This window comes from Balaenoptera musculus, chromosome 2 (genome assembly GCF_009873245.2).
Source record: "Balaenoptera musculus isolate JJ_BM4_2016_0621 chromosome 2, mBalMus1.pri.v3, whole genome shotgun sequence".
Classification (NCBI taxonomy): domain Eukaryota; kingdom Metazoa; phylum Chordata; class Mammalia; order Artiodactyla; family Balaenopteridae; genus Balaenoptera; species Balaenoptera musculus.
In genome coordinates, this window is record NC_045786.1 from 157,144,326 (window position 1) to 157,432,683 (window position 288,358).

Sequence of the window (288,358 nt, forward strand, 5' to 3'; positions counted from 1 at the left end):
CCAGCCTTTACAGAACTTTTGGCTACTTCAAGGGAAAAGCAAATATAGTAACACAATGAAGGATATTGCGTTACGCATTTCAGTCTATTGTTCTAGATTTTGTTGGCTCACTCCTTGCCAAGATCAACATAAAGGAACTTTAAGTCGCCAGTGAAGTGCTGACAGAGAACAAATTGCCATCCTTAGTACCAACATGTATCCGTGTTTATTCACATAAAAGCGAGCGTCTCTTCTGTCTTTTTCATGACGGTTTTAAACCTAAGGCTGAATATAGGCCTATAGCACTGGAAAGCGTGCAAAGTCTATACTTATATCTCCAAAACTGTGGCAGGCACAGAGCAAGTGTCCTACAAATGCATAAAAAATTCTGATGATATACCATTGATATGTCCTCTTATATGATATTCATCATACATATATTACACCACTAATTATTCACAATGCACAGAAACAGTTCTTTGTTCTCAGGCCACATCTCTCCTTCCCTAGCATTGCCTCACTCTTCAAAATTTGCCATTTGATCTACTGACCTACTTTTCTGTTGCCGTGTATGAAACATGCCTCTCCTTGGCTCTTCAGGAAGTATTTGGCTTTGCTTAAAACCAGCTCTGAGAGAACTGTCACTGTGATCTCTTGGGTAAGATTAATTCTAGAGCCTGCTGGCCTCTTGGCCAAGTTTATTACTACTAATAAATCACAGTTGGGCCACCCACCCCTTCTGTCTCCTCTCTTTGTCAATAGTCTCCAGAAATCTTCTTTAGCCCTCACTGTCATGGTGCTCAAGATTTACAAGGTCTTGCTCCTGCCTGATCCACTTTGAGAACTCCCATTAATTTCAGCGTACAGGTTCACGCATATATAGAATTAGTCAAAAGATTCTGAAGTGTTAGCTCAAGCTGTCAAATTAATGGAATTTAAGCAGACTTTACATGCCGGGAATTTAACAATACAGAAATTAAGAAAAAAAAGTATTTATTCCCTGGGGATATCTTCTTCACATATATGTAAATATTAAAGCAGGAGATCATTTTGAAGCTATTCTTTCATTAAAATTTCTAGTTTATACGATGTTGGCAGGCAGGGCATCCTATATTACCTGAGGGTGTTTTTGCTTTGTTTGTTTGTTTTAAGCACTGATACGTCTACAAACTTTAGACTGTGAAGCAGATGTCTGATCACTTTAGAGTTGCCGAGGAGTAGAAATGTTAGTAACATATACAACTCTGACTTGTCCCCTTTTCTGTTCAGCAGGTTGCTAAGCCGTGTCTCCTTCCTAGCTCCTGACATATTCTTAGGAAAGGAAGTTTTGTCAACCTAGAATTACAAATGTAAAGATAGTATCAGATACAAAAATCAATCGTATAGCTCAAAGAAAGCCTTTATTTTTTAAAATCTGGTGTTTTGGGTTACCAATTCACTTTTCCCTTATTTTACAAAGATCAATTGAAATCCAAATACTTTGGTTTGGAATTTATTAATCCAAACTCTTGCTTGCCTATCCAAAAGCAATTCTGCCCATCTTTTATAAGAGCAATCTGATATTAAGTTAAACTAGCAGTATACTCAAGGAAGATATCTACTCACCTCACCTTTTCTCCCCTTCCCCAACTTTAGAAGATCCACCTTGATGAATCTGGCATCCAATTCTCCATTTCCAGGGATTGTGAGTCCATGACCTCTGACCCACTGGTGCAGATGAAACTGGGGATAGGCTGCTGAAGGTAGTTGGGAAGATTTCCTTCTTTTATAAGGAAAAGGAGGGAGGACAGAGAGAGAGGGAGAGCACGTGCAGTGTGAGAAGAAGCAAACATCTCCACTTTCTTCTTCTTTGCCTTCTCTCTCTTGCATCTTCCTTCCTCGGTTATTGTGCTGGAAGCTTCTGAGCTCCTGCAGCCGTCTTCCAGCCATGAATGGAAGTGCCGTAAATGGGGGAAAGCGGGCCTTGACATCATCTCCCTGGTGACTTGGCCAATCCAAGGAGGCTCCTACTCTTGCAGGTTTTGTTATGTAGTTTGTTTGTTTGTGTTGTTTTTACTGAAACCAAAAATGTCATTGTTGATACAAGGACATAATCTTGACAGATCTATCAAAAGTTGAGCTATTCAATGTCTGCATAGAAAAGCCCGCCATGGGAAACTTTTAAATGTCTATGAAGCATAATATAGGAGAAGCCGAGTGCTGAGAAGTTAACTTGTCTCACAACATGTGGAGGCTGTTCTTCCAGAAATCTACGATACAGGAGAACTCTTCAGGCTACAGTGGTCTAACATATAGAATCACTCACCTTCCTCCTGTGTGATGCATCAGCATTTGACTCATGCCTTGATTGTAAAATTCCTCATGTAGTTTTGTAAAGAACAACATCTATTTGTCTTCCTTGCTTGTCCATAAATCAACTGATATTTTTATATCAGAAATAGATTTCTTTTGGTATATAATCAGATAATGTGGAATGAAGCTGAAAAGATACATATATATACACACACATATAAATATATATATTTGAAAAGATTTTAAATGTATATCTCTCTATATATCTTTTTTCTCTATATATCTTTGAAAAAATATTATATTTATATATCTATGTCTATATATGTATGAATATACACACATATCTATCTAGCTGTCTAGCTGCCTACCTATTTATAAACTTCTTATAGGTTTTTTCTCTCCTCAGTTTTAATTATTCATAAGGGAGGTAGAAGATAATGCCTAGAATTAAGTAGACATGGATATAACATATATATTATGTATATAATATATACATTTCAGTGTTGGTGCCGAAGACCTACTCTATCTTTTCTCCGGATTTAGTGAAAAAGGTTGGATATCTGCATTACTTTAATAACCATCACAGGTATTTCTGTTGACCAGTCAGTTCTGAGAACTGCTTGCCTTGACAATAGGCAACAGAGAAGCAATGACAAATTGCATCCAGAAACTGTAGAGTACAACCACTAATATATCAATTGAAAAATAAAAGAGTGCCCAATAATAAATGCCATTCTTTCTAGTGTATCAGATGAATTCTAACACAAACAACAACAAATTCAGCAGCTTCAAATGGAATTCAAACCAGCCTCAGGATCCTTCTTATTTTCTTTATTATCTTGTTAGTTCCATATCATTTTCACTCCGCCTGCACTTACCTGTCTCAGTTTAATGGATTTCTAATTGGGAAAGTACAATATTCAGAGCTATCAAAAGCAGGTCGTTTCAGGGGTATGGCTGTTGGAAGGTTTCACTTATATTCCTCTAACCACTGAAACACCAATGAGAGTGACTTCAAGCCCAAGTGATACTAATACTTTGTCACTCTCTAAGACTGTGTCTATTCAGGGCAAAGTGAACTGAAACTCCATCAGAAAAGAAAATAAGGGCCATTCTCAGCCAGAGAGCTCATTATCATGATATTTGTCTCTGATGCTTCTAAACTGTCTTTGTGGATGGACCTGAATTCATAAGTCATTTATACAGCTCTAGTTCACTTTAGTTGTTTAAGATCACTTCTAGAATAGGGTTTCAGTGAAGGCCTTTGAGAAATATTCAAATAAATGGAAAGTTTTGTTTAAAATATTTTATGCAAATACAGTAGTCCCCTTTCATCTGCAGGGGATACTTTCCAAGACCCCCAGTGAATGCCTGAATTCATAGCACCAAACCGGGTGTATACTGTTTTTTCCTATACACACGCACCTATGATAAAGTTTAATTTATAAATTAGGCACAGTAAACAATTAACAATAATAATAAAACAGAACAATCATAACACCATATTGTAATAGAAGTTATGTGAGTGTGCTCTCTTTCTCAAAATATCCTACTGTATAAATATAATGCCTTCACTAAGCAGCATGGCCATAACTTTTTCAGTTTGAGGTGTGGCAGTGAAACTAGCATGAATTTCTTTTTCTTTCTTCACAATTTCATAGCTGGAAGATTAGTTCTTACCATAGATCTTAGAAACCTCAGGATACAATAGTTTTTCCTTAGGTGGAGAACTTCCATCTTTTCACTTAAAGGAAGTACTTTACAGCTTCTCTTTGGCATATCTGAATCGCCAGCAACAGTACTCTAGCGATTTGGGGTCATTATTAAATAAAATAAAGATTACTTGAACACAAGCACTGAGGTACCACAAGAGTCAATCTGAAAATCAAGACAGCTACCCAGTGGCTGAGGGGTGGGACACTTGGAGCAAGGGATGATCCATGTCCTGGTTGGAACAGAGCAGGTCAGTGTGAGATTTCATCAAGCTACTCAGAACAGTGTACAACTTAAAACTTACAAATTATTTATTTCTGAAATTTTCCATTTAATATTTTCAGACTGCAGTTGACTGGTGCATAACTGAAACCAGGGAAAGGGAAACCTTAGATAAGTGGGCACTACTATAAGGGGGAACTGCTAAGCAACTTAAATGCAGGTAAACCAAGGAAGGCAGACTCGTATGTGGAAAAATGTGTGGTCTTTGGAATTCGGCTCCTGCAAAGTACTTGGCTCTGCAAAGTAAGTTATTTAGATTTTTCTGAGCTTCCATTTTCTAATCTAAAAAACAGGGGAAATGATATTTATCTTAGATGATCATTTTAATGACCAAAAGAAAATAGCTACAAAAAAGTTCTTTGTATGTGGTAAGGAAGCACACTGTAAAGGTCAGCTAACATCACTGTAATTATTAAAATGATTTAGTGGGAGTTCCCCTTGGAAATATGACTATAGTATTGTACGTTATCACTAAATAAATGTAGAATCCTAAATCTAAAGAGATAAAAATAATTAGCATAAGATGGAAATAACAAAAGAATAACATATGAGCTAGGTAATTTTATCTGTTCTTAAAGAGTTCATCAAAAGTTCAACCATTATTCAGTAACTCTATGCATGATTTGAATTCTCTGATAATCATTTTTGGGGGTAAAAGTACTTAATTAATTTATTCTTCTATTTTTCTTAAAATTGTGAATACACTTAGCAAATGTATTAGTTTTTGAACTGTGGGGCATAGAAATATATGAAGATAGAATTCCTAACCACACAGTTTATAAACTAATTTTAAAAACCCTAAATAATAGTTTTATACAAACAGTAAGATAAATAAACAACGAATAGGTGAAGTAAAAGTTAGACACACATGTGAAAGAAGACTTAGTGGGATTTCTCCCATAATTAAGGGAACCACAAAACAAAAAGCAAATGTTAGTGATGAATTAATTATGAATTGGATTCTTAGTAAGAGATATCACGTAAGGGATACTGTTGAGGATCTTGAAAGAAGAGTAGAATTTATGCAGCCATATTTGAGGTATCATTACATGTTAGGCAGAAAGATAATTGTGAGGATAAATAAATTCTGGAGTCACAAAATCCCTTACCATGTCCACTGAAACCAGATTCAATGGACAAGAATGAGACTCGCAAACTTGACTGAGGCTGGATCGTAGGAACCCATTAAGGGTTAAGAGAAATTTATAAAGGGTGGTTTAAAGTACACTTTGACACAAAATAATGACACTAAGTTTACACGCTGATGTACGTGTAAAAGGAGAGATACACAGATTGAAGTGTGTGTAAACTAAACTATATAAAAAATTTGAAAACTAAAATGCAAGTTAGAAGATTGTTCTTATTTTTATTTATTTATTTATTTTAATTTTCATTTTTTGACTGCTCCATGTGGCTTGTGGGATCTTAGTTCCCCGAGACCAGGGACTGAACCCAGGCCCACGGCAGTGAAAGCGTGGAGTCCTAACCACTGGACCACCAGGGAATTCCTGGCAAGTTAGAAATTTGAAAAAATGTTTTAACATATGCAGTAGACACATTTCAGAATAAACAGCTTTTAGAAATCAATAAGAACAATAAAAATTTTAAAAAGTACTCTGAAAGACAAATGACCAAAGTTTATCAATGAAAAATTCATCAAATAAGCCATAAAAAATACAAATAACCACATGAAAAAAGTCAAACTACAGAACAAACAAATAATGTAAATTGAAACAGTGTAAAGGTGTAACATACCTTTCAAGTTGATAAAAATTTATTTTAATGACAATATAATATATCCATCAAGGTTCAAAGAAAAGCGCATATCACATACATTTGTTAGGTAAGATGAATTTGTCCTTTATGAAAAAAAAATTTTGATATATAACAAATGGCTCAATATTTTCTTCCTAGTCCGAGTAACACTAAATATAGGAATTCATTCTAAGCAAATTATTTTGATTGTGTCCAAGGACCTTATCCTTAAAGATGTTCATTATATTGTTATTTAATATATAAACCTGGAATTGTTTACAATGGATTTGAGGCAGGGCCAGCAAGTACAGCCTCACAGAATGCAGCAATTCATATAAACTATGATTCAAATAGATAGTCCTAGAATCTTGCAAAGTTCTGATTTGAGATATTATTTACATAAATTATTGAAATATATATAAAATACAAAGATGGAATTACATTTATAATCTAAAATTGATGTTAATGAAAATGTTAATATAAAAATATATTAATGATATATTAAATGAAAAAAGCAGTTTATAAGATGATATATATGTAAAATTCAAAAATAAAATAAAGAAAATACTATAAATAAAGCACACGCACACTACCAGAACAAAAGTCTAAAAACAGACACAAATAACTATTTTTAAAACATATGGGTGGTAGATTTGTTTTCATTTTATGTTTTTCTGCTTTTGCAAAATGAATATTTTATTCATATGACTACTTAAATTATGAAAACTAAAAATGGATAAGCACAGGGAAAACATAAAACAATAAAAATATTTAATTTTTTTTAATGTACATTAGGGATAATGTATATGGAATTAGGACAAAGTCAGTTGGAATGGAAATAAGGATGTGGAGAACTTATTATAAGATGTTCTCTGGTGAACTTACAGGAGTATTCAGATTTGGAAATCTGCAGATATCTAATTTCTTGTAACAGAAGGTTGTGAGGTTTTCTGTAAAACATTCAGGAAGTTCATTGGAATCCAAAGGCTATAAGAAGACATCAATCTATAAAGGTTTTTTAAAAATTCTGTATACTGACATGTTGTCAGGTTAGGTTGGGTGAATACATTAAGTCTATTTATATTTTTAGAAGAAACGGAAGTAGAATTTTACATTCTTGTGGCACCTGAAAGGTTAATACTCCGAGTTCACCACCTCAGCGTACAGACAACAGAGGTTCCTGTTCAATCCAATCAGAGTGCAAATTCTAATACCTTTGATGTAGTGGTGTCACTGATGTGGAGACACTCACTGAATAAAATTCCCCAAGGGGATTCAATTAGTCTTCTCACAAAGCCCAAATAAAAGTCAAAAAAGAATTCTCTAATAGTAAATTTAAATCCTACTGACAGGCCCCTCAAATATGAGAGGTCTTGTTTCTTCGGGTTTTAAGATCATCACAATCTCGCTCAGTCTTCAAGTTCCCATCTCAAAACGTTCAATTGTCTCTTGGAGTTAGTTTTATTTGAATGGACATTTTTATAAGGTGATTACCTAAGGATCTTACTTCTCTCCAGGCCTCACTCTCAGAAACACACACACACAGTACAGATCCCAGACAGCTTGATTTTTCTTAATTCTAACAACTATATTTCAATGGAAAAAAATCTGGCAGAGCGAACTCCACTTTCAAGTGTGAAGAAATACTGCAGTGAAGCCTTATCTTTGATCTTTCTCTCTACAAGTGCTTTTTCTTTTCTTTTTTTTTTTTTTAATGATGATAGTGAAGCCTGAGTAGGAGCACAGATTAATTTTACCATGGAGGAAATTACCTTGATCCAAGGGTAGTGTCCACTATACTATCAGGCCAGTGATCCTAGAAATAAGAAGCCTTCAACAGACTGAATTAAAATGCTTGCTTTGGATGGTTTATTAAATCCAATGCTGTGAGAATCTCAAGAAGATGGATGGGGTAAGCTAGCACACATAAAATACTGTGCAAACAGAGAAGCAGGATCATACGAATCCTGGGATACACACTGTTCAGACATCCTTTATCTCTCAGAGTGAGTGTGGAGGATGCTTGGGGCCATTGACATACAGGAGTTCTGTCTGAGGGTTTCAAGCCCCAGTTGGCCTGGTCACAGCTGTAGCTCACCAATTAGCTGTCTGAGCAGCTCTGGATTTTATGTGCTTCTTGGGGAGAGGACACTTGGCACCAGAAGGGGTGTCACCAATGGAAAGCTTAATTAAGACTTCCTGATTATGGTGTGTCACCTGTGCCTCATGTATACTTAGTGTATCAAAAACATTCAATACCTTAGACATCTCATGTATATTTAATGCCTGGTGAACATTTAGTGTCCCTTACATTTAGGGCCTCATGTATATTAAGAGTCTTTAGTATTCCATGCATATTAGGTGTCATTTTGTCCTTTCATCCCTTTCTATGTTCACACATATGCACTACTCAACAATGCTTTATCTGTTCTAACTCATCTTATGAGTTTCATCAGCCCCATCTGTTTCTTGTCCTCAACAGCAAGCTTGAATGTTCTCAAGCAATACAACATATGCACATGATAGATTAAAAATAATATTTATATTTCTTTTTTTTTTTTTTTTTTTATTTCTAAATGCCAAAATATAAGACAAGGCATCTTCTTTTTCTTAAAAGTACCCTTAAAGTATAAGGGAACCATCTTATACTATAGTCTTATAGCACAGTTCTTTCTTAATTGCTTTCTGTTAGACAACAAAGTATCATTTGGAGAAAAAACATTGCCAGAAGTATACAAATTATCATTAGTTTGATAAGTTATGTGATTCATCTGAACAATTCCTACATTTATATTATATATACATGCATACAAATATAAATAGGGAGGTGGATGATTCAGAGCTGCTTTCATATTTAGTAACAATTCTCATGGGAGTGACTTCCATATGAGATGTCAATTTAATCATGCCTTTTTTACAGGCTTTACAAAGTAGTATAATAGAGTTTACATTGTGCAGATCAAAAGTGTACCACCACAGGGTGAATGGGGGAAAAGTCAGAATACACTGAAAATGAGAATTTGTATACAAACATTCTCATAGCAACACCATACACAGTTTTAGAAGTGGTGTATTTCAAAAATAGAATAAAATGAAAGAGTGTGTGCTTGGACCTACAGTGATGATGAAGTCAGAAAGTGGTTCTAGTTTGATGAAGACACCAAGGTCCAGGATTCACATTAAGAAGTTGCAAAAAGTTTTCCATGATCTGAAACAATAGAAAAAATTCTAATTATATAATATGTGGTTTTTTTATATGTTACTGAAGAATAGAGTTAATATAAGTGCACATGTAACTATTTCATCTTCATTCTTGAATATGAAGATGAACATAATCAAGTTGACCAAAAATTCTTCTCTTTTGTACTTCAATAATGAAAATGAGGGATTACTTTGTATTCGAAATCACCTTAAAATCTAATATCAAAGCTATTATAAGTGTAATATGTGATCATTATAGAACTTGAGACTAATACAAAAAAACATGAAAAACTTTTCAAAAAGTGTCCCCACCCATTAGTAATTGTCACTATTTTGTGGTATTTCCCAGAAATTTTTCTGAACATATTTACATTTATATAATTAGTATCAAATGTGTGTATACATATATATATGTGTGTGTGTGTGTATTCATTTATTTATGTAGTCACTTTTCAGTATGTAAAACAAATAGTAATTGAGTTCATTTTATGAAAAGACAAGACCTGTATGTCACTACAAAACAGAAACAGGAAAAAAGGTTTAATTTGTACTTCAATAGTGTAAAAAATATTGCAAAACTCCATTTAATAATTTAATATTTTCTGAAATGTTTTCTCATGAGTTGGTGTTGAATTTTGTCAAAGTCCTATTTAATGTCTATGAAGATAATTATATTTTTTCTCTGCACATCAATTGATGTTAATTATATTATAAATTTACTAATACTGAAATATTTTTGAATTGATACCGAAGAAAACCAACTTTGCCATTATACATTATTTTATTGTACTATTAGATTCAGATTCTACAAATTACTTATTATGTTGCATTGATATTCATAAGTAAGTCTGGTCTTTAGTTTTCTTTTTAATGTGTTATTTTGATCAGGCTTTGGTTTCAAAGCTATCCTTACTTTATTTTAAAAATTGGGAATTTTTTTTTCCTTCCTTATGACTCTGGAGCTACCTTAAATTATCTAGTTGTTGAAAGTTTGGTAAAATCCCTCTGTGAACCCACCTATACTCATCGTATTTTTATGGCTGTACAGTTCTGTGATAACTTTATCCATTTCTTCCATAGATATTTTTCCTAGAATATTATCCATTTCATGTAGGCTTATATATATATTTATATACAATTTTATTTTATCTGAAATCTCTCATATACAGAATCTCATATACCCATATCAATTATAAAAGTGAGGATGGGCTGTTTTTCATATTTATATATTAGGAATTTAAATTTTTAGAGAAATTAACATTTTATGTATATATATATATATATAGACCTAAATAACCTTATATAGGTCCATTCAATAACTACCAAATATCTTATTGGGTTGAAAGAAGAAAACTATAGATCTGTATATTTACTCAGGGATCCTGACATTACCCAGAGGAATACAGAAGAGTTTTAACATTGAAAGTACAACTGCCTTCCCCTAAAACTGTGTTAGAGATGAAAAACAGAATGACAGATACCTTCCATGCCTAGGAAACACTTGTAACTTACATTCGGGTCAGACACCTGAGTCTGTCAGGGAGGCGATGTGACATACATAGGAACATTTTCAGAGTAACCAGCATTGCTATTGCAAAAGTATATCTAGATATAGACAGAAAAGGACAATATATCTAAAGATCAACTTTAAGTAAAGAGGCTTAAATTCAAGGCTGTTATCATAGTTGGCAAATTCAACTAAATGAAGTCATGTGTTGCCTTTCGTAAAATCTGGAGAAATATTTAAGTTACCTGATTCAAATAAAGCACAGAGAAAGCCAGAGGGAGTTAGAAGGATAGGAGTGAGGGAGGGAGAAACAATGAAGAGAAAAATTCATGAGAATCGCGTAGTTGCTTTCTGGTTTCTCTGGCTGCCTTTGCAAATTCTCCCAACAGAAAGGCAGACTGTTAATCAACATACATAGGGCCACCTTGTGCATGTCCCACAGAGGAGGAATGAGGGGGTCCTCCCTTTATGGCCAGTCGGATGCTGTGGGCTCTGTATGTCCCCCTTTGCCCCTTTATTTACATGGCACAGTCTCTAAATCTAATAGGATGGTTAGAGAGCCGCAAATAAAAGTTGGTTTAAGGAGACAACCTTATTTACTGCATGTTGGTTGCACTCTTGCTGGTAATCAAAAGCAGCAATGCCCTGCAAAAGCTCAAGGGACAAAGTCTACAGAAACATCGAGCTCCTAATACCTCTGAAAGGACATGCTCCAGTTAGGATGCATTCCCAGGAAAGCAGCTAACATTTGTGATTCTCACTCTTAGCTATATTTACTTCTTTAAACGTATTGAGTTTTTCATGGAGAACTGAAAAAAACTTCACATGAGAGGAAGAAAGTTACTTCATTACAGCAGTTTTTCGGGCCTGACCAAAAGCTACTTGCTAAGTCACTTGCTCAGACAGCTTTGCTATAAGATACAAAGCTGAGCCCCAAATGAAAAGGTGGTGCCCTCCTGAGATGCAACCCAAGCAAACAGTAAAAAAAGTCATCTTCACTCAGACCTGGACAGTCTCTCCCTCATCTTGCCTCCTTTTCACATGGAAAAAATATGTTGATGATTGCTCCTGGCTGTATTCTTCAAAAAAGGGGGAAAAGTTAAAACCTTATCCTTCAACGCTTCCTTCACCCCAAAGGCATTCATTTATCTTTTCTTTCCCCTTGAACTCTTTTCCTTTGGCATTCTGTTTGGGTCACTCTTTAACCTTTTCCTTGCCATCCATCTGATTTAAACAGTGTTCTAGCATCCCCTACAATCCTTATTTAAGTATGTAAGTGTTTTGTTACATTGATTTTTAGCTTTTTTTAATGGTTTATATTTCACAAGGCATCATTAATACATTATTTGTGGGTATAAAACAACATGGAAAACCTCTGCATCTATTCCTCCCTATACCTTGTGCCAAAGCTAAGAGCCAACAATTGATGGTAATCTGCTATTCACTCAACAAACATTACAACTAAAGACAAAACAATCTTATGAAGGCTGAGTGAGGTTTTTCATGCAAAAATGTAAACCATTATGCTTGCCCTCTAACATAGAGGTCTTGCGAGGAGGATACTTCCAAAACTGTAATATAAGACAGGCTATGGTAAACGTATTTTGAGTCTAATTGGATATAAGTGTATAGGTATTTATAAAAAAGAAATATTAATTTGCTTGGGTAATCAGAGAAAACACGCTTAAGAAGTTGGTACAGGCATACCTCGGAGATATTGCTGTTCGGTTTCAGGCAAAGGCCATAAAACGAATGTAGCAATAAAGTCAGTTACACAAAGTTTTTGTTTTCTCAGGGCATATAAAATTTACGTTTACACTATACTGTAGTCTATTAAGTTTGCAATAGCATTATGTCTTAAAAAATACATACCTTAATTAAAAAATGCTTCATTGCTAAAAAAGTTAACTATCATCTGAGCCTTCAGCGAATCGTGGTAATAACATCCAAGATCACCAATCACAGCTCTCCATAACAAATATAACAATGATGAAAAAGTTTGAAATAGTGCAAGAATTACCAAAATGTGACACAGAGACATGAAGTGAGCAAATGCTGATGTTTTGGTGCTGATCAACATGCTTGATTTGGGGTTGCCGCAAACCTTCAATTTGTAAAAAATGCAGCATCTGTGAAGGTAATAAGGCAAAGAGAAATCAAATGCAGTATGCCTATATATTCAGACAGATTCTATAAATCAAGACTGAAAAGAGATTTTCTATATTTTTGAACTGTAAGCTGTCTAAATGGAACAAATATTGATTGAACCAGGCACTATGCTAGGCACACGATACACGTTTTGGTTAAATGTCATTATCAACCCTGTGAAGTAGCAAAACTGATTTTATGTTAGATGAAGACGAAGCAAAGGGGATACGTGACATATAAAGTGTCAATTCCTAATAACCAATGGAATTGTTATTTGAAGATAGGTCAGTATTATTCACTATCTTTTTATTAAATGACATCATGATATTTGGTTTTCCTCATCAAGGCCTTCGGAACTGAAGTCACATGTATGCTTAGGAAAAGGACCTGATGGGCAAAATAAAATCCATGAAGGGCAGTAGGCTAATGGATTATATTTTGAAAAAATAATATAGCTATTTTTCACATTTTAGTCTGATATTAAGCGACTTTATCAAGCAGGACTGCTATCACCCTCTGAATTAGGAACACATCACTCGATTTTCGAGGGCAAGCTGCACAGTTGCTCCGGGAGAGTAAGGATTCTGACAGTGATTCTTTTAGCCTTGTCTGTCTTTTTCTGAAGTGTGCATTTCCTGTTTTCACAGAAAAAGAGGCTATTTCCTCTTTTTATCCATTTATTTGTCATCAGTTCTATTTAAGGTTAATTTACCTTAAGAGCCAAGGAATCTTATATTCTGTAAGAAAGAGAGCTAATCTACAATAATAGAAAAGGATTCCACATAGTTTTGCTATTTTCAAAAAGAAACCAGCAAAAGCAAAGCTTTCCCCACATCAGTTTCACGAAGAAAAAAACTAGAAAAATAGAAGCTATTATATAAAATGTTCAAGGGAATGTTCACAACTTGTTGTTTGTGCTATTGTTGTATCGATGATTAAGGATGTCAAATGTAAACTAATGAAGTCCAATTTTTCATATCTATTTTTGAATTATTTGTAGAGTATGGGTAAAAGAGCATTTTTTTCTTTTCTTTTTGCTAGCAATGTATCGGCCCCAGAATGAATGGATTTCTGCCCAGACACAAGTGGGTCATTCAGCTGGTCAACAAGGATGTTTCTTGTGAGAGCAGATTTTTTATGGGGACAGCTGTCTAGCAGGAAGTATATTGCCATGTGTTCTTTTTGAATTTAGCAAAAGGCTGTCAAATATTCCTGGTAATGACCCACTTAATTTTATAGTCAGTACTTTTACATAAAAGAGTATTAATAATAATAAATCTGGATCTGGAATCAAGGTTACTATAAGTTGGTTGCAGACAAGACCAAAGGATAAATATATACTATGTAATAAATGACAGCATTTATGTATTCAAGTGACCTGACTTCTATTCACTTCAAAGAAACAAGTAACATTGAATGTAACCTCATTTCCTAGATTCTCAGAATCCCGACCTGAAAAATGTACACTTTACAACCATCCCATGGAAGAAATGTTTTCTGCTGTTAAAAGGCAGATGGAGTAATAGAGTAATTTTTATTGAGCTTGGCTGTGGAACCTTACAAGAGTCAGCTTTTCCTAAGCTACTATGGGAATATTTTACTCTATTTCCACTTTCTTTGGGGTGTAAGCATTGACCTTGAAAAACATATGAAGCACTTTACTGTGGTCACTCCAATGAGCAATGGCCATTTGGGGGAATGGACCCATCTGTTGTTTACGGGGGTGTCTAGTTCTTTGGAGAATCTAAGGTTATGACTTTCATAATATGGGTACTAGTCTTCATATTATCCTAACATAACTGATATGAACAGCAAACACTAGCATATCATTGATTTGGATTTATTGGACTTCATAAAGTGAAGTAACAGTATCATCTACCTTGAAGGAGAAACCAGATTCTTAATTTGCCATTTATTGTCATTCAAGAGTTTATGCAGCTACTCATTTGAGAAACAGTGCCTGGGCATGCTCCTATCCCAGTGGGGTCACAGAACCACGCTTATACCATGCAACACATCAGCTCATTGTCCTGACTTTGATTCAAGTCTTGATCCTTGGACACTTAAAATTCTGTTAATCATGAAGATGAGATTTAACAATGTTAGAGGCTTGTGATAATATGGGCTCTGATTCTTATATCTTGTGGTCAGTTCTCACGTTCTAAAAGATTATCCCAGGGAGCAGCAGTAGTGAAAAAGTACATCAGTTGATGTTGCTTATTAGCCAAACATTGACCACATACATCACCATCTTTCTGCTATTCCTACTTCTACCCGATCAAGTCCATGAGTCCTTTATTTCCTGGCTAATTCCATACAGTGATAGAACTTAATGCCTGAACAATGCTGATACAATTGGAAGGGAATTGTAGCTTTTTGCTACAGAGGGATCCATGCTTTAGGCCAAGGACCCATGATAAGGACAGATACCATGAGTGCTTTGATGAGACACAGGTCTGGTGGACCGACTTGAGCATACTCTTCATAGGGGACCATCCATCCCAATTTGCCTGGCATTTTCTGTTTTAGCACTGGAAACACACTCATAGTCCCAGGCAAACAAAGATGGTTGGTTCACTCTAGTTCTGAATCTGGTCTATTCAATTTCAAAGACATTTCATTTCGCTTCTAAAATGTACAAGATAGAAAGCCATCAGATTCTACTAGGATTGCTGGGTCTATGAAATATTGTCCCTTGGTTTCAGTGAAAGCCCTTTCCAGTTGAAATGCGTCTGGCTTATGTCTTCCAGAACAAGACTAAATGGATAAGATGTTTTGCTAACAGAGTTTCCTACTAATGCGTGAGATAAATAGAGATATAGCTATTCAATAAGTTAAACAATAGAATGTTTGCTGTGGAGTAAAATCATGCAAATATAATGATGACAAATAATGCTAGTCTCAAGAAGACTTCTTAGTAACTAGCGATTTTATCAGGGAACAGTATTATATTGACATATGACCGATTAGATACTAATTCAAATTGCATGATTGGATGGTTGTGATTGGCTGGTTTGATGATAGCCATGATCCTTGCATGACTCAAATTTTTTTGATCTCATGACATATCTTCTATCAATCAGCTAAAAATGGTTTCATCTGTTTAATTTTGACCATCTCTTTTTAAGGCTTTGAATAAATCATGAAATGTAAGATACTTTCACTGATTTTCTACTCACTCATCATAGCCCGGAGAACTCTCCTGGTCTCCACCAGATTTATTTACTATGTAATTTACTCTGGTCCTAAGAGGGTCTTCTTATTTTTTATTTTCTTGTTTGCTTGCTTATTTTTAATCTCAGGCAGATACATTATCTTGACTTTTTAGAGTAAAAAAGCATCTGATTTTTCTTAATGTTTTTACAGTTTTGAACTTTTTTGTTAAACCATTGTATTTTCTGTTCTAACTTCCCTTTATACCCATATACAGAATTATAACTTCAAAATGAAATGTGCTCAAGAAAGGCTTACAGATGAGTTCATCATTACTTTGCTGAATCCATATAAATTATTAAACATATCTTGGTGATATAAAATAAGAGATTAAAGATGATTTTGGTCTTTTTGAGAGGTAGCAAAATGTAATGCAATGAAAGGTAGGAAATATGTTTTCTTCTTCCAGAGTATATTATTACAAGGTATAGTACTTTACTATTTCTCATCTGTTGAGAATTCTCTACTTCTCTTTTTCATCTAAATAATAAAATAAAACAAATAGTATTTTAATATTAAATTCATGAACATTGAGGATTTGATGGAAGCAAGGATTACTGTTTTTAGAGAAGCTACATGTCATAACATAATAGTTAGAAACACACATTCTGATGTCGGATTGTCTGGGTTTAAAACAGTAATTCTGCTACTTACCAGCTCTATGGACTTTGGCAAAATGTTCAACCTCATTGTGCCTTAATTTCTAATCTCACAAATTAGTGTACTAAGAGTACTTACCTCATAGGGTTGTTATGAGAATTTAGCAAGTTAATATATGTAAAATACTTAGCATAGCACAAGCAGAAGAAGAACTATATGTGTCAGTTACTGTATCTGTCATTTTGACTTATACCTCCCTTTCTACAGCTGTGTGCTGATAGGTAACAGGGAATATGTATGCCAGGAGTACATTCATCTCCCTACCTTTCTACATCCTTCACTATAGTTTAAGGAAATGTAGTAAACAAAGCTGCTTATAAAAAACCTTTAAAAGATAAAAGTGAACATCTTACTATTTAATTATTTAGGAGCTGTTTTTCAGTTACAGATATTAAAGTAATTAGTTTGTTTTATTCCCTAGGACCCAAACATGGTCTTTAATATAATAAGAAAGGGAGAATTATATCCAGTTGCTATCTGTTGGTCAACAATTTGGTAAGCAGTGACTCAAGGAACAGACTGATTCTAAAGTAAAAGGAATTTGTCAACAGATGTGTGTATGTGTGTGTGTGCATTTAACATTCTCCTATTCTCAAGACTGAAGAACATGCATGCCCTGTATGCCATTTGATTGGTTTTTTGCTTGCTGGTCGTCATGTCTAAGTATACAAATAAATTCTTAACAGCTTTCATTTAATTTTTACTAATGCCAGTTTTTTTTTTTTTCATCTGTAAAACTGAGATAATGCCTATTTCATAAAACTAATGAAAGAGTTGAAAGGGATAATAAATATGAAGCAACTTGGACAGAGACTGGCCTAAGAATGTTTGATACTGACTTTCCTCACCTACCTCCCAGTACAAGTTCAGTGCCTTTGGTTTACTGACTTGGGAACTGACTAGAGTATTTTAGAGTCCACTGTGATCTCCAGGACCTTATAAACTTTCCCTATTTTCTTCGCACAAACATGGGAGTTTGGTTTTAGACCACACTCAACTTTGAATTCTCCCCAGGGTTACCTTGAAAAAGACTTCACCCTGAACTTGCCTCAAAATTTACTTCCATTTTCTGTTTGTACCACTCCCTACTTTCCATTTTCCTTCTTTTCTAAAATACTTGTAATAAGGATGGTTCTTACTGTTTGAACCAAAATTCTTAGATTTTCTGAAAAGTCACACCTGGGTAAATCCACATATGAGGAACTGGAATCCAGACATAAGAACTGGACAAAAGGAGATCCAGCATTTGTAGAAGGATTAATCTATTACAAATCCCAGTAGGACATAGATACGGGAGCCTTTAATTTCAGATCAATTAAATGCACACACACATCCACACTTTCTATTAATGTTATCTATGCCATAAAATTAATATAAAATGAAGCTTTCATTCGTGCAATGTTCAATTTTCTGTTCATGCATGAATTTGTAGAAGGAAAATCATATAAAAAAAACTAATAGCCATCTAGAATTCATCTTACAGAAAATCTAATCACAAAGTAAGATATTTGTGTATCTTTGGTAGATATATCAGAAGCAAAGAATCTTTTTGTAAAAGAAACATACTAAATCCCTGCTGCTCCTGAGAGACCATCTCTTCTGCTAGCCATTTCTATCCACTAAGAGAATTTTTGTGAACTTAAAGTGTTTTAAGAGTAAAAAATAGCCTTTTACAGACACTCACACTTCAAGTTAACGGAAATATTATGTCATCTAGAAAACAAACTCTGAATGGGGACACTTGGACTTTGTTGAAAGTTCATGTTTTGATTGCTTGAACATTTCCAAGCAGTTGAGTCAATGTTCCACAGCAGCATTTCTTCTGGACACCCTGGTTTCCTTCAAGTCCAACTCAAAAGATACACCCTACTTACATTTAAATCTTAAGCTAAAAGATACATATACCCTGCTTAATGTTGTTTGCATAAACAACATTCCAAATCTACTTTGTTCTGATGATGGTTTGGTATGTGCTAAGAACATGGCTGAAAGTTAATTCAACAATGCAGTGGTGAGCTGGACTCGACTTCACTATAGAGACAGGGTGAAACGTGGTCTCTTTCCACTTGCCAATAGTCACATTCAATCAGAGTTTCATTGTCACTGCTTCACCCCAGGAACAAAAAGTAAACCAAAAAAACATAGAGGGGGAGAAGGAGGAGAAAAAAGCAGGGGTGGGGGATTGGCTGTGGGGGAAGAGAAGGAGAAGGGCAAAATGAAACACAAGCCAAAAAAACTCCTTTTCTGGTGTAGTAGTTGACAATCTAAAAGTTATGTGTGTGACATTTTTAAATTAAACAGAAACTGTGCTTCTCCCCTTTTTTTGCTTGCCCTACTCATGTTTCCTTTGAAAAAGATTTCAGGCATTGTAACACCATGAAACCATTTCTTGAGGGTCAGTTGAGAGTCTCAGTTCACTAATTGAAAGTGTACATACTCTTCCACATATTGAGAAGGTTCATTTTCCATTTTCTTCTTTATGCATTATTTAAGATCTGTGAAAAGGGATGAAGGGATAAAAACCCTTTAGTTTTCTGTCCAAAAGATCCCAATATTATCTTCTCTATAAGCTTCACGGGAAAAGGAAAAAAAATCGGTGGAAGTTGCAGTCATTTTTTTGCATCAAAGAATTCCTTGCTCTGCCTTGAGTCTCAGAAATGACTTTAGAAATTCTTAAAATCAGTAGATTTGAATGATCTCATTCCCTACCAAAGACAATGAACAAACAAGAGAAGACATAAGAATTGAACTAAGCTAAATTAAGACCATGAACAAGGCCACATACACATTAATTTCATTTCTAATTAGCTCACCCTCTCTGAGTTGAAACTTAAACTATTTGTTCTGCTTATTTAGTTTCAAAGACGGGATTTCAGTTGTTTTGATATTCATAAAATAAAGTATAAGCTATGGAGTTTTTAGCATGGCTTTGTTTTGGGCCTAGCACAGTAAAAAACAAATCTATTACCTGATTATATTCTCAGTAATCTATACCTATAATCTATTTGGAAAAATAAGATTAACAAACACAGGACAAGTAGAGAAAAATGAGCATCTGCTAAGTAATGTTGGTCAAAAGGATGTTATGAGTTTACTGATGGGAGAGATCAATGTGTTTTAATATAGTGGAAAAAAAAAAGAAAAGGAGAAATGTCCTTGAAATGAACTAGATTATGAGCAGAGCCTGACATAAAACACAAGGTCAGATGTTGATCTGATTGAGTAGAAAAGGAAGCATGCTGGGGAAAGATCATGATTATTTAGATAGAGCAGGCTCCAATTATAGGAAACTTTCCCTTTAATGGCACCCCAAAAGTTAGAGGGTATATTTGTGGAGAAAAATAAACTACTTTTCCTTTTGGGTTACATAAGCAGACATGGGCTGGATTTTTCCAAACAGAACCTAAATAACAGAAAATTTTAGTGGAGAAAATAAACCTGCTCGGCACTTGTGAAATAAGATATACTGAATCTTCTGCAGTAGAAAGATAGACAGATGATAATCATATGTGCATGATCCCAGTATCCAAGACAAAATTCACTCTTTCCAAATTCTCAAAAGAAAGCAAATGAGAAAATGAATTAGCATGACATCATTGTATAGTCAATATCCTAAACTAGAATCCACTGTAACAGATTTAAAAATCAACTGTTTGCAAAGTTTGCTGTCTTTTACTACTATTACTAACAAATTAATCAGAGCACACCTCGCATCTCTCTTTGGCATGTAGTGTGCACAACACTGCAGCTGAGAACCACATTCTTTGTGCTAATGCCATGTGTCACCTTTTTGTGCAGCTGTAAAGGTCATGAGGTGGTTAGAATGAGAAGAATTTCATCACTGTGATGTTCCTTTGCCAGTCAGAGGCAGACTGCACTCTACACACAACTACACACACAAAATCCCTTTCAGTCCCAAGTAACTAAGAGAAGATGTGGGAGAACATCTTCATGGGAAAAAGAAAAAATAAAACAAAAAACTGTGTAGAAGTTGCAGTCATATTTAAAAATTTTGAATCTTAAAATAAGATAAAATTATTTTATCAAAGGGCAGAGCCTTCCTAGGAATACATTTTGAAAGTAGCTATTTCTTCCCACCAATTAAGAAAAAAAATGGTGGGAATGGGTAGTATAAACAAATACCCCCAACACAGTGTATTAAGATTAAAAACTTTGTGCTTCACTGGTAAATCAAAGGGACTGAGACAAGAGAATTCAGTAACTTGGATTGACACGGACCAGCAAAGTAGGCTTTGTTGGCTATCCCCACAGAAAATGGATAGATTGTGAGATTTTTTTTAATCTGAAGAAAGACAGCTAAATTGTAGAGAAGGTCTTTAGAACCTTGCTACTCAAAGTGGAGCCCACGGACAAGCAGTAACAGCATTAGCTGGGAGCTTGTTAGAAAGTCAGGCTGCCAGGCGTCTCTCTAGAGCTTCTGAATTTGAATCTGCATCTTTAAAAGATTCCTCAGGTCAGTTATAAAGTTTAAGTATCACTATTTTAGAAGACTGGGAGAGCTGAGAAGTGTGACTATGGGACAGATGGTTAATGAGAACAGAAATCCTTCACAGTGAAAGAAGAGTTCTGAAAATTAAGTGGAATCTTCAGGACTGTCCATGGGAACATGCCAGAACCCTCCCAGGAGGCTCCCAGAAGCTATTGTTAGAGTCAGTGAGAAGGAAAGGTAGGCAAGCTTCAAAGATCACTGGGAAACCAAGCAAAGCACAGACTAATTCAACCTACCACCAATCAGATGTCCAGAAGAGGTACTGATAGTATCAATGCTGGCAGTTCCAGAGAATTTCTTGTGGTAAAAACTTAAGCAGACATGAAGAGTTTTAGACAAAATTTCGGAGACCCTGTAACCATGTTACTCAACAAATTGCTTTTAAGTCCATACTGTGTGTTGGGCATTATGGTAGTTGTACTTGTTAAGCAAGACCAAATCTCCACCCTCGGGGCATTTAAAAGGCATTTGGTTTTAGGTCAGGGAAGTAATCAAAATCACAACATGGAATAGTCACAGCATGGAACAGAAATCCTATACAGACTTCTAGGCACATGGCAAAGAGGGTTTGCAAATCCCTTAGGGACAGACATTTTTGAAAGAACAAGGCCACACCTGTGCTATATAAATTGTAATTGTGCCTGTGTGTGGGCATGTGTATACTTGTATTCAGTTTGCCCAAATTGATTTTAGTCTTATCATCATTATTTTTAGTTGTCTCCAAATCCTTAGGTCAGAAATAAAACCCAACCCCTAAACTTTGGGAACTGCCAAGAGTGGCCCCAGCAGCCATAGTTCTAATCGACTCTTCCTACACATTTGACTGGACCAAAAGTAAAATCTTTACTCAAACTGGTCCTATAGGATTCTCTCTCCCAGAGATTTGACCTTGGGAAAAAGAGGCAGCTGCAAGAGTAGCCAGACCTTGGAGACATTGTAAACTTGAAGACCATTGGGTGGCATCTTCCACCATATGTTTGGAGGAGAAGAGACTGGACTGCAGAAAGAGAAAAGTAAAGCAGAGAGCAGAAAGGAGCAGACATTAGAAATCATGTGGCCTTTCCAATCCTGCTTCAATTCTTTCTTCAAGTTTGGCTTTACTTCATGCTTCTGGATTCCAAAAGAGAAACTTGTCTTATGATGAATTTCCTCACTTAAACTGTTTAAATTAATTCCTTAAATTAGTATTCATTAGCTTTGATTTTACTTGCAACAAAAGACACCTTAACAAAGATACCCACTGACTATGCTGGTATGATGTAGACATCAGGAGGCTGGACCACTTGCTAGAAAACCAGTACCGACACCTGGTTATATTCAAGCAGCCTTCCTCTTTAAAGGTGTATCTGTTATTAACTTTGAATATATCAGGTTGTAAAATTTTACAACCAGTGATCATACTTGGCGGTGCCTTTATGGCTACATCTCAACTCATTTGCAATTGGTCAGAACAATGAAACCAAGTTCCTTTAATGTTGTTCGTGCATGATACAGGTGCAGGGTTTCACAAATGTCACTTCGCACAACAACTTTAGGGGTTCTGTAAGAAGTCCAGAATCTCAAGCCTCATTCCAGTTATATTGAATCACTATTTGGAAATGCATATTTTTAACATGTCCCTCAGATGATTCTGTCTCAGATAATCCAGAGAACTTACTTCTAGAAACATATTTTAGACTGTGGTTCTTAATTCAGAATTGCTCACAACAATATTTTGAAAAGCTTTTTCAAAATATACATGCTGAGTACCACCTCATACCTGCTGAATCAGAAATTTGGCCAACATGTATTTGCACAAGATCCCCAGGTGATATCAAAGCCCACTTCTGGTTAAGAATGAAAGATTTGAGGAACTCGACAGTGATTGATTCAGCTCTACCTTGAACGTGGCCTCCTTCCATTGAGATCTACTCTGCGACACCAACAATATTTTCTTTCAGGGGCCACTTTCAATGTTTAAATTTGTTCAAATCCAAACTAGTCAGACTATAGCTATGTTGACCTAATTTAAAATCAACATTTAAAACACTGTCCTTCCTTTATCCTCTGATCAGAGGTGCATTTTTTCTAATTTGGAAGCTTTCCTACCACTGTAATTTAAATGGTAAATAACTGGAGATGGAATTGACTTTAAATACACTATTCATTTATTTGCTTTGCAGTGTCTCAAAGTTCTAAGGCCAAAACTCCAGACTTCTCCAAACTAAAAGAAAATTCCTTCTGTCCTATTCCCTGCCACTTGTATTTTAGACCTTACATATCTCAAAAGATAAACAAGTCTTCTTTATATCAGATACCAAGATCAGAGCAAAAAATCAAAATCCGCAAAGTTTTCTTTGCATAATTTAGCCTTTTCAAAGTTTTCCTGAGGAACACCAGCAATGGATTTCAGTGAATATACAAAATGCCCAAATTTCTGCAAATTTGTAAAGTCCATTGTTTTTGTATGCAGAAGTTGATATACCCTCTGTGACTTTCTATTACCACCTCAACTCATTGGCTTTTGGATAATGTGAGTTCCAGTCATTTATTTAGAATTGACCTTTGAGGGAATTCCTGCTACAGATCTATAAGCAATGAGCACAAGGACATATACAGTTAAGCTTTGAACAACATGGATTGAACTGCATGGGTCCACTTATATGCAAATTTTTTTGAATAGTAAATACTACAGTACTGCACAGTTGAATCTGTGGATGCAGAACTTGGGATATGGAGAAATCATGGGGCCAACTATAAGTTACATGATGATTTTCAACTGCACGGAGGGTCAGCTCCCCTAAACTTGACATTGTTCAAGGGCCAACTGTATATAGTTTCCTGTATGTAAGCATGAGTGTTATATGTACTTGTGGATGTGGGGTTTTTTTCCAGCATTTTTTATTACGATCAAAACCAAACAAATAAATGAAGAAATGAAGTAGAAATAATTGGACTGCCAGTGAAGAGGGATATGAGTTGAACATTTTAGTATATTCACTTCATGAAATAATACACAGCTATTAAAATGAAAGAAAGGGGTAAAGGGGGTATAAATTTATTTTATAAAAAGATGACCCAGGTAAACTTCACCTTCATAGTGTCCCAGAATCAAATAATATTCCTCAATTAATTAAGAAGCAGGGGCAAAATTTAAATAAGTATCAAAAGGAGGGGTTCATATTCAAATTGCCTGGTTGGAATAAGTGTCAGATTCTATTTTTAGACAAATAACTGAGCTGTCCACATAATGTCCATCCCATTTGCAATATTATGTTGGAGAGAAGGACAACCACCCAAAATTACCTAAAGAGGCTAGAGCAGAAAATGTTGGTCAGTGTCTAACTAATAAAAATTGATGGAAAATAAGGAATATCTCAGTTTCTAAGAAAACCTAATTTTCTCTCTGTGCAGAATTAATGCTGTGTTGCTGTCATGCTTTATAGGTCAAAAGAGGGCTGCAGTGGATTTCTGAAACCAGAGTGTAGCCATGAGGTGAAGGGTAAGAGGCATATGAGGTGATGGTCCAGAAGCTCAGAATTCTTGGAAAGGAAGTCACATTGATGTTGATAGAAACCCAAGCTTCTGCCATGGTCCTCTTCTTGTGGTCCACCCCCCTGAGAGATTGGAGATGTACTCTCCCTTCAGAACAGTAGAGAGTGTTCCTGTTTGCCACCTTGGTGAACCTGTCTTTTCCTGACAGGCCCCTGGGCCATTATCCTCCGCAGCTTTTGCTCAGGAAAGTAGTTGGCAGAATCTTGCCTGGGCTGCCTCCACATTCTGCCACTCTGGTATCCTGAGAGGTCTACCTTCCTCCCTCTATGCGTATATGCCATGAAAAAGGCCATGTCAAGAAGGAAAATGACTTTGAAATTACTCTTTACCAAATGTTTCCACAAAATTCCCTTCTTTGAGGTGTTCCTGAACTGCATTTTTGGGTTTCTGTGTTACATCTTTTTCATGTGTGTGCATGGCATCTTGAATTACAGTTCCATTTATTTATAAAAAAGGAAAGGAAAGGAAAGGAAAGGAAGAAAGAAGAGAGAAAGAAAGGAAGGAAGGAAGGAAGGAAGGAAGGAAGGAAGGAAGGAAGGAAGGGAGGGAGAGATGAGGGAAGGAAGGAAGGGAGGAGGAAAGAAAAAGGAAAACAGAGAGGAAGGGAAGGAGGGAGGGAGGAAAGTAGATGCAGAGTAACTGACCTAGAAGAAGGTTCTATCTAAAATATTAAGTGTGAAAAGTCAGCTACAGAGTAATATACGTAGTCAAATCAATAATCAAAATAACAACAAAATGTAGACCTGTTCATATACCTGTATATGTTGATGTGAGCATAGGAGATGTGAGCAAGAGTACAAACATTCAAATGTTACTTCAAGGAGTGGGATTGGAGGGGAGTAGTATTGTCTTTATGCATTTCTATAGGGTTTGATTGTTGCATGAGCATGTTTTATTTTGTACTTTCACAAAATGTGATACAGAGAAAAAAGGTAGATCAAGAGAGAAAAATGGGAAAAGAAGATGAATAAACATAAAAATAAACAAAAATGGCTAACAAGAATAAAAGATTCTGCCATACTAATAATTAAAAATGCAAATACAAGTAAAGAAATTCTATTTTCCCCTCTTAAACTGGAACACATTAAAGAAAAAATAATTCTCAGTGCTGATTAAGGCACTCTGAGAACAGCACTTTCACACACTGCTGGTGTGTAATTTGGAAAAATCTTTCTGGAAATCAGCTTGAAAAAAATATCACGCACATAAGGATGTTCACATCTTTGATTCAGTGGATCCCTGTTTAGGGACTTATATTAAGTAAACAAGCAGAAATGACAGCAAGCATGTGTGTAAAATGGTCTTTACTATAGTTTCCTTAAGAAGTAGCACAAATGATCCCACCATCCTTGCCATGAAAAAAGAAAAAGAAATCCATAAATGCTTTCTTATATTTCTCTCTTTCTCCTCATCTCCCTTACACCCAGCACATCTAAAATGCCTTCCCTTCACTTATCCACACAACCCCTCGAGAGCCCTGATGACCCTGTTTACGCCATCCTTTCACAGGGAAAGTGACTGAAATGCTCCTAGCACAAAGTCCCCAGCACAGCGGGGCTTTTCTTGTCTGACCACTTTTCTGCAGCAAATCAACCCCAGCAGGATAATTCAGCTGAATAAAACAAGTAGCCCTACACCAAAAAATATAATAATCCAAGATATAAACTTGTAAAGAGTGGTTTTTAACTTTTCTTTCTAAATTTCTATATTTAACAATTTTCTATTATGGACATGAGTTGACTTTATAATCTAAATAAAACACCTGGTTTAATTGTTAAATATTTGCAATCCTCTTAAAAGGTCTGTTGCTTCCTATAACTTGTGAAGAGTGCTTATTCTAGTATTAATTATTTGTAATTTGTAAAAACAAACAACTTAATTATTTCAGATAGACAGATATTTGGAGTGAATATTCAGAAAGACGTCATAAAATAAAAATGTTATGATTCAAAAATATGCACAGGTGGTTCTCCAAACTGCTCAAAAATCATGGCTATATATATATATATATTGGATCAAGTGTCTCTTGGAGAATCTAATGGTATTACCTTCTCTCATGAAAAATAAATATCTGCCCACTCTATTAGTTTCTTAGGGCTGCTATAACAAAATATCAGAAACTAGGTGACTTAAAACAGAAGATATATATTGTCTCACAGTTCTGACAGCTATAAGTCCAAAATTAAGGTGTCACTTGAGTCATGCTTCCTCTGAAACCTATAGGAGAATCCTTCCTTGCCTCTTCCTAGCTTCTGGTGGTTTGCTGGCCATCTTTGGCATTCTTAGTCTTGTAGATGCATCACTCCAATCCTCCATCTCCACATGGAACACTCCTCATGTCTTCACATGGTCTAACCTTTGTGTGTGTCTGACTCTGTGTCTAGATTTTCCCGTTTTATAAGGACACCAGTCATATTGGATTGGAACCTCTTTAAAGAAACTATTTCCAAACAAGCTTATAGTCTGAGGTACTAAGTGGTAGAACTTCAACACGTCTTTTTTTTTTTAATTTTATTTAAGTATAGTTGATTTACAATGTTGTGTTAACTTCTTCTGCACAGCAAAGTGATTCGGTTATACATACACATGCATACATAATATATTCTTTTTCATATTCTTTTCTATTATGGTTTGTCACAGGATATTGAATACAGTTCCCTGTGCTATACAGTAGGACCTTGTTGTTTATCCATCCTATATGTACCTATATAAACTAATTTGCATCTGCTAATCCCAGTCTCCTAATTCTTCCCTTCCCCACCCTTCCCCCCTTGGCAACCACAAGTCTGTTTTCTATGTCTGTGAGTCTTTTTCTGTTTTGTAGATATGTTCGTTTGTGTCATATTTTAGATTCCACATATAAGTGATATCATATGGTATTTTTATCTTTCTCTTTCTGACTCACTTCGCTTACTATGATAATCTCTAGATACATCCATGTTGCTGCAAATGGCATTATTTCTTTCTTTTTTGTAATATTCAACATGTCTTTTTTGAGGAGACACAAACACAATTCAACCTGTAACAGTCACCCAACACATTTCATCAACCAATCCCAGGTCAGAGACACGCTAGTATTTTGTCTCTGGACCCCAACTTGAGGACCTCATTCTGAAGATTGCTGGAAACCTACTATCCCTGAGCAGTCATTCTCACAAAGTTAGGTAATGACATTTCCAAACACAAATCAAATCAACCCCAAAGGCAGAAAAACCTTTCCACTAAGAACGTTAAGAAGTTGTAGGAAAAATGTATTCTGAACAATTTGCCTTCACCTCAATGTCAGAAGTCTAACAATCGAGACATTTGGAAGACTTTGCTGATAGTTATTGGCTTCTTTTCTAATATAAACCTAGCTCACAATGTATCTCAACAAAGATTATGAATGGGCACAATACTGATGTCCTGATGGAATGCAAATGCTTCTGAAGTTTACCTGTCAAGAGCAATAAAGCCTAGCTGAAAACTCTTAGTAATAGAAATAATTTTATTTGTATTTTTATGCTACTATCAGAATTGAATTTTATATATTATAATGTTACTAGCACTGAACCTAATATATTTTTACATAATATCATAAAAAAGTTGCTGTACTTTACTCAGATTCTGAATTTTTAATTTTGCAAAAAGTAATCTGTTTCAATAGTTAATAGGAAATCTGAAATCAGAGAGGCATTGGTTTTCTAGTTACTGATTATGGGCATATTACTTATCTCTCTTCATCTTAACTTTCTGCTTTGTAAAATGGGGAAAATAATAACTACCTCACAGGATTAATAAATATGGAGTAAGAATGACTTTTCCAAACCTATCTCCAAAGCTTATTAGCATATTCCCCAAATATTCAGCCAATATGTGCCTCAGTTTACCCATCTACAGAAATTAAAATATAAAAAACAAGCATGACAATGGTATTTATTGTACATGTTTGTTATACAAATTAAACAAAGTAGACCACATAGAAGAGAATCTATATGTAATGTATGTATAGTGTTGGTCGGGATTCATCAGAGACACAGATCTAATAGGATGTGAACATGTATAAAAGGATATTTATTATAAGAAATTGGCTCAAGCGATATGGAGGCTGGTAAGTGCAAATTTGCTGCCCTTTGGGAACAGGCCTGATAAGCAGGCTCCAGCCACACTTGTAGGGCAGATCCTAGGAAGCTGTTCCTTTTGGCTGACTCCTTCCTGGTGCCTTGCCTTGTACCCAGTGGCATCTTCCCACAGCCTTTGACTTCCCTCCTAGCCTCAGGGTCACATCACTCCTTTACTCAATCTCTTAAGAGTTCTCAGAGCAATAAAGGGTGTCCTATGTCTTCAGGCTCCTCCCAGGCCCGGACTGTCCGGGGTTTGGATTCTGCTGTGGGGCAGCCAATGTCAGTGAGGTTGGAGCTGATGTTGGCTTTGCGAGGTCAGCTCAAGGTGGCTCAGGGAGTTGTCAGCCATACCAGAAGCGCACGGCAGGTGCAGGAACCAGCGACACCTCCCTCTTCTGCTGGGCAGCGGCCTGGTAGCCCATGTGCAGCCCACCTGTGACCCTGTTGCACTGTGGCCGACTGGAGAGCCCAGAGAACCAGTACTGCAGAGAAAGTCACAAGGCAGTCTGCTGGAGAATCTCCGCTCACTTGGGAAGGCCTATCTTTTTGTTCTATTCAGACCTTCAACTGATTAGGTGAGACCCACCCACATTACAGAGGGCAATCCGTTTACTCAGAGTTCACTGATTTAAATGATAATCTCATGCAAAAATACCTTCCAAGTTGACATATAACATTCACCATCACTCGTGCTAAATAAATATTGGATATTCTTTCACGTCACTGTTCTCTAGGTAGGCTAACACCCTGGCCACGAGGCAGAGGGTGTTAGAAGGCTAACAGAATTTTCTTTTAAAAATCAGGAGGAAAACAAAGACTGAGCTTACAGAAAAAAAGATACAGGGTGGGACTCCAAGATTGGAATTAAAAAAAAAAAAAAAAAAACTAGAAAAGATTTGAAAATCTAGAAATTTAGATTTGAGATTTTAGAATAAAAATAGAAGCAACTGAGTGGGAAGCTTTCTTACTAGGAGGAATCTAGTAAACACATTTACTGAAACTTGAGAAGGCAGCAATTACACTGTAACAAGAGATTGCCACTGAGGCTAAGCTATTTGCTATTCTCTGTTTCAGCCCTCCTTGGATCCCTTATGTGATAAGATTTCTGGTTAAGGCCAATATAGATCTTTTAAGATTAGGATAACATGAGCAATTTCACAGAATTGGAGAAGAAAAGAAGTCCTTAAGTTAACGTAGCAATTTCTGCACCATATTCTGTCTTCACTAATCAACTGTAAATAACCAGTTCATACAGTTCTGAAAATCAATCTCATATGTTCATCCTACCATTTGGACTGAATTTAACACAGTGTTATGTAATTAGCAGACACTGTTTACTGTGGATTGAACATGTAATTGATGATTTGATATTGCAAATGACGGTTCTGGGCAGGAAATTTTTTTCCAATAAATTTAGTAGCACAGACCCATTGCCTGCATTTTTCTCAGTTCTGCACTTTGCATGAAGTAGGCACCATGATAGCCAATCAGAAAATCTGTTGGATTCCTGAGGTAAAACTGCCACAGTCTTTTAATTAGTATCTCTTTGCACAGCCCATTCTGTGAACATATTTTAAAACTTTCCCCCTTATCACATATGTGTTGCAAATTAATAGTTAGCAACTTTCCTCATGCCTGGAATTAAAATATATATCAAAGAGACTCAGTATTGGAATAGCTAGAACTTCCAGCCAATTGCCCTGCCAACATTATGAAATATTATCTCTGGGAGTATTTTCAGGCTGTGAAGACTTCTTATGGGTGGAGCAACAAAAAATAATAGCCCTACTCAAAGTTAGGATAAAGACTATTATTTGGAGATTGGTTCTAGATAAGAACTCTTCTTTGGGAAGTTATACGAATGCTTGAGAGAGTGTGTGTGAACATGTGTTGTGCACAAATTAATGTTGACTGTTCGGAAAATATTATATTTATAATAACTAATTATTGAGTGTAACGTGTGATATACTTACATTTCATGAAACAATGTGTGTAAACCAAACCAAACAGCAAGGTGCTTTTAAAATGTGTGTTCTCTTGAAATTTAATCCTCAGTGGAAATCCATGAGTTGCCATTTTTTTCCTAGCTCTGAATGAGGAAACTGAGTCTCAAAAGAGTTAGTGACTTTTTCAGGATGCCCCGGGTCTATCCATTTCCAAGACCCATGTTCATTCTACTAGACATGGGGTCAGAAAAATTCAGGCCAAATTTGGCTTGCTGTGTGTTTTTGTAAATACTGCTTATTCATTTATGCGTGGCCTATGGCTGCTTTCACACTACAAGGGCAGAGTCCCCTAGCTGCAACACAAATCCACATATATCCTCAGATATCTACTGCCTTGCCCTGCACAGGAAAGCTGGCTGACTCTTGCACTAGACTGTGCCTTCAGCTTTGTGTGAAGAAGGATACCACTAGACTTTTCCTTTGAGACCATCAGTAAAGACAAAGAAATAAGATACAAGCTTTTGTTCTGGTTATAACTGCTCAAATGCCTGATGAATAAGGTTGACCCATTTCTACTTCTTTGGATTCTTTGTTGTAAACAAAAGAAAGCAGCTTTGATGGACTTAAGTTAAAAGGAGTTTTTGGATACGTTAATAGCTCCAGAATCAAAACAAAAACTACAGAAAAAAGCTTTGGAGGGTCCAAAGACGGTGAACTATGTCAAAGTCCTGGTCTCGGGAATCCTCTGTTTGGCATTGCTTTGTGTGCTGTCATCCTGGAGGAGTTCAGGGCAGCATCGAGGTATGAGCATCGCTGCTCCTCTCCATGACATGCAGCAGGAGAACAATTCTCCAACCAAGTCTCAAGATTCGAGGCTCAGGCAAAGCATCTGAATACTTGTATTTGGACAACATGACTCTTTAGTCACCAGGAGTGCACAGAAAGAATAAGTATGTCCATCACCACCATTTCCATCAGTGTCTATAGGATGGTTCGCCAAATCAGAAGGATATTCCAATGCTGAGCTGGAAATTCAGGAAATGCGCATTATACCATTCTCTTGACTCCCCATCTGCATCTTTCTAGACATCTACTAACTAAAAGACAAATTCCCCTGTTATTTACTTTCCAGATTATGGGTATAATTAATGAAATATTAATATTATGCCCAACTTTTGACAGTTGCGAAGGTAGAACCTCAGTTCCGCATGCACACTCACATACACACACACACACATACTTTCAGATTCCTTCCCTTTTGTAGGAAGTGGAGATGCTCCCAGGGGTATCAGAGCATATTCACCAACAAGCATATTACCTTCTCTTGCAAGTGGTTACCAAATTACCTTAGCCCCCTTCTAGGCTGATGTTTCATAATCTCTTAGCGTCACCATTTTTGACATTAGGTTGCTCCAGGGCATGCTCCCTTCACTTTGTTCCTTTTGCCAGAACTGCCTTTAAAGCATTACCCCATACTGTACTCACTTGGCCACCTTCCTCGCGGCTGCCACTAGTCACCTCGGGGCCATTCTGCAACAGTTCCACTCAAGCTGCCACCTGCATTGCTAGACTCCCAGCTTTGTAGCCTCCACTTACAGCTCCCTCTGGCTGCTTCCATGGGATAGTTTTCTCCTAGCTGATCCCTTTCTGCTCCATTTAATGGATGGATGGCCCATTGGTGGCTGCTGCCCACCCTCACTCTCCCAACCCCCTTTAAATAAGTAGGGGAACAATTCTCCTTATATAAAGCTTTTAAATAGCAAGTAGCTACATATTGAGGTTTAAAACTCGTAGCTTGCATATGCAACTTATTTTTTCTCCCTACATTGTGCGCACTATTTTCAGTAGCTAGATTAAGTTTGGTTCTAATAACAATGAGCACACAACACTCAGAGCCATTATTCTACTCTGATCCTCAAGCTCTGTGTTTGATTCCAACTTGTATTGGCTTCTTTTCACAAAACAAGAATTCTTTTCAGAGGGTCCTATAATCCCCTCCTGAAATTCCCCCCTTATCAATTAAGCTTCAAGTCACAGGAAGTGTCTGAGTACTAATAAAACCCAACCATTTGCACTCTTCACATTCTTTTACTGGGAGCCTCCTTTGTCTCTATATAAATTAGTTAATTCTAATATGCACCAGATCACTATTCCCTGTTCCCTCAGTCAGGAAATTCTTTATAAAATCTCAAATTTATGTTTCCCTTCATTAAAGCCTGAATTCTTTCTATTCAGACTTTTTCAACATAAACAGAGGATTTGTAATCTTTTCCATCTTTTATCTCTTTCTTTCACTTACTCAGAAATGAAGATTAAGAATTAAAATATAGCTAATTCTTAGAGAGTTTATGGTATGCCAGGAGTTATTTTACACTCCATGTAAATGACCATTTGAACCCTCACTACATCACCATAAGCTTATGAATTAGGTCCCATTATCACCATCCTTGTTTTACAGATGGAAAAGTTAAAGCACATAGAGTGTATGTGTGACATAATAAGAAATATATATTTGGTCTTGGCCCTGGTTCTTGATAATATTTAGGCTCTGTCCTCATTTCCTGGCACACAGCTCCTAAAACCATTGGTTTCTCTGAAGCACTGTGTCTTTTTGTATGCTAATGAGATGACTGGTGGCTGTGGACTCCTGGATAGCTTCAGGACCTGGGCTGGCCGCCAGGGGAACTAACCAGTGATTACAGGGTTGGAACTTGAAGCGCCCGCCGCTCCAACCTCCAGGAGAAGAGATGACTTGGACTTTGAATTAATCACCAATGGCCAATGGTTTAGTCAGCCATACCTAAAAATTAAGCCACCATAAAAATCCTAAATGACAGCTACTAAATTTATCAAAACGCTTCTAGGTTGGTGAACATGTGGAGGTGCTGGGAGGGTGGCCTGTCTGGAGGGGACATGGAAGTGCTGTGCCCCTTCCCCCATATCTTGCCTTACCCATTTCTTCCATCTGGCATTTCCTGAGCTGTATGATTTTTTTCCTCCTCAACATACTTATTTTTCAAACTTTTTTTGGATTTTTTTTTTTTCACTGAAGTATAGTTGATGTGCAATATTATATAAGTTACAGGTGTACAACATAGTAATCACAATTTTTAAAGGTTATATTCTACTTACAGTTATTATAAAAATATTAGCTATATTCCCTGTTGCACAATATATCCTTCGATCTTATTTATTTTATACATAATAGTTTGTACATCTTAATCTTCTACACCTACCTCGCCTCTTCCCTTCCCTCTTCCCACTGGTAACCACTCGTTTGTTTTCTGTATCTGTGAGCCTGTTTATTTTTTGTTATATTCACTAGTTTGCTGTATTTTTTAGATTCCACATATAAGTGATATCATGCAGTACTTGTCTTTCTCTGCCTGACTCATTTAATTTAGCATAATACCCTCCAAGTCCATTCATGTAGTTTCAAATGGCAAATTTTCATTCTTTTCTTTTTTTTTTTTGTGCCTGAGTAGTATTCCACTGTATATTTATACCACATCTTTATCCATTCGTCTGTTGATGGACAGTTAGGTTGCTTCCATATCTTGGCAATTGTAAATAATGCTGCTATGAACATTGGGATGTGTGTATCTTTTTTAATTTCCTTTTTTTTAGATATAAACCCAGAAGTAGAACTGCTGGGTCATATGGTAGTTCTATTTTTTAGTTTTCTGAGAAACCTCCATACTGTTTTCCACAGTGGCTGCACCAGTTTACATTCTCACCAACAGTGAACGAGGGTTCCCTTTTCTCCACATCCTCACCAACATTTGTTACTTTTGTTCTTTTTGATGACAGACATTGTGACGCATGTAAGGTGATATCTCACTGTGGTTTTAATTTGTGTTTCTCTGATGATTAGCAGTGTTGCACATCTTTTCATGTGCCTGTTGGCTATCTGTATGTCCTCTTTGAAAAAAATGTCTATTCAGGTCTTCTGCCCACCACCCCCCCCACTTTTTTTTTAATTGGATTGCTTGGGGTTTTTTTTTTTATTTGATATTGAGTTGTATAAGTTGTTTATATATTTTGGATATTAACTCATCAGTCATATCATTTGAAAATATTTTCTCCCATTCAGTAGGTTGTCTTTTTATTTTATCAATGATTTCCTTCACTGTGCAAAAGCTTTTATGTTTAATTAGGCCCCATTTGATTGTTTTTGCTTTTATTTCCCCTGCTTTAGGAGACAGATCCAAAAAAAAAACATTGCCACAATTTATGTCAAAGACGTAAGTTGTATCTTTTTATAATAAAAAGGTGATTAAAATAATTAAACTATTTTCCTGAGTTTGGCGAGCCATCCTGAGTTCTGTGAGTCATTCTAGCAAATTATAGAGCCTGATAAGAGGATTGTGGGAACCTCCAATTTGTATCCAAGTCAGAGAGAAGCTGTGGGTGACCAAAGGACCTACTACTTGTGATTGGTATCTGCGGCTGGGGTGGAAGCATGGATGTCTTGTGGGACTGAGCCCTTAACCTGTGGAATCTCCAGCTAGGTAGTGTCAGAATTAAGTCGAATTGTGGGACACTTAGTTGTCATACACAGAGACTTAGAGAATTGCTTGTCATGGGAAAACCCCTACCTAGTTGGTGGCCAGAAGTATTAAGAGTATGGACAAGGTGTAGAGAGAAAAATAATGTGAGTGTTTTTCTTTCAGCATGGCACCATTTAAAGTCACTCCGTTAGTACGTGGCAGAGTTAGAAATTGGACCCATACGGTCTGACTCTAGAGTCCATACTTCCAAACACTATGTTTACTGTCTTTAACAGTAGGTGATTCTCAGTGGTATGTAAAGTTTATTCTTTTTTAAAAATAATTAATTAATTTCTGGCTGCATTGGATCTTCGTTGCTGTGTGCAGGCTTTCTCTAGTTGCGGTGACTGGGGGCTACTCTTCATTGCAGTGGCTGCTCTTGTTGTGGAGCATGGGCTCTAGGTGCATGGGCTCAGTAGTTGTGGCTCACGGGCTCTAGAGCGCAGGCTCAGTAGTTGTGGCGCATGGGCTTAGTTGCTCTGAGGCATGTGGGATCTTCCCGGACCAGGGTTTGAACCTGTGTCCCCTGCATTGGCAGGTGGATTCTTAACCACTGCACCACCAGGGAAGTTCCGTAAAGTTTATTCTTCAATTACTTGCTTAGGTCACTATTACTCCTTTTTTAAAATATCAGTGATAAGGATGTAATTCTTTTAATATAATTATTTTTATTTTTTTCAGTAATCAGTACAGGATATTTCATAGTTATTTGATAAGTACTCTGATTTATATTATTATTACTTATATTTTCACATGTTGTTTTTCTTTATGTATAGATATATTCTAAAATATAGTTCATTTCAACCAAATCTCATTGTTCACATTGCTAACTATTGAATTCTCAATGAATCCTCTAGAACATTTTTTTATTTTGCTCAATAAATATTTGTTGAATATACATTAATCAATTAGTACCAATCACTGTACTATATGCTAAGGTTAAAAAGATAAAATGAGATGTGGTTCTTGACCTTATGACACAGACATATAAAAAGATAATAGTACAATATCAAAATGCTAAGATGGGTAAATTCAGAATACTAGAGAACGTGGAAAACTGATGCATATTTGTGCTTCAATGGCATTTAAAGAAGCAGAAATTTTGAAAGCTGAATCATAGAGCTTTAGTTTCTATATGTGCACATACATATTCCTTTTTTTTCTTTCTTGTCCCAAGATGATCCTGCTAACGGTACCTATAATGACTGAGAATAACTAAAGAGAGATAGATTTGTTCTGATATGCTCTACAAGTTGAAACATAAGTGGTCAGTGTGTTGTCTGTTTAGTATCTATAGCCACAGTCTTGAGTTCCTTTGATTTTTGTAGCAAAGACTAATTATCCTTTAATAGCCAGAGAAAAGCTCTATTCTAAAGGGAATGTTCTACATCTATTTCAGCTTGGTTCACACTTAAGCTTTGTTATCTCTCTCTGCCATCAACACTTGGCTGCCTGACTTAATGTTGGGTATTTTCTCCAGCCCACACTGGCTTCAGTTAAAGGTTTATCCTCCCTCCTGTCTTGGCCAAGATACATTCTGATACACTGCATTCTGTTACTGTATCTTGTTGTCCAATAAACAGTCTATTAATCCATTTCCAATGGAGAGAATTCTGTTGAGTAACTACTGTGTGCTGTAGTAAATAAAGAAGAAAAAAATTCTGGTCTCTGTCCTCAAATATTTGAAATATGACTAAAAAGACAAAATTTCTGTTCAGGAAACAACTGCAGAAAGATGCAAGACAGTAAGTAATCAAGTGGTAAAGTGTGTGTAACGGTTAATAAGTGTTATAAGGAAAACTTCTCGTCACATCATAATCGAACCACTGGAAACTAAAGACAAAGGAAAGAACCTTGAGAACAACCAGAAAAAAAGGCACTATCTATAGGGGAAAAATGATGTGAATTTCAATGGATTTCTCATAGAAAACCATGAGTCAGAAGGAAATGGCATGACATGTATAAAGTGCTAAAGTGAAATCAAAGAACAATCAACCTAGAATTCAATATTCTGCAAAAATATTCTTCAGAAATGAAGGTGAAATAAAGGAAATAAGAGAATTCATGGCCACAAGACCTGCTCTAAAAGAACTGATAAAGGAAGTTCTTCAATCAGTAGGGTAGTGATTCTAGAATGAAACCTGAAACCTCAGAAAAGATGGAAGAGCAGCAGAAGTGGTAAATATCTGGGTAAATCTAATAGACTATTCTTCTCTTGAGTTCCTTAAGATGTAATTGACAGTTGCAAGCAAAAGTTAAAATATTTACTCATGGAATTTATAAAGTACATACATATAATATATAAGACCACTGTAAAATAAAGGGGAGAAGGTAATAAAAAAAGACAATATAAGATTTTTACATTCCACTTAAAATGGTTAAACAGTGATTCTAAGTAGAATGTGAAAAGTATGATTTTTTTATATTATAATCTCTACAGTAACCACAAAAGTAAAACTATTCAAAGAGATGCAGTAAAAAAAAGTACTAAAAGTTAAAACAAAATACAAAAAATGTTTAACCCCCTAAAAGGCATGAGAATGAAAACACAGAGTACAAACAGAAAACAAATAATAGAATGGCAGCCTTCAATCCAAACATATCAAAAATTACACATTAAATGTAAATGATCTAAACAAACCAATTAAAAGGCAGAGGGTGACAGAAAGGATTAAAATGGCTCCATTATATTTTGTATACAAGAAACTCACTTCTGATATAATTATATTGAATATAATAGAATAAAAAATAAGAGGATAGAAAAGAAATACCATGCAGATCCTGATGAAAATCTTCAGTGTCTACATTAATGTTAAACAAATTAGACTTCAGAACAAGGGCTATTACTAGTAACAGAGAGGGATTATTGCATCATTATAAAGGAGTCAGTTCATTAAAAGACACAATAATCATAAACAATAAATGTGTATGCACCTCACAGCAGAACTTCTAAATATATAAAGCAAATCTGACAAAATCACTGCACAAAAGACTTTGACAGTTTCTATAAGGTTAAACACCTCATGACCCAACAATTCCACCCTCAAGTATTTATCCTAGAGGAATGAAAATTTATGTTCACATGAAAACCTGTACAAGAGTGTTTATATCAGCTCTATTCATAATCCCCCCAAATTGGAAACAATCCAATTATTCTTCAACAAGTGAATGGATGAACAAACTGTGTATATTCATAAGGTGAAATATCAGTCAGCTATAAAAAAGAATGAACTGCTGATACACACAATAGCTTGGATGAACCTCAGATGCATTATGCTCAAATGTTACATACTGCATTATTCCTCTTCTATGTCATTCTTGAAAAGATCAAGGTATAAGTAACGAGGAGCTCATCATTGGTTCATAGGGTTTGGAGGTAGGGAGAAGATCTGATTATAAAGTGATAGCACAAAGAAAGTTTGGGGAGGTGATGAAACTATTCTGGATCCTAATTTTGATGATGATTATATGAATCTACACATGTATTAAAATTCATAGAACCATACCCAAAAAATAAGTCAATTTCACTGTATGATAAATTGAAAATAATAAATAAAATAATAAAATGCTAAGCACTGCTTTCAGACTTTTCCCAAACTTCTCAAGTCCATAGATTATTCCACCCATACATATACATTATGTACCCATTATTCCAAATATGTATCTTCATTTTTATCTCCTGATATTGGAATAAGGCATTTTCTCTGCCTATATTCTTTTACTCTTTACCTGACAATTGTTGAAGTAAGAATAGGGGTTATCTTTTGGGGGAAAGGGAAAGTTTTGGAAGAGAATTCTTAAGAATCATGGGGTGGTGGTAATGTTTAATATTCTGATCATGATTGTATTTACATGGGTGGGTACATTTTCTCTAAATTCATCAAGTAGCCTGTGCTCTTTCCTATATGCATAAAAAAGGTTTGAAGTGAAAATTTTAAAACAGAACCCAAAAATCTCTTATCCAGCATTTAAAACCTATTCAAAATATTAATTCCCCTGAAGTCTTCCCCAATCTCCTGGAGAGCAGTTAGACCATACCTATGCCTCAATTGTAAAACTTGTCATATTTTATGATAATCTTTCATGCTGTGTGTGTGTGCATGTGTGTGTATGTATATACTCACACATATGTATGTGTGTGTCTCCTGCACTGTCCTGACTGGAAATAGAACATTAAATCTTTCAATTCTTGGCACTCTGCAAGCACATGGCTGGCACCAACAAGCATGTATTCAATGAACATTGAAAAAAAAGTATGTAGAATTACTGTGTCTAGGAATGGTCCAATAGGCCCTGGTTTCTTTCTCCTGGCATCTCACTAGTGGCCATTCTTTTCCTAGCTTGAGCATATCAGATGCTGCATTATGTAAACAGCTCCTTTTTTCCCTTTGATTCTTTGCTTGACTACCAATAACACTTTGATCCATTTATTAATGCAGTGGAACCTATCCCCGTCACATGAGATGTGCAGAGATGTGTCCTAGCAGAGGTAATTCATAAGAGTCTTGAGATGAGAGTACTGGTAGAGAGAAACACAATGCTCCAGTATCACAACTTAATAGGCAGGGTCACAGGAATATCTTTAAGTTGTTTGATTTTGATTACTTTTTTGGAATGGACTTTCTTTTTGCGGGGGGGAAGAGTGAGATCTTGAACAAAATAATTTGTTGTATCTAATCATACCTGGAAGGTGACATCATTGTGAACTTAAAAAAGCCTAGCCTAGTTCTTTGGTGAGACTACTATAGTCCGTGCTACTGCATAATTCTATTGAAAATCCTGGTACGGATTTAACTTGCTAACCGCCCCCTGGCATTGACTCATGGCCATGATTAATCTCTATATTTACTGTACTCATTTGGTGATTTCAGGACCAATGATCATGTCAGCCATGTTAATTTCAGTTGCTATACACAGTTTCCATTTTTCTACTTGTCTGACCCCTGAAAATCACTATGTAGGGATGATCTCAGTTGAAAAGGTAAAAAGAAATGTGCTTGAAGAAAGCTGTGTGCTTTCTCCCTTGACCACAGGGAGGAAGAAAAGAGTTGATTTGTATCAACTCTACTTATTTCCATTGAATATAGTGTCCTTTGACCTTTGAGTTCTATGCATCTACAAATTAATCTATCATGGAATAAACTTTTTTTTGGGCTTTGTCTACATAGTCAAAAGAACAAAAAGATGAACTTTTTCAAATGAATATTGACTCCCATGTACCTGAACATTCAGGTTAAAAAGTATTAAACTTCCAAAGAATATAAGCTGAGATATTTCAACAAATTTGATGAGTCACAAACTGTAAATTTACAACAGAAGCTGGACTCATAATAGTTCTCAAGCCTTAATGTAATGCCTACAAATTATGTAAAATTCCAAGCAATTGAGAAATTCCATGTAGAGAGCAAGGACATGCTTTAAGACTGAATCACCTGCTTTTTTGTGTTAAAAAAAGAAGAAAATAAATGCTTGCTACTAAGCTGGTTAATATGTATAGTGGGTTTTTTTGGTAATGAATGCTTAAAAGGAATAATAATAATTAGAATAATAATACTAAGCTTTTAGAAAATGCTTTTTATCTTCAAAGCATTTCACAAAAGTGCATGTAGTTAATCTCTGAACCCTAAAACCAACTTGCCAAAATATTTTGTTTTACAACAGATGTATTTCAGAAGGGTTTCACTCATCTTTACATTTTCTTGGGCATAACTCCGTATGTTTAAAAAAAGTGGGCTGTAGAAAATAAAATCCATCAAAGCCTTGCTTTTTAATGCAAATAAGCTTCTTTCTAGAGGAAAGAAATTGTTCAGTTGAAACTGACTATAAGCCCAATTCTGTTGAATCTGTGTAATAAGGGTCATTTTGTGTAGGACTGAGGTTCAGCTCTTCTCTGTCTCCACTCAGATCCAAACAAACAGAAATAGGCTTAAATGGCAAAGGGCGAAGTAAATATATTTTTAAATATTTACTGCTGTACAAGAATTAAATTTACTTAAGATAAAAATCTTTACTAAAAGTAGTCATTTAGTGGAAACTGAGCTGGAACTTATTATTTCGATGGAGTGGGATCCTCCTTTCCAACTGCTTCTGGAAAAGCATTTTCGGATACAGCCAGAGCTGACCTTCCAGGAGAACACACAAGTGTTAAGTGGAAGAATCAGGGCAGGGACTGCCTGCAGCCAACTCTGGGGAAGCAGGTGAAGTGCCAGGCACCTCTGTCTCATTACCCTGTATTTAAATTAGCCTCAAAGTTAACGCCTTGCCTCCAAAACGTATTCAAGATGCCAGCCCAGCACTCCTTTTCTTTGGTTTCTTTCTCTCTTTTAATTTAAAAAAATGACATCAGCAATGCATGTTAATTGTTGAAAAACGAATTTAAGGAGATAAATAGAAAGGAAAGAAATGCAAAAATCTCCCTCATCCCTGTCAGAGATAACATTACTAAATTCTTCTGGACCTTTCCAATAAAATGATACCTTATTTAACAAAAACAGGTTCTCACTATACTTGTGTAATTTAACATTTTTAAAAACCTAGTATATATCCTTATAATTTTCATGAGAATATAAATATATACACCATTGTTCTAATTGCTATATGGCATTTTATTTCTTAATGTCATTTTACTAAATGTAATGATCCTCAAATTTACCATATCATAAAAATCACCTGGAGGACTGCTTAAAAATATACAGTGATAGCCCTACCCTAGACATACTGCATTAGAATCTCCAAGAAAAGAGTCTGGAGAATCTTTATTTTTAACCAAGCTATCCAGGTTATTTGAGAAACAATGATTTAAGTCATGTTTTGTATGTTTCATTTAATTCCCATTAAAAAAAAAAAACTTTCCAATATTATATCTCTTCATCATGTTCTATCCTGATAGTTTCCTTAGTTTAAATTCACAGAGGTGGAATTACTCGCTCACACTGTATGCACATTTTAAATCTTTCAGCATATATTGCCTAATTATTCTTAATTGGGCTATAATAATTTATATCTTTACAGCTTCACATGGTACCACACTGGTTGTCAGGATCAAGGTAATTAGATGCAAGATGTTTGTATGTGCTCCCCTTTGGTGGCACTGTGCTTCCAGAACAGGTGATGGGCAGGACCTTTTATCCTCAAAACAATTATAAGCTTTAACCTCTGTAACTAGCAGTAAAAATTTGAGGATGAATTCTAACCCAAAACCAATTCATTTTGTAGAAAGTATCAAATACGTAAGTTAAAAAAGAATTCCTTGTTTATACCCTCCTTTTTTCAAAATGTTAATACTTTGAATATTCACTATGGAATTTTGAAAGTAAAAATGTGACAAGTCTTCTGAATCCAGTGTTCCTTAAATTTGGTTATTGGTTAAACAATATGGAGTAATTATTTAAAAAACAGATTTCCAAACTTACCTAAATCAGGAAGGAATTTTCTGGAAATCTGCATTTTTCTAAACCTCCCTAGATATTTCCCATGTACAGTCAAGCGGGAAGACCTCTGCTGACCCCCACACCCAGTTTTGTAGATGGAAAAAGCAGACCAGGGTAATTCACTGTTTGGCCCTATGGCAGATGCAAGTGAGTGACAAAGCTGTGATTAGAAGCCATGCCTGTGTCAGTGGGTATAGTGTGCTTTCTGGTAGTTAACTGTATCTATGATTAGGTCTATGGATTTATCAAAAATAGGCATTTTTATTAAAATTCTACAAATAAAAGTTACTATTTTACAAATTCAATTATACTTAGACATATAAAATTTGATAAAGTAGCTAATACTGCTTTAATAACCAATAAAATAGCACTTAACTTAATGCTTTTAGGTTTTATAGTAAGTATACCTTCCCTATTAATGGAAAATAAAGGCAAATATTTCAGAACTTTATCCAAATATAAAAAGTGTTTTACGTAACTGCCCATTTTCTCTCCAAAGAGCCCCTGTTTAAACTTTGTCCTTTCAATTCTTCTGAATATCTCTGCGAGAAAGCCTCATTTTTGTGCTAATCGTCTTTAAAGATTTTCTTTCCTATTCAGTTCTTCCTCTAAACTGAGCATATGTACTGAGCCTGGAGGAACCAAGAACAGGCAGAAAGGAGGGAACAGGGGGCTTTTAAAGAGAATCAAATGCATGAAACTTCAATGACAAAGTCTAAAATCTTTAAGAGTTTCTCTATCCTTGATTACCAAATGAGTTTATTCCAAGTGCATGATCACTGTTTTTCTTATTCTTCCTTATCTTTTATATGTTAAAATGTATGTGATTCTAGACTGAGTTATATTGCCAAGTTAGGTAGGTTCCTAAATAAATATGTGTAATTTTTGCTCCAAGAAAAGCTCTAAAGTTACATTTAGTCTCCATGAGCAATTTGATCTGCTCACTTGGGATTACGCGGATGAAACCCTCTTTTCTATGATATATATCTCATTAATGTTACAGAATTTAGGGGCATTTCAATTTTGAGCCAATATTTCCATTACTTTTATCTTTCTCAAAAGATGACTATTCAGAATTGGAATTTTTCATGGTTGACATCATTCTGACAAACTACTGTGCTCTTTCTGAGTGATATGAATGGGAATAAATAGTATTTTTTTAAAATTTTTACCACTGCAAAATGCCTCCTCAATGTTTTATTGTGGAGAAACAAGTTTATTACATGAATTTTCCAAAATTTAACTTGTTGAGGATATTAAGAGTTTTAATTTATTCAAGTTTACAATTTGAAAAACATTACTTTTATCAAGATTGTGTGTGCTTGTGTGTGTATGTACACATAAACAGTATCAAGAAAAGAAACGACTTATTGAAGGAGCTGACCCTTTATAGATGTATGCTCAATAATCTCTCATTCTTATAATGTATATAGTATGTACCTCAGATAAATACATATGTGCACATGCATATGTGTAGAAACATAGACAGGTAGATTTTATTAACTTAGTTGTTGAAATTGAAATAAAATATTTTGAACACATAGTAGACACTGGTGTGTCCAGTTAGATGTTGCTCAAGCCTCTTAAATTCAGTAACTTAAAAACTGAATCTCCCCTATGCCCCCTGACATCCACATTTACTTCTTGTATTATCAGTTTCCATAAATGGCATCGCACTTGTTCACCAACTCTTCCCAACATGAAGAGTCATCGAGTCCCAAAGATTTTAATGTCCTAATATCCCTCATGGCTAGATTTTCACCTAGTTGTACTGCATTGAGTATAAGTCTTGTGGTATGTTAATAGGTGCTACTGCAAAAAAAGAGGAAGAAAAGGAGAAGGAAGAGGAGAAAAAGAAAACATTCTGGGGTTGCTACATATGGAGAACGCTACATCATGCAAATCAAGCATATTTTGTAATTTCAGGTTTTGAGGAAACCTTTAAAGAATTAAAATACAGAATAGTCACCATTTTTAAATTAGCTTCATCAAAGAACCATTTTACTGAAACATTTTGGGAAACCCTGTTTAGGCTATTCCCCTATTAACCGTTTCTCCACCGCCACTCAAATCTTTATCATCCTTTACTTGGTTTTTGCTGAGAGCTCGCAAATATTATCCTTGACTTTATCCATATAATGCTCCGCCTTAACATGAATAGCAAAGATATTCGTGGTTTCACATCTTTGTGTCTACTCTGGGTGCAGCCGCTCCAAACTTGGTGCCAGCCCTGTGCTCTTTCATTCCCCCACTTATTGCACACACTATCCCATGGTTTCTCCATCCTATCTATGCCTGACTAGCTGATGCTCAACCTTATGAACTGCCATGGGAGTTTTCTCAGGAATATCCTCTCCTCTCCAAATCACTCTCAGTCCTCCCAAGGTGAGGTGGGCGAGACTTCTCCATCTCACCATCACACCACACCCTGACTTAGCCTATAGCACTGAGCACTGAGTGAATTTTAACCATTGATTTACTCATTTTTTCCTCACCAAGGAGCTTGACGTTCATCTGTATGTCTGCAAAGTGGCTAGTATTTGTTCAAAACCATGATTAATTAGTAAACTAATTAATTTCTACCACATCTAACAATATCAGCATTAGCATCGGGGTGGGTTCTTCAGGATTCTAGTGTCAAGAAACACTGCAAGGGCAGGCAGGATAGTCTAGTGGTAGAAAGCCTGGGAGCCAAACTGTCATTTACTAAAGGTGTGACTTGGGCATGTCACCTGACTTCTTTGTACCTTATTTATTTTTATATTTAAAAATATGTAGCTTATGAATAATATTAATAAACACATTTTAGGGTGTATATGGGGATAAAATAAGCTATAAGAATAGTACCTAGGACATAGTGTTTATTAAATTTGTGGATCCTCTGTTTTGTTTTTGCTGCAGCATTGGAAGGCATGATATTGAATTCTCATTTGAACAGGCAACATATTAAATATACTATTAAAAATTAACTCTGCTCCACTTTCTGCAAGGTATTACTAGAGAAAGAATGGTATATATCATGCTGTTTTTCTAAGAACATACACACAAACACACATAAACATATACACATAAACATACATACACACATAAACACACACACAACACACAATGGTGTGCTTTAAGTAATTCCCCCAGAATTGCATCTTCATTTTTCTTGTATAAACTTCCCCCTAGATAGCTTTCAGGGAACCCATTTAATAATTTTTCCCATGGGTATTGGTTAAGGATGCTGATTTCAAATCCCTAGTGAGGAGGTAGGTAGAGGTCACAGGAATCTGTACTTTATATGACACCCCAGATAATTCTTGCTGAAGTAAAATTGGAGAATGGTTGTATAGCTTGAATCTGGTTGTATAACCATCTTCTCTATACTTAAATTTCATTAACTCTGTCTTCTTGATTTATTCTCTCTCCCACAACCCCACAGACCTACATGCTTCTATTCTAATCCCTCTAAGCATTAGTTCAGAGGCCAGCCAGATATTTCACCTTTAACCTCCCACCCAGCCCAGGCCAAAACCCTAGATCATTACTATAACCAAGGGCTTAGTTTTCCTGAAGCAGAGATAGAATAGAGCATCCCTGAATTTCTTTTAAGTTTTCCAAAATATTCTTGCTCCCCATCAAATCTCATAAAAATAGAATGACTAATCTCTTTCTCTTTTCCTTCAAATACACATACTTATTATGAAAACAAGAATTTAAAAATCCTCCCTCTGTCATACTTTTCCATTTACATAAAGAGATCCTAATGGAAACAAAAATTCAGTTTAATTAGAAGTAAGCCAGACCTGTGGTAGGACTCTGGTCAAGTTATGGGTTTGAGTTTTCTCTGTGTATTAAAGGCACAAATAACTTTGAAAATTTCTGCTCTTGAATATTTTCAATGGAATGGTTTAAGTGCTGCTTTCTCTAGACATAATTGTTTTTCCAGACCTTCCTTGCAGCTCACCAATTAACATGCCCAGTCACAGATTCCCTTCTGCATCCTGATCTGGACTTGGTCTGGTGCATTACATTCTGTCATGTGGTTTCTTCTTCCTCCAAGAACAACCCAGCTTCCAACATATAGCAAAATGGTTCACAAGGAGCCTACACAGCTCAGCGAGCTTCCCTATGAATTTCAAATATGTATTTAAGGGATTTTTCCAATTATATATTGGCTATTCAACCTGCCAGATGATCAGTGGCTGTAATCAAAGAGAGATCAAATTAAAGTAAGGATTACTTATTTTGGTAGAGATTATTGGTTGTTCTTCAATACCCATTCTTTCCTTCTACGTATTAATAGAATGTCTCATTTTTAGCTAAGTACAAAGCTTCTGAAATATTAGACCATTTCCTTGCTTCTTTTACAGCTGGATGGTGTCATCTGATTAAGTTCTTGCCAAAGGATATAAATGAAAGTGTCATGTGAGAACCTTTTTTATGACAAAAAAACAGATGAATACCCTTTGTCTCTGATTATTTATCCTATCATACTTCCTGCTGGATGGACATCAGATGAAACGGTTGGAGCATTGGCAGCCATCTTGGACTATGGGGGTGACCATGGGACTGGAAGCTACACATGACAAAGAAACAGGAAGGACAAAGAAACAGGAAGGAATAAGCCTGGGCCTCTGATTTCATTAGTACTGCAACAGTGTTGGATTTCATCAATAGAAAGAAAAGTAAACTTCTATTTTTGTTTAGGAAACATTCTTTGAAGATTTCTTATCATTTGCATTTAGACCTAATCTTAATACACATAACAATTCAGAAAATATTTTCAGAAAAAAATATTAAAGATGACATATGTGAACAGAACAAAACGGAGTCATGGAAGAAAGGGGAAACCTGTCATTCCTTATGCCTGATTATCACATTTTGATATGATCATTAACTTTAAGGTTCTATAATAGAGGAGGTAAAGAGAAAATTATTCTTTGATCATCCACTATGTGTTATGCCTGTGAACTATGCTTTATATTATTTCTCTTTGAGTAGCAAGTGCAAGTTCCATTCCCAAAATGCATAACAAGTTGTAATACTGAAATCAACCTGCCTTTTTCTGGTAATGTAATAAGTTTAACCAATCTCCTCTACTGTGTTTCATAGTTTTTCCCTGAATTTTTCTTATATTCTAGAATTATAAAATCTTCAAGGTGAAAAATCTTTAATTGTATGTAGAATTAAAAAAAATGGTTTAGGTGATCTCTAATTAATTAAGTAATAAACACTGGATAAAAATTCAGATCACTTGACTCCATTTTATTATTTCATTTCCTCTCATGATTGCATAAAATGTAGACTTGGAAGGAAATGTAGAAGTATCTAGGCAACTTGGAAATTACTTTTGTTACATGTATACAGTTTTAGTGATTTCTAGTTGACTTGTGTAGTCCGACTTATTTTCCTGGATGCTCACCTTCTTTTTTTTTTTTTTTTTTTAACATCTTTATTGGAGTATAACTGCTTTACAATGGTGTGTTAGTTTCTGCTGTATCACGAAGTGAATCAGCTATACGTATACATATATCCCATATCCCCTCCCTCTTGTGTCTCCCTCCCACCCTCCCTATCCCACCCCTATAGGTGGTCACAAAGCACCGACCTGATCTCTCTGTGCTATGTGGCTGTTTCCCACTAGCTATTTATTTTACATTTGGTAGTGTATATATGTCCATGCCACTCTCTCACTTCCTCCCAGCTTGGATGCCTAGTTTCTTAGGAGGTATTGGTTTCTCCATATCCATTGTGGCATGTATCCTAGGCTTCATAGATTTGATGTTAATAACAAACTGCAATTCACTTGAAAAGTCTATACTGCTAATATTTCTGAGTCCCAGGCATGTGCAAGTCTAAGAAAGCAAAACACTTAGATAAATACAGTTCTCCCTAATTAATCTGCTTGCTTCCTCACTTGACCCTGTAGTCTATACTCAACAGAGCAGCTGTAGTAAGCTGAAACCCATCATGCCATTTCCCTTCAAAAATTTTCAAATGGCTCCTAAATTCAAAATTAAACCTGAAGTCTGTCCTAGGCTTATAAGATTCTGTATGATCAATCCCCCTCCATAACCCTTCAGGCTTTATCTTCTACTGGTCCTCCCTCAGTCATGCAGCTCCAAGCTTACTGGTCTCCTCCCCATGCTCTGAACCAAGGAAATGGGGCCCCAGAGACTCTTTTATCAGTCTGGACAGCTCTCCCTCAGACGTCCAGGTGAAGCGCTCCTTCACTTCCTTCAAGTTCTTGCCCTAACACCAACTTCTCCGTGTTTAGAATATAATCCCTCATGTTCCTGATTTTCCATTACCCTCCACTCTTTTCCCCATAATATTTATAATCATAAAGTATACAAATTAATTCTTATTGTCCATCTCTGCTTACTAAAATGTAATCTCCATGAGAACACAAATTTATATTTATTTGGTTCACTGTGTGCCCATTCTTAGAATAGTAAGTGCTCACAATACACTTTTTGTTTATATAAATTCATCCCAAGTCTTAAGCGTCTGTGTAGAACTTGGTTCTAGTGAGGAAAGTGTAAGAAAAGAAGTCTGAACACATTTGTATCTAAGCTCCTAGAACAGAGCTTGTTAATTTTAGCAGACATCTCCTTGTGTTCTAAAGTATCTAAAAATTGAGAATAGGAGCATCCTGTAATTAAATGAGGAGAAATGTAGCAGAACTGGTTGACTTATTTCCATCGTTTCTCTCTCTTCTCTAAAAGTTGTATTTATTCTACATTCTAAACACCTCTTGAAATTACTTCTTCTCAGTTATTTCCTCTCAATTCTCAGGTCAGTACTCTTGGTCCAGCTATCCTTAGATTATGTTATATTGTGTCACCATATGTCCTCATAGTATCATTCTGTTCCTTGAGCCTTGACCATCCTATTTTACTAAGAACACTGATAGTCTCATGAAGCCTTCTGAGGGCCTACACTGGTTCTGTTCAGCTCAGTATGACATTTCTGTTGACAAGTACAGTTCTTCACACAGAATGGGTGACAAATAAACATTGGTTCAATGAATGAAACTCTTACCTGAACCTTTGTAATAGTCTTCCATCTGCTACCTTTGACTTCCATTTCTCCTGTTTCTTCCACCCAACATTCTGCAGAAGCAGAATTTTTCTAAAACGCAAAATGCGTTCAGTTCTCTTTCTTGCTTACCACCATTTATTACCTACAGGAAGAAACCAAATCCCTTAATTTTCTCCATAATATGATCCCAAACTCCCTTTATGGCTTTCTCTCTAGTGATTTCATTCTACATCCCATATATTTTGGTCCTCGATGAAACAACATTTCTTTGAAAATGTCTACTTCTTCATTCCAAAATACATTTACACTGTTGTCTCTTCCTGGAAGGTGGTCTAGTCATCTCCTAACCGCAGCCACCTTGGTTTTGCAGGATCTCTGGGGTCAACTGATATCATTAAGACAATAAAAAGCCCACCAAATTCCCTCCACCTCATCATGATCCCATCCTATGACATTTATTATGATATACATGGGAATTTTTGTTTTATAACTGGTGAAGGTGTGTTGAATGGGGCCCTACCAGGAAGGGAAGCTGCAGAATGGCAACCCATCACCCTCCTCCAGGCCCTAGTTCTGAACTTCTACAGTGAAGGGAGATTAGGATCATATTTGATTGAATTATTCCTGAGAAAACTTGTAAGGCACTTGGTATAAGCATAGCCTTGGATCCTCTGTGCCAGAAATAGGCAACTGGGGAGGACACCACCTAGGAAGTAAGCAGAGTTTGTTGTTACCATGGATGTCTCAGCATGGACACTACTGCCTTAAACTCCCTTTCTCTCAGAGACCTGTATCACTAGTTCTCTCACTTCCTTCCGGTATTTGTTTAAAAAGGACTTAAATAAGGCTTTGCCTAAACAGCTTGTCTAAAATTTCCATACTCCCAGTATACATATCTTCTTTCCACGTGCTTGTTTTTTTCCTCCTAGGACTAATTTTATATATATACACTTATCTTGATTGTTGTTTGTTTCACCCATTAGAATTCAATCAGAGAAGAGATTCCTCATATCCATCTTACCTCACTGTTGCATCTTCACTGGCTAAAACAGTGTCTGGCATATAACACATACTCTACAAATGTTCACCAAATGAAGGGGGTAATCTGTCTGTACACCTACTGCCTCAACTAAGCAAGGAGCTCCTTTTAGAGGGAAGTGGAGATATGATGGCTTATTTACTTCTCAAACCCTCCACCTAGCAAGTCATCACACATGGCACACAATGACTAATATTTGATACTTCTTTCATTACATCAACGAAATCCATATCAAAAACCCCTCCACCTTATTTGTTTTGTAGACTGTTTTTCCTTCATGACATTTTGTACATTTTTGTACAGCATCTTTTGTGATGCTTTATTGGATTTTCAAAGCACTAGGTGCGAGGGAGAAATTCTTATTCTCCTTTCACAGCCAGGGAGATTAAGACACATGAGAAATAAGACCCATATTTAAGTCAGTGACATGGTTACGATTAGAATTCAAAATGTACTCAGCCTGTGATCTCCTGAGTCATCCTCGTTTCAACGAATTACCCTTGGATAAATACATTAGAGGAGAAACAAATCTTTTTGTTTTCATCGGGGAATCTATTTGTTGACATCTGTCTTTTTCAGAGACAGAAGGAATATGTACTTTTTTTTTTTTTTCTTAAAGCAGAGGAAGAGGAAAAAAATTCTCACTAGAAATATTTGACAATTAAATTCATTTAAGAGGGCAGTCAACACCTGGATGTCATTTTCTCAATTCATATCACCATAAGTTTTATAAAAAGAAAATAAAAGTGCACTTGTGAATAGACTCAATTCAAATACTTGGGGGCGTATTTCAAAAGTTTCTTACTAAGGAGAAACATAGAAATAAGAAATGTATGTTTATGAAAAGGACCTAAAAACTTAGTACCCATTTCAGTACCTTTTTTTATGTGGGAGTCTGCTCAGAAGTCTTCTTTAAGTAAATATTTATGAATAAACTCTCAAATTTCTATACAAAAATAGCTTATTTATTTGTAAGGCAAGAATCTTTCTTTTATGCACATTGTTGCAGCATGGCAAGTGTAAGAAACGGGGAGAAATTTGAAGTCGGGGGGAGTAGTTAGATTATTGCAATGGTTTAGGTAAGTTTTAACTTCATTCAAGCAAAATTTATTCATCATCTATCTTGTCAATAGGGATACTATGATAAGCGAGAAAGACCCAGGATGGACCAGAAGAGGGCTTGGTGAAACTGACCAGTGATCCTAATAAGGTTTGATGGATACGGCTCAAGGGAGAGAAAGGCGCTATAGGATATATGGTGGCAGGACCTAACATAGTCTAATGTGCTTTGACAAAAGCAATGGCCTGAGAATCAAGAAGAAATAAATCTAAGAAATGTATAGAATGTAAAATCAATACAACTTCTAGAGAGGAACAAGGAGTCCAGTGTTTGTAGGAGTTGGAGAGCGGAATGTAGAGGGAGAATCACTACTCCTTAACATTGTGAAGAAGATTCTAGAAAAACTTACCATCCATCATCCCTCCCTCTCACTTATTTTTTGACATAGCATTCTAGGCTTCCGTGGAGCCCCACATGTAGGTGGCCTTGCTCATGTTCCTCTTCCCGGAACTGCATCCCTTACCTCTCCACCAGGCTACATCTTATCAATACTCTAAGATTCATCTCTGTTATGACCCCCTTGAGGAAACTGCTCTGACTCGGCATTCAGGTTCATCCAGTTCCCTGGTGCTCCCATAGCACTTTGTTTACACCTTCAGGTTCATCCAGTTCCCTGGTGCTCCCATAGCACTTTGTTTACACCTAGATGTTCATCCAGTTCCCTGGTGCTCCCATAGCACTTTGTTTACACCTAGATGATGACCCTTAGATTATAATTTAACAGTTTCCTATGGACCAGGGTAGGTGCTATTTGTGTTTGTAATGTTCACTGCTGAAGGTTGTTTTTTTTTTTCCTTCCCTTCTAGAGATTAGAGATAATATATTTCTCTAACATTGTTTGCTCTTTTTATCTCCTCTGTAGCTTCAACAAGCTGTTGAAGTGTTTCCCTGGTTGGTTGGTTGGTTGGTTGGTTTTTTTTGTCCTGTCTTTCTTCTCTTTTCTCTGACTTGCCTTTAAGATCTTATTGAGTGTCCTTGCTGCTTGAGCCCAGTGGTGAATAGGTGTGACTCCTCGTTAGCTGAATATTTATTCCACGAGAATCCAGTAGTTTTTGCTGCTGCTCTGTGAGTGTGTCATATCAGTGACTCACCTCTAGACCAAGTCACTGATTTTCACAGTTGAGACATCATATCCCTCCCTTTCTCCCTGGTGGGCAATTGAGCTGGACAGGGCTAGGGACAGAGATGCTGGCGTTGAAACAGGATGTTTTATAGCCTTACTTCCTTTCCTTGCACTTTTACAACTTTTCGTGGACCTTTCCTAGCCCTAATGCATCTGTATCTCCTGTGAAGCCACGAATATGAGAAGGTACTTCACAGCTGATCCAGAAAACCCATTCACATGTTCTTAGAGTTTCTATTATATGAAAATCCTTAAGCTCTGCCGTTACACAGATGCCTAAAATATGGTCGCTGATGTCAATTAGGAGCAACTGACACTAAGTTGGCATCTGTTAAATGTTTACTCCATCACTAAACATCAAGAACTTCTACTTGAGCAAAGAAGGTAAGAGTGAAGAGTTTGAAAGTAAAAAGTTAAATAATGTATAATTAGTAGTTCACTATGATAATTTATGCTCATATGATTTAAAACCAAACCCCAATGGATTAGTATGTTCTTTTCTAGACATATATTTCTTAACATATTTGAACTTTCTTTATTGAAATAAAATATTTAGGAGACCTTTTCTATTTTTTATACCTTTATCTGAAATGTAAATGGACACTTTAAAGTCACAAAACATTAAAATGGTCACTTAGACATACACACTCACACACATGCACATATACACGAAGAAAATAAAAACAAACCTCTTGTAACAGGTTACAAGTTCAGGTTACAGGTTCTTTATTCGGTACTTTTAATCCTGGCCCATTCAAGGTTTATATAGGCTATCAATATTTCCAAAGTTGGGGTTAAAGCCATGTATGGACTAATTAGCTTTCATGTAGGAAAAAAATAATTATGAAATGAAATGGGCAATAACAGGCCAATTGTATTTAAAAAGCATACTACTACTCATACAGTTTTGCTTCAAAATATTCTCATGTGAATTAGAAATAAACCAGCTAATGAAAGACACTTTTATATTCTGCTCATGTAGTTACTGTGATCATTTCTAATTGATTCACTATGGACAAGAAACATTGAACGGGTCAGTTTTGCTAGTGATTCTCCCTGATTATTTATTCTGCCCCACCAAAACCATATTATTTTAGCTTACACATAGTTATAAAATGTCTTTTATGTTTTTATTATAACCAATTTCCTCCCCCCCTTTCAGCAAAAGCTAAATGTGGATGAATGTTCTAAAACTTCTCACATTACACATAAAGGCCTTTTAAGAACAGTTTCCATTTATAAGAATCAAAAAAAAAAATTTCTTTGGAAGGGGGTAAGATTGCATACACAATAGTGCAGACATTCAGGGAAAAATAAAATAATTTAAATTTGACTTAGAGAAACACTTTTTAAAATTTTTTCATTCTTGAATTTTTTGCTTGTTAAACATTTTGGTGAAACTGATTTTCTGGAAAATTGGGATTAGATTTACGGCTCTCCCCTTGGGTATGTAGCAAAGTCCCTGCCTTTCACCCAGAACACTTAACCATCATCCCCTCCCCTGTCCCATGTCAGGTTAACTCTCACTTACCTTTCAAATGTCCTATGCTTTATTACTTTTTTTCATAAGGTCTTTGGCAATCTCCTTGTTGATAGATTTTTTCTGTATTTCCACTACTTACTTAGTTGAATGCCTGCACATAATAAGTGTTTAATAAATAGCTGGTGAAAAGTAAAGAAATAAATACCTGATGTTCATATAATTTGAAATGTTAACTACCTTTATTAATAGGTGCATTGGTTTTTCAAATGATTTTTAACAGTTACCTTTCATAAGAGTAGAGTCCTCTAGCTTCCCCCTCCTAAGTCTTAGATAGATTCACCCACAAGCAGAATGGAGAATCAAGCAGCATTTTTTATATACAGTATTATTCTTTCTTTATTTCAGTGTCACATTTTTTACTACTTCCCAGAACTACTGTGCCCTACTCCACTCTACCTCATTCCCATTCTTTTCTTTAATAAAACTGAGTCTTACAATTCTTGAATTTCTCAGGGTCTCAGTAGAACATTGATTATTTTATATAAGACCTGTTGAGTGGCTGCCAGGTTTTGAGAAAAGGACAAAGACTTTGAACAACAACTAAAAAGAAAAAATCAGATTTTAAATTACGGCTTCCCTATTTCCCAGTTCTGGGGCTTTGACATTTATTTAACCTCTATAAACTTTCTCTACATCTATAAAATAGGGATAATTACAGAAAACCTACAATATTGCTGTGAATATTAAAGGAGTAATGCATGTAAAGTACCTAGAACAGTTCATTCCTATAAAGTAGGTAACTGCTAAATAAAATTATTTTTTTCTTAGTATTAACACTATCATCACCTAGAAGAGAATATTAAACTGATATCACTCTGTAAATTTGTTTTAACAAAGTACTAAGATGTCTTTTTAAAATTACGTTACTGAATAGTTGACCAAGACAGCTATATTCATTCAAACTGGGCTTTTGTGATTCCTAATGAATCCATACATGTTAACATATACTCTCTTCCTGCTTTCCTTAATCATAATACATCCTTTAATTCCAATAGAACTCTTAAAATATTATATCCATTACTTAACTTCTACCTTCTGATTTATTTCTATTACCCCATGAGAGAGATAGCTGAAAGAGTATTTTTGCATCTCATTTGAAGTTAAACGGGTTGAAGAAGAAAATGATATTCTGCAGCACCAAGCCTGCTGGGAGCACAACACATCAAATGAGTTAAATAAGCAGGACCCAACAGCACATTTGAAGGAAGCAGCAAGATCAAACACACCATTCTTTACCACTCACCTTACATTCTTTACTTACTCACCTTATACATGAGTATGCTGATATCATTGGTACAGGTCCCCAGTTCTCCTATAGTCTTACCTAAGACATAGAATATGTCTACTCTTTAGAGGGAAATCATAAATAGAAAATTCATTTCAATCCTGTAAATATTTAGTAAATAAAAATCTCTGCCATATTACTCATTGCTCCCCAAATTACCAATAATACCTAAAGGGCACTTGAGATTTACACATTTTGAAAAGATTTTATGTTTTCAACTAATGAAGTTTTGAATAAGAAATACATAGAAATGGAATAATCATCAATCATAGACACATAAAATAAAACAAAGTTTGTTACCCTGGATTAAAAAAAAAAAGAAGAAAACAACAAAAAACCCAAAGCTAAACCATGCCATTTACTAACATATCCATAGTTTAAATATAATTATACAGAAATGTTGAAAGTAAAAGAACAAAAAATACCATATAGCTATACTAGTATCAGAAAAAATAGGCTTTAAAGCAATGTAATTGCCAAAGAAAAAGTGAGAAATTACATATTGATTAAAGGGTTAATTTACCTATATGCATGCACCTAATAACATAGTTTCAAAAACATATTGTATGAATTGACAAAGCTAAGCAAAAACAGTAAAAATAAAGAAGATATGAATAATCTGATTAATAAACTTTACCTAAGACTATTATACTCCAAATTGACAGATCATGCTTTCTTTCAAGTGTTTCTAGAGTATGCTAACATTGAACTTATGATGAACCATAAAACAATTCTTAAGAAATTTTTAAAATTTAAAAATAATTTAGAGTATCTTCTCTGACAAAGGAATTGAACTAGAATTCAATAAAACAAGATAAATTAAAAAGCCACATATTTTGAAATTATACAATATATGTCCACATAATCATTGAGGAAAAGGAAATTAGCAAATATTAAACCAAGGAACTATGAAAATGAAACATATCAACACTTGTGTTATACAACTACTGCAGTGTTTACCAAGAAATGTATAACTTAAAGCCATATTTAAAAAGAAAACCTATAAATCAATGATCTAACGATCCATCTCAAGAAGTGAGAAAGAGAGCAGCAAATTAAACCCAAAGAGAGTGGAAGGTGGATATATTCGTTTTCTAGGGCTACATAACAAATTACCACAAATTGGGTGACTTATAATAACAGAATTTATTCTCCCATTGTTCAGAAGGCCAGAAGTCTCAAATCAAAATATCGACAGGATTGGCTCCTTCTTGGGGGCTCAGAGGGAAAATCTGTTCCATACACCCCCCTATCGTCCAGCGGTTGCAAGCAACCCTTGGGATTCCTTGCCTTGGAGCTGCATAATTCCAATCTCTACCTCTGTTGTCACAACAGTGTCTTCCCTTGTGTCTGTTTCTGTGTCTCTTCTCGTCTTATAAGAACACTTGTCATATCAGGTTAAAGGACCAGCCTACTCCAGTATGGTGTCATCTTAACTTATATCTTAATTACATCTGCAAAGACCCTATATCTAAATCAAGCCACATTCACCGGTACCAAGGATTGGGACATGAACATATCATTAGGAGGGACACAATCCAACCCAAAACAGAAGAAAATTATAAAAAGCAGACCTTAAGGAATGTAAGAAAAAAAGCACAATAGAAAATTATTAAAGCCAAAAGTTGGTTTTTGAAAAGAATAATAACAGACTAATAAGGCTCATAGATACCCAAGAAGGTTGATAAGGAAGCACATATACATGCACACAAACACTTTAATTGAAGTAGGAAACACCTCTGTTTTCTTCCTAAGCAGATATTAAGCAAAAATGAAGAAGATGAAGAGTAAAAGTGAGATCACTGTGATGTAGTTGAAAGGATCCTGGTTTAGAAAGTACACGATACAGTAGTCATGTCTCAGATCTATGATTTATGAACTGTGTGAACATAGGGTAATCAATGAAATTCCAGGAATTTAGTTTTTCTCAGTTGTGAAATGTGAGGAGAGAGGCACAATCATCTCATGGTATTGGTTTAATAATAAATATAGATTAAAACATCTTATAAATTTGAATGGTAGCAAATAAAGTTTTAATGTGATTACAGAATATACACTACCAATTTATCAATTGTTTCCCTTCAATTATTTAGATATTGTCTAAATTACTATATATCATAATTCCAAATCTTCCTTCTTAGAAAACTATTAGCAGTAAAATCACTCCTTCATTTTTAATCTTGACTCCTAGAGTTCCTGTCAGAATTTGCATCATCACATTTTAATTTTGTTTTTAAGAATAATTATACTTCTATTTGCCTTTTATCTCCCTTCAGTTTAGTGTATAAAGCAATATAATATCAAAATAGCATTTTAGTGAAAATAGTCATTTCATGTAAAACATTCTTAAAGAGAGCAAAAAAATCTAATTGTGACAAAACACAGGGTGGAGTTTATGGTTGTTGGCACAAGATCTGAATCTGCTTCCCCAAATGACTAGTTTTATTTTCACAAAGTAAATATTTCAAGAACACATTTGGGAAAAGATGTGCTTTCCATTGAGATTTAGAAAAATAAACAAAAAAATAATTTTTTACCCTGATTGCCGTATATGGTTAAGAAAGTCCGCAACCAAGTATGTGAAATCATTGCTCTGAAGTGTAGCTGCAAATAAAATGGCAAGAGAAAAAGGCAGAGAAACCACAGCAGGAGGTGATTTATACTGTGCGAAACAAGTTCTGGCCCATCCTGTGCCATTGTTTGAGCACTTCGTGGCCATAAGTGAACCACGTTGTGCTTCCATTTTTGGTTCAGCATGAGTAGCAGTAAATTATGGACTACAGCGATGTGGTGGAACCCTCCCCCTGTGAGCCACTCATCCTCTACATCTTCTTTCTCAGCCTATATCACTAGTGCCTTGTGCTGCTTCTTACATAAGCCACATGTGCTTTCCCATGGCCTATGAGAAGACAGGGAGATACTTATGTTCAGTAAGTCAATCAGAAATCCTGGTGGCCTTTCTACTGCTAAGGATCTGCAGAGGATGCTTACCCAGGGAAAATCTTTGTCATGACTCCCAAAGGCCATCATCTGGTGCCATGATAGATGAGATCCGATGGACCATATAATTCTCTTTGTTTTCATAGATACTAATGTAATTATTGACTATAAAATTTGCCTGCCTTTTCAAATACATGCAGAGTATTTTACTGATGACCTCCTTCTTTAGGTTGAATAAAATGATATATTCCTTTTAGTTTTGAATATAAAAGAGTAAAAATTAGCTGAATGACATTTTTAAATTAATAAATATTGGTTAGCTTACATTATGTTACCATATTTTCAATTGTCACAGTTTTACCTCTCATAAAGCTTAGCTCTATTACATTAACCAGATTTTTGTACTCTAAAGCACGAAATGCCAGCTTTCATTTTTTTCCTACCTTTTATGTTTTGTTTTTTTTCTAAAGGATATCTCTCCCTTTGGCCATTTAAGGTCTGAAATCTTATTTTAGGATCAGTTTATTTCTGTCTTCAATAGCTCCTACTACGGTACCTACATAAAATTGACAAACCATGCATGAGAGCTATGTAAATAAATGAACCTTAGTATTTTTCATTTTTATTAAGGTCTAGTCTAGTAAAAAGTGAAATCAATTGGAAAATAATTTTTGCTGTAGATTCTCTAACATCACTATTAAACTTCTGTTTCTCGAACATTTCCATAGAGGTACACTTAACAGAGAAAGGATTTATATATATATACACATACACATACCCCATGGCTAGGAATATCTCTAAATTCTGCAGTGAGGGAACCATTTCTTTGAAATTTTATGACTTATTGTTCAACTGTACTCACAAATTGGTAAAAGTTCTTCAGCTAAAAGCATACCAGTAAATAAGCAAAGGCCTTGTAGAAAAATATTTTATTTTACGTACAAGTACGGTATTTGGCTAAAGATAAATAAAATAATTAGCTTAACACGAATGCAAGAAAATAAAAAAAAATAAGATATTTTAAATTGAGCATACATACTACTTACTAAGTGCCCGTTTCTGTTAGAAGTACAACATCTACAGCAGTCTTCTGAGGTAGGTGCTGTAATTATGTCCATTTCACAGACAAAAATTTGAGGCACATGGAGGTTAAGTAACCTGCTAAGATTACCTGGAGAGTTGTAAAGTGGCACTTTAAAGCTGGCTCTTTTCACAGTTCATGGGATTAATCGCTGTGCTTTACTTTCCAGTGATAAAAATAATGTCAGAAATCAAAGGAACCGATAAATGAAATTTATCGTGTTGCTACTATGAAATCCAAATGTGGCTGTAATTTGAATTTTATTAATTTTTAAAATTTGGTTTCTATTTAATTTGTACTTTTATAGTTTGGTAAAAATATAAGAAATTTTTATCTAGTTTTGTGTCTCTACATATTTAAATAATATAAAAAAAATATGAGCAAATATTATGCACCTGCATTTTTCTTTTAAATAAATCCATATATTTCTTGGTTTTGAAAAACAGCTTGCTATGTACAATTTTAACCAACTTTTTGTGTCATAAGAGTTACATACTTGTGTCTCCTATTATTATTTCTCTATATTTTTCATTTTATTTCATTTTTTTGCCTTAAAATTAAGTCATAGCCGATTGATGCTCTATTTAACTCATAAAGGCTTACAGATAGTTATATTTAACTGCAGATTATACCTTATAAGAGTAGAAAATAAGCTCTTTTTTTGTTTGTTTAGTGCTTTCTGCTTTGATTTCTACTTTGTGTGGAATTATGACTCTTAACACCCCTTTCCTTCCCCACCTTGTATGTTTTTGTCTAATATGACCTTTGACCATCCCTTTTATTTTCTGTGACATTTTGTTAGGTGTATTTTTTTGTTTGTTTTTGTAAGAAACATATAGTTGATTTTTGATTTTCCATCCAAACAGAGGTTGCATATTAATAGTGGATGCCAGCCCTTATTCATTTTGTCATAACAGATATGTTTGTTCATCCCTATATCACCTTGCTCTAAGTGTCATTTATATTTTCACTTTCTTTGTTTCTACACTCTGACCTATGTATTATGTTCTCTTTGAAGTTAAATTCTAAGTTGACTCAGAAAGAATCCAAGTTCAGTTTTATAAACAAGAATAGGAGCAGTAAAGGCTGAAAGCAAGTTTCTGACCTTCCTTTTTCCTCCCACCTCCCTGTGTAAATAACCCATCTGTCAAAATAAGTTTATAGGTGTGGACAGGGGCTGGGGCGGGGTGAGGGCGGGCAGTGATTCCGTGTGCTTTTGAGGCTTTGAAGTATCTGGAGAAACTGAGTCTTCATTATGTGTTGTTGTCAGGCTTTCCCCCTGGGCGGACTGGAGCAAATGTGACATTTATCTGAGAGTTCTTCTAGATAAATGCAGGATAGAAATCTTCCTGTCCATTTGCTAGCAGCATTGATGGGCAAACTGCTGTCAATGTATTTGGAAAGAGTGGGCATGTTCTCTTTTGTTTGCCTCAGGAAAGGACTGATGACAAAGGGAGGCAACCTCACACACGTCCTCCTCGGGGGGACTTCATCTCTCTAGCGTGTTTCCTGTTAGACTATTGGCATTAAAGTGCCATGACTTCATCTCAACCCATGACTCCATCACTGTTACAGAAATCCCAGCAACTTCATCTATAAGGTTTCTTAAAACAGTACCTTTGGAAAAATTACCATATCAAACAAAAACCCATCAGGAAAGAATCCTACAATCCATTTAAAGGGATTTAAGGGAATTAAACTAAGCTTAATAATGAGAACAAGAATGCCCTATTTAGGCAGAATTAATAAGAGAAACAAGAGGAAACATTACATCTATAAGAATTTGTTCAAGGTTTTGAGAAACATGCTTATAATATTTAGAATTGATATTGCTGCAACTGAAAGAAGTGCAAATCAAATTGGTGTTAAAAAGTCAGAATTTAAGGACTGGTATGGCTAATCCAGGTGCTCAAATTACATCACCAGGAGTCAGTGCCTTTTCATTGCTAACTTCAAATATTAACTTAATTTCCAGGTAGTATCACTACATGTTGATCTTACCAAATTCCAGACCTTTAACCTATCAGTTTCAAATCCAAGAGAAAAAGATCTGTTAACTAACAGACTAAGAAAACATAAAGATTAAGTATTGAGTTCCAGTGAATTAATCTGGCTTCTCTGTACTTTCAAGAGACAGAAGTTCTGGGAGAAGATGAATAGATAGATTTTGAGGGGGATAATCCCTCAGGAAACTAACTGTGCTCTCACCAGAAGAAGCAGTAAGCCAAAATCCCTTCTTATCATTATTATTAAAACTGATGGTGTAAGTCCTTGTATATTATTTTGTTAATTTTATTAATTGTGTAATAGGGAAGAACAAATCTGACTCCATATTGGATCTGTTTCTTTTACTTTAACCTTTGTATTCTATTGTTTTTGTTACAAGTTAATCACTAAAGGGATGTTGCCTATAAGCTTAGATTATACATAGTGGCCCAACTCTGGGAACCCTGCTTCCCACATTATGAGCGTTAAGCTAAAATACATTTGTTTAGCTCACAGGAAACGTCCTGACCAGGCCCACCAGTGAATGCTTCAGGAAAGAAGAAATTAACACATCCCCTCCGGAGTCTGACCAGAATCAGGACTTTATCCCCTCCCCTTTTAGTATAAAAGAAGTCTGGATTCTAATTTCGAGATGACGGTTCTTTGGGACACTAGTCCACCATCTTCTGGGTTTGCTGGCTTTCTGAATAAAGTCTCTATTCCTTGCCCCAACACCACATCTCTCGATTTATTGGCCTGTCCTGTGGTGAACAGTACAAGCTTGGGCTCAGTAAAAACTGTATTATATATCTTCTTTTAAAGAATTATCATTGGTATTTCCAATGTGATTGTTATTCCTATTTTTATTACTTATCTCAGTGCTTAACTGATTTAAATGCCCACCAATAGTCCTTTTATTTCACTTTTTTTTTTTTACCTCTTTTGTGTTATTATTTGTAGTTCTCACTTAGCAACCTAGAGTAGGGATTCAACATTTTAAAGGGATTTTTTTTTTAATTAATTAATTTATTTATTTATTTATGGCTGTGTTGGGTCTTTGTTTCTGTGCGAGGGCTTTCTCCAGTTGCGGCGAGCGGGGGCCACTCTTCATCGCGGTGCGCGGGCCTCTCACTATCGCGGCCTCTCGTTGTGGGGCACAGGCTCCAGACGCGCAGGCTCAGTAGTTGTGGCTCACGGGCCCAGTTGCTCCGCGGCATGTGGGATCTTCCCAGACCAGGGCTCGAACCCGTGTCTCCTGCATTGGCAGGCAGATTCTCAACCACTGCGCCACCAGGGAAGCCCTCAAGTTAATCAACATGATTAGGAATTAAAAGTGTGTAAACATGTTAAAGAGTATAAAGAAATATAAAACCTATGACGGGAAGAGATTCCACTAGCTCCATTAGAGAACTGAGGAGACAAAATCAAAGGAGAAAGAATATCACATAACAGAAAAGAAAATTACAACAAAGTGAACACTGGCATATATATATATTTGTATATATATATAATTTATATATTATATATACATATGTATATATATAATTTATTTGGAAAATTACTGTGCCTTTTTCCTTCTGAATAGTTAAAATTTATGTGTGGTCTATTGTACTTGGTGACTTTTTTCTTAAGTTTTCTAAGAGACCAATGTACCTTTTACAACAAATGCTATAAATAGAAGTGCGTACAATGATACAAATTCAAATTCTTACTCTTCCTTTGGAAATTGGATAACCTAGGAGAAATTCAGTATCTAACATTTAAAATAAAGATTCTTAGAGTTATTTCATAGTAAGACTTCTTTGAAATATTTCTTGTTAAGTACCTAACAATACACCTGGTAAATAAGAGGTAATCAATATTGTTTTTTTTTTCAAACAGAAACAGATATATACTCTCACCACCACCCTCTCCCCACACATACACACACCCTGAGTTCCCTTTTTTATTCTGAAAGCAGTTCCTTTCCTATCTGACTTTTAGTGCTATGTGAAACCACTGCCAAATGGAGAACTAACTCAGCTGGGAGAATTACAGTCTGATGCTTGCTCTTCTGCTTTAGGGCCTTATTAAAATTTTAATTTTACAAATAATATGCAAGGCATATATTCAAATGATGTGGAAGCTTTGAGGTAAAGATGGTTCTCTCAATGCAAACAAGATAATCAGATCTCATCAGGGAATCCTCTGAGTCTTGATTCAAAACAAAGCATTGTTTTCTCTGTATGTGTGGTGAAGATTTGAAGACATTCCCCTTCATGGTAGTTAGATGAAGTGGACCAATAGAGGCAAAGACAGTTAAGTAGATAGGTAGGTAGGTAGTTGGGTAGCTAGATGCTGAAATTAAATTTCTCATGAACACAATTCCAAATCCATATCTATGATTTTAAAGGACAGTATCAAAATACAACAATTAAACCAAGTAGTTCAGGGGTATGGTTTGAATATTCTGCAATAAAATATTGGGTAATACAGATGGACACAACTTAAGATGGTTTGACTTACAAGTTTTCAACTTTATGAGGGCGTGAAAGCCATACGCATTCAGTAGAAACCTTACTTCAAATCCTGAATTTTGATCTTCTGCTGCACTATCGATATGCAGTCCAATGATGCTGGGCAGTGGCACTGAGCTAGAGTTCCTGGTCAGCCATGTGATCGCAATGGTAAACGACTGACACATTTATAACCATTCTGTACCCACACAACCATTCTATTTTTCACTTTCAGTACAGTATTCAATAAATTAGATGAGATAGTCAACACTTTATTATAAAATAGGCTTTGTGTTAGATGATTTTGTCCAACTGTAAGCTAATGTGTAAGTGTTCTGAGAATGTTTAAGGTGGGCTAGGCTAAGCTATGATGTTTGGTAGGTTAGGTGTATTAAATGCACTTTCAAAACATATTTTCAACCTATGATGGGTTTGTTGGGATGTAACCCCAAAGTAAATGTAGAAAGATCTGTATACTGTATTGGGTAAGCAATATCTTCCTCAAATCTCTTTTTGTTTCACATTTTGTTGCGAAAAACTGTATATATGCAAATATCTATATATAGGCATATGCATGTATATACACATATTTCTGCCTTAATCCAACATTTTTTAAAAAACAAATTTAAAAAACTTGAGACTTCTATAAAGATAAAAATATCATCATTCTAAAAAACAGGTCTCATTTCCTTATACAGAAACTGACATATAAGTCTAGAAATTATAATTAATTATATGACAATTTCCTAAAATCCTATAATTCCCTCATGTTCCCACCAAAATTTGAAAAATGTGCTTGCTTTCTTGGAACATGAATCTTCCTCCAGAAAGTAAAAATTGTGACCAAATAAAATTCAGATAAGTAAGAATTCACTCTTTATGATTTTAAGATTACAATGATTAATACTTTGAATTAAGACAAGAGGGACATCTACCATTAGACACCATGGATTGCCAGACACAAAGCACCAAACCAAGGAGTGACATTCTAAGACAAGCGGGAGATTTTGTCAGTGAGTTGGTGCAAACACACTTTCTGATTTCTGGTGTTCATCAAATGCTCCTCTTTGTTTTCCCACAAGCTCACTGTCCTCATACCAACTGAGTCATCTGGTTCTATTCTATTCTATTCTAATTTATTCTATTCTATTCTAATTCTATTCTATTCCTAACTGATAAATAATAACCAATATGAGAACAATGGGTCATTAGGCTCCTTTGAGTGACACCAGGCATCCACAGCTTAAATATGTAAAGCTCCAGGCTGACAGATACAGGCCCGCCTCTGTATCAAAGCTGAGTCAAAAGCAGGACCCTAAGTGGGAGGGGAGGCCCTCTTGAAATTCTCACAGGAATATGTTTCTTTTCTCTGGCAGAGCTTTTAGCTCTTTACTGTGGTTTCTTCCTTGCACTGAACTCTTAAAATTCCCTTGATCTTTCTAAACCATTTAAAAACCATCATTTATTTAAATCTTCAAACTTGTCATGGCAGGAAGTATTGTAATGATATGTATGAAGGAAGTATGAAGAGAAGTGCAATGTGTGTGTATGTGTGTGTGTGTGTACTTGTGCAAGTCAGTGTGGCAAGTACAGAGAAGGATCATCTGGTAAATGAAAAGGATATTCCAATCAGAGTGAAAACGCCTGTCTTCTGTTTTTAGGTGGGAATGTTTTACCATTGATCAGCAATGTGCATCTTCTAGTCACAAGCCTTCCAACATTAACATGAAAGAATTGGAACAGAACAAATCTAATACGGATTTCAATTTTGAGATTCTAAGATCCAAACTCACAGATCTACAGTAAACACTATTTTAAACCATTTGACCAACTAAGATCTTCCAACAACTGATATCCTAGTATTTTCTGGTAAACAAATCAACAGATTAATAAATGTCTAATGTGAGCCATGTCATGGGACTTGGGCAACTGTGCTTGTTGGAAACACACTCCTTGTTGTACACTCTTCTATCTCTGTCCTTCCCTACAGCCATTTGTAAACAATACTGATGCATCATTTGGGCATCAAAAAAAATATAGACAATCATTTTTAATCTGAGTGCCCGTACAAGCCTCCTTCCCATCCCAGGATCTGCACTTAGCTGAGGAGGAATATCAAGACATGCCGTGATAAAATTCTATCAGCTGATAGAAACTGGAGCAGGAGAGTCAGAGTAGGAGGTTTGGAACCAGAGAGACCCTGGGTTGAATTTTGCTCTGCCACTGACTGGATGTGAATTTTGCTCAAGTTTGCTCATAAGGTTGCTATTAGGATTCTGTGAAATAATCTATGCATATTATTTCTTTACCTGCATGATCTGTGTAGATAGAAGGACAAGGCCAAAATGTATTGAACTAAATCAGGAAAAAAACCCAACAAACAAAAAAAAACAATCTTCTTTCCCCCTCTCCTTTCTCATATTTTCAGCAAAGTGCGAGTTCTATTGGACACATTGAAAAGGTGTGATGTCAAAGCAGAGCAATTGGAACTTCGGATGGAGAAGAGCTAGAGGAGGAAAAACAACTGCCAGGACCATTTCCATTCTAGATTCAGTCAATACGGGTGATTCAGTCTTCTTTATGGAAGAGAAAACAAAAAACAAAAAACTTAATACAAAGAATATATATCTGGTGAAAGCAAATATATGAGTCTTTTGCAAATTGATGGTCTCTGTGGAAGTTTTTACAAATGTTCTTCATTTTATCACTGTAGAAACCACAAGAAGAATTTTAAAGAAGGAAGCAAGGATTGGGTAGATATGCAGGCACTCTTAGATCTTGCAGTAATATACCAAGTGCTATTTTAATACATCAGAGCATTAGCCACGTGAGATTTTTGAATGCAAAACGGCCAACTGAAGTAGGAATAAATACAAGCTAACAGGACTTTAAAGGCAATATGGGATAAAATATCCTGTCCCGTTTATAGATTTTATACATGCATAGTGATTTTATTATTTTATTAAATTAAGTAAAAATTATAAAAGCTGAAATAAAAACTGCTTTCTTTTTCAGGGATCACCTCTCTTTCATTATCTGAAAGACGTACAAAATAATGCTTAACATCTCGGTTTCTCCCTTATTTAGACTGTCCATTGTAAAATCTGCTCTGCAGGGTATAGGGAAAGAGGAAAGCTCCCATAAGCATCCTTAAACACTAGGCTTGTGAGATCTCTTACCCACAGCAGTCTAGTTGAGCATTCCCTGATCTTATAGGAGGTATGCTCCAAATATTTGTGCATTAGGTTGATCATGGTGTAATGTAGGCATTATTTGGAGCCAGAAAGAGTTGGATTTGACCCTCAAAGCCTCCATAAACTGTTCTGTCAAGTCGGGCATCATCAGAGTGCATAAATTTCTTGCACTTCAAGTTGGAGATCATGCAACCCCTCTGGGAAGCTGTTGCAAGAAGTATATATAATGCATGTCAAACACATAATTGTGGTAGCATGGTAGTCACAGTATAATATATTTGTTTTAATATTTGAGGTATCATGCAAAAAGATAAGTGGAAAAAAACTCTAATTAGTGCCTGATCATTTGGTATACTTTGGCCTTATTTCAGAAAAGTATGTATAACAACAACAAACCATCTGTTAGCCATTCCCATTCTCCTAGGTAAGTGATTTTGGCTATCCATTGTAGTCTATCTGCTCAGGCTTGCAGACACTGTATTATTTTAAGTTGAAAAATATGTTGCATGCTATAGTAATTGTTCTGTTCATTGATGTTTCTCCCAGTACCCATAATAATGCTGAGAACACAATAGGCACTCAATAAATATTTAAAAATTCATAAATACCTAATTTTTATAATCTTTCTTAATGCAGACTCTAAAGCAAACCTAGTTAGGTTTAATTCCTAGGTCTGACATTACCTTGGGCAAGCTACGTAACTTCACTAAGATTCCATTTCCTTATCTATAAACAGTGATAATAAACCTCATCTCTTAGGACTTGTATATAAATAAGTTAAACGATATCAAACATTCCCATAGTACTTGAGAAAGAGTAAATCATCATTAAGTTAAATATTATTATTGTACCTTTTTAACATTGTGTCATGTATCAAATACACGTTATAGTGAATATCAGATACAGGTCAATATTTGTTTTTCTGGAAAGAAAATAGAAAAAAGAAAAAAAGGAAAAACTATCTTAACATGAAAATTTGATAACATACTTTCTCATTTTCCAGTGAAAAGTAGGCTGAGAATATATTCGTCTATTCAGGGTGTTGGGACAGTTAATTTCTTGAATGAATACAAGTCAGTACTTCTACAGAGAAGTAGCAACATGCCCTGATCCTCTCTAATGAATCATAACAAAAGGAAAATTTGGAAATTGCAAAGTTGTGCATTCAAACACCCTACTAGCATTTCCTCCAAGAAACAGTGATAATTGTATAAGGAATTTTTTCAGGAGTCTAGAAATGGCCTCAAAATCTTTCCAGCACACTCCTGAGAGCCCACACAGAAGATACAACTTATTTGTTATGAATGCTTAGCCTTATTTATCCAACTAGAGAATCTATGGGATGTGATTATTTCCTGTAATCTTGTTTGCTCAGAATTAAGCAGAAAAGATCCTTAACTCTCAGCCAGGATACACAGGATCTTTTCTGAAGTGTACTAATGTTTGTTAAAATAATTCCAAATCTTTAATCTCGAGTTTCCTTTTCTCTGATCAGTTCTGGTTTATTTATATGAGCATCAGCTGACTGGCTTAAAAATTAAATTACTTGTTTCGAGTTTTCAATTTTAAAATGTTTGTTTGCTTTCTTGCAGTTTGTTCTTTACTCTTAGATGATTGATCGCAGTGACAAGCAGGGATTTTGTCATCACCCTAGAGTACTCTTTGCAATCAATTAAACAAGAACATGAATAGCATTGTATACTACAATATGTGTGTTTTCTTCTTAAAGTCAATGTGAATCATCTGATTGTTCATATAATGTGACTGTATTTTAAGGAAATAATTCATTTCCTCTTGCCTGCATTTTGCCATTCCTTTTGAAAGCTGGTAATGGTAATAACTAACTTGGTTTCTTTAAGTTGAAGTTACAATGCTGACACTTGCATGTGCAACTGTTTCTGAAGAATGAGCAATTTTTGTTACTTTATTTCTAAATTGATAAAGTGGAGACAAAGGTCATTTTAGTCCTATGCCAGCATACATTCAGTCAGTCGGGCATCCTTTCAAATTTATCAGGTCCACGTTATACCACCATATTTAAATTTACCATGCTTATGGGAGAAATCATATCAACATATCAAGCATATCCTTTCTCTTTTATTTTTATTTTTGCCAACTGACTTGTAGAGGCATAGTCACAAAGTTGGGACTACATTGCTAATTTATCCTAGTTTGTGATGTCTTCTTTGCTGTGAAATGACCTGAAATTTGAACTTGCATCCACGTTGTAAAAGATCCCCAAATCTATCTTAATGCCCCAAGTATATATAGTTCTCCCCAAAGTGGTGTCTTTTTAATGTAAATAGTTTAACCCGCTTAGTGCTTATATTTTAGACTCTGAAGTATTAAGTATGAAAACTTTCAAATCCAAGCTTCTGTGAATGGATTTTTATTTTATCCTGTGTCATACATGTCTATATTTTAAGGCTCTAACTCTTGCCCCTTTCCCCTGTATTTTTATGTAAATGTATTCTGAGCCTAATGTGTTTATAACTATTAAATGCCATGTGTTGGTCTTCGGTGCTGTAATAAAGTACATCCGTGCCTTCCGAATTTCTCTGGCAGCTATCTCATGTTCACTGTCCTCCAATCAGCATCTGCAAATGTAACCACTTAAATCTGATCCCACTGTCTGAACCAGTTACCCAGATAAAAGGCAGCCAAGATCTAAGCCCTGCTCCATGTGGAACTCTCTTAATACTTCCCCCCAGAGTGGACATGGTTCCTCTTACCAGGAGTGTCTGTTTTTTGTTTCTTTCACTCATTCTTTATCTACTCCCATGTCTCCTCCTGGATTCTTGCAAGCTCTGTCTTAAGCAGGAACCAATTATGCAGAATTTAACCAAAGGCTTTCTGAAATTCAAACAGTCATAACATAGGTACTGTCATTCTCAACACTGCTGGTACCACTTCAGATTGGAAAGGATGTTAAATCGGCAGATCTGTTTTCTAAAACTAAATTTATTATTTCTGTTTTAGTCCCTGGGTTAAAAAAAATCACTATTTCATCAACTTATTTTTTAAATCTTCAATTATTAAATAGGTATTTGTGCTGCATAATCCTCAATAAAATTAATCAGATTTCTAAAAACTTTACTTGATTGCTTTTTTTGAATCAGCTTTAAGCCAATGGATGATTCTGTTTTGTGCATTTTTCTTCGGGGCAAAATTGTGATATCAGCATGAAAGTAAAATACAAATTTTAAAAAGCTCTGTTACAGGAATATCCAGGTTTTAATTGTGGCTACTCTTAGAAATAAGCTGGAGACTTGCGTTAATACATGCTCTTCGAAGCTGTGTTTCATTAAGCTTGTTGCATGGCACCTCATTATTCTCCTATCTATGAAAGCATGGCTACGGTCCTTTCATTCTTCACTATGTTAAGAAGATTTTATTTGGAATCATTAAGATGACTAAATTTTCTCAAGTTTAATTCAGGGACAAGAGTAGCAGGTAAGCTTGTTTTGGCATTGAGTATTCAATAGACGTTCCATCTAAGGTCTAGGAGTGGTAGTGAGCACTTGATATGTGCTTTAAGAACATGATAGACGATTTCATATTTATTTTCACGCTCACGCAGTCTTTTCAGGTAGGTGTTAATAGTTCCATTTTTTTCAGATGAGAAAATTAAGATTTAGAAAAGTCTTAGTAATCTGCATAAAGTCCCACAGCCAAACTATTAAAGCTTGCATTCAAACATCAGAATCATATGAATCTGAACTATATTCTTAGCCACCGAACATATGCTGCTCCAGAAAATGTGCACGCGTGCACACGCACATACACACATACACACAGACACACACCTGAACCAGAGATGAATCTAATTCATGAACTCCAGATCAAGAACTCTTTTTCCGGGCTTCCCTGGTGGCGCAGTGGTTGAGAATCTGCCTGCTAGTGCAGGGGACATGGGTTCGAGCCCTGGTCTGGGAGAATCCCACATGTCGCGGAGCAACTAGGCCCGTGAGCCACAACTACTGAGCCTGCGCGTCTGGAGCCTGTGCTCCGCAACAAGAGAGGCCACGATAGTGAGAGACCCGCGCACCGCGATGAAGAGTGGCCCCTGCTTGCCGCAACTAGAGAAAGCCCTCGCACAGAAACGAAGACCCAACACAGCCAAAAATAAATAACTAAATAAATTAATTAATTAATTTAAAAAAAAAAGAACTCTTGTTCCAAGTTAAAGTGAAAATTGAAGGGGATCTTGAGATTTCTTCTGGGTCGGCTACCACATTTTACTGGGAAAGGGAAGGAAATTAGAAACCAGGACAGAAACTCTATCTTAGGAACTATCATTGTTTTCTGCTGGACAATAGGTGGCAATTTTTTTCTCAAACCAGAGAGTAATTATCTTGGCATTTGTGGGCCATGATATGGTCTCTATTGAAACTACTCAGTTAAGCAGCTGTAGGCAAAAGTCAGCCATTGACAAGAGTAAATGAACGGATGTGGCCAAATTTGATCTGTTGTGGCTCCCACTGGTGACTTCTGGGCGAGAATACACAACATGCTGTGGTTCATGGGAGCCTAGGTTTTGTCATCAGGATACAGGAGAAGGCACAGGAGCAAAGTCATGATTTCAAACTTGTTCTACTACGGTAAGTCCCTCAGTCATTATTTATTGATATGCTTTATCAAGAATACAGGCTTCTCAAGGGAGCTCTGTTACTACCAACAGAGACCAAACCACGGCAACTAGGTTTTCACTCTGGTGATGAAAATAGGTATCCATTTTTGGCTATTTGAGGGATAAAACAGAGAGTGAACTTTCTGAATGTAGAGCTTCTCATGTACTAACAGTATAACATTTGGTGTGAGCATTTGGTAGTGACAAGTTCTGGAAGAAATTAGTCACATAGTTGCAAGGCTCATTATTAGGTTTTTGGAAGAAGGATAACATGAATGTGATGCTCAAGGAAAGAATTCCACAGGAGATGTAGAAAGTTTAATGGAAATATTAGAAATTAGACTGTGAAATGGTGTTTGACAGCAGGCCTTTAAAATGGTCAAATTACAGCGAAAAAAAAGTTGATATAAGGCCCAAGACATAAAACAGCAAGTTAAGAACAGTAACAATTAACAAAGAAGGATTTGAACATAAAAAAGTCGGTATATAAATACGATATACCTTTTGAGTAGTTTATTTCAAATGAAGCACTTGCAAAAGGCATGCATTTGGTCTTGTCCATCTCAAAATACAGGTCAAGAATGAAGTACTTGGAGGTGGGAGAGGAGGACCAATGGGATTATTGTTATGTGAAATTTACACATGAAAAAACGTTCATGTGACAAAACTGTTACCTAATATCAGTCTCTAGCAACAGCTTCATAAAACTCTATCTTACCTCTCCATTTCTGTGACCTCCTCCTCTTTTTCACCCAATCAGACCTCCATGTGTATTAAGTGTTGATCAAGTGGTTGTGAACACCTTATAGTCTTCTCATTAGACTCAGTCACCCCCAAAATTATGACTACTGCCAGGACAGCTTCTGTATAATATGAACCCATGAAGCAGGGAAGGAACAATATTCCTGATGTTTGCCTGGCTTGACATTTATACACATAAAACCGTTTAGAATTTTGTTTGTTTGTTTTTTCTGGGGGCATAGTTTTACAAGAACATACAGATGTTTCTATTTCACCTAGAGAAAAAATATGTGCTATATAATATCGAAGATAGAACTTAATTGAACCCATCAGATGATGATAAAGAAACAATGCTACACTTCAGTTGACTTAACTGCAGCTTTGTCCTCGGCTCTTTTCCCCCCAGCACCCTGTGGATTTCTTCCATGGCCTTTCCCCTCTTTGAAGTCAGTGGGAGCCCTGAGCTTAGAAAAGTCACCCAGAGTACAGAGGTGCACAGGGACAAGGCTGCTTGACTTTCTGCCCTCGCAAGGATCACGGGGTGGGTGAATTAGTAAGCAGAGAGAGAAAAAAAAAATGCTAAACTTAGTCCAAATGCAAAGCAAGCATTTTTTTCCTTCTTTCTTTCTTCTTTTTTTTGAAGTTCAATATTGTTTCCTTTACTTTTTTTTTTAATATTTTGTGTTTTTACCTTTGCCCTTCCTGTTTCCAACAGGGGTTGGAAGTGCTTAAAACTCTTCAGAAAGCATGTTCTGTTGATATTTCTAACAGGGACTGGAGCAGAAAGTATGACTTATGAACTTCTACCCCTTTGATGCACCATCACTGAAGCTGGGAGTGCAAAGCATGAATGTATCAGGCTTGCATTAGCTCTCAGGGGACTGCCGAGATCAAGGAGTCGTTGATGGGGATTTCAAAAGATGAATAACCAAGCAGACTCCTTCAGTGTGCATTAACACTAATAATTATTAGAGGGCATTACCCATGCTTTCCTTAAAGCAGAGATATTTAATGTTCCTCTTTAATTGTATACGGGTTTCAACAAGTATCATTTACTAAAACATTTTGAATCCGTAAAAAGAAAGAATTTTATAAACCCTTACCATAATGGCCCATCACTACATTTTAATAAGCTGTTAGTATTTATTAAACATACAGTTACTATCTTATTAAAATAAAAGTTAATGCCGATTAGAGACACTTAATATATTACTACTTTGGCTAGTTAATATCAACCTCTTCCATACTTTCCAACAGATGAATAAAAAATTTAATTACTGTATATTAAAATTTTCTGGGTAGTTTACTTTTACTGCACTACTGGATTTACTTTCTCTTTTAATCTTCTTTGACTTTCCTGGGCCTACATCAATTCACCTGGTAACTTTTCAATCACATAAGACGAAGACATTTCCCTTGGGTCTACGGTCAAAGAATATGCCTGAACTGATAGATGGATTTTGATAGCAAGCAACTGAATTTATTTCCATTTAGTAGATGTTAATTGAGCACTGGTCACATGCAAGAAATGATGCTAAACATTTTAGGGAAGAGAGGAAGAAGCCCTAAGGTGACCAGCTGTGCTGGTTTGCCCAGAATTGAATGGTGCCTGGGAATCGGACATCAAACCAGGACAGGCGTTTCACCCTAAATGAAGTCCTGTCCTTACGAAGCTTTCTCAAGTAGAAAAGGACAATGAATAAAGAACATATGCTGTAATATTAACTTTTATTAGATGGCCCAGCAATGCAAATAGGCATATATTAATTCTGGGTTAGTGGCCAGAAAAGATGCTGCTAAAGTAGTTTTTGTTGCTATTGATTAATAATCATCATGATTTTCGCCATATCTTGTTTTAATGCAAAACCTCATAGAACATATGATAATCATGGTACTCTTCTGAGAATTCTGAAGTTCTGAGTAGCTAAAATAGCTGCACTAAGTTCTCCTCAACTTGGTGCTAGAAATTTCTTGGTGTTAGAAATTATAAAAATTGAGATATTTTGAGTTATATCTTCACTACCTAGTGCTTTATGTTTTTCAGAGCATTTCCTTAAATAATCTTGTTGGTACTGTTGTACACGATACATAAATTAATGCATCCAACAACAATTCCATAAGGTATTTCAATCTTACATATAGAAACACCGAGGCTTAAGGTTAAGTAACTGGTCCAAGTACAAAAGTATAAATTGTAGCCAGGATTTGAACTTGAGCAGTCTAGCTTCAAAGCCCAAATTCTTAACCATAATTATTACCTGCCTTCCTGCAGTAATGTTTGCCTTTGGTATTACAGTAATTATTATTCGGTTTAACTGGAACTTAATAATCAAGAGGTTTATCCCACACCTATATCTAGCATAGCAAGTGAGGTACAGGCTTAAACCAGCTATCTTAAATTTTAGCCTGATTTTCTTTCCATTAAAATTTAGTTAAATTTTTGCTATACCTAGCATAATGTCAACCCATATAATAGCATTTATTCATTCACCAAGTTATAGACAAAGTAGTGTTGGGGAATCAAAGGCATGCTGGAAAAATGATCACTTTCTTGGCATTTATAATCTAGCAGGGAGAGGAAATGTTAGTTTTGATTTGTTTTATTTTGGATTCATTTATTATTTTTTAAAAGCTGTGGTATTCTTAAGTAGATGTAAGCTTCATTTGAATAAGGAAAAATACAGAAATAAACAAAGGGTTTCCACTCTGGTTGAAGCAGGTGAGCAAGATTTAGAGCTCCACCTCCCTGATGCCCATCCCCCTTCATCACCCAGGAGGAGGGATGAGCTGAGTTCTGACCAGCATGGCTTAGGAACCATTGCTAGAGATTCTAAGGCCATGGTATCTGTGGTCATGTCTGGGTGAAGTAATGGAGAAAGATCTCACAGATCTGGTGGGATTTTATTTCGGCTTTAAAGCATAAGTAGTATTTCACTGATTCTACTTAGGGAAGTAGTTTTATTGTGTGGGGATGGTCAGCAAGAAAAGCCAGCCATTTAACAGAATCAGGACATTTGCACTGAGAAATAATGACCCAAAAATGGTGTGAGGTTGTAAATGGCTTGAATGTGACATTATGCCTTATGGATTTCTTGAAGAAAGAAAATAGCTAAAAACAGGTAAATCAAAGGGAAGAAGCTGAATAGTCCTCAAAACAAGCTCAACATATGTGAAATTTTGCTCTCAAAATGATGTAAATAACCATCACACTTAGGTCTTTTCACAACTTCAGGGTAAGTAATATTGACAGTACCCTTGAACTATTAGAAAGGTCAAAAATTCAGTCAGATTTCTTTTTATTATTTTAAAGAATTGTAAAGTCCTATCAAACTAAAAAGTTCAAGGTGTGCCATTCAAATCCCAATTTACATTTCTGGTCATATTCAATCACAGTCACCAGAACAGGAAAAGCCAAGTATTTGGGGATGAATTATTATACCTAATTGAGTTATATTTATTAACCTGAAGAAGATTAAATTAAGCAGAGAAAGATTTAAGAGAATTTAACTTGGATGTCAATATTCCGATTTCAGAATATGCTGTACATATTTGACAATTTGAGAATTTAGCCAATCAGGCTAAATACTCGCAATTCCTTTTTAAAATGTGTTGAGTAATTAGTCTAGTTTTGCAACTTTATATTGAGGTCTAGTAAAGTTTACACACACTAAATAATTATTTAAGAGATTACCATATATATTGTCTTTATTTAATTTACAAGATTTACTTAAGTATTTGGGACAGTTTATTGTCCCTTGGATAATAAAAGTACTTAAAAAAAGAAACTATAATTGTTCTATAGATACAGTTTAAAATGTTTGAGAGGTGTATTTAATAATTTTGTAAATGGAAGAAAGCTGTATTAAGGCTCCTTAAAAGTGATTATCACTTGCCATAGTTACTAATAGAGATTAAAAACAAAGCAGAACAAAAAACTAAGTTTTAGGATATATAATATCAATAAATTTGATATTGAATATTTAAATCAAAATATTTACAAACGGAAAATCATCCTTGAGGACATCAAAACTCACATTGGCATTAGGTAGGTGAACTGAATTCACTATAAAGGAAAATACTTTCTGTGATACTTAGTAATTATGGAACAACTTAGAGATGGAGAGGTAGTTGCACTAAAAAAAAATTAAAATGAATAGATAGAAAGCTACTCTGTGACTAGACACTCCCTGAAAACTAAGGAAAAATTGAGATTTTACCAGGTATCATGTTGATTTCTCAAGTGCCTTAGCCTTTGGACAGCTAGGAACTGGAATTCTGAGGCAAGTTAGGGTGAATATTGTTACATGGAAGAAGTTTCCACGGCTTAATGGACCACTTCACACCCTGCATAACGAGTGCCATTATCTGTCTTTCATAATTCTCATGCCACATCTAAAAACAAAGTGACTGAGATATTTCACACTGTAATTAACAAGTGTCTGATGATTCCAGCCTTAACTTCATTTGATTGAAGAGTTATGGCACTCATGACTGAACGTAAGTGTGGGCCACATAGTTAACCCTACATTAGCATTCAGTCCCAGCTGAGGAGTGGGGCTGGGGTGAGGGGCTGGTATCTGCTGCTTATATTGCAGTCGTCCATTAGTCCTGAAGCCTGCCAGAAAAGCAGTAGTTCTATGGTATCATGAATGACTAAATGATCTCCTCTCATTTTAAACATGGTTGATAAGGAGATATATTGGGCTGATTTTATTAAATAGCTATGTAGGTCACACAGCCTAATAGTATAATTTGACAATCAAATTTGAAAGCCATTTTCTTTCCTACATAGTTTGGATCCCTCCAGAGGCAAACAAATCCCACACACTTTCAGCCACCACAGAGGCAAAAGTACTCATTTGTGAGAACCACATCAAGGCACCGGTTGGGGGTTTTCTTCAAAATGAAACATTTGCGGCCAGTTGACATTGCAGAAGGTTGGGTTGAGCAAACTGTATCAAGAGGGAAGTGTTTGCTGACAGTTTGACAAAAGTACATGTTGCTTTTGCTTTACCAGAGGAGAGGTTAGGCATTACACTGCCACTCCCAATGAGACCTTGGGGTATTGCGTAGCTATCCATTCACAGCTTTCACGGTGATGAATGAGGTCTTAGCAGATGCCTTGCAGAGAGGGTTAAAGAAGAATAGATTCCTCATATGTCTACCCTTTTCCCCTCAGATTGGACCAGGCAGATGATTAGAGAAAGAATGGTGTGGGCAGTTTAATGAAACCCATCTGCTTTGGCAGTTAACAGAAAAGTCCTTCAGAAGCTCTTGGAAAGTAAAAGCAATTTAATTTAAAAAAACCATATATATGTGCATATACATGATTTTTATATATAATAATATGCTTATATTATTATATATTATAAACACACATATGCACACATAGCAAAATATGTATTTATTTATTCCAAGGATAAAACTTTCCTGTTCTGCAGTCCCAGCTAGATGGCTATATTGCTGTATCTATATCCAGCATGGGTCCCTGACTACACAGTTTGGAACTCAATAATGGTTATGTTGATTGAACACAGAGGAAACTGAACCAAGGCAAATCCAAACCATTTTAACCTGTTAGGTTTGCAAAACAGCATAGGGAATTTTATAGCAAAAGATAATTTATTGAAAATACCTGAATGTCCTGATGGCATGAGGTATTGAAATCATACTGAATGCTTCCTTTCTCACAATGCCTTCAGGACTGGTTTTCACATAGGATCTTACTGAGGCAGCCGAAAGCTAAAACAGAAGGGGTAAAATCATTATTTCAACCTACACACTTCAAAAATCATAGGTGATGTTTGAAAGAGATTTATTCTATACACACTAACTTAGACACTCTTTTATGCCATATGAACTATTTTTGTTTGAATCGGGTTTATATCAAAATTTAGTTAAAATCATTTTCATTCATGCTCAGAACTGAGTGTATTGCAAAATATAGATAAATATGTGTATATCATGCATATGTATTTCCTAACGAAAGAATAAAACATGCAGAGAAATACTAGTGCCATTAAAAAAGTAAAAAGCATTAGTTTTTTTGAATATTTTCATACTGAAACTTAAGAGTTTTTGATACTTCATGACATTTCTTAAAGTTACCAACAATGTACCATTGCTGCTGGGCAACTAATACTTTTTTATAAAGAGAAATATAATGGGCTGATATATTGTAAATAAATTGAAATTTTAGGGAAGAGCTCTTAAAACAATTTTTATTTTATTAAATTTATTTTTATTGAATATATTCTTCATATAATGAAACTGTTTCATGAAAAATGTCCAGTTCTTTCAAAATCAGGACAAACATTTTTCAAATCTTTATGGAGAATAACAAGGAGGCTAGCCTGGGGATTATTTAACTCATAGCAAAATACATAATTTTTAACTATTAAATGATATGCTTATTCTTCTTTATGAAGAAATGACTCATAATATCAGTTTTAGAACATGGACTCTCATCTGCTTTAAAGGATAAAAAAAAAAACTGTTTAAAAACAAAGAATTGAATTTAGAACTTCCATGCTAAGACAAGTTGAATAAGTCATAAAAACTTCAGGGACCTTAAGGTTTACAACAATGTTTCTTAAACTTTAGAAAGCACCAGAATCACCTGGAAGACTTTATAAAGCAGACTGCTGGGCTCCACCCCTGGAATTTCTGACTCAGTCAGTCTGCAGTGGAACCGATCCCATGTCTTTTCTATAAGTCCCCAGGTGATGCTGAAGCTGCCTGTCTGGGGGCTATGCTCTGAGGACCACACGTTTATGCTACCAATTTGGTCTTTGAGTGTGAATTCACTGCTACTAGTAAGAGAACATAAATACGAAATGATGAGGTACGTTAATCATAAAGAAAGGAAAATGTTCTTCCATCTGTTTGAAAAATAGCATTCTTTTTTGTTTCTTTATTTTCTTTTGCTTGCCCAGAAAACCAAATAGGAACCAGGAAATTGGAGGAGGAAACGTGAAGAGGAGATTTATTTGTATTTATAGCCATTGACCTTGCTGTAGAAGAGTTTTCCGAATCTCACGCTCAGCCTTCTTAAGTCACTGAAGCATCCTTCTTTTCCATTTCTGTGACTTACTGAGATGTAATGGTAATTTTATATGGTTATTGTATTGTATCCTTCATAATTTTTTTTTATCGTAACTCCATAACAGAACATGCTTTGTATTATAGTGATATAATGTCTTGCAAAAGCTCTCCTTTTCTTACTTATGCAAACATTATTTGTCTAAATTTGTTGGGACATTCTTAGCTCTCTAAACTGTTTCTATTACAAATTAATATAAATGTTAATGGTTATGGCTTTTCGTCTTCCTGACAGGAATTTCCTTGAATAGCCACAGTAGGCTTTACCCTGCAGGCCTAGCAATTATTGCTGCTTCATTACCTGGAACATCAAAACTAGGCATCATGTTTGGGTAACAGGGATGTGCTTTCATACCTGGTCCACAAACCAGTGTAAGCCTCCTTCTCCAAATGAGAGCAAAAACCACCCCTTTCTTTCTGTTTCTTCTCAAAAGGAATCTGAACTTAAGCCCCATCACAATAAGAGGGTGATTTTCTGGAACCCTGGGCTCCTAGCCCAGTTCTCACAACAACATAGATACTCAATAGGAGGAGACAAAATGTAAGAATGTCATGGCATCATTTTTATATAATTTCTTTTTTGTAAAATGATCATCTCTTTTCCATGTACACCTCCCCTCTTTCTGGCAGAAGGTTGATTTGCATAAGCACGCTAGTGACTAATGTGTTGCTTTGGGAATGTCCTTCAACATCTCAGGGACTTAGTTTCCTTCAGTGGCTGGCTCTGAGTGCACTCTCACATGCTTTTCAGATTTAGAAAGGGAAGAGACCATGGTGCCAAGTAAACGAAATTCCTATCACTATCGGCGTTTAAAACACAACTTGGTTTGAAGTCAAAGTTCTGTGTCCTTCTTCATCACCAGGCATAATCCCTAGGAGCCGAAGCACAGTAGGTACAAATCTCAATATATAAGCAATGCGTAGAAAGAAAACAGTCCAGCCTATAAAGAAGCTCACTTACTTCTAACTTATAGAATGTCTCACTGACTGCCTTTAAAATATTTCATAAGCCAGTTTGATAACATCACTGAAGATGCTAAGTTCTTCACTGGCCTTATACATTGACCCCTGGTCCAGAAAACAAAATGATGTTCTGGGTGGTTTTTTTGGTATCAGAAAATTCAAGTTCATTCAGCAAGAATATCCCCAAATTTTCTCCCCAAAAATCCATTTTAAAGATTCTGGCAAATGATCATATCACAAATATGTGTCATATGGTGGTAGCTGTCTGTACATTTTCCCCATGTATCCTCTTGTTTTGGTCTTTTGATGAAGTACAGTTAAGGTCTCAGGAGCCCCAGCCACTTAATGGAAGTGAACAGCATTTTGAGAGACCCAGAATTTTCATCATTGAATCTATTTAGGGAGGCTGCACAGGAGTCATTCTTCCCCTAATCTACTGATTTTCAATGCAAATACTGCCAGCCAGGCTCTCGGCCACAGGATTTAGTTACGCACTTCACTGAAAACCATGTGTCAATGCAAATTCAGAGGATAAACCAGCATGCAAATCCCCAAGGCCTCAGCAAGTTATAATTCAGCCACAGTATTAGCAAAACAAGATAGCAATTATGCAAGAAATCAGCTGAAAGGTTATTTTTAATTTAAAATTTTTGCATCTTTACAGCTGGGAAAAATGAAACCCTGCCTATTCTTTCTTGTAAAACGCACCCAGTAGAAGCCAAAAGCGATATGGTTCATTATCACAGCCATGTTCTAAGATGAGGCACACATACACACATGTGAGGCACACATCAACCTACAGTTACACAAACTGCTTCAAGGAGAGTAAAGAGACTTCTGATGAGATTCAATTGTTATATATTCTTCCAGTGTTTTTTTTTTTTAATCATCTTTCAGAGATCAGACCATAATTGGCATCCAGTAATAAAAGATAGATATTTGAAGGTAATTAGCCCTGGGCATTTTTTCACCCTCATGTTTGAACATTTGTCTCAGGTCTGACAATTTCTCTTCAATCCCACTTCTGGGTGCTGTTGCTAAGGTCACTTAAGCTGAGATGGGCAAAGACAGAGGCTCTACCTTTCATCAGTGTGTGAGGACCCATTTTGTGTTCAGAAAAGACCAACTATAATTTATGACTGGTAGAGCTATTTAGTTTATTTAGTTTAGGTCTAGAGAAATGAAAGTCTTCCTACTGCACTGTAACTCTAAGAAGGCAGCAACCACCTGTGCACGATACCCTGGATACCCTGCAGTACTCATGAATCAGGGGCAAGACAACCACATGTTTCATTGCAGTATTTCCAGGAGCCAGAAAGAGAGGCACAATTTTGGAAGGGAGACAGGGTAGTTGGTGTGGCCACATTTAAGAATGGCCAGAGTTTAGGAAAGCAGAGAGCATGCTTGAGAACTCAGGAGTCAGCCTGGTCTGGGTTAGAATGCAGGGTGTTCCCTAACCTGCTGGGTAAACTGGATAAGTTACTAAACTGTCTGGACCTCAGGTATTCTGCCATAAATGTTTAACTCCTTGTTTCTCAAAGTGTGCCCAGAATCAATGACACCCCAAATCCGCCGAATTAAAACCCACCTTAAAGCAAAGTTCCCAGGTGATTGTATGCATGTTAAAATTTGACAATTATTTCAATGCCATACAACGGGTCCTGCATAAATGATAACATTATTAATTTACTTAGTACCGACTGTCTCCCCTATGCTGTGTTAGGCTCAGTGGCTATAATAGAAACCAGAAACTACCACTGCTTTTTACTCGCTTAGTAGGAGAAACAGATTTGAACTGCATAAATGAAAAGGCTAACTGCAGATTGAGATGAGGGCTCTAAAGGCATTGGAGGAGGCCTTCTGAGCATAAGGAAGTTTACTTGGGAAGGGGTGTCACAGGAGCTGTGTGATTATTCTTAAAGTTTTTCCTTAGCTCTGTTCAGAGAGACCCCCCATGTCATTCCTTCTTTCCCAGAGTATTTCGGTCTTAACATCTTATGTGCTAACCAGTCTTGCACTTCTGAATACATGTTAGATCCCCTGAGGATTATACATTCTCTGTCTCCTCCTTGACATCAGTCCTGGACTTCCAAAAAACTGTGTGCCTTGCATTAACTCAGCCGACATAAATCGCTCATTTTCTTCCTCAATGGGGATCTCTCAGAAAGGGTATTTAGGCCGGTAGGGGAGACTTATCTCTTCACTATTCAAGGCAGCAAGTGGAGCGTCTGCTGCAGCTCACAGGATTCCGAAAGGTCAAGCCCCCTTGTTGGACATGTTATATTATAGTTATTACTTTCCCTTGGTTTATCCTCCTTTAAGTACTATTCTCGTGCTCCATTGAATCCTGACCTGCCCACCCAAGACCGCTGGCTCCTGAGTTCCCATATCAAGAGTAATAGCACAGCCACACAAAATCACAATGAATGGAGAGACCCAGTGGGACAAAACCTCCAAAATAGGGAAATAGAAAAGAAGGAAGGATCTCAAATCCGTCAACTTTTGATACTTGAAGGCTGAAGCATCAGTATTAAAACAATGGTAGAGACCTATGGATTCTAATGACCATACCACAGTATATGCCTTCCAGAAATATTTTAACATTGTCACTAACTGATATTTTTAGAGCATCTTATCTTGTTGGGGCTTGTTCATTTTGTTCAGCAACTTACCTTTAAATGTAAATCTGACCACATCACTCTCCACTGTTTAAAGTGCTTCAACAGTTTCTATTAAGCAATGTACACAAGGTTCAATTCCCTACAAGTCCCTTCATCTACTGTGGCCCTTTCACCTTGGATCCTGCCCACCTACTATATGGAAGACATAGAGATTTCCAAATATGTGTTATTACTCTGTGAATCTGAGCCTTATTCTTCAATCTGAAGTCTACTTTTTCCATTCTCCTCTTTTTTCATCAGTAGTTACTCATATCTCCTTGATGAGGCCTTTCCTGACTCCCTGAGAAGAACTAAGTAATTAGAAATTCCCAATAATGTCCCCATTAACTATTTTATTACACTTTATTTTTGTTACATGACATATGGTACACAAATATTTCTAGTTTTTGCATGTTTTCACATTCTCTTGTGGCCTCAAAAGCAGATACCCAGACTTTTGAGTTGCTTATTCCCAGAGGATAATACAGGTTCTGAAGCATAGTATGCTCTTGGGAAAAATGTGTTCAGAACATCAGGCAGGAAAAATTGTGTCCATTTTAACAGATGAATGAATGAAAGCACAGGGGTCATAAACTGCTTCCGTCCATAATTGAAAGCAGTACAAAATTAAATACCAGATCCCTGCACATTGCTTGTTTTGTAATCAATGCTGAAATATTTGTAAAATCAACAAGAAGACTGTATGGAGGGAGACAGAAAGACAGCCCTACAAGCACTGAAATTGTATCACTTGCTTACAACAATCCCGCAAGTGTACTACGTAGGCACTTTCCAAACCTTTCAAATCCAATGTCATGTTAGGAAAATACTTTTTATTAGTGGTTCAACTTCCATGGTTCCCAGAGCAATTTATAAATATTATCTTATCAACTCAACTAAGGTAGACAGGCTGAAAACATTACACTTATGCTCCAGATGAGAGAGGCCAAGGGAGTGTGTGTGTGTGTGTGTGTGTCTGTGTGTGACTGTCTTTGTGTGTGTGTGTTTTGAGTGTAAATCAGCCCTCACTACGCTAACTCCTCCTCAGTCTGTCTCTCTCAGCTCATTGCTAGTTTACATGAAGCTTATCAAGATCTGGGCAGAGATCCAGAGCAATCATTTAAATGACTCCCCTTCTAGGTTTCACACACTGTGTTCGTTTGTGTAATGCTAGAGACTAGTCAACAACACAATTTCTCTCTATCTCCTTCTCCATCTCTGTATCAATGTCTCTCTTCTCTTTTCCAGTCATGGCTTTCTATCAATACAATACCTCCTGTCCCTGAATTGGGGGAAAACTAGAAAGTATAAACCATATATTCTTCTCCCAGAGAGTTCACAATTTGATGGGTTGCCAAAACTTGTTCACTGTTTCAATCATTGTTTGTTTATACGTGACAATAATTACACAGTCCAAACTGTATGGCAAAAATGCAAGTGTCAATATGGTCCCTACTATTTGAGGAGGGCTTCAAGGAGTCATCTTCTCTGTGCCCTTAAACCCTTCAATAGAAGGACAACATCTTAGTTTATCCACTCTCATTTCTTGTGATGCTTCAAGGGACTCCAATCATGCTGCTGGTCTCATATTCTCACACTCATGCTGTGGAGCCCTATATCGAGGGCACAGGACAAAAAATCTCCAGAATTAACCAAGCCCCCATAGCAACTGTTGCCATGGTCTCTCCTGACCTAAATTGGACAGCCCGCGGCTCCATATTAGGTAAAATATTCACCATGTAGCATCCTGACCAATTACCTAATGCCATCCTGCCAGCAGGAATTTTCTTTGTCTTGAGGCTATAAAAGTTGGCTACTAGCCCACAAAGGGGGTCGGCTCTCCATGGTCTATCAGGAAGTCAACCCACTGTATTTGCAGGGCCCCTCGCTAACTCTGCTCTTTGTTCCCAATAAACTCACTCTCTTCTAAAATACTTTGCGTCTGGAAATTCTTCTTCCAACTCACACATGGACCACAACACATGCAGCTCCAAATTCTGCTTTAACTCATGTTCTTTCTTCTGCTTAACCCACCTTGCACATTCTACCTTCTCTACATGATCAAATTCTACCCCTCTTTCACGATTCATACCCCATCCCCACAAATAAACTTATTTCCTGGTGATTCTTTCTATCCCTGAAGACCTGGTAAATATTACAAAGGTTAGCATATAATTGCATATTGATTTATATTGTTCTCTATTTGTTCTGTGTATGCACATTTTATTTCCCCAAGGATGATCTAAGGCTACAGACTTTTACAAATATCGTATCTTAAATTAGTTTGTATTCTCCACAGGCTGAATAACAGTATGGACTCAATAAACACTTCTTGCTTAGGAGTTGGTATTGAAGCATGTTCATTGATTTTTCCTTTGCTTACAACATACACTCACAGCTCCACACCTTTATTCATACAGTTCTCTATGCCTGGGGTTTCTTCTCTCTACCCTCAACTTCACAAATTTCTACTTGTCCTGCAAGAGCTAGGGCATTGAAGTATTTCTCCTTGGACATTCCCAGAATTAATTTGTTTTATTTTCATGCTCCTATGATACTTTACACAGTATCTATTTTTGCTGTAATTACATACCTTTATAATGTAACATTTATAAATTTATCAAATTCATTACCATCTGTAGTAGACTGAAAAACAGCCCCCCCAAAACATCCACCTCCTAATCCCTGTAACCTGTGACTGCTACCTTATAAGGCCAAAAAAAAAGGGGGGGGGGGTGAGGTCTTTGCAGAAGTAATTAAATTAAGGATTTTGAGGTGAAGAAATTATCCGAGATTATCCAGGTGAGCTCTAACTGCATTCATATCGATCCTTATAAAAGGGAGACAGACGGAGATTTTAAATAGATATAAAGGAGGAGGTGATGTGTATGCAGAGCAGATACTTGAAGATACTGATCTTAAAGACTGGAATGATGCATCCACAAGCCAAGGGATGACAACAGCTATCAGAAACTGGAAGAGGCAAGGAAAGGATTCTCCCCTAGATTCTCCAGAGAGAGCATGTCCCCTCCCACACTGGTTTCAGCCCAGTGATACTGACTTCAGACTTGTGGCCTCTGAAACTATGAAAGAATACATTTCTGTTCTTGAAAGCCATCTAGTTTGTGGTATTTTGTTACAGTGGCCATAGGAAACTAACAGGCCATCTCTCAAATTACTCAAACTATTTCTTATTCTTTGCTCTCCCTTACCTTTAGCATTATACCTTCCTATGAAAATACACTTAAGAAATGCTTACTGAGTTCCTACTAGGTGCAAGGTATATGCTACATGTTTGGAGATGTCATTGCAGTGAGGATTTTAAAGGCTGCATTTACTCTGATGATGTTTTATTTTTTATATATCTAAACTTAAGCTTTCCCTGAAAGACCAGATTTGAATATCCAACTGCCTATTGTACTTTTCTACTTGTATTTCCAAACAGTGCCTCAACTTCAAAATCGCTGAAACATAGCTTTTGATAGATTCACTCCGACTGTATTCTCCGGATGTCACACTTCTGCTTTTCTCTAAACTGCCACATCAACTAACCAAACTGCACAAGGTAAAAATCTTTTTTCTCTTCCCTCACCCTCTACATCCAACCCATCCCAACAAGTCCTCTCGTTCCTGTCTCCAAATCACATCCCATATTCATTCATTTCTCTCCATCATCACCACTGTCACACACTTCCACACCCCTAAGGACTACAGTGGTCTCTTAACTGATTTCTTTGTTTCTACTCTTGTCCCTATTCCCTATAATTTATTCTGCATTCATTTTCCAGAGTGTTCTTTTAAAAGAGCAAACCAGTTGGTCTCCTATCAAAAAATACTCTAGAGTTTTCCACTGTAATCTTAGTTAGCTCAGGCTGCTATAACAAAATACCATAAACCTGGTGGCTTATCTGGAGGTTGGGAAGTCTAAGATGAAGGTGTCAGCCAATTCTGTGTCTGGTAAGAGTTTGCTTCTTGGTTGCAGAAGGCTATCTTCTTGCTGAGTCCTCACACAGTAGAAAAAGAGCGAGCTAGCTCTCTGTCCTCTCCTTATAAGGGCACTAATTCCATTCATGAGGGCTCCACCCTCACAACTTAATTACCTCCCTAAGTCCCCACCTCCAAATATCATCATATTAGGGGTTAGATTTCAACATATGAACTTTGAGAGGACACAAATATTCAGTTCATAACAACTTCACTTAAAAAAAAAAAAAAAACCCTCCAAATTCTTACTTCATCTCATGAAGTGTATGTCTCAGAGTTCATCCCCTGCCACTTTTTGCTCTGTTCATTATGCTCTAACACACTGGCTTTATTTTAGATTTTCAAATAAATCAAGCTCACTCTTACCTTCAAGTCTTTACAGTGGGCTTTGCATTTTCTGACTGAAATGGTATTTCCTCAGAGTCACTTGGTAACTTACTATCATCATTTAAATCACAGTCTTCAGACATTAACTTGTCCCTCTCTGCTACAAAAGCCAATTATAAATCTTTGCACGATACTTGGTACATTCATTTGCATATTTTCTGTCACCTCCTCACTAAAATGTAAGCTTCAAGGTAACAGGAAAGCCCTCTCTCTTTCCTTTATCTCTATCTCCAGAATCTAAATCAGTGTTTAGCATATAATCATTTCTCAATAAATATCTGTTGAAAAAATGGAATGCAAAAATAGGAGCCCGTTAACAATACCCAATAAATGAATAATGTACTAATTCTAATATAAAAGGTATTCTTATGTGACCGGTCTGGGTTAAAATAGGGACACACAAAAATATATTAAGACAGAATTTCTCTGCCTCAGTTCACATCAGAAGAACTCTGAAAACTCTAGACCAAAGGAGAGGAGGCCATCTGTCTTTCAGGAAGTGCCATCTCCTTTCTGCACATCTTCAGTTTCATGTTACATTGCTGTCTACCTGTATTATTTCCATGTACCTGATCCATCCTCCAAGGCAGGCCTTCTGCCAATACTGCCACCTGAAGATGCTCTCCTATTTCTCCTGCCTTGGCCACTCTGGTTTATCTGATCCCTTTCACAACTCCCAGTGGCACCACCACCATGGCTTCCCTGTATTTATGCTTTTGAAGACACTGCCCAACATAGGCCAGGCAACTTACTGCTCCATTTCTCCACTCTGTGACACTTTTTTAATACTCACTCCAGCTCCAGGAAGTCCCTGCTCCTAAGGAAAGTTTGTACCATATGTCTGTCCCTTTGAAATCATTTGAAAGCGGTCTTGCCTCCTAGCCTGTCTACTCACAAAAGGATCAAAGCTAATTACCAATCTAATATCTGCTTGTACTTTACTCTCTTTCCTCTTTCTCCTTCTGCTGTGGTTTGAATGGAAGACTTGGAAATTTGCAAATTTGGCCTAATACTTATTTAATTCTTTTGTAGGAAGTTTTTTTTTTTAACAAAAAAATTATCGTCTATATAGTCATTTATTCCCATTTTGTTTACTTATTAGGCCCAGTTTCTTTAAATACAAATTAATTACATGAGATAAGACAAATAAAGATGTTCAATAAATGGAAGATATCATCATCATCATTAGTGTTATCATTAAACAATTTACAAGGGAAAACCTAACTTCCATTCTAACTTCTATCTTTTTGCAAATGCTGTGCAAATACAGTGAGTTTTCAATGTGTAAAAGTCCTTTTTCATTTTCTCTCAGTAATGAGTTGAAAACGGAATATTCTGTCAGTCAAGAAACGATTCTTGTACATAATGTCAAACATCAGATTTAATTTAATTACTTGATCAATATACCTTTTGAAGTTATGCGCACATAGTCTTATGTGCAGTTCGAGATTACAGTTTGCGCCTACAGAAGGAGAGGAGAAAAAAAAAGCAGTATCCAGCATATGATAGCAATTTCCCTTTGATCATGTCAAAAGGAAGATGTGTATAAAAGATGTGCTCAGCAGTTTATAAAGCACATTCTCTCTCTCAATTTGTGAATATGGTCTATATTTATGTTCTCAATATTATAACACTGAAATATATTAACTACCTCAATAAAATCTTATTTCTTCACACATAAACCATATTCCAAAATAACATATATTATCAATAGTACTGCTGATTACTTTGGATTAATAAAGAAACTTTCATAACACACTCCTTTGGGTAAATTGTATGTTTCAGATCCATACCTTGTAATCCCCAAATTCCAAAAAAGAAGGAAATCAGCTCTCAATTAACTAGAGGTTTGTCTTAGAAAAACTATATTAAAGAATTATACAAAAATAGAAATTTATTTCAAAAATGAAGATAAAATAAATCCAAGGGAGGTGAGATAAATAATTAGTAAGAGGAAATATCAGAATTTTCAAAATATAATGAATTAAAGATCACAATAGATGGAATTTCCATTCAAATTGATTTCGAAGAATATTAGGGATGTTTCTAAAGAATTTCTTACCTTTGTTTTCGGAATCAGCCATCAGCCACTAAGTCAGTTTTTAAAGGCTAAAACTATCCCTCTCTTAAATCCTGTCTGGGTAGATTTTAGCCCTTTGCCTTTGTCAGCTGGGTCTTAGGCATTTTCTCCACTAGGAGGGTGCCATGGCCTTCTACAAATCTTTCAGGGCATAATACTCTCAGTCATGCAAGGAAACTTCTTTAAGCAAAACTATGATTTATTCTGCCCTCTCAGCTCAAGTCTCCCCATAATCCTCCAGGGTCTTCCATAATTCTATACATCAAAGGGAGGAAGAACCTGTAATTTTGAAAGCTGTGTTATTTCATTTTCAACCAAACACACTTTCTTTTTTTCAAGGATGAGAAACGAAATAAGTTCATATTGTTTTCAAAAGGAGACTCAACATACTTGGCTATGAAACAGAGGGGTCCCTTCCGTACTGTCCCAGCAGAGAGTGCTCTGGAGCACTCATCTTCACCCCAACCACTGGAACTCACCCCATCACATTGCTGGGTGTCCAGAAGTTTCTGTCTGGTCTCACAGTTATTCTGGGTTGGAAGACACTGTGGAAAGAGTTTTGCAGGGTAGTTAGGTGGGTAACCAGGCATTTAGCTGGCATGCTTCTGGCTGGATCAGGAATGAAGTTCCCACTCACAGGAAGACTGAGTGGTGATGGCATGAGCAGCAAGTGTCATTTTCAAGAAAACCAAGCAGAGATCTGGCAGGTACTCTACACATTCAAACATAATCCTGTTTTCTTTGCAGTGGTTCTTCGATCGGCTCAATCACAGTGACTGCCAGGCATTCGCACACTTAAAAAATTCTCCCAGGTCAAACCCCTACTCTTCTCTTGCTTTCCCAATCTCACCCAATGTAGATCTCACATCCCCACTACTCCTCTCTACTGAGATACTATTATTATTTTTATTATTATTCCTATCACAATACACGTAAGAGGCATATCAGGAAGAGCCTGTTTACTCCTAACAACAAAACCAAACAAAACCACACAGAGCCAATAGTAACATAAATTAGTGTTCTCCTTTCCACAAGGAAAAGGGGGCTCTGACTTTACAAATAACTCAGTCTGGTATTTCTTCCCAGGAAAAGAAAGGAGATGCTCACATTTCATTCTGGTACCACAAACTGCTACCAGAAAATAGAATTTAGGGGTTAAGGTGTGTGACCTGATAGTCTAACTCAGATTAAGTCTTTATCTCCTCAATGCCACTGAGTCTGGTACCTGACTCCAAAAATAGGGATTCAGGTACCTACTTTATGAGTTTATTGTGAGAATTGAAGGAGATAATACATGCACGGCTCTCATCACAAGACCTTGCACAAGTTAAACACTCAGTAAATGCCAGTAATTATTTTTGTACTCTCTTAGCCTTGTAGGGCATGCATCTGGGCAGTGATCAGGAAACAAAAAATTAAGAGAAAATAAATAAGAAAAAAAGATTTAATTGTACTAATTTCTTAGAGTGGCCATTTCCCAGAGGTTGTTCTATCTCACAAAAGAGGAGGCAGAACTAAATAAAAGTTAAGCCTATTTGGATTCTTTCCCTTTCAAGTGGGAAAGAACAGTGTATAGAGGTCTCTGATCTCCATTCTCAAGATACTGATCAATTCTTTTAGGAGAGATGAAGATTGGTATACTAGCCCACCAGGCTGTTTTTTCCCCAAACTGTGCTTCCAAATACCAGCATTCCACAGGTGTTAAACAGGTGTCACATGAGAAATGATTCTGTGATTTAGTAAAGCACGGGGGATGCTGAATTAGACAAAGTTAAACACATTTCTTTCCTGTAAATTTCCTCACAGGTATTAATAAAATGACGTGCCTTATAAATCTTTGGAAAGGGAAAACAGTATACGATGGTTTTTAAACCTTTTTTCTGGTTAGAATCATGTCATTAATTTGGCACTCCTCACTGCTTCATTCTTTGCCTGACATCTAGTACAACTTGAATCAATGTTATTTGAACGAATAAATAAGATCCAGGCAGGATGAAGGGCAGAAAAGGCACTCAGAGAAGCACGTGTTAGAAAATTTATTTTTGCAGCTCACACCTGTAGCAAGAAAATGAGCACATTTTCTGGGGAATAAGGTTAAAAACAGAAACATATCTTTACTAGAATATTATTTTTAATTGAGAATGGAGGCTGGAGGTGAGTAGATTTTCTATGGCCTAGATTATTTGCTACCCTTTAACAAAAGTTGCGTCATTAATTGAGGGGAGGAAGTTCTTAGTTTCAGTTACAATTGGTTTCTTCCACTGGAATACGATAAATTATCACTCTTATCTAAGGACAAGAATACAAACATTATTAGTGATTAATGAAATAATCTACTCATCCCTTTAAATTATCCAGGCATCAGATGTGACTCTGTGACCTCTAATGCAGGAAATTGGAAGAGGTAGGCTAAACTCAATCTGAACAATCTTTCTTTCTGTTTGTTGTATATTTAATGGCCTTTAATTTCATCTAAAGTCATCCTGTTCCCATGATCTGGAAAACATCTGCATAGGGAACACTGGAAGCTTTTCACTACATCTGTTGAACTATTGAGAAGGGCACTGAACACCCCATGAGAGTCCTTGACTGCTACAGACGTTGCAGTGGACCCGTCACTCTGGCAGTATTACCACTCCCCCTACACACTGGGCACTGGGTTACACAGCATCAAGACACTCTCTACACCTTCTAATGTTTCCCTTTTGCCCTCAAATAAAGTTCAGACTTGTTTGCATGATTTATGAGGCACTTCATAGTTATCTCATAGACTCATCTCTCCATCTCTCTCACTCACTATCTATGTCCCAGCTATACTGGATTTCTTTCAATGTCCTGAGTAAACTAGTTTTTATCTCATCTCCATATCTCTGTAAATGCTGTTTCCTCTGCCTGGAGTGGCCGGTTTCCAACACCCTCCTTCCTCCTTATCCTTCAGGTCTCTTTAGAGTGAGCTTCCAACAGAGACTCCATATTGACTTCCTTTTAATTGGTAAGGAGCCCCTCCTATGAATTTCAATAACATTCTATTCCTCCTGTAAGAATCCATTTATCATCACACTGCATCCCAAACTGCATGTGTACTCATCTGTTCCTCCCATTAGACTTAGCTATTATTTTTTACCTTTTTTATCTTTAAGGTTTAAGGCAATACCTGCTACAGAGCAATTACTCAAAAAAATTTTTTGAAAGAAGGAATAAAAATATAATGTAGCCAGGTATCCTTTAAATAAATAATCAAGTTCCTATATGTGCCCTGGTTAAAATGTAATAAACATGGTGGACAAAGTCCACAAATGAATATGTAATATTGTAAAAGCTGTTGGTAAATGCTTATAATAATAATAAATGTTCTGCAGGGGGGAAACAGTGGTTGAGAGGAGGATAAGGTGTATCGTACAGAGCTATGGAAAATAGGACTGGAAAAGAAGCAAAGTGTATTTTCAGAAAACAGGTAAATACAAAATAATAATAATTAAAAAAACCAGGCAAATTTCAAATCAAGAGAAGCCGTGCATTTGTTCAGAAAAACAAGGGGTGCATAATATTGAAGATGAATAGGTCATTGGTGTCTATTGAAATGGGTTAATTTCAGGAGAATAAAACCATGCTATCTGATCACCAAAGATACTATCCCTCTTCATCTTGGACACATTGTTAGACTAACTTTCCAGCCTCTCTTATGCTTCTGCTGGCTGGAGGCACACTAGGATGAGAGGGCCGTGGAGCCACAGAATACAAAGGACCTGGGCCTCCAAATCACTGAAGAGTTAAAATCTGCCCCTCGGTCAAGAACATACACTTGAGGTTGATTTGTGAGCAAGAAATATTTCCTACATTTTATATTTTAAAATTTAGAACAGTGTAGTACAAAAATTATTATTATCAACTACAAAGTGTTTTTTAAAATTTTCAACTGTATACATTTCACCTTTTCTTATTCAGACATTACAAAGACTTGGCTTTTATTAAAGATATTGGGGTTACTAGGCTTTGTCAATACAGTTGTCAACGCTAGTATTTTGTTTATATTTATTAGGGGCTATATGTAATCCAGAAGGAAAGGGAAGAAGTGAACAACACTTAGAATATATAGATGCAGAGAAAGATATACATACAGATATAGTATAGATATCAATAGAGACTCAAGTAAATGTTAAAACTACATAATAATTAATATTAAGTATAACCAAGCTCCTACTATAAAGAAGTATATTAGAGACCTTAAGTATCACACTTTGCAATCTACTTGGAATGTTCACCACCCTCAATTGATAATCATAAGCTAATCATTTTACAGATGCCTACAGAACCTACCCTCCCTCCAATAGCTTCTGTCAAACACATCCAATTCCTAAGAATATAGCACTAGTTATTTAAACATTTCCCCACTGTACTCATAAAGTACGTGATTTTATATGAGTATACTCCAGGGGGAATTTGAGCACTAACAGTTATCCACTTTTACATTCTATATCATTTTAGCACATATAGGTGTTTAATTGGATTTGAAGGATGTTTTCTTCTCTTATAACTTAAAGCACTTTACATCTACTTGGTGTGCTTGGGAGGTGGGGGAATGATGAGTCCTGCAGAGATTAATTGCCATTGGAGCCTAGACTAACTCCATTCAAAAATCTAAACAGTGCCAAAGAGAAAGGTAGAAGTATAAATTCCAAGCAGTTGAGTCTGGGCTGGAAAACCCAGTTCTGCTACTTTCTGCAAGACTAGAAAAAATAAATAAATAAATCCAGATAAATTTGAGAACATAGGTATGATACATAGTAATGACTAGTACATAGCAAAAAAGATATTAACACTTGGATTTGAACATCTTATCAATTAGAGCTAGGGAAAGGAAAGCCAGCCAGTTTTTTAGTTTCAGCTACAAAACTAAATAAGTCAATAAAAGTGCGATTTTTGTTCATTTGGATTCGTGACTTGGATTTGTGACTTTTCCATTCCCAAATCCTGACATAATCTTTACCACAGAAATGCCATGCAGCATCTGGTTGCAGTAGCATAGATAAATGTGCAGTTCAGAACAGAACTGAAAAAATGGTCTTATTGTTTGCTTGTTATGTTTTAGAATATGCCCTACGTGTTCAAATCTTTCTTCTTGTTACTTAAGGAGCACCTGAAACTCAGTGTTTTTATAATTAGCAAGGTCATAAAAATTACATAAGAATTATATAAACCATCCAAAGGGATGGAGAATTTTTCTTATATTCAAGATACAGAAACTGATTACAAATATAATCCCATCTATGTTCATACACAACAATTTAATCAAAATAACACCCTAATATCAGGGGTAGTTTTTTTCACTTATTTAACTTGAATATGAGGGGCATAATTCTCATAATAAGATAACAGTGTATATCAACAGAATACAAAGGGCCCACCTTATTTTTGCTGTGCAATTATGATAAACTCACTTTTTATTAATCTTCTACCTCAGGCACAGCAATAATTACTGATGCCAGAGTACCCTCTCATTTAATAATTGAGGCAGCTGTCATATTTATGAAGATGCCAGGGAAGATGCAAACATTCTTGCAACCTTGCTTATTAGCTTTGACAAGTATTCTTTTGCTGTAAGATTGTCACCATCACATTAGATAAGATTAGATGAAAAAATAATTTCCATTTGAATGATGCGATCTTTGTGTTCTTTCTTTATTAAAAACACACAAACCACTTGAAATGTACAATTGTGTTCGAATAGTTATTCATGGAATACAAGGCACAGTTTACTTAAAAAAAAACTCAGTCCCTATTTTTACATCTCAATGTGCTGAAACGTACTAGGATTGAACACATCTGTTAGAAGAATTAGATAGGGACCTTGCAGCATTCTTCACTCCTCTAAACCAGCTCACTGGTACTGAAAACAGAACTAAATAAGCTGGCTTGATTTGCTTTTGTCCCAGGAGGAGGATAAATTCTGATTATCCCTTTGAGAAACAGGCAAATTTGTTCTGTCTGCAGCTAGGAAGTGAAGGCTACACACCATTCAGAAATTGTAATTCAGGTTCATGCTGCAAATACAGAAGAATATGTGAAACAGAAATCTAAAGGCTTAGTCACTAAATCTGAAAGGTGTCTATTTGGAAACAATAGCTAGAAACAGGAAGAGAGATAATATAGTTCCATATTTGCATACATGAGCTTTCAAAGTAGGTGCATAAATGAAATGAATGAGGTAAAAGAAAATTACAGACAGCCACGACATGGAGGTAAAAATGAATACAGACTTTAGCAGGCAAATCAGAATAAGATGTCCTACTCTGGGCAGAGAGAATTAACATCTGCCTATCGTCCATATCACAATTATATCAATGGAATATATAGAACCTTTGACCTGTAAATTCAGTGAGGAATATTCCTGAATTCTGCATGTCGAAAGAGTAGGAGAAAATAAAATAGTATAGAATAAAGCTGCATCTTAGAGATGCAGAAGCAAAACCTCCATTCTATTTTCTGCTCTCTCCTAGACTAACTTCTAGGTAAAAACCATCTGCTTCAAAGAGAAGATAAAAAAAATGATTAGGAATTTGAAATTCAAAGGCCATAGAACTAGCAATAGACCAGTGGAGATCTCAAGCTAGTCTTCCTGAGATCTTTGCAAACCATATGTGCTTATTTTCTACCCATTTCTTTAGTATATTTGTCTTATGATATACTCCTATATCTATTTAATATTTTTATATTATTCCTATGCTAACTTTCTTTTATACATGTTTGTCTTTATTGGGACATTTGTTTGTTTTATTTAAGTATACCACCTTAAATAAAAAGCTGTGCCAATGAGTGGTTTTATGCTAATCCCATTTTTATGAGGCTCAAATTTAAAACATTGAGTTGTTCTTTAATGGGATATCATAGGGAATTCTTTTGTAGCATTAGTTACCCCAAATTTATCTTGTATGTAAATTCAGATTTATACATAGTGGGTGTGTTTAAAAGAGATTTCTAATGTGGTTGTAAGCTTTTCATAGGTAGAGATCCGATCCGGGTCTTATGATTATCTCTGCATAGGATCAAGCAAAAGCTTCTGTCTCGATGGCTGGTCATAAAGCAGCAGTTGCAGCATTTCCTAGAAGCTCCTTAAAAATGCAGAATCACAGGCCACACTCAAGACCTAATAAATCAAAACTTGTATATTGATAAGATCCTCCATTGATCATATGTTCATTTAAGTTTGAGAAGCACTGAACCGGTATAAACAATTTTGTGTGTAACTTGTTTTATAGATACATATGGTGCTAGAATGCCAGTAATTTTGATGGTGATAGTGATGGCAAAGATGGTGGTAGCCCAGTGGTAATGTCGTAACGGTGGTGGTTTTGGTGGCAGTGGTGGAGGTTGTGATGGTGGTATCAATTTCCTTCCCAGGTCCCACTATATAAAATAAATATCACTTCTATCACTTTGGTATGAAAAGATCAATGGAAAAATAATAAATAAAAATGAGAAAATTGTATTTACCAGGGGTCATAGGAGGGGAATTTTATGCATTTAGGAAGAAAATACTGATAAATCACTTGAAAAAGAGATAAGATTTCCAAAGTTTATGCCAGAGAAGGCCTAGAAAGGATAGTTCCTAGTAACAAACAGATAATTTGAGGGCAAGAATTGAACCTGACACAATACAGTAAGCTCTGCCCTATTACGCTCAGTAAATCTCCCACACAAGACTCAGTTGCTCCTCTAAAGAAATGTTAACCAAATAGTTAATATAATTTTGAAATATGGATACATTGTTAGCTTTCCCATAACACTCAATTATTAACTTGTTCAATGTGTCTTTATGTTTCATCTCAGCCCAAATTACCATGAATATTTGGACATGAAAAGTTTTCAATTTTTTTTTTCTTCCTCTATAACGGAACACAATACAGGAATAATGAATGTTTTGAAAGGGCTGGTGAAAGTAAGAACCTGGCTTCTGGATAACCTTTCATAAGCAATCAGCTCATCCTCTTTATCTTTTTAGGCCTGTGGCATTTTCTAGAATGGTATACTAACCCAATTGGATTAAGGTCTGGGGACCTGTAAAGAAAATGCAATCTGCATTTATTGCTGTGTTATAATCTCCCTCTGCAGTGCATAAAGTTTCTACTGTACAAACGATGAGCTGGGAATCAAATTTCATCAACAGCCGTCTGTAGTGCATGGTGAGGAGTACTGAATGTGCCCCCCCGCTGCCCCCGGCTTGAGTGAGTGTCTTCATTGGCTATCAACGCGGAGTCTCGATGTGTTTCGGGGGTCAATAGGAGACCCTAAAGCAGCATATTAAAATTGTAGTTGCAGCTACTCTGTCAAGGAACTTTCCCTGTTGGTAATTTATAAAGAATATGATAACATATGTCCATAGTCATTCTGCAACCTAGGTCCTCCTAAAGCTCTGTGTGGATTACTATCATGTCTGGATGACAAAAACTGCTGTGCAGCACTTTGTTCTTAAAGCATGGCCTCTTTATGAATGCAAAGAGAAAGACAGATTAAAATATAACTGTTTTCATTGTAAAATTAAAAAAAAAAAAAAAACACCCGAAAAGGGGGGAGAATGGCTATATTTATCCTGGAAAGCCATGATATGTACCATCTTTTAGGGAGACAATTTCGGGGGGTTAATATTCACAGTGCCTGTCTAAGGCAGGAAATTGAACTAAGTCTCTAGAGTTCCACTGTCAATTCATCAGGATAAATAAGAGGCTGCAATGCAGCATGTTCCAGACGAGAAGCAGGCCTGAGGCAGCTTCTGCCATATTTCATTAGCAACCTTTCTGATCACTGGGTAATACCTAAGGAAAAACATGTATGTCACATAATGCAATGAAGACCAAAACAGGTGGTCAGAAAGAAAGAAAATAACCCTCAATCACAGTTTTCTGAGTTCTGTAATTATGTGAGAAGATAAAATTAGAATAAAATATACTCTAAAATGAGTTAATGTATTAAAATGTTTGACATTTTGTTTATTTGTTTGTTTTTCAGTGTCAGTGGATTGAATCATTTTAGTTAGAGATTTTTTGTTGCTTTTTTTTTCATTTCATAATCATTTATTAAGTGCCCTGTAAAACATACATACTTACATTAAACATCTGGGGGGAGGCAGCAATTAAAGATCATGATCTTTGAGTCCTTCCAGTAGTAGAATGATTTGCTGTGTACAGTTTGCACTGAGATATGCATACATCTGACTCTGACCCCACAAAGCTTCCAGGTCCCTGCAGAAAATTTTAAATATATATTTTATATTTCTATCAATAGGTAAATCTTTGGCATCCCACTCATTCTTACTGAGCCCAAGTTTGTGTGTGTGTGTGTGTGTTCAAAATGTAAAATATTTACAACTATATTATTACAACTGTATTATTATTGTATACAGACTTGCTGTGAGAACTAAATTAGCTATGTTATGTGAAAAATCACAATTTAGACTGTAAAATATTGTTCAATTGCTTAATACAAGTACAATGCCATACTGGAAGGAAGACATTTCCCAGTGGGGAAGCAGAGAAGGAAATGGAGACCAGTTGTGTTCACATATGTGAGATGACTAAGAAAATGACAAAAGAACATTTAGAAATGTATATTGGGGCTATATTACTGAAAGTTTGAATACAAATTTCTGACGGTTTTTGAATTGTGTTAAAAGGAAATAAGCTAGTGATCACTGGCAAAATAAACTTTATTAAATTAACTTTCAACTGACTTAGGAAAGAATGCACAGAAGTGGAAATGGAAAGGTAAGTGGAACAGATATTGTGAAGAAGACAGCCAAGTGCAGTGTCTTAAGGTAGAGAGAGATCAAGAAAGGGAAATGAGCTTTTTGCCTAAACGAGGGTACCTAAAAAACATAGAAAACTAGGAAGAATAGATGTAGATGAGATTATCATTTCTATCCTCAAATTTTCCAAAGAGTGTAGTTTTTTATGGTTTTATTTTTTCTGTTGATAAGAATTCCCAGTAACTTCCTGACACAGTTCTAAGATATACACACACACATAAGGAAATTAAATTTTAACAACTGGAAAAATTTTGTTGGAAAGGATTGTTAACAATATAATAAAATACTTGTTTTTCTCATCCTCTGTGTGGTCTTCTGTACTGAAAATATTTGATGGGTCCTAAAAGACCACCCAGAGTCTCAATTCTTGCTTTCCTGACTGCTTCCTTAATAATGTTTACTTTTTCTTCATTTTTTCCTGCTTTATTTGAACTTGGATTCCTTATGTATCTAAACATCCTCATAAATTGGGACTCATTGAATAAAATGACAGAGGTATAGAAAATAAAGCCAATTCTACAAGAGCCAAATTTTAATTCATTGCATAAATGAATGTAACAGTAATCTATACAGTATCATCTACAGATAGATCGCATAGGACTTATTGTATATCTTGATAATAACTTCTAAGCAGTTTAAAGTAATTATAACAACCAACGGTAAAATCAACTCAGCCACAAATGATAAGGATCCCTTTGGTCATTTTAGAGGTAACTTAGTTAAGGATAACATACCTCCTTATCTCCCTAAAGACAAAATAAAAATATTCAGCAACTACCTATCATGAGTGGCAAAATCTCCAAGATATTTTTCTAGACTGACTCATTTACTATCCAAAACCTAGTGAGTTGTTTAGCAATAAGAATATCACTAAGGTACAATATTTTCTTAATATAAAAGTTCCAATTAGTCCAATTATGTTGTTTTTATACATGCTTTAAGACTCCAGTATAAAGAATCTGAATTCGTCTCAATTTATCACGTAAATCAGCAAATGACACTTTTGCAGTGGCTAAGGATTATGTTTGTGTCCTTAGTTATAAATTCCTCTTTCTTTGATATGGAAAATCGTTTCTATGACATTGAAATTGAGTTCAGTAATACAAACTTGTCAGAATTACTGTAAATCTAGATAGAACCAACCAGTAATTTTCTTCTATTTTCAATTCTTTTACTAAATATCTGACTTTTGAAGCCAAAACTAGTAGTTTTAGAGAAAAATGAACCTTTAAAGCTAAATTTTAGACTCTTAGCTTATTTATGTGTTTCTACTGATTTCCATGTGATGACAAGTACATGATTTCAATTTTAATAAGTGATTTGAGAGCTTGGAAAATTTGTCTCTTCTGTATTTAAGTGTTATTCCAAGTTCTTTTCACACAGAGTTAAGCATTTCATAAGTACCAAATGTTGCTCTTGAGCACCCTAATTAACATATGCAAATTCCAATTTAGAAACCTTCATATTTTTATGAACTGAATTTTTTTTTTTTTTTTTTTAATTAAGAGAGAGTTAAATCATCCCAGACTCTCAACCAATGTGAATTTAGTTTTAGGGAAAATGTACAAACAGAATGTTTTTAAGAAGATTTAACTTTTTTTCAAAGGAAGGTCAATTCTGTTTTGTTACTGTTAAAATTGGTGGGCAAGGGTGGACATGTTATACCAATCTAACCAATCAGAAAGGTTTGAATCTGTTTATCGTACTAGTGCTAAAATTGACAGGAGCATGAATCAGATAGAAATTAGAGGCTGAAGAAATTTCTCAATTGTTGCTTGTTACAATTCCTACTGTTTTCCGGAAAATTTTAAAAAATGAACAAAAACAGAGAGAATAAAGCAAAAAAACAACTTTGCATCCTAAAGCTTATCTCACAAAAAAACAGCTCTCCATTTTTGTTTTGTTTTGTTTTTGTTTTTGGAGTAGGGGTGGAGAGGTGGGGTGAAGGAATGAGAATTTCTAGTCCAGGTGCCCTCATCCTTCCCTGCAGGCTGCTACCCGCATAATTGCCAAGGGGAGGCTGAGGCAGGAGCCTAGAGGTGGAGGGAGGTGAGTGAGAGGAGGAAACACCAGACTCTCTCTCCCCTTCCTGTCCTTCTCAGGTAGCTCCTCTGGCAGTGGCTGCATCTCCTCCAAGTTTCCAGCTCCCAGTGGACAAGCCAGGGCGTGGCCTCAACTTCCAGTTCTGGTGATGCTTTCTCCTCACTCTGTCCCACCAGTGGAGGGATGGTGATAACTTCCTGCTGTCATCTCATCATCCTATTTTATCACCTGGTTAACCAATTGCCTGTATTCCAGTCCTGATTTAAATGCTCAAGTAATTTCTGTTTCCTTGCTAAACTCTGATATACTCTTTTTCAGATGTCTAATTTTTGATCATATAATTTGTATATTCCCTAATATGCTTTTCCTCTCACAGACTGGATTTGCAGTATATTTCTAAAGGTAGCTAATCAGTACTAAAGTTTTCCTTTATTACATCAATTGACATGAAAATCTTGGTGCTTGATGTTTTATTTTAAAATTCCTGTAATTTTATGACTTGTTTACTTCAGATACTGGAGTTTTACAAAATATGTTTGACATATATTTTAGGAAAGTTTAGCCTAAACAGACAATTAGAATTTATTGAGCCCTTCACTCTTCACCTTTCAGAATAGTGCCTAAGAGGTGATCTCTTAAAGAGTTTTGTATTCAGTCAGGAATTTGAAAGATTCTAATGTGGATTGTAAGATTGACTAAATCTTCTCTCTAGAAATGATTGGTTTATCTCAAAGGAACCTCTAGTGCAAGGTGGGTGGAATAACTCACATAATATAGACTTAGAGATGACTTAACCTTACAGAATACTTGCATGATTGTTTCTATGCCTGTTTCCTAATAAAAGTTGCTAGGTAAGAGGGAATTTGGCCAGATTCTTCTATATCGAAGTTGTAGGAAAGAGCTAACAGAAGCCAACTATGGCAGCTATTGTTATCCACAAAGAAGAAAGAAAAATAGAATGGAAGAAGGAAGATAGGAAAGAAGGAAGGAAGGGAGGGAGGTAGGAAGGGAGGAAGGAAGGAAGGGAAGAAGGAAGGGAGGGAGGGAGGAAGGAAAGAAAGAAGGAAGGAAGAAAGGGAGGGAGGAAGGAAGGAAGGAAAGGAGGGAGGGAGGGAGGAGGGAAAAAGGTAGAAAAGGAAGAAGGGAGGAAGGAAAGAAGGAAGGGAGGGAGGGAGGAAGGAAGGAAGAAAGGGAAGGAGGGAGGGAAGAAGGTAGGAAAGGAGGGAGGGAGGAAGGAAGGAAGAAACAAAGGAAGGTAGGGAAGGAGGAATGGAGGAAAGAAAGAAGGAAGGAAGAACGGGAGGAAGGGAGGGAGGAAGGAAGGGAGGGAGGGAGGGAGGAAGGAAGGAAGAAAGGACTAACCCAGAATTTATAAACTGTGTCACTATTACAAACAAGATAAATAAAAAGGATGCCACAGCTAGAGATAGCATGAAACCCTGAAACCCTAGAGAATAAATAAATATTTTAAATACAGCTAGAGGAGGAGACAATTCTCTTGAAAAGTTCAGAACAATCAAATGACTATATAAGAGTGAATCTCTCTCTCTGGACTATTTTTCTGTTTCATTAATCTACCTGTTGACCTTGGTTTATAATAAGTCTTGAACTCGGGTCTGTAAATTGTCCAACTCTGTTCTTCTTTGTAAAGATGGCTTTTTATATTCTGTATTAATTTTAGAATTGGCTTGTCACTTTCTCCCATTCCTCCAAAAAACCCCTGAGATTACTGAGCTCTTTTTAACGCAAGTTTTTTAAAGATTATTCTGGTTTCCATGTAGGAAATGTTTTAGAGGGGAGAATAATAGAGTAGGGAGCCCAGTTTGGAGACTATCATAGTGGTCCAAAAGATGCTGATGGAGGCCTCATATACAGGGTAACATTGAGACGGATACAAGTGAATGGGTTCAAGCTAGGCCTTATAGGGAATTCAAAGAGATGGACACAATTCGGAGAGCTTGAGAGCATGGTTTAGGGCATTTATGAATGTGATTCAAATGTGATATCATGGGGCTTCCCTGGTGGCGCAGTGGTTAGGAATCCGCCTGCCAATGCAGGGGACACGGGTTCGTGCCCCGGTCCGGGAAGATCCCACATGCCGCGGAGCAACTAGGCCCGTGAGCCACAATTACTGAGCCTGCGCGTCTGGAGCCTGTGCTCCGCAACAAGAGAGGCCGCGACAGTGAGAGGCCTGCGCACCGCGATGAAGAGTGGCCCCCGCTCTCCGCAACTGGAGAAAGCCCTTGCACAGAAACGAAGACCCAACACAGCCAAAAATAAATAAATAAATAAATAAATTAAAAAAAAAAATGTGATATCATGGATCGAGATGTAAATTTTGAAGTCACTTGACATACAAATGAAATGCATGAATCGGATGTGATTACATAAAACCAGCATGAGACTACCTTATTAAATTATTGGAAAAAAAAGTGTTACATGCTATTCTGGGGGATGATAAGAGGCTAAATGAATTAATCTGCAAAGTAACCTTAGAGTTGGGTATCAAGCCATGATGATCTGTAATTATAACGTTCTCTCCTTCAGTTGTCTCATTCCGTGAACCTATTTAATCAATCTGGCTGTATAATAAGCCAAAATGTCATGTACACCTCATGAATACATTTTACTAAGGGTGTAAATTATTGCTAAATGAGTTTGAAACCTGAAGTGGTAATGGGTGGGGTGGGTGGCTAATCCCTGAATTAAAAGAATCATGTTAAAGATGTAAAATTGGCCTCAGATGAAGTAAAACCTCCAGGGCCTGAATTACAGAATCTCTTGTGCAAGCGTGCACATGCACACGCGCGCGTGTGTGTGTGTGTGTGTGTGTGAACAATAACAGTTGGAAGCTGTTCTCTGCTTCATCCAAAAAACAGCATGCTGAAAATCTTAGCTCTAATAATTTCCCTAGATGTAAGCGTTTATACCAAAAGACTGAAAATGCCAAGTCATTTCATAAGATTCTTTTCTAAAAAATTCAAGAGGAGAAAGAGACTTAACCCTTTGACCCTTTCTAAGAAGCTGTTTATATGAGTGTCACTTGACAAAGGAAGTGGAGATTATTAGACATAAAATATTCATTCGTTAGACATAAATTATATGAGCATGTCCTACATACACTATACAAATTCCTACTTAAGGACCTCATTTGTAAACAATTCAATTAATAAGCCTTGCTCCAATACCTTCCTACTTCCTAGTCTCTTAACAATTGGAAAGCCCATTATAAACATCTTCTTTATGATCCTTTTACCTGTATATCACATAAATGTCACCCATCATAGGAACAATCTAGAAGAGAGGGCATTCTTAATAAATAATACTCTAGGTCAGGTATATTTCTAGTCCATTGGGCTAAAATTCTGAAGGAAGGAAAGAAGTTTAATAGAGCTATGTTCTCTTAGACATTCATAAAGGCCACGAATAAATCCACAATAATTATACTTTGGGGAGCTGTAAAGGAACGCTTTGGTGCATAGAAGGCCTATAGTTATAGAAGTGCCACTGAAATACCATTTCCTGTTTGGAGAATTATTCAGTCACAGAATCTTTCCACACAGATGTCCTCAATAAATTATGCGTGCCATGCCTTGTCTTTGAGTAATATCCCTGAGAATAGTTTAACAATCTATGGAGGATATTCATGGAGTTGAGGAGACAAAAAGAAAAAGAAATAGTTTTGAAGGTGGATGACTCACCAAGGGTTATATTTATAGACAGTCTATCATTTTAACCCAGACTGTTAAAAATAATATTTATTTTGTTTCTGTAATATACACAAACCTGTGTAGCATGTTGTGACACTTTCAAGAGAAGTAATAAAGCTGGAGCCTGTCTTCGGAGACTCTATAACTTATTTAGGAAGCCTGAGATACATAAAGCTGAAAATTCAAAATAACATAGGCATTACCCTAACTTCTCAGCATGCGGCTGACTAATGGCGGTCTACTCCATAAACCACCTCTTTATGAAAGAACCATACTTTTATTCTGTACTGTAACATGCCCTGTTGGAATAGCCACCTTTTCAGAGTACCTAGAACTGAGAGTACCCATTTGGCTGATTTGTAGCATTGAGATGTAAACAAGCATATCCCGTATGGGTATCGAAAAAGCCATTGCTTCAATGATGAAAATGAATAGATTCAGTTGGCAGCAGCGTTTGGCCATTTGCTGTTTATCTTCTCCCTGCCTGAAATGTGGATGCAATACCTGAAAATGGAACAACCATCTTGTGACAAGGAGAACGAAAGCCACAGGCCAAGAGGATGGGGAGGGAAAAACTGAAGAAATCTGCTACCCCAATGGCATCATGAGCCACCATCTCAGCTATGGTGAGCCTACCTTTGGATTTCTTATCGTGTGAGGAAATATAATGTCTACTTGGTTAAGCTTCAGATTGTTGAATTCAGTCCTAACTGATAAATATGTTATTAAAGTCAATAAATGAGTCATGACATTATTCCCAATAAAGTCTTCAAATTCTCTGAGCACTATCTCATTTATTTCTCACAACATCCCTACTGGATTAAGTGACAAATCCAATTCTCTGAGCACTATCTCATTTATTTCTCACAACATCCCTACTGGATTAAGTGACAAATCCACTTTTCCAGATGATAAATTTGAGACTCATGGAGGTTGTGTCTGTTCTAGGATCACACAGATAGTTCATGGTAGGGACAGTAATAGTACCTACTTGCTCCACTATATTACCATACTTTATCAATTCAATATCAATAATATTAGAGGTTTCCCTAATATATATTAACTAAAAAAATGCTACTTTCTGTTTTATTTATTTTTTTAACTTTTGCTTGTGTGGGTCTTATAATTCCATGAATATTTAAGCTACAGTACCTTACTAGAAGTTCATAATTCTATACTGGAAGAAATAATTCTTGTTATTCATCTTCTACAGCTGGGGAAGTTGAGTTTAGAAGGTGAAGAGCTTGCTGAAGAAAGGGAAGGAGGAAGAATATGCTTATTTTATCCAACCCTAACATGTCACCAAACCTTAAATTGATTATTTAAAATCAATGTTTTTATAGGTCTAGTTTGGCATTTAACTCTTTATTTACTCTCCTTTACCCCTCTTTCCTTAGTGAAGATCTCTCTCTGAACCTGAAAATAACGTGTTTAGGAACCTGAGTCAGTACTCTGAGAATCCAATGCCATGTTGGTTCTGTCGATGACTACTACAGAATTCTGAACAAGCAAATAAAGATAGCTGTTCCTAGCAAGCTTGGATCTTATGCCAAACGTATACCCCCAAACTGATGAAATATGGGGGAGTTCACCTGTGTATATCCAACTACTAAATGCTGTGACACACTTAGATGCTTAGGTAGGAAGTAATGAGGGCTGCAATGGTGCCAGCAAAACATACAAAGGAAGGTGCTGGGTGATGCCTGAGCAGACTGTCTCCGTTATGTCTAGGACTTTTCAAGGTGAATCTGACGCCTGCTGGTGGTCTGTCTCACTTTTTCCATTTTGCCAAGTATGCTCGGTGGATTTGGAAATATTTATGCACCATGTTAAGACCTGCCAGTCTGATTGCCACTGTACCCCCTACGGAGGCACATTGTTGAATAAACAGGAAAGCTTTTATCCTGCCAACCTGCTGGGTGTCTTTCTCCAAGGCTGAGTCAACACACAGCAATGGTTATATGATATATTTGAAAGCTTACAGGATAGGGGTTATCTTTACCAGATTTATTAGGCAAGGGTGTCCTTAAGGTCTTTCAATTTTTTGCATGTATAATGCTGCATTACTCTAATTCAAGAATTACTGATATATGCATTTAATTTAAAATCTAGAATTAAATAAATGTTACCTAAAGGATCTAAATTTTGTGAGTTACTATAAATACATTGGGAAAGCTGAATTTCATGTAGTCTTAGAATAATTTAAAAGCAAGCACAAATTTAAAGTAAGACACACGGTTTGTATGAAGTGAATGTGCACATTGGTCATTGCTTTATGTTTATGTTTTACTTTTTAAGAAAATATATATCCTTTCTGTTGTTTCTCAGTGGGCACCAAAAGCATCTGGAGTCAGTTACATTTATTTATGTTCTATTCTAACCAAAATGGCTTAGCTAAAAAGTATTTCAACATTTATTTAAGGAAAAATAAAACTGACTTTAGACTCACATGCCAGGTTTTAGCCCAGAGCAAAGTGTCATGGTTGATTCCGAAATGAAATGGAAACACTGACAGACTCTTTATCCTGGCAGTGTTATAAGGATAACAGGTAAATACAATAGTTTAAGCTAATAATAGGTAACATTTTCCAGGTTTTGCTATTAAAGGTCTCTCACCACAAACAAGCTTTATAAAGTTCCTCTAAGAAAAGTTTGTTTATAAGATAAAAAGTCAAAATTTAGCCAATTTTCCATTGCAATAAAATGTGATTCTTTTTTTGGTTGTTTTCATATTGTTGGTTTTCCTTTGCAAGTTTCACATTATTAGAATATGTGCTTTTTGATATTAGGCCTCTATTTAAAAGCAACACTATAGGCATCAATAAAAGGAAGGCATATAATGAGATATTATTAAATTCCCTTTTAATGCAACTTAGGTGTTTACAAGATCTTTAAAAATTAGTATTTTTATGAAATATCCCTTATCTCATTGGTTTCCCATATTACTTCAACTTATGATTCTTTAGTGTTTGTATTTAATTGAAATTCTGAACATGCTGACATTGTAGTTTGTATTTATTTTGAAATAAATTATTGTTTGTTTGTTTGGTTTGGTTTTTATCATTAATGTTTCTCAAGGAGAAATATATAAAATGAGTGCATGGATTTGGGAGAGGAGAGCAGTGTTTAGATCCTGGCTCTGACACTCCTGAGCTTTCCAACTGTGGGTACTGTTTGAATTTTTAAAATGGGAGCTAAAATAGTAGCTAAATCAAAGGGTAAGTCTGGAAATGGAAAGAGATAAGGGGCTTAGCAGAACTCCTGGCTCATGGCAAATGCTCTATAAAGCTTAGCTGTAATCATTTACTGTTTAATTTTTTTTTTGTCTGAATAGCATACAGTACAATTTCCTCCATCAAGCACCAGTTAGCCAACCGCTATGAAGTGGTGTTTAACACCAGTTTTACAGTGCTACTGATGTCGTTATGAATTTCCATACATGTGAGGGTCTGTTTCTGGACCTCTTTTCTATTTAATTGGTCAACCTGCTTTGTGCCTGTGTCAATAAACACTATATTATTATGGTTTTATAAGATACTTTGAAAGTTAATTGTCCAAGTCCTCTCTGTTTGTTTTAAAGAGTGTATTGGCTCTTACGGGTGCATTTACTCCTCTTTATATACGTTAGAATCTACTTGGTCAAGTTCTGTGAAGAATTCCATTGCAATATGTATTGAAAATTCACGGACTCTATAGATCAACTTGGTAGAATTGCCATCTTTTGCATTTTGATTCTTTCCATAAGCATGGTATTGTTTTCTATTTACTTATATATATGTAAATATGCATTCATAAACCCATATGCATACACATATATATTCTTGTATAACTTCCAATAATATTTTTGTATGTTTTTCATATAGATCTGTTTATGAAAGGTGATTCTATTCATGTATTTATTTTGCTAAAAGTAATTTCTGAAATTAGGTTTCCTATTTGTTGCTGGTGTATAGAAATTTAATAAACTCCATTATTAATTCTGAATAAAATTATGTGTAGATCTTTACTGGGTTTTGTGTAGGCAGTTATACTTTCTGCAATATTTCTAATGTTGAGTGAAAATTTTGAATAAGAAAGAACAGTGAGCTTATTTTTCTTATTCCTGATTTTAAGAGAAAAGTCTGTTATTTCACCACTATGTATGATGTCTGAGTTTTGGTAGATATCCTTAATCTGGTTAAGAAAGTTCCCTATGTTTGTTTTGTTTCTTTAAAAAAAAACAAGTGTAGAATTTTATGACTGGTTTATTTGCATATATTGAGACTCATGGTCATGTAGTTTAATCACTTAATTTGGTGAATTATATTCATACATTTTTTTCTAACGTTCATTTACATTCATTTCTGGGGTTGACTCCTTTAACATACAATTATTGACAACTTACTATATATAAGGTCCTGGTCTGGGTGTGGGAGCTTATCAGTGAACAGAACGGACATTCCTTAACAGAGTTCACATTGACTACAAAAAAATATTTAAAATTGAATAAGTCGTATATTACAGTCATAAGTACAATGGAGAAAAACCACAAAACTAACTTCTTTTCAATACATTGTATCAGATTTTTTGTTCTGGATTTTTTTAGCCAATATTTTGTTTGGGATATCTGTGATCTCATGAATGTGGTTGGCCTACCATTTTTCCTTTCTCATAGGGTCTTTGACTGGATAATAAGATTTTATGAGCCTCGTAAAATGAGTTGGGGAGCATTCATTTAAATTTATTTTTGCATTGTATTACTTGTCTAAATGACATACTAACAATTTGTATATGTTTTCTCCAATCAAGTAATGAACATTTCCCCAAATATATTTATTCATAAAATGTGCAAAATAATTACCTCCTCTGTATAACTTATATCAAGGGATTGTAATAATTCAGTAATATTTAGCATTTCTTAATTCAGTGTGATTTATGTCATTGCATCTGTTCTTATTTTGATCATTTGATTTTGTATATCAATGCCTAAAACAATGTGAAATATTTTCTGGTATCAGTGTTTGTATTCTGCAAAAAATTCTGCCAGAATGTTATCAAATTCGATTCTGGTTTCTGCCAAGTGAAGAAAATTCCCACGCTCACATTATTTCTGAAATGATCATCTCAGTGCTAGACATGGCCTCGCCAAAAACAGAACCATATAGATTATGCATTCAAAAACAGCATTTTTCTCTCATTTCCATATAATTTTGTTATGCAGAAAGGCAGTTGTTAGTATTTTTAAAAACCATATTTCAATTTATTATACTTCAATCTATTGAAAATGCACATTTTAAATTCCTGTTACAATGAATATGTGATAAAACTGTTAATCTTTACACCCACTCTAATCCTTTAATCAACTATTTTCTACCTCTAAAATATTTGCAATTCAATAAAATTTAACAAAAATAATTGGAGGCAGAACAAGTAACTAGGATCTGATCACTTTTTCAACATATGCAAGAAAAATGTGTTATATATGTCTAAAAACTTCTTATGTATACCATCTTTCAGACAATTAAAAGATTGTGATTGAAATGGATGGTTTTCAATAAAAATGACCAATAATTTAATACTGAAATTTCAAATTTCATGTCATTTTATCTGCATCAGAAATAGCATATTTATTTTAATGGATTCTTTAGGATAGCCTCTCTTCCTGTTTTTCCTGAAATTCATCCATGATGACTGACATGTAGGTAGAAAGTATAGATATATCCTGTCCTGTTAGTGAAGTATCTTCCACCATATAATGGCCAAATTAGTAGCCCTGAAGTCATCTCCTGTTTTCTGGCATTTCACCCATTCTTTCAAAAACTTTATTCACTTATCCAGGTAATTGGATTTTATTTTCATCTCTAATCGCATTTTATTTTTTGCTGATAATTCTTTGAAGATGTATTTCTTTAAATAGTGAAGGAATGCTATACAGCAAAGTAACATAACACAGAATTTGTAAAAATTTTTAAAATGATCTACCTTACTGAAAAATTGTTATAGGAATTAAATCTGTACTCATGAAATTTCTATTTCATCAAATAAATGCTTGCAATAATATAATTAGTGGATCTTTATGTATTAATTTCTAATTTATTACTACACTCACTTTGTGACTTATTAATTGTAAATGAAAATTATTTTCTACTTACCAATTCATATTATGACAAAAGTAACTGTAGATTTAAATTAAGAGCTTGACAATATCATTCCAGCACATGAAACAAATGGTAGACCATATGACTGCAATGTGAAATGTCATATACAGCCAATGTACTAATTCAGGTAGAGGTTTTAGATGCTCATCAACAAAAGAGCCCTAATGTACTGATTTAAAAGAATAAATACTCTATCTTCCAGAAAATTTTTTATAATAAATGTACAAATTATCCATCTTTGGATTTAGCAAAATCATAAAAAATAGAGAAATAAATCCCAAAGAAATGAAGAGGTCTACTATCTGCCTAGCTCATCCTGCAAGGTGGTACCCATATGCAGCCTGCCATGAACAGCCTGTCATGATGATTCACAGAAGGTCTCTACTGACAAATCCATCTATACCATTTCAGGAAACTAGCCAATGACTTTTTCAATTTTTCTAAATATATCTCCAGAGTTGTTCTGCATTGTTCTTTTTTCATATAGTTTAGTCACTCTCTTCCTCTAACTCATAAAGCACAAATATAATCTGTTTTCTTAATTTAAGAAAGAGTCTTGTTTGGTTTCAACTGCAGAATCACAGCACTTTGAAAACAAATGATGCTGGAGTGTCAAAAACTCAGAACTATGTGGCATCATATGGCTCACCAATTCAATGCCATAACTTTATCTAAAGTTTCAGTTACTGGGCAGATGGCTGCTAATGTTGTAGATGTGTTTATACATGCAATAGAGCACAGCGGCACACAGAGAACAAGCATTTCAGTATCCTCCCTGCCAAAGTTAAGGCAAAATTTTTTCTTGGACAAAGAGAAAATTGTTTGATCAAGCAAGCTCTGGACAGTCCTGCTGGGTAAACTGACGTTACCATGAGAAGGAAATCAGATTGTCAATGGGGGTGAGGGTGGGGAATAAAATTGCTGGTGCAGGGCTGGAGTTATATTTAATAGCTTTTCCTCTCTCATTTTCCATTTTTTTACTAACATGTCTTTCGTAATCGAGAATATGTCATTCAACTTTGGGATTGGCATACAAGATGTAAAATGTATTTACATCAATTAGAGGAGCAAAATCGAACGTGAACAAACAGCAACAACAAAAAAGATGGCAAACATAAACCAGCCATATGCTATAGAAAAGAAAGCTGATGTGCTGTGATGATTTCAAACAAAATGGACTTGAAGATAAATACACATTACTGGAGATAAAAATTTCAAGTAGGCAATATGTTATAATAAATACGTCTTTAAATGAGCCTAATAAATAACCTCACACACACAAACAAAATGTTAGAATATAGATATTGGTAAATCCACTATTGGGGTGGGATATTTAAACAGATTTTTATTGATAATTTATAGGACAAAAGACTACATTTTTATAAGATTATAGGAAATTTAAACAACTAAATTAGAAGCTCAGTTTAACAGATATACAGACAACCATGCGCCCAAGAAAGACAGTATCCATATTTTTCAGAGCATACATGCAGTGTTTACAAAAGTTGGTGTTATCTGAGGTCACAAGTCCTCAATACAGTTAAGAGTTAGAATCATGTAGAGTATGTTTGTTGTACCATACTGCCCTTGAATTGGAAATCAATAACCAAAATACATGAAAATAAACTTATGTTGGAAAATATATAAACATTGTTCTGAATAATTCATGTATCATAGAAGAAATCATACTGAAAAATTGAAAATATTTGGGACTGAAATATCATAAAAACACTTCCTATGAAAGTATGTGATACAATTCAAATGGCACTTAGAGGAAAATGTATGGTATTTACATGCTTTCAGTAGAAAAGAAGTGGATTAGTAGCTAGAGCTGCCATAGCAAAGTACCACAGACTGGTGGCTTAAACAAAAGAAATTTACTTTCTCATCTTGAGAAAGGTGTCAGCAGGCTTGCTTTGTCCTGAAGCCTCTTTCCTTGGCTTTCAGATGGCCACCTTCTTGTCCTGTCCTCACCTGTATGTGTCTCTTCTGTGAGTACAAAATCCTCTCCTTATAAGGATACCATTCAGATTGGATTAGGGCCCACCCTAATGGCCTGATTTTAACTTAATCACCACTTTAAAGGCCCTATTTCCGAACATAGTCACAGTTTGAAGAACTGTGGGTTAGGGCTTCAGCATATGAATTTGGAAGGGATACCCTTCAGCCTAAACAAGAAGAAAATCTGTTAATTAATGAGCAATGTGTCATACATAAGTAATTACGCAACAGTCAATGATAACTACCAAAACAAGCAGAATTAACGACAATAAAGCAAAGAAAAATCAATGGGATATAAAACCAGAGACACAACAGAGAAAATCCAAAAAGGCAAAAGATAAATCTTTGCAAAGACTAAAAAAGTAAAAATAAATAAATAAACACCTGACATGATTGCTCAAAAAATACAGATGAACAAATAACACAGTCGGTCCTCCATATCCACAGGCTCAGCTTTCTTGAATTCAACCAAACTTAGATCAAAGTAGTTTCTAAAAATTACAGAAAATTCCATAAATTTGCCACACTAGCAACCACGTATGTGGAATTTACATTGTATTAGTTATTATAAGCAATCTATAGATGATTTAAAGTGTACAGGAGGATTTGCATAGGTTATATGCAATTTTTATGCCATTTTATAAAAGGGCATTGCACATCCATGGATAACCAATCCCCAGTTAATACAAAGGGATGGCTATATTAGGAATGAAAAAAAGAGGAACACAACCTCTAAGCAGCTCCTTCCCTCCAAGAATCTCTGTAAAATTGTCTCCTACTAATTATTACTGAGGTTGTATCTCTGCATTTAAGTGAATCCCTGCCTTCATTCAGTAACTAGGTTAGATATTCCTACTAGCTTACTCCCTGGCAAATCAGTTATTGTAATATATTGTAAGTTCCTATGCATCCCTATTTTAAACTAAACCATCAGAGATGAGATAAAAAAAAAAAAAGGCATCTTTTTGATACAGCTCTAAACTCAGAGTTTGTCTTCTGCCTTGTACAGTGTTGAAAATTCCTATTTCCAAAGCCTCTCCTCCAAATGTTCTCTTCACCTTTATGGATTAATAGAAAACTGTCCCTTGATAAACACAGCCCCCAGCTCTTCATAGTGGAGACCAATTTATTTCTCTCACTCCCTACATACCTCAGGGCCTGGAGATGGGATAGATATCCTTCTTCTTCCCTTCCACACTTCAGTATCACATTTTCTTTTCCTCCCTCAAAACCTCCAGCTCTTTTGAATTGTATATCACACAATAAGAGCAACCACTGTCCTTCTTTGTTGCTCTAATTCTTTGACCTCCTCGATATACCTTCTTGCTGGAGATTTCACCACTTGGCTCATACTCAACTTTCTCCATCTTTGCTCTTATCATCATTCTTGGTGATTTCAATATATTGGATGCCCTGAATAATCCATACAACACCAGGGCTTAAATTTCCTTGGCCTGCTCATGTCCAGTGGTCTATTACTTCATCTTAATTTGACCATTATCAGGGTCATGGCATCGATTTTGTCATCACTACCTTACTTCTGAAATTTCAAGTCTAATATTGAAATTTCTCACGCCATCTACACTTCTTCAGGTGGCCTACTCTTCTCTCTTGTAACAATCCTTTTGCCTTATTGAGAAGTCTTCTCCATTGGTCTGCCCTAGTCTTTCTACCAGTCATCCTCTCAAGGTCATTAATTTCTTCTTTACTCAGCTTAGATTCTATGGTACATCATTATAAACATTCCTTGAAAATATCCTCAAGTCCCTTGACCCTTTCTGCTTCTGTTGTTTTTGCCTGAAAACACTAAATCTACCTAAGCACCTACCTTTCTGGATCTGTACTCAAGCAAAGACACATGGCTAGAGATAATGTAAAACTAAGTTTACCAGTCACAATTTAAACTCAGCACCTCAAATACCAAATAGACAATCTCATTCCATCCCCTTCTAAAGTTTATTTTGCATCTACTGTAATAATTATTTTATATCTTCCTCTTTCTCCTAAAATCTAAAACACCACATCCCTTCTCCCACCAACTCAAAGCAATTGGAAGGAATCTATTTTACTTTACTCCTACTTCACAATCTTACTTGCATCTCATCTCACACTCTCTGGCTCTCTTTCCGTTTCAAAAGATGACATTTTGACAAGTTGGTCAATGTCCAAACTTTTCACTGGACTCTGGATTCCATTCCTTCTGGTTTTCTCAGAGTTTTATTACTGTTATTTCCTCTCTCACCTAAATCATGATTTTCTCCCTTTCTACTGATTCATTGCCAGTGGCATATAAACATGCTCTAAGATTTACCATTTTAAAAACTGACAACACAATTCTCTTTCTATATCCTTCAAGTCCATTATGTCTGTGATCCGCTTCCCAGTAAAACCTCTTAAAAGCATTAACTATTATTGCTGCTCTACTACTTGTCCTTCCTGTTTCCCCTCCTCTTGATCCAACCAGATTTCCATATCCAACATGCTGAAACTGCACTAACTGAGATTCTTATTAACCTGTATGCCACCACGTCTAAAAAACAATTCTTTATCCTTGTCTTCTTTTTCCTCTCAGCAGCATTTGATGTAGATGCCCACTTTCTATTTCTTCAACCACATTCTCTTGCATTTAGAGACACCATACACTTCCATTTTCCCTCTTAACCTTCCATATCTTTCTATCTCCTTTGTCTTCCACCTTCCAAAACCTCATCTTCTGTAACCTGAACCACTTAAAACATCTCAGAACTTTTTAATTCATCTTTACCTCCTGTCCAATCTATTTCATGCAGACCATCCAGAGTAATCTTCTTGTTTAGAATGTAAATTATGCCATATCACTTCCCTACTGAAAACTCTCAATTGCTTCCAATTACACACAGAATAAAGTTTAAACCTCCTAAATGACCTATAAGGTGCCTGGCCTGGCTTTTTGTCCTCTTCCAATTTTCCTCATCATCAACTTGGTACAGTGCAGACACATGGGTCTTTTTCTTTTAGCCAAACATACCGATTTTGTTCCTGCCTTAGCTCCTTTGCACTTTCCAGATATTCTCAGCCTGGAAGATTCCTCTCTCATATCCTTGCCAGTCTGGCTTCTTTTCCCATTCAGCTATAAGCTGTAATATTGTTGCCTCACAGAGACCTTTTCTGAGCATACAGAGTAAACCAGCCTCTTCCTTCACTTAGACTACCCTATCCCTCTGCTTTTTGATCTTCTAATAGTTACTACTATTTCACAGCATATTATTTAAAATTCTCAATAATTTCGAGATAAATATTATCACTACTGTACTTGTATATATGACAAAATCATGGTTCAGATTAGTTAAGTGAATTGTCTAAGGTGAACAGTTAAGTCTCAGTTCTGTTTGTGCCCCCAGATCATTATCACTGAAATTTGCTATACTGACATTCCAAAGTAGATCACACAAAATTCACTCGTGTGCACGCACACACACACACACACCACAAATAGTCTGTCTTTTACTTAATGTTGACTAGATTTAGGCCAGTCTACTTTATCTAGGAAAGCACTGGGGCAATGGATCTCTATGTCTCTGTAAATGAGAAATGTTCAACCTTTGACCAGCACGTGATCAGTAATTATGATTTCCAGACACCACTTTTTTCAGACTTAAGGTAGGTAACTCTGAAATGGTTGGGTTAAATCATTAATCCCACCTATGCTGACTGGAGCTAGAGTTAGAAAGTTGAAACACAGACCAAATTCTTCATACTAATGTTTACATTCTTTTAAACTGCCTTGAGTGTGATCACCCAGGGGACTGAGTATCCCATTAGTTGAAAAATGCATGTATATGGGTATTTATAATATTGAGAGGTGGGAGTGAGAAGATAAAGGGGTGTGAAGAATTTAAAAGGCCACAACAATTTAGCAAACAATAAGTCTTTAACCAGGAACACATGGTTTCTCACACCATGTGTAAAACATTAAAAGGATATAGAAAAAAAGAGAATGATGGTGTTGTGTTACAATGCAAAAGTAAAAAAGTTTGTTTCAAGAACGCTTTTAGTAAAAATAAAAGCTGTTCTTGGTATAAACTTTCTAATTACTAACTGTGTTTATCTCTGCTTGTATGTGTGTTAAACACATTGTAAAATATTCACAGTTGAGTGCACAAATACTTATCAGATTCAGCTCATGGACTCCATAAATCACAAAAATGCTTTAGTGCACCATGTAGTTTAAAAGGGTAGCTGCCCAACAATCTTTAGCTCTTTTAAAAGAAATAAAGTTTAATTCACTTTAAAGGTAGAGAAGGGTTTGTGGGGGTTTTTTGTGTTTTTGTTCTTTCTTATTTTTGCTTTAATCGTCATCTCTCTTTCTATGGAAAAAGCCCCTGCAGATTTATTTTCATATCAACCATTAGATAATGTGGCAGGCAGCCTTCTAAAATGGTTCACAATGATTCATGTCTTCTATTATTCATGCCCTTGTCTAATTCCCTCCAGTTAAGTGCAGGCTGGGCCTAGGAGCTTGCTTTAAAGAAATTGAAAATGGCCAATGTGATTGGGTATCACTTCCAAGATTAGGCTATAAAATCCAGGGACTTCTTTCTTGCTAGCAATCATTCTTTTGCTTACACTCCCTCTGTTCATTCACTCTGATGAAGCATGCTGCCATATGGGGAGGGCCATGTGGCAAGGTACTGAGAGTGACCTCTGGACAATAGCCAGGGAGAAACTTAAGCTCTCATTCCAACAGCCTAAGAGGAAATGAATTCTGCCAACAAACAGGTAAACCAGCTTGAAAGTAGATCCTTCCCCAGTGGAGCCTTCAGATGAGATGGTAGCCTAAGCTGTCACCTTGACTGCAGACTTGTGAGAGACCCAAAGGCAGTGAACCCAGCTACATTGTGCCTGGATTCTTGGACCACAGTAACTGTGAGATAATAAATGTGTGCTGTTTAGCCAATATATTTTAGAGTAAATTGTTATGCAGCAATAGATAACACCAATAAACAACATAATCAAAGAATAATGTGACTTCACCATTTCCTTGACCAATCATATCCAACAGTAGGTTTTGTCTACTCTACCACCTCAGAATCTATTTCAGTCTACCTAACCATGCTATCATTTCCCTTTTAATCCCCATTAACATTTGCTTCAAATATTTCAACGTTTCCTAAGAGTTATGCCCATCTCCAGACTGGTACATTCCATTCCAGCTTCTACAACAGCATTTCCCAAACTAAGGTTCACAGATTTTCTGGAAGGAAAAATTCCTTTAACAAATTAATCTACAATAGGCAGGGTATTTTATTCTCCTTAAAAGAGTCATAACTGAAGTTGTGATATTGTGATACATCTTTATTCAATAAAAAGATTCTCAAATTCATTTGACACCAAGACTGCCGTCTCTTTTTCATATAGTTTTTTAAAAAACATTGATAATATTTTACAGGATCAATTTTGTCACAAAATAAGAAGGAAAAAGAAAACCTGTTTGACGAATACTGCTCCAAACTTCTGAAAGAATAATTTTCTGAAATGCACATCAAGTCATGTCACTGACTTGCTTAAAACACACGTTGGCAATCTTATGTTGCTTATAGAATAAGGTACAAAGAAAGAATACAAATGAAGACATGTATGACCTGCCTCAACCTCTCTGGGCCTTTCTCTTAGTTCTTTATGTGACTCACTGCTCTGCTCTGTTCCTCTTATCCTCCACTCCAGCCTTACTAAACCCCAGTTTGCTAACTATTCTTGCGGTCTCAAGATTGCTAGTCTCCACTCACATGTCTTCATAAGAGGAGAGTGAGAACACTTGTTTGTATGCCTACCTCTCTTCCCCGAATGTTCTGACAAACTATATAACTCATTTTTCTATTCAGGTCAAGTCATTTAATTTATAAAGCATTTGAATAGCTTAAAGGCTCTAGAGAGTGGGATTTCTTTCATTTCTGAGAGTGTTCTTCAAAAGTAACACTCATTTTAGTACAAATATTTACAGAAGTTAAGGTGTATTTCCTTTTAATATCTTCATACCCCTGATGGTGAAATCATTTCAGGTTTAATTACACTGAGAATTTCTTTCTTCTTTTCTCTCTCAATTTGCTATAGCCTGCCTACAAGAATACTTCTATAATTTTATTATATATAGTTCCTTGTATGTTTCTGCTTATAATAGATAACAATAGTCTTGAAGTCAGGTAATGAGATATTCATTTTTGCACCCTCACAGTGCTTTGATAAACAATTAATGCTCAAATAACAGAACACTCATTCATTCACTCCTTTATTTTTTCAGTAAACTTCGATTTCTAAAATAATCTTCCTGGTTTTTCTTCCTTGAGTGTACTCTTTTAAATATTTCTTATGATTTTTATTCTATCTGGTGCATTCTACTTCCATATTTTATGATTGGATGCATAAATTGTTACATTTAATAGTTTCTTAGTTCCCTAGTATCTTGTTTGGTCTTCCTTATGATTGCCAGAGTGCTCTGATAATACCTGAGCTTGGTGATGTACTCTTTTTTTGTAGGAAAATAAAAATCTGTGCAATCACTTTATTTCAGTAAATTTATGAAAATGTTAAATATCCATGGCTTGAGTACTAGCAAGGCATAACGAATAAATATAAATCAAAGGAGTTTGTCTAAATCATGTTTTTTTAATCACTGGCATTCATGTGTAGTTTTCACAAGTACATTCTTTATCCAGTATATGGATACATATTGCTAAAAGTAATGATATTGCCTAGATTATAAATTTTAAAATATATATATAAAAATAGAATTTGATGAAAAGTTATTTACCTGAATAGTGGGATAAATACTCATAACTATAAATATCCTTTATCTATAGCTTTGATGGCATCAATATTCATGAATTGTGAAACTGCTTGAATTTTTATTGTCTTGTTGTGTGCCACAGATCTCAAAAAAAAGACTGCAATCACTATTTAAAAAGTTGATTGTATATCATACCATAGAACATAATATCACTTTTATTAAATGTTTTATTATTTAAACCTCTGCATGGATCCCATGCTTCACCAAAATTTCATTTGCTTTATTTTTTAAATATATACTCTTCCATAACCAGGCATAAAATTAGGATATGATTAGAATCAGGAATAAAAAGCCTTTCACCATTATGCGATTTCCATTCACGTCTTATTGTAGCAAAATACGCTAGGAAATGTGTATAGAACAGGATTAAGTTTTTTAAACGGTGATTTTAAAAGTTTCCCTCCATTTCAGAATAAATTTAAGCTGAATTATTTTCAGTTTTATAAACTATTATTATACAACTGATAACAGTAATGTTACCAGCCTATTGTAACAAATGCCTTGCAGCTGGAAAACCCTCTCTAATAAAAATTAATGAAATTGTGTTGTCACAGTCCTATCAAAGAGACATAATCTAGCGGGACTCTGTGAACATCTGTCATTTAGGTCTTACCATCACCGACTTCTTATTTTAGTAATAACATCCCACATTTTTGACAAAATATTCTCCCTTCTGCATTCACACGGTTCTTCTGCAGTCATCTGTCACAATATCCTACTGACATAGCTTTGAGCAGATGACCCAAGCCAACTGTAAAACAATATCCTCTAAATCACAAGAAGTGGAATAGTCATGTAAACAAGCAAGATAATCTGAGTCCTGCTTTGGAATTTTCCTTACTGAAGATGAGAGGGGGGCTCCTTTCTTTCCTTTGGGTTGAGAGCTTCCAGTAGCCATGTCAACAACTAGGAGAAGCCTGGTGTAATTAGGCCAGTTCATCTGCAGAATGGGAGTCAAGATGGGGAAACGGAATTATATACAAATAATATCATTCAGCTCACGGGATCCAGTCATACGTGCGTGAGGCCAAATCTACTCATATCCTTGCCAGTTTCATGAACCACTAAATTTCTTTAAGAAAGTTACTTTTTTTGAATTGACTATTTATAATTTCAGTCTTCTCATTTGCAACCAAAAGATGTTTCACTAAAATAAAACAAATGTCTTGGGAGAAATGACCAGGAGTTGAGGGGTGTACATAAGAGAGGTGGGTGGGTGGCTAATAAGACGAATGTCTTATGCGAAGAGAGAGTTGATTAACTCTGCAATTATCTATTCAAATAATTAAAGAAAACATTATACAAATGGCCCCAAATGAGAATATGTTTAAACTGGCTCAAATTTGACATGAGTCAAGGTGGTATCTCAGATTGCTGGCACCTTAGAGATCTTATTTTAACATCATGATCAGAGAAAGCCTTTTCACGTATTTCAGTGCAGTTACAATTATGATGTGTCTGCATATATTTCAAGTCTAATGAAAATCATATAAACATAACACATGAAAGAAGAATTGAGAACACTTTCTGTTTGCTTCATAAAACTATCTGGATAAGCCCAGAAGTTGGATAAATGAAATGGGGCTAATATGAACAGATCTAACTGAGTATAAAGTAAGTAGCACTGAATTGTACTCTAGTCTCAGTTTATCTCTGAAATACATTTAATTTAGATGCTCTTTCTGTCCTCAGTTACCATAATGCTGGGAATAAACAGCCAAACAAGGAACAACTCACAAATCCTAGTGACTTAAAATAATAGGAATTTGTGTGGTTCACAAGTCTGCAAAATGGCTGGGTAGTTATTCTGCTCTCAGGTGTGCTAATTCATGCCCCTGTGGACAGCTGTTGGTAGCTTGGGTGGCTTTGCTGATGTTAACTGGTTCTATCACAGGTCAGGGGCTTTGGCTAGAATAACATGGTTTTTTCTGCACGGTCTGTCCACCTCCAGCAGGCTAATCTATGTCGATTCTCATAGTGGCCAGCTACTTATAGAGAGAGAGAAAAAGGGGAGGTTGGGGGGGAGAGAGAGAAGAAATGCACACATTCTCACATTCTCTTTGGAACTAGACTCAGAATTGGCACAGTATCTCTTACTCTGCATTCCATGTGACAAAACAAGGCCACCCCAGCTTCAATGAGAAAGAAAACGGACTTCTTTAATGGCAGAAGATACAAAGTGACATTGCGAAAGGCAGATGTATAGCAGAGTGGAGAACAGGGATAATTTTTGCAACTGATCTACAGAGATAACCTAGGAGTGTGTGTGTGTGTGTGTGTGTGTGTGTGTGTGTGTGTCTGTTTTAGTTTCTGAAATTTCTACATCCACCACTCTAGGCACTTTCCAAATAGCATAAAGTCATTATCACCCAGGGCTCATATTCAACCCTGGATTCCACTCAGGAATGTTATAGGAAAGGAATCTCATTCATGTTAAAGTTATGAATTACTTCAAATTTAAGTAAAAATAGTCTCCACATTCTAAATGAAGATGCAATTTATTTTACTTCCAGAGAATTATACATTCACTTATAAGAATCAATTCCCATCCATTTCCATATGGGAAGATAAAAGTCTTGGTAATAATTCTGAATTGCCTGGATAAAGTGAATTTTTAAAACAAATTTCTAGGCTAAGGAAAAAATTATTACAGAGGGAAAGTAAATAATACTAGCATCACACTATCCAGCATCTGCAACACTGGTTGTAATAAAATGGCAGAATAACATCAAAGTACTACGGAGACAAAACGACTCTACCTAAGAATTCTATTACCAACCAATATCATTCATCTGTTCAGGAGAAGAAAAGTTAATATTGTCAAAAAATTACTGTATCAGCCATTTAACCTATCGGAGGAAAATGCTGGAAGTATATAGTAAACAAACTAAACTATAAGAGAAACTTCTGTTTTAGGGGAAAATGAAGTGGACAGGAAACAATGTAAACAATAAACCTTAAAACATATATAGTTAAAAATCCATGAGTAAACCTCATACTGGGAATAGGTAATATGTGTTAAATATGGATGAAATAAGGTAAACAGTAGAAACAGAAAACTTTAAAATAATTTGAAAATAATGGCACTAGAGTAGCCCAGATTTGGAGGGAGATTGAGAGAAAGAGGGTATGTCCTTGCTTTGAATACGGTCACATCAAAGTTGCTTTAGCCATTACAGACATAGAGTCAGTTCCATTCATCCTTCTCATAAAACCACTGACAGGTAGAAGAGTGTAGTGATGGAGTTTACCTGCCTTCATGAGCAAAATCCTGTGTGATACTAGTTGAATCACAATGGGCAAGTTACTTAATAGTTTTCTCGTAAGTAAAATGGAAAAAAAATATTTGATTTGACTCATAGTTGATATGAGGATTAAATACAGTAATATGAGTAAAGTGATTAGCAAATCCCAGGCATGGTATGCATTAATAAGTGTTAGCTACCACTATTTTAGTAATTCTTCAGGAAAATATATATTTTTGAAACAATTTATTGAGGTACAATTTACATTGAATAAAATGCACCTACTTTAAAGGTACAATTCATTATTTTGATAAATATATACATCTGTATAACCACCAAAATTAGAAAATAGAAAACTTTTATGAACATGAAAAATTCCCTTATGCTCTTTGCAATCTATATCTCATACTCCAAACACACACACACACACATGCACACACACACACACACACACACACACTCACCCAAGGCCTTAGGAAAGCTCCAAATGCTTTCCACAATGTAGTATAGCTTTGCCTACTTTAGAATTTCATATAAATGAAATAATATAGCAGGTACTCTTTTTCTATCTGACTTCTTTCACTCAAATTAATATTTCTCAGATTTATTCATGTTTTTGTATGTATCCTTAATTTGTCCCTTTAATTACACAGTGATATTTTGTTGTATGGACATACCATAATTTTATTTTCTATTCACCTATTGATGAACATCAGCTGAATCTTTTTCCATCCTTTTACTTTTTTACCAATCTGTCTTTATTTAGAGAGTATGTTCTTTGTATACAACAACTTGCTTATTTTTCCCCATGGTGTAACAATCCCTGCCTTTTTATTGCTTTATTCACATCATTTACATTTAATGTCTACCTTCTTAGATATATTTCCTAGTCATATTATCTGTCTTTTGCTCCTTCCTTTCTCTTTTAATACTTTTTTAAATTGAATTTTTGGTATTCTACTTTATTTTCACCATTAATTGTTATATTCGTCTCTTTGTTTTACATTCTAGTAGTAGATGCATGGTTTACTATTTGCATCTTTCACTTATTACATTCTATTTTAAAATAATGCTATATACCTTCATGATTAATATAGAAATTTCACAGTAGACCTTTAATTCTACTTTCCCAGTTCATATGTTATTGTCATTCATTTGACTTATACATATATTATAAAGCCCACAATACACTGTTATTACTCCTGCATTCAACAGCTATCTTTCAAAGAAATTTAAAAATAAGATATAAATCTATTTTTTATTTATGCACGCATTTACCATTTCTGGCATTCTTCATTTCTTTGTATAGACACAAGATTCCTTTTGGTATCTTATTCCCTTTTAATTTCCATTAACATTTTGATTCCTGTGGGCAGGCAGGCAAATAATTTCCTTAGGTTTTTTTCATTAAATATTTATATAGTAGTTCTTTCTTTAAAATTTTTTGAGGAATCGCCATGATGTTTTTCATGATAGCTGCAACAGTTTACATCTTTACCAACAATGCACAGGGTTCTAATCTCCACATTCCTGTTAGCATTCATTGTTTTATGGTGTACTTGATAGTGACCATCCTAACAGGTGTGAAGTGATACATCATTGTGATTTTTATTTGCATTTTCTCGATAAATAGTGATGTTGAACATCTCTTAATATAGCTGTTGGTCATTTGTATGTCTTCTTTGGAAAAATGTCTATTCAAGTACTTTGCCTATTTTTAATTGGATTGTTTGGCTTGTTTTTGTTATGAGTTGTAGGAGTTCCTAATATATCTTGGATATTAGCCCCTGATCAGATATATGGTCTTTAAATATTTCCTCCCATTCCATACATTGCCTTTTTACTTTGTTGATTATTTTTCTGCTTATACACTAAAAAACATTGCTGAAAAGAATTAAAGATGACACAATCCAATGGGAATATATCCTGTGTTCATGGATTGGAAGACTTAGTATTCTTAAAATGTTCATTTTACCCAAAGCAATCTATAGATTCAATGCAATTCCTATCAATATCTCAATGGCATTTTTATAGAAATAGAAAAAAATCCTAAAATTTATATGGAACCACAAAGGACCTCAAAGAGCAAAAACAACCCTGAGAAAGAAGAACAAAGCTGTGGGCCTTACACTTGCTCACTTCAAAACATATTACAAAGCTACAGTAGTCGAAAGAGTATGGTACTTGCACAAAGACAAACAAAGAGACCAATGAGACAGAATAGAGAGCCCATAAATAAATCCATGCATATATGGTCAAGTGATCTTTGACAAGGATTCCAAGAATACACAATAGGGAAAGGGCAGTCTCTTCAATAAATAGTGTTGAGAAAACTGAATAATCATATGCAAAAAAGAGAAAGTGAGCCCTTATCTTACACTATACAAAAAAATCAATTCAAATGGATTAAAGACATACATAAGACATGAAACTATAAAACTGCTAGAAAAGATCATAGGGGAAACTGGATTTGACACTAAAAATCACTGGCAACAAAAAACTTTTAGCACTTTAAAGACGTTTTATTTATGTCTGACTTACAATACATAGTTTCTGGTGAAAATTACTCTGTTTTTCTTTATGTAATGTACCTTTTCCCCTAGTCTGCTTTCAAGATTTTCTTTTTAACACTGGTTTTCAACAATTTCATTTTGATGTCTTGGGGTGTTTTCTATATGTCTATCCTATTTGGGATTTTTGAAGTTTCTTGATCAAGTGAGTTTATATTTTACATTAAATTGGAAAACTTTCAGCCATTATTTCTTCAAATATTTTTCTCTGTCCTCCCTCACTCTTCTCTCCTTCTGTGACTCTAATTATCTCCATGTTAGACCCCTTGAATTTCTACCACAGATCCACTGAGATGTTCATTATGTTTTAATATTTCTCTCTCTATTCTTCACTTTGGATATTTTTCTATTGTTATGTCTTCAAGTGCACTGATTAATTTTTCTGCTGTATCCAATGGGTATTAGTCCCATTCAATAGATTTTTCTTTTCTGTTTTTTTTTTTCTCTAAAAGTTCCATTTTGTTTTTTATATCTTTTATTATCCTTCTATTATGTTCATATCCTCCTTTAAATTCTTGTGCGTATTTATAATAGATTTTTAAAGATTTTTTTCTGCTGATTCCATTATCTTTGTCATGTCTGGGTCTGCTTCAGTTGATGGGTTTTTCTTCTGGTTACGGTTACCATTTGCTGCTTCTTTATTTGTGACACATTGTTTTGAATGAAGGGTACTGTGAATGTTACATTGTTCAGTGTTTGGATTTTGATGTCTGCTTTTATAAAGAGTTGAAGTCTGTTTTTATAAGGCCTTTATGTTTCTTGTAGATCAATGTGATCCTTTCAAGACTTATTATTAAGCCTAATTACAGTGGCATTAAGTAGCATTTACTCCAGGGCTAAATAGCCCCTTTTTAAAGGTGATCTTTTGGGGGCATCTACTAATAGCTCCAATTGATCAACAAGGCCTCCCTGGGCTTCCCTTGTGGTGCAGTGTTTAAGAATACGCCTGCCAATGCAGGGGACATGGGTTTGGGCCCTAGTCTGGGAAGATCCCACAGGCTGAGGAGCAACTAAGCCCGTGTGCCACAACTACTGAGCCTGCGCTCTAGAGCCCATGAGCCACAACTACTGAGCCCATGTGCCACAACTACTGAAGCCCGCATGTCTAGAGCCCTTGCTCTGCAATGAGAGAAGCCCCTGCAATGAGAAGCCAGAGCACTGCAACAAAGAGTAGCCCCCACTCGCCACAATTAGAGAAAGCCCACACACAGCAACTAACACCCAACACAGCCAAAATTAATAATTAATTAATTAAATTAAAAAACAAGATGGAAATCAAATATTTTCCCAACTCTGTGTGAGCTCTGGGAATGTTTAACTTTTCCTTTCCACCTCTGCACATATCTTTATGTGCATGTAGCCACTCAAGGGAACTCCTATGCAGATTTCTGAACCTCTTTCTCTGAGTAGCTCCATCTTCTGTAATATTTGGGTTTGCAAATTCTAGCCACCTCTGCTTCCCTGACCTCCCATTTCTGTAAGTATGACTGATATACTCACCTTGGAATTTCTTTCCCTTTAGTGTAGACTGAGAAGTGCTTCCAGGCAGAAAGCCAAGGTGATTGTAGAGATCACAATCTTTGGTTTTCCTTCTTCCAGGGATCACAGTCTTATTCTGCTTGTTGTATAGTGCCTGAAAATCTTGTCTAGTTTTCTCATTATTCATGGCACATGGGTTAGTTCAATAATGATGACTCTAACATAGCTGGACCATGAAGTCTCAGCATTTACTTTCAATACAGTGTGACACAAGTATCTTGACATTAATTTCATAAACTTCATAAGTTTTCATAAACTTATAAAAGTGTCTGCCTTTTTCTTGCTATTCTCACTGCCTAACATTATGCCTGACATAGAGTTGGCCCTCGGTGTATGTTTGTTGAATAAATTAATTAAAAAATACTTATGGACTATTATAAGAAAAAAGCCAGAGCTTCTCACCAGAAGGACAGCTGCTGCTTCAAAGAATCAGTTAAGACAAGGTCTGAAATTCAAGTTTGTATACTATTTATTTATGGAATTATTTATGGGAGAGTGACATGCATAAAAATATGTAAAGAAGTATTTATATTAAAATCAATGCTCTTGATAAAGAATATCAACCATCCAGAGACACTATCAGTCTAAATGTGTATGAGTCTGGGAGTCTTGAGAAAACTGTTTAATTTTTTCAACCATCATTAAAGACTTAAACTTACCTATTTTATCTAAAGTGAGTAGAAATACTCAAATGCTCTCACTTCAATATGTCAAACATAATCATCATTGGTCCAGAGTTGTCCCAGATGAAATTGCCATGTTTTTATGCTTCAATCTGCAAGTTACTGAAGTTGGTCTTCCTTGGCCTACTGGTCGTATCCTGCATATGAATATTGCTTTGCTACATCTAACAATTTAACCCTAAGAAACCTGGGAAACTCACATCAGGATTAGTTTCTTTGACTTCTGGGAACAATTCAACATTTGGCCACCATTATAGGAACCATTGCTAATTTGTGCTCTAATTAACTTCCCAAAACCATAATGATGGCTTGTTTTATTTTTTTTTTTTTGAACCTCCACTCATTGTTTGCTCTTAAGGACTGCTTGGCTTAACAGGGTAAGGAGCTAAAACTTAATTTTATTTCAGATAAATTGGTAATAAATATATCCTATTAAGAAAACATTCTAAGAAAAGCAAAAGAAAATCCATGAATGTCAACTAGTAAACATGCTATAGAGGAAATTCCTGTAATCAAGGATTTAAGCAAGTCAGTCAGTCACCAATTATAAATTTAGTTCCCACAGGGAGCAAACCATTTAAGACACTAAAGCCATTCAGCTTTAAGACATATGGTTTCAAGTTTTGATGCAAATCTAAAGGTGAGGCATTCAATTTGAATAAAAAATGAACAAAAGATGTTTAAATTCAAATCATTTTTTGCAATGAATTTACCATCTTTATTGTTTCTTTTATTTTATATTGTCCATGGCTTTTTGCATATTCTTATAGAATCACAGAACTTTAAATGAAAGAGGATCTATAGGAATTAGGCAACACACATGTTCCCAGTCAGGGTGTTTCCTGAAACTACAGATTTCGGGGCCTATCTTGCAGAGATCGCAAATCAATTGATCAGAAATGGTCATACAGTCTGATTAAAAAAAAATAATAATAACTGAGCAGAAGCACTGATATAATTTAATTTTCATTTTACAAATAATGAAACTAAGACCCAGAAAAGTTAACTGATTAGCCCCAGTTTCTACAAAAGCTGGTAACAAAAAAAAGAAAAAACAAATGAGATCATGATCCTGGAATGTTGTTTTATACTCTAGAGCTTTTTCTATTGCTTCATAATCAAAAACATTGTCTGTATAATATTAAGTGGTAGAAATCCTTGAAATTCTGTCCTAAGTTCATGTCTCTTATCAAGCTGTACTTTCTCTCCAGGAGATCTCATCCACTGTCATGGTGTTTTTCCATATCTGCCTTTCACATCCATCTCCAAAATTCTAGAATTATATGTTCAATTGCTTAATTAACCTTTTTATTTTAATCGACTTCAAACAAAACACATGTAAAGCTCAAGTTTTCATTAATATGCAGCAAGCCTTATCTGCCTCATCTGCCTTATCTGTTCTCTGTTTCAGGAAATCACATTATCAATATACCCAGTTAAACAAGTTAGAAGGCTGAGAGTGATTCTGGACACTCTTTCTCCCTTATTGACATATCCAACATATCGTAATTCACAATTTTTCTAAGTGTTGTTAAATTAAACAGGGAAGCCAATAGACTCAAATGGTTCCTATACCTTAGCAGCTTATGTAAGCAAACCCAAACTAAAGCTTGTAAATGCCTCAAGGTTAAGAAATCAAAACGTAAAGCCAGCCAGTCAGAATATGCCTGCACAGCTTTAGTTTATCATAACCTAGCTTGGAAACTTCGTTTTGTCCCATATAAGTAAAGTAACCCTGCTAACCAATCAGCATTTGCCCAGGATAACTTCTTCATTCCTCCTCACTTTGGTCAATAAAACCCTCTCCCTTTGTACAACTCTTCAAAGCTCCTCTCTATTTTTTTAGAGTGGATATTTCCCTATTCATGATTCACTAAATAAAGCCAACTAGATCTGAAATGTACGTGTCTGTGAATTTTTTTAACAGTATTTAGCAAGTTTGTTCAGATCTTCGAAGCCACCTTCGTCCATGCTAAGATCATTTTACTCATTGACAGCAGCAACTGATTTGGAAATGATCGCCTTCAGCATTGACTTCTTCCAATCATTCTTCACACTGTTGAATATAAACCTACTGAAAATGTAAATCTCATCATGTCAAATGTTCCAATGTTTTCCCACTGCCCTTGAGATATATTCTAAAAATGTCAGACTAATTTATGTGGCACCACTTAATCTATGCCTACTTTCAATCTCAATATAATGCAATCCTATTTTTTGCCCTCTATGTTCCAGTCATACTGGGACCATTTTTTGATCATCAAACAGGGATTAATAGAATTATAATTGTATTTGAGGAATAAAATGAATTTCCTCTTGTTAAACATTAATCCAAAGCCAACATAATTTCATTTGCCATTATTTCCACTTTATTCTCGTTAATGTCATTTGTAAGTTGCCCTTGTTCTTGAATTGATATCTTTTGTTACATAAAGAGATCATCTAAATTTTAGCTGTACTGTTCTAATACTATTGGCACACTCAAATAAATAGAAACTACTTTTTAAAAAAGACTATTCTAAAATAGGATTTGTTGATTTGACAAAAAGTCTTGAGGAAATGAAAAGAAAATTTAGAATATCACTATCATTTATTGTACTAGTCTGTTAGTCTTTACAAATACCATTAGTTTAGTTCATTATAATACTATGCAATAGTGTAGTTTGTCACTGAAAAATATTTGTCAACATACTATTTAAAACATTCAAATTTAACTAACATTTATTGAGGCTGTATTAGCTGCTAGCAAATAACATATTTTCTTATTGAAATTTTAATACCGTCAGCTGGAGCAGTAATGCTGATGATATCTAAGATGCACTGAGTGCTTCCTAAGTGCCTGGTGCTATGATACACAATTTACCTAGTTTATCTCACTTGATCCTCATAATTATACCTAGAGAGTTGATCCTATTCATTGGGTGAGTATATTAAAACTGCCTGTCAAGTAAGCATTCAATAAATGTAGTTGTTGTTATTGTGACTGTTTTGCATTTATCTCTTTTGAGAGATGAGGAAAAACGTAGGCACATAGCATGTACTTTTTGGCCTGTTGTTTAGCCAGAATTATATCTTAGGTCTTCTAACTCCATTCGCAATGTTTTTTTCCCATAGATTCTTAACAAAGAAACACAAGAATGAAATAAACTCTGACATTTACTTTTACCTTTGAGACTTTTTTTTCCCTTCTGGAAGCTTCCCCTTCTCCAGATGGCATCATCGAAACATGGCCCTGACCATTTTGAAGAGGACAGATGTTCCAGAGGGCCAATGAAAGATATGTCCCTGGATAACATTTATCAAAGTTCCAGAAATGGGTGCATGACCTAAACACACAGCAAGTCAGAGCCCTTTTGCAGCATTCACTATTGATGTCGGTAATGAGTTTCTCTTTACTTCTGGGATTGCTGGTGCTAAGAACCTTGTGACTCTGGAGATTCTGGGGGCTTTTTCATAGTAACCTGGCAAGCTTGTTTGAGAATCCAGCCAATATAAATAAAAATTGTTTAAAGTGACAGAGAGAGTTAATCCTGATGAGAATTTCAGAATATCTCAAACTTTACAGATTTAAATAAACCTATTTGTGTGTGTGTGTGTGTGTGTGTGTGTTGGAGGGGGGAAAGCGTTTCACTTAAGCCTGTATGAGTTACATTTCAGTCACTTTAATAGAGGGCCTAGACTAAAACACAACTTCCCAAATAAAAATGGTATTGAAAGATTCTTGTGGTTATATTTCTGAAATCATCATAAAATTTTCAGTTTATCCATTTCCTTTGTCCTTCCTCCTATCCTTTACCACACCCTGTTTTCTTATAGCTCTCTTTTCATTCCTTCCCTCCTTCCTTCCCTTCCTTTCTTCTTTCCTTCTTTCTTTCTTTTTTTTTCTTTCTAATTTGAGGAGGTCCAACATATTACATCAATCTTTTCCATGTTCAAGCTGTGAACCAGGTCAGAAGCAGAGGAGGCAGTGGATAGAGACAAATTACTTACTTTTACCATTTGCTGGATTCTGTTTGCTGATATTCTGTAAAAGTTTTTGTATCTGTACTCATGAGGGCAGAAGAAAACTGCCCGTCTCTTTTTTTGAAGAAAACTGTATTGTTTCATTGTTTTAATGCCTTTGTCTGTAATCCTGAACTCATAAATGAATTGAAAATGATCCCTGCTCTTCTATTTTCTCAAAGAGCTTTCTTAAATATTTGATAGAATTAACCAGTAAAACTCTCTGGGCTTAGAATTTGTCAGAAAGTGTTTAATTATTAATAATTAAACTTTAATTATTGAAATTATGCTGGACTACTCAGATTATTTCTTCTTCTGTCAATTTTCATAATGTGTGTCTTTCAAGAAATACGTCCACTTCATCCAAGTGGTCAAATATGTTGCTATGAATTGTCCATAATATAGGCTTATTGTCTTTATAATGTCCATTTGTAGAATCTATAGTATTGCCTACAGTTTAATGCCCAGCCCGATATTCATAATTTGCATAGATCTCACTTTTTCTTGATCATTTTATTGGTCCTTAAAAACAACCAGGTTTTGGTTTCATTGATTTTTATTATTTGCCCAATTTCTTTATTTCAGGTTTCTATTCTTCTGTTTTTTATTTTTGTTTTCTCCCTTCTACTTCCTTTGGGTTTGATATGCTCTTCTTTTCCTAGCTTAAAGTAGAGCTTTGATGCCTGATTTCAAAACTTTCTTTTCTAATATAAACATAAAATAATTAATATCTCTGCAAGCAATGTTTTACTTGTATCCTGCAAATTTTGCATTTTGTAGTTTTTATTATCTAACATTTCAAAGCATTTTATAATTTTATTTGTGATTTCTTTTTTCCCAAGAGTTATATGAAATAGTGTTGTTTACTTTCTATATATTTGTTCCATTTGTTTCCAGATGTTCTACTATTGATTTTTAATTTAATACCAAGTAATTTCAATTATTTGAAATTTATTGAGACTTGCTCTATGGTCCAGAATACAGTCCAGAATGTTTTACATGCACATGAACAATATGTATATTCTTCAGTTGTTTGGTGTGGTGCACTATAAAAATTTGATGTCAAGTTGGACAACAGTGTTGTTCAGACCTTCGAAATTCACACTTTCTATGTATTTTCATAATTCTCAAAATCTCCAACTAAAATGGAATATTTTTCTTTTGTGTTCCATAATTTTTGGTTTATCTTTCAAATTGTTCTTATTTGATGCACACATATTTAGTATTATTTCTTCATAAATTGATCATTTTATCAATACAATGTGCATGCTCTTTATCTCTGGTAAAATTCTTTGCTCTAAGGCCAACTTTATTCGACATAAATATAGCTGCTTCATCAATTTAATGATTACATTTTCCATGACATATCTGTTTCATCATTTTACTTCTAATCTATATGGCTATTTTTTATTTAAAATATAAATATTTCATATACTTCATTGCTTGTAGACAGCATATAGTGTAGTCCTGCATTTTATCCATTCTGACAATTTTTGCTATATAATGTTTTAGCTTATTTAAATACATTATAATTATAAATATGTTTGGGTTTAATTCTACCATCTTGATAGTGGTACCATGCATTTTCTCCTTTATATTTTTTCCTGTATTATTTTGAATTATTTTAGTAACTTTTCATTCCATTTCACTTCTCTTTTAACTTTGTGTGTGTATGTGGTTCCTCACAGGTTTATAAGACACATTTTTAACTTATCACAGTATAATCCCCAAAAATATTGTACCACTTCAGTGTCCCTCCAACATAGTTTTATATTCCCATCCTTCTTTATATTATCAATATTCAGTTTATTTTTATATATTTTAAGACCTCAACAATATATCGTTATTAGTTTTGCTTTAAATAGTCCATTCTTTTAGAAAAATTGAAATAAGCAAACAAGCAAAAAATCTCATGTGTAACACAATGTCTCTGTATGCGCATTTTGTTTAATTTCAGGTTCGCATGTAGTTCCATCTCCTTTCAGAATAAAGAAATTCCGTTTATAGCAGTTGTAGTGCAAGTGTGGTAGAATAATTCTCTTACATGTATTTGGCTTTACATGTTTACCTTTTTATTTGTGTGGTTTGAATGGGTTGACCTACAAATTGTTGTTCTGTTGTCTCTGTCATGCATTGCTTCTTTATACAAGTCATCAGTTATTCTTATATTTGTTTTCCATATATAATTTTAATTTTCTATTTTTCCTCTGGCTTATTTTAAGATTTTTTTTTTCAGTTTCCATCAATTTTACTTTTATGACCTTTGGTGGTATTTTCTTTCTGCTGCTTTTCAGTAGGGTTCATGGTGCTTACTTGATCTGAACAATTATTGTTTTCATTGTATTTAGAAAACACATTTCACATTTTATAAGTATTTTTGTCTTTCTTTTTGTAATTCCAATTATGCATATGTTAGACCACTTCATATTGCCCTTCAAGTAACTGAGGACTTTTCATTTTTCTTCAAACCATTTTTTCTCCCTTTTATTTGGATGCATTCTATTTTTCTTTCATTTTCACTTATCTTTTCTTCAGTGTCTCATAAGCTCTTAAACCAAAATAGTGAATTTTCCATTTTAGATATTCTAGTATTCACTATAGAAATTCCACTCGGTTCTTTTTTTATAGTTCTTTTTTTTCTATTTCTCCTCTCATTATACTTATGCTTTCCATAACTTTCTTAACCAGATTTATAATAGTTGTCTTAAAGTTCTTATATGCTAACTTTGTCATTTCTGTACTTCTGAGCCTATTTCTATTGATTAATATTTCTCATGGTTCCTGGTTACAATTTTCTCCTTATTCAAAAATCCAGCATATCAATGCCATTAAAGGTCATTACATTTTACTTTTAGGCACACATAATATCACGTTTGAGTATGTGGCTAATTCTGTCCAGTGAAAGAAAATGTTCTATACAAGTGATTCCCAAAAATATCTCTGGTTAAAGAGCAGGTTTCTTTTTCTCTTTTTATGATTTTTGAGTCCTTCACAGATAAGTACTTTTGTAAAATACAGTAAAAATGAAATACTAGGGGAATACTAGTATTTTATATACTACTGTACATTATATGCACATTATATACAGATATATGTACATATATATCTCTACATTGGTATACCTATATAGACATGTATATACATTACCTATATATCTACATATATCTATATCTCTCTCTATGAGAAATATATATTTTATATATATATATACATATCTATCTATCTATCTATCTATCTATCTATCTATCTATCTATCTATCTATCTATCTATCCTATTGGTTCTATTTCTCTTGAGAACCCTCACTAATACAGATTTTACTACCAGGAATGATTCTAGAGGAATAGAATCTTAAGGATGAGTTTCCTAATTTGTTTCTGGAGTCTCTGAAATTGGCTTTCTCATGTGATTAGATTTAAACATGCTAATGACTCTATTTCTAGTAGTAGATAGTTCATGGTGTGATCTGGCAATAGAGATATACAAAATACTTTCACTGGATACTCCTAATAAACCACTTCTAAGAAACAAGGAGCTACTAATAAGAACCTGCTGTATAAAAGAATAAATAAAATAAAATTCAAAAATTCAAAAAAAAAAGAAACAAGGAGCTGGATTGCTGTATATATGATACTTTTGAACATTTTTGGAAAACTAATGTGACTATATTAAGGTTGGCTTGTTGCTCTTATGTCACTGGACAAAGAGGTGAAAGAACAGCATGAGGTCAGGGATTCAAATTCCTAACTTGAGTCTGAATGACCTGAAGGCTTCTATGTATACCTTGCAGGAGACCCTTCAATATTGTTGAAATAACTTTGACACTGTGAGAAAAAATGACCAATGGATGAAACTTAAATTGTAGATGAGAGGTGACAAAATTTCAAAGCAATAGCATCATATCCCAAATTACCTACCTGAAGACTATACCTGAAGTCCATTATATCATTTGATTTTTTTAGTCATATGAATCAGTCCATTCCCTTATTTTTAGAGTTAATTTGTTTGGATTTCTGTATCTTGCTACCCAAAGTATCCTAACAGATACAACTGTTGTGATGCCTCCTGACATTGAAGGAAGAGCCTAGGACCCAGGTAGCTGTGAAGAGAAATTGTTGACATATACAACAGAGAGAAAAGAATCAATGGTCCCCATCACCAAACGTTCCAGCAGAGATATCTTGAAAAAGATCTTTTGATTAGGGTACATTAAGTCAAGAGACTGTCTCTGGAGCACTCACTAGGAATGAATTATGAAATTATGGTATTTTTGTTAGCATGGTTGGATTCATGGCTTAGCCTGGTTTATAATCTTAAAAGTAATCATTATTCATTTCACTTTACAGTTTAAATGAATAGAGTTGCAGAGAATGTAAGTAATTCACCAACAGTAACATGACAGAGCTAGGATCCTTATTTTCATTAAAAAAAAAAAAGCCATTTTAATAGAAAACAAAACACAACATATGTTTATTCAATTAGGAAGTCTTAAATTATACATTGTACTTTAAAATCAATATTAGTCATTGATCATGTCATTTACATTTGACATGATCTGCCTCTGTGTACCCCATATTCTCACATTAAGATTTATTGCCAGGACCATTCATCCCTTGGCTTGGGCCTCTTAAATGCTTACTATATTGTACATTTACATGTTTAGATGAGTATCTTCCAATGGCCTTCAGAGTTAGTTTATTATTCCTACTGTTCACAATCCATCTCCCTTCTTCTCTCTTGGGGAGAAATTTGGCTCAAACTTTTTTGGGTCCTCTGGGAATCTGCTTCTGGTCTTGGCACATACAATAAAGCATTTTATAAAACACTGTCCTTCAAAGAAAAAGGTGGATCTAGATTGCAGCCAGCCACAAATTGAGAAATTTTAATTTTTTAACAACCAAGGGAAAACAATTCTGTTCTTTTTATTTGTTAATAGTGTTGCCACAGTGGTAGTGGTGGGAAATTTTTTCTAAACTTTTGGAGCTATTCTAATTGGCTATCCTACCACAAAGCACTGATTTTCTGAATCTTAATAGGGGCATCATTTAACTCCCTTCTTGACTACAAATTGCAAGTCTGTGGATCAATTTTTATCCTGGTACTGGTCCTTCTGGTTTGCCATTGGCCTGTTGCCCAGCTTGTTTTCTGGGTTGGTGGTTAGCCATCAAATCCCATTTGGCAATTTGAATAACAATTGGGAAGAACAAGCATATGACAAAATCTGTATGCCACACATTAACTTCTTGGGTCTCGAGGGTTATGAAGTTAGTGATGGGCTACAAAAAATAAAAATAAAAACAAGGAGTTAAAACAAAATCTCTTTGGCATAGAAGCAAAGAAAAAAGAGGGACTAAGGGGAGATGATGTAAAGGAAAAGACAAATGGGATGTGATTTTGCCTGTACCAAGTATGCACTGGTTAGAAATGGCAATTGTTTCCAACAAATTAGGAATGAGCATGAGTTTGTACTGTCCCTTTGGAAAGCTAAAACTATCTAAAAGTTCTAGCTCCGTGACACCATCCTAACTCCTGGACAATGAGCACCTTGTCGTGTCAGAGGGCCACACCACACTGGGTAAAATGTCGCTATTGATGACTGAAATTTGACATCATCACCATGCATCTCTATAAGATACTTAAGAAGAAAAATTAAGGCAAAACAATTTTTTGTATAAACAAAATTCGTTTCTTAACTATTTGACTTAGCTGCCACATCTCAGCACAGGTGCAATCTAATTTGGGGTTGACCTCTTCTTAGGATGATATACACAGGACTTTTAAAATCTGAGTATATATACTCTGTTGGATTTGGAGGACACATCAGAATCCAAAGGTCCAATATGGACTCAAGGAATTGCTTTCACCTAAGATGTTTGTGACCTTTCCCCCAGTTATTTGATAACATCAACATTAAATAAAATGTCAAATGGAACACCATAGATGACAAAATGAGCTAGAATTAAAGAATAACAAATAAAGGAGACTGTCTTGTTTTCGAGAACACTGACTGTGTTTTACCCAGTTCCATGCCATCCCCGAAGTAGTTCAGTGCTGGATCTATACATCAGGTTCAACTGCTGATCTATTCTCAAAATCACCTTGAATCCAATGGAGAGTCATAATGTCATTTTCTTGTTTCTTGTTCACATCTGGATACTATGCTTTTTGTTTTCCATTCTCTGTACGTTGACACTCTCCAAGGAGCCTGCCTCTTTTGTTTTCTTATATTTTTTTTCCTTAAGAAACCGTTTTAGATCTCCTAACCTACTGGCTCAGATTAACTTCCATCAAGATTGAATATTGCTATAAGGCAACCCTCCCTTCTCTCCTGAACTGATATCTTTCTACTCTTTTCACTCTTTCAGATGTGTGTTTAACGTGTTAGTGTTTATTTTCTCATTTCTGGCCCAAATGTGTCAGTGATACATGAAAACTCAGTTCACATAGATGTCGTGATAAAGAGCCCTGCAAGAAGAGGCCCTGAGGCCCTGTTCCAATACAGCCAGAGATTCCATCTCGGGAGTAGAAGATGGAATCCTGGCCAACGGATATGTTGCTTGTCCTTAATATGTGGAAGTGCCTCACACCTCTCCATCTAAACACATTCCCCAGCTCAACTTTGACACATTTACTACAGGTTTTGCAAACCTGAGGGGAGAACAGGACTAATTCTGAAAACAGGAGCAGAGAGTATGATCTATGGAGGAATAAGCAGTATATCTTGGGGCCATTAACACTGGAAGAATACCACTATGCAATATGTGAATTTGCTAAATTAGCACCAAGATTTGCTCAGTCTCATTAAAGGAACAAACTGGTCTGCAATAAGGGAATCCCTCTGGTGTAGTTTTTACCAGGCCCCATTTACTAAGACCTCAGGGAAGAAGATTTGATACTAGGCAAGTGGAGGAATTGTTCCCAAATTGAGTTTCACTGGGTGGGAGGTAAGTTAATGAAAATAACTCTTTGAAAGTCGGCTGCTCTGTCTGTCAGCTGTTGGAGAAAATACTAACGTCATCTAGTTATAGCTTTTCTACCTGGTGATTTGGCTGCCTAAGTGAGAGCCTCTTACACATTTTGAATTCTCAACACAACCCTAGAATCCTGTAAAATGTAGGCCAGGAGCCAAAGAGCCCACAAAAGTCCTTGGTTTGCCCTGGATAAGAAAATAAAGTCTTTTTGAGTAACAACACAGCTGGTAATCGACCATGACAATGAATGTGTACAGCCTTTTCATGTGCATGAAGGCAGTCACCACAGTGTTCTATGCGCCACACTCTGCCTATGGCTTACTCTGTATCACTGGCCCTGGGTGGTTGCTAAAATGACATATTTCTGTAGCAGCAATTTTATATTTTAATATAAAGGCAAACAGTATTTTTTTATAAAACACTCTGAAAGTAGAAAAATTGTTTTTTGGTTTTGTTTGTATTATTTATTTATTGCTTGCTTTGTTTTTGGGGAAAAGAGTAATGGTATATTTCCACAGAGCAACTGCATTTCACTACTGTAATGGACATTGTTGGAAGCCATCCAGCCCTCCTTATCTAGCTTCTGGCTTTCATTGTCCCATCCTTTATTTATAATTGTATTACACTCAACGGCCAAATGGACTTAAGGCCACTTAATCAATTGCTTATAATGTGAAATGAAACAGCCTGGTAAGGATGAATATATAACTCTCAGGTCTTCTCTCCTCCAGGACACTTTTTATTATTAAAGTGTAGTTTCTTGGCAAAGGGGGCCAGCCAGACATTGACAAGTACTGCTAGTTACTTGACTTGTGGCTAAAGGTCAATCATGAATCCACTCTAGACATCAGTTTCTTCAAAAAGAACATGAACAGGTTCGGCTAGATTACACCTAAAATTCATCACACTTGGAATTCTACCACGTTAAATTTGGGTATCCAACTATAGACTTGGTTCCTGAATTAGAGTGTATTTTTTCTGTTTCAAAGACATTTGGAACTATAACGGTTAGCAAAGTTCACTCCCACCGTTCTTAGATTCTCTGATGTGGCCACGTGCAAAGGCTATCTAGAAGTCCTAAACTTCTGAATCTCAAACATCAGAAGGAAGCAAGGAGCTGTGAAAAGTGCCCTTGTTTCCTGTTTCCCAGATCACATCGCTAAATGAGATGGCTCAACCTCTAAAATCCAGGAATGCAGCAGGGTAGTCTTCAATGTTTGTTACTTAATCCTTTAATGAAATCTTTGTAAGGAGAGTTTCATTTAAGAATGAACCCTCAGTTTCATATAATAAAAAGTATTTTTAAAAATTTAAGTGCTTTTCACTGCTCATGAAATGCAGATAATATAGGTCTTTTCCTACGTGATTTGTAGTTTGTGTATGTATGTATGTGTGTGTGTGTGCATTTTACCTTCATACCTGACTAGGGCAAAGCCAAAACTAGTGTAAAACTTTCAAGCTTACCCATATTCAAACATATGTCTCAAAAAATTATCTGGAAGTTTATCCTTAAAAAAATTTAGTATGTAACTTCTTGGCATTAATCCCTATGCTTTTTGATGTGAAAAAAATTGTATAATAAGGAAAATAATTGAGTAAGTTGAATTATTTAGTTAGTTGAGTGAAAGATGCATTCTAAATATTCGATAATTATGAAGCTCCTGTTGGCCCACAGAAGCATGTGGGGTATTTGAAACCGTTAACGATTACATGGTGCTCTTCTAAATCTTAATAGGTAATATTTTGAAACTCTCCCAACTCAAAAACATAGATGCTGGATAAATGTCTACTAACAATGCTTTCATGTATTGCTAAGTTTATAGGTAAGTAAAAGAATTTCCCAAAAAGGGAAAAAAAGAGTTGGCCATGTACATTGTCATTTATTTTAGAAGAATCATCAACAGTTAAGTAGTTCACTCATGCATTCAACACACATTCATATACAAGTAACTATGTATATGATTACCTAGGATTAGAATTCCAAAAACCTCAGAATTTTCCATTTGACTTTATCACTGAGGCTTAAAATCCAATTAGTTCTGTACAAGCGTATCCAGTTTGAGATGGGAGATTGGCTGTATCCAATTCTATTACATCTCTGAGTTTTATTCCTAGCAACTAATTTGTGAAAGGAAAAAATTCTGTTCTATTTCTCAGTGAAAACTTTAACACAATTCTCTACCTGTTAATTGTTTTTTTTCTATTAGACAATAATAAAATTATCCCAGAACACTCACTAAACTTATAAAATTGTTTGAAAATAGAGATAACATTTCTTGCACCAAAAAAATGAATAAAATGTTGATGACAGTGTCCTGAAGCTCGCTGCCGCTTACAGGGTGCAGCTCTATCATACTCCTCAATTTGGAGACTTAAAATGAAGTTTAGAGCATGAGAAGTCACAAATATGGTAATGGGCATCAAAATACCATGGTCACCCAAGAAAAAGGTTGTACCTTTTGCACCAAATAATAACATTTTTAAAGAGCAAACAGGGGTGGGAGAGAGAGAGACAGAAACAGAGAGAGAGACAGAGAGAGAGAGCAGTAAAGAAAAGAGAGGGAAAGGGAAGAAGAAGAAGGAAGGGGGCATTGGGAGATAGAAGGGGAGAGCAAAAAGGCAAAAAAAGGGAATTGTAAAAAAAATCTACTCATGCTTTAAGCTACATTTTGTGAGTTTTGTGACTGATGAAACCTGTCCACAGTAATGAATTTACTATCAACTAAAGACTCAACTTTTGGATTTTGTTTTTGCTTTGTATTTTAGTTTGTTTTTCTTTAAAATGCTATCATCTTCGAAAGTCCAAGCCTGAGATTTCCCATATATTCCCTCTGGATCCTCTCAAACTGTGATCCTTTAAAAAAAAAAAAGTACATGATTTAAAAGATTGTTTGCCCAGTAGTAAAGCAGGTTGAAACTTCAAACAGTCAGAGCACATATTACTATCAGAAAAGTAGAACTCGTCCCATTAGTATAAGTGATGGGCTTGTTCTAATAATTCACATATAAATAATGAAGTCTTATGTTTACAGGATAAAATAAATTACAGGGTTTTTAAAACTTTTTATTTATTTATTAGCTTTTTATTTTATATTGGAGTATAGTTGATTAACAATGCTGTGCTAGCCTCAGGTGTACAGCAAAGTGATTCAGCCACACACATACATGCATTCCTTCCTTCTCAAACTCCCCTCCCATCTAGGTTGCCACATAATATTAAGCAGAGTTCCCTGTGCTACACAGTAGGTCCCTGTTGGCCATCCATCCCAAATATAGCAGTGTGTACATGTCAATCCCAAACTCCCCAACTATCCCTCCCCCCTACCATTTCACCCTAGTAACCGTAAATTCATTCTCTAAGTCTTTGAGTCTGTTTCTGTTTTATAAATAAGTTCATTTGTTACATTTTTTTTAGATTCTACATATAAGTGATATCATATTTCTCTTTCTCTGTCTGACTTACTTCACTCAGTAAGACAATCTCTAGGTCCAATCATGTTGCTGTAAATGGCATTATTTCATCCTTTTTAATGGCTGAGTAATATTCCATTATATATATTACCACATCTTCTTTATCCATTCCTCTGTTGATGAACATTTAGGTTGCTTCCATGTCTTGGCTATTGTAAACAGTGCTGCAATGAACATTGGGGTGCATGTATCCTTTTGGACTATGTTTTTCTCTGGATATATGCCCAGGAGTGGGATTGCAGGATCATATGGTAGCTCTATTTTTAGTTTTTTAAGGAACCTTCATACTGTTCTCCATAGTGGCTGTATGAGTTTACATTCCCACCAACAGTGTAGAAGGGTTCCCTTCTCTCTACACCCTCTCCAGCATTTACTGTTTGTGGATTTTTTGATCATGGCCATTCTGACTGGTGTGAGATGATATGGTTTGATATTAACTCCTTCTTTAACCCTCTGACATCCAATGCTACATTGCTCTATTATCTAGTACTGTTCATCAAATTTATTTATCAAGAATACCATCACTGTGCCCATTCATTCTACTTACAGAAAGTCTTCCCCTTAATGGCACATCCCCATTCCTAGTATTTCTATAAGAGAATGACATATTCCCTTTGGCTGTCTCTCCAGCCAGAATAAAGCCAGTGTTCCACAGTCCTGCTTCCACATAGCTTCTTCTTCAGAGCCATTTATACCCTCATTTTGATGATCAGTTCCAAGAGGTATTAAATTACAAGGTATTTATAACACTACCATACAACATTTTATAGTTAAGGAAAATAGTATTTCAAGAGCCTATTACAATATAGTTTATGATGTTTGTTTTATAACATTTCAAAAATCACTTGCTCTATTTTCACATATGATAGGATACATATTTTTAGAGAATCTATGTGAAATGGCTTTTATGTATGTTTGCAAGCATTGCCATATAAATGATTCAGGGAAAAAGGAATCAAACTATTATTCAACTCAATTTACCATTTGACCACTTATATTTCATGTCATTCATGTATTAATTAATTTATATATTTATACATGTAGATGCATGCATATGTATACATCCACTTATATACTCATTTATTTAAAAAATGGATCAATAACTCCTCTGTTCTAGGTATTCTTTTGAGCCAAACAGTAATATATTCATGATTCTTTGGCTTTGCTTTTTAAAATGTTTTGCTATTTTTAAAATCCAATGTATCCTGTTAAAGCAAAGTTTGTTTACAAGACCATTTTATTCTCAAATTTTTAATGGACACTGGATAGCCTAATGGAAAATCATCTTCAGAGAATTTCAGGGTTTTTTTTAATAGAAATTACAAATATGTTCAAACACCTGCACATTTCTTAGCATTGACCATCAGTCAAAGATCCAGTGACAAATTCCTCTGAACCTTAAAATCTCTAGGGAATTTCTTTCCCATGTTGGATTGATTTGCTTCTTTTTCTTTTTCTTTCTATAATAGGCATTGCTCTGACTTGGGCTTCCCTTTAGCAGACCCTAGAAACAAAGTGAGGGGAGGCCATTAAGAGAAAATCTGGATCTGGAATATGTCTGATGCTGAGAGGGGCACAGTGGGGATCAGGAAGCAGCAAGGAAGATGCTTAGTTTAAGTAAGATATCCAAAATACATAGGTCTTTTCAGAGTACATATTTCTAGTCAAAAAAAAAAAAAAACAACAGACGCTATAAGACCTAATTCTTTAAAAATCTTCACAGTATTCCATCTACCAAAAACTCATGATCTTTAGCTCTTTCCATTTTAATTGCTGACTACGGTATGGTTAACTTTCCATGCTATCCAGCATTATTGTAAAAAGAATTGGTGCAAACAGAGTTGACAGTGAGATTTCTACACATTCATTCTTTATTCATCTTCATGATTATCCTTTAAAAGTTCCCTATAGAGATCCATTTGAATGATATCCATTTGAATATCCATTTGAATATTCAAGAAGCTGGGAATATGACACTAATCCCAGAAAGGTATAAACAAGAAAATAATAAAGATCATAATGGAAATAAATGAAGTAGATAACAGAAAAATGATAGAGAGTAATCAAGAAAACTAAAAATTTGTTCTTTGACAGGATCAACAAAGTTGATGAAATTTTAGATTGACTAACCATGAAAAAAAGGGAGATTGAACAAATTAATAAAATTAAGAGTGAATGAGGATACATTACTACAGACTTTAGAGAAATATAGAAGATTATAAGAAAATATTATGAACAAACATGTGCCAAAAATTAGATAAATTAGATGAAATTGATTCATTCTTAGAAAGACACAAAGGACCACAACTCATTCAAGAATAATTTTAAAATAAGCATAGACATATAACAACTATAAAGACTGAATTAACATTCAATAAATTTCCCTCAAAGAAAAGCCCAGGCTCAAATAGCTTCTAAGGCAAATTACAACAACCATTTAAGGAAAAATTAACATCAGTTCTTCACAAGCCATTTCAAACACTAGAAGAGGAAGAAACACTTCCCATTGCACTCCATGGGGCCAATATTATTTTGATATCAAAGCAAAGACAGAAAAAGAAACCAATATCCCTTATAGACATAAATTCCTCAACAAAATACTAGCAAACTAAATTCAGCAATATATGAAGAAGATCATAGCATGACCAACTGAGATTTATCCCAGGAATGCAAGTTGGTTCAGCATATAAAACCAATCAATATAAAACACCATGTTTATATAATAAATGGCAAAACCACATGATAATAGATGCAGAAAATCATCTTACAAACAATAATGACCTTTCATGATAAAAAAACACTAAAAATATCTAGAAATAGAAAGGAACCTCTCTGATAAAAGCAATCTATGAAAAACTCACAGCTTGCATCATAATGGTGAAAGATTGACAGCTGTCTTCCCATGCTCAAGAATAAGACAGAGATGTCCATTCTCACCACTTTGCAAAACCGCACTGGAAGTTTTAGCCAAGAGAATCAGGCAAGAAACAGAAATGAAAGCCATCTAAAATGGAAAATAAAGAACATATAAAATTTTTCCTCTTCACATATATTGGATGTAGAAAATCTTAAGGAATTCAAAAAAAACTATTATAGCTACTAAACTGTTCAGCATGTTTGCATGACATAAGGTTAATATGCAAAGTAAACTGTATTTCTCTACATTAGCAATGATAATGTGAAAATAAAATTAAGAAAAAAAAACATTTACAATAGTATCAAAAATAATAAAATTCTTAGGAATAAACTTAACAAAAGAAGTAAAAGGTTCATACACAGGAAACTCTAAAACATCACTGCAAGAAACTCAAGGTGACCTAGTTAAATAGATAGGCATTCTGTATTCATGAATTAGAAAATTTAATATTGTTAAGATGGCAATACTCTAAAAAAATTGATCTACAAATTCAACAATAATCCCCTCTCAAAATCCATGCTGCCTTTTTAGTTGATCCTAAAATTTACATAGAAGTGCAAGGAATCCGGAATAGCTGACACAATCTGGAAGAAGAACAAAAAGCAAAGTTGTAGGACTCATACTTCGCAATTTGAAAACTCACTACAAAGCTACAATAAAGACAATATGATACTGTCATAAATACAGAGATATAGATCAATGGAATAGGAATGAGAGTACAGAGATAAAGCTTCTCATTTTTGGTCAATTGATTTCAGACAAGAATGTCTAAAGCATAGTCTTAGCAACAAATAGTTCTGTACAACTGAATATCCACAGGAAAAAGAATAAAGTTGGACCCTTACCTAGACAAAAATTAATTCAAAATTGTTCAAAACCCTATATGTAAGAGTTGAAAGTATATAACTATTAAAAGTAAACATAAGAGTAAAGATTCATGATCTTTATTTAGGCAATGGTTTCCTTGATGTGACCCAAATCATAGAAATAAAAGAAAAAAATAAAAGGCAATTTGGCCTTCATCAAAATTAAAAATTTTTGTGTTCCAAATGACACTATTTTAAAAAGTGAAAAGAACTCACAGGATAGGAGAAAATATTTGCAAATCATCTATCTGAGAAGGGGCTATTATCCAGAAAATATTTTTTAAAACTCTTACAACAACAATAAAAAACAAATATCCAACTTTTAAAAATAGAAAAGGATTTGAATACTCTTCTCCGAAGAGTATGTACAAATGTCAATGAGCACATAAAGAGATGCTCAACACCATTAGTCATTAGGGAAATGCAAATTCAAACTACAATAAAATACCACTTCACATCCACTTGTATGGCTATAATTAAAAAGTGGGACACTAACAAGTGTTGCATGGATGTGGAGATATCAGAACCCTCATATTACTGATAGAAATATAAAGTGATGCAATCTCTTTGGAAAATAGTTTGGCAGTTCCTCAATGTACTAAACATAGTGTTACCATACTACCCAGCAAGTGTACTCCTAAATATCTACTCAAGAGACATGAAAACAAATATCCAAACAAATCTTTTATATAAATGTTTATAGCAGCATTATTCATAAAAGCCAAAGAGTGAAAACAACCCAAAAGTCCATCAACTAATGAATGGATAAGCAAATGTGGAATATTATTCAGCAATAGAAAGGAATGAAATACTAATACAAGCTACAGCATGCGTGAATCTTGAAAACGTTATGCTAAAAAAAAGAAGCCAATCATAAAAGACCACATATTGTATGATTCCATTTATGTAAGAAGTCCAAAAGCAGTAAATGCATGAGACGTTTTGAGGACGAAAGGTTATTGTTGCATAACCCTGCTAATACACTAAAAACACTGAAATGTAACTTTAAAGGAGTGGCTTTTATGGTATGTGAGTTATATCTCAGTAAAGCTGATATAAATAGGAAAAAGATCCCTCTGATTACCATGTAAAATTTGATTTTATGAGAGCAAGATCTGATGTCAGATCTTTCATGTTAGGTGGCTAACCATATAGGTCAGCAAGTGAAGATGGTGATTTAGACAAAACCAATCTCAGTTCTTGTGGTTCTGCAAATATCACTACAGCTTTGGGGGAAAACAATATGAAAAGCAAGGCTTCAACACTGCGTCATTCTAAAGCATTCTAGTCCACCAGGGACAATTATCTTCAATGGGACAGAAATTCCTACTGCCACTGAGTTGGGGCTGATTTGAGATTAGGAAGCAAATTCTCAAAGGACAGATGATCTTCAAATCACTGTCTATGAAAGTATCAGAGATAACAAAATAAACTGGTCTATTTATCATTGGTACTTTTTAAATGATAATGTGATATTTTTAAAAGATAAATTTATTTTCCTATTCCTAATTTCTGTCTCATTCAAAGCAATTATTTCCTTCAGTTTTATTAAGATTGGGTGTTCTTGCATTACAGAACAATAGGATATCCCTAAACTGTGAGAACCACTGCCCAAGAACCCCAATTTCAACGTGTCCTTGAAAAGACAAAAGGAAAAGTTTGCAAAGCCTCTACTTTCACCCTCTCAGGCATCATCTTCATCACACAGCTAATCTAAACCTCTCTGCTGTTTCCCACTATCACGTGTATCTCTTGTCAGCAAGATCTGCAAATTACCCTCTAACCATTCAATTCACATCTTGTAGTGTTTAATGTCTGTCTTTTTTGTCTTTTCTGTACATTAGTTCCTGCCAAATGCTTTCTTTGAAGAGAGAACAAAATAAATTCTGGCCACTAAGAAAGGCCAGACCTAATTCCATCTTCAAAATGTTCAAGTGATGAAATAGCATTTTACCCCTTTTGGGTCATAGTTATGGAAGGGAATGGAAAGTTTTCTAGTTCACATAAACAATCCTATCAACCGCACAAGGAAGAAAGAAGCCTGAGTAAATGCATCGGGTCTGACATTCTTAGAGCAGAGTTACTTTCAATGTTGTAGCTGGGAGCAAACTAAGAATTTGCATAGTGTAGGTTGTTTTTACTCTTGGCAACCCTTAAATTCCTAGTAAAAAAAAATTAAAAACATCTTTGAAGTCTTCTTCAATCCACTATCACCCTGAGCAAACACTATTTTGACGAGCACAGTGTCAATGAATCATAAACAGATGGATTAAATTTCTAATAAACTATTCATGAGTTTTAAAACTTAGATAGCAGTCTACTTCCCACTGTTTTGAACCTTAAAGTAAAAAAAAGTGGTTGCAAGTTATGTGCCGATATTAAATTTCTTTCTGTTCTTTATCAAGCATTTCACATAAGAGACCAGAAGTCACTCTTCTGACTTTTGATTGGAGAAGTTTCACATAGCACTGCCTTTTTATTTTATTTTTTCTTCCAAAAAAGCTGCCAGAAATCTCTATGAGTCTGGCACAGTCATGTTGAATCTGCGTATAGATGTTGAAAGTGAGCACCTCTAAAAAACATCATTAGTTACACCAACTGCAGTTACTGTCACACCAACTAATTTGGGATGGAGGTAGAAAAAGGGAAATCCTACAATTAGAATACCACTATTATCATTCAATAGGTTCCATGGTGTACGCCTGCTATTAACTTGTTGGATTGACTTTTCAAACCCAAGAAGCATTATGACATCCCCTTACCCTTTTTTTTTTCTGTCACTCAAGTAACAGCCTCTCTCAGGTGATGATAATGGAGGGCAAATGTTCTGCTTTCTTTATCCGGGGTGAGAGAGAGAGAGAGAGATCAATAATGGGATCACAGGAATGAGAATGAATGACAAAATGAAAAGGGGGAGGAGGGGAAGGAGTGAGTGCATGTAATGAGAGTGACAAATTAGTCACTGGAGGAGTCAAAGTGAAAAAGGACAGCTGTATAACACAAAAGTGCACAAGCACTGCTATCTCATTAGGGTTTACTAGCTGCAAGGAAATGGGGCGTGAGAGAAAGCCATGGCTCTGCGGAAGAGAGGAAGTCCTTCATTTATTATTTGGAGGGGTAGAGTTTCAGTGTTCTCAGCCTTCCCTTCCTCTCTCCCCTCCTCCTACCACCCAAAAAGCATTACTTATGCCTGATTTGCTTATTTCTCAAGATTCAGTGAGTAATTTTAATGTGCTTTGTGGATAAAGCCAACAATGTTCTGGAGAAAGAAGGAAGAAAAAAAAATTTTTTTTTTCCAATAGTCCATCACTATTCTCTTGATTGAAATACACTTGGCCCTAAATTAGCTGATCAAGCATTACTGGCATTCCTAGTATGGGAGAACCCATGGAAAATTAGCATTTTGTGTGAGACTACCTTTATGAGCAGGCTGAGAAAGCATCTATCGCTCTTGTGATTTAAGGAGCAATAAAATTCCACTATGCTCCAACACAGCTCCTCATATTTAATGCCACCTACTAGAAAGTTCCACATTACTTTCTCTTCAGCTTCCTTCTTCCTTTTAAATAATGGATTTTTAACTTGAATTCCTTGGGTGGTTTCAGGACACCCAGACCATTTTTACTTGGAAGACTGTTAAACTGTATTGACCAAAGAAAAAATAATATGGGGTGAGGGGAATGGGGTTAGGTGGCTGAGAACCAATACTTCTGCTCACTGTAAAGACGTTTTTGGTGGAGGAAGGAATCAATTCATTATCTGTTACTCCATTTGACAGAAGTGGGATTACAGGTTGAGATGTTGAAGGAGGTCCAATTGGGCTCAACAGGGAATTGTTCAACAATGAAGCAGGGAGCTTCTGATTGTGGTGAAGTAAAACAGAGGTTAAATGCCACCCAGTATCAGCAATATTTCTTTTATTGGGTAGGAATACTGCCTGTCTCCAGAGATCCCATCCAATATCTGTTTATTCTCATCAATTACACCTTATATGAAGAAACACCTTTCCAATATGGACTTTGCCTTAGTATAAACTTTCCAAAGTTCTCTAGCTCTGGAAGAGAAATTCTATTTAGCTTCCATTTTAAAATCTTACTGTTTAAACCATCTGACCTGGGACTACATAATTCTGCTGAAATACATAAAATGGCTTTTGTCACTGACTGAACCATAACAATCACTGAAAGCCATTCTGTGGGGAAATGTCAATGGCTTCATCCATAGTTTCAAATATGGTGTTTCCATTCAAGCAACTGGACCACACTCTTTCTAAACAGGAAAATCTCAATATTTGAGTCCAGCCAAACAAAATCCTCTCTCCTATTGTCATTTTGTATCGTATAGTATTTAAAATTCTGAAGTTAGATTAAGTATAAAAATAAATTATTTGCAAAAAAATTGCAAAGTGAAAGTATTTTTAGGAGGAAAGGATACAATTTTGCAGCCAAAATTTTTCTATATGAAGTTGCTGGGTAATATAAAAAACTAACAAATCCTTTCATATCATAAATCACAAAAACATGGTAAATATGAATTGAGAGGAAAGAGAATGCAAAGTGCAGCTATAGAAATACTGCTTAAGAAATGTTGCTCCAGGTTGAGAATAACCTGAGTAGCAGGGTTGGGACAACAGGATGTGAGGAAGTGAAACTCAGTACAGTTAAATCTGTTTGGGTATGATTTGAGTCAGGGAATTGTGTCTGAACCCAGCTGGCTGAACCCAGGAGAAATTCAATAGATGGTATTTTTTTGAACACCAGTGGCATAATCGTTCTGGAATTTTGGCAAAGGCAAGGTTATTATAGGTATAAGGAGATGGTTATTCCTGAAAGGAAGATAAGAATCAAAGGCAAACTGCTAATACCAAATTTTGGCTAAGTCACAAAGAAAAAAAGATGGCAAATCCTTGAAGAAAAACTACATCTGTGTCAAAAGTGTACTTTAAATTGATTTAACGAGCAAGTTCTTGTCATTAACAGGATTAGACTGCATGCTACTGGAAAAATATGACACATACATAGTATTTGTTTTTCTGCTGAACAAATAGAGAATGGGGAGAAAAACAATAACAGGTACCATAAAACTTTCATTGATCTTGAAATATCATGCGCAATTCTCATGAGGCTGAGATATAGGCAGCTTTTGAACATGGTTAAGATTGACCAAACCACAATTTAAAATATTTTACATAGCTATATGAAACTAATAAATAGTAGCAATAGGTAGGCATTAGATGATGAAGCTATTCAAGCACATTAGGCAAATAGACAATTGCCTACATTTTGACAACAGTGGTACATCTGCTTTACTTGGTAAGGTCTGCAAGACAGAGTAGAAAGAACAGAGGCTTTAGAACATAAAGGCCCTGACACAAGCTCCAGGTTTACCACTGACCAGGAGTGTGGTTGTGTTCAGGAACAGTTACTATCTCTGATTTCCATGAGCTACAGTTTGCATATAAAGAAAGGGCCACATATGAAGAAAATAACAGCATGATTATCTGTCTCATAGAGTTATTATGAAGATCCAATGGTACGGCATATGTGAAAACATTTTCTAAATTATAAAGTGCTATGAAATTGTAAGCTATGATTCATCAATAATCAAATACATCCACAGATGTTTCCAAAAGTCAACTCAACTATAAAGGGCAACTTCAAACCCATGGTTGCAAACCAGCCATGTGCTATCACATTCAAAACTCAGTCATTTAGGCCTCTAACTATTCTGGGGGATAGCGTTCATTTTTATTAAAAGAAGGTTTGGTGAAGCTGTTAATTTAATAATAGGTTGTACTCTTTTCAAGATTAGTCATTAGGGTTTAACATTACATCACTGTTAGAATAAAGACCCTAAAATGGACAGCATTTTAAAAAAATGGACAAACTACAGTGGAAAAATGTAATACTAATAAAACAAAATGAACTGTTTTGCTAATGGACTTGTGTCTTTATCAATAAATTGTATAACTTCTTTAAGATTCATTCAAAAGTTAATGAATTTTTGGTTTGTGATTTAAGCAAAATATGTTGTTAAATCAGAAAAATGATGGTAAAAACCATTTGTGTATATAGAAAATGTCCCTACGGTATAGTTACCTAGCAATATTGAGGGTCATAATTTGGATAGTATTTTAGGAATGACCATTAAAAACAAAATATATCATTGTTAGTAAGTTTCAATACAACTTGTTCTACATGTCTATCTTAACAACCATAAGAAATCACATAATTTTTTGTTTCCTGGAGTCCTTTAAAACACAAATTGTTTTTGAGTCTAGTACTTTTCCAGTTCATTGACAACTAAGGCTATGAAGTGGAGACAATTATAATGTAAGTCTTAATTCTCTGGGCTTGGATGACTGACAGGTCCCAGGTGCTCTCATCGAGAGATGATATTCTCCGGGTGGCAGAGCATGGGTCCAGGGTAGATTTCACAGGCAGTTAGGCTGATGGCTCTACAATTGCTTCCTGGTCTGTCACTCGCCTGCCTGTTGATGGGTTTCAATGGGCTCTCCAGGTCCCCTTCGGTGTAATTTATTCTTGACTTCTCTTTGATCCTGAGGTAATGGAGCATTTTATCAATTTTAGTGAATAGGTTTTGATCAGATTTTTTTTTTTCAGAAGATCAACATTCTCAGCTGTTTGGTCAGGGAAAGCAGGAAAGGAGGTGAGGCAGAAGGCCTCTTTCCCTGTCTCTGGATGCTTTTTATGTTAACCTTTATAATGTATTCCAGGTGGCATTCCTCTAGTCGTCCGAAAGAGAAAGTTTTAAAAAACACAGCAATGCTCACTTAACCCTATTTAGAATGAAAGGCCCCTTATCAGAGGTCCACTGGCAAGGGATTTGGATGTTGAGTTTTTGTAACCTTACCTTTGTTGTGGTAGTGTGATTTGGCCATTTCAGAATCCCTTTCTGAGTTTTAATATAAATTATTAAGCCAGCAGGATATATTTATCCAGTCATCTCCAGGATAAAAGGAGAGTGAAATGGTAAGCTCCAGAAAATTCAGTTATTCCTGATATTGAGTATTGGCAGATAAGTTACTGTGCTGTGATTTGGTTCATCAAAGAGAGAAAGAGAGAATTTTTTTTTTTTAATTTTCAAATTAAAGGCAATTATTAGAAAGCTACACTGGCACAAAATTTAATTAGATTTATCCTTGGCTCTTCATTAGCATTCATGAAACTTTAAATTGTGATATGTCTTAGAAGAAATGGAGGAGCAGAGTTTATCTATTAGGAAAATAAAAAGGAGTTAGTTATTTACTTTAAAATACTGCTCATAAGATGGGTTAAGACCCTATGTCTGGGCTTTGAAGTGGAATATTTCTTTAAAATATTATAAATAAGAAATCGAAGCCGCTAAAATTCAGTGAATACTATTTTGTCGATCTCATCTCATTTAAGTGCATTAAGTTTTCTGAAGGAAGCAATAATACTGAAAATATGTAGTGGATTTTTTGAGACAGTTCTGATCTCACGCTATTTCATCTTCTTATATAGGTTATTTCTTTAAAGGTGTAATACATGCAATTTAATGTCAAATTTAAAAATAAACCCCCTACTAACTCTATTTATGGAATGCCTACTTGTGCTCAATAAATGTGGTGTTTGGTACAGAGACTACAGAATTGAATAAAACACTTGTTCTCATGGGTTTTCTTTAAGTTTTGTCTTCAAAAGCATGGCTACCACGACATTTCTAAGTCTTCTTTTCTCTGGCTGTTTATTCTTTGTTCTGGCTGCTAGAAAATCAAATTAATAGTCCATGACTAGCATCTGTCCAGAATTATACTGCATGTAATTTTATTATTCTTACCTACTGTTTTAGTCTTATTTTTATGCTCATTGCATTTATTTAAAACTAGTACTCTCACAGGCTGCCTCATATTACACTTTAAAATGAAATGTGGCATCCATAAATAAGGAAAATAATAAACACATTGTTTTTCTCTCCCATCGAGCATCTATAAGACTGAACATGCAGTGAGTTTTCAATAAATCAGTGTTGACTGATTGATTAGTCATAAACCCAATGTTTTTCACTAAGTAGTAGGTTTTATGATTGTTGGTGTTTTGCTACGTATAGTTAGGAAAGAAATTCTTTCCAAATATAGGCCTCTCTTTTGTGAAAGAATTGTTCTGCCCTCAGATTTCCACAGCTGGGATAGTTTTACAAGAACTAGAATGGGAGGGTACCTCTGCTTCTTCCCTGTAGAGCTCTGTCTTAAAGATGGAATGTGGCCAACTGAATCCCTACACTTTGAATGCTCAACCCTTTTCCCACACAACTTCTTATGCTTTCTTCACCAGGACTGATTATTTATTAGCCAGGTGAATCACAGCGAGAGGATGGGATAAGACATTTTAAAGTTTCAAACATAGACTCACAATACTGTAGAATAACACAATGAAGACAGTTCTACTAATGAATACGGCAAACAACTCCCATTGCCTGTACCTTTGCTGAATGAGTGAATGGATAAACAGGACTTTTACAGACGAGTGAAGTAATATTTCAGTGGTTGTTCTGATGGATGTACACATGTATACTATAAGCCTTCTTCCTGTACTGAATCACTAGTACTTTCAAGATACTATGTTGAATACATAGTTGAGTTATGACCTAAATTCTGATCTAGAACCTGCCCTCAAACTGTAAACAACAAGCTATGAAGGAGACAGAAATACCACAGTCAAATACTTACATAACTTTAAGTTCTACAAGGGGAAACAAAGAGTAATGAGAGTCAAAGCTTATGTAGCATTACTTACGGGCCAGGAAAATTTTAAGTACCAAAGATGTAGTAAATTATTTCAATTTTATGAGAGCTCTTCGAGGTATGTAATATTATTAACATCATCTTTATCTTACAGAAGAGAAAAAGAAAGTAGAAGTTTAAATTTACTGCCTAAAGTGGAAATAAAGAAGGATATTTAAAAAAAAAAAATTGGGGGGATCTAGGGCATTTTACAGAAAAAATAAAATTGGGGTTGGGGCCGGATCATGAAGGATCTTACATAACAGATCATTTAATATTTAATTTCACAAATATTTATTAAGTACTTCTAAGTACCAAGAACTGTCTTAGGAACAGGTGGATGTAGCAATGAACAGTGATATTATGGACATAATTTCCTCAGTGCCTTCTCCAAGTTATTTTAATTTTGTTCTATCTGAAATTAAATATTTTATCCTCTATGTGTACAGTGTTTCTCCTTTTCTTGAGGTCAATTTTACAGAGTTGCAATCTCTTAGTTGGGCAATGAATGCTTATGGAGTAAATCAGTGGAAGTTAATGAAAGTAAAAGGCAGATTTAACCGTCGGGATTTTGCACTTGCTACTCTCTTATCCTAAGTCCCATGTCTGCCAGTTATTTGCTTAGCAAATTGCCTCATCTCCATTAAGTTATTTTTTAATCCCTGCTCTGACCGTGTATTATTTAATGGTGTAACCTACCCCTCCTTCACCTGTCCAACACTCTTGTCCTTTACTCTGCTCTACTTTCTCTTTTCCTGCAGTATGATCACTGTACAAGTTATTTAATTTACTTATGTATGATGTTTGATACCTTTTGTCTGTCAGGACCCTTTAGAAAGTAAGTTCTATGAAGGCAACTGTTCATGCATGTATCCAAAGTGCCTAGAACATAGCTGATACTCAACACATGTTTATTGAATAAATGAATACATGACTAAAAAGACAGAAAGTAAATGTCAGTGGGAAAAAATAGCGTCCTCTCCCACCGTTGTTTAGTTACTATTTCTTACAACGCTGTTTCAAGACAAAAACTCAAGAGAGGACAGATAAAGTTAAAACAAACAAAGGTGATTCTGCTGTGGCAGCCTCTTCAAATTCAAGTCTACGGTCTAGATCCGAATCTAGAAAAGCCCGAAAGAAAGTATCCACTGTAAATTGTATCAATTGTGGCAAGAGTGTAAGAGTTGGAACAGAGTGATAATTTAATTCACTTCTTCTTTTATTTTTGATGTCTGTTGGTAAATATTGTGAATGAATACTGCCAGGATTTTCAGTAAGGAGTACATGCAGGGACTTGTAAAGAGCAAAGTCTGCAATTTTTTAAGAGACATTTGGTTTATTAATAGGACATTTACAGAAGCCTCCAGAAGTGCCCATTACCAATGGGAAGGATTTGAGCTGAGATTCAAGATAAAGTCTCAGTCACATTAGGGTGGCTGCAATCCTGTTCATATTCAGAAAACATTTTGTTCCCTGTTCTCAAAGGATAAGGAGCCACAGAGCACAAATATACCGCAGACTCAGAAAACATATCTAACATACGGATTCATTCTGAACACAAGGGGCTAGGCATTTCTTTAATGAAAAAAGTCAAGAATATGATATTATCTTCAAATATTTCCTACTTAAAATATATAAAATCCTTTAAAAAATGGAGAAAGTAGATTAACCTATGAAATCAAATAAAAATATCAGAATATATTTCCATAATGGAACAGGTACAATTAGCAGCCCCTCAAGGATAGATTTCTATGCAATTCAACAAATACTTATAGTGATAAATTACATTAATGTATCAATTTAGACATTGCCTATTTAGATTATAGAGTCTAATTATACAAGTTGAATATGTCTGGATTTCACTGCTTGTTTATCAGGTGTGAATTCTCTTTCTTTTTAAAGCCAAATGGAACTGAAATGGAACTGAGAACATCTGAACAATATGCTCTGAGTTTGTAGTTAGAAATGTCAAATTTACATTTTGACTAAATTAAGCAGTTTCCGTTTTTAAAGTATTTATATAAACAACATGTCAATAATTCTTAAGTTATGAGTTTAATTGTAAATGAATGAAACAAAGTGGATAGCACAAAAGTATAACAAAAATATCTGAATCATAATAGCTAAAAATGTAATTGTTACAATTCTGTGCAGATTCTACTGTTTTTAAGACTTTCACCTGACAATTAACTATACGAAGTTATACAACTTTAATATGTAATTTTATCTGAAGTATTAAAGTATTTTAAAGGAAAATGATAGGATATCATAGTTACTTAACAGGGATACCAAATAAGGAAGCATTTTGGGTCTCACTGCAAAATAGGCATAGCTGCACATCAGTGCAGTTTAATAGCAACTACAACTAGTATTTTACTATTAATTCTGTCTGCTGCACAATGCTATAAAGTTCCTACTATGCAAGCATATCCATAAAGTTTTAAAAGTTGGCAATTTTCAATAAGAATGTTTCCTGTCAATACACATTAGCAATGCGTGGAGTTCAATTATTGATATTTTTCCTTTTAATTTAAAAATAATCTTCCTTCAGTGTTATCACTATGTATTTTGCTTATTGTGAGTCCATAGATAACACTAAATTGTGTACTGATAAATATTTGTCATCACTATTTTTGGTCACTGTTTTTCCAATAACTAGACTTTAAGACAGTATGCACTGCAAATATCCCCCACTCTTATTCCTTATATATGTTTGTATATCAAAGTAGATATAAATTTACTACCTGTCAACACCCAGGGTGCTTATGAGTTTATACTTTGTTGGGGATACCTTGCCAAAAAAATGTGATTTTAAATAACTTAAATATGGAGTCAAGTCTAATGTGTAGGTAATTTTATGAACATTGTCATCTAGCATAACAGTACATAACTAAACGTTTTCTTTAGTTTATGAAGTAAATAGTATGCAATGCTCATGTGCCACGAGAAATAGTTTACTTTTGTCCTTTTAAACTACATGTCATCACGTTATTTTTTTTCAAAGAGAAGGTGAAAATATGTTGAAGAAAGGCAACTGGTTCTCTGCCTCTGTATAAGTGGACCCTGGTCAAATGTTTGTTGACTGCTGCTTCAGGTAACAGTCTTTACTGGATTTAGTGATGTATTTTTCCACAACTTCTTGTGTTTTATAGACATTCTCCAGTTGCATCCCAAAATATAAGACCAATTCTGTTGTTGCCGAAAATACAAGAAGGTCTACATCATGGTTCAAGACTCAACATCAAGTAGGCTTTGATCAGCAAGACTCAGACTTTGATCAGCAAGACTCAGACTTTGAACCTAACTTCCAGGGAGGCAACTGGAAGAGGAAGAAGAGAGCATGCTGAGTGCTATGACATCCCTGGCCCTTTTACATTCATTTTGTATCTCACAACCCTAACTAACGGAACTCATCTGAGATCCCTTGACTTCTCAGTGGCCAAATTCAGAATGGAAGCCAGAATGATCTGACCTGATGCCCATGCTTTTCACTGCACTGTGCTACCTCTCCTAAGATGCTCAGGCCATTAGGACACTGACATTCCGTGTGATCAAATCCTCCCCTTTTATCCCAGTTCTAGTAACTACATCCTTGTTTTGCTGCTTCTGTATAGAAGCCCTGCCTCAGATTCCCACTGCCTTTCCATCTTTTCATAATAAGGAGTACATAAACCAATTAGCCCATAAAGCAGAGAAATTCAGTTAGAAAACAAAAAGCCTATGATGGAGACACCTATGATACTGACCTCTAGTCAGTAGGTAGTGTCTTCTGTCATCAGTAAGGCAAAGGCAGGCATAACATCATCTAACATGTCATATTAAATGGGGGAATTATTTGGTACCAGGGGTGAAATCAGGTTTGTGCCACATAACATAATTAATGTAAAGGGAAAAATAATGAATTTGAAGGGATGCCATATGGCAGGCCATAACCCACTCACACCATGCATTCTATGAACAAGTAACTCTTTTCCGGTTGGCGCCCAAGGTTATTTCGGAAGATTTCAGCATCTCTTCTTGAAGCCCAAATTTTAAGTCCGTGCAGAACCCATGAGCTTCAGTGTCTGGACAAAGGGACTTTTTAAGTTTCATACCATCCTTAGACTTTCTTGCACCAGCTGTGAAAATCAATTAGCCCTGGTGAAAGCCGAGCTGCTCTATGTTCCCAATAATGAAAAGGGCCAACTGCACAGAGCAATTTTCTCTGTCCTCACAAATACGAATGGGGACCTTGAATCTTTTTTCACTGCTCCATGGAATTGCCTTTAACTTCTATTTTGAAAGTCGCCAGACACGCCAGGAGATTAACACAGAAGACTCTTTGGAGCGGCAGGAAAATTATACCATTGCACAACAGTGACATTTGTGACTCCCTCAGGCTGGTATGCAGCCACAGACAGTCAAAACAAACACCTCCCAAACACACTCCAGAACTCAACTCCCCCTCGCCTCTGTTCCCTTCATAAAAATGGAAATTGCTGATGGTACCTCATCAATTTTAAAGACCCAGTCAGTCACTCAGATAATGCTTCAAGAAAACAACAGTAAGAAAATGCTAGTGTAAAGCTGGACAGGGAGGAGACCACTGAGATGATAAGTGAGCCCTGGGAAACACCAGAAGGGCAGGGGTTCACTCGATGGGTAAAAAGATTTGAGATTGCCCCTTACCATCCTGTCCTTTGCGGAAGGGTAGCCACTTCTGGAGAAAAGGAATAGAAAAGAAGCCCCTCTCCATCTCGTCCTCTGTAGCACTGCCATCATCATGCTCAACATCAACTGCTTTCTCTATAAAATAATGACCTCACAGTAAATTCTTCACTCAGCTAAGCAGGGTTCCTCAGCCTTGGCACTACTGACATATTGGGCTGAGTAACTCTTCGTTGGGGAGTCGGAGGGACCGCTCTGTGCATTGCAGGATGTTCAGCATCTCTGACCTCACTCACTAGTTGCCAGCGCTCAACCTCTCCAAGTTACAATAACCAAAAATGTTTCTAGTCATTGTCAAATGTACCCTGGGGGGCAAATTCATCCTAGTTAAGAATCAATGTTACATTGATGCTTCTTTTAAGTCCCCGGAGAACAAAAATTTAGAAGACTCAAGGAAAATTCATGCTATTAAAACTGTTGAGTATGTACCTAAACTGTGCCTGACACATACTGGCTCCATATTTATAATGCAATTAATCAAAAGGTAACTGGCTTTTATTACAAGCCTTTAAATGCACGTGGAGATAGAAAACTAGATAAACAAGGTTTCATTCTTAAAACAATTAAATTCAAAGACATTGCTTGTTTGGTTATATATTATTAAGATATTTTGCCTCACATTATAACTGATGCTGCAGTTCTCGCATATATTGTCTCATTTGTCTCACAGGTGAGAAAAATCAAATTAGTTTCCATTTTTATTTTGCAACCAGATGCAGTGAGTTTAAATGACTTGTTAGAGAGCAAATGTCAAGTCTTTTAAAATAAAAGTAATGCCTTTTTCTACGCAACAGTCTTTCTATGTACTTAAATAAGACTCATATTTTGTACCTTAAAGTTAATAAAGTTTAAGTATTTTAATTAAAACTGAATTATAAAGGAAGAATGACTAGATGAAGCTTAGATTCTTCCTTTCTCAGTTAAAAGTAATCAACAACTACCATGAGCAAGCCACTGTATTCATGGATGCTGAAGGCATAGAACAGTCGATTTTGAAGGGGATTATAGTCAGTTTTAGCAGTGAATAGTGAGTACCACATTCAATAGAATGTGGTAGATTGCACTACTACAATGATTACAATGACTACAAATTCCTCCAACACCTGTATGGATAATACCCTTGATCTTTCAACTCCTCCAAGCTAATGGTGAAGCTTATGTATTTTTCTACTCTCTAAATCTGGACTTGGCCATGTGACTTGCTTTGTCCAAGAAGTCATTAGAAAAAATAGCAAAAGTAGAACTTGAAAGTGCTTCTACATTGGGATTTGCTCTCTCTTTGAACTCTGTAACCATGACCATGGAAATGAGCCCAAGACAGCTTGCTGGATAATGAAAGACACATAGGCAAGTCAATGCTGTGGTCCAAGGTGACATCATGCCAACTTCTCACCTGTGAAAGAGAACATGCTAGACTAACAAGCCCAATCACTGTCTGCCCAGAAAGATGGCATGACTTAGCCCAGACCAAAAGAATTGCCCAGAGGATACACAGAATCCGGAGATAATAAAGTTTTTTTGTCTTAAGCCACTACGTTTTGGAGGTATTAGTAGCAGAAAAAGATAACTAATGTACTTACATAAGTAGTAAGCTTTAAACTACATAAACTGGCAAGCAAACTACTATAACCAAGTTGGAGATCAAAATGAGTCTGTCACATGGTCACATTGCCTTTCGTTTAAGTGATCCATGAGAGAAATACAAGTTTGTTGGGCGAATTTCTATAATAGGCTGAAAGTAATAACTGAAGAATAGACACTATATAAATTCATACATATTATATTGCTCTTAAGCCATAATCTTCACCATCATCATCATCATCACCACTTACTTTGAGACAGGTACAGAGTGTTTCACCTGTCTCATTGTCCTCATCATGGGAAAAGATAGTAAAACCCACTACCTAGAATTATTATAAGGAGGAAATTTGACTCCAGGAGTTGGTTACTTGTCCAGAATCCCATAGCTGATAATTATCAAAGTTAAGATTCGAACCCAGGCCTTAATAACATCATAGGTCGTGTTCTCAGTCACTACTCTCACAATCTTGTTTCAACTGATCTGTGTCTCCTTAAACTGAATTTTGTCATATTTTTCCATCTACCAATTCGTTCATCCACTTAGGCATGAATGGATGCATTCAACAAACTTCAAGTGCATAATATGTGCTAGATATTATTAATGAAAAGTTAACAAGATAGATACTATACCAGCTCCTGTAAAGCTGATTTAACTTACCTACTCTTAGCCCTCCACCTCCTACCTCCTTCACACCACCTATCCTGAAATAACTTTCTGTTTTTTTTAAACACATTCACAGAGATTTTCTTTTAGAATCATAATAGACTTTTATAGCTTGTGGTAAGTCAAGGTTCTCGAGAAACCAGAACCAATGATATGTGCCATATATATATATATATATATATATTTGGGGAGAGAGAGAGGACAGGAGGAGAGAGAGATTATAAGAAATTGACTTATTTACAGAGGCTGAGAAGTCCCATGATCTATCTGCAAACTGGAGGCCCAGGTATGCTGGTGTTGTACTTCTAGTTCAAACCCGAAGGCTTAATAGGAACCAGGGGGTCTAATGTTGTAAGTCCCAGTTTGAGTCCAAAGGCTCCAAAACCAGGAACACTGATATCTGAGGGCAAGAGAAGCTGGATGTCCCAACTCAAACAGAGACAGCGAATTTTCCCTTCCTCCACATTTTTGTTCTATTCAGGCCCTCATTGGATTGGATGATGCCCACCTGCATTGGTGAAATGGATCTCTTTACTGTCTACGATTCAAATGTTAATCTTTTCCCAGAAACATCCTCACAGATACACCCAGAAATAACGTTTTACCAGCTATCTGGGCATTTCTCAGCCCAGTCGAGTTAACACATAAAATAACGATCAAAGAGCTATGGAGGAACTTTAGAGACAATGCAATACAACCCAATCAGCAATCAGATTAGGTTAGGAAACAGAACTCTAGAGAGTTTATAATTTCAACAAAATGAGTCACGTGTGTGTGTCCACCCATGTGCATTTGTGGTATCCACATACACAAACATCAGGGAACATTTTCTGAGAAAATTAAAAAGGGAAACATTTTAATCTCACTTAGCAGAGTGAGAGCATACACACCAGCCATTATTTTCAAAAATAGAATCAGATCTATGGATACAGAGCCATCCTCTGTTCCAGATGTCATTGGAGCTATTTTATATAAATTATTTCCTTGAAATCTCACAGCCACTTGTAAGGTAAAGAGTGGGAAAAGAATGGCAGCATGGGTACAGAGCTCCTACTCCAAATCCTGAGCTCTCTACACTGCCTTCTAACTTATTAAACACATCTAGAATGGATAAACAACGTCCTACTGGATAGCATGGGGAACTATATCCAATCTCCTGGGATAAACTATAATGGAAAAAAATATAAAAAGAACATATATATATGTGTGTATAACTGAGTCACTTTGTTGTACAGCAGAGATTGACACAACATTGTAAATCAACTCCACTTCAATAGGAAAAATAATAAAGTAAAGGTATTATTTTGGCTGGAAAAAAAAAACCATCTAGGCAGGTTACCTTTAAAGTCATGTCAAGGCATTCCCAAAAATGTATCTCTGACTGACAAAAAAAGGATGCAGACAGTAAGCCACAGATGAGCATTCAATACTGGCTAATGTTTCATGAAGGAAGACTAACTGGTGTATTAACAGCTTAGCACCCTCTTTAGGATATAATATAAAATCCACACATTCCTTTTTATTTAAATCATAGAATCCAGTTTTATAGAATAGTGCTAATGCAAGAACATTTCATAAAACCTCAAAATCTTATACTCTGTATGTTCTGTCAGTGGCTAAGAGCACTGATACTCTCAAACACCAGCATCCATACTTGAGATTAAAGATTTTATTTAGTGCTTGCTTTGGCAGCACATATACTAAAATTGGAACGATAGAAGATTAGCATGGTCCCTACACAAGGATGACACGTAAATTTGTGAAGCGTTCCATATTTGTACAGCCACTATGGAGAACAGCATGGAGGTTCCTTAAAAAACTAAAAATAGAACTACCATACGACCCATCAATCCCACTACTGGGCAATATACCCTGAGAAAACCATAATTCAAAAGAGTCATGTACCACAATGTTCATTGCAGCTCTATTTACAATAGCCAGGACATGGAAGCAACCTAAATGTCCATCATCGGATGAATGGATAAAGAAGATGTGGCACATATATACAATGGAATATTACTCAGCCATAAAAAGAAACGAAATTGAGTTATTTGCAGTGAGGTGGATGGACCTAGAGTCTGTCATACAGAGTGAAGTAAGTCAGAAAGAGAAAAAACAAATACCATATGCTAACACATATATATGGAAACTAAAAAAAAAAAATGATTATGAAGAACCTAGGGGCAGGACAAGAATAAAGGCGCAGATGTAGAGAATGGACTTGAGGACATGGGGAGGGGAAAGAGTAAGCTAGGACGAAGTGAGAGAGTTGCATGGAGTTATACATACTACCAAATGTAAAATAGATAGCTAGTGGGAAGCAGCTGAATAGCACAGGGAGTTCAGCTCGGTGCTTTGTGACCACCTAGAGGGGTGGGATAGGGAGGGTGGGAGGGAGACACAAGAGGGAGGAGATATGGGGATATATGTATATGTATAGCTAATTCACTTTGTTATACAGCAGAAACTAACACACCATTGTAAAGCAATTATACTCCAATAAAGATGTTAAAAAAATAAAATTAAATTAAATTAAAAAATAGATAAACAACAAGGACCTATTCTACAGCACGAGGAACTCTACTCAATATTTTGTAATAACCTGTAAGGGAAAAGAATCTGAAAAACAATATATATGTATGTATATATAACTGAATCACTTTGCTGTACCTGAAACTAACACAATAGTGTTAATCAACTATACTTCAGTTTAAAAAAATATTTGTGGAAAAAAAAAAAGATTTTATTTAAACCAACAAATTATCATTTTTTACAACAAAAGTGTAACATAAGTGATTTGTGAATTGCAAATTGATCTTCCCTGCTGGGAGCCATAACTAGTTTTAGAGATTTTGCTAGAACAGGCCACATATAAATATGTGACTATTAAAAAATGCCCAGATCTTGATGACATAATTTATTCTTCTGACACAAGCTGTTTTATTTTCTATCCACCTGTTAAGTGTTCTGTTGTAGTAAACCAAGGAGAATGAATCAAACATGACACAAACTCCAGCTCCTATGGGTAGACTAGGGCAAACCTTGGATAATATGTTTCATTTAAAGCATTGACAAGCAAAGATTTCCAAGGTCTGTAAATCACTCCAGTGGTTGCTAATTGGGACTACAAACATTTCACAGGACATGTTATAAGAATTGTTTTTCCCACTCAAGGCTTCTCAAGAGCATATGAGAAAATGCCTCAGTATATTCAGCAGGTGTTCTGAAGATTCCATAAAACAGCTACTAGTATGGAACCTTCCAGGTAGGTAGAACTTTGACCAGCATCTTCTGAAATGCTTTTCTCAGGCCTGGTGCATAAGGGTGTGTTGTGTGTGTGTGTGTGTAAGAAACAGACATTAAGTGCATATACTGCCAAGTTTGTAGGAGCTACATTAATCCCTTGCACGTGGACATGACTGCCAATTTATTAAGCAAACCTTGGTCTTCTTAATCTTATTTTTTTGCAGTTTGAACTTTGTTTCCCCACATTACAAGCATTATTTTAAAAACAAGAATACAAGAATGTTTTTAAGCTCTGACCCCACTGCACATCCTCTCTGAGTCTACATACAATCAGAAAGTCAAAAGCATTGTTTTTTTTGATTAAAAAAATATTACCCTCTATTAACTTTCCTGTCAAAAGGAGACATTTAACTCAGAGTACACAGAAAGGCAGTATTAGCCATCAGTAAATTATCAACTCTGATCCTGGGATGGTAAACAAATTATTTTGTGCATGCCTCTAATGAGAGTAGACAAAATGAAATATTTCTGTTTCATCTGTGCTTCTAACATGACTCCATGTGTGCAATCTGATGCGGTCTCATTGCATTGTGGTGAATGTCACCATCTGAAACAGAACTCCAGGAAAGGAATGGCAATTTGAAGGACAAATACATATGTTGCTTCATTGTGTATTTTTGCCCATATGAAGTGATTAATAATAATATCCTTCTATCACTCACATTCTACAGTTTACATCCTGCATCCAAGAATGAAAAAAAAGTAAAGAATTAAGGAAAAAAATACATAATGGCAGCTTATCATATAAGTAGTTTCTCAACCTTGAGTCCAGTTTGGAATATCCAAGTTGGTCCTGCACTACTAGTTAAAAATTATATTTATTTAAATTGACATTTAAAAATATATATATATTTATCTAAAATGTATATTTATTCATTTAAAAATAAATATATTTTTGCATTAATAAACTGAATTGATTTTTGCACCAATATATGTGACAAAATACCAAACACCTAACAAAAAATGTAATAAAGACAATGCTAGCGGGTTCATCCAAAAAACAATTTAAAAATTAAAGATGAACCATGAAACGCAAGTAATATACATTAAGCTAAATTTCACTTTAATAATGATTTTACATGCAAAGTATAATTTAATTGCTATAATAATCCATCAAATAAATATCATTAACCATATTTTAACAAATGAGGTAACTATGATCCAGAGAAGTAAAATGATTTGTCAAAGATCATGTGTGGAAGGGCCAGGACACAAACCTGGGTTAATCTGACAAGAAGTCCCAGACTCTGATTTTGTGAGACTACTGGAATGCCCCGATGACTTTCCTGGCTTAAACTGATTGAATGTGCCATATTATTTGCCACGCCTCATCATAAACCTATCTTATTCCTTGTCGCCAAGACATTAAACAATAAGAATTAGTTTTTATCTGAAATATGGTTAGATTTTCCATATTCTAGATTTTGCCTAGAATTTTAAAAGTATATGTATTTCAGATATGGAAATACCCTGTCAGATGATAGACTGGAGAATGCACTTTGGAAGTTAGAAGGAAAATTTCTCTAGAAGTGAAAATGGGTAAGTTGGCTGGAGTCAGGAAACCAGAGAAGCTGCTTTAGAGGAAGAAGTCCATGTAAAAGGGAGAATTCAGGGCATGGCAGCAGGTGAAGAATCTGAGAGTTGGTAAAGGGTTGTGTTATCTTCCTGTGAGAAGTAACTTATCTAGATTGTTCCCAGCCCTAGAGATTAAATTCTCTCTGATAAAGCCTGAGAGTGATGTGGGATTTCAACCTAAACCCATTCTAGGAATCTTCTCTACAGGTACCTATAGAGAGCAAATAGCAACTAAATTTCTGAAGCTCTTCCAAGCTGATAATAAATCCTTAAATAAGGAGAGCAAAAATAATAAAGGATTTAAATGCTCTACATTTTAATAATATTCTTTACTTCAGACTTGTAAGTTTTGTAGGTATTTTAAAAGCCAGTCATTCAATAATTTATTCAAACATTCCTTAGGAATCACAGCAAGAAAAACAATCAGAAAAGTAGTGCTTCTATACTGCCTGGGGTGAAATCATATTTTAAATGTACATTCCTTTTACAAACTTTGTTACAAATACCTTTAAAGACTGCATTTTTGGAAAAGCAATGCTGTATTATAGCAAGTTAGTATTTAAACCCTTCTGCATAGGATTTACCAGGTCATGTGGGATGAGGTGAAGGATGTATTATATCCCTGAAATCACCCATCGTAATGTGCATAATTACATATCTAAGAAAATGTCCATAATAATTTATTTTAAAGGGAAAATACATTTTGTTTCTCTATTAAAATACAAACATAATGAGTTTCTATATTTGGATCAGGAGAAATACTTACATTCCCGCAAATCAGTGTTTTCCAAAGTGTGGTCTAGGACCTATCTATATTAAAATTACCTGGGGTATTATTGCAACTGCAGCTCTTTGAGCTTCATCAGAGACCTACTGAATCAGACTCACTGGAGTGGGAGTCTATTTTCAGGGTCTGTAAGTGATATTTATTTATATTAAAACTTAAGAATCTCTATAAAGATAAGATCAGGATGAAATGTAGTCTATTATCTCTTCCGGTCTTTTTTTTCCCAAGGTGAAATTAAAAGAATATGAATCTCAATAGGCAAAAATAGTCATGATGCTGTAAGACTGCGCTTTACCAACTCCTTCCCCTCCCACTGACTTGAATGGCAGTGGTGATTTCAGTAGCTAATGACCTTATTATATATCATGATAGGAGTGGTCTTAGTCTTTTAACTTCTGCGCATTTCTGCAACAGTCACTTCTGAGTCACTTCTCTGCCACTATCCAATGCATGGTCCCTGACAATAAGCTTATGTATAATAGCCTTGGCTCATTAGACCCCAAGTGGGACCATGAGTAAGACAAACTAAAAGATCCAAGGACTGGCAAGTTTGCAAAAATTTGCTCTCTTATTCTCTCCTGGAATTATAAAGAGAGGAAAGCAATTTACATAGGATTTCAAAAAGCTGTATCATTCTTGAACTTGCACCTCTGTACTATCTCTGATTTTCACATACTTGGGCTTTTTAAAGAGGGCACGATGATAAGTCATCCACATATGGTACACACATTTTTTAAAGAATGTATTTCACTAGCTTTAACTCTTTTTGACAGAAGGGAAGAACAATCAAATGATATTCATTATTCAGCAATGGTGTGATCTCCAAGAGGACAGTTATTTAAAAGCTGAATGCAGTTTTGTTGTAATTTTCTGTGACAGAATCAGCTTATAGTACATATGAAGGAACATAGCAACTAGATAGTTCATAAACACTAATGACGATGAAATTTAAACCTTTATCTTATAGTGACCCTCCCGAGTATTCTTTAATTTATTTATATAGTTATTCAACAAACATTTATATAGGGCCTCTTTTATTCCATCTATTATAGTGGGCACTAAGAATAAATTCACTGCCTCTTTTGTGTGTGAACCCATAACAACAAACTGCTAAATGGACAAAAGATCTTTAATCCAGGTCACAAACCATGTATCTAGTCCACTAGATTTTTTAGTCCTCAAGAAGAAATTTGAAATATCATGACAGCATCTTGCGTAAAAAGCAGTGAGGGGGCTTTAAATTAATCATTCATGCAATGACATCTCATTTTATCTATTTTATACAACTCAATTTTTATGGCATCTTTTCATCTATGATTTGGACGCATGACATGCTGTTGGACACAAATGATAAAACGTGGCTTCTGTAAAATTATAAATGATCCAAATGGTCATCCAAATGTTATGGCTTATACAAACTATAAAAGCAACAAGTTGTTTATCCTTTGGTTGGGCTAAAGAATGAGTAAAAAGTGATGGGGAAATGGTAAGTAAGAGAAGTCAGAGTTTAATTGAGTTCCATTTACACAGAAGCCCCTAGGTACCCAGAGCTGCCTGAGGTTCTACAGATCTCTGTTCAGTTCCATGGGGAGGCTAAGCCTTTTACCCTCTTGTTGCTGTTCTTCCTGACTTCTGGTGGTTTGGCTTCCCCTTGTTTCTACTGAACACCAAGAGTCGAAAAATGGCAATGATAATTTGTAGTACTGGTTCTCTATTGTCTTTCTTCTCTACCCATTCAATCAGTGACATTCATTGCTTCAACAGGTTAGTAAATTAGGGGAAAAGGGGGGTATTAGAACAGAAAAATAGAAGAGTCCTTGATCCCTGATGACAACCGAGTACTTGCACCAACTTGCAACACCTAGCTCGAGAATATTTTTATGGTAGAGCTCACTTCTTGTTCAAACCACCTTTATTTAGATCTTCCTTAATATGTAGTTGAATCTCATTTTAAATGATATACTCACCAAAACCTTATGAAATTCATTTCTCACTGCACCCCTTTCCCTATCTCAAGTTATTATGTCTGGAGGACTCCTATTTATCTCATGGAGCACACGTTCGATGCAATAATTTATAAATCTATTCCAGTGATATTTACACTTGAATAGTATACATATTCTCATGTCAAAGGAAATGAGCTCTAACGCTATCATATCAGACAGCTAAAAAATAATTAATCCAGTGAAGCACACTGAGGTAAAAAGTCTTGAATTTTTATTACTTAACCATATCTAGTAGCTTTACATGAAATTTATAGCACTATACTGTCAGCATTTTCTGTGTCCAGTCAGGGCAGATACCCTCAATGAAATACACATGAGCTTTTTTCTACTGTAGTGTTTGTATAGTTTCTGGAAATCCTAACTTCTTTAAGTAATGTGCATTTGATTTTGTCTCGGAAAATGGTTCTTTTTTTCCTATTTATCAAGTTTCCAAAGACCATGTTAAATAAGATAAGGTATCAAAAAGAAGAGAGTATGAAGGTGGGAAATTCTACTATGAACTTTAGTTTGAATGACTTCCTTTCTGATTTTCATCACCAATGATTTAATTTCTCACCTCTAGGGAAATGCAAGTTAGCAAACTAAAGCAAATTTATCACTTCTGAAAACTGCTGCCAGACCCCCAAGACAGAACGATTACCCCTAAATTGAATTTAAATAAAAGTAATTAGTTTTATCTTGTTTTTTAATTCATTTACCTCTGCACAGAAATCCTCCTGGAGTTTTGAAACTCATCAGTGATTATCCCTGGAGCTGATCCAATAATGTGAGAATAAATACACCATTAACCAATATACATAATGACTCCAAGACATACCAATAGTGGAACAGTTCAGGTGATTTATAAGGCTCGCTTCCAACAGCCTATTCACAATTCACATCTTTTCTAAAAATGCATTAAAAGTTAAGCAAGATTTTAGATCTGCTTACATTCATCTCCTCAGGATATGAATAAATGAAACTAAGCTATTTATTTAAAAATTTTTGTTTGTCACATATGGAAATCCTTGGGTGTTGGGAATGAAATATTTATTTGAAGCCGGCAGAACATAATTTAGATTTTGGCTTTTGGTGTCTTGATCTGGTCCTGCATGTTGACACAGCAAAAAAGCTACTGAATCTTGACTTTCAGATTTATCAAAAATCTGAGAAGCTATGTTTTTTTTCCTTTTCTCTTTCAGGGTAAAGTTTTCTGTTTACTTATTTCTTTCTCAGCTTTACTGAGGTGTGATTGACAAATAAAATTGTATGTATTTAGGCTGAACAACATGATGTTTTGATATACGTTATGAAATTGTTACCACAATCAAGCTAATTAACACATCCATCACTTCACATAGTTATCTTTTGTGTGTGTGGTAAGAACAGTTGTGAACTACTCTCTTAGCATATTTCAAGGATATAGTACATTATAATTAATTATGCTGTATATTAGGTCTCTAAAACTTATTCATCTTCTAACTAAAATATGTACCCTCTGACAGCATCTCCCCTTTTCCTTTACCTCCCGGCCTCTCATAACCACCATTCTACTGAGAAGTTGTGTTTTCAATATTTAACAAAGAAGTTGAACCATGTGCCATACAGATCATAATCAGATCATTATTTGATGTATTATTTGATATAATCACCTTCCTCTAAAAAATAAGAGAATATAAAAATGGGTTGTTTCAGTTTACAAAATGTTTAAGGATTTCTGGAGACTAGGGAGATATTCCTCCATTTGATGACATTCAATCAATTATACATTATCAACTACTCTCCAGACAGTGTATAAAGGAGGATTGAAGAGTAGACTCTAGAATCATGGAGATTTCATTCAAATACTAAGTTCACCAAGTTCCAACAATGATGAGCTATTGGACTTTGAGTAAGTTCTTTACACTTTCTGAATCTTTAGTTTTTTTATTTGCAAAATGGATATGATCAAAATGGTAGCTTAATGACAGGGTTTTTGAGAGGTTTAAAATTGGTAATCCACTCATAGCCTTAACAGATGTCAAACACATGGTCAGCTTTCCACATGTCAATCATTATTATTATATAATAAGGAAATACTCACAATTTATTTCCATTTTACCTTTTGTGCTCTACAGATCACTACATGAGAGACTGGGGTATATTATTTTGCTTCTACCAATACTAATGGACTTATACATTTTACCTCAATAAGCAGGGATCATTTAATAACAATAACAACAATAAATGAATATATCAGGAAAATATAGAAAGTTACTGACATACATTGAGTCAAATGTGTGCTAAGTTCTATAATGGATTATTTTTATGACTCATTTAATTGTGAAACAGCAATATACAAGATTATCTCTGTGTTACACAAAGGATAGCGCTTAAGCAGAGGTTGATAAAATTATCTGAAGCCACAGAGTTAGTAGGTAATACATACCACCTACTCAGGTATCTCACACTTGTGTTCTTTTCACTGCATTGGGCTGTGCTTCATTGAGCTGACACAAGAGCAGTGGAAAAAATTTGGGTTGGCCACGTGTGCAGACACTATAAGTATAGATGCCTATCAAATGCCAAGCCATAAAAATATAATTATTAAAATGATTTACTGCATGACAAAATGTAGTCACATTAAAAAAATTCTACATGCCTGTTTTAGTACCACAATCCATGAATCATGCAATGTCCTTTTATTACCACTACAGGGAATGCAGAGAGGACAAATAGACTCACACCATAAGGCTAAAGAGTTGATAAAACAAGTGCTATGTTGAGACGATAGAGATGAAATATAAAACTCCACCAAGATTTCTGACGAAGTACCAGTTGGTTAAAATGTTTTGTTTATATAAGATGAGATGCCTATGTGTTTGTAGATATCCTAGGCTTTTTTAATGTGATCAGAATGACAATTCTGTCAAAAAATAAAAGCATATCCTGTAGAGCTTTATGTTAGTAAAATCAAATACGCTTATCATTAACAAAATGCTAAAAACATTTCTTTGAAAAAGACCTTAAATCACACAAATATATATTGAGCTGTAACAATCAGAAAACCAGACTACAGTGGCTTAAATAATAGTAGTTATTTTGTGTACATACCTAATCTGAGAGTAGGTTTTGCTGGCATTTGTTTGAGCACTTAAGCATGCCATCTTTCTGTCTTCCTACTTTGCCATCCTAAGACTGTTGGTCTTTCCCCACTTGCCTCGTGGTGATATGAGCATGTAGCAGCTATGGATAAATCACCTATTCTGAAGGCAAGAAGAATGGACAAGTGCAGAAAATTCACCACATGCTTTTTTATAAGGGAAGTAATTTTTTTTGAGAACTAAACCCTCCTCATCAGCAGAATTTTGTTTATTTCTCAGAGGCTGGAACTGGGTTAAATACTTATTATAACAGAAAAGATACTGGGAAAGTAAATATTTGGCTTTCCAGCCCCTTTTGTGGAGGTGGTAAAAGAAAAGGAGGTTGGAAACGTCTTTTGAGTAGCCAATTAAGAGAAACTGCAACAAAAGTGGACAAAAATCCAGTTCTGCTTTGATTAGGCCAGTGGTTGACAATTTGAGGCTGGGATACACAAGTTGGCATGTGGGTAGAATTTACGATGGTAGAAAATACATCTGTGCATAAGGACTGACCTTGTGGAGATTGGTTCAAGATGGTGGAGTAGAAGGACGTGTGCTCACTCCCTCTTGCAAGAGCACCGGAATCACAAATAACTTCTGAACAATCACTGAGAGGAAGACACTGGAACTCACCAAAAAAGATACCCCACATCCAAAGACAAAGGAGAAGCTGCAATTAGATGGTAGGAGGGGCACAATCACAATAAAATCAAATCCCATAACTGCTGGGTGGGTGACTCACAAACTGGAGAACACTTATACCACAGAAGTCCACCCACTGGAGTGAAGGTTCTGAGCTCCATATCAGGCTTTCCAACCTGGGGGTCCAGCAACGGGAGGAGGAATTGCTAGAGAATCAGACTTAGAAGGCTACCAGGATTTGACTGCAGGACTTCGACAGGACTAGGGTAAACAGAGACTCCAATCTTGGAGGGCATGCTCAAAGTAGTGCGCACATCGGGATCCATGGGAAGGAGCAGTGACCCCACAGGAGACTGAGCCAGACATACCTGCTGGTGTTGGTGGGGGGTGGCTGTGGCTCACTGTGGGGACAGGCACACTGGCAGCAGAAGTTCTGGGAAGTACTCCTTGGAGTGAGCCCTCCCAGAGTCTGCCATTGGCACCACCAAAGAGCCAGGTAGGCTCCAGTGCTGGGCTGCCTCAGGCCAAACAACCAACAGGAGGGAATCCAGCCCCACTCATCAGCAGACAAGCAGATTAAAGTTTTACTGAGCTCTGCCCACCACAGCAACACCCAGCTCTACCCACCACCAGTCCCTCCCATCAGGAAGCTTGCACAAGCCTCTCATATAGCCTCGTCCACCAGAGGGCAGACAGCAGAAGCAAGAAGAAATACAATTCTGCAGGCAGTGGAAATAAAACCACATTAACAGAAAGATAGACAAAATGAAAAGGCAGAGGACTATGTACCAGATGAAGGAACAAGATAAAACCCCAGAAAAACAACTAAATGAAGTGGAGATAGGCAACCTTCCAGAGAAAGGATTCAGAATAATGTTAGTGAAGATGATCCAGGACCTCAGAAAAAGAATGGAGGCAAAGATCGAGAAGATGCAAGAAATATTTTAAAATACCTAGAAGAATTAAAGAACAAACACCTAGAAGAATTAAAGTACAAACAAACAGAGATGAATAATACAATAACTGAAATGAAAAATACACTAGAAGGAATCAATAGCAGAATAACTGAGGCAGAAGAATGGACAAGTGAGCTGGAAGACAGAATCCTGGAATTCACTGATGCAGAACAGGATAAAGAAAAAAGAATGAAAAGAAATTAAGACAGCCTAAGAGACCTGTGGGACAACATTAAACACAACAAAATTAGCATTATAGGGGTCCCAGAAGGAGAAGAGAGAGAGAAAGGACCCAAGAAAATATTTGAAGAGATTACAGGCGAAAATTTCCCTAACATGGGAAAGGAAATAGCCATCCCAGACCAGGAAGCACAGAAAGTCCCAGGCAGGATAAACCCAAGGAGAAAAAACACCAAGACATAAAGTAATCAAGCTGACAAAAATTAAAGACAGAGAAAAATTACTGAAAGCAACAAGGGAAAAACGACAAATAACATACTCCAAGGGAACTCCCATAAGGTTAACAGCTGATTTCTCAGCAGAAACTCTACAAGCCAGAAGGGAGTGGCACGATATATTTAAAGTGATGAAAGGGAAAAACCTACAACCAAGATTACTCTACCTGACAAGGATCTCATTCAGATTTGACGGAGAAATCAAAAGCTTTACAGACAAGCAAAAGCTAAGAGAATTCAGTACCACCAAACCAGCTCTACAACAAATGCTAAAGGAACTTCTCTAAGTGGGAAACACAAGAGAAGAAAAGGACCTACAAAAACAAACCTAAAACAATTAAGAAAATGGTAATAGGAACATACATATCAATAATTACCTTAAATGTGAATGGATTAAATGCTCCAACCAAAAGACACAGGCTCACTGAATGGATACAAAAACAAGATCCATATATATGCTGTCTACAAGAGAACCACTTCAAACCTAGGGACACATACAGACTGAAAGTGAGGGGATAGAAAAAGATATTCAATGCAAATGGAAATCAAAAGATAGCTGGAGTAGCAATACTCATATCAGATATAATAGACTTTAAAATAAAGAATGTTACAAGAGACATGGAAGGACACTACATAATGATCAGGGGATCAATCCAAGAAGAACATATAACAATTATAAATATATATGCACCCAACATAGGAGCACCTCAATACATAAGGCAACTGCTAACAGTATAAAAGAGGAAATTGACAGTAACACAATAATAATGGGCGACTTTAACACCTCACTTACACGAATGGACAGATCCTCCAGACAGAAAATTAATAAGGAAACACAAGTTTTAAATGACACAATAGATCAGTTAGATTTAATTGATATTTATAGGACATTCCATCCAAAAACAGCAGATTACACTTTCTTCTCAAGTGCACACGGAACATTCTCCAGGATAGATCACATTTTGGGTCGCAAATCAAGTCTCGGTAAATTTAAGAAAATTGAAATCGTATCAACCATCTTTTCTGACCACAGTACTATGAGATTAGAAATCAATTACAGGGGGAAAAAAAGTAAAAAACACAAACACATGGAGGCTAAACAATACATTACTAAATAACCAAGAGATCACTGAAGAAATCAAAGAGGAAATCAAAAAACACCTAGAGATAAAGTACAATGAAAGCACGACAATCCAAAAGCTATGGGATGCAGAGAAAGCAGTTCTAAGAGGGAAGTTTATAGCAACAAAAGCCTACTTAAAGAAACAAGAGGGGCTTCCCTGGTGGCACAGTGGTTGAGAGTCTGCCTGCCAATGCAGGGGACACGGGTTCGAGCCCTGGTCTGGGAAGATCCCGCATGCCGTGGAGCGGCTGGGCCCGTGAGCCACAATTGCTGAGCCTGCACGTCTGGAGCCTGTGCTCCGCAACGGGAGAGGTCGCGATGGTGAGAGGCCCGCGCACCGCGATGAAGAGTGGCCCCTGCTTGCCGCAACTGGAGAGGGCCTTAGCACAGAGGCGAGGACCCAACACAGCCATAAATAAATAAAATAAATAAATTTTAAAAAAAAAGAAAAGAAACAAGAAAAATCTCAAATAAACAACCTAACCTTACACCTAAAGGAAATAGAGAAAGAAGAACAAACAAAACCCAAAATTAGTAAAAGGAAAGAAATCATAAAGACCAGAGCAGAAATAAATGAAATAGAAACAAAGAAGACAGTAGCAAAGATCAATAAAACGAAAAGCTGGTTCTTTGAGAAGATAAATAAACCTTTAGCCAGACTCATCAAGAAAAAGAGCGAGAGGACTCAAATCAATAAAATTAGAAATGAAAAAGGAGAAGTTACAATGGACACCGTAGAAATACAAAGCATCCTAAAAGACTACTACAAGCAACTCTATGCCAATAAAATGGACAACCTGGAAGAAATGGACAGATTCTTAGAAATGCACAACCTATCGAGACTGAACCAGGAAGAAATAGAAAATATGAACAGACCAATCACAAGTAATGAAATTGAAACTGTGATCAAAAATCTTCCAACAAACAAAAGTCCAGGACCAGATGGCTTCACAGGTGAATTCTATCAAACATTTAGAGAAGAGCTAACAGCCATCCTTCTGAAACTCTTCCAAAAAATTGCAGAGGAAGGAACACTCCCAAACTCATTCTATGAGGCCACCATAACCCTGATATGAAAATGAGACAAAGATACTACAAAAAAAGAAAATTACATACCAATATCACTGATGAATATAGATGCAAAAATCCTCAACAAAATACTAGCAAACAGAATCCAACAACACATTAAAAGAATCATACACCATGATCAAGTGGGATTTATCCCAGGGATGCAAGGACTCTTCAATACACACAAATCAATCAATGGGATACATCATATTAACAAACTGAAGAATAAAAACCATATGATCATCTCAGTAAATGTAGAAAAAGCTTTTGACAAAATTCAACACCCATTTATGATAAAAACTCTCCAGACAGTGGGCATAGAGGAAACCTACCTGAACATAATCAAGGCCATAGATGACAAACCCACAGCAAACATCATTCTCAATGGTGAAAAACTGAAACCATTTCCTCTAACATCAGGAACAAGACAAGGATGCCCACTCTTGCCACTATTATTCCACATAGTTTTGGAAGTCCTAGCCACAGTAATCAGAGAAGAAAAAGAAATGAAAGGAATACAAATTGGAAAACAAGAAGTAAAACTGTCACTGTCTGTAGATGACATGATACTATGCATAGAGAATCCTAAAGATGCCACCAGAAAACTACTAGAGCTAATCAATGAATTTGGTAAAGTTGCAGGATACAAAATTAATGCACAGAAATCTCTTGCATTCCTATACACTAACAACAAAAGATCAGAAAGGGAAATTACGAAAACAATCCCATTCACCATTGCAACAAAAAGAATAAAATACCTAGGAATAAACCTACCTAAGGAAGTAAAAGACCTGTACTCAGAAAACTATAAGACACTGATGAAAGAAATCAAAGATGACACAAACAGACGGAGAGATATACCATGTTCTTAGATTGGAAGAATCAACATTGTGAAAATGACTATACTACCCGAAGATTCAATGAAATCCCTATCAAATTACCAGTGGCATTTTTTCAAGAACTAGAACAAAAAATCTTAAAATTTGTATGGAGACACAAAAGACCTCGAATAGCCAAAGCAATCTTGAGCGAAAAATTGGAGCTGGAGGAATCAGACTCCCTGACTTCAGACTATACTACAAAGCTACAGTAATCAAGACAATATGGTACTGGCACAAAAACAGAAATATAAATCAATGGAATAGGATAGAAACCCCAGAGATGAACCCACGCATCTATGGTCAACTAATCTATGACAAAGGAGGCAAGGATATACAATGGAGAAAAGACAGTCTCTTCAATAAGTGGTGCTAGGAAAACTGGGCAGCTACTTGTAAAAGAATGAAATTAGAACACTCCCTAACACTATACACAAAAATAAACACAAAATGGATTAAGACCTAAATGTAAGACCAGACACTATAAAACTCTTAGAGGAAAACATAGGAAGAACATGCTTTGACATAAAGCACAGCAAGATCTTTTTTGATCCACCTCCTAGAGTAATGGAAATAAAAACAAAGATAAACAAATGGGACCTAATGAAACTTCAAAGCTTTTGCAAAGCAAAGGAAACTACAAACAAGACGAAAAGACAACCCTCAGAATGCAAGAAAATATTTGCAAATTAATCAACCGACAAAGGTTTAATCTCCAAAATATATAAACAGCTCATGCAGCTCAATATTAAAAAACAAACAACCTAATCAAAAAATGGGCAGAAGACCTAAATTGACATTTCCCTGAAGAAGACATACAGATGGCCAAGAGGCTCATGAAAAGCTGCTCAACATCACTAATTATTAGAGAAATGCAAATCAAAACTACAATGAGGTATCACCTCACACCAGTTAGAATGGGCATCATCAGAAAATCTACAAACAACAAACGCTGGAGAGGGTGTGGAGAAAAAGGGAACCCTCTTGCACTGTTGGTGGGAATGTAAATTGATACAGTCACTATGGAGAATAGTATGGAGGTTCCTTAGAAAACTAAAAATAGAATTACCATATGACCCAGCAATCCCACTACTGGGCATACACTCAGAGAAAACCATAACTCAAAAAGACACATGCACCCCAATGTTCATTGTAGCACTATTTACAATAGCCAGGTCATGTAAGCAACCTAAGTGCCCATCAACAGACAAATGGATAAAGAAGATGTGGTACATATATACAATGGAATATTACTCAGCCACAAAAAGGAATGAAATTGCATCATTTGTAGAGATGTGGATGGATCTAGAGACTGTCATACAGAGTGAAGTAAGTCAAAGAGAAAAACAAATATCGTATATTAACGTATATATGTGAAATCTAGAAAAATGGTACAGATGAACCAGTTTGCAGGGCAGAAATAGAGACACAGATGTAGAGAACAAACATGTGGACACCAAGGGGGGAAGGTGGCAGGCGGGTGGTGGTGGTGCGATGAATTGGGAGATTGTGACTGACATATATACACAAATATGTATAAAATATATAACTAATAAGAACCTGCTGTATAAAAAATAAATAAAATAAAATTCAAGGAAAAAAAAAAAAAAGGACTGACCTGTGCTAAATTGAGAAGTACATGCCATCTCTTTTTGACACCCTCATCTCTTCTGTGTTTTTGTTATCTGACTATTCATGGTCTATCTTTCCAAGAAACCGTTAGCTTATGCACTTCCACTCATACTTTCCCTTTTTAAGCCCCTCAATCACTGGGCCAGCTACAACACAAAAAAGGAGGGGCCATTAGCAACCCTTCCCCTTTTACAATCTATTTCTGATCTTTGGGACTTGACTTTTTTAATTCTATGGCTCTAAGAAGTCATTTAGAGAATTATTATTGATGCTCATCATAGCTTTAGAGAGTTAGCAGGTTAGCTAAGCAATGTAAAAGTTTATTGGTTCTCTATATCTGGAATGCACTGGCATGAAAACATACTGATTCAAGGTTGCAATCAATTCACAAGGAATTTTTATATTTAGACTGGAACATGAAGAGAATATAGCTCCTTTGTCACTGTAATTATCTTTACTTTTCATATTTTACAATGATTATAACAGCTTTCTCAGTGACTTCAACAGTAGGTACAGATATAGGAAAAGATTTGGAAGGAATTTTTGTAAACATTTATGAAATCATTGTAAAGATTTATGTGATTATGAATGCACTGAATATTTTCTCAAGTTGTCTGATGGTCATTATTACATATGTCCTTTCAAGAAATTGTATTAATTGACTCACTGCCATGACTGTGGATGTGATCTCTATCCAGGAAAGAGGATAGAATGTTTAAGAAAACAGACCGATTCATCTTGGCTGTCAAAACAAGAGATCATGGAATTAATGATGCTAACCTTTTTATTAACATGAACACTCTCATGTGGAACGAGTTTGCTCTAGAGGTCAGTGCATTATGCTGAAACTTCTTCATTCCTCAGACTCATGTTTTGCCTCTTCCCTGTATCTACCCAGGGAATAAAAGAATGAGAGCAAATACTATCTGGAATTCCTCCTTTGTTATGCAGCCCATCAAACTTGATTAAATGTAGTACAAGATTAGACAACATAGGCCATGGGAAAGGCACAACTTAAAGGTAATATGGGCTCCCCTTGTTGTACCATAAACATTATAGCAGCATTTATTAAGAGACCGTTCGTTAATCCATTAAGAACCAGCAAGTTTTCTTTTCTCCCTCTTCCTTTCATCTCCTATGTGCTCTGTAAGTTAAGAACATTAAGGAGGTCTGAAATTACAGCATACTGAATTCCATATATATTTTTAATTTTTTTCTTTCCTTCTTTTCCCTCCCTCCCATCACCCCCCTCTTTCTTTGTAAGTTTTAAAATTCTTCCTTCATGGGGAAAATCATTTTAACAGACAAATTCCAAAGTCAGAGCACATATTACAACATAAGACAGCACTCCCACCTAGCATTTCAAAGTTTTTTTTTTCCTTTTGTCAAGTATTAGAGCATTTAGCAGCCACTACGGAAAACAGTACTGAGGTTCCTCAATAAATTAAAAAGTAGAACTACCATAGGATCCAGCAATTCCCCTCCTGGGTATTTTCCAAATGAAAACAAAAAGATATATGCACTCCTATATTCATTGCAGCATTATTCACAATAACCAAGATATTGAAGTAACTTAAGTGTCCATCAATAAATGACTGGATAAAGCAGATGTGGTATATATGCACAATGGGATATTACTCTGCCATAAAAAAGAGTAAAATATTGCCATTTGTGACAATGTGGATGGACCTAGAGGGTATTATGCTAAGTTAAATAAGTTATACAGAGAAAGACAAATACCGTGTGACTTCATGTGTATGTGGAATACAAAATACAAGACAAATGGACAAACATAAAACAGAAACATAGCCACAGAGAACAAGTGGTTGCCAGATGGGAGAGGGATGGGGGTGCTGAGTGAAATAGGTTAAGAAAATTAAGACTTACAGACTTCCAGTTACAAAATAAATGAGTCACAGGATGAAATGTACAGTGTGAAAAATATAGTCAGTAATAATGTAATATCTTTGTATGGTGACAGATGATGACTAGATTTATCATGGTGATCATTTTGTAATGTACAGAAATATCAAAACACTATGTTGTACACCAGGAACTAACATAATATTGTAGGTCAATTATACTTCAGAAAACAAACAAACAAACAAACTCATAAAAAATCACTTTTGTGGTTATGGGGTGTCAGGGGAGAGGGGTTGGATGAAGGTGGTCAAAAGGTACAAACTTCCAGTTATAAGATAAATAAGTGCTAGGGATGTAATGTATAAAGTGATTAATACAATTAATACTGCTGTATGTAATATATGAAAGTTAGAATAAATCCTGAGTTCTCATTGCAAGGAAAAATGTTTTTATTTTCTTTTTTCTTTTATTTTGTATCAATGTTAAATGATGAATGTTCACTAAACTTATTGTAATCATTTCATGATGTATCAAATCATTATGCTACATACCTCAAACTTATACAGTGTCGTATATCAATGATATCTTAAAAAAATCCGAAGGAAAAAGGGTATTAGAATATTTACAGTATGATATTTTATATCAAACAATGAGATTGTTTTTACTTTCCTTTTCCTGTTTTAGCATTAGATGCATGTAGCCTAAAAGTAGGCATTGCAAAGTTTCCTTAGCGTGACACATCTATGTTTGAAACATTTATGATTTGTTTTGATAGTTGAAGCCCTCAACAAAATTATCAAATAGGTGAAAACTACCCCTCACATCCTCACCACTTAGTTCTATAATCTCCTCTCTCCACTTTTCTGATATCTGCCACACAGAACCCACATTGTTCAAGACCATTATTCCTATGAAAGATAAATAAAAGAGGCTATGTTTTCATTCCTATAGAAATCAAAATATTTTGTTCCATGTTGTAGCACTAATGTTGGGGTTTCAGGTATCAGGCAAGAGAGAATTCATGGAGAGGACTTCTGCTCTTCAGAAAGTCTGAAAAACTGCCACTTCGAATCAACAATAAAAGTAGAAAAAAAAATGCGAATAAATGAAATCTCCAGGTACAAGAATAAGAAATAACACTATTTAAAGTATTAACAGAGGAAGGGAATCCCATGAGTAATATCTAAAAGCAGATTAATAGGAAATCAACAAGAAAAGATAGGAATGTTGAAGCTCAGGGAGAGGAAAACTCCAAAAGGAAGCAGTTAATGGGAACAAGTAAAACAGACAGCCCACTCATTTTTAAGGCTAATCACTTTAGCAACAAACATTTAGTTTTCCTTGAGTTGGAGGCAGAAGAATTAGGAATAGAAAATGAGAAAGAAGACATGTTCCAGGAACTTGGCTATGAAAGGAGATGAGTTCTAAAGAAGAAGCTAAGTGGGGGCTTGGTGTGGAAGAGAGTGTTCCTTTTAGTTTTTATGAAGATAGGATTTAAACATTGTTTACAAGCTAAAGGAGTCAGTAAAGAGAGAAAAAGTTGAATACATAAGAAAAAAGATGTAAGAGCCAATGAACCAAGGTCACCTGGCAGGCAAAAGGGGGTGGGAAGCAGAATAATGATAGAATTTGTCTTATACAAAATGTATGAGAAGGGACAGCGATGATTAGGGTGGTTGAATTTAGATGATGGTGAGAGTGAGATAAGGATGTTGAAGAAATTCCTGTCTTATGATTTCCAATTTTGTATGGAAAGGGGAGGAAGTGGAGAAGGGGGTTGCCTTAATATTAGTCTATTGTTCAAGTATGCTACAACATGGTGATTAAGTTTATCATAGCCAAACTTGTCATGATTTTGAGATTGTATCAATATTGCTATGCAAACTGAATTCATTGTGCTTACAAAACATTATAGAATATAAGAGTACTGCAAACCAGAGTCTATTCCAAATGAATCGGGCAAAAAGGAAGGATCACATGTGAAACATAAATATAAATATAAAATACGTTAGGTAAAATGTAAAATAGATAGCTAGTGGGAAACAGCTGCCTAGCACAGGGAGATCAGCTTGGTGCTTTGTGACCACCTACAGGGGTGGGATAGGGAGGGTGGGAGGGAGATGCAAGGGGAGGAGATATGGGGATGCAAGTGTATGTATAGCTGATTCACTTTGTTATACAGCAGAAACTAACACAACATTGTAAAGCAGTTATACTCCAATAAAGATGTTTAAAAAAAATAGGTTAGGTAAAAAATACAGGGTGAAAATAGCCCAGGACAATTTAATATCAGGTATTAACTGTAAAATAGACAATAAACGCCAAATGATTCAAAAAGAAGAGCTTATACGGAACTAATATGAGATTAGCATATAATGAGACAGTATCATGTAATAGTAGAGAATGAAACTTCTGGAACAATACTGCCTGGGTTTAAACATATTTTCCCTCCTACTTGTAGGACCATGGGGAAGTTACTTAATATTTCTGTAATCTTACAAATTTTAGGATATAATTGAATAATTTCACTAGGCTGTTGACCTCTCACCACCCACGCGAAATACTCAGAACAGCACCTGGTATCTTGTAAGAACTCCATAAATTATCAGTAGAAAGTGATTATCAATATAAAGAAATAAAGGTTTGAACTAAACTTTGAAGAATGAGCAGAGAGGTATACGCATTGGAATGACTTTGGCTGTAAATAACAGACAACCAAATTCAAAGTCTTTTAAAGGAAAGGAATTGTTTTGGTTTATTTATTGGAAAGTCCAGAGGAAGGGAGGACTTCAGGTTTTATCTTTTTTCTGCAGTCCTCTGGGCTTCTAGTTAAGTCTGTGTTGGTTTCTTGCTCAAGCAAAATAGCTGTAACAATTCTAGGACTCAATCTCTGCAAAAGAAACCAGAGGAAAAGAGACCATCCCATAATATGGCTCTCTCACATAAAGGAGGGAACAAAATCCCCAGGAAACTCTTTCTGATGTCTCTTTGACCTCAGTTTGGTCCTGAGAATTTATTGTAACTAGGAGAATATTATGCCCTAGTTGGTTTATGCCTGGCTCCTGAAGCACAGAGTCCTAAAGTTCACCTCTGATGTGCTGGTGTTTATCTCCCCAAATTGTGACCACTCTACAATGAATTGAGGCCAAATGGTTATTGGAAAAATTATCGCACAATCCCTAAACAGGGAGAGTACTTCAGGCTTAAGTAAGGTATGCAGAATTGGGTTTGCTGATGACTATTGTTTAAGTCACAGTTATGGGCTTGATTGATGCCCAGGATTTTAGGGGAGAATAGAGCAAATTACATTTGGGTAGTTCAGTCAGATTCTTTTTCAGTTCACGAGAACACTGAAAGCAGCCCGAGAAGCCAAGCCTATGATGATAAATGTAAACACTATCTTCAGTATGATAAACTCTAGTTCAATCTTCATATTTTCTTTGGTCTTGAACCAAGAGACTATCACATTTCATGAGTAGCATGCATTAACTTCAATCCATCCAGATCTAAGTGAATATGAGGAATCTGCTCTAGTAGTTTCCTGAGAATAGTTTGCTTTTATTTTCCCTAAATATTAGCCCTGGAATGATGGAAAGTTTACTCTCAAGAGTTTTCATACACTGCGACAAAGATTCTACTGTACATAAAGATAAAACTGGAGTTCTTACGGATTAAAGGTATCACATTATGAGCATTGAAACGGTCTTTTTAAGGTAATGAGTCATCTTGTGGAGAACTTTAGCTGTTATAGTCCCCTCATTACAGCTCATTCTTTTACTGGATGCAATTTACAAAACTGTCCTCACAATTTTTTAAGGAAAAAGTAAGCTAAACTCAGTCTCAACCTCTCAGTGGGACTGACTTTCTCTGTATATACTGAAGACAGGATCATTGAGGATAGAGTAAGATGCCAAGAACTTTTTTCCATTCATAAATCTTCATCATTAAAAAACAGTCCTCTCTATGTATAACCCTTTTACAGGAATCTATCATAAAGTCTCATCTTACAATGTTGATGAAAGATTTTCATAGCAAATATTTTTGTCACAAGATGAATTCAACATGCCAACTATCATGAAATGTTTTGGCACTTGTACAGTGCTTTCTCAGTTTATTTATTGAGTCATGTATCATCTGTTCTGTCTGCCGAGTACCTATGTGGTAACTTGTGCCAATTAACAAAATAAAAAGACAATCACTAATCTCCCATCCTCTTGACTAATCATATGCAAGGTAGAAGGAATGAAATAGACATGATGTCAAGAAAAACATCTGATCTGTTTATTCTTTGAGACAAAGCATCTTCTAGGGAGTGAGCCTTCTTAGACTCAGCAGAAAAGAAAATTTAAGTGGAAACATAACAGCCTTCCTCTGCCTTTAGTCATGCTTCAGTGTCCATAGCTTTTGTGACCCTTGTGTTCTATGCAATAGTAGAACAAGCAAAGCCATTCTGAAGACAAAATGATGACTGACATTCAAATTATGCTTAACATTAGCCAGAAAACAAAAGGAATGAGTTAGTTTTAATGAATTAAGAAAAAAATGAACTATAAGTTTATTTGGACCTGAATAAATAATGACTTATGGGATTTTTCAGATGACTTCTCAACGATCCCTACTAGAACTGTGGCAAGGTATTTCCCTTAGATTTCAACCTTATATGTTCTTTTCAAAATTCAGAATCAATTTTAGATCAATCTACATTTAGATTTTATTGACTTTAGCAAGTTTAACTGGATAATAAGAAAACTGTTATTCTCATTCTTTTTTGAAAAAAATAAGAAAGCATGAAATGTGTAAAAAAGGAAGACAAATATTTCTGGATATTTTACTCTATTATTTGAACTAGCTTCTATTTTCTTCAGTTTCTGAATAAGTCATTAACAAAGAGAACAATGAATCTTTATTACTTGAAGTACCTACTTTGATTTTCTTTTTTTATTCAAGCTTTATTGAGATATAATTGACATATAACATTTTGTAAGTTCAAAGATTACAACCTGTTGATTTGACATATTTACATATTGCAAAATGATTACCACCATAGGGTTAGGTAACACCGCCATCATGTAACATAATTACAATTATTCAAGGTGCAATAACTTAGCAACTTTCACGTATATAATACAGTATTATTAGCCCTAATAATCATGTATATTAGATCCCTAGAACTTATTCATCTTACAACTGGAGGTTTATATACTTTCACCAACATCTCCCTGTTTCCCCATCCCTCAGACCCTGGTAACCACCACTCTACTCTCTGTTTCTATAAGTTCAGCTTTTTTAGTTTCCATGTATAAATGATATTTCACAGTATTTGTATTTCACTTATTTCACTTAGCATAATGACTTCAAGGTTCTTACGAGTTGTTGCAAATGGCACAGTCTCCTTCTTTCTCATAGCTAAACAATATTCCATTGCATGTGTATACCACATCTTCTTTATCCACTTATCCACTGACAGACGTATAGGTTGTTTCCATTTCTTTGCTATTGTGAATAATGCTATAATGAACATGGGAGTGAAGTTATCTCCTTGAGATTGTTTTCATTTCCTTTTGATATATACCTAGAAATGGGATTTCAGTATCATACTTCTATTTTTAATTTTTTGAGGAAGCTTTACACTGTTTTCCATAGTGGCTGCACAAAGTTACATTCCCATTGACAGTGAACAAGGTTTCCTTTCTTTCCACACCCTCACCAACACTTGTTATTTGTTGTCTTTTTGACAAAAGCCATTCTGACAGGTGTGGGATGATATATTCTTGTGGTTTTGATGTGTATTTCTCTGTTGATTAGTTATGTCAAGCACCTTTTCATGTACCTGTTGGCCATTTGTATGTTTTCTTTAGAAAACTCTCTATTCAGTTCCTCTGTTCATTTTTTAATCAGGTTGCTTTATTTTATTTCTACTGAATGTATAAGTTCTTAACATATTTTGGATATTAACTCCTTATCGAATATATATGATTTGCAAATATTTTCTCCCATCCTGTAGGTTATTTTTCATTTTCTTGTTTCTTTTGCTAAGCAGAAACTTTTCAGTTTGATGTAGTCCCACTTACTTATTTTTGTTTGTGTTGTTTGTGCTTTTACTATCACACCCCAAAAATCTGCAAAGACCAGTATCAAGGAGATTTCTCTCTATGTTTTCTTCCAGGAGTTTTACAGTTTTAGGTCTTATGCACAAGGCTTTAATTCATCCCGAGTCACTTTTTGTGAATGGTGTAAGACAGAGATCCAATTTCATTCTTCTGCATGTGGTTATCCAGTTTGCCCAACACCATTTATTGAAGAGACTACTCTTCATTCATTTAGTATTCTTGGCCCCCTTGTCAAATATTAGTTGACCATATATGTGAGAATTTATTTCTGGGCTCTTGATTCCACTCCATTAGTCTATGTGTCCATGTTTATGGCAGTACCATACTGTTTAGATTGCTACAGCTTTGTAGTGTATTTTGAAATCAGGACGTGTGATTCCTCCAGCTTTGTTTGTCTTTCAGATGATTGCTCTATTTGGGGTCTTTTGTGGCTCCATATAAATTTTAGTGAAAAATTCCATTGGAATTTTGATAGTCATTTCATTGTATCTATAGATGGGTTTGGGTAGTATGGACATTTTAACAATATTAATTCTTCTGACCCATGAACATGGGAAATATGTCCATTTGTTTGTGTCTTCTTCCATTTCTTTCATCAAAGTCTTGTACTTCTCAGTGTACAGACATATCTTTCACATTTTTCATTAAATTTATTCCTAAGTACTTACTGTTTATTGATGCTATTGTAAATGGTTGTGCTTTATTTCTTTCTTCAGCTGTTTTGTTGTTAGTGTATAGAAAGGTAACTGATTTGTGTATGTTAATTTTGTATCCTGAAACTTTACTGAATTTAATAGCTCTAAAAGTTTTTTGGCAGAGTGTTTAGGATTTTCTATATGTAGAAAATCTCATTTGCAAACAAAGACAATTTTACCTCTTCTTTTCCAATTTGGATGACTTTATTTATTTATTTCCTAATTTCCCTGGTTGGAAATTCCAGAGCTATGTTGAATAGGAGTGAGGAGAGTAGGCATTCTTGTCTTCTTCCTGGTATTAGAGGAAAAGGTTTCAACATTTCACTATTGAGTATAATGTTTGCTGTGGGTTTGCCATATATAGCCTTTATCGTGTTGAGGTGTAGTCCCACTATACCCAACGTGTTGAGCATTTTTATCAGGAAAGAATGTTGTATTTTGTCAAATGCTTTTCTGTATCTATTGAAATAATTATATGATTTTTATCTTTCATTTAATTAATGTGGTATATTATACTTATTGAGTTGCATATATTGAAACATCCTTGCAACACAGGGATAAATCCCACATGATCATAGTGCATGATCCTTTTAATGTGCTGTTGAATACAGTTTGCTAATATTTTTATTGCAAAATCTTGCATTCATGTTCATCAAAGATATTGGTCTATAATTTTTTTTTTTTTGTATTTATCTGCCTTTGGTATCAAGGTAATGCTGGCCTCATAAAATGAGTTTGGGAGTCTTCCTTCCTCTTTAACTTTTTTGAAGAGTTTGAGAAGAACTGGCGTTAATTCTTCTTTAAATATTTGGTAGAATCCACCAGTCAAACCATCTGGTCCTGCGTTTTTCTTTGTTGGGAGGTATTTGATTATTGATTCAATCTCCTTAATCACTATTGGTTCTCTCAGATGTTCTATTACTTCATGATTCAGTCTTGTTTGCTTGTATATTTCTAGGAATTTTTCCATTTCTTCTAGGTTATCCAATCTGTTGGTGTATAGTTGTCTATGTTATTATTATGACTAAGGTCTAGGCTGGCTGTTGGTGGGGTTCCTGGGCTCCTGCAGGGGCAGTAGAGAGAGGGTGTGGGAAGAGATTCAGGTAGATGGTGTCTACAAATGTGAATACCCATGTGATGAAAGCTGTTGAAATCTGCAGATCAACAGAGGCTGTGCTGGCCATTGGTTCCTTCTTCAGTGGCAAAATGTTCTGAATTTGCAGAGTAGATCTCTGTGAACCACATTTGTTCCCACTGCATGGTTGCTATTAATAGCCCTGTTTTGTTTTCTAGATAATTTAGTTCTCTGCAATTTTATCATGTTTGTAGCTTTATGTATCCACCACCACAGTCTAGACACTGAACAATTCTAGCACAAGAATCCTTCATGTTGCCCTCTATAATCACACCCATTTCCCTTTGACACACACCCTTCCACTGTCCCTGAATTACGGCAGCCACTAATCTATCCTCAATTTATCAAATGTTGTCATTTCAAGAATGTTATACAAATGGAATTTAAATTATTATATGTATCAATATTTCCTCCATTCATATTGCTGAGTAGCATACATGGTATGTTTGTACCAGTTTGTTTAACTAGTCACCTGTTGAGGGACATCAGTATTGTTTCCAGTTTGGGACTATTACATCTGTGTTCATCTGCTATGAACATGTGTATAGGTTTTGTGTAAACACAGTTTGAATTTCTCTGGAATAAACAGCCAAGAGTACAATTATGGGGTTCTATGGTAATTCCATGTTTAGTTTTATGAGCAACTGCCAAACTGTTTTCCAGAGTGGCTATACCATTTACATTCCCATTAGGAATGTATGAGAGAAAAAGTTTCTACTCATCTTTGCCAGCATTTGATGTTGTCACTTTATTTTTTTTAATTTTAGCCATTCTGAAGGTGTGTAGTGATAAATCATCATGGTTTTTATTTGTAGTTCCTTGATGGGTAATGGTGTTGAATATATTTTCATGTACTTGTTTGACATATGTTTACCTTCTTAGATAAAAGACTTCTGTTCAATTCTTTTTCTAATTTTCTAAATGGGTTTGTTTTATTTGTTGAGTTCTAAGATTTCTTTATATATTCTATATACTAGCTTTTTGTCTGGCATTTGCTGCCAGTCTGTAGCTTGTCTTTTCATCCTCTTAACATGGGCTTTCATAGAACATTTTTTTTTCTTTTACAGATTATTCTCTTGGTGTCAAGTCTCAATAATTTCAATTTTTAATATCATTTTTAAAATAAACATCATTTACTTTTAGAAGTTTTTTTAAAGATCATTTCTTCCTAAATTTCAGCACATGTAAGAATCATCTCTTAAAAGACTGACCCCTGGGATCTATTCCTAGAAATTCTGATTCAGTAGGTCTGTGATAGGCGCTGAATATATGCATCTCTAACAAGCAGCCAGGTGATGGTGATGTCTTTGGATTACAGACACATTTTGAGTATCAGTGAAAAATTAATTTCTGGTCTTTCAGGTTTCATCAGAGACCATGAAATGGGAAAGTTAAGACTTCAAATGACATAGAACCAAACAAACAAAACATTCTTATATTTCTTAAGAAATGAATTTTACAAAAACAATACATTCTGTTTGGAAATTCTCTCATCTGTAAGGATCACCTAAGAGAGAGATCATGAGGGGGGCCTTATCAGTGACAATGAAGTTAGGAAATAAAATAACTTTAAAAGTTTAAGTGAAGAGATGGTTGGTGAAGATATATTGGTCTTAATATATTGATTTTTATGGAAAAGTTTGATGCTAACCAACTTGTGTGATATCAGAGGCTTTATGAACCCTAATACTAAAAGTGGGAGATTTGTGTTGCTTATCTCTAAATACTTACATTATAGAAACTAAATATATTGATCAAAAAAAAAACCCCACAAAAAAATATACTTCAAGAATTAAGAGCTCTCTTGTCCAATGGTTTCCCTTTTTCAAAGCAAAATTTTATAATTTCACATGCATGCTGGAAATCTTTTAATCTTTCGCCATTTCCCTGAGAATCATTTTCAAATATGCCAACGTGGCCTTTGCAGCCTTGTATTAGCTTACCTTTGATTAATTCCTAGGTTTATCTCTCCTATGTCTCATTCTAGAACATGAACTCTAGCCAGTTCTTGAAATTCCCAAATATCTCTGCAAAGCCTTTGCAGAGTCATTTTCTGTCTTTGAAGTGCACTTGCCTTCAATAAGTTGGTATTTTCTTACATACTACTTTCCTTGAATGCCCTGCTTCCCTACTGGCTGAGTGAGATGCCCCTTTTATGCTCCCAGACCACCACACACTGGTTCCCACAAATCCATTTTTATCTCTGCCACCAGGAATCTTATTTACCTCTTCATATTGTAGATGTAAGGAGGGAAGAATCAATATCTACATTATTCATCACTGTATTTCCACCCCATAGCACAGGACATAATGAAAAAATGATGCTTAATATTTATTGCATGAATACATGAATTAATGAAACAGCATATAATTATTAACTGCCACTGCCTCCTTTCTAAATAAAATCTCTTAAGAAATTACTTTTTACCAAGGTCACTTGTGGGCCTAAAGTAGAAGGTCAAGAAGCTCAAATAAATCAAATTCTGTGTTTTCTTTTTTTTTCTTGTCTTTGTTTAACTTTATTGAAGTATAGTTGATTTACAATGTTGTGTTAATTTCTTCTGTACAGCAAAGTGACTCAGTTATTTATATGTATGCACACACACACACATATATATACATATATATCTATATCTATATCTATATCTCTCTCTCTCTCTCTCTCTCTCTCTCTCTCTCTCTCTCTCTCTATATATATATATATACTCTTTTTCATATTCTTTTCCATTATGGTTTGTCACAGAATATTAAATATACTTCCCTGTGCTATACAATATGACCTTGTTGTTTATCCACCCTATATACAATTGTTTGCCTCTGCTAATCCTAAACCCCCATTCCTTCCCTCTCCTACCACCCCTCCTGCTTGGCAACCACAAGTCTGTTCTCTATATCTGTGAGTCTTTTTTGCTTCATAGATATGTTGATTTGTATCATAGTTTAGATTCCACCTATAAGTGATATATGGTATTTGTCTTTCTCTTTCTGACATACTTTGCTTAGGATGATAATCTCTAGGTCCACCCATGTTGCTGCAAATGGCATTATTTCATTCTTTTTGATGGCTGAGTAATATTCCATATATATATATATATATATATATGTGTGTGTGTGTGTGTGTGTGTGTGTGTGTGTATATATCAATCACATCTTTATCCATTCATCTGTCGATGGAAATTTCCATTGTTTCCATGTCTTGATGTTTGGCTATCGTAAATAGTGCTGCTGTGAACATAGGGGTGTGTGTATCTTTTCAAATTATGGTTTTGTCTGGGTATATGCCCAGGAGTGGGATTGCTGGATCACATGGTAACTCTTTTTTAGTTTTTTTGAGGAACCTCCATACTGTTTTCCACAGTGGCTGCACCAATTTACATTCCCAACAACAGTGTAAGAGGGTTCCCTTTTCTCCACACCCTCTCCAGCATTTGTTATTTGTAGACTTTTTAATGGTGGCCACTCTGACTAGTGTGAAGTGGTACCTCATTGTAGTTTTGATATGCATTTCTTTAATAATTAGTGATGTTGAGCACCTTTTCATGTGCCTATTGGCCATCTGTATGTCTTCTTTGGAGAAATGTCTATTTAGGTCTTCTGCTTATTTTTCAATTGAGTTGTTTGTTTTTGCTGTTGTTGTTGTTGTTGACTTGTATGAGCTGTTTGTATATTCTGGAAATTAAGTCCTTGTCAGTCACATCATTTGCAAATATTTTCTCCTATTCCATAGGTTGTCTTTTTGTTTTGTTTATGGTTTCCTTTGCTGTGCAAAAGCTTGTAAGTTTGATTAGGTCCCATTTGTTTATTTTTGTTTTTATTTTTACTGCCTTGGGAGACTGACCTAGGAAAACATTGGTACGATTTATGTCAGAGAATACTCTGTGTTTTCTCTTCCTTGTTCCTCCTACCTAGTCACATTTTTATTTCTGTGAAGTTATCTCAAAAGGATATACCAAATTTAGTCTGGAAAAACAGAAAAGAATAATAAAGAGTTAATCTTTCCTATATAAAGGTAAAAGAGCATTACATCAGTTTTTCTCTGAATTTGATGAGGGAAAAGAAGAGGTGCTGTATGCTAATTGAACTTATATTTTTGCATATTGTCATCTTATCACCCTATTGAATTGCCTCTTGGGTTCATATAAGATCCATCCAAATTGCCATTTTGTTCACAACTACTGTATCTCATCCAGCAAAATGTCGGCAACAAGCCCATTACCCAGATTTGCCTTCTCATAATATGGGGTATGGAAATATCAGCTAACATTTCTTTAGTGTTTATTATATGCTTTCTGTTAGATGCTTTATAGCCTTTATATCAATGAATCATCTCAATTCTAAGTATTGGTTGGAATGGAGAAAACAGAGATTTAGAATGGATTAACAGATGTTTCCAAGGCCACACATCTGGTAAGGAGTGAAGCAGAAATTCATGCATAAATGTAACTCTATTCTCCATGCTCTCTTTAATACATTATGTTACATCACAATTACTTTTGAATTTTAAAAATCCACATAGGTGAAGGCTAACACTTTTTATAAAGTTAAAGTCTTTAAAAATGTATATTAAAAGCTTTAGAAAAAAATGATGGTATGACATACCTTGGTAGTTCAGTGAGAAAAATATGTTCTCAAAAAAAGAAAAGAAGAAGAAGAAACATGGACAAAGGCAAAAGGATGCGGTGGGTGGGATTAAATCACATAACAATCTTCTGCCTCTTGACAATGTAAATGTTTCATGATTCACATGCTAAACCTTTCTTTCATTTGTGTCACTGTAGACACTAAGCAATGGGTTTTTGTTGACAATTAGCTCTCAGTCTGTTTGGTGTCACTATGTGCACACAACACATTTTAGACATTGGAATCTCAACATGTCATTAATGAACAAGAATTCTGGGTGTTAGAAAGAAATCCCAGAAAAAAATAATTTACAAAATATTTTAGTCATGTTATTTCAAATGTGTCTAAAAAAACCTTCGATATATTTCCAGCATCTCTTTGAGAAGTGCTGACAGGTGTCCTTATTATTGAAGAAACTGTGGTGTTTCTAAAGATCTTTATCTAAGTAATATTTTTAGAATATATGTATATTGCAAATTATCCTTTTAGAATTCAAACTTATTACCATCATAGTAACAACACAGAAGTTAGATAATTTTTATGACAAAGCTCTGATCTATGAGAAATCAAAGGCCACATGTTCTTTTATTCTTTGCATTTTCTATAATCAGAAACAGTCCCTGTCAGTCTTTGTTTAGTTTGCTGAATAATATTCAATAAAAATAGAAAACAATTTACAATTTTAAGGGTAAATAATAGCATGGAATTTAATATGAAATAAAAAAGAAACTAAAATTAATCATGCAAGTTTTTCTGTAAAAGTCTTTACTTATTTCCAAGAGAAATACAATTTAATTTTCAAGTAGCTGTTATTTTATAAGGTGAAAGCAATATAAGACAAATCCTTAAGAATAATTTCCAGAAAAATAATACTTAAAACATTAAAACTTCCTCAGTGAAATTTACCAAGCAACTGACTACAACAAAATGCTTTTTAAATTATCGTGATCAACTATAGAAAAAAAGTACTCTAATATACAGAACTAAAGAATAAATAAAATGTTATTTCCATATTATTGATTTTGCTATGAGCAGAAAAATGTCTACAAATCTCATTAATTCTTAATCTGAAAACCTCTGAGAAATACTCCACAGTTTTTAGAAGTCATTGAAAAAAACAGAATGTAGGTTGTCTTTTATTTCTTGTGTATGTCTCATCTTTGTTCCCCAAGCATGTTGCACTCAGTAGGTGCTTCATAAAAGACTTAATATTGCAGAGAAGAAGTTGGGCTAACACAAAGACTGGCATCTGTAGATATTTTCCAGATAAAGTTAAAGGGCCAGTGAAGGTCATGACATTTTGAAAACATTTCAAGATGAAGGAATTTTTCTTAAGAAAAAAAAAAAAAAATCTATTGTATAATCACTTCCAAAATGATCATCTCCTTCACAAGGAATTTTTTTATCCTTCTTTGAAACTCCCATTCCAAATTCAATGAAAGTTGTACTTAAATGTTTCTATGAAATTTCTCCCGGTTTTCATCAAAATAAAATTTTCCCACTAAGTCAACCTGCGGCATTCCAGGGAACGAACAGGGAGAAGATGCCATTCTTATTCTCTGTCAAACTCCTTTTCCAATTCCTAATTCGAAGCACTGGATCTGAATATATTTGGCGACGACTCTCAAAACATGAAATTTGTTGGCTGATAAGTAATGCTATCTATTCCAGCTTAACTACAAACACAAGAACATTTTTTTGTGTGGCTGCTATGGAGGAGGTATTTTGAACAGCTGCAGCAGCGAATGGAATAAAAAATTGGAGGTCAAATTGTCTTTATTCCAGATTATACAGCTCAGCATTTGTAAGATGCAAACAACACACCATAATGAGCTGTAGGTTTCCTGTTTGCAATTTCCCACAGTAACAATTACCATCACTGCAGTGGTACTCTCCGTGGATTATTTTTGGGCTATTTTAGAGCCAGCCCTTGGGAAACATCTGCTGAATTTGAACTTCACTACCTAAACCACACCACTTCTAATAATACTTCATAATAACGAATATTAATATGAATGATTCCAGTACACACTTTTGAGCACTTATTATATGCAGGCACTGTGATAAGCATGTTGCATGTTACACAATTATTCCACGAGTTAGTTACATTAATATCCCTATTTGAAGGATATAGGACCTGAGGCTACAAAGGTAAACTGACTTGTCATTTACAGAGATGGTGATGTTGATTGTTTGTGGCAGAGTTGGGAATACAATTTAAGTGTTTCTGGCATTTATGGTCTATATACATGTGATTGCCTCACTTGTCCTGATAGCCCCCTCCTCTGAACTTCTTTGGTATTTATGGGCAAACAGCTTACATGATGCTTAATCACAAACTGCTTGCAGTATTAGTTTTGTTTTTCATCCAATATTTTCTTATATATATATACATGTGTATATGTATATATACACACAATATAATAGATAGTATGATACAATAAAATAGATAATATAAGCAAGATGCCAGATAAATAATACTGAAAACAATTGCTACATTTCTTAGGATATAGACTAATAACAATGAGAGGACAAGGAAAGGTAGGCAACTAAGGTTTAAGGATTATGACTTGATATCATATACCATGTGCTTCATTATATAAACAGTAGTAAAAATGCATCATTTCTTTTGCTGTCAAGAACCCCATCTCCCTCCTAAATGCACCATTATTTCCTTTGGGGAAGTTATCTTTCCTTGTTTGGCCTGCTTTCCTAGTGAGAGTTAGTAGAAGCAACTGGATCATCCTCCTCCACACCTTCCACAGAGTCAATTGTCTGAGACTTTATATCTTGAATGTTACTTGCAGAAGCCAGTAAGCCAGAATCGACACAGCCTGTCCTGCTGCTTCACAGTCCTTCAGAGCTCAGAGCTTAGTGTCTTCCATCTTCAAGCCTGCTTTTCCAGCCTCCCAGTGACCCTCTGGAATGCTAACATTTCAAGAACTCCCCCTGTGTTTAAGTCAGCCACAGTGAAGCCAGAACTCCCTGGCATGACCATGCTAGTTGAGTGCATCAGGCTCTCCTCCTGATTGGTTGGGTCTTGAGTCACAGATAGACACTGATAGGTAGAGGATGCCTACTGATAGAGAATGTGACCATCACTCCCAGTCAAAAGCTTGCTGTTAACTGGGGAGAGGGGGAGAAAAAGAACCAGATGAGGCACAGTAAAAGGGCTTCTTAAATTTTCTTATGAGCTCAGATTTTTTTTAAAGGCATGTAAGAATTAGAAAGAGACATAGTTGGGAGTCAAAGAGGTACTTTAAAGCAGTTGAGTTAGTCTAATTCTTACATGTCTTTTAAAAATTTGAGCTTAGGAATCAGAGGATCCTTGCTCAAGGTAAAGAACTGTCACTTATTCCAGGACAGGAAATTGGCAAGTCTTACTACCACGTGACTGCATTTCATAAACTATAGGAGGGGTAGACCTACCTTTTATCTAAGAGTCTAGTAGCTTTATTATTCATTGTTGAATATAACTTGAAGATATCAAAATAATATGTTTGTACCAATTGAAGATAAATGAATGTATATTCATGAAATATGTTAGTTATTTTTAAAAAGAAATACTTATATTTCTTCACTATACTTATATTCTTCATTGTACTTATTCAACTAAGAAATACATTTTAATGCAATATAAACTTTAATGCAATATAAAATGAGCACACTCATTTGTACCACAAATATCTCCCAGACCAATAATGAATGTTTGTCACTAAGAGTTCCAAATGACTTTCATTGATAACAACATTTTATTTTGAGGTGCTTTAAATAGTCCCCTATTGACAGATCACAACTTCTGTTTCTTAGCAACATTTAATTTGTTGTAATGAAACATCTGATTCATGCTAAAGAATTTAAATTACACATATACAAGTCGTTTCTGCTGGAGAGTGAAAAGAGAAATGTTAATTCAGGTTTTGTCTAATGGTAACATATTCTGAAACAGTATGGTCTCAGTTGAGAGTTTTTCCCTGAAAATTTCTTAATTAGTTTTGATTTGTTTTAGAAGTAGAGAAATCACACAAATTCCACAAAAATAATTGTTTTAATAGCTCACAGTCTGTTACTATAGATCACTTAATGAGATGATTTGTAGGGAAGTTCACAGTTAATCAGCCTTTAAAGGAGAGCCAAAGTATACTGCATATACCAAGAAACTGCCAAGACTCCACCAATGTTGGTTAAATTCCAGATGCCTGATGCAAGGTCACAGTGATCACTGTAGCAACACACACTTCTAAGGGATCATTTGACTCCGCTAAAAGTCATTTTTCAATGATTTATATTTGAAACTAAATGATGTATCTTTATTCACAGAGGAACACTTTCTGCAAGCTATTAGGTGAATCTTCTATTTAACAAATATATCTTTGGAAGGTGTACTATTATCTATGGGAAAATACAGGAAATCATTTCAATTACATCATTATATTCAATAACTATTTATTAAGGCTTATTTTGTACTGGTTACAATAGAGACTCAAAGATGCTACACTATGTTCCTGTATTCAGTGAGGCTATTTTTTTCTATCTGAGGACCATATAGGGTCATAAATACCTTAATGAGCTAAAGAAGGGAATGGTTAATGTGAACTGGCAAATTAAGAAAAAGCTTCATGGATAAGGGACTCATGGAGGTATATTTTGAAAGGATAGAAATGCCATAAGAAAAGACCAAGTATAAGAAGAGAAATCGATAAAAGCACAAATACATAAAAACTTGTGCTTACCAGGGATGCAAGGTAGGTCTCAGATCATGAATGACAGAATTAGATGAGCTAATTTTAATAAAATTAATTTTAGATCACAAAAGAACTAAAGTGTGTCTCTTAAAAATGGCACTAGCTCTTTGTGTATGTAGAAGTTTACTTTAGAGAAGGAGAGTTCAATTTGCTGAAGGTCTTTAAGGTAGAGCTTTTTAGTCTAGCTGGTGAAATAGAGTGTTTAGGGGATTTGTTAACCCTCAAAAATTGCATGCAAAATTTTTTGTTTGAATTTTTCTACTTGGTCTGTGACTCCTCAAAATTGTAAATATTGCTGTAAGATCATACAGAACCTATAAATGGGGAAATAGTTTCCCAATTTCAGTAAATTAAATGTCCATCAAATTACTTGCTAAAATCAGAAATCTGAGAGTAAATCTTGACACTATGTTATAAATCAGTATTCTATTTCCAAAATATGAAATCTTTATCTGTCTATCTCTACCAATATCCTTTTTACCTAAATCACCATTTTCTTCTCACCTGGATTAATTCAATTATCTCTTTAAAGGCTTTATCTCCTAATTATCTCTTCTCCATTTTCAGTGTAATTTTTAAGAATATAAATCAGCTCTGAGCTCTTTCTTAAAAATCCTTCAGTGTTATTCTTTGAATTACAATGCAATTCAAATTCTGCAAAAGGGACTACCTACCAATCCCTCCTCTCACCGCTCTCCTCCTGTCTGTGCTCCAGCTATACCAATAATCTGAGTTTTTTTTTCATTTCCCCAAACATAGACAGCTTATTATCAATGCAGGGCCTTTGATACCTTCCACCACTAGCACTTTTCCTGGCTTTAATGTTACTTGCTCAGAGACTCTACTCCAAACAAAAGTCTAAATTACCTCTTGTTATGAATCAGAGCACCTGGTTACTTATCTTTATATTATACATTAGAGAATCTACCATCGTTGTGTTTGTTTCACCTAAGGGGAGACTAGGTAGGACCAGGGCATAAGCTAAACTGAGTCATATCTCATTCATTATCATATACACAACATCTAGAATGATGTCAACCAGCTACTTGATGCTCAAAATGTGTGCTTGAAACAATTAATAAGTTTGCCTTCCCCCAATTTCTCTGCTTATACTTTATAGGTAATGCACATTAGAAGACCACATCATCCACTTGTATTTCCTCAAAAAAAAAAAGGCAAAATATTTTATATTTGTAAGATTTGAGCAGCCAACTTTAGGCAAATAGTAGTCAGAGGGGTAAAGCAGGTTAAAAATTCTGGGATTTTCACCAATGTGTGTGGTAGATCAAATAAGAGATGTCCCCAAATGTTCTTGACCTGATTCCTGAAATCTGTGAATTTTATGGCAAAAGAGATTTTGAAGATGTGGCTAAGGGGAGGGACCTTGAGATGTGGAGATTATCCTGTATTATTATTCAGATGCACCCAATGTGATCAAAAAGGACTTAAAAATGGAGGCAGAAAAGGACAGAGCGAAATGTGACCTCAGAAGAATGGTCAGAGGGAGATGAAACATTGCTGGCTTTAAAGGTGGAGAAAGGGACCATGAGCCTCTAAAAAGTGGAAAAGGCAAGGAAACAGATTCTCTTCTAAAACCTCCAGAAAGGAATGCAGACCCACCGACATCTTGATTTGAGCCCAGTGAAACCTGCATCTGACTTCTACTCACCATAACTGTGTGATAAAAAATCTGTATTTTTAAGCTTTTAAGTGTGTGGTAGGTTTGTTACAGTAGCAACAGAAAATAAAGGCAATGCCTTTAATTAAATGCATTCTGGGCAGCCCTTTACTATTATATACAGCGGTTCCTGAAACTTTTTCAGTCTCTAAGTGTAAAAGTATCCAATAGGGCATATATCCTTCTAAAGATCTAGCAAGTCTTGCTTTTTTTTAAAGATAGTGTGACAGGTCACACCAATGGCCCTAATTGTTCACACTCAGTTAATTCCAAAACAAATAAAATGAATTAGTATCTCATTAGCTGATTGCTACCCATTATGCCTACTTATCAGCAGTTAGTTTTCAGGTTAAATTATAACAGTTTAAAAGGGAGAGAGTTATCAGCTGAAATTCTGAGCACCTGTCACTTTTCAGAGAAACTGTGCCTTATCACCAAACTACTCTCCTCAAGAGTGACACCCAAGCATTTGGCCATAGAACTGTCTCTATTTTGGAAAAACTGAACCATCTGGGTCTAAGGCAGAGAGGATCTTGACAATTAGTTTGCTTTATTTTCCTTACTTTGTTCTTTTTTTTTTTTTGAAAACGAACTGTCTCTCCTTTGATTTGCTACACCTGACAGAATAAACGTCAACGGAAAAAAATCATACATGTCTATTTCCCTACCTTTTTTTGGAGGGGGAATCTTCTGAGTTCTCTCAAAGGTATTTCCTCCACGGTGAAAGAGCATAGAATATAGATCTTAATTTACTTCACTGAAAGAGATATTTCACTGAATTTTCACTCTCAACCCCCCTTTTCTATGTACTAAATTCTTTATGGCATCTTTCCTCTTAAGCCCCTGCTAGCAATTCAACACAGTCAGTGCTTCTGTAAAATGAAATTCTATGGTCTGAATTAAAAGGGGCTTTGGGGAACTTACCTAAACCCCACAACGGCTTCTAAAACTTTTTCATTCAATTACATCCAGTGGGGGAGACAATTCTAAAGCCACAGCCCCATCCTGATATTTCTATACTTATATTTAACTTAAAAATTCATGAAAACTTTGGCTTTTCTGCCTGTATGTATTTGTGTCTACTTTAGTATATATTTGTGTCTACCTCCATTCCCTCCAAAATTTTATGTTTAATAGCTTCGAAGAACATACACTACACATTTATCCATTTCTTAGTTTATTACTGAATTATTCAATTTGAGAAATTTTCTTATATTAGTATGTGTCATTAACTCTCACAGGTAGTATGCATAAATGAGTCAGTTGTGTAAATTTGGCCCAAAAATATCATCAGAAGACAATCTGAAACATGTCATGATGTTAAAAAGGAAGAACCCTTAGGGCTAAATCACTCTATATCTTCATGGGGCTCAGATTTAAATGTAAATAATTTTCAGGAGGGTAGCATACAATGTATGTGGATACTATGTATAGGTCTATGTAGAGTATAATGTATAGTACTATGGCTGCAATTTTCAGAATTAGCACTGAAGCAATGAGACTCAGACAAAATTTGAACAGGATGTTGAGGATGGAAAGGAGTGCCTAGCGGACATTCAGGGAGTGGGGTTGGCAGTTCTGGCCCTTGAAAGTGAAGGAGCCATTTTAGTTCCCAAGGTTAAGCACCTGGGGTTATGCTGAGCTGCTGCCCAGCAGTGTTCTCACACTTCAGGTAGTGTATCAGAATTGCCTGGAGGCTTTGCTCTTCGCCTCCATCCCCAGGATTTCTGATTCAGTAGATCTCCGGCGGGGCTGAAAATGTGCATTTCTAATGAGTTGTAAGCGACGCTGATGTTGCTTTTTCAGAGACAAGACTTTGAGAACCACTGAGCTAGAGGAACTCAGCAGACAAATTTGGTCAGGTTCATTTTTTGGTTTTTAACTATGAATTTGAGAGCTCCCAGGAGGGAAAAACCAGATGTAGTACTGACAGATAAAATACTGCTTTTCTAATCAAAGGTATAGATTTGTGTCACATTAAGCGGCATGAAATGACCCTTTAAGATACATATAAGTATTAGTAACATATATGCAGGGTTAAAATAATAATAGAGAAGCTGTTTAATCATTTTTAAATAGTTATTTTTAACAATGTTGAAATATTTTACTTAATGTTTGATGCCTATAACATTTCAAATTACTAAATGCATAAGTAAGGCACTCTATTTCCTAGTCTTTTTCGGAAATGATATTAACTATTTATTCGTTTAGCAGTCTTGTTTAAATAATTTGTACCTTTTAATGATACTTTAGTTATTTTGAATTCTTTGAAACAGACATTTTATCACCTGTCTGCTTTCACAAAGACTGAATTGTCATGTGGGAAGATTCTATTGTTTTTACCTTTTCAAAGATTACTTCCCACATGAAGTGACTTCGCCCAAGAAATGACATATCTTAATTCCTTTCTTGTTCACTACTTTAAAAGTCAGTGGAGGAATATAGTTCAAAGCCCTGGTTCCCAGGATATACATCTCTACAAAATGCTAAGCTCTGATTTAAATCTTTAATATTCAATTATCCTAACAGATAATTGAGTTTTTCCAGTACTTACCCAGGACAGGACATTATATAGAGACAAAAGGTCCATCTTGAAGATTAGTTAGTGATATGTCAGTTCTTCCTATTTTCTAAAGCCTCTTACAGAACCACACAGCTCTGCCTCTCATTACCCCACAGCTACAACTGAAGAAATTAACATATTGGTGCATGCCCACTCCTCCTGGCATCTTTCAAGTAAGTAGAGGAATGAAGTCCATAAGGAAGAAACTCTCCTAAGCAGCATAACCCACTCACAATGATCTATCATATCAAACTGCCAGCAAAAGTTTATTAGCAAAGAAACCAAAGGAATGATGTATTGTGTAAAGAAAGGAAGAAATATCGCCTTTACCCTCTCCATTCCCAGCCTTCAATATTCAAAAGAAATCCTAGAATATTGTTTTTCTTTTATCTGGTACCTAGAAAGAAACTAAAGCACATTTGGACTGTGAAAAGCTATGTCAGGATATTAAAATTTATTTGATTTCCTGTTATGTACATTTATAAGTAGTCATGTATGCACAAATTTATGTAGTTAGGGACAAGAAACAATTTTGTAAATATCAGTCTCCTGAGACCATATTGCTATGGTCTTCCCTATGTAATTTTTGCTATCTTTCCTTTGGTCAATTTCCTTGTCTATATTTTATCACTTGAATAAACTATTTTTTTCTTTTTTTGTGATATTGCCACCTTCCCAAAATTAAAGCTATTAACTCTACATGCATAGGTCTGGAAGTTGATTTATTCACATACACCAATCTAATTTTCCTGCTGTTGATGATCTTAAAAAGTTGGCATAAGATTTTCTTCTGGGTGCAGAAGTTCCTCATGTTTCTATTATAGATAATATTCTTTTATAACAAGAAAGAGAGGAAATTTAAAAATATTTTATGTTTGGGGGCAGAGAATACTATTTAGAATTGCTGCTGCATGACCATGAGGCAGAACCAAGGAACACATGTTGGGGGACAGAGTGGCAAGTAACTAACTGTATCCAAAACACACATGTTTTCTTCTGATGATGCTCCAAAAACATGTTTTAGATAAAATCCAAATATATCCACAGCCATTTCCAAAACTTAAAGTTTTTAGTTATTTTAGTTTTCCATTTGAACTGAACTTCATGCAATTCTAAACTATTGGAAATTCGAATAGGACACCCTATACAAAATCTGTGGTTGTTGAGATTTAAAGCTAATTGTATACATTCAAGGAGTTTATGCAGTTCAAATATTTGACAGTAGGTATATACAATGCTGAAAATATAGAGGCTAACAGAGCTATCAGTTAGAGACCAACTGTCATACAGCAACCCTTATTGTCTCTGAGTAACTGTATGAGGAAGGTATAAGAGAGAAATGGGAGAGGGAACCAAAATACCTATTTTGTTCTAGTACTTTAAATAATCCAAATTAAAATAAGATGGTCTTAATATAAGATCAGTTTACCTATGTAATCTTGTCCTGATGTGTTAAAACCATAGGTTTATTGCACCCTGTCATTATATCAGTAAATACTATCTAGGTTTGTAATAATTTTCAGAAATTTTGTTTTTAATATGTAAGGTAAGTAAAAATCTTTTCCTCTATTGACTTTGTTAATTTCTTTTACATTTTTTATTGAATCTTGGTAGGTAGTTCAATTACATGAGCACACTAAATACATCTCTCTATATTGAAATTTGTGGTTTGAAATCATCAGTGTGAACTTCAGTCTTTTGTGTTTTGGTTAATAAAAAATATAAAATTTGAATAACAAATCATACTAAAATGTTATTAGAGTCTTTCATGCTTTACTTTCTAACAGTAAATGAATACCACAAGAGGAAGCAGAAAAATAATGAAGTTCCTGTAATCTAACAACCCCTGGTAAAATAGACTGTTTCTTTGAAGAAATCAAAAGTGCCACTTATAGTTTTATCTCAGACTCAATTTTTGAATGTTAATTATTAAGTATCCTGGGGAAAATGTTTCTTGCATATCAGGTTGGATTCTAGTTCATTGGCTACATAAGTAGTGATTTTACCTAAGATACGTGTGATTAATGATGTAATTTACCCAGGCTACAGAGAAACAACCCAAAAGACAAAAGAAAAGTCCAGCTTTTAACCACAAATGATATATGATGGTCTTCTGATTTGAATAAGAAAGGTAACTCTCCATAAAATATTTATTTAAGGGCTCCCAGATTAACTATTTTGATGGAAATGACTGATCTATTTTAATAAACTGGATCAATTCATCCAAACAACCAATTTTAATTATTTTTTTTACTTTGATCATTAATTAGAGAATGATTTATATGGCATAGCCAAGACATAGTCATAAAAACAAATGCATTCTTCACAAGTAATTTTTTTTAAATGCCATCTGAGATGAAAAACAGAATAAAACTGTTGCCCACCTTTCCCCGAACTTTCTATATTGCGTTCATTAATGTTTGTTCCAGCTTTAATGTAAATTTCCAATGATAATATGAGATTAATAATATCACACCTATTTTTAATTTTAGCCTTCAGGCTTTGGTTCCTACTTTATACATTAAATGCAAATAAAATTGTATAAAATTTCACACACTCACCTGCAAACTAACACATGTGTGTGTCTGAATCAGAAGAAAGGAATTGACAGAAAACTTACTTTTAGGGAAAATAACAAAATTTTTGATATAGGCCCTACTTGTTTACTGAAAAATCTAAGTAAAAAGTTCCTTCTGGTGAAGTAATTATCAAAGCAAATATATAGGAGGCATTTCAATGTTAATCAAAAAACTATTTATTATCACAAACCTTTCTTTCAGATAGATAAAGCTGAATTTTAGTTTTTAGTTTATGCCAGTTCTTCATAATTGCCAATGTACCTACACAGGCAACTGTCTATTCATACAAAGAGTAGACAAGAGAACTTGTTTTGTCAGTATGAGCATATGGAGAGCTGGCTAGATCACTGAACATACACAAACCCTAATTCCCTGAAAAATGGTTCAATAATACCACAGTTTCAATAAAAGATTCAGGCATGGGTTTCCTTTAGAATTTCCCCTCCTGTCACACATTCTTAGTTGAATTCGGTACTTGAACTTTATCACTATTTCAAAACATCAGTATGTTCAGCGTCAGCTACTATAAGCTTAGAATTGGTGATATTAATGCAAACCCTTGGTGTCCAGGATCCCTTCTTTCACAGATTCCCTCATCCCCACCTCAACCTTCCCCACCCCAGACACTTGGCCCAAATTAAGTTCATGTTATCTCAGTTCTTCTACTTTCTAGATTTCTTCCACCGATAATAATGCATCACCAAATCCAGGAATCACGCCCTAAATTCTGGTCCAAAGGACTGGGCTTTTGAAATTTAATGCTTGCCAGTGGTTGGGACTGAGCCTCCTCTTAGCAATTTGCTCCTTACCACATGGGCCATCCAAAACAGGACCTGACTTTGAACAACTACCGAAACCTCTAGACAGTTAGTTACCTGAATTCAAATAACATGTTTTATCCTCTGTATCATTCTCCTTTTATTTGTCTACTCTTGGTCCTCTGGTCTCCAGATGTCTATCACATCTTAGGAAGCTGCTATATTTCATTCACCTCTTTGAAAAAGGAGAGGTGGGAAGAAGATTTAGATGTGAAAGCAAGAGTCTGGAGCTGAGAATATGTAAGTATCAGTAAAAATTCAGGGGTTTTCTTATTGAAGGTTAAGCAAAATACTCTTTGTATTCTTTTCAGTAAAGTATTTTTAATTCAAAAAAATTATACGCTATTTTTTTACTTTCAAAAATTTGGAAAATTCTGGCCTGACTCCAAAACTAAGAGATGAAGGGGAAGGGAGAGAAATAGAGCACAGCTGCTTGCATACAAGTAATGAAGACAAAAAATTAAGAGCTTCCTTCAAGTGGAAGGTAACACTTCCGGAAAAGAGACTGGTCAAGCTTTACACAACTACATCTTCCCACATAGAGTGACTGCCTTTCAAAGCTCTCCCCTGACTTCCCCTCAGGTAAGATTGCATTTAATCTATCGGTGTTTGCCTTTTGAGGGTGAGAGTCTCCTAAACATCTAATAAGAAATGACATTATCAGAATATAAAACTGCTATTTATTTTGTTTTATTGTTTTTACCTTTCATTTAAAACATAATCATCTTTTCTTTCTGCCCATCTATTAGTTCTATTTTGTTGATAGCTAAATCGAGGACAAATATGAAATCAAATTATCTGGTTAAAAATGTAGCTTCAAATAAAATTCATGCTTGTGACGACTGACACTCAGTGGCATCTGGAGAAGAAATGTGCTGTTTCTAGCTCACACTGATTAGGGAAAAATAATGGATATTAAATCAGTACACTAGCCCTAAATAAAATGAATTTCCCACTTAGTCGCATTTTGAAAATGATAATGGCTTTTCAAGTTTTATGATATATAAAATACTACCAATGATATATAAATTACAAGTGAAATGGAAAAAAAGAAAGGGAAAAGAAAGATACTGGCCCCTTTGGTCAGTATCACACCAGACAAGTTTGTTAATAGGAGACTGACATTTATGAAACTGTAAATCTTAGATGGATATTTAGTAACTGCAAGTTTCATTAAAGATTTCTCTTTGTATAATGTTTTAAAGTTATCAATTGATGTTGGATATTATCCCATTTTTTACAAATCCCTATGAGTAGACATAGTAACGATAGTATACATAGCAGATCATCTCCATTTTTAGAGGAGAAAACTGATGCCTTGAGATATTAAGCTGTTTGTCTTGGTGATGTGGATACCATGTACAGTTTGAGGAACTGAAGAAGTCTCTGATTATCGGCTCCTTCCTTTGCATTCCCTCTGGGTGGAAGGGACATGAACGCAATAGCACTGAGCATCAAAATGTTCTCTCTTCCCATTGTTTCTGAATTCCTATAGCAACTACCATCTGCTTGAGAAACTTTCTAAGGATATAAACATTGTGCGTGTCATATCCATATACTTAGATTTATGAAACAGATATTTATTGAGAATCTAAGCTGTGAAAGACACAGTAAAGGTCACAAAAAATGAATAATGACATTTTCCTGCCCTCAGTGAGCTCTCCATCTAGTAAGGAAGATTAAAAAAAAAATACAAACATAAGGGGAAAAAAGCAATCTAGTGAGTAAAAAGTGGAGAAAAATCCATTTGCTGTATGAATCAGATGAGGAAGACAGAACCTCCAAATAAGCACAACACAACTGTGTTTCAAAAAATTAAAAAATATAAACATGAAATACAAAGATCATGGTACTATCAGGCTGAGGGAATAACATGACAAAAAAAATCATGGGAACAGGAATATCTGAGGACAGTTTAATGTGGAATGCAGAATATTTGAAGGCAAATAATGGTAAGTAAAATTGGAAGGGTTGGTGAAGGCATGGACGTCTTTGTACATCAGTCAGGATGTGTTTCCAGTTAAAAAGGCAATGGAGAGTTCTGAGGGATTTTTTCTTTGTTTGTTTTTGTTTTTGTTTGAATGGGAAGTTAAGTGATGAAATCACTTTGTTAAAAATAAAGAAATAAAGCTGCCTAAATACTGTTTTAGTTTAAAGAATGCAAATACTCTGGGATTGGAGAGCCATGTTAGGGTGGCAACTGTAATAATCTGGACCAAAGGTAATGACCAGTCCATACTAGACAAGGGGAATAGTGAGGGGAAGACGAGTTTGTAAACTGCTGTCAGGACAAGTCAAGCACATTTAGGGACTGACTAGACATCAGGACAAAGGGGACAGAGTTACAAATTATTGATTTTTCTCCTCTAGTTGACTGGAATAATGCCACTGCCTTTAATAGGAACAGAAAATCCCATGGAAATCTGAATTGAACAGAAATTGATGGATTCCATTTTTAAGAAACCTAAGAGAAGAAGTATCTTACACTCAAAAATAGGGAGAATGTTTTTAAATATGACAGGATTCATTCAAAGTTGTCAAGGAAAACCTCCTGTGTTCCCCTTTACTCTCACATGAGTACTACACTCACAGCACTTCTGATGCCAGATGCATGGGTTTATTCCCACACCAGCCAGTTCTTGGATACCAGCTGGGCATTCTACGATTCAGTGCAATTCTGACACTATCTACCTGGAGTTAGCATTATATCCCACAAATGAAGGGTTCAATCTGAGGAGACTGCCCCTTTGGATGACAATTCCAAATAACAGGTTGTCTCCACTACTTCTGAACAACCAACTATAAATAGGGGTTCCACAACCCTTTCCTAGTTTTCCATAATGTGCCAGAACATCTCACAGAACTCAGGGAAATACTTACTTATATTTACCAGTTTATTATATAATAAAGGATATGATATAGGATACAGATGAACAGCCACAGGAAGAGATACACAGGACAAGGTCCCTGAGAAGTTGAATGCAACACCCTCCCAGTACATGGATGTGTTCACCAATCCAGAAGCTCTTCAAATTCTGTTTATTGGGATTTTTATGGAGGTTATATCATGTAGGCATGATTCGTCATTAACTCAGCCTCCATCACTTCTGCCCTTACTGGCTGAAAATTCCTAGCGTCTAATCATGACTTCGTCTTTCTGGTGACCAGCGCCCATCTTGAAGCTATCCAGGAGCTCACCAAGAGTTGACTCATTAGAGCAAAAGACATCCCCATCACCCAGAAAATTCCAAGGGATTTAGGATCCCTGTGTCAGGAACTAGCGTCAAAGATTAAATATTAGAACAAAAGATACTCCTAATGCTCTTACCACTTAGGGAATTGCAAGGACTTTAGGAGTTCTGTTCCATGAACTGGGATAGAGACCTATATATATATATATTTCTATTATAATTATCAATTAGTATTTTTCTTGAAATGAAGATATTTTGATTAGACAACTAGAGAAAAAACTCTGAATTCTTAATAGGGTCAAGGAAAAGTATTATCCAGTTGTGTTCTTACAGACAGGATCTGGTTATGTTAATTCATCTTTTTATCCACAGGTCTAAAGTAAATGCACCATCTATCTAACGGTTGATTGATGAGTTTGCCTTCCAAATCGAAAAGAAATATTTCTCACATTCCACTGCATTCCCATGTCAGATTTAAAGCATACAGTGTATTTAATTTTTTACCAATGTGCCAAATGGGGCTTATCAGAACATGATATTTGGGATCCATGCCATGGGGCCATCTTATAAGTGAAAAAGCTTTATAATGAGGTACTTCTGCTGCTGTGGCTGCCAGGAATAAATTCTTCAGTGAGGACTAAGCAGAGAGGCATTATGCCAAATTTCACACCAATTCAAATTGTATTTGGACTAACCCTTAGGGATGGAATTGATTTTCTGTAACAGAGTTTTACCACCACTGAGAATATTCAAAAGAAGACACTGTAGGCAATTCTAAAAACAAATTCCTGAACTGTTTTGTGTGATGACAACCTGATTGGAATAAATTTAGAGCCTCCCATGGTGACTATTTTGAAGGATCAAATATTCCTTGGACATAGACTTTCCAGTACTTTTGGTAAAAAGTCTATTTTATGATTTTATTATAATATACATGCATGTAAATACAAAGCCTGTCTGCAAACACACACACACCCCTGAAGACACACTGCTCTATTTGATATTTGGCAGATGTCATATTACTTTTTCAAATGTTTTAAGAATAGCACACTAAAACACATCCTTCCCAGTATGCAACCCCATGTGAATTTTAAGGAGTACAAAGTCTACCTTTGATTCATTTATACTTTAACTCATCAAAATGTCATGCCATGAGAGACATTTGATGTGCAAAAGACAGCTGGTTACTTCTCCAGTCTTTCCTTTCTCAGACACAAAATAACAATCTTAGCTAATTATAAACAAAACTACCTCCTTGTAAGATTTAGATCAACTCAAAGCTGAGGGGGAAAATGTTCTTTAAGTGTGCTGTATGTTGAGAGGAAAAGAAAAAGAAAGCAAAACTAGGGAATATCAGAACTAAAGAGTCATTTAGTTTCCTGCCCTTAATTATCAGATGAAGTAATAAGCAAGAAAAGCAGGAAGCAGGAAGATGGAGTGCCTTAGCCAGGGTGTTCTTGCAGGTTTGGGCCAGAACTAAGAGTGAGTCCTTTGTTGCAAAATCTAATTCTTCTTCCACTAGATAATAATGACTTTTCAAAGAAATCTATACCTATACATGAACAAATACACACCTATATATAGAGAGAGGATAAGTATGTATGCATATATATGTGTGTATATGTTTGAGTGTGCATGTTTGTGTGTGCATGTGTGTGTATGTTTGTGTGTGTGTGCATAGATAGATAAATACACAGACATGTTGACAGATAGACAGACTAAATTTTAAGGGTGGAACTGATTTTCTGGAACCAAATTTTACCACCACTGAGACTATTCAAAAGAAAACCCTGTAGGCCTTGTGAGCAATTTCTCATATACCTATAATTTATATAATCTTCTTATGACTCATATGATGCTCATCTAATTCATGTAATATTTGTATGATTTCATATATATGAATATAAAATAAACTTTGAAAATAATATTCTTTGAACTTTTGCTCAAATCATATTACAATTCAAATCTTAATGGGTTTTGTCCTAAGCCAAAAAGGTTTTTTGACGGGGCAGGAGGCAAGTGTGTCTGTGAAAATCTTAATGGTATAGTTATAAATTTCCTTTTAGAAAAGAATAAAATGTGGTATTTCTGTCAACTTTAGGAAACATTAGAATGCCTTTGTCTTGAATGACTGTCTTTACCTCTCTATATGATTACTTACCCAGGCACATGACCTGTCTATAGATCAAACCTAAGGTCAGTGCTAAAGGCAACCTAAATATGCACAGATTTATAATCTAATTTTGCTTCAATTCCAAGCAAAACGATTTTCCAATTTTGACTGAGGTCTCTTTTTTTTTTTTCTTCTAATTGATGTCATTACTATCTGTCTATGGAACTGAACATGCTTGAATTCCTTGGATAGGTGAGAATACAATCTCCCACGGGAACAAAGCATTAGCAATCGACAGAATTTATCAGAACTATTGACTTTGGCAAATCACAAGGTAGGTATTATAAACCAGTATAAAATCATGTAGGTTATCAGTGAAAGAATTCCCAATGGTTGTTACTGGATCATCAATGGATAAGAAAATTCTCATGATCCCTCCCCCTCCTCCTCAAACAGAGATAATAATAACAGTTCAGAGAGAGTGCTCACTAAAGTGTTTCCTGGCTTTGGTATTTCTGTTTTAGTAAAATATGATTTTGAAACTTTAATCGGTAATTTATTACTAATTAAGAGCACAAGTTTTAGAATGCGGTTGAGTTTGGTTTAAATGCTGGCCTGCTACTTATTAGCTAAATAATTGGTTTTGATTCTATACAGTGCTAGACATTGTGCTACACTCTGAAGGTACAAAGATATGCACATTGACCTCACAGCAGCCTTCCAGAGCTTCCACTCAGTGGAACAGAGAAGCATGCCCCCAAGGAGTCACAGAAATGATTGTAAAGTTACAACTGGGATGAATATGACAAAAGAGAGGTATTCACGGTATAGGGATGTATAATGAAGGAAGTGTGGGTTCATTAGCAATGAGCTGAGATATGGTAGGCACACAGGAGTCACCCAATAAAAGAAAGAAAAGAGTATTATGCTTTAGGTAACAACCACCATGGCCCCCAAGGTACAAAGAGCACTGGCTGATACAGGAACAGAAAGTTAAACAGTGTGCCCAAGGGAAAACATACATATGTACGTGTATCTGTGCATGCACATGCACACATGCCTTCATGTAAAACATACATATTTTTAAACATAAAATATAATCATACTTTATAAATTTTTTCTGCAATGTGCTTTTAAAAATAAATTTATAGATCATAGATATTTTTCTTGTCCTTTCATATATATCTGTATTATCTACATCATTCATTTTAATTATTGTCTTGGGTTCCATTAGGTTGAGCACCATAATTTATCTATTTTTCTATTGATAAAAATTTAGGGCATTTTCTAGTTTTTAAATTACAATAATCCATCAGTAAATGTTCTTGTACCTATATTTGAGTTCAATCATGTTAATATTTCAGTTAGATTTTTTTTTTAATTGGGGTATAGTTGTTTTACAATGTTGTGTTAGTTTCTACTGTACAGTGAAGTGAATCATATGTATATGTATACATATACCCCTTCCTTTTTGTATTTCCTTCCCATTTAGGTCACCACAGAGCACTAAGTAGAGTTCCCTGTGCTATATAGCAGGTTCCCATTAGTTATCTATTTTATACATATTAGTGTATATATGTCAATCCCAATCTCCCAATTCATCTCACCCCCACCTTCCCCCCTTGGTGTCCATATGTTTGTTCTCTACGTCTGTGTCTATTTCTGCCTTGCAAACAGGTTCATCTGTACCATTTTTCTAGATTCCACATATATGCGTTAATATATGATATTTGTTTTTCTCTTTCTGACTTACTTCACTCTGTATGACAGTCTCTAGGTCCATCCACGTTTCTACAAACGTGGACCCAATTTCGTTCCTTTCTCTGGCTGAGTAACCTTCCATTGTATACGTGTACCACATCTTTATCCATTCATCTGTCAGTGGGCATTTAGGTTGTTTCCATGACCTGGCTATTGTAAATAGTGCTGCAACGAACATTGGGGTGCATGTGTCTTTTTGAATTATGGTTTTCTCTGGGTATATGCTCGGTAGTGGGATTGCTGGGTCATATGGTAATTCTATTTTTAGTTTTCTAAGGAACCTCCATACTGTTCTCCATAGTGGCTGTATCAATTTACATTCCTACCAACGGTGCAAGAGGTTCCTTTTCTCCACACCCTCTCTGGCATCCATTGTTTGTAGATTTTTTGATGATGGCCATTCTGACCGGTGTGAGGTGATACCTCATTGTAGTTTTAATTTGCATTTCTCTAATAATTAGTGATTTTGAGCATCTTTTCATGTGCCTATTGGCCATCTGTATGTCTTCTTTGGAGAAATGTCTCTTTAGGTCTTTTGCCCATTTTTGGATTGGGTTGTTTATTTTTTTGATATTGAGCTACATGAGCTGTTTGTACATTTTGGAGATTAATCCCTTGTCCAATGAATCGTTTGTAAATATTTTCTCCCATTCTGAGGGTTGTATTTTCATCTTGTTTACAGTTTCCTTTGCTGTGCCAAAGCTTTTAAGTTTCATTGGGTCCCATTTGTTTATTTTTGTTTTTATTTTCGTTACTCTAGGAGGTGGGTTAAAAATGATCATGCTGTGATTTATGTCAAAGAGTGTTCTTCCTATGTTTTCCTCTAATAGTTTTATAGTGTCAGGTCTTACATTTAGGTCTTTAATCCATCTGGAGTTTATTTTTGTGTATGGTGTTAGGGAGTGTTCTAATTTCATTCTTTTACATGTAGCTGTCCAGTTTTCCCAGCACCACTTACTGAAGAGACTGTCTTTTCTCCATTGTATATTCTTGCCTCCTTTATCATAGATTAGTTGACCATAGCTGCATGGGTTTATCTCTGGGCTTTCTATCCTGTTCCAGATGCTTCAGTTTGATTGTCAGACTCTTGCTTATAATTATATTTTGAACACAGACAAAATCGCCTGTGCCCTTCTGGGAATTTTGGTTTAATGAGAGGTCAATAGTCATATGAATAAATTCATAATTAAAGTATTGGTAAACATTCTGAAGGGAAGTAAAGCATTCTATAAGACTGGGGAACCTGATTTCAACAGGTGCAATGGGTCAGGAATGGCATCTTTTATGCTGAGACAGAGCAGTAGAAGTTAGCTGGGTGAGGCTGGGATCTGCGAGGATTCAGAGAAGAGAGAAAGGCAATCTTATCTCCAAAAGGTGGCTAAAGACCTGAGCAGGAGCGTGGTGAGTTTGACGAATGTGTATAACTGGACCATACCCTAAAGAGAATGCCAGGAAATGAAGAAGAGAGAAGTAGGGCTTAGCTATGCAAAGCCTTATGATTGTACCTTGTTCTTTGTGTACTGAAATTATCGGTTCTGTTTTATTCTTTCCTGTCCCATTTGAATTATTGAAGTTGACTAACTGGGCAGCTGTCTTGTAAGTGCTCTGCATCCTTTCTACATTTACATTTTCTTTAAGCCACCCACTTACAAAGACCACAGGCTGCACAAAACAATCACCAGGAGCTGGAGAGCTTAAAAAACAAAAACAAAACAAAACACAAAACCCTGATGCTTTGACCCACCCACCTCTATAAATTCTGATCTAGTCAGTCCAAGGCAAATCCAGGACATCAGTATTTCTTTTTTAAGTTCCTTGAGTAGAGCCAAGTTTGAGAATTAATGTTTTAAGGCAGTGATTCTCAAACTATAATGTGTGTATGGATTACCTATAAATCTTGTTAAAATGCAGACTCTGATTCAGTAGGTCTCGGGTGGGCCTAAGGTTATGCTTTCCTGATATGCTCCCAGTGATGCTGAAGCTGCTAGAATGGGATCACACTCCAAGTAGCAATGATACAAGGGACTCAAAGTCAGGCTCATGGTCATATAATCAATTGCCCTTCTAATCCCAGCTGGGGAGGAGGAGGTGGGGGAGAGATGATACATGGGGTCAGGAGACCTAAATTTTATGTATCTATAATTAATAAATAACTATGATTTATAAGTCTAATTTATAATTTTTAAATTTATGACTCTTGTCCAAATCACTTTATCTTACATACAAACTGAAAAAATACATATTTCAAAGGTCTTTCTGGAAGACCAAGTGAGAGAGAAATCTGAATGTATTTAATAATATGTTATTATTACTACAACTACTGCCACCAAGTGTAATTATTATTGTTATCACAGCACTCAATTATTGGGCATCTACTGTGTACCAGACAGTACTTTGGTGCTTTTCCCATATATTGATCCTAGCTTTATTATCCCTGTTTTACATAGGAATAATCTGGCCTGCATGGGTTAAGCTGCTTATAAACTATTTAGAAGTTTGCTAATATATTTTATATATTATTTAATATGCTATCATTATTATATTCCTTGGAGGTCCTGTGGATCGCTTTGATTTAACTGGCTGCTGCTTCTTTTGATCCCTCACATTTTTCTGTTCCTAGTTTATTAAACTATCCAACCTGAAGTTATCTTTCACTGAGGAAGTAGGGACAAAATGTATCCAGAAAATGGTTCTTAAAAGAAAAACAATCCTCTGTTCTCCTCTCCCATTTCCTGTGTGTGCACAGGCATTCATACGATGCATTAAGATTTAGCTCCTGTCAATGGACACTTAGGTTGCTTCCATGTCCTGGCTATTGTAAATAGAGCTGCAATGAACATTTTGGTACATGACTCTTTTTGACCTATGGTTTCCTCAGGGTATATGCCCAGTAGTGGGATTGCTGGGTCGTATGGTAGTTCTATTTGTAGTTTTTTAAGGAACCTCCATACTGTTCTCCATAGTGGCTGTATCAATTTACATTCCCACCAACAGTGCAAGAGTGTTCCCTTTCCTCCACACCCTCTCCAGCATTTATTGTTTCTAGATTTTTTGATGATGGCCATTCTGACCGGTGTGAGATGATATCTCATTGTAGTTTTGATTTGCATTTCTCTAATGATTAATGATGTTGAGCATTCTTTCATGTGTCTGTTGGCAATCTGTATATCTTCTTTGGAGAAATGTCTATTTAGGTCTTCTGCCCATTTTTGGATTGGGTTGTTCGTTTTTTTGTTATTGAGCTGCATGAGCTGCTTGTAAATCTTGGAGATTAATCCTCTGTCAGTTGCTTCATTTGCAAATATTTTCTCCCATTCTGATGGTTGTCTTTTGGTCTTGTTTATGGTTTCCTTTGCTGTGCAAAAGCTTTTAAGTTTCATTAGGTCCCATTTGTTTATTTGTGTTCTTATTTCCATTTCTCTGGGAGCTGGGTCAAAAAGAATCTTGCTGTGATGTATGTCATAGAGTGTTCTGCCTATGTTTTCCTCTAAGAGTTTGAGAGTGTCTGCCCTTACACTTAGGTCTTTAATCCATTTTGAGTTTATTTTTGTGCATGGTGTCAGGGAGTGTTCTAATTTCATACTTTTACATGTACCTGTCCAATTTTCCCAGCACCACTTATTGAAGAGGCTATCTTTTCTCCCCTGTATATGCTTGCCTCCTTTATCAAAGATAAGGTGACCATATGTGTGTGGGTTTATCTCTGGGCTTTCTATCCTGTTCCATTGATCTATATTTCTGTTTTTGTGCCAGTATCAAACTGTCTTGATTACTGAAGCTTTGTAATATAGTCTGAAGTCGGGGAGCCTGATTCCCCCACCTCCATTTTTCGTTCTCAAGATTGCTTTGGCTATTCGGGGTCTTTTGTGTTTCCATACAAATTGTGAAATTTTTTGTTCTAGTTCTGTGAAAAATGCCAGTGGTAGTTTGATAGGGATTGCATTGAATCTGAATGGATAAAGAAGATGTGGCACATATATACAATGGACTATTACTCAGCCATAAAAAGAAATGAAATGGAGGTATTTGTAATGAGGTGGATGGAGTTAGAGTCTGTCATACAGAGTGAAGTAAGTCAGAAAGAGAAAAACAAATACAGTATGCTAACACATATATACGGAATCTAAGGAAAAAAAAAAAAAAAAGGCCATGAAGAACCTAGTGGCAAGATGGGAATAAAGACACAGACCTACTAGAGAATGGACTTGAGGATATGGGGAGGGGGTGGGGTGAGATGTGACAGGGTAAGAGAGTGTCATGGACATATATACACTACCAAATGTAAAATAAATAACTAGTGGGAAGCAGCCGCATAGCACAGGGAGATCAGCTCGTTGCTTTGTGACCACCTAGATGGGTGGGATGGGGAGGGTGGGAGGGAGGGAGATGCAAGAGGGAAGAGAAATGGGAACATATTGTATATGTATAACTGATTCACTTTGTTATAAAGCAGAAGCTAACACACCATTGTAAGGCAATTATACTTCAATAAAGATGTTTAAAAAAAAAAAAAAAGATTTAGCTCCAACTCTTTTCTCTGCTATTAGCCTCACAGCTGTGATATTTACACTATATTCTCCCTTTCCAGAATTATCCAGAAAAATCATTTATTTTATACCACAGTGCATGAGCTAAATCTTTTTTATCTCAAATAATTTAGAGACCCCAATATACACATATAATGCTGTGATTTATTCTATATTTACTGAAATGTAATATTAGCTTAATTCTGGTCTTTTTATAGTTGGAATGTATAAGTTTATATGTTTTTAATGCATCTTTTTTTTTTTTAATGTTGCCACTTAAGAAAATAAACTAACAGTACTCATATATACTTTTCCTTTCCTTTTGGCCTGGTTTGCAGGTGTGCTGTGGCATTCAAATTCTTGTGGTCTTGGCATGTCTTCAGAGTACAGAGGATTACTGTTTTGTGGAATTGAAAGTATATAATGTAATTAATATTCTTGTTTTACTGTGTTAGTGATAGTAGAGAATTTATGATTTTTATTTTAGGTGTGAAGTTATACTTTAAAATAGTTTTAAAACAGAGATGTACAAAGAACCCTCTGGTTCCTTATTGCTATTAAGAGATGTTATTAATACTTTACATATTAACTTATTCTCCTAAGAATAGAATGTCTTTTTCTTTGTTTAAGATCCAAAACAAAAAGACCTTTTCACCCAGCATGATTCTATATCACTCTTTGTCTCTTCTACCTACTGTTCATAACCCCTTCCTGGTTTCACACAACTATAAATGTATGAGAAAAACACACCAAAAATATGACAGAGGTGAGTAAATGCATTTGGAGGGTATCAAATCTTCAGAGATGAAATGATATATTTAGTCAACTCTCTGCCTCTGTGTGTTTTGCAATTGCTAGATATTCAGAAGTATTTCAAGAAGTGACTTAATTTTCCACATTCTGTCAGGGCATTTAAAAGTATGTTAGCCAAGAATGTGAATTTCTTCTGGGGTTTTTTTTTTTTGATATGAGAAATGTTTCTGAAAGTAGGGTGTTGTTTCACATAAATCTCAACAGAATTTTGCACATAATTCTTAAAGACAGAGAGAGAGAGAGGAAAGGAGAGGAGAGGGAGGAAAAAGAGGTCATACACTATACATCATTTAAGAATTAAGCAAATTTCATAGCACAAACTGAAGGGCTGAAAGATTAGAATGCAATTCTGAAGAAATGATAGAAATTTCAACCTGTTACATATTTTTAGCACGCATGGTGAGAGGACATCAGGAAAGGAATTACGAGGAGGGAACTAAGCTGAAATTATGCCTATTCTCTTTAAATTAGGGCACATATTTTGATGTTAATCTGGACAGGGATTCCTGTCTTTTGGAGTAAATACATAAAAATCGTTATTGGTTCTCTTTTGGGGACTTTTGAAGATCATGTGGCAAATTACAGATGGAAAAAAAAAAAAAAACAGTCTCTGTTTTCAGCAAGCTTTCCGCGACATCTCAATACCAGGGAAAGGAAAGATATTTTGGCCAAGCATTTCATTCAGTGCACTCGACAAATAATCTGACTTTCTCAGGCAAAACACAAGGCATAACGAGTGGGTGGAAGTTTCTAAGTCAGAGCTTCAGGTTGTGGAAGTAATGCAAGAAAGAGGAAGAGTTGCTGGACAGAGGCCAGGGTGAAAATGAGCTGGGGAAAATGTAGAACAGAACACTTCCACCAAGAAATTAGGAATACTTGAAGGGTCATCCAGGCAAGAAGATAGAACAGATCTGTGTGACAGGTATCTTGGATAACTAACCATGGGCTTCCAAATAAATGGAATGGGAATATGCAAATACTAAAAAAAAAAACAGAAAAATGTTTTTGGAGGATTACATCTTTTTGATCAATCCAAAAAGATTAGATAGCATAGATGTGATCATTTATGCCTTCAATACTTCTTTTCCCTGAAAATCTGAGAATGCTTGCAAATTGTAACATATAATTATTGCTATTTTTAATATTAATATTATCATCACTATCATCATGAATATAATTACTCTGAGTCCCTATTGTTTTGAAATATTTTCTAAATCATGACATACCTATAATAAAATGCATTAACTAATCTGGTACTAATTGTATATTTAAAGTGAAACTAAAATTCTTGGTCCGCTGCATAGTACTTCCATTATAATCTGCTAACATCTTCAGTCTGGCATATTTTAGAGTAGTTAAGAGTAGGTTGTCCAGGAAGAAAAGTCAGGGGCCAATTCAACTCAGGGCTTGGCTTCAAAATCAGGCCATACTTGGAGTAATGTGTCTAAACTTCCCTCATGTAAGAATTGGACATTGATAAACAAAACCCTCTGAATGAAGGGGTCAAGGTGGAGATGGAGGTGGGGGAGAAGTGCACTGTACATAATTTGGTTGCCTGAGAAGTTAGGAGCAAAATGAGGGAGAAATTTGCTGGCACATGGACAGCAAAATCTGGCAGTATCTGATTGATACAAGTAGCCATACCAAATTGTCAGGCCTTTCATTATGTATGTTTTCAAAGGGACACTGAATTTTAAAACTACAGCAATATATTTGTGTGCCATATTTACCACTTGATCACACCCTATATTAATGTTCTAAAATGTGAACAATTATAAAGGAAATTTTTTCTTACTTTTCACTTTACTTCAAATAATTTTCAACAGGCAATACTTAACCAAAACCAGCTGTATCTTCAAGTCCCAATCATTATTATGAAGTCATTTCTAAGAGTGCTTTGATTACTTTAATGCGGTTTAATTTTGAACATTCTAGTAAAATCTTATACAGTACACAAATGGAAAAGCCTAGTTAGTCTCAAAAAAGTCTTTAGAGCACATTTTTCCTTTCCTTCCTTGTTCGCATCTTTCACTCATATTGAAGTTCCTGAATTCATTTAGGGCATTTTCCACCAAATAACTTTCTTCAAGGTCTTTGTGTGTAGAAGACATGCAATCAGATGTCTTATTCAGCAAATTCATGTTAAGCATACTCTTTTAAGCTGGAACTACCTGATAATGGTAGGAGAGTAAAACGATATATTATTTTCTTAATTATAAGGGGAATTGGAAAGTGCAGGAATAATCTTATGATCAATCCATGTCTATCGGAGATGCATATTTTCTGACACAACTAGTGTCAACTGGCCAAAAATATTTTATCTTTGTTTTTCCTTCTAAATACATGGGAAGAGAGGACAGTATGATATAGTGAAAGGACCTATGTTTGGAGGTAGATTGGGGCCTAAACACTGTTGATCCTACATTGTGGGAAAGTTAATTATCTGATTTGCAATTCCTTCCTCCGTAAAATAGGAATAAGTCCAACATTTCAAGGTGGCTCTGAAGATTAGAAAGAGTGTAAGCAATAATAGCATATTAATATCTACGATACATCTGGCAAATAGTGATGAATATCATCTGGATAAAAAAGTAAAAATGCAAAAAGTAAAATTCCAATAAAAGGAAGGTGTTAATCGTATTATCAAAAGTGAAGTAAGTCAGACAGAGAAAATCAAATACCATATGCTAACACATATGTATGGAATCTAAAAAAAAAAAAAAAAAAAAAAGGTTCTGAAGAATCTAGGGGCAGGACAGGAATAAAGACGCAGACATAGAGAATGGACTTGAGGACACAGGGAGTGGTGGGAAGGGTAAGCTGGGACAAAGTGAGAGAGTGGCATGGACCGATATACACTACCAAGTGTAAAACAGATAGCTAATGGGAAGCAGCCTCATAGCACAGGGAGATCAGCTGGTTGCTTTGTGACCACCTAGAGGGGTGGGATAGGGAGGGTGGGAGGGAGACGCAAGAGGGAGGAGATATGGGGATATATGTATATGTATAGCTGATTCACTTTGTTATACAGCAGAAACTAACACACCATTGTAAAGCAATTATACTCCAATAAAGATGTTAAAAAAAAAAAAAAAGCAAAGCAAAAAAAAAAAAAAATTCCCCTTAAATAGTGCTTTATTTAGGGCTAAACAAGCTTGTAACATCTGACTTACTCATAATTGATGCTGAACTGTCCTGGATTGCCTGTTAACTTCATCAAAGTTACCATTTCTTCTTGATGGCTCATTGAATGCATTTTCTTTGTTTCTCTAGGTAAGTTAGTCTCAGTTCTTGCCAGTTCACAGCCGTCTTAGTCACCCTCTTGAGTATAACCCCACTAAAGGGACAATGTGGACCACCACACTAAAGGCACCACCTGCAGACCACCATGGAATAGAAATGTCTGGTTGGTAAATAAATGGCTCTAATTACTGTATGCCACAGCAGAATCTCCTCAAAACAGAATTGTGATCTTGCGACATAAGAAGAAATATATATTTGGTCTTTGTCCCCAGTTCTTGGCACAGAGCGCCAAAAATCCTGAGTGATAGGGGTGAGAGGAGTGTTTTTTGTAATTTATAATAAGCCCCTTTCAACCATACCTGAGTTTATGCTAAAGAGGTGACTCTTGATAACTTAAAGATGGGGGCTGGTTGCCAGAGGAACCAAGGATGTGATTAGATGGTTGGAACTTTCAGCCCCATACCACAACCTCTGGGGATGGAGGAAGGACTGGGGACTTAGTCAATCACCAATGGCCAATGATTTAACCAATCATGCATATGTTGGAAACTCCATAAAAACCCTAAAGGAAGGAATTTAGAGAGCTTCCAGATTATTGAACACATCCACATGCTGGGAGGGTGGCACACCCTAAGCTCCATGAAGACAGAAGCTCTCGCACTCAAGACACTTCCAGACCTCACCCTACATACCTCGTTAACTGGTTGTTCACTTGTGTCCTATATAATAGCCTTTATAATAAACTACTAATATTAAGTGAGGTGTTTCCCTGAGTTCTATGAGTCATTATAACAAATTGTCAAACCTGAGGAGGAGGTCATGGGAATCCCTGATTTGTAGCCAAATTAGACAGAAGTGCAGGTAACCTAGGGACCCATGACTTGCGATTGGCATCTGAAATGAGAGGCAGTCTTGTGGGACTGAGCCCTTAACTTGTTGGGTCCGCACTAAATTTGGGTAGTTAGCATCAGAATTGAATTAAATTGTAGGACACCCAGTTGGTGTCTGCAGGGTATTGGATAATTGCTTCGTATGGAAAACCCACACATTTGTCGTCAGAAATATTGTAAGTAGAGAAACAGTTTTTCTTTAAGAAGGTTCTTACTTTAACCTAGTACTCACAATTTTTTTTCATTAAAATGTACATAATAGACTTGCTAAGTGGTATGGCATCTGAGTTATTAAGAAAGTCCTCTAGATTAGGTTTAAGGATGTTCCTTTAAGCAAGTAATGAGGATTTTTTTTTCTTTTGTTCATTAAAGCAGTCCCAAAGAAACTGAATGAATTTCATAAGGGACAGTATTTTTGTTATGGAGCATTTAATCATAAATCCATATATCTTCTTCAAAAGAACCAAGAGACCCCAGTCCTAGCTTTTGACCACTGCTGACCCTAGAGCACCAAATTCATAGATATGTGACATATGCTGGCTCAGAAAAGATGAAGTTGACTGAATTCTCTCTCACAAATTTGACCTGAAAATGCTGAGATAATGAAAAACCCAGTAGTGGAAATTGAAACTAAAAGGATAACAAGCAGAGGTGGGTTCATAGCCATGAGATTTCATGAACGCCAAAATTATGAAGAATCAGAAACAATAAAGAAATGAAAAGATGGGGCTATGTGGTCGTGGGATGGGGCTGGGGTAGGGTGACAAGAGGGGACTGAGATCTAGCCAGATCTCCACTGGCCAAGTTTTTAGATTTGGAATGGACCTAGATCAATGGGATACTTCTTTCAAATTTACCCCACCAGTAGGGAATAACTAAATATGCTAAGAGATTACATTTTTTCTAATTAAAATGGCCCTGGTGAGAAAACAGATATTATACAATAAAAAATACTGAAAAGAAAAGAATATGCTCATGAAGCTGGAGTAGGGAACAGAAGCAAACATTCAAGTGGGACTGAAGCAGTTGTTTTTGAGGAACTCTGAAGTAAGGATCCACAATTTCTTTTGATGATGTTCCTAGAATTGCGTTGGTTCATTCCTTTCCTCAAAGTACATTCAAGTCCTCCATAAAGACCAGCTGAAACAGATTCCTGATTTTTAATCCCAGCTTTCTTTTTTCTTCCACATAAACGTTCAATAACTTTCACCTATCATTTTACTTTAGTTAGATGAAACTTTGTTCCCTCTATGAAAATAACCTAGTTAGAATATTCATTTTCACTGTTTTCTACAGTAATAATTGTTCTATCTCTTTAGGGTGTGTGTGCATGTGTTTGTGTGTGTGTGTGTATAGGGGACCAGACCAATTCTCTCCCATCTGGGGAATTACTGTGTGTTTTAATCAATTCACCTTCTATGATGACTTTTATAATTCTACCACATAAAATTCATTACCTTCCTATGCCAACTAGTTCATCAACCAACTTATGCAAACATGAGCCTTAGCTCAGTGGAGCTATGACACTGACAGTAGGGTGAAGTTTTGCGACTTGGTCAAATCCAGAGAATAATATGTGATCAGAAGGAATTTAGGTATTAGTTAGGTTAAATTATTTTGCTATTAACAAAAGACATACCTAGAAAAAAATCTACTCTTGAGTCCAAAGCCAGTGAGAGATTTTGAGGCTCTGAAAAATATACAATATCATCAGTTTCTATATTTGTTTCCACATTTGCAAAGGGATAAGTTAGACAAGATAGGCCCTAGAAGATTCCTTAAAGTCTAAAACATGGTGATATTTCATACATTTCATAGAACAAACTAAATATCAATCAATGCAATGAATATCTGTGAAATCCTTAGTTGAAAAAAACCTAGAGAACTGACTAACAGCACCTATGATTATCATGTTTTATCCATTGCTTTTGTAAATATATGATAAAGCACATATTATGTTCACTGTTATGCAGTTATCACATAAAATAGCTTCACATGAAGACAGAATTTCTGAATTTCACTAGAAATAAAAAATTAAATAGGAGAAGAACTTGTCAGATGAAATTATATATATTGTCTTTCAAGTCAATACATAGTATGTATTTAAAAAACACAAGACATCAAATTTACTACTTTATTCAATGTAATATAAAATTGGAATAATCTTCAACCCTATAGTTTAAAAATTCAGGTACACACATCCCAAGGCTTACAAAGAAGATGCAGTGTGAGAAGGGAAGATATTTGATATTTATATAGTCTCTCTTTCACTTTCTCTCTCCCCCATCCCTCTTTCATACACAACCCCCCTACACACACACACACACAAATTGACACTAACATCGTTGGCATCCCCCACAGCCTTTGATCAATTATCAAATTATCAAATGTGTCACCTATGACATCAGAGTATTTAAGGGAAAGGGTGTGGTTCCACAAAGGGGACAAGTTAACTGTGGCTTCCTCATTCTGTTATTCTTCTTCAGTACAAAATTATAATATCTAACTTTAAGCTAACTCTGAAAAAACTGACAGGTAACTTAACCATAATTCTGCAAAAAATTGTACATTGACTACTGTAACAATAAAGTGTATACAAGGAAAGAACAATAAAATAGCAGACCCATCACTTCTTCTAGAATGAGCTCTTCATCAATTTAATTATAATGTGTAATTCATGTATGCATCTAAAAAGAAGATGGCCAAAAAATTTCAAAATGATTTAGATGGCTATTTGAAGTAAAGATTTATATCTCTATTGTAAACAATAAAAATATATCCTCTTTCTGCATTTTTATGTCCCTAATAATAGTATGAGGTCATCATAATGAGTATTATTAAATAGAATTTATTTTAAATGAGAGGCAAAATATTTAGTACCTTAAAAATAGAACAATTTACACTATTAATAAAGGAGATACATTTATTAAAATATATTATACATTCTTTAACTCATCTTTAGAAAATTTCTATTTAAGACTATTTTATAATATATATATAAAATATTAGTTCTACTTGTGTGTGTGTGTACCAGAAATAAATAAAATTCACAGTTTGTGAGTCCAAGCTTTGTTTTGTTTTCTGTTTTTGTAGTTGTTTTTGTTATTGCTTGTTATTGTGCAATCAAGAAAGTTTGAGGACCACTACGCAAGACAACCCAAAGAAAAGTATGCAGTAAGATAATCTCAACCAACAATAAGATTACCTTACCATCAATTTTTATTATATTTTTATAGAAGAATAAGTGTTTCATATTTTATGACATGGTGAAAATTAAAATATACTCTATTCAAAATATAAATAAGTTAATATTAAAAGTCAGAAGGATCTAATAGTAAAAGGAAATTAACTTGTTTGTATTTGTCTGAACTTTCATGGAATATTATTTCCTAAATTTAGAGGGTGACTTTAGAGAAATTGTAACTTAATCTTTCATCACATTCAAGATTTCCTTCTACAGCATTCCTAATATTCAACATTTAGAGCTATTTTGTCATTGCTATTCAGTCCCAGGAGTCTTTCCCTTGCCAACAACTATTTTTAAAGGATAGATAACTCTAATCATTAGACTTTTTCATAATTAAAATTTACTTTTCTTTCTTTTTTGGTCCTATTATGTTCTCTGGACTAATCCTGAGATACAGTTAATAAAACTTGAAAATAACTATCACATATGTTGTTCAGTCTTCTCTCTTGGCTTAATATTTTTATATACTTCAAACAATCTTTTTTATAAATGCCTTTTATTTTTCACCATCTGATTAATGATTTATAACATCCCCTAAATGTAGTGGCTAAAAGTGTAGCCATGATTCAAGTAATAGTCTTGATAATATAATTTTTTACTAGGAGTATTTGGGTTTTAATCACTTTCGTACCCTCCAAAATGCAATACACTGACTTTAATATATAGGTCCCCAATAACTATGTCTGCAATGATTGTGTATAGTAGTCCCCATGGATCTCATCAAAACAGAAGATAATATGGCTATTAATCTCCATATATATCTTAACACATCCTAAGACCTAAGATCTTGTAAGATGCATAAGTAGACCCATTATTCTGAAGGATGCATGTGTGTCTATTTTTCAGTCTAGATTTCCTGGTAACAAAGCTTTCTACCACCAACCACCTCCTTAATCCCCACCGCTTGCTCTCCAGATCTGTCATTTTTAGAAGGAGAATTTTTTTTTTTTTCATTTTACAGATGAACTGCCTTTAAGAAAATAGCTGGAATTATTTAGAAGTGGGGAGAGAGAGATGAGAAAGTGTGATAAATTAGTAGAGGTGATTATATGACCTTTCATGAAACGGACATACACTCAGCACATGAAATCCTAGAGACACTGAAAGAAAAATAGATATATGCAAAAAGTAAAATGAAAATATGCCCAGAATGAAGTCGTACAGTGCTCTGAAGGTTGTTTGCTGTAAGCAAGTTTCATTCTATAATGGTTACAGTGAAACTCGCTACTTCTGTCTGTCTGCAAAAGATTTGATCTAATGAGAACATATGCTAAATGTCCAACTTACAATATTCTTTCTGATAAGGATATTCATTGTCTTTGGAGAAAAATAAAGATAAGGGATTTTACAGTACATAATATTACCTGAGACAATTAGAACAGTGTTGGCGCAGCCTTGGGAGTAGAAGCTAGAGGTGAATAAGAATAAAATGAATTAATAATTAAATATTCACTGGCACTGCAATATGCTCAACACTAATTATGTGCATAGAGTTCTAGGGCAAGTATAAGAGTTGACCTCTGCAATGGATGAGCTCATATTCTATTAGGGAGATGATGACATGACGATGATCATGATGGTGAGGATGCTGATACGTGTCTAACCTGAATTGTGTGCTGACCACTCTGACAAATACTTTTCACATAATAAGTAATCACAATGAGCTGACCAGTTAGGTAAAGTCACACAAATGAAGAAACCAAGACACATAAAAATGAATTAACTTAAGCATTATTCTAAGCTAGTGAATGATCAGTTAAAACATTATTTCACACTAGGTATAACTGGAAGCCCATGCTTTTAACCACAGCTGCACCATACTGACTAGCGTGAAGAAATAATAAAATCCCTTTTTCCCATCATACATTTGGTAATATATTGACTGCTAAAAATGTTTAAAAAGATGGATATTATTATGAGCCAGAGGTAGATCCTTCAGGGAGGGTTTCATGAAGAATATGGGCTATGAGCCAGCCTTTCAGTGATGACTATGATTTGAACCAGCAGAGGGCAGAAACCAGGGTATTCTTTGATAGGAAACAAAGAAACAATGAGGAAGGTTATACACACAGGATTGATAAAATGTGTAAGGGACAGAAAAGAAGAAGGCGTGTTCCAAACCAGGGTGGGGACAGTCAATGTGAATGAAACTAGATGAAGAGGGTGTAGCTATACAATAAAGAATCTTGACAGTCAGAGATAAACCTACACTTGAGGCATAGTCTTAGATCAATTTAAGGAAGAGTACACATGAGTTCTGAGAAGAGTAATGGCATGTTGAAAGGTACACAAAAGGATTGGCAGCAGGAGGGGCCAAAGTCAGAGAAAGCAGTTAACAATTTGTTACAGCACTGGGGCATAAAGCAATGGATAAGAATATGGTGAGGTAAATAATAAAGATGATTTTAAATGAATTTTTTAAATCTCTACACTGCAGAATATTTTTATCAGAAGACTTGTAATTGGATTGAACATTTACTCTATCCCAATGGAATTCTATTAAAAAAGTTAAGCTTAAATGCTGGTAGTTATACTAGTAAGAAAGAAAAATTTCTATAATATGAACTGACTCAACCTTTTTCTCCAGCAACTACAGTTTTCACTCAAACATAATATTCTCTGCTATACCAGATTTTCTTAAGGAGTAAAGCCCCCTCAAGAATATTAGACATTTCTGAAAAAGTCAGATACAAGTAGCTTGATAGAATTTAGAGCTCATTTTAGTGAACAGAAATTGAAACTTTTCAATTGTGGTTTTATCAACCTGAAATAGTTAATGACCTTTATCACCAGGGAATAGTTTTAAAGGGGATGAAAATGAGTTAGTATTATGAATTTAGTTCTAACCAGCATCTTATTTTTTGATATGTACAATATTTTAGTTTAATAACTGTTATATGCTTTGCCCCTCTTCACTTGTCTTAGTGGAAAAATACTCTAAATGGAAAAGTAACAGAAAATAAGTATTATGGCTTGAGGACTTGGGTTAAATTGTGGGAAAACAAATCACTCAAAACAAAATGGGGATGGAAGCAATGTTTACATGTAAACTGGGTGTGAGGCAGATGTGTTAGCAGGTTTGTTTTGTCTTTTTGAGTAGCCTAAAAATTTTAAATTCAATTTTGGGCATGAAAAGACAACAAAATGCTTACTCTTTTTCTGTTATAATGGATGTCTTGATTTCAAGTGTAATATTGTCTTTTTCACAAAGGCTTTATATCTAATTCATTGCCATTGTTTAAAGATGCATAAGAACAATGTTTATCTTATATTTAGCTAAGCCCAGATTATTTTTGTCACATTTCCTACAAATTTGAAAGAAGAAAAATGAAACTTTTAAAAATGTATAAAAACAGTTTCCCATCTTGAGTGGTTGCCGACTGGACCATCAGTGCTGCTACAAATCCTCCTGCATCTCCCTAGTTCAGGGCCTTTCAAATTTTACTATGAAATTCAATCATCTGGAACTCCAGATTTTGCATTTTCTAACTCACTTCCAGGTGTTATTGATGAGGCTGGCCTTTGCACATCAAATTCATTAGTGAGGCTCTAAAACAGGTTTCTCTGTCTCTGCGCTGTTGACATTTTGAACTGGATAATTTTTTTGTGGGGGGGGGGGGCTCTCCTAGGCATTGTAGATTGTTTAGCAGCATCCCTGGTTTGCAGCAAGCAAAATATCTCTCTAGGTGTTGCTAAATGTATCCTGGCTGGAGCGGGGCGGGGGGCAGGGGGAGGAGGGGTAAAATCATTTCAAGTTGAGAACCACTAGATTATTCATTCACCTTTTCTTCCAGACCAGTGGCTTCCCTTTGGAGTATATGTATCCCAAGGAATACACGAAGGTTTTTCTCCACGACATGAATTGGTCTCAGGAAATCAATTTCCAGAGGGAGAACTTCCATATATACTCTTCTCTAAACTGATCTAAAAACATGTCTGCAGTGTAGGCATCAGTCAATTTCTTCTTTCCTATTCTCTCTTCACAGTAATCATCTATCACTTCATAAAAGAGCCATCTCACAGCTGTCCTGAATCTTACTATGGTGCCTAGACCCATATATAAAAACTGTGGGACATCAAACTAAAGGACGATTTCAGAATTTGAAACCTTGGGAACAAGAAACCTCGTGTAATCAAGGCACCTTGTTGGATATATGTATTGATCTTTCCTACATTATTCTGTTAAGGGCACAATATGGTGTTTAGAAACAATGTGCTTTGGCTAACAGTGATGTATTTTGAAATCAGATTATAAAACATATATTGTAAAGTGATATGGTAGAAGCACTGGGAATTTTTATTTAACTACCTTATCTCTTCCTTGCCCTTGCTACTGTCAAAGGAAAAAAAAATCACTCCTGAAGGAGTGTCCTATAAGATAGAAACAGACAGTTTTATAAGAAATTGAAGGTCGCAGTGCCTTGCTCATCAAAAGAACAGATTTATGGCAAGAGTTATGCCTTATATCTATTTATCATAGAATTAGGATTTAGAGTGAGACAGGTGTCACAAAGATATGCATTAATAGTACTGTTTGAATTAAAAAATAAAATAAAAATGGTCTGAAAAAAAGTCTAAGGTGGACAGGTAGTAGGAAAATGACAACTTGGGGACATCGCTGGTGGCACAGTGGTTAAGAATCTGCCTGCCAATGCAGGGGACACGGGTTCGAGCCCTGGTCCGGGAAGATCCCACATGCCGCGGAGCAACAAAGCCCGTGCGCCACAACTACTGAGCCTGCGCTCAAGAGCCGGCAAGCCACAACTACTGAGCCCGCATGCCACAACTAGTGAAGCCCACGTGCCTAGAGCCCGTGCCCCACAACAGGTGAAGCCCTGCAATGAGAAGCCCGCACACCACAACGAAGACCCAATGCAGCCAAAAATAAATAAATAAATTTATTTAAAAAAGAAAAGAAAATGACAACTTGGTTTTCTAATTAGATTCTCTGACAGATATGTTTTGTAAACTGAATGAACTAAAGCTATAGCTGAAAAGTTTTGACGAAAATATGTTTAGGACACATTTTAAAATAAAAACACTGTATCAAAAATTATTGTACTAGCAAAAATATTTATACGGTAAAACATTCAGAATTTTATAATCCTTTCTGATTATACAGTTTCAACAGAGGGATCTCTGGATGAAAAGTAACAGGCATAACTAACTGTCATTTAATAAATTTTGTTAAACCTTTTTAAGAGTATTTCTTAGGTACTAAGAAAATAAATGACTAATAATTTGGAGAAAAAATTGCAAGCATTTTTTTTTCAACTGTTGAATTGCACCAAAATTAAAGGAGGGCCTAGTTGAGTCGTCAGCTGATAGATTACTACAAATAATTCTCAATGATTTAAAATTATTTGATCATTGGCATATATTTGAAAGGAAGTAAAAAAAATCCTTGTTTTGTGAACATGGTTTCTTAGGGTTTACAATTATACAAGACGTAACTGATGCTGAACCTCAAACTGTTATAATAATAAAGTAATATATATCCACACAGATATATAAACTTTGATACAAAAAGTCCATCCATCTCATTAAGAATACATTGTTGATAACAGTGTGCATGTTTGTGGCAGTGACGGAAAAATCATTTCCGGGATCTCTCTTCAAGAAGGAACTTTCTGTTGAACTGCAAAGCTTGCAGCCATCTGAAAGCCTCCAGGCTTTAGTGCCTTCATGAACTGATGCTTCAGCTCTCCAGCCAAGGCCATGCTCTTCCTGGACAGCCCTCAACCAATGATTGAGTAAGGTTTGATCACTGGGCTTGGTTACTGCTGCTCAAGGGAAGATTTCTCTAATGGGCAATTTTTGCTCGGCAGCCTCTGTTGGGTTGGCAAAACTTTGTCAGATATACATTGTGGTTTGAGACTCTCCCACTAAATATCTTTCTTCCCTCTTTTACTTTTTGCAGGCATTATCCATTTCCCCACCCCTACGTCACCCTCAATAAACCTCCTGCAAATCTAACTCAGTCGTGGTGTGTGGTGTGTGTGATTCCAGGAGGATCCAACAAATACATTGTTTGATAGTTATGCACACATATAACTATATATAATTATATTATATATAATAATTATATATCATTACATTTATTGATTGAATACAAATACTTTTAAAGTTGTTTCACTACTTTTTAAACTCTTGTCTTCTAGCACATTAAACTTTGTAAAAGTCTATTTGTGTACCTAGTTTTCTTACAGAGGAGTATGAGAGGGTGAGTAACAAAATATTTTCAAGCATAAATATATCTCCTTAGGTTCAAATTGTGAAGTTCCATTTCAAGAAGAAAAGGAGACAATGTTAACATTTCTGAGAGAGAAAACCTTGTTCATATTATATTTTTAAATGGATAATGGTGAGTTTGAAATACTTAATTTAGGTTCCATTAATGTATCTTAAAAATGATGCAAAACTTTAATTTATAAATATCAACTATTACAATATGCCAGAAACTTTTATAATATTTAAATTTATAGTGAAACATTACAGATATTAATTTTAAAATTCTTGAGAAGAATCAATCATATTTCTCAAAATTCATTTACAAGGTAAATCCAAGTAACATTTCGGACTACTATCACAGGTGATTATCTTCTTTCAAATTTCTTGTTACTCCTGCTATTTTCCCCATTATCTGATAAACTAGCTTCCAACTTTACTGAGATACAAAATGCAACCAGGAGGAAATTTCCACCTGCTCCTTCCATTCCTCTACCTACTTCCTTGTACCTGCAGTGCATGTATCTGGCCTTCACTCCTGTGATTATGGATGGGCTATACCTTCTCATTCTCTTAACTAAGCCCAACCTCTCCATTTATGCACAAGTAATAAACTTCTCAAATATTCAAAACTTCCGTCCAGTGATTGTAGTTTTTTTCTCTGTTAAAAACAAACAAAAAATCTCTCTCCATCCCACATGCCACTCCAGCTACCATCTCCTTTCTCTGCTCCCCTTAACATCGCAGTCAACCTTTCAGCATCAGACTTCACCATGACTGCTGTTGCCAAGGCCTCTACTGAGCTGCTAAATCCACAGGTCAGTTCTCAATCCTCAGTACTTAATCCATCAGCAGCATTTGACACAGTTGATCATTCCCTCCTCTTCAAACACTCTTCACTTTGCTTCCAGGCCAAGAGACTCCCCTGTGACAGTCACTTCTTCCCTGTTCCCTTTGCTTATGTCCCCTGATTTTCTGAACTTTTAAAAGCTGGAGTGACCCAGGGAGCACTCGTGGATCTCTTCTCTTGTCTACCTGTTCTCACTAGCTGGGAGAGCTCTCATCCAGACGCATGAATTTAAATAAGCTGATGAGTCCCACTTTGAAATCTCCAGCCTAGAGATTCTCTTCTGACTACAGAATCATATATCTGAATTCCCATCTATTATCTACACTTGACTGTCTGAGAAGCACGGCATAGGTAACAGATCACAAAAGCCTTGGATCAGCTACTTGGCTAACACCCCACTTTAAATGCATCAGCTATTATTACTCTATTTTCAAAATATATCAAGAATATCACGACTTTTCTCCACTATGACGTGGATCCAGTCAGCTATTTTGCCAGGATTCTACTGCAATAGTCTCTGCCATAGTTTTCTGACAGTCTACTATTTAACAGAGCATTCAGAATTAGCTTACAAGAACAGAAGTCAGACCATGGATTTATTCTTCTCAAAATGCTCCAACATCTCCCAGTCTTGCTCAGAGTAAAGGCCAAAGCTCTATAAGCATCAGCAAGACTCTGCATAGCCCAACTCCACCCCTACCCTGTTCATCTCTCTGACCTCGTCACACAATACCATCTGCCTTGCTCAGTCAGTTCACCCACATTGGCCTCTTTGCTGTATCCATGTCAGGCATGTAATCCATTCAGGACATTTTGATCACTATGTTTTGCCAGGAATACTCTGAATACTCTCTTTCTAGATACCTGCAAAACTCATATCCTCTCCTCATTCATGTCTATGTCACTTTCACAAAGAAGAATTTCTGGGGAGACCTTCAAGATGGCGGAGAAGTAAGACATGGAGATCACCTTCCTCCCCACAAATACATCAGAAATACGTCTACATGGGGAACAACTCCTACAGAACACCTACTGAACACTGGCAGAAGACCTCAGACTTTCCAAAAGGCAAGAAACTCCCCACGTACCTGGGTACAGCAAAAGAAAAAACAAAGACAAAAGAATAGGAATGGGACCTGCATCTCTTGGAGGGAGCTGTGAAGGAGGAAAAGTTTCCACACACTAGGAAGCCCCTTCACTGGCAGAGATGGGGTGTGGTGAGGGGGAAGCTTCAGAGCCACGAAGGAGAGCGCAGCAACAGGGGAGCAGAGGGCAAAGAGGAGAGATTCCCACACAGAGGATCGGTGCCGACCAGCACTCACCAGCCCGAGAGGCTTGTCTGCTCACCCGCCGGGGCGGGCGGGGGCTGGGAGCTGAGGCTCGGGCTTTGGTCGGATCGCAGGGAGAGGACTGGGGTTGGCGGCATGAACACAGCCTGAAGGGGCTAGTGTGCCACAGCTAGCTGGGAGGGAGTCCGGGAAAGAGTCTGAAACTGCCTAAGAGGCAAGAGACCATTGTTTCAGGGTGCGCGAGGAGAGGGGGTTCAGAGCACCGCCCAAACAAGCTCCAGAGACAGGCGCGAGCCGCGGCTATCAGCGCAGACCCCAGAGACGGGCACGAGACGCTAAGGCTGCGGCCGCCGCCACCAAGAAGCCTGTGTGCAAGCACAGGTCACTCTCCACACCACCCCTCCCGGGAGCCTGTGCAGCCCGCCACTGCCAGGGTCCTGTGATCCAGGGACAACTTCCCCAGGAGAACACACGGCACGCCTGAGGCTGTTGCAACTTCACGCCAGCCTCTGCCGCCGCAGGCTCGCCCCGCATCCGTACCCCTCCCTCCCCCTGACCTGAGTGAGCCAGAGCCCCCTAATCAGCTGCTATTTTAACCCTGTCCTCTCTGAGTGAAGAAAAGATGCCTTCAGGTGACCTACATGCAGAGGTGGGGCCGAATCCAAAGCTGAACCCCAGGAGTTGTGCGAAAAAAGAAGAGAAAGGGAAATCTCTCCCAGCAGCCTCAGGAGCAGTGGATTAAATCTCCACAATCAACTTGATGTACTCTGCATCTGTGGAATACCTGAATAGACAACGAATCATCACAAAATTGAGGAGGTGGACTTTGGGAGCAACTGCAGACTTGAGGTTTGCTTTCTGCATCTAATTTCTTTCTGGGTTTATGTTTATCCTAGTTTAGTATTTAGAGTTTATTATCATTGGTAGATTTGTTTATTGATTTGGTTGCTCTCTTCTTCCTTTTTTTTTTAATATAGATATATAATTATTTTCCTTTTTCTCTTTTTGTGTGTATGTGGATGCTTCTTTGTGTGATTTTGTCTGTAGAGCTTTGCTTTTACCATTTGTCCTAGGGTTCTGTCTGTCCATTTTTTTGGGGGGGGGGTTCTTTTGTTTGTTTTCTTAGTACAGTTTTTAGCTCTTGTTGTCATTAGTGGATTTGTTTTTTGGTTAGGTTGCTCTCTTTTTTTTTTTTTTTTTTTTAATTACTTTTTAATTTTTACTAATTACTTTTTATATTTTATTTTAATAACTTTATTTTATTTATCTTTTTCTTTCTTTCTTTCTTTCTTTTCTCCCTTTTCTTCTGAGCCGTGTGGCTGACAGGGCCTTGGTGCTCCGGCCAGGTGTCAGGCCTGTGCTTCTGATGTGGGAGAGCCAAGTTCAGGACACTGGTCCACCAAAGACCTCCCAGCTCCACGTAATAGCAAACGTTAAAAGCTCTCCCAGAGATCTCCTTCTCAACACTAAGACCCAGCTGCACTCAAAGACCAGCAATCTACAGTGCTGGACACCCTATGACAAACAACTAGCATGACAGGAACACAACCCCACCCATCAGCAGAGAAGGTGCCTAAAATCATAATAAGGTCACAGACACCCCAAAACACACCACTGGACGTGGTCCAGCCCACCAGAAAGACAAGATTCAGCCTCATCCATCTGAACACAGGCATTATTCTCCTCCACCAGGAAGCCTGCACAACCCACTGAACCAACCTTAGCCACTGGGAGTAGACACCAAACACAACAGGACCTACAAACCTGCAGCCTGTGAAAAGGACACCCCAAACACAGTAAGTTAAGCAAAATGAGAAGATAGAGAAACACACAGGAGATGAAGGAGCAAGGTAAAAACCCACCAGACCAAACAAATGAAGAGGAAATAGGCAGTCTTCCTGAAAAACAATTCAGAGTAATGATAGTAAAGATGATCCAAAATCTTGGAAATAGAATGGAGAAAATACAAGAAGAGTTTAACAAGGACATATAAGAACTAAAGAGCAAATTAACAATGACGAACAACACAATAAATGCAATTAAAAATTCTATAGAAGGAATCAATAACAGAATAACTGAGGCAGAAGAACGGATAAGTGACCTGAAAGATAAAACACTGGAAATAACTAACACAGATTATAGGGGTCCCAGAAGCAGAAGAGAAACAAAGGGGACTGAGAAAGTATTTGAAGAGATTATAGTTGAAAACTTCCCTAATATGGGACAGGAAATACTTAATCAAGTCTAGGAGCACAGAGAGTCCCACACAGGATAAATCCAAGGAGAAACATGCCAAGACACATACTAATCAAACTATCAAAAATTAAATACAAAGAAAACATATTAAAAGCAGCAAGGGAAAAGCAAACAAATAACATACAAGGGAATCCCCATAAGGTTAACAGCTGAACTTTCAGCTGAAACTCTGCAAGCCAGAAGGGAGTGGCAGGACATATTTATAGTGATGAAAGGGAAATCCTACAACCAAGATTACTCTACCCAGCAAGGATCTCATTCAGATTCGATGGAGAAACTAAAACCTTTACAGACAAGCAAAAGCTAAGAGACTTCAACACCACCAAACCAGCTTTATAACAAATGCTAAAGGAACTTCTCTAGGCAGGAAGCACAAGAGAAGGAAAAGACCTCCAAAAACAAACCCAAAACAATTAAGAAAATGGTAATAGGAACATACATCTCAATAATTACCTTAAATGTAAATGGATTAAATGTTCCAACCAAAAGACACAGACTGGCTGAATGGATACAAAAATAAGACCCATATATATACTATCCACAAGACACCCACTTCAGACTTAGGGACACATACAGACTGAAAGTGAGGGGATGGAAAAAGATAGCCCATGCAAGTGGAAACCAAAGAAAGCTGGAGTAGCAATTCTCATATCAGACAAAATAGACTTTAAAGTAAAGACTATTACAAGAGACAAAGAAAGACACTACATAATGATCAAGGGATCAATCCAAGAAGAAGATATAACAAGTGTAAATATTTATGGACCCAACATAGGAGCACCTCAATACATAAGGCAAATACTAACAGCCATAAAAGGGGAAATCAACAGTAACACAATCATAGTAGTGGACTTTAACACCCCACTTTCACCAATGGACAGATCGTCCAAAATGAAAATAAATAAGAAAACACAAGCTTTAAATGATACATTAAACAAGATGGACTTAACTGATATGTATAGGACATTCCATCCAAAACCAACAGAGTACACTTTCTTCTCAAGTGCTCATGGAACATTCTCCAGGATAGATCATATCTTGGGTCACAAATCAAACCTTGGTAAATTTAAGAAAATTTAAATCATATCAAGTATCTTTTCTGACCACAATGCTATGAGATTACATATCAATTACAGGAAAAAATCTGTAAAAAATACAAACACATGGAAGCTAAACAATACACTACTTAATAGCCAAGAGACCACTGAGGAAATCAAAGAGGAAATCAAAAAATATCTAGAAACAAATGACAATGAAAACACGATGACCCGAAAGCTATGGGATGCAGCAAAAGTAGTTGGAAGAGGGAACTTTACAGAAATACAATCCTACCTCAAGAAAGAAGAAACATCTCAATTAAACAACCTAACCTTACACCTAAAGAAATTATAGAAAGAAGAACAAAAATAACCCAAAGTTGGCAGAAGGAAAGAAATCATAAAGATCACATCAGAAATAAATGAAAAAGAAATGAAGGAAACAATAGCAAAGATCAATAAAAATAAAAGCTGGTTCTTTGAGAAGATAAACAAAATTGATAAAACATTAGCCAGACTCATCAAGAAAAAAAGGGAAAAGACTCAAATCAATAGAATTAGAAATGAACATGGAGAAGTAACAAGTGACACTGCAGAAATACAAAGGATCATGAGAGATTACTACAAGCAACTATATGCCAATAAAATGGACAACCTGAAAGAAATGGACAAATTCTTAGAAAAGCACAACCTTCCAAGACTAAATCAGGAAGAAATAGAAAATATAAAAAGACCAATCACAAGCACTGAAATTGAGACTGTGATTAAATATCTTCCAACAAACAAAAGCTCACGACCAGATGGCTTCACAGGCGAATTCTATCAAACATTTAGAGAAGAGCTAACACCTATCCTTCTCAAACTCTTCCAAAATATAGCAGAGGGATGAACACTCTCAAACTCATTCAGCAAGGCCGCCATCACCCTGATACCAAAAACAGACAAAGATGTCACAAAAAAAGAAAACTACAGGCTGATATCATTGATGAACACAGAAGCAAAAATCCTCAACAAAGTACTGGGAAACAGAATCCAGCAGCACATTAAAGGATCCTATACCATGATCAAGTGGGGTTTATCCCAGGAATGCAAGGATTCTTCAACATATGCAAATCAATCAACGTGATACACCATATTAACAAACTGAAGGATAAAAACCATATGATAATCTCAATAGATGGAGAAAAAGCTTTCAACAAAATTCAACGTCCATTTATGATAAAAATCCTCCAGAATGCAGGCATAGAGGGAACTTACCTCAACATAATAAAGGCCATATATGACAAACCCACAGCCAACATCATTCTCAATGGGGAAAATCTGAAACCATTTCCACTAAGATCAGGAACAAGACAAGGTTGCGCACTCTCACTACTATTATTCAACATAGCTTTGGAAGTTATAGCCAAAGAAATCAGAGATGAAAAAGAAATAAAAGGAATCCAAATTTGAAAATAAGTAAAACTGTCACTGTTTGCAGATGACATGATACTATACATAGAGAATCCTAAAGACTCTACCAGCAAACTAATCAATGAATTTGGTAAAGTAGCAGGATACAAAATTAATACACAGAAAACTCTTGCATTCTTATACACTAATAATGAAAAATCTGAAAGAGAAATTAAGGAAACGCCCCCATTTACCACTGCAACAAAAAGAATAAAATACCTAGGAATAAACCTACTTAAGGAGACAAAAGACCTGTATGCAGAAAACTATAAGACATTGATGAAAGAAATTAAAGATGATACCAACAGATGGAGAGATGTACCATGTTCTTGGATTGGAAGAATCAACATTGTGAAAATGACTGTATTACCCAAAGCAATCTACAGATTCAATGCAATCATTATCAAACTACCAATGGCATTTTTCACAGAACTAGAACAAAAAATTTCACAATTTGTATGGAAACACAAAAGACCCAGAATAGCCAAAGCAATCTTGAGAAAGAAAAACGGAGCTGGAGGAATCAGGATCCCAGACTTCAGACTATACTACAAAGCTACAGTTATCAAGACAGTATGGTCCTGGCACAAAAACAGAAATATAGATCAATGGAACAGGATAGAAAGCCCAGAGAGAAATCCACACACATACGGTCACCTTTTCTTTGATAAAGGCAGCAAGAATATACAATGCAGAAAAGATAGCCTCTTCACTAAGTGGTGCTGGGAAAACTGAACAGCTACATGTAAAAGAATGAAATTGGGACACTTCCTAACACCATACACAAAAATAAACTCAATATGGATTAAAGATCTAAATGTAAGACCAGGCACTATAAAACTCTTAGAGGAAAACATAGGCAGAACACTCTATGACATAAATCACAGCAAGATCCTTTTTGACCCACCTCCTAGAGAAATGGAAATGAAAACAAAAATAAACAAATGGGACCTAATGAAACTGAAAAGCTATTGCACAGCAAAGGAAACCATAAAGAAGACAGAAAGACAACACTCAGAATGGGAGAAAATATTTGCAAATGAAGCAACTGACTAAGGATTAATCTCCAAAATTTATAAGCAGCTTATGCAGCTCAATATCAAAAAACTAAACAACCCAATCCAAAAATGGGCAGAAGACTTAAGTAGACATTTCTCCAAAGAAGATATACAGATTGCCAACAAACACATGAAAGAATGTGCAACATCACTAATCATTAGAGAAATGCAAATCAAAACTACAATGAGGTATCACTTCACACCAGTCAGAATGGCCATCATCAAAAAATCTACAAACAATAAATGCTAGAGAGGGTGTGGAGAAAAGGGAACCCTTTTGCACGGTTGGTGGGAATGTAATTGATACAGCCATTATGGAGAACAGTATGGAGGTTCCTTAAAAAACTAAAAATAGAACTACCAAACGACCCAGCAATCCCACTACTGGGCATATACCCTGAGAAAACCATAATTCAAAAAGAGTCATGTACCAAAATGTTCACTGCAGCTCTATTTACAATAGCCAGGACATGGAAGGTACCTAAGTGTCCATCAACAGATGAATGGATAAAGAAGATGTGGCACATATATACAATTGAATATTACTCAGCCATAAGAAGAAATGAAATTGAGTTTTTTGTGATGAGGTTGATGGACCTAGAGTCTGTCATACAGAGTGAAGTAAATCAGAAAGAGAAAAACAAATACCGTATGCTAACACATATATATGGAATCTAAAAATATATATATATATATGGTTCTGAAGAACCTAGGGCCAGGACAGGAATAAAGACGCAGACGTAGAGAATGGACTTGAGGACACGGGGAGGGGGAGGGGGAAGGGTAAGCTGGGACAAAGTGAGAGAGTGGCACTGACATATATACACTACCAAATGTAAAATAGCTAGCTAGTGGGAAGCAGCCACATAGCACAGGGAGATCAGCTCGGTGCTTTGTGACCACCTAGAGGGGTGGGATAGGGACGGTGGGAGGGAGATGCAAGAGGGAGGAGATATGGGGATATATGTATATGTATAGCTGAATCAGTTTGTTATAAAGCAGAAACTAACACACCATTGTAAAGCAATTATACTCCAATAGAGATGTTAAAAAAAAAAAAGAATTTCTTGGTCACCATATTTAAAGTTGCAGCCACTTCACTACCTTCATGGTACGTCCTAACCTCTTCCTTGCTTCAAATTTTTTCATAGTACCATTCCCAACTGATATATTTTATTAATATATTAGTTTATTTATATCTCCTTCTCTTAGGATACCATGAAGACAAAGATGTCTATCTTTCTTCACAATATTGGGAAGTGTCTTGTACTATAGCGTGTTCTCTTTAAATATCTGTTCCATGAATGAATAAATGAAAATCAGACAAAGAGAGCCAGAAGTGACAACTGTTTCTTTCTTGGCTTGTGAGGACTTCACTTACAGAAATCCCCTTGATTGGATCAGATGACCCAACCCATAGGTGACAAAAACTCAACTGTGGGGAATTTATTTGTTTATTTATTTTTTTGCCATGCTGTGCGGCTTGCGGGATCTGAGTTTCCTGACCAGGGATTGAACCCGGGCACCCCGCAGTGAAAGCACAGAGTACTAACCACTGGACTGCCAGAGAATTCCAACTGTGGGGAATTTAGAATTGTTGATTTCAACTACTGTCTTCCCTTCAGGAAGCAAATGCACGAATAAATTATGTGAATATTATATATTTAAATGAATTCCCTTGGTCTTTTGTAGATAAAGATAGAAGAGTTCAAATAAATCCAAATTGAAACAAAAGAACATTGAACTCAAAGCTCGTTTTTAGGCTATTTTTGTTTATCTAACTTAACTCATTTTAAGATTGCATGGGCAAAATGCCAATTTCCCTACAGAATTATCTTACTGTTTACTACATAAATGTTAACTTTCATCATGTGTCTCGAGCTAGTTTAAGTCATTTTAGGACAATGGAAGATGAAACCAGAGAGATAAAGTATACTGACCTCCTGCTCACTCAAAATTCAATCTAATTTCCTTGTAAACAATCTCTCTTGAGAGGGAGTGATGGCAGCAATGTCTGTGAATTTCCAATGAAATGAGTAACAGTATGTAATCACGAAAAGACAGACTTTTCCTTTGAAATAATTTAGATACCTCTCACTTAAAATGTGGTATAGTGAAACACTGGGCACTAGAAAGAATTACTTAATGAATTTCAAAAAGTATTGCCAGGGCCCTAGAATAGAACCAGTGATAGAGGCCTAAATTTACCCCATTCCACCAACTAATCCATTCTTCATTAAAGTTTGAAGAATCTGTTTGTTAACTGAAATGCTACTGATTATGAAACCATGACACAGGAAGAAATTGTTTCACTTGTGTTGTTTCCTGTATTTGCTTCAAAAAGTTGGGACACAGAAAGTATACCACTTTAATTTAAGAAGTGGATATAGCTGAGTCAACATTTATAAGGGTACTTTGCTCTAAGCCCAGAGTGACAGAAAGAAAACATAAAATTCTACTCATTAAGTTTTTGAGAACATTCCAATGAACAGTGACTGATTTCTAAACACTACAGGGCAAAATTTCAGGACTCTGTAAAGTAAAAGAGATAATAAACTGTTAGCATAAGGGGATGAAATTTTTTGAAAATGAATACTGAGCTGAACTCCTTCACAGCCATATGGGAGATGTATGCATGGAAGAGGAGAGAAAGGGAATGAATGCATTCCCTAAGTGGAGCATGGAGAAGAATGCCCTATCATTCTGCTCTCCTGTAGTTTCTACACCAAGCCAGTGTGTCTGGTTCTCTGAATACAACTGTTCCCGAGACAGAAAGAAAAGTAATAAATCAAGTATTTTAGAAACATTCTACATCCCAGGAGAAGTGAATCATGCCCAGCCAGTGGGTTGTGCTTGTAAGGTGAGTGGAGAGAGGGACAACTATTCCAACAGCTGGTGAAATAGTATCATCTCTAAAGCTGAAATGAGAGAGTCTCTCCATAAATGTCACCATCCCACATTCCAAACTAATGGGCAATGAGTTATGTGAGTTTTATTTTTCTGCTTAAACAGCACCTGTCAATCTTACTCTCTTAAATCATCTTCAGGACATATTATGAATTTCTCTCAGTAAGGAGACTCAACATTTTCTATGGACAGTTAATTTCTTCACTCAAAATTTAAAAAGAGAAAGGGAAATCATAGATACCCCTTCTTGACAAACTGTTTCAATTAACTATGTTACAGGAGGATACAGACCCTAACACTAGAGGCTAACACCCCTTATCTTCCATTCCAGTGTTAAAGCTTAAGTTATCATTTCAGTAAAACCAGTCATAACAACTAAGGGTACAGGTAATCAAAATCTAAATTCAGTCTGCAGAGCTGTACTTCCCAATATGGTAGCCATTAGGCATATGTGGCTATTTAAATTGAAATTAATTAAAATTAAATAGAAATTAAAACTCAGTTCTTACTCAAACTAGCTACATTTCAGGTGTTCCACAGCCACATGTAACTAGTGACTACCATATTGTACAGCACATATATAGAATATTTCCATTATCACAAAAAGGTCTACTGAAGAGCAGTGCTCAAGCACAATATATAAATTGCAAAATAATATATATATTATATTATAAATAAATATATAAAATATATTGAAAATATATTATATTAATATATTATATATTATATTAATATATGATATAGTTGCAAAGTAATACAATCAGTGATACTAGAAAGGAATGAGGAAGATGATTTGATTCACATAGGAAAAGGTAATTTAAAGCATCATTCTTAAATGTTTTTTATTAAGACCTCCAGCCGAAGCAACTAAAAAATCTTCAGCCATTATCTGAGTGCTCATTATGAAGTTCATCATGTCATTAGTGGTTTTCTTGCAAAGTGTTAAGTTTATAAAGGTTTATAAATAGTTCTTTATATTTGAAGAAACAAAAAAGAGAAATTATATTTGACTACCATTAACTTGTGTCTCAGCCTTTTTTGATCCAGACTAAACAGACTAAATATTGTGAGCTAAATTAAAGAACTGTAAGTTTTCATTATCGCCTTAAGTCATGAAACCCATAAATAGATACGGTATTCCATCAATATTTTGATTAGGAGAGACTTTCAGACTGACCGCTGGCAATCTGTCAGAAGAAGCATGCTGAGTCTTCAATTATTCATCTTAATTTGATGTTTGAATGTCAGTCACACCGTTAACATTCAGGCGGTTTCTTTTTGTATATACAGTTTCATGTAAAGGCTACTTTTAAAGTGTTGAAATAAATTTAGTTAGAATTAAATTGAAATATGGATTTTACCAGTTGAAACATTTTTTCCCTTGAGAGATTTCTCTGAGATGATAGACCGGATTGTAATAGGAGTCAAATTTCTTGTCTCTCCTTCTCTTTGTCAATATGGATCTTAAGAAGTAGTGGAATGGAATACAAGGGATTTAATTGAACATCAAAACCAGCCTCCACATTGGAGGCTAAATCCATTGGAACACGTAATGAAGCAAGTCAGTGAGGACCACAGAAGCTGGTGCTCTTGTTTTGAAGTTTGTTTTTTGTGAGTTTAACTTTTTATTTTGCCTTATTTAAGAAAAAAGATATTAAAAGAGTGAAGTGGGCTAAGTTTGGGGAAAACTGTCAGAAGCAAAGGAGTAGCCAGAGCAGAAGGAAAGGAGAAATGTGCAGGTAATCAAGAAAGTAAAAAGAAAATAGTTTGTAAATAGGAAGTCTTTAAACTGAGGATGGCCTATCTCTTCATAAATTCTTTGTTCTGTAAGACACATTATTCTTATAATTTCCATAACCCATATTTCCCCAGACCTTACCAGCCCACAGGCACAAATAAGCCCCATTCATATTAAAGTTTAAGTTAGGTGGCTCTTCACCATGACATGGGCTGTCCCCAACCCTCATGTCTCCCTCTGTCATTTAGGCAATCACCTAATAATTTCATGACTAAGCAACCCTATTTAGGCAACTATTCACCCTATTTTGGCAACTCCACCAATGATGTTCTCTACAAAAATGTTAGTGGCAGACCTAGAATGTTTAGGGTGTGATTCCCAAACTCTTTTCTGGTATGTGGTAAGAGCAGGGATGGGGTTAGCTCCTGTTACCTGCAATGCTACACATTTATTTAGAAATACAACTCCAACAGCCATTTCTCCAGAGGGCATAAAACCAAACCTTCAGACTGATAGAAAAATGCTCTTGTGTTATTCTCTTCATTACCTTCCTTTCCCCTCCAAAGAACCAAGACCCAAGAATAATCATCTCATCAGAAAAAATTAATAAGTAGATAGATAGATAGATAGATAGATACTCTTATATATATTATATTATCCAAATATATGCTCAGTTGGGAGTGGGGAGGTTTGGATCAGCTCATCCAAAAATGTAGACACTAAAGCCTAATCTGTTCCCAGCTAATAATCTCATGCCACATTTCCATTGACCTTGATCCCATTAGAGTAGGTAGGCAATGATGTACCTTCCAATCCAGAGCTAGAATACTGCAGATAGGAATCTGTCTCTTCACATGTTCATACACCTCTGAAGTTCGCCTCTTACTATTTTTCTGTTATATTTGGTGAAAGGTAGTATTACTTCTTTTCTAGCTGCAGTGGCAAAGCTTGGGCTTCAAGATAGTCTCTAAAGAAGTTTTTCTAATATCGTGTGCAACAATAAAATCCTATTTTGCTTCTCAGTAATTAAGGATTTAGAAGCTCCATATCTGTTCAAAATAAGGGGAGTTTCAATTAATGTATGCTAACTTTTATTTTCTGGGGAAGACCTGGGAAAATAAATGTCATACAAGCCAGCAAGAGTTTGAAAAGGTTAATTCACTAAAATGTGGTGTTTACCGAGTTCTTGAGTAGAGAAGTGGAGCAATAGTAAAGAAGTTATAGAAACAGTAACTACTAAGAGGAATTGATCCAATGAATCAAGTGTTCAGGTAATAAATCACTAACTCTTCTTCCTTTTCTCCCTTCATCTTCTCTTTTAAACTTGAAATGGCTTCCAGTCAGGTAACTCATGACTCAGCCTGGCCTCCACTCTTTTCCAGGCCTCAGTAACTTTAATGACAAGTGGTTCCATAGACAATTTTGTTGGACAGGTGGTTCTGCAACGATTTTGGTTCACTTGTTGGGTTTGTACTGCAAGTGTGCTTTTTAAACTCATCTAATGCAATATACATTTCATAGTAAGAATGGGCAAAGACTAACAGTTAATTTAGTTATATACAGATATAGATGAAAAATCATACTCAAAGGACTCCCTATAAAAATGGGATATAGAAATAAACTAAGGGGAGAGGAAGTAATTGATCAGATTGTAATAGGTCATGAAGAAACTCAAAGCCAAGAACATTGGGCTTCGGAAATTATTCCCTTGATTGACAGGGAAGGAGGATGAGATGTCTACGGAAGGGAGTTAAGACCATGAAGTTGGATAGGGCACTGGAAAGAGTAAGATGGAACATGGCTTATAGATAAGAATTGTGTCGTGATCTGTATGCCACAAACTTATTATGCTTTCCTGTAAGTTGCCATGTGTGGTGCTTGACTAGAACAGGCCTGAGTGTTGGGAGAACTGAGGTTGCTGCTTTGTGTGCATGCAGGTTTTCTCATTCTGACCATGGTTGATAAAGCTGCCTCGATCTTCAATCTGAAGTAGGGTTCAAGTTACCTTACCTCTACAGAGCTATGAATGCTGGATGGAGAGACAAGAGTAGTGACACTATTTTTTCCCTATGATGATCATTAAATAACATTTACTTATTTTATACAGTAATCAGGAAAAGTAATGTATATGATTTTAGTAATATTTTGTAATTTTTACATGTTATATGCTCTCTAAAAATGTCCTAACTTTGCTCCTCAAGACCTTGATGTTCAATAAAAATTTACAATGTAAAGTTAATCCATAACTCCAAGAAATTGCTTGATCATGGTCTCGAAAAACACTCTTCTCTATCAATACACATGATATTGAGTACTGCATTGCCCTGTATCAAGGAGAAAATTCCAATGTATATTCCAGAAACAACAACAGTTTAGTGGTTGGGGGACTGATGTCTGTACAGCACATTGCTGTATGTCAGAATTTTATAGACCTCTAGGCGCCAACAAAACAGCTAATAAATTTGTTCCTATTATAGTATAAAGACCTGAAGTCATCTTTTTTTGGGTAAAAGTATTACATAAATATTAGAGCATGTTAATAACTTTCTTGTGCACATGTCTGCCACATGCTTGTGAACAAAGAACTTTTTAAACTACAGAACTGATTCAGACATCAAAAATGTCGTGTTTTTAATTGTTCCTTACGTAAAAGGTAATAAATATTTTTCATAGATATTTGGAAAATACAAAAAAGTAGAAAAAATATCAGGCCCTGACCTACTTTCAGAGGCCACCACTGTTATCTGATCTATTTTCTAGAGATTTGACTTTCTTAAATATTCTCTCACTGAGACTAATCCTGGTTCAAATAATTGTCACCTGAAGCTTGAGATATCAATACAGCTCGTATTTGCTCTCCCTTCCTCTGGGGTTTTGCCATTCTAAACCAGCCCACATATGTGCAAAAGAGTATTCCTAAACGGTTATTCATGGCTAGTTCACTCTCTTGGTCTTGGCCTAAATATTGAAGAACGAAGGGTTTAGGAAGGGAAGCCACAAAAAAGAAGGAGAGGTGTCTTTGTTGGTAATTTGTTTTTCAAAAAGATCATAAGAGGCTGTTTACATTATGGGAACCTCCGATTTGAACAGATGGTTCTCTGAGATTTGGTACAAAATGATTGTAATTATTCGCCAAAGCATGGGATTAAGTAGACCAAGGTGTGACTTATTCCTACACCAGCTGGCTTCATTTAGCAATAGCAAATGCCCCATCTCATGGTCATAAACTTCACCCTGACATCTAGAGAAACACCTTTCAAACATCTACTGCAATTCCAGGAAGCTGGGCGGCAAAAGCATATATTGATCAAAGATGCAAATCCCACTTCACTGTTGGGAAGTCTCTTTGAGGATATATGCCACCTTCACAGGCAGCACCAAAGCTGCATCTAGATCATCACATACTGGCTCTGAAACGGAACTGAAACACACAAGTGTTCTTAAATGCTATGGATAGTATACAATTAAAAAATCTGTATATGGATAGATGGACTTAGCAACAAAATGTTGTGGCTCCTGCACCTTCACTGCAGAGACTATCCCATGTCTCCACTTTAAACTACTTTAAACTCCCCAAAGAGTCTTCATTCCTACGAGGTAAAATCAATGTTCTTAGGATAGTGTACATTGCCCTCCACAGCCTCTTTCTTCTACTGTTCACATTTAATTCCAAACAGATTGTAGTTCTCCACACATACAGCTCTGTAACCTGCCTTCACAACTTTGTGCATGTTGTCACTTCATCAGCTCTTTTTAAAGAGTCAGTTAAATTCAGTCATCACTGCCTCCTGGAAGCCTTCCTTGGTTCTCTGCCTACATTGGATATTGATGGTGTCCTATCCAGATCCCCTTTACTGCCAGTATACTGATAGCCATCATTTGCTGACAGTGTTGGCCAATCACAACTCACAGTTATACTCTTCTTTGGAGAATTTCCTTCAGCCAAATGGGAGCCATTTTTTCCATACAGCAGAACACAGCAAGTTCCAGCAAGCCTACAGCTCAAATCCAAGCCATCACCTGAATTTGGGAATAAAGTTTTATTGGAACACAGAGGTGCTGTGTCTTACACACTGTCTTCCACACTACAATTGCAGAGCAGTTGCAACAGATACTAAATAGCCTAAAAAGCATAAAACATTTACTACTTAGGCTTTTATCAAAAAAGTTAGCTGATCCCTGAGAGTACAAAACGTGAGAATGATTCTATGTCGTAATTTGTGCTGGAGTCCAGAGCTTTCTCATTGGATCATACTGAAGCTGACCTCTAGCCAAAACCACATTATTGTTTAGCTTTTTCTCCTGTCCTACTCTTCCTCCTTCATTCCCTTTCCTGAGGTCACCCGCTGAATGAATCAGTGAGGGTAATTTAGGAGTGGATCCTGAGGGACCTGGTTCAAATTAAGCGGAGAGAGCAGTACATAAAACAGATTAAGGGAGAGTTAACTGACCTATGGTCACTCCACACTCTGGCAAGGGTCTTGAGTTATAACTCACATACTGTTGAGATGGATGGTTCAAGCAGCTTAGCTGGCTGGTCAGTGACCTGGCTGGAAGAGCACAGTAGGAAGTTCAATGACAAGGAGATCTGGGAAAGAGGCATGTGGGCACAAAGGATGAGTTTCATTTTACTAAATATCAATGCCCATCAGAGAACATCCACTGCAGAAGTGGTACTAAACCAAGTGGACAGAACACTCGGTAAGTAAATGTAAGCCAGCTCCTCTACTTGTTTAACTACAGGTTCCACGATGAACTTCTGAAAAGAGTATCCATGACTAAGAGGGTAAAGATTATAATAGATGTTCTTATCACACACACACACATACAAAGAACAATAATAATTATAACAATAATAACAATAATGAAAAATAAGAGGGACGGAGGAAACTTTTAGAGGTGATAGGTTTATGGCATAGATTGTAGTGATGGTTTCATGGGTGTACACTTATCTCTAAACTCATCAAGTTGTACACATTAAATACACACAGCTTTTTTTTTAAATGTCAATCGTATTTCAATAAAGTGGCTTAAAAAAAGAGTGCCTATGGTAGCAGACATGAAGACTACACGTGTTCAAAACCATGAGGAATCTCTCATCAGGTCTGAGATGCTATAGTGGAAGCAGGAAAATGCAGGATGCTATTCCCTCTCATACATTCCATACCCTTATCTCCATCTTCCACGCACCTCTCCGTATTTATAAAAGTGTTTGACTTGGGTTTAAGACACATGGAGTGCAGTCTGAGCCTCTCGACGTATTTGTGAAAGCTGATTCTCAGCTAAACCTCCAACATTTTGCTAATTCCTGCAACCTTAGCCTGAACCTGTACCATAAAATAAACTTCAGGTTACCTGTTCTTTCAGCTTTTTTCTTTGATAATGTAACATTTCATAAGGGTCAGAATTTCCCTGTAATAAGATATATTTGTGTTGAAAGCATTTGCTATATTTCTGTCTATAGACAATAAATTTAAGAAGATGAGCATGGGTCCTAGCCTTGAATCTATACAAAGAATGAAACATGGGGAGAAGGTAGAGAGTCTGTTTTTACTAATCATCATCATTCTGTAAAGATGTCAACTCTCCTCCCATTTCTATTCCATGTGGACTTTATCACAGCCTTCTGCCTTTCATTGAATGAGACCCCTGCTCTGTTGTCCTTATGCCCTAAAACACATCAGGCAGGGTCAGGCAGGGTCAAGGCCAAATTGTAATAGGGGCAAAGAAACAAAACAAAACAAAAGCCTTCCCTGGATCTACTCCCCTTGAACTAGGGATGGAAAGAGTATCTTGATCAAAGAAATAATTTTGGAAGACTGAAGATTGGGAGGTAATATGTTTTCTTTATTGATTAATTGTAAGATAAATGTAGAAATCCAGTCTTCTGATATAATTGAAGGGAAAGCTTCTCTTTGAGGTGTAGAACAAAAATAAGGAATTTACTACTTTTAAAATAGGAATGAAGCACTTTAAGGAGAATACTTTCCGACGCAAGATACAAGGCGATTATTTCAGAGGAAAATTTCTATGATTTGCTAAAAATTGAGTTCTTAATCATCATCTGAAGTACACTCTCTCCTTTTTTTGAAAATCATTTGGTTTGGGAACTTATAAAAGGTATAAGTGTAACAAAACTTTTGGATGAGATTTCTCTGTAAATTCCACCAACACTGAGTATTCAGGGAAACTCACCTGTATTCAATGATGTAGATAAAGCAAAGGTTTTGAAATAAGAATTCATTTTAAATCCAAGCTTTGCAAATGAATACTTTCTAACTAAATTCTCTGAGCCTTGGTTTCCTCGTCTATAAATGAGGATACTCTACCTTAAAGTTGTGTTGCGACTGTGAAATTGGGTGACATATATGAAAGGGTCTGGCACAGAAACAGTAAGAACTCAGTTGATCTCTATGTTTTCTACTGTTCTTCTCTTCTTTCCTTCCCTTAAGAGGAAAATAAATAAAATGACTCCTGGATTATCAGTACACGAATATGCATAAGTTTTGCAACATTTTACAGTTTTTCGAAAATCCAATTTCAACTACGCTTTTTTTTTTTTACAATATAATTACTCTGAGGAAGAGATATGATATGCATTCTATGTGATACTAAAGTTCAATTTCTGTTATTCTGGGCAACAAAATCCTGGGGATGAGGGTGGCAGTATGCTACAGATGCTACAAAATGGACGAACTATGAGGACAGTATGCTAAGTGAAGTAAGTCACAAAAAGACACATAATTTATGATTCCACTTAAATGAAGTCTCTGGAGTAGTCAAATCCATAGATAAAAAAATGAATAGTAGTTGCCAGGGGTTGGGAATAGGGGGAAATAGGAAGTTGTTGTTTAATGGGTATAAGTTACACTTCTGCAATATGGAAACTGTTCTAGCTGCTCTTGGGCCTACGGATCGCTTTTCTTCCACCCGTTGATTCAGGGAATTTGATCCACAAGACCTTTATATTTCACTTCCTAAAGCCATTGCCACTTTTTCTTTTTTGGCCATTTTACCCCAGTGCCTAATGTTTCTGGAGTTTTCCCTAATAGAGAGAGCACACCTCTTGCATACCATCCCTCCTTCTGAGCTGTACTTTTATTCGGGACTGCACATTAGAATCATGAGAGCTTTAGAACACTTCAGCCCTACCCTAGACCATTTGAATCAGAAATGCTAGGGGTAGAGCCATGATATTTTCATGTCTAAAAGTCTTATCAGGGGACTTAAATGCATAGTGTGCTTTCAGCACAACTGTTTTAAGCCTTTCCTTATTGTTTATCCCATTTACTCTCACCTTCCTTAGTCCCATTCCCTCTAGGTCTTATTAACAAAAAGAGAAATTTGTACTTTATTAATCCATTCTTAAATGTTAACAATTAATATTACATAAAAATATTATCGTTCCTGAAGAAAAAGTAGATAAAAACATGTGTGTTAACCAAATTATGATGGCAATTTGTGGTAACTGCTTGTCAGGAAAATGCGATATCCAGTCTTTAACCAAGTGGAGTTTTTTGCTCCTTCCCACAAACATCGTAGCGTTGATTACTTAGCCCATCTATAATTGAGCCCACCCTAGGATGTATATGTCAGATGTGTCAGGTTTTTATTAGTATCTTTGAATAAAATGATTTAAGAGTTGAAATGTGTATGCAACAGCCTTTTCCAAACCACAAAGTCAGATTCCTTGGTCAAATAAATTTAGGATAGCCTGCTAAATAGATTCTAGTACCGAGTCCTATGATGAGGGGTGTTCCCCCCACCAACAAGCAATTCTTGGGACAACAACTGAGTGTCCTATAATTCAACTCAATTCTGACACTACCTGCCAGGAGGCAGCACCAGATTCCATAGGTTAAAGTTTCAGTCCTACAAGACTGCCTTTGCCTGTTGCCTTTCAGAAGCCAGTCTCAAGCCCAGGTTGTTACCTGTACTTCTGACTGGCTGGCTATAAATCAGAGGTTCCTAAGCCTCCCTTTTCAGGTTCGATTAATTTGCTAAAGTGGCTCACAGAAGTCAGAGAAACATTTTACGTACTAGATCACTGGTTTATTACAAAAGATATATAACACAGGAACAGTCAGATGGAAGAGATGCATAGAGCAAGGTATGGGGAAAGAGCTGGGAGCTTCCATGTCCTCTGGGAGGGTGCCATTCTTCCCAAATCTCCACATGTTCATCAACCTGGAATCTCTCCAAACCCTGTCCCTTTGGGTTTTTACGGAGGCTTCATTACACAGGTATGATTGAATATATAATTGGCCATTGGCAACAATTCAACCTCCAACCCCTCTCCCCTCCCTGGAGGTAAGCTGTGGGACTTAATGTTCCAACTTATAATCACATGGTTGGTTCTCCTGGCAACCAGCCCCCATCCTTAGGTGTGGTCCAAAAGCTACCTCATTAGCATAACAAAAGACATCTTTAGGGCTCTCATTACTTTGGAAATTCCAAGGGTTTTAGAAGCTCTGTGCCAGAAATAGGGATGAAGGCCAAATATATAATTATCGTAAATCACAACATCACACCTGCCTCCAATAATGCTCTCCTGGAAACTATTACTTTATCTTACCTGATATATTAGGAATTTGAACCTACTGAATTCAGCATATAATGCTTGAAAATATTTAACAAATTAGGACATATTTTAGTTAAATAAAATGAAACCCAGTAGCTTCATTCTAATAAAAAGAAAACATTTGCACAATATGATTTTTACTACATCAAGTCACCCTCATGATCAATGCAAACTGTCACTCTGATCTGTCCTATGTAACCTAGAGAGATGAACAGTAATACAAATATCCACATCAACACTGATGGATCAATGAATGAGTCATATAACTTATTACTATCTAAATATTGAAATATTTAAATTTCTGATACAGTTTTGAATCATGATAAGTAACACATGCCAACGAATCAATATATTATGTGTAAATAATTAATTAATGTCCCTTTCTTCCCTCCTCTCTGTTAGTTTCTAGGAGAATGAATTAATAGGATTGTCTCCATTTAATTTTTCCATATTTATAAGGGTTAACATTTCTATGTTTTGAGAAAATGCAGAAGGAAACAAAAAAAAAAAGCTATAAAGCTTATAAATAACTGTAAATATACCACCTGTCTTCAAAGTAAAGATTTTTCTTTAGGTGAGTTTAAGTCATTCATTTAGTTTTACCATAATAAATCACCATCATTATCTACTCACTCATGTGCATTCTAATCATGGCAGGATGAGGTGTCTGCAACTATGTAAATATGAATATTCTACTCATAGTCAAAACTGCAATATAATGACTCACATCATGCCTAAAGGGAAAAGCAAGACTTCCAGAAAAAGATCCATGAGGGGATTTGGTTCAGTCATGTTTTAACTAGAAAGCAGAGGTTATTTCTGAAGAGATCAGCCTTAATCATGCTAAAGTATTTGCAATCAGCATTAGACTATTTTCCCAGGCCTAAAATGCTGGGCTCAAAGCACACGTGTTTTATCTTTACAAAACCAATCAGCTCTCATTTTAATTCAGTGAACTATTTCACAGTATTGGCAATTTTTAATGAACTACTCCAAAGAATAGGTTTATAAAAATGGCATTCCCTTTTCTTCTGATTGTGTCAACTTCAATGACAAACGTGAGAAAATAGCAAATAATTTTTTTTAAAAAACCTTTAATATTTACGTGGTAAGTATTTTAACTGTAAGGCTTAACAAACAACGTGTTCCTCACGATTTTATTCACAACAAATGTGGAACAACCCTCAACAGAAGGGCAACAAATAAATATATTATAAAGTATATATCATGTGATAATATTGCATCACTATAATGTGTATTAATGAACAAATCTTAATAAATTGAGAATATGTTCACAATAAAATGCAACAAGAGAAATGCAGGAAACCCTATATAAAAGTGCCATCAAGCGTATACAGAAAATGCATTGAAAATACACCAAAAATAATTTCAGTGGTGTCTCTTTATAAGGATTAGGTTGATTTGTTATCTCTTGAAATAGTTCTGTATTTTTCAAACTTTTTACAGTGGCTATGTAGTACTTATATAATCAGAAAATGTTTCTTTTTATTGATAGCTCTTCTACGTATTCTTGGGCATAGTCCAGTTATATCACTGAAGCACCACTCAAGTCAAGTACACCCTACACTCTTCCATGCCCTGGCAAAATTCCAATTCCTTAGAAAACACACTGTGCTTTGCCCTACTTTCAGACTCTTCATTCTTTTTATTCCGTATGCAAAGTACAAATGTAGGAAGCAGGAAGCTTTATCAGAGCCCAATCAGTATCAATGGCTTTATTCTATTTTCTTATAGTGTCTTTTTTTTGTGGATTCTTACTAATTGCATGACATCTCTTGACAACAGGTAACAAGAGGAAGACCATGGCCATGCAGCATGAGAATCGGCTGGTCATAGTAAGAGCTTGATATACTAAAAGGTGATGCCAAAGAGGGAGCTAGGCTTGAACCTTGTCCCACCCATTATTCAGTTAGCACTTAATAATAGCACTGAATAATAATAATCTCGGAGTCTGATTCCTTTGCATAATATTAAGGAAATATCATCTGTATCCCATGCACTATTTCAGACTTATCACCACATGCCCAACACTGAGCAACTTCATTTCCCACACAGGAGCAAGCAGCCCCCACAAGGGCAATGCTACCATTCTGCAGTGGAGAAATATGAGACTGATTTCTTGCCTTTTTCCTGAAACTGTGAAGAGGAGAATAGTTACTTAATATTAATGAAATCTGACTTTCTGACTTCCCTCTGCTTAATTTTGCCTTTAAAAATCAACATAATTATTCAAGCCTTTTTACCAAACGTTATCAGCCTTCCCTTCATGTTTGATGACTCAATCTGTCCCAAATCTAAGACTGTGAGTAAATGATTCCAAAACCATTAATTCGATGAAGCCAAACAATAATCAATGCAGGAAAAAAAAAGAAGCAAAGATAAAAATGCAAAAGCATTCCAAGTGAGATTTGACAAAAATGACTATACCTACACCATCCAACTTCTTTAATTGGTTAACAAGGAAATGCACTGGGAAGAACTGTTTAAAAAGCAAATTAATTGGCATCTCACAGAATAAATTATTTGATTGGCAGAAATTTAAAAGTCAAAAATATGCTCTGAGTCTGCATTTCAACTCCCCACATATTGCATATAAGACACTTTTTCAATTCCATGTTAAATCAACTAACTTACTCCTTCTTAGAAAGAGAGGGTGGCTGTTAGTGCTGGATTAGAAACAGGTATAAGAGATGGAACTTGAAATTATTTGTGTTGAACCATCTATCACAAGATTACAAGTGAGCATAGCAGGAGGTTCACATGTTGGTAATATTTTCTCTACTACTCCTAACTTCTGGTCATCTGCTGTCATAAAGATAATATCAAAACTCTACTGGAAAATCACTGTTATTTCCCATTCCATCTATAACACTCCTTCAATATGTTGGGGAGAGGTACAGCCTGTAATACATCTTTTCTTCTCTGTACTCTCACCCTAGAACATCTCATTCTGTTTAGGACATAAATAAATATCTTATGTTCATCACCCCCAAATTTATCTAGTCATAACATTTCTCTGAGTGTGACTCAAAGGCTGAATTGTCTTTTAGACATCTCCATTTGGGCATCAAATAGGCACCTCAAATTTAACTTAGTCCCTACCCTACAAAGCAATCCTGATCTCATATCCCCAAGTCTTTCCCATCTCAGTTACAGGCAATAACTTTCACCAATTGCTAAGGCCAAAGTCGTAGTCATCCTCAGTTGTCTCTTTCTCTTGCCTTCATTCTTCAGTCTATGACCTAGTTCTACTCATTTTTTTTTTAAGGTTTTTTTTTTTTTAATTATTAGCACTTTCAATTATTATTTATTTTATTTTATTTTATTTTGGCTGTGTTGGGTCTTCGTTTCTGTGCGAGGGCTTCCTCTAGTTGCGGCAAGTGGGGGCCACTCTTCATTGCGGTGTGCGGGCCTCTCACTATCGTGGCCTCTCTTGTTGCGGAGCACAGGCTCCAGACGCGCAGGCTCAGTAGTTGTGGCTCACGGGCCTAGTTGCTCCGCGACATGTGGGATCTTCCCAGACCAGGGCTCGAACCCGTGTCCCCTGCATTAGCAGGCAGATTCTCAACCACTGCACCACCAGGGAAGCCCACGTTCTACTCATTTTTAAATTTAAAAAGTATCCCAAGTCTAGACACTTCTCCCCATCTCCATTATTGTAGGTGCAAAAAATTTGGAGACGTTACCAGCTATTAGTGTTAAAGAAACAGGCAATTCATATCAAAATAGGCATTCTAAGAGTACGTGGCAAAGAAACATAGTCAGAAAAATAATTTCAGGACCATGTAATTACTCAGTTACTCTTAAGAATAAAAGGCTTCCATGATCAAAAAATGTTTGAAATACTGTGTTTAACAGTTAAAATAGGTTCATTTGCCCTTAGGTTTCTCAGAGCCTTTAGTATGGAAATATTCATCAAAAATTTCACAGAGGGTGATATAGTATGAAGGGTATTGAAAACATATTTGAACATGAAACCTGTTTGAGGCAAACTCCATACCAGTTTAGGAAACATTGCCTTGAATAAAATGTTTAGACTTTACATGTGTTGACACTTCCAAATTTAAGATGTTTATTCTTCCAATTTGTTGTTGTTGTTGCTGCTATTGTTGTTGAATCTTTTTATTTTCCCAAACTCTAAACATGAAATATTCTAGGATTTAGTTCTTTAAATTCTTTTTTCTAATCTCCACAAGTGATTATTTCACTCCCATGGGTTTAAACACTATCAATAAATTAAGAAATCTCTTGTCTATCTCTAATAACTACCCCTTAATTCCTGCTGAACACCTTCCCTGGATACTTAAGAAGCATCTCCAAGTTAACTCTTTATGTGCCCCCATCCCAACCAGCTCTGTCTTGGCTTGCTATTTTAGTAAATGGCAACTTCATTTTTCTAGTAATTAGGCCAAAGAAACACTTGGGGTCATCCTTGACTTCCTCCTTCTTTTCTCATGCCACATATCTTATTTATCAATTACCACTGGCATTCAAGACATATCATTTCTGCTGAGGCCACTAATTCGTGTCATTGAGCTACTGCAAACCATATCCCTCCTCTGCCCAACACCCTCCATTGGCTCCTTATCTCACTCAGAATAAAAGCCTTTACCATGACCTAAAAGTTCTTACACAATTTATCCTGGACTACTTCTCTTACTTCGTGTTCCTACCGCTCCCTCTTCTCTCACTACACGAGAGGTTCTCTTTGCTGTTCATAAACTATGCAAACCATGCTCCTACCTTAAGGCCTTTGAACGTAGTTTCTTCTGTGTTAAGTGCTCTGTCCAACACTCTAGTCTCTCCATAGCTTGTTCCTCACTTGGTTCAGGTTTTGGTTGGAATATTGACCCTTAGAGAGGTCTTCCTTAACTAGCCTATCTGAAATAGTACTTTTCTTTCCCCATCATTTCATCTCTTTATTTTGCTTTACTTTTTTTTAATACTACTGTGATGATTAATTTTATGTGTCAACCTGGCTAGGTTACAGTGCCCAGTTGTTTGGTAAACACTAGTCTAGACACTGCTGTGAATGTATTTTGTAGACGTGATTAACATATAAAGTCAGTTCACTTTAAGTGAAGGAGATTACCCTTGATAATGTGGATGGACCTCATCGAGTTAATTGGAGGCCTTAAGAGCAAAAACTGAGTTTTCCTGAAGAAGAAGGAATTCTGCCACAAAACTGGAACATAGAAGCCCTGCCTGAATTTTCTGTCCGTCAGCCTGCCCTACAAACTTCAGTCCCAGCCTGCAATATCAATACCTGCCTGAATTTCCTGCCCTACCAATACTGTCTTGCCAGACCCCATGATCAAGTGAGCCAATTCCTTAAAATAAATCTCCTTATTCACACACATGCACACACACACACACACACACACACACACACACACCGTATTGGTTCTATTTCTCTGGAAAACCTTGACTGATACAACGACTTACCTGATGTATTATGTGTTCCTTTGGTTTTTTCCTCTCCCTACATCACTAGAATATAAATTTGTAAGACAGGAATTTCATTTCTTTGGTACATTATTCCATATCATCTACTAAAAATGTGCCAGCAACATAACAGGTCCTCACAAAATATTTGTTGAATGAATAAGTGAATGCTATTTTGCAAACAACTTAATTCAGGGTAATTAAATCCAAATAAGAGCAAAACAGAACAAACAAACAAGGAGTACTAACTTTATGAAGTCATCATGTACCTGTTTTGTAACTTTCACAAGTATTTATAGGAAATGATCTATATATGTCCCCATGCAAAGTGTAAAAATAATCAGCAATGTCATCCTGTGTATCTTCTTATTTAACCCCACAATCTTTTAGTATATAGCTAATAAGTTCCAAGAATTTTCACATGTGTGACGTTTAATACTCATAAAGGTAAGAAGCATTTAATACTCTTACAAGGTAAGAAATTGTATTTAAAATATAAGAAATCTAAGGCTCAAAATGGTAATGGGGTAAAACATAATTTTGTTGTAGGGAGGAGTGGAACATTGCATTTAATAGCCAGATTAAAACACATGCTTTGTTATCACAGCAAATGTAGATGATCAGAAGAAACAAGTATTATCACTTTCTTATTAAATTTCTAATGCAGTTGCATGTAGTCTGCCGTGCTTCATCTTGTTACAAAGGAATAATAATATTATTGGTTGGGGAGGCTGTAAAGAGTTACATGAGGTAATTTATATGACAGCTCCTATCCTAATTTATAACAGATGTAGAATTAGAAAATTATCAAGTTTGAATCCTTCAAATTCATTCTTGATTTTAAAAGCCAAAACCAATGACATGAATTTTAAGTGGAGGTATTGACACAAGACTATGAAAATGGAGCACATCTATTGACCTTATGAGTTGATACATAGAAAAGAGCAAAATCTGAAAAATATTTCCTAGTAGGTACCGTGATGTCACTAAGAATATAATTAGCCATTGTGGCATGAAGGTTACTTCAGGTCAATTTTATTTTTATTCTGTCCTAAAATTGTCAAGTTTATATGAAGTTCTTGTGTGGCCTTCTACCTTTACTACAATGATTTATTGTTATATATCATTTAAACCTAAGACAATAGCTCTTAGATATTTTGTAGGAAATCATATTCCTTCATTTACATTTGTTGTAGAAAATTCGGTTTATTCTGTTTAGCTCACTATGACTTCACTGATTTTGTTATGATGATCTCAACAAGCATAAAACCTGGCAGTAACGGCCTATTTTCTTCCTTTTACCTATTATTGTATAAGTTAAAAAAAATTATTATAGCAATGACATGTTCATAGCTCACCACTAAGTTTTGACTTTTTTCTTGATAGTACCTACTACCACCTTATACAGTGGGTGCTCAGTAAATGTGTATTAAATATGAATTACCTCAAAATCTGAGTTCGCCATCTCACAGAAACAAATAAATGGTAAAAAAAAAAACAAGGCACTTAAACTCTGTTTTGTTAGTAATATATAAAAATCATGCATATATATGAGGGTTTACCTCAAATACCTTGGTAGTTTTCTTCACATCAGCATTATAATTTGGCTGTGTTTTCAAATATCCAACTCTTCCCACTGCAAGAATCGATAGCCTGTCTGAAAATCCAATTGCTTGAAATTTTACTAGTGATGGTGTTCAGAGTCAGGAATTTACCAAATAGCTGCATTTTCCTCATTTGGGGATATTTGGAAAACATTTCACTATCTCCACCATTCAAAAGAAAACACTGTCTTCGCCTTTAATGAACAAAGCATTTACTTTTTTTGGAAATGTTTTCACCCAAAGAAAAAGGTTTTCATTTAGAAATGTAAACATTTTGGCTGTTAGGGTGGTACCAAATAAAAGATTCCCTGATTGCTTTAAATGAACCATTTAGAAATCCTTGCCAATGTAGACACAGTCAGTCAGTACTGCACAATGTGTCAAAGTGTTCCACCTTCATTGGTGCTTTGTAAATCACACCAGGGATTTGAGTAAATTAAGTCGACTTTTTCACTAGAAACCAGATGTTGCACCTCCACTGAGTTTTACTTGGGAAAACAATGCACTATTAAGTGACTATGAGCCATGCAATCAGGAAGAAATATTGCACCTGGATGTCAAAATGCATGCCAAGTTTCAACCAGCAGCAATAAAAAGCCTTCAAGGCAACACTCAATCCCCCACTAACTGGAATCTAGAATCCACTTTCTAAATTTTCTAAATTCCAAAGATGTGTGATAGACCTTAGAGTTAGGTCAAAAGCATCCCTAGTTTGAAGTGTCTAACGTGAAACAGGATGTGTGTGTGTGCGCGCGCACACACTTGTGTGTTTCTGTGTGTGCGTGTGTATCTGCAGCAAAAAGCCCATATCAAAAAGACTACTGGAATCAAAGACCTAACTCAGCCAGTGCATCCAGATTCTACAGAAAAAGTAATCAAACAATGCAGAATAAACAAAGAGAAAGAAAGAAAAGAAGGGAGGTTAGGCAGAGGAAAGAATGAAGGAAAACAAAGACAAGAAGGAAGAGAGGAAGGAAGGAGGGAGGGAGGGAGAGAAGCATGGAAAGAGGGAGCAAAGAAAGAAGGAAAGAAGAGAAAAGGAAAGAAACATTTAGAAGCTAAAAATATATATTCATCAACTCTAATGTATGTCCAAGACCTCCCAGATTGTGGCTACGAATAATTGCACTTTTTACTCACCCACAGGACTCCAAATTACTTAAGAATACCCCGGTTTTTCTGGGCGTCCTCAGAAGAGTGTCTCACATGAGCAAATAACTTGTCCACTGCTGTCACCACACAGCAGCACACAGGGTCTACCCTGTTCCTCTCCTCTTACTTTTATGTTTACTTGTCCCCTGCCATGCCTGTGAAGCCAAATGCTGGAGACTTCCTGCCACTGCCCATTATATGTCTTCCTTTTTTTATCCTAAGGATGCTAACCCATGTTGCATAAGGCACCTTCGATGTATCCCGAAGTCTTCCAAGATACCTGGCAATACAAGATATCAATGGTTTATATGAAAGAATAGGAGAATGACCTCTTCTCTAATTATGTGTCATATTTCATGGGACTCTGGGCACAAGCACAGATGATTGTTCAGTGTAGGTGAGATAATCTTTCTTATGTCAGCTTCTGGTCCTTCTCTACCACAGGAAATCAAACCTAACCCAAGGAGCTGGCCATAAAACACAGTTTCTCATATCTTACTCAGTGTTCCACTATTAGCACATTGTCTCCCAACCCCAAACTCTTTCCTTTTCCAAATTTTAAAAGAAAACATGTCCTCACATGCCAGTGGATGTATACAGGGGAAAAGATGTTTTCATGCCAACAAGTTTGTACTAATACCATCCTGAATCAGGTAACTCCTTACATTCATATTTATATCTAATTATACACATATTTATATAATGTGCAATCAACTCCCACTCTTTATAATTTCATTTATACACAAAGCCTTTTTCTAAATTTCCTATATCATAAAATTTATAATTTCCCTAAAATAACCTCACTGCATTTTATGGAAGGAAGAAAAAGACATTTCAGACAAACCACCCATTTTTAAGAAAAGAAAGGTATTGACAATCAACATTTGAGAAATATTTGTATTTGATAGCTTTACTGAGTTCACTGATTACTCTGGTGGATGTACTATCAATTGCTGAATTAAAAAATTTCCCTAACACGTAATAGTTTAAAAATAAACATTTATTATTGTATTATTTATGTGGTTTAGGAATTCAGAGGCAGTTTTTCTGAGTGGTTGTGGCTTAGGTTCTTTCATGAAATTGCAAGTCAAGATGTTGGTCAGGTTTACAGTCATCTAGAGGCTTGACCGTAACTGGAGATATGTTTCCAGAACAGTTCATTCTCATGGGTGTTGGCAGGAAGCCTCCTTTTCTTGCCACATGTACTCTCCACAGGACTGCTCCGGCATCCTTCACATCCTCTCAACATGGCACTGGCTTCTCCAAGAGGGATTTAGCCATGAGAGAGCAAGAAGGAAGTTACAATGCCCTTTATGACCTTGTCTCAGAAGTCACACACCATCACTCCTGCCACATTCTCCTTAGTAGAAGTTAGTTATTAAGTCCAGCCCACATTTTAAACAAGGGGAATTAAGCTGCACCTCTTGAGGAGAGGAGAATCAAGGACTTTTGTATATATTTAAAATCACTATAGGAAGACTATGTAAAGTACTTAACAAAGGCTCAGGAAAAATATGGCCAAGACTAGATGAATCCAGGTTCCCTTTACTGGAGATCCTGTCTAAGACACTGTTCTTTGAGACAAAGAGGAAAATATCTTAATATATAACAGTGTCATTTGACTAACATCTATGTTTTGGATCTGTGTAGGTTTTAGCCTATTTTAAGGTCTTCACATAACTGAGGTAAAGACAGACAGACTTCATTCTCAATTCTCTGGTCCTTTGTGTTGTTAGTATGGGCACAATTCCTTTTCTAGTAAATGATGAGGAACTCTCTCATTCCAATGGTAGTGCCTATACTGGCAGATGGCACTTTGAAGTGGCCTAAACAAACCATTTATAGGAGGCATGAGAATGGCATACATGATTTTCCGGTCGGGAAGCCATAAGCTACAGATTGTACCATATTGCTACTGGCACGACAGTTCAAAGTACCCAAATTGACTAGAGGAATGTTAGAAGACAAGTGAATATGTTATAATAAATTATATTATGATAAAAATCTGCCTCAGCATTACATCTTAGGGATCCTTCAATGTAACAGCAACAACAACAAAAATAAGATATTTCATTTTTTCTTCTCTGAGATTAGCAGTTTAATGTGTAGGTGGCAGGACAGATAACAGACATCTGGTTTAGCAGAAGTGAGCGTCAACAGTGGCAGCAGGGGCAGCAAATTTTTATAATATTGGCAATTCAAATTCAAGTATCAGATTAGTGCGGTATTAGAATCATTCATTGGAATATGCTTGGAGGCCAAAACTTTTCTCAGCAAAACTTTCAATGATTTTTAAGCAAAATAATATGGTGTGTGTCAGTGTGTGTATCAAAATATGCCATCCAATATTAAAATGTCTGATGTTCAGCCATAACTTTAGTATAATTTACAAAATCAAAATTCATTTGAGTCATGGATCAAACAGAGCGTTATAAAATTGCAGCCCCACTGCTGTTATTCCAACTTTATATGCTCATGGCAAATCCTGTGATGTCAGCATTTAGGACAAGCCCTGGCTTTCATCTATTCTAATTCAACCTCCAACGTATTTAAATTGTGACTCGTTTTCAATTTGTCACTCAAATATCACCTATGAGGTACATAAAATGATTCATTATCAAAATCAACTCTATCAAAGCAAAGCCTAGTCTTTCTTCTTCTGCCGAACAAGTGAGGCATCTTAGTAATAGAGTTTGTAGGAATGGCCATTGTAAAATAACTTCTCTGTGCTTGAGTTTAATATTTATACTTTAAACAGCTACCTGAACTTATGAGGACATGGTTATAGTAAGGCCAGTTTTTATTTTTTCCATACAGCCTCATTATGTTAGCTTTTGCCCTGTAACAAACTGCCCTCAAACTTGGTGAACTAAAACTACCACTGATTCACAGTTCTTTGGGTTGGCTGGATGATTCTTCTGGACCGAGCCAGCTCAGCTGATATCTGCTGACCAGGATCATTTGTCTGTGGTTATCTGAAAGGTCAACTGAAGGAGGGATAATCTAGGATGGTGTCACACCTACACACGTGGCAGTTGATAGCCAGTCACTTGAGACAACAGGGAGGACTGGACCGGATGTTTCTCATCATCTAGTAGAAGAAGCTCGGCTTTTTCACACGGTGGTCTTATGAGTTTCCCAGAGCAGCAAGGGAGGGACAGCTCCTCTGCTGGCATAATATTTGCCAATAACTCACTGGGCAAACCATGTGACATGGCTGACCCAGATGCAAAGGGAGGAGAGATAGGTTCCACTTATTATGGGAGGATCTGTCATGTCACAATGCAAGGTCAGGAAAGAAAAGAATATGCAAAAAATCTTACAGTGTACAACCATCCTCTTGTCTCAACCTTTGTAAGAGCGTAGGGGTCCAGTAGAGTTCACAACATGGGCATAAGTAGTGTGTAACAGTGAAACAACCATGGCTTTGGAGTCAGAAGAATGATCTGACCTTTCATTCATTCACTGATTGTTAATCAATTTTAATTCATTAATTCCTTCAAACAGTATACATTTATTGAACACATAGATTATCCCAGACAATTTATTCAATAATCATTGATTCATCAAATGTTTTATTGAGTGTCTCATGTTCTAGGTGCTATTCTGGACACTAGATAGTTGGCAGAGGACAAGACAGCAATAAAGAAGACAAAGTTCTATTCTCATGGAATTTGTATTCCATGTAGACCAGTGCACACACACAAACACACACACAGAGTAGAACATTTAAAAAAATAATAAAAAGAAGAAATGAAAGAGTTACTTTGACATAGATGGTCAGGGAAAGCCTCTCTGAGATGACATTTCATTTGATACCTGACAACAGGAAGAAATCCATCCTTCAGGATGGAGATCTTGGCATAGGAGGCAGAGGCAAGATCCTAGGGCAAGGATGAGCTTCATGTGCTCAAAGAATATAAGTGCCTTGCCAGAGGTGAACGAGCCAGGTAAAGTGTACCAGGAAAGGAGGCAGGGGCTGGGTCATGCCCAGCCCCTGAATCCTGGATTTAGGAGTTTATGCTCACTTTCATAAAATGTTGCTAGAGGGAACAGTCTATAAATGAGGGGATATGACATGGCCCCAGGTAGGTACATCTCTTTGGCCCTATGGGCTTTTGCTCCACAGAAAAGGGCAGGGCTAGAGCAGGACCAGAGTGGGGTCCTCTATAACACAGAGTCCAAGAAAGTGAACCCTATTACGCAGCCTGAGGGTAGAGTCCCTACCTACAAAGATTTCATATTGCGAATGTGGGAACAGTATTTTAAACACAGGGTGGAAAATGCTTGTTGAGGAATACTCACATATTGTTTGACCCCCCACACACACACACAAATAAAGGATAGTCCATGGGCTATTAAAAGATTATAACAGTACTTCATAGGGTTATTTTAAGGGAATCACGACCCATAGCAACACCCAATATATATTACATTCCTTCCTTTAAAAATAATCAATAAAAATACATACATAGTACACTGTCAAGCCCAATTATAATCACGAAAGAACATTTTATAAAATTTAGTCACTGCCTTCACTCCCCACTCCACTCCCTCTTTAACACTGAACTTTGATGTCCACGTCCACCATCCTCTAACTCTCTGTGTCTCTGGAATCCACACCTCACTATCAGAAACACAAATGTCAGCTTAATCTCTTTATGTTACACGTGTCCAGTATTTCAGATCACACTTGCCAACATTAGTGTGAAATATCTATTTATGATTACATTTGTAAGATAGGGATTCAATCCCCCTGTGATTATCTATTACAGCAGTAGTGTGATTGAAAAACTACATACCAAGAAAAATTATCTAATTTAGGGTGCATGTTTAAAGGGTAAAGGAAAATTCTTTATTATTCCACAAGGAGGATAAGCACACGTCTACAAAATAATAAAGATCGAAATTTTAATTTATCTTGGGTAATTATTTTCTTTGCATTTAAAAAAATCAAGCATACTACTCATTTTAATTCAGTTTTGCTTGTTTTAAAAAATTGAAAACATAAAATAGATAACTAATAAGAACCTGCTGTATAAAATAATAATTTAAAAAAATTGAAAACAACACTTTGAGTTTGTATTTATTCCCTGTTACTTCAAGATGAATAAATTTCAATGATGAATAAAGACCAATAAAATTTTGAGCCTTGAATCTTATTTTATACTTCTTGGGAGATAACAAATGCTCTTTGAACCCAAAATTGTTGGTGAAAAAAATATTAAGAACACTTTTGTTCTTCTTTTTACAATCTCTTTCCCATTCTCTCTACTGTTGTTCCTATAGCATTGCTTCTTACTCTCCTCCCCACAAAGACCCATAAACACACATGATCCAGAAACTATTTATAAATACATAAACAAATCATTTCCCTTTACTGTTCTGCAGACTAAAATAATAACTCATCAAGAACAGCTTAGGCAAGCAGTTATTTGCAGGGCTCAAAGCCTCATGTCTACTAAATGATGATGATTTCATTATATCATGTAGAAATCCATTTCAAATTTTGAAGTGTTGGTATATTAATTAATAGGTACTCAGTTTTAGAAAAAAGGGGAGAAACAATCAAATAAATGTGTCCAGCAAATATTAATGATACCTCTTTATAATATATATTTACATGATTATTGGCATTTATTCATTCAACAAATATATAGTATTAATCTCTTACTATATTCCAAGTACTGTTTTAGAAACTTGGAATAAAACTTTATATAAGACACAACAGGAGAAGACAGCCTTGTAAAGAATCACGAAGGCAGAAAAGATGAACCATCTTACTGTTGCTAGGGATAGAGAGTGTCAATGAAAATCCTGCTGAGGAGGTGATTATGAATAGGGAACAAATGGAAGGTTTATGGGTTTACAAAGAGAGGAATAAACAGTAAACAAGGACAGAATGAAGTCTAAACATAAAGGTGTGAAGTCCCTTCATGCATCCTGGATCCAGCAAGTGTTTTGGTCCTGCAGAATCTTAGGTCTTTGTATACTAACAATAGGGAACGAGGCTCAAAATACTGGCAAGGGCCAACTGCTGAAGAATCATTTAATGCCAGATTAAAGAGTTTATAATTAACCTTGATCATATGCAGAACCATTAAAGAGTTCTAAGCAGGAATGTGGTTGGGGAAAATTAATTTGGAAGCAGCATAAAATCTGGACTGATCAACAAAGAGATAATTTAGAAATCTCCCCTGCCTGAGCACCAGAATGAAGTTTACATCATAGAAGGATAGGATGGGCTCTACAGACACAGAAAGTAGAATGAATCATGTTCCTAAATAGGAGTCCCAAGAGTTGGACTAGAGAGACCCCAAAGTTATAGGGTGACCACACTGGGAATTTTTATCAGCTTGTACATAATTGTGCCTAAGGCAATATTATAGATAGTTTTAGTCTCCATTCAGTCAGAAATACAGACATTTTACTTTATGAACCATACACAAGTCTCTGTGATGCTCCATTGCCCAACTCCCACCCCTCTCATACACCTCTATGGTTCAAACAGAAGTTTTCATAAAACTATCACCCTTAGTCCAGGAGATGCATTGGGACATTGACAGTTCTTGCATATCTATTTCATTTAGAAATGATAGATAAGACCACCTAAACTGATTGGACAACCTTCTACTATAATACATGGTGATCAGCAGTTTGAACAACATTAGTTTAGAAAAGAAGAGAGTCTGGATCACTTGAGTTTACAGTTGCCTGTGTCCAGGTCCAGCCAAGTATATGCTGACTTAAAAGACTACTAGAAAACAGCTCTGGAGCAATTAGACAGCATCTGCCCAGTCAGCTGCACCTGATACCCAAGAAAAGCCAACTGTTTCTGAATTAATTCTACTCTCTCTATCTCTAGCTACTTTATCACCAGCTACTAAAGTATCAGTGGTTACAACGACATATTTTCTGTTACTAATAAATCTTCCCTGGGCATATCAGAGCACTGTATTTTAAAATGATTTAGCAGTAACTATAGAGCTACTAAGTGTTACGTGAATTGGATCGAGTTCTAACTGCCTTTATCACATACTATTTTTTTATTTATATCACTTGAAAAACATCCCCAAATGCATTATATATATATATATATATATATATATATATATATATGATGTTTTCAACACCAAGCAATAAATGTCATTATTACCCCCATAACCACAAAGCAAAGATTCATTTTTACCAAGCAGTCTTATTCCACAGATATTTTATTTACTTGTTTTTTTCTTCTTGAAATGTTGCAAATAGCACTCGAATACAATTTTTTCCCTTCTTGGACCACTAGTTATATGGGAACAACTGGAGATATTTATCCTTTATCCATAGTTTCTCTGTATCCACAACAGTCTATCTGTACACTTAAAAGTGGGCCTTAAAAGGCTTTTCCAACCTGTTTGTATAGTAGAAACCTTCCACTCCCCTTCATTAAAAAAAAAAATATTACCTACTTACATGGAGTAAAATACCTTAATGTATACAAATAACCAACTCTTCCCATTCTCACCTATCCCATCATACACATATATTTGGTTGGTTAGTCAGTTTGAGAACTAAAATGATTTAGATTATGTTTATTTCATAAACTGATTTTCTTCCTTTAACTAATTTATGATATCTCTATATTATAGCCTAATAATTCAGAGTATGAATTTGTAATCAGGTACCTGAAAACTTTATGTCCCATCTTGGCCTAACTTGGTTAATTAATATTAATGTTTAATTTTCTAATTAATAATAAGTTAAATTTCCTTCTCTGTTAAAAATGGAGATAATGAATGAGAGTATCACCTTATGGAATCTTTCTGAGAATTAAATAATACAGAGCATGTAAGGCACTTGACAGTGCTTTTCACATAGCAAGGGTTTATTAAATGTGAGCTATAATTATTGCTACAGAAATGTGTGACCTCAGTGCCCTGACATAATAAGCATCTAAATGTGTCACCTTCTATCTTTCAACCTGCGCTCTCAACCTTTCATCTCTCAACACTGAAAAGCTTGACTGAACTGCTGGAGTTCACATGAAGACTGAAGGTTGGGCATGGACTTTATCATTTTGTTAAACATTGAAAATACTTTTTAAGTATAACATTACCTGTTGTCATGATTTATTATTTATTTCACAAATACAGTTTTACAAATACATATATTACAATTACATAATCAAGATATATAATGTGTACTCTCATTGTCTTCATTCTTTATCATTCTCAGGAAGTAAAAATTTTTCAAACCAGCAAACCCCTACCAAAAATAAATAAATAAATATATGTAAGCTTTCCCAATGTGTTACTTTCCATAGCTTTGTATATTGAAAACCATTTGGACTTACACATCAATATCTTTTGTAACGGGGGAACACAGATTAGAAAATGAAAAATAATAATAGTAAAAAATCTGTTACTATGATCTGTTTAAATTCTTCAAGGTCTTTGATTCTGCTCTGTGCAATCACTATAAGGACAAACACAATGCGCCTGAATAACTGTACTACATTAACAGTTTGATTTGGAATATTGTAAATTTTGGGAATACTTCCATTGTAATTATTATCTTATATGCTTAGAAAAATTTTTGTTGGGCTAAAGGAATTTCTTAACAAATATTCTACCTCCACCACCTGGCCTCATGTTCTTTTCTTCTATGATCATATTTAGTGACTCATTTGGTAAATCTTACCACAAACAGAACTTCAATTACAGCTTAAAAGTCTCAGTTTTCAAAGTCAAAGTCTCTGCAGGTTGTTTTAGAAACATTGGCACTGCAGTGCTCCCAGAGAGGAGGACTCCACAGGAAGACATGGGATGAGGGTGGGGGTCCTTAGTTTCACTTTAAATATAAATCCAGAGCCAAATTATATTAGCGAATATTGAATAAAACTGTCCAATCCTTTCCAAGCCCATTTATATTTCCTCTTAATTAAAAAAAAAATTCTTTACCATGTGGACTAGTATTTCCAAGTACTTATATTTAATGTCACATACTCCCATTTAAAATGAAAGCCTCCAATTTTTTTCAGATTTTGATTTTGAAAATTTTGTGAATTCAGCGGACATTGAGTTCAAGAAATGACTCTTCCCGGAATGTGGCCAGTTTCGCCATCTCTCAGGGCTCAGTTCTTTCTCTTATAAAGAGAAAACATTACACTCTATCTTACAGGCTTTCTGGGAGATATAAATGAGGAAGTGTATACCTTATTTAAGAGCACACGTATGATAACTATAGAAAATTATTATGACTTCTTTTAGTTACAACCTCAGTAACTTATTATATGTTTTTAACCATCACCTTCACAGATTCTCTTTAATGCTACAACACAGCATCCTCACTCCCATCTTAAGTACTGTGCACTTCCTTTGCATGTCTTTTCAATTTTTTACCTTCTCAAAATGCAGAAACCACAACTGCCCACATCATCACAGGTGTCTACGTGTAACCTATCTCTTGCCATCAGGATAATACTTGATTTGCATTCCAGTGTCCTTCCTGATAACATCTCATGTTTTGTGGCCCCACTTACATAGTTATGGGAAGGGCTGAAATGACTGGGGAAAATTTTGCTCGATTTAAAGCACATTTCTTGATCCACACAAGCCATTGTGCTGGCCCAAGTTACGCAATGATAAATAAGGACAATATAGGGGAGAAGAGAGACTCAGCAGCTGCAAGGCAAATGCTGCCAGCATGAACTGTGAGCCAAGAACCGGAATCAATACCCCAGAGGCCTTTTTTTATGCTCACTTTTATGTTATGTTTTATTCTTCATCACTTTACACTGCACTGGCTGACACTAAAACTCATCGGGTACTTTTCTGCTCACTTATCCAGATACTTAGGATATTCTTATAATCTACTCTTATATGATTGATTCTGCATTTCGGAAAAGCTGTTAAGGTCAAGTATAAACTCAGAGATTTCACTCATTCACCAGCCTACACACAAAGTAATTTAAAAGGTATTTATTAATACGTAGCTTCAGTGTTTATAATTGCCCATGCAAACAAACACAATATTTTTGCTATTCTTTATCTTAATCAATTGTCTCCATAAAAAAAAAAAAATCAACAAATGAAGACTGTCCCATTCCAGGAATATGCAGTTCTTAAAATGTACCTTTAAGGAAGAGCATGATAGCATATTTTTGCAAGTATGAGCAGATCATGTGTCCCACTTCACCTTTATCTGTACAGGAACACCCCGCCCCCCAGCCTTGCAAAGTGGCTTAGATGGGTAGAGCCTTCCCTTGAGGAAATTCTGTGGCTTTCTGTAATGAATCATAATTACACTAAGACTCACAGAATTGGTCAAGTTGCTATAACTACGAGAAGGCAGGCTTTGGCATCAAATCTGCACAAGATCGAATCTTGGCTAAGGACTTATCAGATGGCTATTTTAGAAAGTCAGGAACATCCCTGGTTATTTGCATTTCCACATTAACATTACCACATCTTAAAAAATTCCTTTTTTATTAACTTTATTTTCTTTTCCTATGACTCTTTTTAACCTAGTCTGCTTACTACTTTCTTTTTTTTTTCCTAGCAATTCATCCATAATCATCTTCTCAGGAGTCTCTAAACTTTGTTTTCCTGTTTGTATAGATTTTTCTCTATTCTTCAATTTATATAGACTTTTATCCATTCCTCAATTTGTTGGCAATGTTTAACTTATTCCCTTTCATGAATCCTTTCTGGTTCCCTAAGAAGCTTGTACTCAGCTCCTGTCTGCTTTTCTGCATCACTTGAAACTTGCTTTGGCAATACTGCTCTGAGATGCCTGCCCTGGGCAGCAGTTGAGGTGGTTGCCCTCCTATCCACAAGGATGCCCCAGACAAAGCCACCCTGCCCACCAAGCCCAGCTTAAGGACTAGTCTTGATCTGAGCTTGTTAGTATCTTTCCCACATAAGTTTCTTGAGTGATAGAGCAAAATGCAGTATCTACAGCAAGACCCAAGCAGTGTACCACATGGCAGCCCTGCCCTAAGTCAGTTGTTACTTTCCTAGAGTCTATAACTTATTTCTTTGATAAAGTCCTTGCCCTCAGTAGTGACAACTTTATGAACATATATACATTTTTAAGAATCCTGAGAAAAGAGTCCAGGTGAACACTGAACTTCATAGCAGATGGCTGTTTTCAGGTCTTTCTATACTCTATCCCTAAAATGGTTCATTTTGAAAAAATCCCTTGCCATTAGACCAAATCAGACTTGACTAGGTCTCAAATTCAATTATATTTCAGGTGGGTTATGGTCTTCCTAGGCATGCTTTAGAGAAAACTGGTTTAAGTCTGTAGCAAATCTTATCCTACCATTTCCCTCTTTAACACTGTCCCATGACCACTCCCCCCCACTGCATACATTAGTGTCAGTTTTGCCCTGCACAACTCAGGGGGCACTAGTGTCATAGAATAAAATCTATACAACCTTTGCCTATGGACTTGGTACGGCCAGTGAAGCCATTTTCTTCATGATTTGCCCTGATCTACCCCTCCAGCTTTACTGCCTTCCACTTGCCCTCATCCTACATGCTGTATTTGTGCACAATGAATTGCTTTTTCCTAAACGTGCTGTGCTCTAATGTTCTGTTACCTTGCAAACACAACTGACACTGTATGGAATGTTGCTACCATCTTATCTGCCATTTCCACTCAGTCCTTTCTCTAGATTTCTCTACAGAGGTTAATAGTCTTTCCTCTCCTCCCTGATCATCTTATACCTAAATCAGATTTTCATTTGTCTTAGTGTTTGTCTGTCTCCCCTCCAGACTTTAAGGACCTTTGGGAGTGGGCTGTGTCATGTTCACCTCTGACCCACAGTTCTTGGCATGGATCAGGCCCAAGGGAATTCTGAAAGGGTTAATATGGCAAACTCAGAAAACAGGCTCCCTTAGTTCCATTGTTGGCTCCAGCCTTCTGTCACTTACACACTGTGTTACTTGCAAATGACTTAACCTGTGCCACACTTTCTTCAATAGTAAAATGAAGCTTGTAATACTATCTGCCATAGAGGTTACTTGCAATTAGTAAAGGAGTTAATACATGTAACATGACTAGAAAGGTGGTAAATGATAAACACAATTGAAACATTAGTATTATATTGCTATAATTACTATAGTTATTGTATTATTATCTCTTTAATAATATTGCCAGTGAGTAGCTCTCAAAATTTGGGATGCTAGAGAAATGCTTTTAAAACCCAGAATGCTAGACTTTAGGGTCCTAGAATCTGCATTCTTACACATAATTCCACATTTTTTAGACACATTTCCAACACTGTGATGAATCAGGTGGAGGTCATAAAATGTCAACTAATTCTAAGATTCTAAATTGTCACATAAAGATTATGCTGTATTCCTTATGGTGATTAATACACACACACAAACATACATACCATTCACCTTTAGCTATTGAAATTAAAACAAACTTTTTTTCCTAGATTATCCTCAGTGTCAGAAATGTATATGTACCTGAACATTCGTTCTCTTTCTTTACTGTATTAGTTTATATAAAAATCTACTTTTGGTGTCTAGTATTCATAACATTAATAATATCTCACATGCTTATTTGAAGCACTTTGCAATTTAAATTCACTATTCCACTTGCTTACTTTGTGATTTTTATACATATTTTATAGATTAATCTAGTCACTCAATTAAGCAACAGAATGAAATTAATTTTGCAGAGTTGATGATAAAATATAAAAGGAGAGACCAATAAAAATCAGTACCTTGCAAGTTTTCTTGCATTGTAGGTCAAATAATAAATTATCCTCCCCAATATCTGCATTTTAGTTGAAGTTCTGGAGAATTCTATTTCACCATTTATTGTATTCAAGGCAGGTGTTATTTGCTCTAAAAGCTGGCACATGCTGTATTACCAAGTGTGTATATGAGAGAGGGGATTTGTAAAGCCAACAATTTTGAACAACTTCAGACAGAATTTCATATTGATTTTTATTTGGCATGTAAAATCCAGGATAAAACTCAGATACCATACTCCCCCTATAAGATATAGACAATAACTAAAAGTTTTTTGAATCACATTTGAGTGTGTGTGTTCTTGTTGTTGTATGCTTATAGGAATGCCCAGTAATAATTACTTAAATAGAAAACATGGGTTAAAGAAAAATATAAGTTCAACATTATGACTGAGAAGTATTTTTACTGTATGTATTTCTGCAGTAAGTTGCTTTTGAGTCTAAGACAACATTTCCAGGCCATAATTTTCTTCCTTGAAACTCTCTATGGAAGCCACATGTAGAAATGATGAGAAATTAGGGACTACGGTACAAGTCAAAAGCATCCTTACTAGGAAGAGATAGTACAGACTTAGTATTAAGCTATAATTCTCCCTATACTGTACTTTAATTTTAAATTATCCATTTAATACCAAGAGACACATTCAAATACCCAAGAGATGTGAAATGCAAGATAAAGTATAATGCTTATTTGTAAGTGGAACAAGTTAACTTTCAAAAGAGTTGGTTATTTAATGTTTGTTTTCCTGTTTTAGGTTCCATCTTATTTGGCTTTTTCTCCTAACAGTATCTAATAAGACAGCATCTATACAATTTCTTCTCCTCTTCAATATATATGTTTTCAGTACCTACTATGTGCCCAGCACTGTTGTAGGTGCTGGGAAAGAGGAAGAGCCAAAGGCCCCGCCCTCACGGAGCCTTCATTCTAGTGCCGGAAACAGACATTAATGTAAAAATAAATGAATATCTGTCAGATTCAGTGAAAAATGCTAGGAAAGAAACTAATTCAAGGTAATGGGATGGGGGAAGGCTAGCAGGCAATATCTTAGAAAGAGGAATTAGGACCATACAGAGAAATGACATTTTATCAGAGACAAAAATGAAGTGAAGGAATTTGTCTTGAAACTATCTGTGAGGAGAGCTTTAAGTAAAGTAACAAGCAGGCGCAAAGGTCACGCAGGAGAAATGTGTTTATGAAGTTCAAACTTCTGACTTTTCTATTTGCTGCCTCTGGCCACGCTACCAACTTTGAAACTTAGAAAGATTAATCACCTTCTAGCTTTTTGCTTTCTGTCTCAAAGGCCTAAATTTTATTTTCCTTTTTGTCTTTTACTAATTTTCTAAAAATAATTACAAAATCAGTACATGACTTCTGGTAAAAAATTAAAATTATATAACAGAAGCTCCCCTCTCCAGGCCCATCTCACCTCCCATCTTATAAGTAACCACTTTAGTTGCTTTTCATACTCTTATTTTTTGTTATTTTTTCTTTGCCTTTATATGCATACCTATGCATAAGGTGATATGTGGGGGGGATTTCTGTGTGTGTTTTGGCAAACATGTATATATATATACTTCTTTGGTTTTACTTTTCTGCCTTTTTTAAATCTAAGGCTATATCTATGTCGGATCCCCGAAGCTATATACACCCTAGAATTAGCAGCCATTTCTGCTTATAATCAGATAAGAAAACTTAAGTCCACTGCTCAACCTTTATTATTTCTACCTTTTTTGTTTAAACACTGAATTCACCATAGTGAATTTAGTCCAAATAGGTACTGAAATTGAATTCTTAATTATATATACCACGTAGAAAATTTATTCCGAGGCTGTCACCATTGTGATCCCCCTTTGTTTATCTTGCCTTCTGACTCCAGTTACTAAATATCTATTAAAATATTTCCTTTCAGAAAATATTTGCATGTTCATGATGCTTCAGGTGGTATGACCTCATGACCCCATGACTTCACTTGCCAGGACTTTCTCTTTTTTAACGTCTAGTAAATTCTGCCTTGTATTGGCACCTCTGGCTGCATTATTTCTATAATAAACCCAAAGCCTCCACTTTTGTTTTACTCTGATGGTTACAGGCTTGAGAACAACTAAAGTAATTTTATATCTTTTGTTTGCTTGGCTCTTTGAACTGCCCAGGGCTTTGCAAAACAATTTTAAAATATAGTTATGATGGCTTTCTCAAAGTACATTTTAAAGTTTCTCATAAATGGTTTTTCAGATGGTTCTACCAGACTAATACAGAGAACCAAAAATAAGGGAATCGTTTTTTTAACTTCCATGCATGAAGTAAAAAGTTTTAGGTTTTAGTAAGCCAAAGGGTTCTAAAAAGTTATTTGTTTTTTTCCTTTTCATGAGCAACTTACAAAAGGGCCCCTACAATATTCACAATTATGCTTACAATTTTCTTCCCACAACTAATTGAAGACATAAAACTTGCACCCACAAGCAGCCACCACAATGACCACAGAATGACAACGAAGTGGCCTACGGTCAGCAGTGATTCATTATGCCTGAAATGTTCGCAATTAAACTTAATGGAGGGGAAATAGGCCTCTCTTTATAAGCGGTCATCTCCTTTTTTCCATTGATTCAACCACATTATTAAACACAAATAAGAATATATTTTCTCTAAAACTCACAATTTGATTCAAGTGTCTGTTAACACAAATGAACTCAACTATCTGCTTTCTGCAGTATTTTGAGAAATAAAAGATAATTGTTGTTGATTTAGATTTTCCAAATTTTAATATGGAGCAGAGCGGAGAAAATCAGAAGAGAGGTACAGTCTAGTAGAAAGGAAGCTATAATTATCTAAACACACTATGGCAAAAGCAAGTTCCAAAATATCATTAAAGACCCCATAAAATATTTTTTAGAGCCTGTAAGTAGAGCTCTTGTGATCAGACATTTCCCCTCCTATGCATACTTTAAAGAATGGGAAATTGAAAGAAAGACAAAACCAATAAAGTAAAATATTCATTAACACTATCAGGAAATCTCAATTAAGCTGACCCTCATAAATTGTTTAATAAGCATTTATACTAATGAAGATCTCATTAAACCAGAAAATAAACATACACCACACGACTGTCAGTGTCTCCTTTTGCCTCCTTTGTTTCCAGTCATACATAACATTGAAAGACCATGGAATAGACTCGACTGCACCCTTTCTAGATTTGTTAAGTGAACAAATTTTCCTTCATACCCAGATCACACCCAGATAAAAATTCCCATTGTATTGACCCAAAAGTTAGGACATGGAAAAAGTGTCAATCTTTTTGGCCCATTGTTGGATTCTCATTGTTACCAACCTTAAATTTGTCTAAGAATTTAGAATGAATTTAGAACAAATTCTTTCCAGAATTTAGAATAGGAGTCTGCCATTATTTTATAGTGGAATCAACTATGGCCCCAAAGGACAGAATATCTAATCAGAAAATGACTGAGTTCTCTGAAAAGGCAAAAAAGAACCCCACAAAACTTGAAAGTTTTCAATTCATCTTGCAAATATGAAAGAGTAATTTTCTGCAGTTGAATTAAGGATGTTTTAATCATTTAAGTACCTAGTATGATATTTGAAATATATTACTCATAAAATTTTAGAATTTTTTTGGAATTTTAAATTATATTTTGTTATTCAATGAGAGCATTATGCTATAAACATCTTAAAATAATCAAGAAACATAGTTTATAAGGCCAGATTTCATACAAAAGATTTCTCCAGCCAGTAGGAAGAGTCAAAATGGATCCTTAGATCTTCTGAAATTATTTTGTTTATCCTCCCTTCTTGCTTTGCTATTTCATTGTTCTTTTATAAGTATCTTTTTTCCATTTATTCGCTTGTTCAACAAATATTTACCCAAGACACATATTTTGTGCTAATGCACTATTCCAGGCACCTACCTGGATACAAAAGGAAAATAAGACAAAAGTTTCCCCCGTTATATTCTAATATAAGCAAAGGAAATATATACTGTGATATGTCAGAAGGTCCTAAGTGTCAGGCAGAAAACTAAATCAAGAGTTTGGACAAAGGGTCCCATAATTATAATTATGGGAAGGACACTCTTTGTCCCATGGGACCAAAGGATTGGTTAGCTCAATTAAGAGTAACTGAACATTCTCCTGCGGTCATAGGCCCACAATCAAGCAAGATCCATTTCGCCTTTACAAGCACACAGACATGGATATTTATCCCACACAGCTGTTAATTGCATGTGGCTTTTCCCATGATTAATTAAATGTGGCCTTGACCTTTGTCTTTTCTTTGCTTCGTGTTACAATCTTTGCACCAAGCCAACCATTTTTTTTTCAAAAATGGATTCTTCATCTCCCTTTGGATCTCTCAGTGGTATTCAATTACATTTTTCAATTTTCTTGTTTTGCTCCTTTCGGTGAGAGACACATAGCACTAATGTGAATTCGCTATCTGAAAAATTATCCATTATCTTATCCAATCTTCTGTAGTTGAGAGGTTGTCCCATTTTGCAATAGAACACATGATTTTACAAAGTATATCTTGTCTAGCAAGGCATTCATAGAGCTTGAACAGAAATCAGGTATTATCTCAAACAGTTATTCTCAATCCAGGCTTCATTTTTGCATCACCTAGGTAACTTTAAAAATATAGATGCCTGGACCTGGACCGTACATCGAGAGTTTCATTCAATTGTCTGAGGTAGGACTCAGGCATTGGTATTGTTAAAAATCTCCCTAGGTTCTTCTATTGTTCAGTCAAGGATTACAAGAAACTGGTATGAGCCTTTTTGCTCAGCATGAGCCAGTATCACCAGCATAAACTGGGAGCTTTATAGAAATGCAGAATCTCAGGCCCCATCCCAGACCTACTGAGTCAGAATCTTCATTTTTAACAAGACCCTGGGTGATCTGTATGCATACTAAAGTTTAAGAAGCATTGCCCTAGATATATACTTTCATTTTGTATGTAAGGCAATCAGGAGTAGAGAAGTTAAATCATTTGCCCACAGTTGGTGTAGCAAACTAGGGGAGGGGTGGGGTGAGAAGCCAAGTGTTAGGCTTCTCAATCTTGAGCTGCTTCTCTTTGCCACATATGGTCCTCAGCACAAAGGACTGTCAATTTTTGTAAGTGACTGGAACCTTGATGCAAATAGAAAAAAAAATATCTGCATGGACTAATTAAGGAAGGAAGAAAGTATATTACTGTTAAATAAGAATTAAAAATAGTTTAAAATAAATGTCACTTTATATAGCAAAAGACCCTGAGTAATTAATATTGATAATTTTCTCCTACTTTAATGAGTATGTATAAACTTGCTTGTCATAAAGATCTTGTACAAACCTTTAGAAATACTTATGCCAATCAAGCAATATGTTTTCTCAAGGAGACTGCCATATCGTATTTCTTTTGCTTTGTTTTACTTGGTTAATCCTTTTATCAGAAATTGAACAAAAGCAAACCTTTTGTAGACATAAAGTATCATAAATTCCAAGGTAGTAAAATTAGCTTTAATGCAATTTTACCCTTCTGAAAAGCTATTTGATTGATGTTAAAACGTTTGTATGTGGTTAGAGCATATGGTATGCTCCAAAAAAACTTTTTTTTTTTCACTAAAGAAAATGCCTGGAAGAATTTGCAACCTAATCTGTACCCATCCAGCTCCATTTATTACCAAATGCAAAGATCTCTGAGCTGAGAGCAGGCAGCTTTGTTAATAAAGACTGACTTGAACACTTCTGTGTGTGCATTTCGGTTCCTTAATCTTTAAGAAACAATATGGTTACATCTCTCCCACTACCATAACTAAGAAAAATATTTCAAAACTCTATTTTCAAAGAATAGAACTATGTAGATTTAAGTTAAGTAAATTCATTTAAAATGAGGTAGTTCTGTCATTTATCATAATTCAAAACTATAATAAAGTGTCCTCATGTGAAGTTGTAGTGTTCTGTTCTATTACATACCAGTATTTCCTTTTTAAATTTTGAGTCACTATTAATTTAAGTAAGTAATTATTTGGGTCCTTATTGAGTACTGTAAGTTTTCATCCCCTCATCCCCCAACAAAACTTGAGAAATAATTGTTCTCTAAGATAGTGTCATTTGTGTCTTATTTGAGCTATCAATCATCTTCATCGATTTTGGATGAACTGTCTCCTTAGCTGTTACACTTATGCCAAATTAATCTCACATCAGAAATATCTCCCTGAAAGTATATCTTTCATCCATACCCTTTACTATAGGTTTAAATGATTTTTATCTTGATTTACTCTCCACTCAACCTTTATAAGTTTTTCTTTCTCAGTCTCACAATCAGGGTGTATTTTAATGTTTGAATCTACGAATCCCATTAAACTATTTCTAAGTCACAGGTTGCATATCAGAACTGGCTGTGCTGAATTTGGAAGAAGCATAAAATGTCCCTAAGGAAAAAACTGACTGCTTAGGAGATAATGAACACAGCTTCCTACTTTGACTAATATGTTTGAAATCCAAAACTTGAAATTGAGATCCAAATTTTGTTCAATATTTTAAAAATAAAAGTGTACACAAACAGTTTTGATATGCAAGCTGTTACTTTAAAGACAACTTGAAAGAGTTTTCACTCCCTTTCCTCAAATTTACCGTTTGCTAACTATGGAAAATAGAAAAAGAGGAAAAGGGAATCAGATCGAGAAATGAAGAGAGAAAAATAGATTTGCGGAGAACAGGAGAGAGGAAAAAGGAAGGGGTTGGGCAGGTAACATACCAAAATTGGAAAAATTCAATAGTTAGAAGCATACATTGACAAGTATAAATGTCCTTTGATTACTGTGAGTGGGAGAAAGGGGGTGCTTTAAACATCTCTTCTTGTATATAATGACCGACACAAACTACATTAAAAGAACATTACAGCTGTTTTAGGAAATTCACAGTTCAGGGTGAAATATACCATATGTCCTTGATACCTAAACACAGAAGGGTGCATGAAGATAGCTATTAGGCTGACTCCCTGTTGTGCCTAGGTACTGGAGGACATATGGTGCCTTTCACTCTTGACTAATGTTTCCTTCCTTTCATTGTTTCCTGAAGTAACTCAAACGTCTTCAGAGTGTTGTTCTCCAGTCGAAGGATTGAGTCTTCATGAACAACTATCCCCCAGGACAACACACACATATGCATAAGCTTCTTCTTGCCCAAAGTGATTTTCCTCTGTATAACATACTGTACTTGGCAATACATAGCCATGACTAACCAATCTGGGAACAAGTTAAACATATAACGATGACAATATTGCTATATGTGGGCTGCAAAATGGAACAAGGTGTTATAGATGTAAATGTCGTTTTCTATGTCTGTGAGTCTCTTTCTGTTTTATAAATAAGTTCCTTTGTACCATTTTTTAAGATTCCACATATAAGAGATATTACATGATACTTGTCTTTCTCTGTCTGACTTACTTAGTATGATGATCAATAGGTCCATCCATGTTGCTGCAATTGACATTATTTCATTCATTTTTACACTTAAGTTGCATCCATGTCTTAGCTATTGTGAATAGTGCTGCTATGAACACTGGGGTGCATGCATCTTTTTGAATTAGAGTTTTCATCTTTTCCAGATATATACCCAGGAGTGGGATTGCTGGATCATATAGCAACTCTATTTTTAATTACTTAAGGAACCTCCATACTGTTCTCCATAGTGATTGTATCAATTTACATTCCCACCAACAGTGCAAGAGGTTTCCCTCTTCTCCACACCCTCCCCAGCATTTATTATTTGTAGAGTTTTTGATGACAGCCATTCTGACTGGTGTGAGGTGATACCTCATGGTAGTTCTGATTTGCGTTTCTCTAATAATTAGTGATATTGAGCATTTTTACATGTGCCTATTGGCCATCTGTATGTCTTCTTTGGAGAAATGTCTATTTAGGTCTTCTGTTCATTTTTGATTGGGTTGTTTGTTTTTTTGATATTGAGTTGCATGAGCTGTTTGTATATTTTGGAAATCAATCCCTTGTTTGTCACATTGTTTGCAAATATTTTCTCCCATTCCATATGTTGTCTTTTCATTTTGTTTATGGTTTCCTTTGCTGTGCAAAAGCTTTTAAATTTAATTAGGTTCCATTTATTTATTTTTGCTTTTATTTCCATTAGTGTAGGAAATGGATCCAAAAAAATATTGCTGCGATTTATGTCAAAGAGTGTTCTGCCTATGTTTTCCTCTAGGAGTGTTAGAGTATCCAGTTTTACGGTTAGGTCTTTAATACATTTTGAGTTTATTTTTGTATATGGTGTTAGAGAATGTTCTAATTTCATTCTTTTACATGTAGCTGTCCAGTTTTCCCAGCACCACTTATTGAAGAGACTGTCTTCTCCATTGTACACTGTTGCCTCCTTTTTCATAGATTAATTGACCATAAGTGCATGGGTTCATTTCAGGGCTTTCTATCCTGTTCCATTGATCTAGGTATCTGTTTTTGTGCCAGCACTATACTGTTTTGATTACTGTAGCTTTGCAGTATAGTCTAAGGTCAGGGAGCATGATCCTCCAGCTCCATTCTTCTTTCTCAAGATTGTTTTGGGTATTTGGGATCTTTCGTGTTTCCATATAAATTTTAAAATTTTTTGTTCCAGTTTTGTGAAAAATGCCATTGGTAATTTGATAGGGATTGCACTGAATCTGAGATTGCCTTGTGTAGTATGGCCATTTTAACAATATTGATTCTTCCAATCTAAGAACATGGTGTATCTTTCTATCTGTTTGTGTCCATTTCAATTTCTTTCATCAGTGTCTTATAGTCTTTGAAGTACAGGTCTTTGCCTCCTTAAGTAGGCCAGCATACTTTTTGCTCTCTTCTTTCCCAGTCTCTTTGTATAAAGAGATAAGAGATAAGCTATATTCCATTTAAATTGCATTTTAAGAAAGTACATTTATCAGATTTTTAACCACTAGGCCTTTGGAAATAATAAAAATCTATCAATCATATTTCATTCATTTAGTTGGTCAGAAGAAAAGAAAAACAAAATGCTTCAGCTTTCTTCCCTCACTTACTTACCCAATGATCTAATCCTAACTAATTTTCCTCTCACCAAATTCCCAAGAAACAGCACTGAATGGAGAAAGTATAGAGAAAAGTGGAAAAAATGGCAAGAAACTGAAGGATGAGAAGAAAAATTAGACCAATGGGAGAGATCAGAAAAGGTACCACATATCTTCTGGGGGACATAACTGCTGGGCCACTGTATCATGTGTATAACATGCAGACCTGTGCTTGGTCACCCAGGAAAAAGGCTCACAAATACCTAAAGTGAATTAAGAGCATGCCATCTGTGTGTTTTAAGGAAGAATCCTGGTGGAGATGGGACACAAGGCAGCTTGTAGCAGAAAAAAGGCATGACCCTGGAGGAAAAGGAATCTGCTGAAGTCAAAGTTCTGCTAATTTCTTCTCATTGTGTGGTCTTGGCCAATTTACCTAACCTAATCTTCAATTGCTTATGAAGAATCCTTCATTGAAAGAATCATACTTAAGCAGAGTATTGTAGGAAGACCAAATGAGATCACCCACATGAAAAGCATATTGAAATGCATTATGCATATGCTCAGCAAATCCTCCCATCTCCCGGTCTCAGCAGCCCTGAGGTGAAAAGCTTCTGAGACACCATTTCCTATGAGCTGGTGAAGTTTTCCAGCTGGGGTGCAAAGACTCTTGCCAGGATTGGCCCAGAGTATTTGCTGAGAGAAAATTAAAATGAAAATATCCTAAGTTTATTTAACTATCTTAACTTTCCAAAAAATATATTTCTTCCATGTCATATATGATTTATTCTTAAACCACCAGGAATCTTCTAACCCAGATATCCTCCCTGCTTTCAGAGCAAGGCCCAGTCATGTGAAATCAGGCATCCTATTTAAAACAATCTGTTTGTTGACTGAGAGATGATTAGAGCCCCATCAGCTGATTCTCAGTCCAGGAAAGTTTCAATCGGTATTTTCAACTTGGGCAGAGGGAGCTATATTTGAGTCACTGGTATAGACTCACAACCTCACTTTTGCCAGATTATCCACTCAATAACTGTCAAGTTCCATTACTGTCATTCACTTGAGGTGTTTAGAGGCAGGTGAGTGCTACGTCTCCTCTTCCTAGTAGCCTCATTATCAAAAGGTATGTAAGCCTAGGCTATACTAAAGTAAGAGAAAAAAAAAAATACCTCAGAGGCTAAAATAAGAAAGGCATATGTCCACTGCAGGTTGACTGGAGGCTCTGACCTTGTCTTTGTTATTCTCATTCTGGGACCCAGATGGTAACTAAAGGGAACATTGCCAGAGGCCATGGCAGAGGGCAAAGGGAAAGAGTCCTAGAAGTCTTATAGCAGCAATTAAATGCTCAGTCAAGAAGTGCCTCTCACAATGTACTACTAACCATGAACACCAAGGTTCAGTGTCCCATGAAAGATGAATAGTCAAGAGACTTTGATGCAAAGCATTAATAACTGCCTCCATATTTCACAATGAAAGCAAGTCTCAGAAAAATTTCCCACACAGGCAAACACTTATTAGCAATCAGGCACAAAATCAGTCATATGATTATTTATTTGTTTTTAATATTTTTTTTGTAATAGAGCCCAGTCAGAAGACATAGCCTTGCATGATGTAGAGAGAACACAGAACAATGACTCTCTAGACCTGGTCGAAAGGTATTAGTTTGCTGAGCTGGCTGGATTATCGGAGTGATAAGACCCAAATAATTATGGTGGTAGGACCACTGACATATCTTGAACATTATCCATTTCATCCATAAAAAGTTATTTCTAGCAAACCATATACTAATTAACAAAACATTTGTTGTCAATTTCAATAAGGATCTTTGAAAAACTTGAATAGCCACCTCTGGCAGTGGAGTTCTATTAAGGTAAATCAAATGCAGACTGACTGTCCCTTGCTTCAAAACAAGTTGCCTTAAAACTCAATAAGCATACAAAAATAAACTTGTATTTCTCATGCATCTATAGTGTACAGCTCATAGGGGGTGAGTTCCTCATCTATCTGTGGGTTGGCTCTACTCCACATGTCTCCCCTCTTTCTCTTAGGAATAACAAACTTCCAGGAACATTCTTCTCTGGCTATGGCAGAAGCACAAGAACTCAATTGGAAACATGCAAGGAGTTTTGAAATCTAGGCTCAGAACTCATATAGCTACTTCCACCTCCTTCATTGGACCAAAGCAAGTCCCAAGGGTAAGTTCAGAATCAAAAGACAGGAAAGTTCTCCCCAGTCACGATGGAAGTTATTACAAAGTTACATAGCACAGGCGTGGAAATGATAAGGGGTACAGAATAATTACAGTCATGATAGCAATCTAACATACAGCCCTACAGAACAGATAAAAATTAACTCACTTATTCATACGTCATTTTGCTTTTCATTCCAGTTTTCAAGTTTCAGAATTCTCACTGCCTACAGTGGATTCTGATCTGTGCAGAACCCGATCACGTGACTCCTAGTTAGGGTCTCTGACAATTACTGCTTTAGTTAAAATGAGTGTTTTCTGATAGCTCTAAAGTGTACTGGGCAGAACAAAGGAAAGGAATTAGATCATTCTTCCAGCAACTTGAAGCAGAATAAGGAATCAAGATAAAGGAATTAATTCTATAGCTATTTTGAGTTAAGATCAAAGACAGTCAATTCTCAGAACATGAAACAAAAAGGTGATATGAAATTTTGTCCCTTTCAAGTATAAAATTATACAGATGACTCACATTTGTTTGACCATACACCTGCAGTTTATGCTTTACAGAACCTGGCTAATACATTAAAAAAAAAAAAAAAAAAAGGTTCCCTGTGAGATGTTTAAAAATCATTGAGTTGGAATGTTGCTACAGAGTACATAAATTTCAGAAAGAATAAAAAAATTCTGAAGAGAAGTTTAGCTTTGTCTGATATCTGGTCAAATTGTCACCATAAAAGCCTGTTCGTGGGTACAGGGATCTGGGGAGTGACAAGGTGCTATGCTCTCCTGAGCAGGGAGTCTCGCAATAAGCCCGAATAATGCATGTAGTTATCTCGAAAACTATAAGATGAATCGTCATTTTCTCTGAATTTTATTAAGCAGTTTTAAAGTTTACTGGCAGCAGATAAAAGGTGAGATTACGACCTGGTCCACGTTGGTTTCTGCAAGTGTAAAGGAGATCTAACACTGATGATGTACAGGAAGCATATGCCCCCTTAATTACACAAAGCATTAAGTTACTTAGAGGAGAATCGGGAACCATATGGCCCATTAGAATCAGAAGTCAGAAGGTAACGGAGACTAGGATTTCTGTGCTTTCTAACTGATAGAGATGTCAGGCAATAGAAGGTTCTTTTTTTATAACTAGAAACAGTGCAGAATTTCATCTTTTCATTTGGCTCATTCAAAAGCTTTTTACATTGTACTAAGAATGGCTGTGGGAGTGCAACACCTACTTTGATCGTTTTGACTCAATTTGTCATATCTGTGGAACAGCACTTACTAGATTGCATCATGATGTCACTGTTTATTTACTCACAGAAGTGTGGGCTCTTCTAGGTCAAGGGCTCCAGCTTATGCAGCTGAGTTTATCTATTCCCAGTCTGAGCAGACTCTTAAGACTGAGTCATCGCTGATGTCTCTAAAGACTGGATGATCTGGCTTTATCTCAAAGCTAACGTTATATTTCTACAGAGAAAGTTGACATTTTGTAAAAAGAAAAAAAATTATAAATATCATTTTCTTCCCATATATAGTAGATCCTGATGATGAAAGATAGTTGAAAGACCAGAAAGTGTGGGTTGCTTTAGAGGGTAAAAATGGACCAAATAGCTTTACTTTGAACTTCGTATCTATATCAGGATTGGATTATTGAGACTTATTTTTCAAATATGACTTTAATAAATCATTTTAATTTCTAAATCATGAGATTCTCAAGTGTATAATGTTGGAACAAGTTTTTTTTAATAATTGTTTTATAATTGTTGTTTCACAATATCTGTCTGGTGACGGTCCTTGTGAAGATGCAGCCACAAAAAAGATGACCCTTGATTTTGACCCTGAGCTTGGTGGTATAAAGGTAAAAAAGGCCAACATACTAGCTTTCTATTTTGCTTTGTAAAGAGTGCCAGGATGGGGGACAAAGTAAGGGGAGTTAAACCACCATATTCCCCATCACAC

At 35.7% G+C, this 288,358-nt stretch overlaps 1 non-coding gene across 1 annotated transcript; it reads left to right on the plus strand.

Moving 5' to 3' along the window:
• The first annotated feature begins 164,374 nt into the window (after positions 1 to 164,374).
• LOC118891385 lies at positions 164,375 to 164,477 on the plus strand. Its single transcript, XR_005018969.1, has one exon. It is a non-coding gene; the product is annotated as a U6 spliceosomal RNA (small nuclear RNA).
• Positions 164,478 to 288,358: the final 123,881 nt, after the last annotated feature.